Here is a 287,374-nt window from a genome sequence, read left to right as displayed (position 1 = left end):
ATTGGGGAGTTGGGGCGCCACCCCTGTCATGCACAGAGCAGGGCAGATTGGGAGGTTGAGATGCCACCCCCTGTCACACACAGAGCAGGGCCCATCAGGGGGGTTGGGGCTCCATATCCTGTCATGCACAGAGCAGGGCCAATCAGGGGGTTAGGGCGCTGCCCCCTGTCACGCACAGAGCAGGGCCCATCAGGGGGGTTGGGGCTCCATACCCTGTCACGCACAGAGCAGGGTCAATCAGGGGGTTGGGGAGCTCCCCCTGTCATGCACAGAGCAGGGCCAATCAGGGGGTTGAGGAGCTCCCCCTGTCACTCACAGAGTAGGGCCGATAGGGGAGTTGGGGCACCGCCCGCTGTCACACTCAGGGCAGGGCAGATCAGGGGGTTGGGGCGCCGCCCTCTATCACCCACAGAGCAGGGCCGATCAGGTGGTTGGGGTGCCGCCACTCTCACACTCAGGGCAGGGCCGATTGGCAGGTTATGGCTCTACCCCATCACACACAGAGCAGGGCCTGTGGGGGGGGGGGGTGGTGGCGTTGGGCCACCGCACCTTGTCACACACAGAGCAGGGCCGATCAGGGGGTTGGGGTGCCACACCCTGTCACACACAGAGCCGCAGGGCGATCAGGGGGTTGGGGAGCTCCCTGCTATCAGGCACAGAGCAGGGCTGATCAGGGGGTTGGGGCGCCTTCCCCTGTCACGAACAGAGCAGGGCGTATAGGGAGGCTGTGGCCCCACCCCCTGTCACACACAGAGTTTCAGGGTGATCAGGGGGTTTGGGCGCTGCACCCTGTCACGCTGATCCTGGTGCTGGGAAGCCTCTCGGCTCCGCTGATCCCGGTGCTGGGAGGCATATTACCCTTTTACTATATAGGATAGAGGCCTGGTGCACATGTGGGGGCCAGCTGGTTTGCCCTGAAGGGTGACCTGGATCAGGGTGGGGGTCCCCACTGGGGTGCCTGGCCAGCCTGGGTGAGGGGATGATGGCTGTTTGCAGCTGGTCACACACCCTTCAGGGTGGGGGTCCCCACTGGGGTGCCTGGCCAGTCTGGGTGAGGGGCTGAGGGCTGTTTTCAGGCTGACTGAAGCTCCCAACTGCTCCTTTTTTTCTTTTTTCTTTTTATTCTGGGCCAACTTTAGCTCTGGCTCCAGCTCTGAAGCCTCTGCTGCTGAAAGAAGGTATCTGGTTTGTTTGCGTTCTATAATCGAAACTCTGTATCAACTCGAGCTCTGAGATCATGGCTCGCTGAAAGCAGGTTTCTGGAGTTTTGTTTAGCTTCTATATTTGTTACAATGTTTAAACTGCAGGCTCAGAGGCTGGCAAGGCAGGCGGGAACATTGGAGTCTTCCGTCACTGAAGCAAGCAAGCCTCATGTTAGTTTCAAGCTGCCTGGCTGCCGGCCACCAACTTGGCTGACAGTTAATTTGCATATCTCGCTGATTAGCCAATGGGAAAGGTAGCGATCATACGCCAATTACCATGTTTCTCTTTTATTAGATAGGAAGTATAGATATGTCTTTGGCATCAGGCCTATACTGGCAGTCCTTCTCACAATCTGGGACCACTGGCTCCTAACTGCTCACCTGCCTGCCTGCCTGATCACCCCTAACCACTCTGCCTGCCTGGTCACCCCTAACTGCCCTCCCATGCTGGCCTGGTCGCCCTTAACGGGTCACATCTGCTGGCCTGGTTGCCCCTAACTGCTTTCCCATCTCGGCCTGGTTGCCACTAACTGCCTCTACCTTGGCCTCCACCACCGTGACTGTCTGGAAGGTGTAAGGTCTAATTAGCATATTACCCTTTTATTAGTATAGAAGTATAGATATGCCTGTGGGATCGGGCCTAAACTGGCAGTTGGACATCCCTCTCACAATCTGGGACTTGTGGCTCCTAACTGCTCACCTGCCTGCCTGCCTGATCGCCCCTAACCCCTCTATCTGCCTCCCTGGTCGCCCCTAACTGCTCTCCCCTGCCGCCTCTGCCTTGGCCCCCACCACCGTGGCTTTGTCCAGAAGGACGTCTGGAAGGATGTCTGGTATTATGGGTTGGCTCAGCGAGATAGACCACCAACTCAGAATTTAAATTTAAGAGCCTTTATTAAGCTGGCCAGCTGACCACAGTCCCAGCACTCTGCCGAAGCAAAGGCTGAACTGCAGTACAGACTGCAGAAGTTACAGCGTTTTATCTGCAAAACCCACAAAGTTACAAAGCCTTGTTTATGCAATTAGTTCCCAACACAGTATAGCATTATCACCTTCCTATCTATGTTTTCCTGGAACAGAGAGCACAGCATATTGAGGAGGGACCATGAGACCATATCTCAAGGCCTGACATGAAGTCAGTACCTTCCTATCTATGTGTTCCAGGAACAGACAGCACAGCGCGCCCCGTCTGGCCAAAGTGCCAGATATGCAGCCCAGTACACTGGTCTAATTAGCATATTACCCTTTTATTAATATAGATAGTTCCACCTGGCCACCATTTGGTGGGCTGTGTTGAATGTCATTGCCCAAGTACTGAGGGGGTGTGCAGTGGGTGGGCTCTGCCTCTGGGCCCACAGTACCACCATCTCTTTCCTGTCTTTGCTTGATGCATCCTCAGGAACAAAACCCATCTGAGGGGCAAGGAAAGGACTTTAGCTCTACAGAAGCTAAAGTGCTCAAGTCATAAAGTCAGAAAATAAATGGATTGGGAACCACCCCTCACAGGTCCACTCAGAGATACAAATTCTCCAAAGCCCTTCCAAGAAGGATTAAATGCCAGTTAACTAAAAATAGCTCCCGCCCCACATCAGGTCAAAATGCACAGGACATGCAAGGTTTCCTATAATTAAGATCCCTCCAACTTTTCTGATTTCTGACTGTGGCGCGGACAAATTATGGCATCGGTGTTAGTGAAGTGACCATCTAGAGCCCCTCACTTCTGCAGAATTTCAGTTCTTAGAACCACTAACCAATCTTCTAAGTAAAAACATTCTCCCCTTAGAAAGAGCACCTCCCTCCTACCTTGTTTTCCTTTAAGCTCAACCTCATGAAGCAGCTGTAGCATAGCTGCACTTTGTTCCAGACATGCTGACACTGGACTCTCCTTGGCATTTGTCACCTTGTTGCACCTTGTTGCAGCCTCAGCATAGGTGTGCACAGTTCGCCACACAGCAGGGAACACAGTGCAAAAGTTTAGTATTGGACTCCATCCAGAAGGGTTCAGTCAGTCAGCTCTCAGAAGGCCTCGTTAGAAGGCACTCCCAGCTAGTCATCCAGCTTTTCCGCACAGTGCTAGGCTGACAATGATTAGGGCAGAATAGGTTAGCATTTACAAATCCTAATTTTATTTCTATATTCAGAATCAACTCAATAACTAACAATCGCTCATCGAGGACTCAGCGGCTGCTGCTTCGCACGGAGGCGAGGCAGGAGGTGGAGAAGGCTGGCACACAGCTGTGAGAGCAGGCCCCCATTCTTCATCTACCTACAGGAATACCACTAAGGACACCTACTTCATAGCCCTCTTGTGAAGATTAACGACACACTTCAGGTGAATTATGTAGCACAGTGCATGGCACTGAGTGAGCAGTCTATACACTGTAGCCATTGTTCTCATTCGCATTTAATGAAAAAATGTGCTTACCTTCTGGGCTAGGTGTCTAGAAACGGTCTGGGATTGCAGTTGGGAGGCACCCATGTGTGCAGGCTCATGGAGTCCCTTAAATGAACTAACTGACCTGAGCACACCCAGGACCGAGGCTTACTACCAGGACCTGCCACGAGAGGGCAGCAGACGCACAGCCTGGCTGTCCTGGCCCAGCTCCAGCCCTTGTGAGAGAGTCAAACTGTGGGCTCAGATCCCGAGGCTCTGGAGGGCCACCCACTCTCCGCGGGCTTGCGCACAAAGCACCCCAGGATGCGCTGCTATGGAAAGCGGCTTCACTTCCGAACGGGCCAAGCCGGGTGATCAGAATCTGTATCTTGGGAAGGTGTTGACTCAAGCAGGCCACTTATCAGTTTGTGAAGCAGATTAAAAAAATACACATAACAAGCAAAAAACAAAAATCACCAAGGTAAACAAAGACAAGGAGGAGTTTTCTTAAATTCTCCAGACTTGTCAGGTAGATGGCCTGTTGTAAACCTAAATGACCTTGATAATCTCATTTTGGCAAAGCCAGGTGCAAGCTGGCCTGCGGCCATTAAGGGGGGGCGGGGCGTGAGGAGGGCGCTTTTGAGACACCCAGAGGACAAAGGGCCCTCTAGCCACAGTTAGCCTGGAGACTTGGAATTTAAAATTTGTGATTCTGGTGGTCTGACTAAGCAATCAGATTTGTGAATATTATTTCTTGATGCACATTACCAAGTATATGTGTGGTAAAGAGGAGAGAGAGAGAGAGAGAGAGAGAGAGAGAGAGAGAGAGAGAGAGAGAGAGAGAGAGAGAGAGAGAGAATAGGAGGAAAAGCAATCCTGAAATATCACCAGATTAGCCTCCTGAATTTTCCCTTGTTCCTCAAGTATATCTCTGGCTGCAGACTTTTTCTTACAGTCTCCATGACCGTCCAACTCACACCTGAAGAACCTGGGTGGCAGAGGGTTCCTGGGTAGAGATGTGGCACACCTAGCTATTCTAGCCCCTAGCCAGTAGGAGATCCTCCCCAGCAGACAGGGCGAGAGCAGTCCTCTGTCTTCCATTCCACATGTCTTCATTGGTGTTCTAGTTTATGCTGGGCGCCATGGGTTTCCAATCCTGGTATGCATTTTCATGGCCTAAGGAATGGATAGAGAAATAGGAACCAAAATATGTGTAGCAACATGGGAAGGAGCTCCTGCTTACACAGCTATATGTGTCTGATCAACTCTGGGAAACAGAGTCCAGCCAGAACCAGTCAAAACCATAATCAAAATCTAAGGCACCGGTGAGGTTATTTTAAAAAATAACTTTTAGCTGTTGCGTTTTGTTTCTTATCATGAAAGCCTGATGAGACTGGGCCACATGGGGCCCTGGAAGTTTTTATCTGTATATATAAAAGCCTAAGTGACCATCCAACTGTTCAACCATTTGCCAGGTAGCTATGACACGCAATGACCACTGAGGTGAGCCAGGAAGACTCCTCAGACAGAGCATTCTTGAATGTAATTTTGAGGGCTGCCTTGGGTTTTCCAGAGATGAGTTTGAGAGGTGGCAGGAACGGGGTCATTGAAGGCAAAGCACTTGACCGTATGAGAGTTCTTCCCGAAGCACGAGGCCTATGAGTGCCAGGGTGGACTGTGCCAGAGTTTGTGGCAGCCAAGGGAGGGGCAGGGAGTCTTTACAAGAAAGCAGACTAGGGTAGGTTGGCCCATATCATGGGAGGTCTTGGACTTCACCTGGAAACAATGGGCAATAATGGAAGCTGTTTGCGTTGGAAGGGGACTTAGAACATGCTCAGATTTGTGTTTTAGAGACATTCTTTGGGAGCAATGTAGAAAAGGGCAAGGGTGGAGGTCGGGCAACCTGTTAGGAGGTGATTATATGATAACAAGAGGCCCAGTGCACAGATTCATGCACTGGTGGGGTACCTTGGCCTGGCCTGTGCCCTCTCACAATCCGGGACCCCTTGTTGGATGTCGAAGAGCTGGTTTTGGCCCAATTCTCACAGGCCAGGCCAAAGGACCCCACTGGTGCACGAATCCATGCACCGGGCCCCTAGTATGCATAAAAGATCTTTGGTTAATCTCTTCCCACCCTCCCTCCAGCAGCAACTTAACCCACAGCCCATTCCTCGAGGAATCAGGCTCCTTCCTCTACTGGTCAGAGCATCTTCCCCCTGGTGGTCATTGCGTGTCATAGCTACCTGGCAAATGGTTGAATAGTTGGATGGTCACTTAGGCTTTTATATATACCGATAAAAACTTCCAGGGCCCCATGTGGCCCAGTCTCATCAGGCTTTCATGCTAAGAAACAAAACGCAACAGCTAAAAGTTATTTTTTAAAATAACGTTATTAAAAAACAATTCCAGTCTTTTCTTCTGCTTCTGAAAAATGCTAAAGGGAATGCAATTTAAAGCACATAGCAACACATTGTGGCCATTTTTCCTCATCAGCAATCCACATGCCTTAAGTGTGAGTAATTGGAGAGTAGGAATTCTGTGTCTTGTTTTTTCTTGAATCCACAGCTTTTAGAATAGCATTTGGAGCTTAACAAAGCTCTGTGTAGGTATTTTTTACTCCATGGGACAGCCTCTCGCATGCAAACCTAGTTCCTCCCACTCTCAGCCCACCTGGCCTACCTCCTTCTTCCCAGTTTCCCCATCTTTGCACCACCAGACCTGGGAACTCACTTGACACGATCTGTGCTTGAGGCTGGTGGGAAGCTTTGAGGATAAAGATGAAACCCTTCTGTGGCAAAGAGGCTGAGGACACTCAGGTACTAATGACTTCTACCTCCATCTCAATTGGTGTCTCCAGATGAGAGATGATAAGGACTAAACTCAGGCACTGGCAATGGGGAGGAAAGCAAGAATGTCTAGGACAGACATCACAAAAGCCACCTGCAGGACTACCTCCCTGAAGACCGGAAACCTGGAGCGTTGCCATGACGGAAAGAAAGACGACTTTGATGTATTCCCTGGACACCCATGTGGCCTTGAAAGTCAATGACAGAGTTACTGTTTATTGAGCACATACTCCACGCCAGGCAGTACAATACACTAGATGCCTTTGACACGGAGACATTAATAAAGTCATATACGTAACGCACATGTGGTCAACAGAGATGGAAACCGAGGCACTGAGAAAACAGGTGATTTGCCTAATGTCACAGAGTCAGTAAGCATCAGAGACCAAGATTGTTAAGCTAGGTGTATTTGCTTAGGAGTTTACAAGCACTAGTTTGTCTTGGGGTGGGGATGAGACTCTGTCCTGGTGTCATCTTTATTTTTATAGTTTGGTTTGTTGTCTTTCTTTTTTTTAGTCTACTATTGTTTTGGGTAGAAAAAAGAGAGCAATGATGTAAAAGACAGAGTATGGAAAAATCTATCAGTGTTATTGCTTTAGGTAAACACTTGTGACTTATTAGCTAATAATTTCAGATAATGCTATGTTGGTCAATCAACAAAACTATTAGCAAATATTTAAATGCATCACCACATTCAAAGCTGAGAAATAACTTTTTTGTTTGACGTAGTCCCACTTGTAGTGGTGGGACTCTGGTCAAGTTACTTCAACTCTGTAGGCCCCTGTTTGCCCATCTGCGAAAATGGAGATAATAATAACAATGGACACACTGCCAGCTCATCCTGGGAGAAATCAGCACAAAATCCAGGCTTTCCATCAGTGGCTCAGGAGTTCCAGTGCCACATGCTCTGATTCCTGATAAACTTTGTCCTTTTTGTTTTTAATGAAACAAATGACTGTATGAATTTACATTTCACTGCATCTTTCCATTTTACAGAGAGAAAGAGCAAAAGGCAAAGAGAAATCAGACATACTGTCCTTGTCTACACATCAAAGTCATTAGCAGCCCCAGGACTGGACTATTGGGATCCCAGAGAATATAAGACTGTTTCTGGGACCTCAGGAAAAAGATTCAAACATGACAGGACTGAGGGCCTCCTGGCCTCTTGCACATCATGTGGGATAACTATGCAAGGCCAGACTCCCCTTATCTCATAGAAGAGAAACTGAGGCCCAAATAGGTTGATCAGGTAGTTCAAGGCCTCTTAGTCAGTTACTGGCAGAACTGGTATTGGCCTCGGGACTCTGTACCGCCTTCTGCTGCCTCCCTCAGTTCTCCACTATGGCCCATTCTTCAATTCATGCTCCTCCTTTGTGCACGAGAGACTATGTACTTAACCCATGTGGTGAGAAAAGAATTGGAAAAATATTACTATAAATTTTGGTCTCATTTTATACACTTCTATGTGTGATTTTTAAAGGAATATATATGTTTTATTGATTTCAGAGCAGAAAGGAGAGGAAGAGAGAGATAGAAACATCAATGATGAGAGAGAATCATTGATCGACAGCCTCCAGCACACACCCTACTGCAACCAGGCCTGTGCCCTGACGGGGATCGAACCATGACCGTCTGGTTCATAGGTCAATGCTCAACCACTGAACCACACCAGCCGACCTCTATATGTTTTTTAATTTTAGTATATTTTTATTGACTTCAGAGAGGAAGAGAAGGGGAGAGAGAGATACAAACATCAATGATGAGAGAGAATCATTGATTGGCAGCCTCCTGCATGCCCCCCACTGGGGACCAAGCATGTGCCCTGACCGGGGATTGATCTGTGACCTCCTGGTTCATAGGTCCCACACTCAACTACTGAGCCATGTCGGCTGGGCTCTATTTGTATTTTTATATCATTATACTCAGATTACTAAATTAGTTTGTGTTTTGTTTTCACTGTAGTAGTTATTTCCATGTAGATATAAACTGTGCTGGTTGAATTATTTAGGATTGTTCAGTTACTATAAAACCATTTAAGCAAAAACAGCAACATATTGCCTTGCAGGACTAAAGAACTAAAGAAAAAACTCCAGCTTCAGCAAGGATGGGTCCCGGTGTTCAAAAAATGTCATTAGGAGGTTGCCTCTTTATATCATTTAGATGAGCTTTCCTCAGGGTTGGCTTCTTTTTCAGGGCAGTGCTCACTACATCTTTATTGTCGGGAGTATTACAGATGCCCTCCCTACCCACCCCTACCCGGCCCCCCCCCCCCCCCCCGCATTCCACCTGGGTCCCACCCACTACAGGCCTTCCTGCCCTATTGTCTATGTTCAAGGGTTATGCATAAATGCAAATAAGTTCTTTGCTTATTCTCTTCCTGTCCCACTCCATCTTTCCCTTTGAGATTTGCCAATCTATTCCATGCTTTTATGTCCCTGGACCTATTTTTTAAAAATATATTTGTATTGTTCAGAAAGGAAGGGAGAGGGAGATAGAAACATCAATGATGAGAGGGAATCATTGATTGGCTGCCTCCTCCATGCCCCACACTGGTGGTTGAGCCCACAAACTGGGCATGTGCCCTTGACCAGAATTGAACCCGGGACCTCCTAGTTCATAGATCAATGTTCAACCACTGAGCCACGCCATCCATGCTGGACCTATTTTGTTCATTAGGTTACACAGATAAGTGAGATCATGTGATATTTGTCTTTCTCAGTTTGGTTTATTTCACTTAGCATAGTATTCTCCAGGTTCATCCACGCTGTCTCAAAGGTAAAAGATCCTTCTTTTTCACAGCTCCATAGTATCCCATTGTGTAAATTTACCACAGCTTTTTACCCACTCATCTGCTGATGGGCTCCTGGGCTGTTTCCAGATCTTACCTATTGTAACTAACACTGCTATGAACATAGGGGTGCATATATTCTTTCTGATTGGCATTTTGGGGGGGTCTAGGATATATTCCCAGAAGTGGGATCACTGGGCCAAATAGTGGTTCCAATTTTACTTTTTTGAGGAAACTCCATACTGTTTTCCACAGTGGCTGCACCAGTCTGCATTCCCACCAGCAGTATACGAGGGTTCCCTTTCCCTCACATCCTCACCAGCACTTGTTGATTTATTCATGGTAGCCATTCTGGCAGGTATAAGGTAATACCTCATTGCAGTTTTAGTTTGCGTCTCTCTGGTGATTAGTAACCTTGAGCATTTTTTTCATGTCTCTTGGCCATCTGTATATCCACTTTGGAGAAGTATCTATTGAGGTCCTTTGACCATAGATTAGATTCAAACCTTAAGCTTCCAAAGCAGTTTTATAAATAGAAATACTTAAATTATAAAATAGCTTGATGTAGCATCCTTTTTAAAATTAATGTATTTTTATTGATTTCAGAGAAGAAAGGAGAGATAGAAACATCAATGATGAGGGAGAATCATTGATTGGCTGCCTCCTGCACACTTCTGAGCCACACCAGCCAGGCTAGCATCCTTTTTTAAAAATTCAAACTTTTTATTGATAATGAAAATTGCTGTTTGAGCTAAACTTAATCTAGAACAGAGACATATTAAAAGTAATGTTATGCTACATTATTTAAGACTAGAGGCCCGATGCATGAAAATTCATGCAACAGTAGGCCTTTCTTCCCCTGGCTCCTGGCACCAGTTTCCTTCCAGCACCCAGGACCCGGAATGGGCTGGCTTCCCTCGGGCTGCCTGCAGGCACCCGGTTCCCGGCTGGCTCCCCTCTGACCCTGGCTTCGTTAGGAAGGACGTCCGGAATGACATCAGAAGATGTCTAGTCTAATTAGCATATTACCCTTTTATTATTATAGACTAGTGGCCCGGTACATGAAATTTGTGCAGGGGGGTGAAGAGGGGTGTCCCTCAGCCCGGCCTGCACCCTCTCCAATTTGGGACTCCTCAGGGGATAACCGGCAGTTGGACATCCCTCTCACAATCCAGAACTGCTGGCTCCTAACTGCTTGCCTGCCTGCCTGATTGCCCCTAACTGCTTCTGCCTGCCAGCCTGATCACCCTTAACTGCTCCCCTGCTGGCTTGATTGCCCCTAACCATCTCTGCCTCAGCCCCGCACCCAGGACCCAGAATTCCCTCCTCCAGCAGACCATAGACACCTGGGACCTGGGTTTCCCTCCCTCTGGTCAGCCATAGGCACACGGGACCCGGGCCAGCTTTGCTCAGGCTGGCTACAGCTGCAGGGGGTGGTGGGCAGTTGGCTTCGCTTGGGCTGCAGTTGCAGGTGCTGGCGCCTGGGACCACAGGGTGGGCGGCTTCTCCATCTCCCAGGCCACAGCCAGCTGCAGGTGCTGGTGCCTGGGACTGCTGGCAGGCGGCTTTGCTTGGGCCCGGCTTTGTCAGGATGTGTGGATGGTCGTACGGAAGATGTGCGGTCTAATTAGGATATTACCCTTTTATTAGTATAGATCATGGTGTGTTTTTTCTTGCCATCATTAACCATAGTAACTGTTGCTTATGTATTAAAGTTCTATTCCTGCTAAGTCTAGAAGCAGCTTCAGAATCCTTCTCACCATTCATCTTAAGTCTGATGCTTAGTTGATCAGAATTAATACCTGAGGTGAAGCCTCTTATTGCAGATGTATCCCAGAATGTATGGCATCCTCTCTGCTTTATGATCCAGCTAATATTACATTGCCTCAATCATGTTGATTGAGGTCATTTTCCCCCTTGCAGTTTCTAGTAGTAGATTACCATCTACTGCCTAGGAAGCAAAATGACTGTCTCCATGTAGATCACAAAATAAGGCATTTTGCCCATCAATAAAATTTCATTCTTTCAGCATGAGTAATTGTATCAACAACGTTTTGAGGCAGTAACAGTTTATAACAAATTGAGTGAATTATTGTTTCAGGTACTGTGCTGTGCCATACACAGATTTTATTTTATCTTTGCAACAACTCTATACAGTAGGTACTATAATTACACAGATGAGAACACTGAGGTATAGAGAGATCAGGTAACTTGACCAGTAAAATCTAGAAGTGGCTGAATCTCATTTTAAATCCATGAGCCATGCCATTTAACCATTACACTCCACTCAGTATTGTGCTAGAGCCTGCTCTTTTTAAAAAAAAAATTTGTTTTATTGCTTAAAGTATTACAAAGGGTATCACATATGTCTCCTTTTTTTTTTCCCCCTTGACCTTCCCCCAGCCTCCCCTACCCCCCAGTGTCTTGTGTCCATTGGTTATGCTTATATGCATGCATACAAGTCCTTTGGTTAGAGCCTGCTCTTACTGGCTCACAAATTTTCAGGAATTTTGTAAGCTGGTTGTTAAACATGTTCATTATTAAAAATTAAATTATATAATCTTAAAAGTGAATAAATTACATTAAAACCAAAGGTAATACATACTCTAAATTCATCACTCCTCAATTATTTACTACACTTTACTGTTCTGACTCTTGACATTATGTCTTTTGGGTCTTTTTGGTAATAGTGTATTACTGCATGTTTCTCCTTCAGCTCTGCAGATGTATCCCAGAATGTATGGCATCCTCTCTGCTTTATGATCCAGCTAATAATACATTGCCTCAATCATTAGCAGCTGAAATCAGTCATGGATGGAGAATTTATGCCACAGAAATTGGCCGATAGTATAAATCAGAGTTTTGTTTTCTTTGATTGAGAGCCAGTTGTTAAACATTTATCGGCACAACACTGACCACACTGGTGGTGGTGGTCTTGTCAGAATGTGTTATATTATGCAGATAAAAATCTATCTAAACAGACTTGATGTAGATATTTTGAAAGATGGAATTGTCCCTGTCAACTATTTTAGTTGATTCATATCTTCACTAATTGTCATCATTGCAAAGTTTTCAGTCCCCATATGGATTGCTGGATATAATAGGTCATGCGCTGCCCCTGTCCCCTCTCTTTGTAGCCTTTGTTATCTTAAGGACTCTAGTTTTCCATTTATATGTTTAAGTACCAACCTTACTGGCTTAAAAATGTAAGCTTTTAACACTGCTCTCTCTGTTCCGTATCCTTCAGATAAAAACTGGAGTTGGGTTGTGGCAGAAGAGATAAATTCAGAAGGGGAATATTGGAGTAATGACTGCAGAGGGAGAAGAGGGAACCTATCTCCCAGGCCACAGGCACTGGCACCCTGGACCACAGGACTGGCAGCTTCTCTGAGTGACTGCAGCCTGGGACCTCAGGGTGGGTGGCTTGTCCGTCTCCTGGGCCACAGCCAGCTGCAGGCGCTGGCTCCTGGACCACAGGTGGGCGGCTTCTCCGTGTCCTCTGGGATGCAGTGTGGACAGCTTCTCCGGCTGGCTGCGGCCTGGGATCACGGGACAGGCAGCTTCTTCATCTCCTGGCCGAAGCCAGCCTCAGGCGCTAGAGCTGAACTTCTCTGTCTCCCCTGACTTCTGCATCCCCAACAGGCCTGGAGCGGCCAGAGCCAGGATGCTTGCATGGTAGCCATGGCTATGACGCAAGTATTCCAGCTCCAGCCTCCCCCATCTTTGTTGGGTTAACTTGCATACTTACTCTGATTGGCTGGTGAGCGTAGTGGGAGGGATGGTTAATTTACATGTTTCTTTATTATATAGGAGGATTATTGGCAAATTATTTAATGGGTTATGAGTTGCATTCTAATTATAGACAATTATCTGAGTATGGAATAAGTACTAGATTAAATCCCTTAAAAATAAACTATATATGAAAAGATATTTGAAAAAAAGATGGGGTGATTTTGAAGAAGATGCTTCTGAAAATGATGCTAGAGAGCATGGCCCCAAAGGAGACTCTGAGGGAGGCAATTCCTAAAGTCTGCAAAGAGTCAGAAAAGAGATCCTAAAAAGATGAGCCTCAAAAAAAGATGACAAGCCCTAGCTGATTTGGCTCAGTGGACAGAGCATCAGCCTGCGGACTAAAGGGTCTGGGGTTCAATTCTAGTCAAGGGCACATGCCCGGGTTGTGGGCTTGATCCCCAGTATGGGGCATGCAGGAGGCAGCCAATCAATGATTCTGTCTCATCATTGATGTTTCTCTCTCTCCCTCTCCTTTCCTTCTGAAATAAGTAAAAATATATTTAAAAAGAAATAAAAAGATAATGAGGAGCCTGGCTAGGCTCCTCATTGGTTGGAGCATCATCCCATGCACCAAAAAGTTGTGGATTTGATTCCCACTCAGGGCATATACCTTGATTACAAGTTTGGTTCCTGGTCAGGCACATATGGAAGGTAAACAATGATGTTTTCTCTCACATTGATATTTCTCTCTCTCTCTCTCTCTCTCTCTCTCTCTCTCTCTCAAAAAATAAATAAAAAAGACATATCCTCGGGTGAGGATTAAAAAAAAAAAAGGTGACAAGAAAGGCTTTGCCAAAGGCCTGAAGGAGACCCTGAAAAAGAAGCTGAACAGGAGGAGGATAGCCCCCAAAAGGTCTGAGGAAGTCTTGGAAAGAGAATCTGAAGACTGCTTTGGAAAAGATGGCTCTAAAAAATAATTAGGAGAAAATGGTGTTGAAAAGTTAGGAGAAATGACCCTGAAAATTTAGAGTCTGAGGATAATGGGTCTGACAGAATGAGGAGAAAAGCGTTGAGTGTGAAGATCCAGGTGCAAAGGAAGAAGATGAATATGAAAACGTATTTGATGATGCATCAGTTGGAGAAGAGGAGGAAGACAATGCAGAAGCAGAGGGTCTGACAATGCTGAGGAAGAGAAGGAGGAGGATGCAGGTGAACAGCTGTTGGAAGATGAGGATGCCAGCAAGGTGGTGTTTGATGAGGAGGATCCAGTGAGGGGTGCATGTTGAGTCCCATGTGAGGGGCTCTGCAGCGGTGTTAGCAACAAGGAAGGGCCCTGTCTACGAGCAGAGGCTTTGACCTCAGAGGTGATGATGATGATGAAGATGAGAAGCAGGAGGAGGAGGAGATTGGATCTCTATAACATGTTTTTGTGGAGACACCTCCATCTCCCCCGGCGTTCTCTGTGGGGGTAATTATTAGTGGTGTTACATGAACACATGCATTGTGATAGGAAGCCATCAGACTATTATTTGGGAATTTTCGTTGTAATTAGCACTCAATGATTTTAAATATAATTTAAATGGCTATTCAATTAAAACTCATGGTCATAATACCAATTTTTTAAAAAATGAAAGAAATGAGTGCAAACAGCACTAAAACGCTAGCTATGGAAAGATTGAAGTTTCCTATGAAAAAAACAGAAACTCAAGTTATGAAATAAAACAAACACAAATTAACAAGTGCAGCTTAATGTGAAGAGGAATATCTGAAAACAACATTACCCCTGAAGAATGAATATAGGGAGAGGGATAGCTATCAGAAAGGAAATAAGCCTGGGTGAATAATGGTATTAGAATAGAATTCAATAGGACCTGCTGATTAGAGAAATTTTGGACCTGGCTGTATATGCCTCTGAAGAAACCCATTCGCACACCTCAGTAAACAGATCCAGTGAACTTGTTGTAACTGAGTTTTATTAGAGCAGCATCTTCTCTTCCCATGCGCTTGCATCGCCTAGTGTGTGGTTCACATGATGTTACTGCCCAAAGTACCAAGAGCGCGTGCAGGGGATGGGCACTTCCTGCCAGATGGTCTCCAGCCTCTGGGCCCAAGATGCCACCATCTGCTTTCTTTCCTCTTCTGATGCAGTCTCAGGAGCAAAACTGATCTGGGGGGCGAGCACTTTAAACCCACAGAAGTGCAAGGTGCCATGCTACAGCCACAAAGCAGGAAGAATTGATCGGAAGCCACACCCTTACACAGCATTCAGGTGAATAATTAAAGGGGGAGATGATATAAAATAAAACTTCAAAAACACAACTGGAAACCTTGAATGCTACTGGGTAACTGAGAACCACGAAGTGCCCTATAACCTTAGGATGCTATTACCGGGGAGGTGAAGAATTCTGGGCAACAAGAAGTTCCAAATTCTATTCTGTTCATTGATCTTTGCTACTGACTCAGACAGTGAACTTTATGGTTTTGACTGACTAGGCAAATTAGTATCCATTTACATGATAGATTATTCTAGAATGAGATTATTCTAGCTATAATGTGCACTCTGGAAGGTTTCTCAAGTTATGTATTAAATAAAAACAATAAGAAGTTTGAAGCAACATTTATAGTATACCATTTAGGTGAAAAAATATAATAAACCTAATAATAATAATATAGATTATTAAAAATGATTATTTTTAAGGTGAAATTAAGAGTACTGACTTTGTATTTTTGTATTTTATAGTCTCACTTTTTTCTTTTATGCACTTTTACAAAGTGAAAAAATATAAAGATTTTTTTAAAACAAGAAGAATTTGTGTGGACAATGGCACGTGAGAGACCAGTTGGCCCTGAAGAAAGACATTAAGGCTTGTAAATAATCATTTCTTTCTCAGGGCTTCACTAAGTGGAATCCCTGTGTCATCTCCTTTCAAAGAAGACCACATTTTCTTTCCTAGAAATATCCCTCTCCTTCCCTTAAAACCCACACTCTGTCCAGGCCTACCCTACCAGGGTTGGTGGGAGGGCAAGAGGCCTACACATCACTGTCACATTTTAAAAGTGAGCTCACCAACTTTTAAATATGTGATCACTCCTCCCTGGACAACCATCCCCTCATAGCAATGTGGAAGAACGTTCCCATCTCAGTTATGGAGTCTCCTGGCAGTTCTCTGCTCCTCCCCTCAACCTGCTTGAACCTGCCATGCCCACTGCTTTCCCCTTTGCAAACCACCAGCCTCCGGGCCCCTGGGCCCAGGGGTGCACACACAGTCAGGCCTGAATCCTGGGGACCTGAGTGAGGTGCTCTGAGGAGGAGGCACAGCCCGGGCCCCATGGACCTCCTCTGTGGGGGGCATGAGGCTGTTGGGAATGCCAGGCCCGGGCACCTCTTGCCAGGGTTGGAGGGCGATGCTGCCTTCAAGCAGCAAGGCCTGTGGAGGACTCTATAGCTCTGCGGGCTCAGTACCTGCCCAGTCCCCCACCAACCGCCCCCTCCCCCGGTCCCAGCCCCCGCCGGGGCAATCCTGTTATCTGCAGAGCAGATTCCAGCTAACCAGGCTTGTCCTAGCTTCCACCCATACAATATTGTAGCCTGTCATTATAATTTGTTTTGTCCCTATTGGCCAACCTTTTCAGTGCTGCTAAGTCAAAAAATTAAAAAGGGTAAAATGTTATAATTTCCTGTATCCAGATGGAGTCAAAATGAATGGGTTTCAGGCTTCAGTCCCACCTCATTTTGCACCTGGGGAAGCTGTGGGGAGAGGGGGTGGGGTGCAGTGCAATGGCTACCTGGAGGGGCCACAAGAAGTATTTAAAATCTCCGCTGACTCCAGTTTTCGTGTACATCTCGGCCGTGCTGCCTGTGGTTATGGAAAGGAGGGCCAGTTTACCCTGCAGAGGAGAAAGCACGTGTGTCATGTGAACCCCAGAGAAGGAGACAAATAAATGTCACTGTGACTCCAGCACAGAGCTCTGTAATGACCAGGAGGGGTATCTGGGGAGGGGCAAATACAACACTCCCACTTCCAGGAAGGCCAGCTACAGGTGACAGCTGTCCCCAGTGGGAGGCAGGGAGGGAGCAATCAGAGGGAGTAGTCTGATCTCCCACCTCTGGCAGAAGGTGGGTTCAGCGCTGCAGGTGAGAAGTGGGCAAGGCGGGTGCAGACCTGGAGGGCTGGGAGGTTGGGGGCTGAAGGAGGCCAGGTCATGCCCACACATGGCACCACTCAGCAAATGTTAGCACACTTCTGGCCCAAGCCGGATCTTTGTGACTTCGTGTTTTCTTTATATGCACTATTTTCTGAAGCTTTTAGAATTTTAATAATCATGCATTTTAATAAGAAATTCATAGCTACCACGTGTTGGGTATGGACCAGCTTCCATGGGAAGCTCTGAGAGATGAACTGCGAGGGGAGCAGAGCCGCCAGCCCTCTCGAAGTCAGGGCTGCGCACCACGCAGCCCACTTTGAGACCATTGTTATAATCTGATTGTTATTGAACAGGAAAGGAGTAAAGGGAAGACTAGAGAATATAGGCATGCCATTTATAAAGCTTTGCTAATTTAACACTGTCCAAGTCTGTTCCCCACTGATTGATGTGGGAAGGGACTGGACACAGGCAGTTTGGACGCATGCCCAGTAAAGAGAAGATGTTTATCTGTCGATCACACCTGGGAACAGGTAATTGGCCAGAATGAGTGGGGCCACTGCGAGGGCATGAAACCTGAATATTTAAACAGGTGCACAAAGGTGCACACTCTCTTGGTTCTGTCTGGAGCACTGGGCTCCCCGCTCTCCTGTTGCAGGGAGTGTCCTCCCTTGCACCCATGTGGCTCACGGCCATGTGGAACCCACACTATAGGCTAATGGAATTTGATTAACTGATGCTGAACTGGACCCAGCTGCAACATGGAACAGACACTTTGGACACTGGCTTTGCTTTTGGAGCTGCTGGAACCTCAGCGGCCCCCTTTTCAGGACTGGGTTAAGTGGCATCAGACATTACAACCCCAGGAATGGAACCCCATGCTAGTAAGGCTTTCTCCCACATCTCATTCACCTGGGGGGTATTCTGAAAATACCATTTCAGCAGTACACAAAACCCCACTCCCACTCGTGTGCACCCAGCCCACTAATTTCTCTAGCAACACCACCCTCCTAGCAAAACTTCAGGCCCTCACAGCCATACACATAGTGCACTGTGGCTGTGTCTGTGCCTCCCTAGAGACAAAGCTCCGAGGCTTCAGAAACAATGCTTTTATTCACCCACGTGCAGCGCACAGAGCTTTCTTTGCCCATAGTTGGTGCTCAATCAATATTTGTTTTTTAAAAAGTAAACTAGAAATATAACTCGATGAGATACACTCTGTCCCTCCCTCAGCCTATAGTGATCCTTACCCAGCACATACCTTGAGAAACCCGGAATCATAGAATCCTGGGAGGTCGAAGGCAAACCCCTGGCACAGCACCCTGTCCATCCAGCCCTTCAGGATGGCGGGCACGCTGAACCAGTACAGCGGGAACTGGGGACAACACCAAGGACAAACAAATGCTGCGGTTGTCTCAGGCTTCGTGGTTCAGTCTATCTCAGTGATGGCGAACCTATGACATGCGTGTCAGAGGTAACATGCAAACTCATTTTTTTGTTTGGTTTTTCTTTGTTAAATGGCATTTAAATATATAAAATAAATATAAAAAATATAAGTCTTTGTTTTTACTATGGTTGCAAATATCAAAAAATTTCTATATGTGACATGGCACCAAAGTTAAGTTAGGGTTTTTCAAAATGTTGACACGCTGAGCTCAAAAGGTTCGCCATCACTGGGTGACTCTGAAGGAATCCCACTGCCCACTTGCAGGGGGACTGAGCAGGTGAGTGTAACCCATGGGGCAGCACAAGTTGGGGACATTTCTTCCCTTTCAGTGTGAGGCATGCAGTGTGGGTTTGAGAAGGTGGAGTGGGTGGGGCAGAGTGGACAATGGTGCTGGCTGCTGTCACAGGTGCCGCTGCATCCGCTACGACAGCCCCCTTACGCTGGACCCCGAGCAGACGTGGAGGTGCTCAGAAGCTCTGCTAGACTCGGATCTGTGGCGGCAGCCTGTGGCCGACACAATGGAAGGGACATGAGGAAGGGTGTGGAAATAGATTCTGCCCCTTTGTGTGCCTGGGGGAGCTGCTGGCATCTGGAAATCAGACTGAGTTAGGTTCTGAGAAGCTTCAGGTTTAACACAAGCTAAAGCCTTACCCTCAGATCCCACACACCAGCAGTAAGATCTCCCCGAAGTTTTCATGTTCTCCTGGAAGCCCTGACACTATGTCCAATAATGCCATCAATGCAAAGAGATGGACACAGACAAGAACCAGTTACTAAAGGTGAAAGGAGGACTGTGCTTCATGTGTTTTCACTCTAACTCACTCAAACTCGGGACTTGCACTGATCCAAGCTTCACAACCTACTTCTGTGTGATATTGGCAAGTTACTTAACCTGTCTGTGCCTCCTGTTCCTAATTTGCAAATAGGGCTACTCCTCGTCCCTAGCTCACAGCAATGTGGTGAGGGAGGATCCAGAACAGAGTAACTGCTCAGTGAAGAGTGAGATGTGTATGGTAACAGTAGGAGTGGGGCTGAATGAGACAAATAATCCAACAATGCAGACCCTGTTGGTAAGGTATAAGGAAGTGAGAAGGAGGGTGGAAGAAGAGAGGTGATATGGGGGATTAAGAAAACAACTTAATAGTCTCAACAATAAAGATAAAGCTAAACAAAACAAAATAAAACAAAACAAACCATTATAAAAGAACAGGCCTTGGCTTGCTTAGCTACCCAGTTCCATGAGTGGTCAGCTGACCCCGGGAGTCAGGAAGGAGAACGAGAGCTGCTTGTGGTTCTGAGGCCAGAGTTGCTACAGCCGCATCATCTTTCTGCCAGAAAGAGGTGGCCTTGCTCTGCCCACTTCCTGCCCTCACCAGGGTTGGGAAGCAGACAATCTGGACCAATCAGTTCCATCTTGGAGACTCTGGATCTAGAGACTCCTGTCCTTGGTGTGAAGCTAGGGGAGGACAGAGCCAGCAGGTGGAGAGCAGATGAGACTCAGAGAAAGAAGAGCCTCTGTTTCCACTGTCCTTTGCCACCATCTGTCCTGGGTTCCAGGAGACCCAGGTGACCAGGGCCCTAAGAATAAATTCCCTTTTTTTCTAGTTTGACTTGTATTTCCATTACCCCAATGACTCCCAAAGAGTAAGTGTTAATATTGCTGCCAAGCTTAGGGTCACAAACTTGACTGCAAACCTTCTAGCTGTGGCAGGGAGTGGCCTTGATGAGTTAGGCCAATTCTTGGGCCAGATCTTTAGGTAGTGAATCCTGGCCCTGGAACAATTTGTGAATGAATACAGGGATGGTGGGCGGGTGAGGCAACCAATGAGAGGCAGGAAACCAATAGATTTTCCTCTTAATGATCAGGATATTTAAGGCAGGAGCTGTATGTGACCTGCTGGTGTAGATAACACTGGTTTTCCTCCAGCCCCTGCCTGTCTGGGGTGGGGAAAAGAGGAAAATGAAAGCAACATGATATGACATTTCTTGGACCATTGGGCTGAAGGCAAAATACTTCTATTTACTTGGGGGTCAGGATTTTGAATGAGCAATATTAGCTGTATGGATCTCCTTACCCAACTAGGCATAAATAAGTGTGCAAATGTGCTGAAAACATCAACACCACTTCTGGAAGTATGAAATCCAATATTTGGAAAGAGTTTATCCATAGAATGAATCTAATTCAGTATAATAATTAGAGGAAAACAAACCTGAAATATCACTAGATCAGCTTCCTGAACCTTCTTCTGCTCATCGACTATGTCACTGGTAAGAGACCGCTTCTTGCAGGCTTCATATGCTTCCACCCCGTAACTGAAGACCTCGGGATTAGAGAGAGGACCTGGAGAGGAAGAGGCCAAATGTCCTCACTCTCAGGGCAACATCCACGGCCATCCAGGCCAAGCCCACTGGTGTCATTTACCCTGGACTCCCCAAAGCAAGTCACCAGATCGCCACCGAGACCCAACCAGGTATTCAGGCTATGGAATAAAAAGAAAGGAAGCTGCTGTCCTTACCTTCAAGGACTCAAAGTCCAGTAGGAGAAGCAGTGAAATAACTAACCAAATGATTAACATACGGTACAAAACAGAATTGGTCAGCTAGCTCAGTCCAGCGCTGCAGCCCGAGCAGCTTCATGTCATACAGTCAAGATGCATGTGGTCTAACTCTGGGTGTGTGCTAAGTACAGTGGTGGCCCTCAGGGCCAGTGACCAGCTCTGTTTGGGTGGGTTAGCGAACATATCTCTGGGAATGGGCTTTGTGAACTGGGTTTTCAAGATGGAGCAGGAGTCACCAGGCAGCCTGGAACACTAGAGGGAAGTGGAAGTATGTTCTGGACAAAAGACACAAGGCACTTGACTGACAACCAGGTCAGCACATCTGAGGAGCTGGGGTGGAAAGCCAGTAGGGATGCCTGTGATGTGTCTGCAGATGGGCCTCTGGCCTTGTGAGTTTTGCTAAGGAGCTTACGCTTTTCCTGCTATGGGGAGCCATGTGGTTTAAGAAGAGAAAAAATAAGTTCTGTGGTTTAGATTTAGAAAAGCTTCCTATAGCAGCAGGGGTATGAGAGCAAGCCTGGGGGTGGGGCGGAAGTCAGGTGGTAGCAGTGGGTGGGAAGAGGTTTTTCAGGGCTAGAACTTACAGTACCATCCAACAGCAACTAAGATGAAAGATGAGATATCTTGTTCTCTCAGTTTAATTGGGCTCATGTCAACTAGAATGACTCATCAGAAGGCATTCATCAGCATTAACCACAGGTTACCCTTTACTGAGCACATCCTCATTGTCAGGGGCAGCGCTCCACACACTCCATCTTCTCTATCTTCACAACACCGGGTGAGATGGGTATAAATCCCAACTACCAAAGGGGAAACTGAGACTAAAGAGAGGCCAGAGACTACTTCAATGCCCCAGGGCCCTAAGTGGCAGCAGAGGTGGGAGGATGAAGGTGCAGGTTTGAACCACTGCGCACTCGGGGTCTGGAGATGAGCCAGCAAGCTCCAGGTCGCTTGGAGAAGAGCCAAGAGGAGAACTGGACCCTCAGTGCTTCAATAGATTCACAATTTTAAAACTTCAATGTTCTTTGCCACCTCTTTTAATCTACCTACATTTCATTGTCATTCAAAAAACACATATTGAGTGCCTTTGCATAAGGTTCATCATTGACAGGGAATCCTAGGAGGGTAACTACCCTATAGAACTGCCATTCTCAGGAGTACCCAAGAATGCTTCCTGACAATGTTGTCAGTTTGGGTTCAAATAAGTGTATAAAGTTTTCTACAGGAATGGACATTCCTGCATTGGCAGTGTTAGGGCACTTACATTTGTGTGAGTAAGGGAAATCCCTCATTGTACCAGGAAGAGGAAGACATCTACATCTCTAGAAACTGTTATCAATGGAGAAGGTTCAAACTTAAGTCTGCACAATCCTACCCTTGTTTACTGTGCCTTTCCTGGTAACCTCTCATAACTGACTCCCCATCCCCAACATCATTTTTTTTGCCTTTAGTTAAAGATGGTATTTAAGGTGCTCGCTTCTGCCATTTTGAAGAGCTACTCACTTTTCCTGAGTCTCTCTCATGTATATGGGAAGAACAGAAGTTTAATTTGTTTTTCTTCTGATAACCTGTCTCATGCCAATTTAATTATTAGACCAGCTAGAAGAACTTAGAAGGGGAGAGGAAAAGTTTTCCTCAACAATATCAAAGCAATAATTTTTATTAGTGTGGGTGTGGAGAGACCTTTCTAAGCAAGAAGTAAATCCAGAGCCATAAAAGAAAGACTGACACATGGCTTGAAATAAAAGTTGGAAGCAACATAAATATAAATCAACATAGGAATGGTTAAGTTATAATACATATTGTTACCATTGTCATTAGCTAGTTATTAATAATAGGAAGGGAGCAAAGGGAAGGCCAGACATTAAAGCATGTCCATCTTATGGGGGAAGCATGGGCTGCTTCGCCAGGAAGCTGCAATTTCACACTCCCCAGGGAACCACTGGCCCATTCCCTTCAGATCCCTGGGGGAAGGGACTGAACCAAAGGGAAGATGGGCGCATGCACAGTGAGTTATTGTGATGTAGGGAAAGCACTTGCCTGTCAATCTAATCTGGGAACAAAGATAATCGGCCAGAAGGGTGGAGCCACTGCAAGCTTAGAAAATTTAGGAATATGTAATCCTGAAACAAAGGAATTTTCTCCCTCTGGTTCCTCTGGCTTTATTCCTGGTTACTTGCATTTGTCCCTGTTCCCTCCATACCCAATGGACTGCACACATAAAGGACTGCAGCCAGGAACACAAGCTAAGCTAGCCTGATGCTTGATTGGACTGTGCAAATATGGTGTGGAAACTCTGAACACTGGCTTTAATTCTAGCCCCACTGAAGACAAGACTGGAGTTTTTCCTTGGTGGATGGATGGAGATGGGACCATGGAAACTCAGGTGTTTAATTCCACGCAAATAAATATCACAAATTCTCCCATGCAAACCTCAGAAAATTGCTTTACTTGTGACATCGTGAGAATCCCACTCCCACAAGCAACAGGCGAGGAAACAGAGAGCTCCCCACCGATAACAATACAAGGGAGTGCTACATAATCTTTAAAAAGACTTCTGAGGAATAAAGCAAGTAACAATGGCTGTGTTTATATCTGTGTCTATAGATTTTCTAATCATATACATCAATAAAAACTCTTTTTTTAATATTTAGAATAAGGTCTACAAAGATCCATACCAGAAAGTTAAGCTTACTTGACTCTGGGTACAGTGTAGTTTGTGAAAATAGTTGATTGATTTATTAATAGAAAATAAAGACCTGGAGAGGCAAGGATGTCAGCTATTATCTTCAGTACTAAATACTAAATATGGAGATCTCATTAATGCAATTACAAACAAAAGGAAGTTTAAGATATTAAACAGTAGAAAAGTAGAGGTGAAATGATCCTTATTTACAGATTATGTGATTGTATATTGGAAATGCACAGAGCATCACCCGAAAACTACCACAGACAGTAAGTAAATGAGCAATGGTTGGATGCACACACACGTGGATGCAGAGGTATTTACCAAGATTAATCCTCTCTACACAGAGAAACAAAAACCAGTCCATAAGAATCAGGCAAGATCTCTATAAAGAAAACTTGTTATCAGACTTGGAGGGTTGTAAAAAAGACATGAGCAAATGAAAAGGTATACAATTTTCTCAGATAGAAAGAATAGGCATCATAAAAGTTCACCTATAAATTTATCTACTTATTTAATTGATTTTTTAGAGAAAGGGAGAGAGAGAGAGAAACAATGATGTGAGAGTGAAACATTGATCAGTTGCCTCCTGCTCGTACCACCACTTGGTATTGAACCCACACCTGGGTATATGCCCTGATCAGGAATCAAACCCGCCATCTTCTGGCATACGGTATGACACTCCAATCAACTGAGATACACTGGCTAGAGCTCATCTGTAAATTTAATGGGATCTGAATTAAAATATCATCTGGTTACTTAGTGAATTTAGAAAGCTAATTCAAAAGATTTAATGGAAAAGTAAAGTAAAAATAGAAAATAAGGGAAACGAGGGTGACATAACTCTATCATATATTAAATTTGCCAAAATAAGGAGAACCAAGATGGCGGCGATATAGGCAGACGTGTCCCAGGTCGTGTCCCGGAGCAAATGGAAGCTGAAGCTAGTAACACTCACACCGAATTGGCGAAATTGCTCAGCTGGTGAGAGGGTTTGCAGCCGGGAAGAGCAGAACTCCCCTGGAAAGGTAAAAAAAAAACCAGGGATTTGGGCAAGAAAGTTTGCCTGACCTCTGAGCCCAGAGAGTCGGAGGGAGACCGCGTGGCAGACAGCCGCGTCCCTTGGGACAGGCACAGCCCCTGACGGGGGAAAGGAGAACCGCGGGATTCCTGGCGCCGCCAGGGAAATTGAGAGCTGGGTTCTGTGATCACGGAGGACTGAGCCTAAAGGGGGCAGCCTGAAGAGCTGACCTGACCATGCAGTCCCGGTAAGAGAAGAAGCTTACAGAAACCAAGCCTTCCCCGTTTCCGCGGCCGGCATTTGTTTGTTTGTTTACACTGAATCCTGTTCATAGGACATTTCGGATACAGACACTCACCTGTGCTGAAGAGAGGGAGAGTGTGCTGAGGAGTGGAATCTGGGGAGAGACTGGGGAAAGAGGGGGAGCTGGGAGAGGTGGTAGTGAATTGAGTGCTGAGACACCCCTGAGGCCAGGACTGGGGCAGCCACCCGCTCCTGAGAGTGAGTCTCCTCCCCCCAGCCCCCAGGCAAGGAGCACAGCCACACCCAGATTCCACCCTGAACGAGATCAAGGATTAAGATAACCTGATCTGTCCCTGGGAGTTAACAGGGTCTGGCCTATAGGGGGATTTTCAATCCCAGCAACAACATAGCGCTGGTAACTAACTATTACGCAGTCAGCTCTGGGCAGTGAACTTCCACTGGACAGAGAGGCCCTATAGCCTCAGAGGCCAACCCCAGAACACTGCCACCCAGAGGCTGACCCACAAACTGACTCTTTGCTAAACACAAAATAAGGCAGTCTGGGAAATAAATGCGGCATGCTTTAAAATAAGGACTGTGGTTTACAACACAGAGGAACAGTATATCGCAGGGAATCTCAACACTCTCCTGAATACCTGGAAGGTCTAAGACGAGCCACACTGAAGAATAGAAGAAACGAAGGACATTCACTACTGCAATTTTTTTTTCTTTTTTCACTTTTTAACTAAGAAACCAATTTTTTTTTTTAATTTTTTTTTCTGTTCTTTTTTTTTTTTTCTTCTTTTTCCATCACCTGATTTTACCCTTTTAATTACTACCTTCCTATTTTTAACCAGTATTATTACTGCTACCATTTTACCATTTTTTAAAGTGCCATTTTATTTTTTCTTTATTTTATTTTGGGATTAGTGTTCACCATTCTATTTTCATCGTTATATTATTGGTTGTTTCTAGTTTGCATTCATATCCAGGGAGCTGTTGCTGGAATTTGTTGGGATTAATGGCTGTTCTATAGGAGTATTCTCCTCATATAAAAAGTCTCTTCCCCTCTTCCACTTCATTCTCTCTTTTCGCTCTTTTTTTTTTTTCTTTTCTTTTCTCGCTTTTATTTTCCCCCTTCCTTTTTCCCAATTTCATTTTTGCACTCCCTTTTTTTGGTCCCTACTTTTCTTTTCCTTTCTCTCTTTTATCTTTTTCTCTTCCTTCTTCCTTATCCCCTAATTCTCTTAATTCAGGTGGTCACCTTTAATTGGGGTTATTAATATCGTAAATATATTTGTGTATAGTGCCTGGTACGTGGTGCCTTGTTGTGTTGTATTTTGTGCCTTTAAATCAACGCAGCAGATCCAAGCAACAGCAACCTCCTGAGCACCACATCCTCTACTGAGGAACAGCAGCTGTACGTGAAACCTCGCGCCACAAGCCAGAAGAGCCACCACAGCTGTGAACAGCACCCACCAGAGGAGCTGCTGACAACTGAAGAGCAGCTGCTACCGCAACCGCCCGAAGAGCAACCACAGACCAAGGAGTCACTGTCACCAAGGGAGCAACCACTGAACAACTCAACGTCTAGATATGTCAGTGAGATCAAACATGGGTAGACAAAGAAACCCCCAAAGGAAAGAGAAGGAGGACTCTCCAGAAAAGCAGCTAAGTAATACAGAGGCATGCAACATGACAGATAAAGAATTCAGAATAAGGATCCTAGAGTGCATAAACCGGATGGAGGAAAAAATCGACAACCTCTTCAAGAAGCAAGAAGAAACAGATGAAAAAATCGATAACATATGGAAGAAGCTAGAAGAAACAGATGAAAAAATCGATAACATATGGAAGAAGCTAGAAGAAACAGATGAAAAAATCAACAACCTAAGTAAGACCCAAGAGGAAATGAAGAGTGATATAGCTGCAATGAAAAACTCCATTGAAAGTATCAACAGTAGACTAGGAGAAGCGGAGGACCGAATAAGTGAATTAGAAGACAAGGAAGCAAAACACACCCAAAATGTACTGCAATTGGAGAAAAAAATTAAAAGACAGGAGGAGAGCCTAAGGGAGCTTTGGGACAACATGAAACGAAACAACATACGAATAATAGGAGTACCAGAACAACAGAAGGATGAACAAGGATTAGAAAACCTACTCGAAGAAATAATATCAGAAAACTTTCCTGAGGTGGGGAAGAAAAAAGTCACACAAGCCCAGAGAGTCCCAAACAAGGTGAACCCGAAAAGACCCACACCAAGACACATCATAATCACCATGGCAAATGTTCAGGACAAAGAGAGAATCTTACAGGCTGCAAGAGAGAGACGGAAAGTTACATACAAGGGATCTCCCATTAGATTGTCAAATGACTTCTCAACAGAAACACATCAGGCAAGAAAAGAATGGACTGAAATTTACAAAGTGATGCAAAGCAAAGGACTGAATCCAAGAATACTCTATCCAGCAAGGCTATCATTCAAACTTGAAGGGGAAATAAGAAGCTTCACAGACAAAAAAAGGCTAAGGGAGTTTGTCACCACCAAGCCAGCATTGCAAGGAATGCTAAAGGGACTGATATAAAAATAAGAAATAAAAAGCTCAGAAAGAAAACAGCCACACAAAAAAAGAAATGGCTACAAACAAGTACCTTTCAATAATAACTTTAAACGTAAACGGACTAAATGCTCCAAACAAAAGACATCGAGTGGCTGAATGGATAAAAAAACATGACCCATACATCTGCTGTCTACAAGAAACCCACCTCATTAGAAGGGACTCACACAGACTGAAAGTGAAAGGATGGAAAAATATCTTTCAGGCAAATGGAAAGGAAAAGAAAGCTGGGGTAGCAATACTTATATCGGACAAAATAGACCTCAAAGTGAAGGCCTTAACAAGAGATAAGGAAGGCCACTTCATAATACTAAAGGGATCAATACAACAAGAAGATATAACCCTGGTAAACATATATGCACCCAATGTAGGAGCACCCAAATTCATAAAAAAACTCCTGGAAAATATCAAAGGAGAGATCGACAACAATACAATCATAGTAGGGGACTTTAATACACCATTGACAGCACTGGATAAGTCCTATAGACAAACAACCAGCAAAGATATAGCAATCCTAAATGACTCACTAGATCAGATGGACTTAATAGACATCTTCAGAACACTTCACCCCAAAGCCAGAGAATATACGTTCTTCTCAGGTGCTCATGGGACATATTCAAAAATAGACCACATACTGGGTCACAAGCAAAGTATCCCCAAATTCAAGAATATTGAAATCATAAAAAGCGTCTTCGCAGACCACGATGGCATAATATTAGAAATAAACTACAATAAAAACAACCCAAAATACTCAAACACCTGGAAGCTGAATAGCATGCTATTAAATATTGATTGGGTTACCAATGAGATCAAAGAAGAAATTAAAAACATCCTGGAAACTAATGACAATGAAAACACAACAATCCAAAACCTATGGGACACATTGAAAGCAGTCCTGAGAGGGAAGTTTATAGCTCTACAGGCCTATCTCAAAAAACAAGAAAAAATGGTAGTAAATCATCTAACTCTACAACTCAAAGAATTAGAAAGAGAGCAACAAGAAAAGCCCAGAGTGAGCAGAAGGAAGGAGATAATAAAGATTAGAGCAGAAATAAATGACATAGAGACCAAAAAAACAATACAGAAAATCAATGAAACCAAGAGCTGGTTCTTTGAAAGGATAAACAAGATTGATAAACCTCTAGCCAGACTCACCAAGAAGCAGAGAGAGAGGACCCAAATAAATAAAATCAGAAACGATAGAGGCGAAATAACAACAGACCCCACAGAAATACAAATGATTGTTAAAAAATACTATGGGCAGCTCTACTCCAACAAACTAGACAACCTGGAGCAAATGGACAAATTCCTAGAAAAATACAGCATTCCAAAACTCAATCAGGAAGAATCTAAAAACCTCAACAGGCCAATAACTATGGAAGAAATTGAAGCAGTCATCAAAAAGCTTCCATCAAACAAAAGCCCAGGACCAGACGGCTTCACAGGGGAGTTTTACCAAACATTCAAGGAAGAACTAAAACCTATCCTCCTCAGACTACTACAAAAAATTCAAGAGGAAGGAACACTTCCAAGCTCATTCTATGAAGCCAGCATCACCCTAATACCAAAACCAGGTAAAGACAACACAATGAAAGAGAATTATAGGCCAATATCCCTCATGAACATAGATGCCAAAATCCTCAACAAAATCTTAGCAAATCGGATCCAGCAGTACATCAGAAAGATCATACACCATGACCAAGTAGGATTTATCCCAGGGATGCAAGGATGGTACAATATCCGCAAATCAATAAACGTGATACATCACATAAACAAATTGAAAGAAAAAAACCACATGGTCATATCAATTGATGCAGAAAAAGCATTTGACAAAATTCAACACCCATTTTTGATAAAAACTCTCAGCAAGGTGGGAGTAGAAGGATCATACCTCAACATAATAAAAGCCATATATGACAGGCCCACAGCCAACATCATACTCAACGGACAAAAACTAACACCATTTCCCCTAAGAACAGGAACAAGACAGGGATGCCCCCTCTCACCACTCCTGTTCAACATAGTTCTGGAAGTGTTAGCCATTGCAATTCGGCAAGAAGAAGAAATAAAAGGCATCCAAATTGGAAAAGAGGAAGTAAAACTGTCCTTATTTGCAGATGACATGATATTATACATACAAAACCCTAGAGATTCCATCAAAAAGCTACTAGACTTAATACATGAATTTGGCAATGTAGCAGGATACAAAATTAACCCCAAGAAATCTGAGGCATTTCTATACACCAATAGTGAACTTTCAGAAAGAGAGATTATAAAAACAATCCCGTTTACCATTGCACCAAAAAAATTAAGCTACCTAGGAATAAACTTAACTAAAGAGGTAAAAGACCTCTACTCAGAAAACTACAGGACATTGAAAAAAGACATAGAGGAAGACATAAACAGATGGAAGAACATACCGTGTTCATGGATTGGTAGAATCAACATCATTAAAATGTCCATACTACCCAAAGCAATCTATAAATTCAACGCACTTCCCATTAAAATACCAACAGCATACTTCAGAGATCTAGAACGAACTTTCCAAAAATTCATCTGGAATAAAAGAAGACCCCGAATAGCTGCAGCAATCCTGAAAAAGAACAAAGTAGGTGGGATCTCAATACCAGATATCAAGTTGTATTACAAAGCCACTGTTCTCAAAACTGCCTGGTACTGGCACAAGAATAGGCATATAGATCAATGGAATAGAATAGAGAGCCCAGAAATCGGCCCGAACCAATATGCTCAATTAATATTTGACAAAGGAGGCAAGAACATACAATGGAGCCAAGATAGTCTCTTCAATAAATGGTGTTGGGAAAACTGGACAGATATATGCAAGAAAATGAAACTAGACCACCAACTTACACCATATACAAAAATAAACTCAAAATGGATAAAGGACTTAAATGTACGACAGGATACCATAAAAATTCTAGAAGAATCCAAAGGCAAGAAAATTTCAGACATATGCCGAAGCAATTTCTTCACTGATACAGCTCCTAGGGCACTTGAAACTAAAGAAAAAATGAACAAATGGGACTACATCAAAATAAAAAGCTTCTGCACAGCAAAAGAAACCATCAACAAAACAACGAGAAAACCCACTGTGTGGGAAAACATATTTGCCAATGACATATCTGATAAGGGCCTAATCTCCAAAATTTATAGGGAACTCATACAACTTAACAAAAGGAAGATAAACAATCCAATCAAAAAATGGGCAAAGGACCTAAATAGACACCTTTCAAAAGAGGACATTCAGAAAGCCAAGAGACATATGAAAACATGCTCAAAGTCACTAATCATCCGAGAGATGCAAATCAAAACAGCAATGAGGTACCATCTCACACCTGTCAGACTGGCTATCATCAACAAATCAACAAACGACAAGTGCTGGAGAGGTTGTGGAGAAAAAGGAACACTTGTGCACTGCTGGTGGGAATGCAGACTGGTGCAGCCACTATGGAAGACAGTATGGAGTTTCCTTAAAAAACTGAAAATGGAACTCCCATTTGACCCTGTGATCCCACTTCTAGGAATATATCCCAAGAAACCAGAAACACCAATCAGAAAGGATATATGCACCCCTATGTTCATAGCAGCACAATTCACCATAGCTAAGATCTGGAAACAGCCTAAGTGCCCATCAGTAGATGAATGGATTAGAAAACTGTGGTACATCTACACGATGGAATACTATGCTGCTGTAAAAAGGAAGGAACTCTTACCATTTGCAACGTCATGGATGGAACTGGAGAGCATTATGCTAAGTGAAATAAGCCAGTCAATAAAGGAAAAATACCACATGATCTCACTCATTCATGGACAATAGAGACCATTATAAACTTTTGAACAATAATAGATACAGAGGCAGAGCTGCCTCAAACAGATTGTCAAACTGCAGCGGAAAGGCCGGGGCGGGGGGGTTGGGGGGCAGGAGGTAGGGGGGTAAGAGATCAACTAAAGGAGTTGTATGCATGCATATAAGCATAACCAATGGACATAAGACACTGGGTGATAGGGGAGGCTAGGGGACTGTCTAGGGCGGGGGGATAAAATGGATACATATGTAATACCCTTTGTAATACTTTAAGCAATAAAAATAAATAAATAAATAAATTTGCCAAAATAAATAAAGTCGTGTGGTAGAAAACAAACTAAGTCATGGACAGAAAAGAAAGAGAAACTATAAAGTAGTGTGGATGAAAAGGGGCCACATACTTAACCAGATAAGCTAAGCGAAGGCCTGCAGAGCAGGCCTTATAAACTCAGACACCAAAAATAACCACATAGCATGGTCTGAAATGAAAACATTCTAACTAACAGCAGGTCATGTCCTAGGCTAGAATCTTCTGTGACAAAGGTCAGTTTTGACCTTGATTGAGCCCGTCTAGTGTCTTTTTGCATCTACCATGACATGCCTTTGGAATGTCAAGGTTAATTCCCTTTTTCCTGACCCCTCCTGGCACAAACACAGCACTAGGGCAGAGACCACAAATTCTCTCATTGTTCTTGCTATGTTTATTATTGACTGTTAACTATCCCATACCCAAATAAAATAAGTATTTGTCTATCCATTTTACTTTTTACCCACTCCTAGAGATTTCTCTGCATTGTTTTCTCCTGCTTCCCTAATCCATCACCAATGAATTTCATGTTACCCCCTTACATCTTGCCCTTTGATTCTAATGCATAAAATAAGTGGTAAAACTGCCATTTTCCTAATCCGTTGAGATTTTGCTTCCCAGCAATTATTGTCAGTTTGGCTCAAATAAACTCATAAAAGTTCTCTAAAGGTTTGAATGTTTGTTATGTTGAAAACAGAGTAAAATGTAAGTGGAAATTTAGATTACAATGAAGGTGGCATTTTAAATCAGGGCAAATAGCTGGATCATGCAATAAATGGTGGGAGAAAACTGAGTAGATAGTTGGGAAATACTTGGACTCATGCCTCACATTAGACACTGAAATAAATTTTGAATGGATAAAGTTTGTAATTTTAAAAAGTAGAATCTGTAAAATACTACAAGAAACTATAAAATGTTTAAAAAATAAACTTAGAGTTTATATATATATATATATATATATATATATATATATATATATATATATGGCAAAATCTGGATCTTAGAAAGTTTGACCTTTGATCAAAAGCCAACTAATTAAAAGTAAATAAAATCCTGCATGGAAAAAAAAGATTATACCATAAGCACAGTAAAAAAAACAAAAAATTTGGTGGAAATGTATTTACAATTCAAATCCCACACTAAATGCTAATTTTATAATATATAAAGAGCTATTTAAAATCAATAAGAAAAGGGAGGATTCTAAAATGGTGGCAGAATAAATGGAAGCTACACTGACAGTCTCCCAGGACCAAAGTAGAAATACAACTAAAATACAGAAAAAACGACCCAGAAAAATTAACTGAGGACTCTGAGCTCCAACCCCAGAGTCCCCAAGGACAGAAAGAACCCTAATAATCAAGGACAGAAAGTGGAGACTGCATAGAGACTGGTAGGAAGTATGGAGGGGCTGAGCCCTCACAGACAGCAGCTGAAGGTATGGAGGGATATCTCAGCTTTAGGAAGTTCCAAATGAGAACCCTGAGTCTAAATGCCAAGCTGGGCTCCACAGAACAGAGAACCAGAATTGAGAAAGGTGCCCACAGAACACCTGGTTGTTAACAGCAGTAGGATTGCTGTCGGCCAGGGAGAGGCAGCTAGAAATGCAGACACCCTCTTAAAAGGCAAATACAAAAAATTCTGTGTGCAGCCACTCACTTTGGGCTTTGGCATAGGGAGGGCAGAGTGGACTGGAGCTGTGTGAGGAGAGTCCAGAGTTGGGGGCTTTGGGGTTGGAGCTCAGAGTGTGGGCACCCTGATTTCATGCACTGAATCATTACCTCATGCTGTAGAGGACACCTTTGTCTGGCAGATCTTTGCTTTCCAGGCAGTTTTTGCCTGGAGGAAGGCAGTTGCCCCACCTTGTTGGAAGACTTCTATCACCACTCTGATGTTGATAGCCTGAGGCTAACAAAGCTTGAGTGTCAATTGAACTGAAGGCAGAGGAAGATCTCTGTGGGCTCTGTCTCTGCCTGATCTTCTTTTGGGCCTGAGGCTAGGAAAAGCAGACCCTGGTGCACATCTTGGTCCTTTCCAAAGGCACAAAGCCCCAGCAGAGGGAGCCACAACATGTGGATTGCGGATAGTTCCAGGAGGATACTCAGAGAAAGGCTCAGTGTCTGACATTGTCCTGTACTAGAAACTGGGAGTCATAGTGGATCTACCTAATACATAGACACAAACCCAAACAGGCAGTCAAATGGGGAGACAAAAAAACAAGCCTCAAATGAAAGAACAAGAGAATTCTCAAAAAGAGCTAAACAAAATGGACATAAGAAATTTATCAGATATAGAGTTCAGAATAATGATGGCAAAGATGATCAACAACATGAGTAAAGATGAAAAAAGATGACTGGGTTACCATGAGATCAAGAAAGAAATAAAAAACTTCCTGGAAACCAATGAAAATGAACACACAATAACCCAAAAATCTCTGGGTCACAGCAAAGGAAGTTTTGAGAGGGAAGTTCATAGCACTATAGGCCTACCTCAAAAAACAAGAAAAATTAAAAAAAAACAAAACAAAACCATTTAACCCTACAACTTAAAGAATTAGAAAGAGAACAAGAGAAGTCCAGAGTATGTAGATACTTCAAGTGAGACATCTAGAAATCTTCTTGATGCCTGTCTTCTCAACTCAGAACCTGGGATTATAATCTGCTCCAATCACTCACCAAAACTTCTGTTCTTATAGAGATGACTCTCCTAAATACCTGATCACGTAGACTAAAGGCCGAACTTTGGGAATCCATAGGCATCACCGACTCCTGAAATGAGACACAGCTGTTTAAATAAACTAAACTTTTCTCAAGACTGAGTCTGGTTTAACGAGAACTAAAACAACCTACCAACCCACCTTCTGAAACGTGAACTTCTCAGGAAATTTTAATGGCAAGACTGAAGGAGTTCAGGACAGGCCACTTGACATGTAAATTATTTTGAGCTGAAGGTGACTGAGAACCTGCTGGCCCACAAACAACTTTTTCCTCTCCCTGAGGGAATTTAAATTAGGACCTTGCCTATAATAAGTGTTATTAGCAGAAATAACTTTTTATAGGGCAGGGCAGACTTCTAATTACTGAACACCTGCTCTTATCGTCCTGCAATGACCTTCATCCCCTCTGAAGCCCCAAGGTGCCTTGCCTCTCCGTAGCTCAGAATGCCATGTGTACCGCATTTTCCCTTTCTGTCTCTGAACCTCTCATGTATGTTGGGTTCCCATATGTATGCATGTACATAATTAAATTTTGTTATTTTTTCTTGTTGATCCGTCTAATATTTATTGGACCAGAGGACAAAGGGAAATTTCTTCCTCCCCACAATAGTAAAACTCACTTATTTGAATGAGAAAAATGCAAATTAGAACTATACCAGGAACCAATTTTTTCACGTGTCACATTACCAATTTTCAAAAATTGATAACACTTTTGGAGACAGTGAGGAAATGAGCACTTGCAAGCATCGCTGGTAGGAGTGTAAACTGGTTCAACATTTATGGGAAGCAATTTGATATTACCTATAAAAATTAAAAGTGCACATTCCCCACACCAGCCATTCCACTACTAGATCTACTAGCATATGTAGGACAACACATGTGGTGATGATTATTCACTACAGCACTGTTTATAACAGCAAAAGGTGGACAACAACCTAAAGTGCCCTTGAGGCCCTAACCAGTTTGGCTCAGTGGATAGAGCGTCGGCCTGCGGACTGAAGGGTCCCAGGTTCGATTCCGGTTAAGGGCATGTACCTTGGTTGGGGGCCCATCCCCAGTCGGGGGTGTGCAGGAGGCAGCTGATCGATGTTTCTCTCTTATCGATGTTTCTGACTCTCTATCCCTCTCCCTTCCTCTCTGTAAAAAATCAATAAAATATATTTTTTTAAAGTGCCCTTGAGTAGAGGCTACTTAAACTATGACATCCAAATAAAAGAATAGTTTGTAGTAGTAAAAAAGGAAAGCAATGTGCAAATCAATGGATATAATATACTACCATTTTTAAAAAAATATATTTTATTGATTTTTTTACAGAGAGGAAGGGAGAGGGATAGAGAGTCAGAAACATCGATGAGAGACAAACATCGATCAGCTGCCTCCTGCATACTCCCCACTGGGGACGTACCCGCAACCAAGGTACATGCCCTTGACTGGAATCGAACCTAGGACCCTTGAGTCCGCAGGCCGACGCTCTATCCACTGAGCCAAACCAGTCAGGGCTATACTACCATTTTTTAAAAATAGTGGAAAATATACCTGTAAGTGCTTTATACAGCACAGAATGTCCTTGGAAGGACAGTGGGAAAATGGGTAACACTTATTACCTCAGGGCCAGAGAAACTGGTGTCCACGGGATGGTAAACAAACTTGCACTATGGAATTCTCCACTTGAGAATTGTATATTATGTGTGCTGGTTATTTTTTTCTCTAAAATTTTTTAAATTACAAAAATAAAAAGAAAACAAATAATCTGACTTAAAAATGGCCAGAGGACTTTAATAAATATTTTTCCAAGGAAGACATATAAATGACCAACAAGCACATGAAAAGATGTTAAATTTCACTAGCTATTGGAGAAAAGCAAATCAAAACCACAATGAGATACCACCTAACACCTGTTAGAATGGCTATTATAAAAAAAAAAAAAAAAAACAAGAAATAACCAGTGTTGGCAAGGACGTGGAGAAAAGGGAACCCCTGTGCTTTATTGGTGGGAATATAATTTGGTGAATCCACTAAGGAAAATAGCATGGAGGGTCCTCAAAAAATTAAAACTAGAACTACCTTATGACTCAGAAATTTCACTTCTGGGTATTTATCCAAAGAAAACAAAAAACACTAATTTGAAAAAATATAGGGTCCTCGTGTTCATTATAGCATTATTTACAATAGCTAAGGCATGGAAACAACCTAATGCCCATCAGTGAATACATAGATAAAGAAAATGTGGTATATATACAATGGAATGCTATTACTCCGCCACAAAGAAAGAATGAAACCTTACCATTTGCAATAATATGGGTGGACCTACAGGGTATTACTCTAAGTGAAATAAGTCAGACAGAAAAAGATGCATACTGTATGATCTCACTCACACATGGAATGTATATTTTAAAAAAAGAACAAACAAACAAAACACCAAAAACCAAACAAAAATAACTGAGTTCATGGATATAGAGAACAGATTGGTGGGTTTCTGAGGCAGAGATTGGGGAGTGGGCCATACAGATGAAGGGAGTCAAAGGTACAATTTTTAGTTATAAAATGAGTAAGTCATGGAGATGTTATGTACAGCATGGTGACTATAGTAAATAAGCCTATATTGCTCATTGGAAAGTAGCTGGGTGGTGAATCTTCACAAGAAAGAGGAATATGTAATTATGTGAGGTGATGAGTGTTAACTGGACTTATTGTGGTCATCATTTTGCAATGCATACAAATATTGAATCGTTACATTGTAAAGCTGAAACTAATGTTCTATCAGTTGTGCCTCAATAAAAAAATGCACACACCCAAAGAAAGAAGTTTTAAGAGACACAGCTTGTGTCCCGTGACTTACCAGTGATATCATTCCTTGTGGCTCTCGGCTCAAAGTCCATGGCATAGAGGTCAGACACGGTGACGGTACAGCCCTGCTTGCTCAAGGTCTCCACAGCCACTTTCTTCAGACAGCCATTGAAAGACCGGGGCTCCTGGTGCGCATAGACGATGAGCACTTTCTTACCTAAGTCCAGAGAAGAAATGATTTCTCCTAAAGACCAATTCTTCTTTGTCAAAATTCAAAAAGACTAAAACGGAAATGACATGTGTAGGAGCATTACAACATTTAAAGCTAAGAAATACCAACCTTTTCAGTGAGTGAGGTTTTAATCCAGTTATAGCATAGCTCATGGGTACTTGAGTTTACTAATATGCAAATATACAATGGGTCCAATTATGATTGGTCAAAACTCACACAACCACGTTCTTTCAAAGCCCAATCTAGCTTGGTTATCCTCTGAGAAGTTGGAGCCCTGTTCCCAAACTTAATGAAATGAAAAGCTCCCTGACTCATGTTTTGTGCTAACCCTTTGTGGGCAGGTATCAGCTATTGACACACAGTCTTGCTTTTTTTCCTCCAGCCCCATTGAAATGTCACACTTAAACAAGATATGAAAAACTGGACTCCTAGTACTACTCCAGGGAAGACAGGGCCGTAAGGAGTCAGGCTTTTGGATGTGAGATGACAAGAAGTGTAAGAGTCAGGTCTTATGGGTCCTGGCTGTGTCACTATTACCAATAGCTCCTGAAGCAGTATTGTCCTTGTTAGAAGATAACTTGAAATTATGCTCTGATTTTTTGTAAGAGGCAGCTCTGGTGATTTGCTTAAATTTTCCCAGGTAAAGTCTAAGGCCAAGTATTTAAACTGTTGATTTAAAATGATCAGTTTAGGTCCTTAAGGAGAAAATACAAAGGTTAGTTTGAAGCAAACAATTTTTGGGCATTCCACTGAGTATAAAGGTTAAATTCCATGAGTTAATGATATACTTTTTTTTTTTTAATTTTGACTTCTCAGACTCATTAGCCATGAATGGAGTCTACTTGGGAAAATTGATACAAATAAAATATTTATACCAATGGTTCTCAACTAGGGTAGTGCTGCCTCCCAGGAGATATTTCACAATAACTGGAGACATTTTCAGTTTTCATGGCTGGGAGGGTTCAGGGGATGCAGGGTGGGGGGCCGTGCAGGGGAACTTCTGGCACCTGATAGACAGAGCCCCAAGGATGCTGCACAAAACAAAGGGTTTTCTGGCCCAAAATGTCAGTAGTGCTGAGGTGGAAAACCCCAATGTATAGTATCATATGTAAGGTGTACCATTATGTTCTGAAATTAAAAGATTTTTACGTTATACTAGTGTCCTAGTGCACAGATTCATGCACATTGAAAGGAAATTAATTAGAAGAAATATTTTAATATTGCTATTCACCCTTTCTCTATAAGAGAAGTGTCAACCAAATTTATGATCGACAATTATAGATCAAAACATACGCATGCGATTGGCGCCAGTGAGAGCTTTATATATATCACGCATGCGCCAGTCAACTTAGCCTTTTATATGGAATAAACTTGCTTAATTAGACTTGCTTTCTGAACTTTTTCCAGCCCAGTGAAGCACCCCAACTTCTCTTTCAGGTAATTGTCAGCAACACAGCAGTAAATATCAACACGAAGCAGATTATTATTGTAGATCATGCAGAGAGAACAAAGGGCAAAATATTTAACTGCAGCAGTGTTTGACTATATTCTGCACAGTGAGAAAACCTGAAGTCATTTTCAAGTTCCACCATTTCTTACTTCTTTTCAGTTGGGTCAAGTTTCTAAACTTTTTAAATTTCCATTTTCATTTTTCTGGCTAATGAAAAGAAAATAGGATTCTACCAAGTCTCCTATCTACCTACTCCAGGACTTCTGTGAGGCTCAAATGAGATGAGGCACATGAAAACGCTTCACAGACATTTGGTTAAAGTATAAAAAGTTTCCACCTGGCTATAAAGCAAGTCATGTTCCTGGGCTGAAGAAACTCCAAGTAGACTAGTTGCTAGGGAAAGGAAGCTGGGTTTTGCTATGTGACATCATTACCCGGCACCTACAGTGACTGTTTCCAGGCTGGGCTGGGCTGGGCTGGGCTATGGGCCACATTTTGCACCATGGGGTCTTGGCAGTGTTGACTGTGATTTGGTGGGCTGTCACTCCAGGATGGTGGTGGGGCCTGTGTCCCACTTGGGGGAAGCCGAGCGTTGCTTTGTGGTGCCAGGTCCATGGTGCCATTTATTTTTAAATGGCCAGTGTGCATCTTGGCAGCTCCTGCATTGAGCATCTGCCCCCTGGTGATCAGTGCATGTCATAGCTACTGGTTGGATGGACACTTAGCCTTTTATATATATAGATTGTTGAGAGAAAAGAAGATGTAGCAGAATGGGGCCATGAGCAGGGAGACAAGTAAAGATGGGGAGTTATACTGAATTTTTAACCATGGTTACCCAGGGGGCCCATTCACGCAACTATATATTGAGCATCTACTATTCCCTGGGGTCATTCCAGAGATTGGATAAGCATGGCCCTTACTTTGGAGGAACCTATATTTTGGTAGGATTTTTTTTTATTGTTTTATTGCTTAAAGTATTACAAAGGGTATTACATATGTGTCCTTTTTGGTAGGATTTAAATAAATAATAAAATAAGTAAGAAAATAAAAAAATAAAGTAATTCCAGGTAGTGATCCACATAGACAAAACAAGTTTTATACACTTCAGTGTTATTTAGATTTTTTCTAACAACATATTCAACTTTTACTTAAAATTTTAATGTAGAAAAGTTAATAGCTAATAGTCACCTGCCATGTTCTAGGCAGATGGATTTCTCTCTGACAGGTCACAGAGGAGGTTTGCTTTAATCCTAGTCACAGAAGGATTCTGAGTGGTGAGCCCCAGGCTTTCAGATGTAGTCAGTCTCCTCGGGCCTCAACAACCTAGAAGAGAAAAAACAAACACTTGAGGGAGGTGGGGAGACAAGGAGGTGGGGTTGAAGTACTGGCTCCAGGCCTCACCACCACTTTCTGAAGGACATGCAAATGGATCAGCAAAAGGCTTTTTAGGAGAGGCCAGGCGCCAGTGAAGAAGCTGGTGGTGAATGGGCAGAAAAAGAAGTGGATTCTGAAGTTCACCAGTGACTGCCCTGCTCTGTAGCAAACAGAACCACAGCTGGGAAATTCGGTGGCGGCACTGTAACCAGTGAAAGAAGCAAGAGCGAGATCCCTGTAACCTCTGAGGGGCCTTCTTCCAAAAGGTATTTGAAATATGTCATCTAACTCCAAAGCCAGATAAAGACACTACAAAGAAAGAGAATTACAGGCCAATATCCCTGATGACCACAGATGCTAAAATCCTCAACAAAATATTAGCAAATCAAACACAGCAATATATGAAAAAGCTCATACACCATGATCAAGTGGGATTTATTCCAGGGATGCAAGGCCGGTACAATATTCACAAATCAGTAATGTGATACGTTACATAAAAAATTGAAAGACAACCCTGGCCGGTTTGGCTCAGTGGATAGAGCGTCGGCCTGCAGAATGAAAGGTCCCAGGTTCGATTCCGGTCAAGGGCATGTGCCTTGGTTGTGGGCGCAACCCCAGTGGGAGGTGTGCAGGAGGCAGCTCATCGATGTTTCTAACTCTCTATCCCTCTCCCTTCCTCTCTGTAAAAAATCAATAAAATATATTTAAAAAAACCACAACAAACTTAAAAAAAAATTGAAAGACAAAAACCACATGATCATATCAATAGATGTAGCAAAAGCATCTGACAAAATCCATCATCCTTTTTTTGATAACAACTCTCAGTAAAGGGAATAGAGAGATCTGACTTCAACATAATAAAGGCCATATATGACAAACCTACAGCCAACATAATACTCAATAGGGAAAAACTAAAAGCACTTCCCCTTAGAACAGAAACAAGACAAGGATGTCTGCTCTCACCGCTCTTATTCAACATAGTTCTGGAAGTCCTGGCCACCGCAATCAGACAAGAAGAAGGGACAAAAGACATCCAAATTGGAAAGAAGGAAGTAAAACTGTCATTATTCACAGATGACATGATATTGTACATAGAAAATCCTAAAGACTCCACCAGGAAACTACTAGATTTAATAAATGAATTCAGTAAGGTAGCAGGATACAAAATCAACCTCCAGAAATCGATGGCATTTTTATATACCAATAATGAACTTTCAGAAAGAGAAACTAAAAAAGCAATCCCATTTACCATTGTAACAACAACAAAATAATATACCTAGGAATAAATTTAAACAAGGAAGTAAAAGACCTGTACTTGGAAAATGATAGGACATTGAAAAAAGAAATAGAGGGAGATACAAATAAATGGAAGAATATACTGTGTTCATGGATTGGAAGAATTAACATCATTAAAATGTCTATACTGCCCTAACTGGCTTGGCTTACTGATAGAGCATCAGCCTGCGTACTCAAGGGTCCCAGGTTCAATTCCGGTCAAGGGCATGTACCTTGGTTGCAGGCACATCCCCAGTAGGGGGTGTGCAGGAGGCAGCTGATTGATGTTTCTCTCTCATCGATGTTTCTAACTCTCTATCCCTCTCCATTCCTCTCTGTAAAAAATCAATAAAATGTATTTAAATAAAATATATATATATATATACATATATATATATATATATATTATTAAAAAAATGTCTATACTACCCAAAGCAATATATAAATTCAATGCAATCCCTATTAAAATACCAATGGTGTACTTCATAGAGCTAGAACACATACTCCAAAAATTTATATGGAACCATAAAAGACCCTGAATAGCTGTAGCAATCTTGAGAAAGAAGAATGATATAGATGGGATCACGATACCAGATATTAAACTATACTACAAAGCCATTATAACCAAAACAGCCTGGCACTGGCACAAGAACAGGCATATAGACCAATGGATCAGAACTGAGACCCCAGAAATTGATCCACTACATTACAGTCAATGAATATTTGACAAAAGAAGCAAGAATATACAATGGAGTAGACAGTCTCTTCAACAAATGGTGCTGGGAAAACTTGACAAACCATGCAAAAAGATGAAACTAGAACACCAACTTACACCATACATAAGAATAAACTCAAGATGGGTAAAAGACTTAAATGTAAGGTATGAAACCATAAAAATCTTACAGGAGAACATAGGCAGTAAAATCTCAGATATCTCATGTAACAATATGTTTATGGATACATCTCATAGGGCAAATGAAACTAAAGAGAAAATAAACAAATGGGACTACATCAAAATAGAAAGCTTCTGCACAGCAAAAGAAACCACCATTAAAATAAAAAGGGAACCCACTGTATGCAAGAACATATTTGCCAATGATACTTCTGATAAGGGGTTAATATAAAAAATATATAAAGTACTCATACAACTCAACAAAAGGGAGAAATATAATCCAATTTAAAAATGGGCAGAAGACCTGAATAGACATTTCTCCAAAGAGGACATACAAATAAATGGCCAAGAGATATATGAAAAAATGCTCAAAGTCACTAATCATTAGAGAGATGCAAATTAAAACCACAATGAGATATCACCTCATACCTGTCAGAATGGCTATCATCAAAAAATCAACAAACAACAAGTGCTGGTGAGAATGTGGACAAAAGGGAACCCTAGTTCACTGCCGGTGGGAATGCAGATTGGTTCAGAGACTATGGAAAACAGTATGGAGTTTACTCAAAAAATTAAAAATGGAACTGCTGTTGACCCGGCAATCCCACTCTGGGAATATGTCCTAAAAACCTAAAACACCAATCAGAAAGAATATATTCACCCCTATGTTCATAGCAGCATAATTTACAATAGCTAAGATTTGGAAACAGACCAAGTGCCCATCAGTAGATGAATGGATAAAAAAGCTGTGGGACATTTATACTATGAAATACTATGCAGCTGTAAAAAAGAGAGGAATTACTTACTCTTTGGGACAACATAGATGGACCTGGAAAATATTAAGTTAAGTGAAATAAGCCAATCTGAAAAAGACACATATCACATGATCTCTCATATTTGTGGAATCTAATGAAAAAAATGAATTGACCAACAAAATAAGACCCAAAGCATTGAGGCATGGGACAGACTGACATACCTCAATGTGGGATTGGGGGAATGAGAAGAGATAAACCAAAGAACTTATATATGATCTGAGGGGGTGGGTAGGGGTTGGGAGGAGGGGACAAAGGGGGGGGGGGTGGAAGATATCTGTAACACTATAAAATACATTAAATAAATGGTGATCCCCCCCCCCCCAAAAAAAAAGAAAAAAAGAAAGAAAAGAAAGTAGTTTAGCAGATAAAATGGCTGGACTGTGTTTGATATTTTAGGATAGAAAGGTCCAAGAAGGTATCTCTAAGCACAGATGAATGATGATAGGACCAAGCCATGTAAAACCTTGGGAGAGTAGCAAGTACTAACTAGTAAGAGGCCTGACCTAGAGTATTCAATAAACCCTGTTTGACTAGCCTGTGGTTAAACACAGAATTTTGGTGGGCAATGCAATCAGAGGTGGGTGGGATCAGCGGGACTGGGGTGAGGACATTATTCTAAGCATAACAAGACAGCCACTGGAGTGCCTTAAGCAGGAATGATATGTCCTGATTACTTTTTAGAAAGTTATCATTATCACTTCAGACTCATATAATAACTTATCCTGAGCTTCCTAAGATGAAGGCCCAAAACAATTTTGGTTGGGGGGAAATTATTTAATTTTAATGCCTCTAGCGGGACATGTATTCTGTAAACCCAGGCCCCGCCATTCCCTATTGCTTGCTTGGCCCAGTTACATATTCACATCACATGCCTGGACACTTGAGGCATTTGCGTTTGTGACTCCCGCTCTCCTACAATTCTCTAAGTTGTACAGAATAAGAAACAGGCTCAGGAAGTTACTTGTTCCAAATAAAACATACGAGCCAGGCTTTGGACTTGCTGTCCAGTGCTCTTCAATTCCCACTCATTCCCCTTCTTTACACCCCACTCCACAGCAGTAATCCTTCCCCTTTGATAAGAATTATGCACTCAGCCAGGTCGACAGAAAAGAACCACGCGGTTATGAAACTACATAGAGACTGCATCAAATAGGCTGATATTGTTGATGTGCATTACTTCTTAATCAGTACCCAGAAGCTGTTGTGTTTTCACTTTGCCTCTTTACACACTGGCAGGCTCTGTGCCTGTCACTCCAGGTAGATAGCATTTCACTAGGTAACTAGACCACTGTCTGCATGCCCATTTGTGACCGTTTCTCCATTTCTGGGCACTTGGGTTATGTCCAGAACTATACACAGCACTGCTAGAAGCATATAATATTTAATACATGCCCCTTTCCATGTATTTTTTGGCTGATATTTTAAGGGAAATTAAAGGTTAAAGAAGCTGTTTAAAATGTTTAAAGGTTCCGTCACAGGCTGCCACAATGTACTGGACAAAGGGCGAACTGTGGGGCGCTGGCCTTATTTGGCACCCCTTTCACGAACTGATCTGAGCCTGTTTCGATTGTAAATTTCCTCACTTGTAATAGGGCTGAGAGCAGATCAGAGGAGCCTGTTATAACCAGGCCTGGCATGCGGTAGGATTTCGGAAGAGGTCCGTAAAATCCTGACTTTGAAAAGGTCAGTGGGCCACGGTAGGAGGAAGCATGGGGACCAGTAAGTCCACTCTGGCCGGAACGTGAAAATCCGCAGAGACCTCTCCAGCCTGCAGTCCCCGCCAAGAGCGCGCGCTGAGCTCCGGGAGCTGCGCCGGCCAAGCCCCCGGGCCCATGGCAAGAGGAGGCACTCACCCTCCCGAAGCGGACGCCCCGGGAAAGAAGCGTCAGGGCCGAACCCGCGTGGGCCGGAGGGAAGCTCCGGGCGTCCACGCCAGGTTCCGGCCGCTGGGGCCGCGCACTCGCAGCTGCCAGGCCGAGGACAGACTGCCCTGCTCGGCACAGACCCAGCGGCCAGGGGAACTTGGGTTGCACAAGGCCTGGTCCCGGGCGCCCTGCCTCCGGCTCCTCCCAGGGCTCCTCTCCCGCGCTCCGCCCCTGCCAGCTCCAGGGCCGTTCTTTGCCCCTTCACCCTTCCCCCTCCGCCATGCTGGGGCGCGCCCCACCCACTACCCTGCTCCGCTTCCTCAGACAATGCCCGCTGGCCACGCCCCTGGCCCCGCCCTGTGCCCACTCCCTGCTCCCCTCGGATTGAAGCCGCACCTGTGTTGGCTGAGTTCTGTGGGGGACTGTGGGCCCACCGTGCTTGGAAGAGGGCTGCCCAGGTAGGGATCTAGGTGAAGGTACATATCTTAGCTATTGTAAGTAATGCTACATTGAACACAGGGGTGCGTTGATCTTTTTGAAATAGTGTTTTCGGATAAATTCCCCAAAGTGGAATTGCTGGGTTGTATGGTAATTCTAGTTTTAATTTTTCGAGGAAAATCCTTACTATTTCCCATTGTGATTCCACCAATTTACAGTCCCACCAACAGTGCAGGAGGGTTCCTTTTCCCCACATTCTGGCCAACATAGTAGTCCTTCTAACTGGTGTGAAGTGATAGCTCCCTGTGTTTTTGATTTGCATTTCCCGGATGATTAGTGATGTTGACCATTTTTTCATGCCTGTTGGCCATCTGTATGTCTTTGGAGTAATGTCTGTTCAGGTCCTCCACCCATGTCTAAATGAGATTGTTTTTTCTTTTTTTTTTTTTTTATGTTGAACTGTATTCAGAAGTACAAGCTGCTAGTTATAAAAACATCACAGTGATGTAAAGTACAGCATTGGGAATTTAGTCCATGACAGTAATAATGATGTGTGGTGCCAGGTAGGTACTTACTGTGGTCGTCGCTTTGTAAGGTATGTAAATGTCTAAGCACTGTGTTGACCACCAAAAAGTAATATATTATTATATGATAACTATAATTTTGAAGTAAATTTTAAGGATGATGGGCCATGGCACAACACTTAGCAATAAAAAGGAATGAACTAATGATACAGCCAATGTACTGTGTGAATCTCCAGAGAATTATAAAGGGAAAAAATCCAATCCCAAAAGGTTCCATACACTGTGTAACTGTACAATAACATGTACATGGTCCCACAAATTGTGTAATATTCTTGAAATGACAGCTTATACAAATGGAGAAGAGATTAGTGGTTGCCAGAGGTGAGGGAAGGGGTGGATGTGGCTATAAGAGGGCAACAGTAGGAACCCCTGTGGTGATGGAAATGGTCTGTATCAGATATCAATATGAATATCCTCATTGTAATATTATGCTGTAGTTTGGCCAGATGTTTTCTTTGGGAGAAACTGGATAAAGTGCACATGTGATATCTATGTGTTACTTCCTACAGCTGCATATCAATTTAATTTTCTGAAAAGAAAAATTTAATTAAAAAAACACACAGATGTTTCAAAGCCCAGGACATCCCCTAGAACAGTGGTTGGCAAACTGCGGATCGAGAGCCACATGCGGCTCTTTGGCCCCTTGAGTGTGGCTCTTCCGCAAAATACCGACTTCTGCGCATGGGCCACGAAGTTTCAATTGCACTGTATGTGCGCGCCTGCACGTGGTATTTTGTGGAAGAGCCACACTCAAGGGGCCAAAGAGCCGCATGTGGCTCGCGAGCCGCAGTTTGCCAACCACTGCCCTAGAAGGTGGAAAGTTATGGAACCAGTGCCTGTGGATGTGTTTGTGTGTGTGTTTGTGGGGTGAGGGGAGGGGGTTGCTGATGAGCAGTTTGAGCTCATTGTCTCTTTTTTGCTTTTTCCACCTCTTGCTGGTTTGTGCCATCTCATTTGGCAGTCCATCTACCATGATGACATCCCAAGGGTTGTCCTCCAACTCTGCGCCTTGATTTCTGGTGTCCTTGGATGGTTCTGTTCAAACAATAGGGCATAAGTAAGGAATCCCCTGTGTTCTTAATATTCCTCATGAGCACAAGTGCTGCTGTTTGTAGACGGTGTTGGGGTTGGTTTGTCTGCTGCTGCTGCTTTCCTTGTATTCAGGGAGGAGAATATGGTCTCTCTGAGATGCCCTCCTGCCACCTTGCATTGTGAGCCGAGGAAGTCCTGGAAGCAGACTTTATTTTAGAATTACCTTTATCAGAGGAAAAGTACTCAAGGTATTTCCAAATATACTAGAATGTCCACAAAGATAACATTTGTTTTTGTTTCCCCTCTTTCTGGTTAAATTGGCTTAGGGGTCTTCAAATAATAGTTGTGTGGTAGAAAGTAAATTAGTCGCCCCTAAGAAAGGTAGGTGCAGGTCAGGTTCTCTGGAGTAACTGAAGGTAGATTTTCCTACAATGAGGGAAAGTAACCCTGGTGTCCAGTGGGAGGGGTGTATTTTGTCTTTTGTGCTGTGAGATCTTCTAAGAAAACAACAGCCAGACCTCTGGGTGGTATGGATCCCACGAAAGGACCAGGGAGCTGTGGAATAGCAAGTGTTAGAAAATGCCTTGGAGACAAGTAAGTCTTTTTCAAGGAAATCACTTTTTTGAACCAAATCTTGGTCCTGTATTATATATGATTAAAAAGTGGTTACATGCTTTAACACCAAAGATAGAAAATTATAGTAATTATGACATTTTATCATATTTTTATGAAACACGTCACCTCTATTATATCTCACATCAAATATCAATGGAAGAAATCCCTTGTGTTTGTGTTCTAGCAAATTAAAAGTTTTTAAATGTTTTGTGTCAACACAAGATCAAAAGAGAAGTAGGTAAGAAGTGAATTGAGATCATGGAAACCAAACCAGAATTAAGGAAGACCAATGCAACACTATCTTGATGGCTGACAATTAGAAAATCTTAAATATATATATTTTTAAAAAGTAATAAAAGAATGACAAAGCTTGAGAACAGGAGGATTTATTCATTCATTCACTTTTTCATTCTTCATTCATTCAGAAAGTGTTTACACCTACTCTGTGTCAGTCACTATTTGGGGTCTGGAGGACTCAAATCTGAGCAAAAACAGACTCTGGTTCCTTGGTCCCCTGGAGTCATCGAGCATACAAACTACTGGGGGAAATGGGAGCTAGTGCAAAGAATAATTGCAATCATCTTGAAGGCAAGGGGGGTGGGGGAGGAGGGAGAGGAGAGAGAGAGAGAGAGAGAGAGAGAGAGAGAGAGAGGGAGAGTTAGGTTTGAAATAAAGAGACTTGATGTGGAGAAAGTTTTGCTGATGTTACATGCTGGAAGCCAATTCTAGCATGTCATAATTGCAAGAGTTTCATCAAAAGGTTGATGGAACTTGGGGACTCAACAAGGGTTGAGTCACATATGTTGTCACCTGTTGGGAATGGCTGATGGCATTTCCCCAAACCTGAATAGGATACATTAAATTGATTGTGTGCTGCCAGACAGCTCAGGGCATCTTAATCTACATGTTATTGCCTCCTACTCGCCAAACACCTGAACAGCCGTAGGCTAATTCTTCCATTCTGACAATGCCTCTGTATATGAAACCCTGACCCTTTGAAGTGTATATCTTTGCCTCACCTCAGGACAATTTGTGTTAATAATAAGCATGGGGTCCTGAGAATAAGAGATCTTAGTTTCCTTTAAACTACGCACCTCTGACCCCCAAATGCCTTACAAAATTATATTTCGTCTCTGGACTCCTATTTAATCTACGCACAGCCTTCTCCAGATTTCCTGAACCCTTCTTAATGCTGGAACAAGAACCCCGGCAGTTATGTGTTCTCCCTCAGTGCCAAAGTATACAGCCTGTCTTTTTCACAGACCTTAGGAATAGTAGATAATCATGCTATTAATCTCATTTGCTCCTAGGGAAAAATTAAATAATATAAGAGTAGAAGGGGGTCTCAGTTCCTGTTGGGGATTATTTATTTGCAGGCCTTTCTTTATAGATATTATGGCTCCGTTTTATAAAAAGTATTAATATAAATATAGATGTTATATAAAATCCTAATATATAAAAGCCCAGGGTCAAAACGACCAATCACAACTGAAGGCTGACCAACCCGGAAGTCCTTCAGTCAGCACTGGGTTGCCTTGGTGACCCAGCACTGACTGCCCTGCTGCAGCCTGGCGACCCAGTGCTGACTGCCCAGGGGCTGAGACCCAGAGAGAGAGGCAGGGTCTGATCCACAGCCTCAGTGGCAGCTGTTGATCAGTATTTGCCTCTCTCTTTCTCTCCCTTTTTCTTTCCGGGCTTTGCCAGCAGCCAGGCCTTTCTTTCTCTCCTGGCCTCTGTGGGAGCTGCTGTTCTGCCCTGCTTCTCTGATCAGGCCCGGAGATAGGCCCAGAGATGCTGACTGAACCAATCAGAGCCAAATGTGGCTTCCTAGGAGGCGGAGCTTCTGACGCTGACTGGCATATACACTGACCAATCAGAACTGAATATGGGTGCTATGGGGAGCCAATGGGTGCCTAGGAGGCAGAGCTTTTGATGCTGACTGGCATAGAAACCAACCAATGAGAACAAAATTGGCCATCAGAGGAGGGTAGTTGGGGGCAAGATCAGGCCAGCAGGGTAGGGCCATTGGGGGCAACATTAAGCCAGCACAGGAGGGCAGTTGGGGGCAACCAGGTCGGCAAAGGAAGGTAGTTAGGGGCGATCACGCTGTCAGGCAGAGGCAGTTAGGGGAGATCAGGCAGGCAGGCAGGTGAGCAGTTAGGAGCCAGTGGTCCCAGATTGTGAGGGATCAGGCCTAAACCAGCAGTTGGACATCCCCCAAGGGGTCTCCAATTGGAGAGGGTGCAGGCTGGGTTGAAGGAACCCCCCTCTCTGTGCACAAATTTCATGCACCAGGCCTATACTGTTTATATAAATGCAGATGCTGTAAATATATCTTATAGATGCAGATGTTTCTATATATACATATTTTAATATACCAAAGCTATTTGGGGAAGAAAGGAGAGAAAGATTTCATTCTTCCCTTTTCATTTTTCTGGAATGCTTGATTTCGTTACAGGGACACATTGTATTTGCAATATTATTATTTTTTTAAAAAAAATCTTTATTGTTGAGAGTATTACAGATGCCCCCACCCCACTTTCTCGCAATTGCCTCCCTCCACCCAGTTCCTGCCCCATCCTAGGCCTTCACCACCCTAATGTCTGTGTCCATAGGAAATGCATATCCTATGTAATAAAGAGGGAATATACAAATTGACCATTACACCATCACAAGGATGGTGGCGCCCCCAGCAGAGATGGGGTTTCTGTAACACAAGATGGCTGTGCCCACAGTGGAGGCAGAGTTCCCGTAAAGAGCCTTAATGAGCAATCAGCAGGGACCTGAGGCTGCCTGGTGCTGGGCTGGGGTAGGGGACCTGAGGCTGCACCCCCCACCAGGCAGGACTTGACTGGGGCCTTAAGGCCACACCCCTCGCCCGGTGGGGCTTGACAGGGGACCTCAAGGCATGCCCCCTGCCCTGGTGCTGGACCAGGGGACCCAGGCTGCACCCCCCGCACTGGCACCAGGACAGGAGACCTCAGGCCGCACCACCTGCCCTGGCGCTGGGCCGAGGGGCCTCAGGCAGCACCCCTTATTCTGGCGCCAGGCTGGGAGACCTGAGGGTGCACTGGGGAACCTGAGGCTGTGCCTCCCCCCACCCTGTGGGGCTTGACAAGGGCCCTGAAGCTGATTCCCCTGCCTGGCACCAGGCCAGGGGACTTGAGGCTGCGTCCCCCACCCAGTGGGGCTTGACAAGGGTGGGGCTGGCCGGGTCTGGATCTCACACAATTTTGAGGCACCACGACTGGGTGGGGACTTGACTCTGGGTCCCGCGGTGTGCCTCAGACTCTGACAGGAGGAAGATTTTCATATACATTTTACTAATTTTCTTTCATCTCTGACACTTCTATTATAGACAAAGGGAAAATAGCAATATTAAAATATTTCCTCAAATTAATCCCCTTTTAATGTGCACGAATTTCATGCACCAGACCACTAGCCCTACATAATAAAAGCCTAATATGCTAAGTGTCTGGTCATCCAGTAAGCCATTCAACCAATCAAAGCGTAATATGCTAATCATATGCTCAGGCTGCTCAACCGCTTGCTATGACATGCACTGATCACCAGGGGGCAGACATTCCGACCAGTAGGTTAGCTTGCTGCTGGGGTCCGGCCTATTGGGACAGAGTAAGATGGGCCAGACATGCCCTGGAGCCCTTCTGCGGGCCCTCCCCAGCTTGCCAACCTCCCGCATCCCTCCCCAGTCCTGATCATGCACTAGTGGTGTTCCTTGGCCTGGCCTGCACCCTCTTGCAATCCGGGACCCCTCAGGGGATGTCAGAGAGCCAGTTTCGACCCGATCCTGCAGGCCAGGCCAAGGGACCCCACTGGTGGATGAATTCGTGTATCAGGCCTCTAGTATACATATAAGATCTTTGGTTAATTTCTTCTTACTCCCCCACCCCCTTCCCTCTGAGATCCATCTCTCTGTTCCATGTTTCCATGCCTCTGATTCTATTTTATCCATCAGTTTATTTTGTTCATTAGATTTCTTGTTCATTTAATTCTTTTAGATTCAATTATTGATAGATATGTATTTATTGCCATTTTATTGTTCATATTTTTTATCTTTTTTCTTCTTCTTCTTCTAATTCTCTTCCTCTTCTTAAAGAAGACCCTTCAACATTTCATGTAATACTGGTTTGGTGATGATGAACTCCTTTAGCTTTTTCTTGTCTGTGAAGGTCTTTATCTGACCTTTAATTCTAAATGATAGCTTTGCTAAGTAGAGTAATCTTGGTTGTAGTTCTTGCTATTCATCACTTTGAGTATTTCTTGCCACTCCCTTCTGGCCTGCACAGTTTCTGTCGAGAAATCAGCTGATGGTCGTATGGGCACTCCCTTGTAGGTAACTAATCATTTTTCTCTTGCTGCTTTTAAGATTCTCTCTTTTTCTTTAACCTCTGGCATTTTAATTATGATGTGTCTTGGTGTGGGTCTTTTTCGGTTCCTCTTCTTTGGGTTTCTCTGTGCTCCTAGACTTGTAAGTCTATTTCTTTCACCAGGTAGGGGAAGTTTTCTGTCATTATTTCTTAAAATAGGTTTTCAATTTTTTATTCTTTCTCTTATACTTCTGGCACCCCCATAATGCAAATGTTGGGGTGTTTTAAGTTCTCCCAGAGGCTCCTTACACAATCTTCATATTTTTGGATTATTTTTTTCTTTTTACTCTTCTGGTTGGGTGTTTTCTGCTTTTTCATATTCTGAATCGTTGATATGATTCTCAGAATCCTCTACAGCTGAATCCATGTAAATTATTCTTTATTTCAGTTAGTGTATACTTAATTTTTGACTGATCCTTTTTCATGTCTTTAATATTCTCACTAAGATCCTTGAAAGTCTCACTAAGTCCCTTAATGCTCTCATTAATTCCCTTGAAGCTGGCATTAAGATCCTTGAGTAACCTTATAACCGTTGTTTTGAACTCTGTATCCAGTAGTTTGCTTGCTTCTCTTTCTTTCATTTGTACCATGTTTCTTTGTCTCTGCATTTTTGTTACTTCCCTGTGTCTGTTTCTATATGTTAGATAGAACTGTTATGTCTCCTGGGATTGGTAATTGACCTTGTTTATTAGATGTCCTGTAGGGCCCAGTGCCTCAATCTCCTCAGTTTCCTGAGCTGGACACTCTAGGTGTGCCACTGTGTGAGCTGTGTCCATAGTCTTGTAATTGAACCTTGATTGCTATTGGTGTCACTGGGAGGAATTGACCTCAAGGCCAATTGACTGTGAGGGCCAGCTGTGTCTTTAATGGAAGAGCTGCTGTGCAGGAGACACCTCTATGGAGCAGGACTTACTTCATTGGTGCTTTGGTGCTCACCGAGTTTTCCCCTTGAGTGTGTTGCTTGTGGATGTGTAGAGTTATAATTTGTTATGGTCTGATTACTTTGGGTGCACTGGCTCTGGGGGCTTCTGGGATGTATAAAGCCAGCCACTGCCTGGGGCCACTGTGTAGAAACTATGGAGAGATCTGCAGATGGCTGCTACTTGTATTGGGCTAAGAAGTGCCCAGGTGAGGCCCAGCTGTGAAGCAAGGCAGATTGGTGGTAGTGCCAGGTCTTGGGCCTTTTATTGATAGGTTAGGGCAGTGGTCAGCAAACTGCAGCTCGCGAGCCACATGCGGCTCTTTGGCCCCTTGAATGTGGCTCTTCCACAAAATACCACGTGTGGGCCGCATGTACAGTGCGATTGAAACTTCATGGCCCATGTGCAGAAGTCGGTATTTTGTGGAAGAGCCACACTCAAGGGGCCAAAGAGCCACATGTGGCTTGCGAGCTACAGTTTGCTGACCACTGGGTTAGGGGCATGCTAACTCCAGCTGCTGATTGTTTAAGAGATTTTAGCAAAGTCTGAATCTTGAGCCAGGACGGGCCATTCATATAGAAAAGCAGCTGGGGTGGGGATAAAAATTGGATGGCTTGGGGTCTCAGGGAATCACCCAGGTGTGGGCCATGCTGATGGGAACTCAGATATGGCTGCCAGTCAGCTCTGCAATGGGGGAGGTTCAAGCACAGGAACAATGACCTCTGTGAACACCCCTTTCTGAGAGAAAGCCACCCCTGAGTTCCTGTCCTGATGCCAGACAGTCTAGTTCCTCCACATATGTCTCTGGATTCCCCCAAAGCCACCGCCCCACTGGAACTTAGATGAAGTGAGTTTGTGCACAGGCCTTTTAAGGGGAACACCTGGGACTTCAGCAGCTTTAGTGTCACTGCGCCACAATCCCTGTTGGTTTTTATGGTTAGAAGTTAAGGGGACTTCTCTTCTCATCTCTGGAACCCTGGGCTGGGGGTCTGGAGTATGGCTGAGACCCCCTGCTTATCATGGGAGACCTTGGAGATATCCCTCCTGATTAAAAAAATGCTACACGTGAATGTTGGATCAAACCATTCTGTGCCCCCACCCCTCCTACCAGTCTCAATGTGCTTTCTTCTCTAGTTCTCTGGTTGTAGGACTTCCATACAGCCAGATTTTAGGCAGTTCTGAATGCTGATTGTTCTGTATTTTAGTTGTAATTTTTAAAAATAAGTTTTTATTGATTTCAGAGAGGACAGGAGAGGGAGAGAGAGATTGAAACATCAATGATGAGAGAGAATAATTGATCGGCTGCCTCCTGTGTGCTCCATATGGGGATTGAGCCCACACCCGAGCATGACTGGAATCAAACCTGGGACCCTTCAGTCTGCAGGCCACTGCTCTATCCACTGAGCCAAACCGGCTAGGGCTTAGTTGTAATTTTGATGTGGTTCTGGGAGGTGGTGAATACAGGCATTTACTCTTGCCATCTTGGTTCTCTTGCAACAGTATTATAGTCTATGTTGAACAATCTCTGGGCTGGGCTTGAGCTAAAAGGGGAATTAAACTAGGATAAAAACATAATGGCAAACAGTTCACACCGAGGCTTTCCATCCAAATCCCTAGAACTAGGGAAAAAATAAAATAATAAACCCTCAGTCCCACTGGAAAACAAGAAGAGAATCTTTGGTGGATCAGAGAAACCCCCAATAAGGACTGAAAAGAGAAAGCTGGAATTAGTGAAAAAGTACAACCACAGGAGATTACTGGTATAAAAGCTGGAACAGCTCCAGCGAAGCCCTAAGCAGACACAGGGATTCAGAGATACAGATATAGGCCCCTGGCTCCCACCCAAGGTGATTAATTAGGAGCCCCAACAGAAGCAGAAAGGAAGGTTAGCTCCTGAATTGGAGCACTGTGTGCCCACCCAAGTGAATAGCACAACTTTACAATATTTATCCGAACTTTGAGAATAATACACTGAAGTAAGCACCAGCAAAACTTCCAAGGTGTAGCTACTATCTTTTTTTTTTTTTTAATCCTCACCAGAGGACTTGCTTTGAGAGAGGAAAGGAGAGAGAGAGGGAGAGGAAAAGGGAGAGAGAGAGAGAGAGAGAGAGAGAGAGAGAGAGAGAGAGAGAGATCCATGTGAGAAAGAAACATCAATCTGTATATGTCCAACCTGGGGTGGAACTTGCAGCCTAGGTATGTGCCTGACCAGGAATCAAACCAACAACTTTTGGTGAAAAGGGCGACACTCAACCAACCGAGCCACTCAGGCCTGGTACACATCTACTATTTAAAGGACTTGCATAGGTTGAGGAAAACTCTACTATAAGCTTGAAGTTAAATTATATATTGTGCTAATTTTTGAAAGTGCAGTAAAAGTGCTCTAAGGTGTAGGTAAGATCCCAAACATGGAATTGGAGAGACAACAGAAAGCAATGCCTCAGGACTTCCATGAGCACAGTGTACACACACTCCGTCCCACCTGAGGTGAGTGATTGGTGTGGTCTCATGATCTGGAGACATAACCCTGGCAAAGGCAGCGGGCTCTGGCAGTGGTCTGAGGGCATCGAGTGGATGGGCGGTCGGATGGTTTGAGGTTAGCTCTCTATGGTGGTGCTGGGAGCTGACACAGTTCTTGCAGGTACCCTATGCTGACCTTGCCAAGCCCCCTGTCCTTCCGCAGAGCTCTCCTTATTCTGAGCCCCAGTCCTTCCTCTCCCCGGGCTTCCAGCCTCCTGGGCCTGCCCTTCTTCCCCCTCCCCTCGCCCACCCTCGTGGATGCACCTCGCGCCTGGCGCTGTCCCAGGTCGGGGACTGTGAGAAGACTTGGCCTCTTCTCCAGGCAGTGACCTTCTAGCTGCTAGAATCTAGCTAGTGGAAACCCAGGGAGGAATTCCTCCTTAGGGTGGTGGCTGGTGCCGTGAAGGAAATACAGAGGGCGCTGTGGTACCAACTAATGGGCTGAGCGGCGTAGGTGCCACTAGTCCCTCCTCCACTGGCCAGAGCCCTGGTGACGGACACAGGGGATCCTCCTCCCAGGTCCTCCTGCAGCGGTGCCACGCCTCCCTTTGGTCCCGGCCCCCCCATTACCCCCCACCTCCCACTCCGCCCCTGGCCATTCCCAGCCCCGTTCTTCCGGTCCTTTCTGGCCCCTTGCGCCCAACCCTGACGCGCCCTGGTCCTCTGGACCCCGCCCAGGTGTGGCGTTCTGGGGGTTCAGGGAGCGGCTTCCGCCTGTGGGTGCAGCTGGACGAAGACCAAGGGCTGGGACTAAAAGAGCGAGCTGGTCGCGGAGGGCGGCTTCTGCCAGGCCAGGCACGCGCAGCGGGGAGGAAGGAGCGCCCCGGGAAGGGAGGGCGATCGAGGGATGGGGGTCGGGGGGACGGTCCCCAAACCGCTGGCCTCGCGTCGGACCCCCCACACCCACCCATGCACCTAGGCGGGAGAGAAGCTGGGGTGGGCCTGGAGTGCCGCTACTCCAGGGCAGGGCTGGCCCCTTGGAGGCCGGGCGGTGCCTGAAGCTCTCAGGGGCTCCGAGCCCATTTCCCAGTACAGCTCAGCTGCCTTCCCGGAGGCAAGCCCTTCCCAGCACGTCTCCCTCCTTCTTCCCGGGAACCCCACGCCCTGCGCTCCAGGACTCACCCCAGCGCTCTGCCCTCTCACTCCCGTCACTTGCTCGTGTTTCCTGGAACGGCCTGCCATCCACCCCTCCTCCGCCCCACCCCGCCTCGCCTTCTCGGAACCCTCCCGCCTCGCCTTCTCGGAACCCTCCCATCAAAGTCGCCATCTGATCCCTCCAGCTCTGGCTGGGCAGGCCTGGGTGGCCCCCTCCCAAGCCGCCATTTCCCCACCGCCGGTAATTGCGTGCTGGTTTTTAGCATCTGGCTTAGCTTCCCCATTCCTTTCTCAGCCATCATCCCTCCACACCTCTGCAGCCTTTAGTGTCTTCAGAGCCTGCACTTACGCAGCTCAGCCATGGCTACCCACTCCTGTCACACATGGGCTAATCCTCCCAAACTGCTCACTTGCTCAGCTTCTTTTGTAAAATTAAGTTTATTGGGGTGACATTGGTTAATAACATTATATAAGTTTCAACGTACAATTCTGTAATACATGTCTGTATATTGCACTGTGTGCTCACCCCCCAAAGTCTAGTCTCCTCCCCTCATATATTTGACCCCCTTTACCCTTTACTACCTGCCCCCAGCCCCAGCCCTCTGGTGAGCACCATACTGTTGTCTGTGTTTGTGAGTTTGTTTGTTTCTTTTGTTTGTTCTTTTATTGCTTTCTGTTTTATATCCCACATATGAGTGAAATATGGTTCTTGTCCTTTTCCATCTGACTTATTTGGCTTAGCATGATATTCTCAAGATCCATTCATGGTGTCACAAATAGCAGTATTTCATCTGAGTAGTATTACATTGTATAAATGAACCACATTTCTTTTTCCAATCATCCACTGAAGGACACTTACTGTACATTGTTTCCATGTTTTGGCCACCATGAATAATACTGCAATGAACATAGGGATACATATATCTTTATGAATAAACTAGGGGCCTGGTGCACGAAATTTGTGCACTGGATGTGGGGAGGGGGGGAGTGTCCCTCAGCCCAGCCTGCCCCCTCTCACATACTGGGAGCCCTCAGGCGTTGACCCCCATCATCCTCCAATTGCAGGATCGGCCCCTTGCCCAGGCCGGATGCCTCTGGCCTAGGCGTCCGGCCCGGGCAGCGGGGACCTGCAGCTGCAGTGGCCCCGCGATCGTGGGCTTCGCTTTAGGCCCAGGCAAGGGGCCCCTAGCTCCTGGGACTGCCAGCTTCGACCGTGCCCAGCTCCCATCGCTGGCTCCACCCCTACTTCCTGCTATCACTGGCCAGGGCGGAAAAGGCACCTGATTCTCGATCATGGCTGGGGGGCAGGGCAAAGGCGGCTCTTAGCTCTTAGCTCTTAGCTCTTAGCTCTTAGCTCCCCCCTGGGTTTCCGATCACTGTCAGTGGCAGGGGGCTTCTTCCTGCTTTCCCTTTCGCCTCCCTGCATTGGGCCTACATATGCAAATTAACCACCATCTTGTTGGCAGTTAACTGCCAATCTTAGTTGGCAGTTAATTTGCATATAGCCCTGATTAGGCAATGAAAAGGGTATCGTCGTACACCAATTACCATTTTTCTCTTTTATTAGTGTAGATGTTTTCAAATTTTTCGGGTGGATACCCAGAAGAAAGATTGTTGGGTCATTAAGGTAGCTCTATTCTTAATTTTTTGAGGAACTGCCATACTGTTTTCCATAGTGAATGTACCAGTTTACATTCCCACAGCAATGTATGAGGGTTCCTTTTTCTTGACAACATTTGTTATTTCTTGTCTTATTTTTTTAAATTTTTTATTAAATTATTACATATGTGTCCTTATCCCCACATTACCTCCTATCCCCCTCACTCATGTCCTCACCCCCCTGTTGTCTGTGTCCATTGGTTGGGCTTATATGCATGCATACAAGTCCTTTGGTTGATCTCTCCCCCTTCCCCCGACCCTCCCCTGCCTTCCTCTGAGGTTTGACGGTCTGATCGATGCTTCTCTGTCTCTGGGTCTCTTTTTGTTCATCAGTTTATGTTGTTCATTATATTCCATAAATGAGTGAGAGCATGTGATATTTATCTTTCTCTGACTGGCTTATTTCACTTAGCATAATGTTCTCCAGTTCCATCTGTGCTGTTGCAAATGGTAAGAACTCTCTTGTTTTATTGATAATAGCTATTCTAACAGGTGTGAGGTGGTGTCTCATTGTGGTTTTTATATGCATTTCCCTAAGAACTAGTGAAGTGGAGCCTATTTTCATGTACCTGTTGCCCATTTGTATATCTTGGGAAATGTGTCTGTTCAGGTTCCTATCCCTTTTTAAAAATTGGATTGTTAGGTGTTTATTGTTGTTGAGTTTTATGAGTTATTTATGTATTTTGGGTATTAGCCCTTGTCGAAAGTATTATTTGCAAATATCTTCTCCCATTTGGTTGGTTGCCTTTTTGTTTTGTGTTTTGTTTTTTGTTTTTCTGAGCAGAAGCTTTTTCATTTGATATCTCATTTATTTACTTTTGCTTTTATTTCCCTGGTCTTTGAGGTCAAGTTCACAAAAGGCTTTCTGAGACCAAGGTCCATAAGTTTGGTATTTATGTTTTCTTATATGTATTTTATTGTTTCAGGTCTTATATTTAAGTCTGTAATCCATTTTGAGTTAATTTTTGTGTGTGGTGTCAAATAGCAGTCTAGTTTCATTCTTTTGCGTGTGTCTTTCCAAATTTTCCGACACTATTGACAAGGCTTTCTTTCTCCATTGTGTTTTTTGCTTCTTTGCCTAAAATTAGTTGCCCATATACATGAGGATTTACTTTTGTTCTCTCAGTTCTGTTCCATTGGTCTGTGTGTCTATTTTTCTGCTAATACCATACTGTTTTGATTATTGTAGCAGCTCTTTCTTTAAAACTCTTTTTGTGCTTTTGTTAATAACTCCCTGATTCTTCTTGTGCTTTTCTGGCCTATCCAGCCTCTCTGTGTCTTTCGCTGGGTCTTTAGAAATGTGCCAGAAAAAGACAAGGAAATGCCATTCTCCCTTATGTACTAGCATTCCTAGGGGTCCCCTCCTCTCCCTGGCAAGCCTCCCCAACACCTGACTTCAGCTACATCCATTGGCTGATGAATCCCACAATGGCATTGGTGCCTTCCATGGAACCCCAACCTTACCACATCAAAAACGAAATTCATTTTCTCTTCCAAATTCACTTGCCTTCTGCTTCCCCAATCTTGCTTGTCAGCCATTCGCCCGATGGTCCAAGTCAGTAACCTGAAAGTTTATGCTGGATTTCTCCTTCCTACCTACAATCCCCTGGGCCTATCCTGCATTGTTCTCAAGCAGCTCTTCCTTCTGTGCCTCCAGTTCATCACGTGGCGTCTTTCATTGGAAATATTGCGGCACTGGTACTTCTGTCCTGTCCTCATCCTATTTGTCTACATTGCTGCAGAGCAATCTTTCCAGTACATGATTCTGTTTATGTGACCACACAGCTCAGAATTTTTCAGAAGCTCTCTGTAGCCTGTGAGATAAAGTAGAAATTTATTGGCATCGCATATTAGGCTCCTCATAGATATCCAGTTGTTGATACACACAGACCCAGTGAAGAATCCAGGACTGAAAATCTAGCTCTGTAAGCAGAGGGCAGGGAAAGATAGACGGAGGAGGCTAGCCACTCCAGTCCGGTAATTTATATAGTTTATTAATGGACACAGTTCATTAAATACATCTTAGGTGGCTTCAATTCAGAATGGATTCCACACAGCTTGGCAGGAGCAAAGAATCATATAGGATAAAGGGGGGATAGTCATGGGTCCTAGCATGTGAAAGCTACCAGGTATGGGAAATCACATGCTGGACCAGGTCAGGACAAAGGCCTGTCCCAGGAACCAGCATGCAGCATGTAGCAGGGGAGGAGTGCTAGTTTATGTCAGAACCGTCATTGATTACAGTCTCCGTTCAGGCCCTGGTCCAGTTTGCCTGCGGGTCTGACAGCGGCCGCGCCCTGGAACAGTTTCTCCACATCAGCCTGAACTGCCTCGGGTTGAGTGATATCGTGATAGTAAGTTATTTGTTTCCTCAAACATGCATACTTTTGTAAGTGTTCCTGTCGCTGAGTTTAGAATCCTTTCTCCTGGGTGTCACCTGCTTAGCTCATTCTTGTTTTTCGCTCTGACACAACACTTCGCTCTGACCCTTCTGGTCATCAAATGTGTGGGTTGTTCTCCATTACACCAGCTGGCTGTCCTAACTCAACTCAGCACTCCAACCTGGAGATAGAGTCAGATTCCACAGGTTTCAGGGTGTCACACCGATTGACCCCCTTCAGATGCCAGTTGCAAGTAGTAGGCCGCAAGGTTACCCACAACTTCTGCCTGATTTTGCTACAAATTGCAGGTTTCAATGACCCTTCTTCTTCCCCAGGTCTGGTTAATTTGCTCTATCAGTTAACAGAACTCAGGGAAACACCTACTTACATTTACTGGTATATTAAAGAATCTGATAAAGGATACAGACAAATGGCCAAATGAAGAGATACATAGGGTGAGCTCTGTTAGGGTTCCCAGCACAGGAGCTTGTATGCCCATGGATTGGGGTACATCACCCTCCAGGTATGGATGTTTGCAAACCTAGAAGCTTCCTAAGTCCCATCCTATGGTCTCTTTGGTGGAGCTTCATCTTGGTTAATGATTAACTCCATTTTCAACCCTTGTCCCTGGGTGAGGCTGAGAACTCCAAGCTTCTAACCACGGCTTTGTCAGTCTGGTGAACAGCCTTTATCCAAGAGCCCATCTGGAATTTCTTCATGAGAACAAAAGACACTGCTCTCGGCCAGGAAATGACAGGGGTGTCAGGAGCCATGTGTCAGGACCTTCGGTCAAAGACCAAATATTAGAACAAAAACTGCTCCCAGTGCTTTTACCACCCAGGAACTCCCGAGGGTTTCAGGAGCTCTGTGTCGGGAGCAGGAGGCAGAGGCCAATATACATATTTTCTATAATATCACTATATCTATCTGGTATGTTGAGGCCAGGGACCATATCTTCTATCACCATATCACCAGACTTTAGTGTAGCTTCTGGACTATAATAGGTGCTCAATAAACATTTGTGGAATAAACAAAATAATTAATCATACTACCCATTTGTGCGTCACTGTTATCATTTTATGAATGCTAGATAGTCCATGTAATAAAGTTATTACAGCTGATGAGCAAACATCAAGTTATCCAAGAATCACCCAGTAAATGATCTAAAAGACTTTGCCCATCATATTACTTAGATAACTCACAGGACAAGAACTTCCCACAATTCTTCTGAAGATCTTACATTGACTTTGGAAGTGGCAATGGCCCCTAGGAAAGAGAGAGAAAGTATGTGTATTACAGGGTGGGTTTGGGGTGGGGGAGAGGAAGGAGCAGGAGTGACAGGGTGATAGGACCCCTCCCTCAGCCTTTGCTACTCTGTCTCTGGGGTTTGGTGAACAGTTACTTCTTTATAAGGGACTGAGGCTCAGTATCTCAGGGTGGATGGGTACCTCTAGGACCTAGACTGGAGTCTAGGTGCTTGAACTGCTTGCCTTTGTATAAAAAGAATGAAATGTTCTGACCACCCTTCCCCAAGCAGATGTAAAAATGTGTATCTCATGTCCCTTTTGGCTTTTGTTCTGTGATGCCCAAGCCTGTATTTCCAAATTAAACCTCTTACCTTTGTGCAGAATACAGTGCATTTTCAAGGGGATCCCACTCTCTGAGCATGGAGCTTGGCCAAGAAGGCAGCCTCTGGGTCTCCAAGGCCACTGTTCTGCATTGCAAGTCCCAGTGTCAGCCCTTGTTTCCCAGAGCACCTCCGGCACCAGGGAAGCAAAAACTGGTGGGGCTTGTTGCATGTGCTATGGACTGGCTGAAATAGCGTCGTAACTGTTGAGCTCTGGCATTGGAGGGAGCACTTTCCTTAAACTTCTCATGCGAATTTATCTAGCTCCGTCAGCAATGACCTGGGCCCCAGAATAAGGCTGCCCAGACTCAGCTGCCCCTACCAGTTATTTATTTATCAGTTAGCTATTTTTAAAATCTTACGATCAGAAATCATCAGCTCTTTACTATATCTATGTATTATATTTATTATATTTATTTTTAGCTTTACATATTTAGCGAGCTTTCCCTGCTTTGCTGTCTCCCACCTCCCTAATCTATAACCAGTGGATTTCATTTAACCCCTTTATGTCTCCTCTTTTGATTGTAATGTATAAAATAAGGGGCAAAGCTGCCATTCTCTGGGGCATTTTCTCAGTCCCTTGAGACTTTGCTTCCCCGCAATTGTCAACAGTTTGGCTCAAATAAACTCACAAAAATTCTTCACAGGTGTGAATGTTTCCTACATCGACATTTACTTGACATAGTTGGCAGGATTCCAGAAAGCTCACCCAGGAACACTTGTGCTAGGATGCAGCAAGGGGCCCACTGAGCCCCGCCAGCTTCCCACAGGCTGCATCAGGTAAATTGTCTCCTGAATCCAGGATCTTCCCCTGCTGGTGGTAGAAGGCCTGACTAAACTATTGTTAGAAAATCCCTTGAGGTGGCACTAAAGGACAGAAGTTGAAATGGGTGGCCCATTTTGATTTCCACTTTTCAATTGGAACTGCTTTCTGAGAGTCTGAGCAAAAAAACACAAACCTTTGCTATAGAAATGAGAGTTGAATTTGTTCAGCTCCAAATATAAGGGGCAAACCCTCCCTCCAGCCCAAATCTCTGGTTTTCTTAGGTGACTAAAAATACTTGTAGAGGTATCAAAAGTCATTCCTTACCACCTGCAGCCACTCCATAGGGAAATTCCAACTCAAATGTAATTAAACTGACAGGCTTCCCTGGAGAAGTGCCCATAAGGGTTGGTCTCCTGGCGCCCCGAGCCCTTCTGGTTGTTTGAGACAGCCGGGAGAGAAACTAAGACACTTAAGAGGGTTGAATACTGCTTGAGGGGTGAGAGCCTCATGAAACTCAACCCATAAGCAGCACACTTTGACCCACTACATAGCATCCCGAGAAATTTTTCTCAAACTTTATAGATATCAAGAGAAAGACTAAAATTCAAACGGAAAATTGTGCCTCTAAAGCAGTGGTTCTCAACCTTCCTAATGCCACGACCCTTTAATACAGTTCCTCATGTTGTGGTGACCCCCAACCATAAAATTATTTTCGTTGCTACTTCATAACTGTAATTTTGCTACTGTTATATATCGTAATGTAAATATCTGATATGCAGGATGTATTTTCATTGTTACAAATTGAACATAATTAAAGCATAGTGATTAATCACAAAAACAATATGTAATTATATATGTGTTTTCCGATGGTCTTAGGCGACCCCTGTGAAAGGGTCATTCGACCTCCAAAGGGGTCGCGACCCACAGGTTGAGAACTGCTGCTCTAAAGTCAATAAACCCAAAGAATCCCAACCCCTCATTAATATGCCCCCAAGAAACATATACAATTCATATGGAATCTCAACTTGCAAGTATCTACAGAAATTGAAAAATTTTAACTACAAAATGGTATCAACTTGAAAGGGCCAAAGTGGGGAATTTTGACAGCTCCAAACTGTTTTCCCTACACACTCAATTAGAAAAAAACGGCTCTAAAATTAAATAAGATGAATGGGAAGCTTATCTTGACTGGAAATGAGAAGCTTCTAGGAGAGGCTCAGATAAAATATCTTCCTTGAAGGAAGTTAATAAAAAACTTTAGAGACTGTCTCTTAACTAAAGAAGGTTTCTGAAGCCAATAAATGCCAAGATCCCATTTCTCCTCCTTCTACAGCTTCTCCACTCTACCCTTTGTTTTCTAAGCTGCCTTGTGCAGACTTGCCCTCAACCTCTCTTCTTCCTTCTCCTTCTATATCTCCTCCACTTCCACTCCCTACTGACCTAGGGAAAAACCAGAATACAAATTCAGAGAAAGATAATGCAGGAATTCTCGCAGCTCCTTTCAGAGAAAAGCCTGTCTCGGGTAGGGGGGACCCGGCAACTGTATATCTTCCTGGACCAGAACAGAATTAAGAAATCTAACTAAAGATTTCCCTGGCCCGCGCCAGCCAGGACGCTGGCGGGTTTGCAAAGGAATTTGATGGAACTGCTAGAACATGTGATCCTGGCTATTCTGGCCTATTCCAGTTAATATACCTACTGGTTTCTGAGAGCAAGGCTGTTAACAGAGTAAGGTGAGCTGGCATACTCCTGTAGAGGATTTTTTTAAACCGAGAGAAACACACAGGGAAAAATGCAGAGAATTAGCTCACCGGCTTCATCAAGCCATATATGAGATTTTTCCTCTGAAAATAGACTGGACCCAGATCCAGCAAAGTAAAAGAAAGCCTGACAAACCAGTGTTTGATTTGTTTGAACATTTTGAAAAAACTTTCAAACAATACTCAGGTCTGTCTCCAGAAGGTTTTAAGGATCATCAAAATGATCCTTTACTGAATTTGGCATTTATGGAAGGACTAGATGAAGAGCTTGTAACTTTGATCAAATAACACAAATTGAACTGACAGACCTCCCATGCTAATGAATTGGCTATTCTGGCCAATCAATTATCAAAACTATTCAAAAGAGAAAAAAATAAAATAAATAACAAAATTATGAACTTACACTTCCAACAATTAAACAACCAAATCAAATCTACTCAGAAGTCTCTTAGACAAGGGGAGAAAGGAGCCTGTTTTTACTGTGGAAAACCAGGTCACCATAAGAAAAATTGCAGAACACTGAAATGGCATTTACAAAGAAAAAACAAACAAACATATGGCTGCTTACAGGATTTCTCCTTGCTAATACTTTAGAAGAAATTGAAATTATCCTAAAAGGGGACGTTACTAAGGCCCTTGTAGATACTGGGGCTACTTTTTCTATTCTTAACGCTACCCAACTAAGTTTCCCTTTCCCTCAGAGTAAAGCTTCTGTGCAAATGCCAGGGATATCCAAACAGTGACAATTTTAAAACCAAAACCTGTCACCTTTCAACTAAGGAATGTTATGGGGCAACACATATTTTCACTGGTCCAATGGGCGCCGATTCACCTGATATGGAGAGATTTTCTTAAAACCATAATACCCACATATCCTTTTCCTGGAAGGGTGGAATGTATTTAGAACCAAATTAATCAAATGCTAAATCAATTGGAAAAGTAATGATTTTAAGGAAACTTCCACCAGAGGAAAATAATCTTGAAACTCAACATTTGTTACTGGATATTCCAATACCACTTTGGGCCCTTTCCAGTACAGATATTGGCAAAATCAAGTCAGCCACTCCTTTTAAAGTAACTATTGACAATATTTTGCCTCTGCCTAATACTCACCAATATCATTTAAGACCTAATACACTAGCTGTAATTAATCCCATTATGTAAGATTACTTAACAAGCAGACTTATAATTTCATATACAAGCCCCTGTAATTCTCCTTAACTTCCAATAAAAAAATTGCAAAGAATAAAAATTTACATGGAATCTCAGAGTGAAAGTAAAATAGTGATACCCACACAACCTGTGGTTCAAAATCCACATACTTTTTTTTTATCACCATTCCTGTAAACTGCCATTTTTCAATAATAGATTTATGTAGTGTCTTCTTCAGAATTCTAGTAGAAAAAGATAGTCAATATCTCTCTGCCTTCACCTGGGAAAATCTACAACTTACTTGGACTGTAATGCCCCAGGGAAAAACCAAAAGTCCAACCTATTTCTTCCAATTATTAAAAACTAATATAAATAACTAGGGGCCTGGTGCATGGATTCATGCACATTGAAAGGAAATTAATTAGGTGTCCAGCAGGGCAGGATTGGGCAAGACTGGCCAGATATGCCCTGGAGCCAACCTCCTACGGTCCCTCCCCAGCTGGCTGCACCTGGGGCAGTGCCAGGGCTCAAAGGGCATCTGCAGAGTGAGTGGGGTCCCTCTGGCAGGTGGGGTTCCTCAGCCTGGCCCGCGGGGATCAGACCAAAACCAGCAGTCAGACATCCCCTGAGGGATCCGGGAGTGTGAGAGGGCACTCTGCAAAGTTGCTGTTGCTTGGCAGCTCTTGCGTTAAGTGTCTGCCCACTGGTGGTCAGTGCATGTCATAGCGACCAGTCGAATGGACACTCGGTCACTTAGGGTTTTATATATATAGATGTTAAATTTCTGAGAAATTCCCCTCTAATACAGTATATGAATGAATAACTTTTATGCCCCAAATGGCACAATTTCCCTATTGGAGCAACTAGCTACAAAAGAACATAAGGTCTCAAAAGATAAGTTTCAATTTTGCTTACCTCAAGTAAAATACCTTGGCTGAAAGAATAAAAGAATGTTACAAACTGCACAGGCCTAGCTGCCTGTTTTATCTCAACTCCCTAGGCTTCCCCCACTAGAGATAGGAACAGAGGGAATGACGCCCTCCCCAAGGCTATTACAGGAGATAGCCCCAACAAAGGATGGGTTGAGTAAACCCAGCTTCAATCAACCTTGAGAGGAACAGACTGTAAGGAGTGCCTTATCCCTATCAAGACACAAACAATTTCTTTCTCCTCTTACCCTCCTGCATGCAACCCCTCCCTGATGTGTGATTTTAGCATATAATTAGCTGAAAAACCCCTTGCTGGGCGCACAACTCCTCTGCTCTTGTGTGAGTACGGGTTGGGCCCCAGCGCGCTGGAATAAAGAATAAAGCCTCTTGCGTTTTGCATCAAGTGACGTCTCCTGCGGTTGATTGGGGTCGCCGTCAATCTGTGGGACAGAGTGAGGGTCCCTCTTGGGGGTCTCACATTTGGGGGCTCGTCCGGGATTAGACGACCACCCCTCATCCGCGGAGCCGACCTTGGAGGTAAGAAGGGGTACCCCGAGTTGTTTGTCTCTGTCTTGTGTTTGTCAAGCGGTCTGGATTTGAGTGCGCGCTTTCGGTTTGGCAGCCGTTCGGCAACTCGTGAGAGTGGCCGAACAGTGGTCGGTAGACGTGCCTGGAGGACCACAGGTTGCAGCCCTGGGGGACGCCCCAAGGGTAGAGGAGGAGTCAAGGGACGCCTTGAGCCCCCATTTGGGGGGGTGTAAAAGCCCCCATTTGCTTTGTTTTCAGTTTTTCTTCCGCGGGGTCGGAAGGCTGTTCTTAGGTGTCTTTGTTTGTTTGGTGTCTGTGTTCTTTTGTTTGATTTTGTGGACTCACTGGACGGACGCTATGGGACAGACTCAAACTACTCCTTTAAGCATTATGGTCGTTTTAAAGTCAAGGGCTGGGTCAAACCTGCTTGCCAGCCTCAGGTGTGGTTTTCCAGAACTGCTGAGAACTTGGGACCTTGAAGCTTACTGAATTCAAATGATAAAAACTTATGTCTTGCATTTTTGAAGGTTATTCTTAAAAATGTTACTGATTGAGAAAAACTGTGTGTTGTGATAGCTAAATGCCTTTGCTGAATGAATGTCTGGTGAAAGTGTGCGAGTGTGGAGGGAGGGGGCCTGCCCTCTCCTCTCCTTTGTGTGGCTCCGCAACTTTGGTCAGGCGGGTACCTGAGTGAAGATCTGTGAAAACAGGTCACCCCTCCCTTGTCTGTCTCTCGTCACCGATCATCATGAGGTTGGGATAAAGTAAACCTGCTGCTCTTAATTACATGTTAAAAAAGATTTTTTAAAAGGGATACAATAGAGATTGTGAAATTAAAATGAATGCTAAAACATTGAGGAAGCATGAGTGAACAGCTGTTTGTTTGTGTGGAACTAGCCAATTTGCTACCAAGAGGGGGGACTGGATGCAGCCTTAACTCCTCCGGTAGGTTCTCACCAAAACGTTGGTCAAGAATTCTGTTCCGGGACATGGGTGCCAGGAGTGCCCCCACGCCCGTCTGGGGAATTGGGCATTGTTTTGTTTATCGGCTCAGCTCCAGTCTGGGCTAGTCTACTGAGAGTGTGAATACGAGTGTTTATCTATTTTGGCTGCTCATTACTAGTCTGTGTAAAGTGAAAGTTACTTTGATTTATTTTGCATTTCTGTTAATTCATCTGGCTGAACGTTTGGACTGGACCCGCGGTGGGCTGCAAGAATCTCTAGCAGTTCTCAGAGTCTTTTGCTCGCCACTACAGAAGGAATCAGCCCACTTAGTTAATATAAATTTCTGTCTATCAGTTGCTCTTACCTGGGTTGTAAATTGCTGTAATTCCAAGATTGCTTATAAAAGAGTAAAAGAAAAAAACCTAGGAGGGAGAGCAGCTGAGGAAATGGTTAATACAGAAAAGAGGGGGGCCGTCGGCAGGGAAAGCAGACCAGAAGTTTTGTTGATTTTTACTTATCTGCTGGACTCAAGGCCGCAAGCTGCTAAGCTCAGTAAGTTTCTCTCTGCCCCGTTTTGTTCTCTTTAACCCTTTCAAGACTAAATTAGACGAATACAGTATACTTGAAATTGCATAAGGAAGGAAGCACCTGGTCTTAGTAATCTAAGAAATACTGGCTGTTTACTTTATGGTAATCATTAAAGGATTGAGGTTTCTAAGAATAAGGAATTACTGAGTAGAAGGTCTGAGGCATGGTTATGCATTTTTTAAGGACGTAGAAAGAAGGTTTAAAGGCTAATTTGAAAGTATAAAATTTAGAAAGGTTGTGTATGTGATAAGAAGGAGAAGAGAAATGATAAAAGAAATCTAACAGTTACAAGGAAAATCAGAAGATGTTAAGGCAGGTCAGTGGCTTTTTCTCCTTATGTAATTCTCCGAAATTTGGCAATGCTTAATAAGTCATGGCAATACATTTCTTTGCATAAATTCAATAAGACCAGTTTCCAGTAGTGGTTTTATTTAATGAAAACTTTGACTGGAGTATCATGTTTTAAAAAAAACCTGTCTGACCTCTGAAGACTTGAAGCCAAAAAAAGGTGCTACAGGAAAAGCCTGGTATCCTGCTTGGGAGCCCTGAAGATGGCTGGCGCTGGAGCGTCAGGCCCATGCCCTACCATCACTGGCGGTTGGTCAGAGTAGAAGGGGAGCAATAAGGATGCCTCTGCATCCCTGCGGAACCCCATACACTCTGGGCCACAACGAGTAGGAGGGCTACTGAGATGGGCCTTAAAGCCTAGAGTGTGGGCTCAGGTGGAGTTGCTACAGGTGAGGGATTCACCTAACACAGCAGATACAGCAGGCAGGCCTGATGGCTGCTGGATGGCTTGGCTTCCTGGCCCTATGGGGCACATTAAGATTCAATCATGAGATTCCAGCACAGGTAGTCAGTTACCATTCTTGTTGTATTTATGCAAACATCAGGCCAAATTGAATACAGTAGATAATTGGTCTTGATTTGGCTTTTTGATAGCCATAGAGGAGTTTTAAGGAGAAAAATCCTATTTCAACAGAGGTTATTAAAACTGAAATGTTTTCTTTCCCTCCCACCAGACCATTTGCTACAGTTTGTCTCTGCCAGGTCACAAGCCCACCTCCTTCTGTGCCCAGGCCTCATCGTCCCTCTGACAGATAGCAAGGATCTCTTGGCTCTGAGAGAAACTTCTGTCCCTCCTCAGCACGAAGCAGCTACAGAAGAGAATTCAACGCCCATTTTCCCTGAAAGAATTCAGAGCCAGGATCCTTGAGGTAATATAATAAGCAGTTAGACAGACATGAGCAGAGCAAGGACGATGGGTCAACTGGCACTGACTCCCCAGAAGCAGGAGGGACCTAGGCTGCAGACAAAGCAGCCCAGGAGGCTGCCCTAAAACCAGTGGGGCCTTTACAGATTCTAGTGACTCTTCCAGACCCTGTACTACTCATCTCACCAGTTTACTCAAGTTCTTTCAGGTTTTACAGTCTACCCAGCAAGCAGACCAGAAGCACGTCCAAGATGATCTGCCTGTATCCGGTTCATCCCTTCCAACCTGGTGACACTGTTTGGGTAAAGAAATTTGCCACCCAAGGACTGAAAGGACCACCCCCACGGCGGTCAGGTCGACGGGATCCCGACTTGGCTTCATCACACCTGGCTTAAGACAGCCCAGGCAAAATAGAGAAGTCTAGGACTCAGTGGACCCTCATATCCACCCTTATGGGTCCTCTTATTATATTGCTTTTAATTCTTACTTTTGGGCCCTGTATCTTAAACCGACTGGTCACCTTTATCAGAGAAGGAATAAGTGCTGTGCAGGTACTAGTGCTCAGGCAGCAATACCAGTCTCTCCGCCAGAGAGATAGTTTCGAAGAGGAATGTCTAGAGACAGAAGTTCCATGATTAGAACTTACCAAAAAGCAAATGGGGGAATGAAAGAATAAAAGAATGTTACAAACTGCACAGGCCTAGCTGCCTGTTTTATCTCAACTCCCTAGGCTTCCCCCACTAGAGATAGGAACAGAGGGAATGACGCCCTCCCCAAGGCTATTACAGGAGATAGCCCCAACAAAGGATGGGTTGAGTAAACCCAGCTTCAATCAACCTTGAGAGGAACAGACTGTAAGGAGTGCCTTATCCCTATCAAGACACAAACAATTTCTTTCTCCTCTTACCCTCCTGCATGCAACCCCTCCCTGATGTGTGATTTTAGCATATAATTAGCTGAAAAACCCCTTGCTGGGCGCACAACTCCTCTGCTCTTGTGTGAGTACGGGTTGGGCCCCAGCGCGCTGGAATAAAGAATAAAGCCTCTTGCGTTTTGCATCAAGTGACGTCTCCTGCGGTTGATTGGGGTCGCCGTCAATCTGTGGGACAGAGTGAGGGTCCCTCTTGGGGGTCTCACATTTGGGGGCTCGTCCGGGATTAGACGACCACCCCTCATCCGCGGAGCCGACCTTGGAGGTAAGAAGGGGTACCCCGAGTTGTTTGTCTCTGTCTTGTGTTTGTCAAGCGGTCTGGATTTGAGTGCGCGCTTTCGGTTTGGCAGCCGTTCGGCAACTCGTGAGAGTGGCCGAACAGTGGTCGGTAGACGTGCCTGGAGGACCACAGGTTGCAGCCCTGGGGGACGCCCCAAGGGTAGAGGAGGAGTCAAGGGACGCCTTGAGCCCCCATTTGGGGGGGTGTAAAAGCCCCCATTTGCTTTGTTTTCAGTTTTTCTTCCGCGGGGTCGGAAGGCTGTTCTTAGGTGTCTTTGTTTGTTTGGTGTCTGTGTTCTTTTGTTTGATTTTGTGGACTCACTGGACGGACGCTATGGGACAGACTCAAACTACTCCTTTAAGCATTATGGTCGTTTTAAAGTCAAGGGCTGGGTCAAACCTGCTTGCCAGCCTCAGGTGTGGTTTTCCAGAACTGCTGAGAACTTGGGACCTTGAAGCTTACTGAATTCAAATGATAAAAACTTATGTCTTGCATTTTTGAAGGTTATTCTTAAAAATGTTACTGATTGAGAAAAACTGTGTGTTGTGATAGCTAAATGCCTTTGCTGAATGAATGTCTGGTGAAAGTGTGCGAGTGTGGAGGGAGGGGGCCTGCCCTCTCCTCTCCTTTGTGTGGCTCCGCAACTTTGGTCAGGCGGGTACCTGAGTGAAGATCTGTGAAAACAGGTCACCCCTCCCTTGTCTGTCTCTCGTCACCGATCATCATGAGGTTGGGATAAAGTAAACCTGCTGCTCTTAATTACATGTTAAAAAAGATTTTTTAAAAGGGATACAATAGAGATTGTGAAATTAAAATGAATGCTAAAACATTGAGGAAGCATGAGTGAACAGCTGTTTGTTTGTGTGGAACTAGCCAATTTGCTACCAAGAGGGGGGACTGGATGCAGCCTTAACTCCTCCGGTAGGTTCTCACCAAAACGTTGGTCAAGAATTCTGTTCCGGGACATGGGTGCCAGGAGTGCCCCCACGCCCGTCTGGGGAATTGGGCATTGTTTTGTTTATCGGCTCAGCTCCAGTCTGGGCTAGTCTACTGAGAGTGTGAATACGAGTGTTTATCTATTTTGGCTGCTCATTACTAGTCTGTGTAAAGTGAAAGTTACTTTGATTTATTTTGCATTTCTGTTAATTCATCTGGCTGAACGTTTGGACTGGACCCGCGGTGGGCTGCAAGAATCTCTAGCAGTTCTCAGAGTCTTTTGCTCGCCACTACAGAAGGAATCAGCCCACTTAGTTAATATAAATTTCTGTCTATCAGTTGCTCTTACCTGGGTTGTAAATTGCTGTAATTCCAAGATTGCTTATAAAAGAGTAAAAGAAAAAAACCTAGGAGGGAGAGCAGCTGAGGAAATGGTTAATACAGAAAAGAGGGGGGCCGTCGGCAGGGAAAGCAGACCAGAAGTTTTGTTGATTTTTACTTATCTGCTGGACTCAAGGCCGCAAGCTGCTAAGCTCAGTAAGTTTCTCTCTGCCCCGTTTTGTTCTCTTTAACCCTTTCAAGACTAAATTAGACGAATACAGTATACTTGAAATTGCATAAGGAAGGAAGCACCTGGTCTTAGTAATCTAAGAAATACTGGCTGTTTACTTTATGGTAATCATTAAAGGATTGAGGTTTCTAAGAATAAGGAATTACTGAGTAGAAGGTCTGAGGCATGGTTATGCATTTTTTAAGGACGTAGAAAGAAGGTTTAAAGGCTAATTTGAAAGTATAAAATTTAGAAAGGTTGTGTATGTGATAAGAAGGAGAAGAGAAATGATAAAAGAAATCTAACAGTTACAAGGAAAATCAGAAGATGTTAAGGCAGGTCAGTGGCTTTTTCTCCTTATGTAATTCTCCGAAATTTGGCAATGCTTAATAAGTCATGGCAATACATTTCTTTGCATAAATTCAATAAGACCAGTTTCCAGTAGTGGTTTTATTTAATGAAAACTTTGACTGGAGTATCATGTTTTAAAAAAAACCTGTCTGACCTCTGAAGACTTGAAGCCAAAAAAAGGTGCTACAGGAAAAGCCTGGTATCCTGCTTGGGAGCCCTGAAGATGGCTGGCGCTGGAGCGTCAGGCCCATGCCCTACCATCACTGGCGGTTGGTCAGAGTAGAAGGGGAGCAATAAGGATGCCTCTGCATCCCTGCGGAACCCCATACACTCTGGGCCACAACGAGTAGGAGGGCTACTGAGATGGGCCTTAAAGCCTAGAGTGTGGGCTCAGGTGGAGTTGCTACAGGTGAGGGATTCACCTAACACAGCAGATACAGCAGGCAGGCCTGATGGCTGCTGGATGGCTTGGCTTCCTGGCCCTATGGGGCACATTAAGATTCAATCATGAGATTCCAGCACAGGTAGTCAGTTACCATTCTTGTTGTATTTATGCAAACATCAGGCCAAATTGAATACAGTAGATAATTGGTCTTGATTTGGCTTTTTGATAGCCATAGAGGAGTTTTAAGGAGAAAAATCCTATTTCAACAGAGGTTATTAAAACTGAAATGTTTTCTTTCCCTCCCACCAGACCATTTGCTACAGTTTGTCTCTGCCAGGTCACAAGCCCACCTCCTTCTGTGCCCAGGCCTCATCGTCCCTCTGACAGATAGCAAGGATCTCTTGGCTCTGAGAGAAACTTCTGTCCCTCCTCAGCACGAAGCAGCTACAGAAGAGAATTCAACGCCCATTTTCCCTGAAAGAATTCAGAGCCAGGATCCTTGAGGTAATATAATAAGCAGTTAGACAGACATGAGCAGAGCAAGGACGATGGGTCAACTGGCACTGACTCCCCAGAAGCAGGAGGGACCTAGGCTGCAGACAAAGCAGCCCAGGAGGCTGCCCTAAAACCAGTGGGGCCTTTACAGATTCTAGTGACTCTTCCAGACCCTGTACTACTCATCTCACCAGTTTACTCAAGTTCTTTCAGGTTTTACAGTCTACCCAGCAAGCAGACCAGAAGCACGTCCAAGATGATCTGCCTGTATCCGGTTCATCCCTTCCAACCTGGTGACACTGTTTGGGTAAAGAAATTTGCCACCCAAGGACTGAAAGGACCACCCCCACGGCGGTCAGGTCGACGGGATCCCGACTTGGCTTCATCACACCTGGCTTAAGACAGCCCAGGCAAAATAGAGAAGTCTAGGACTCAGTGGACCCTCATATCCACCCTTATGGGTCCTCTTATTATATTGCTTTTAATTCTTACTTTTGGGCCCTGTATCTTAAACCGACTGGTCACCTTTATCAGAGAAGGAATAAGTGCTGTGCAGGTACTAGTGCTCAGGCAGCAATACCAGTCTCTCCGCCAGAGAGATAGTTTCGAAGAGGAATGTCTAGAGACAGAAGTTCCATGATTAGAACTTACCAAAAAGCAAATGGGGGAATGAAAGAATAAAAGAATGTTACAAACTGCACAGGCCTAGCTGCCTGTTTTATCTCAACTCCCTAGGCTTCCCCCACTAGAGATAGGAACAGAGGGAATGACGCCCTCCCCAAGGCTATTACAGGAGATAGCCCCAACAAAGGATGGGTTGAGTAAACCCAGCTTCAATCAACCTTGAGAGGAACAGACTGTAAGGAGTGCCTTATCCCTATCAAGACACAAACAATTTCTTTCTCCTCTTACCCTCCTGCATGCAACCCCTCCCTGATGTGTGATTTTAGCATATAATTAGCTGAAAAACCCCTTGCTGGGCGCACAACTCCTCTGCTCTTGTGTGAGTACGGGTTGGGCCCCAGCGCGCTGGAATAAAGAATAAAGCCTCTTGCGTTTTGCATCAAGTGACGTCTCCTGCGGTTGATTGGGGTCGCCGTCAATCTGTGGGACAAAGTGAGGGTCCCTCTTGGGGGTCTCACAGGCCATCTCATATCTAAAGATGCACTACAAATTAACTCAGTAAGAATTAGAAATCTTATCTTTCCTTCTTCCAAAAACAAAAAAAAAACAATGTAGAAGGTTCCTGGGTTTGATTGGATATTGTCAAACTTGGGTTCCAAACTTTTCATTAATAGCCCAGCCTCTATATGCCTATTAAAGTCAAATCAGCCTGACCAGTGTGTCTGAGTGGTTGAGGATCGACCTAGGAATCAGGAGATCATGGTTCCATTCCAGGTCAGGACACATGCCTAGGTTTCAGGCTTGATCTCCAGTAGGGGCCTGCAGGAAGCAGCCAATCAATGATTCTTTCTCATCATTGATGTTTCTATTTCTCTCTGCCTCTCCCTTCCTCCTTGAAGTTAATAAAAAGTATATATAAAATCAAATCAACCTAATCCAATTAAATAAAACACCAGAGGGAAACAAGCTGTAGAGCTTCTAAAGGAAATATTGTCTAAAACTCCTGCTCTGGGACATCCAAATTATAAACTGCCCTCCTTCCTTTTCACACATGAAAGTAAAGGAAATGCTTTAGGAGTTCTAATTCAGAAACATGGAGATCATCATAGGCCTACAGGGTATTATAGTCAGCAACTACATTCAGTAGGAAAAGGCTCCATCCCTGTAAAAGGGTGATCTCTACTACAGCTATATTACATAAACAGACAGAAGATATTTTCATGGGCTCTCCATTAACTATGTTCTTCATTTTGTTGAATCTTTTTTTAAAAAAATTTATTTTATTGATTTTTTACAGAGAGGAAGGGAGAGAGATAGAGAGTTAGAAACATCGATGAGAGAGAAACATCGATCAGCTGCCTCCTGCACACCTCCTTCTGGGGATGTGCCTGCAACCAAAGTACATGCCCTTGACTGGAATCGAACCTGGGACCTTCCAGTACGCAGGCCGACACTCTATCCACTGAGCCAAACCAGTCAGGGCAATTTTATCGAATCTTAACTGAATTTTTATCACGCTCAACACTTCTCTGTCAGTCGATTGACTTCTCATAAAATGCTCCTACTTTCTACACATAATATTATTTTAACTCAGGCAATTATTTTAATTGCCTTAATCCTACAAAATTTTGTTATCCTCTTTACAAAAAAAAAAAAAAAAAAAGACACTTAGAATTGTATTTAGTTTACTGACCACTTCTTCATCCTAGGAAGGAATGATTTTCAGGAAACTCCTATTGATAATACTGACTTAATTTAGTTCACAGATAAACCTTACCTGAAAAATAAATAGGAACATTACCAAGCTGGATATGCATTAACTTCCATGGTAGACATAACTGAATGTTCTTATCTGCCTGAAATCAAATCTGCCCAACAAACTAAACAAGTTGCTCTAATTCAACTTGTCAACTGGCCAAAAATCAAATAGTCAATATTCACACTAATAGTCACTATGCATTTGGTGTACCTTATGACTTTGGAATGTTATGCAAACAGCAAGGCTTCTTAACTTCCTCAGGACAGTCCATAAAAAATGGAAAACTAGTTACAGAATTTTAAAATACCATACAATAACCAAAACAATGGATAATTATAAAATTCCCAGGATATTCTAAAGCTACCACTGAGCCAAACCAGGTAGGGCATTTAAGGTTATTATTGATAGGTATTATTTATTGCCATTTTAATTCTTTATGTCTAGGTTTCTCTATTTCTTCTTTTCATTACAGCAGTCCCTTTAGCATTTCTTGTAGTGCTGGCTTGGTTGTGATGTGCTCCACTAGCCTTTTTTTGTGTCTGGGAAGCTCTTTATTTGACCATCTATTTTGAATCATAGCCTTGCTGGATATAGTAATCTTGGTCTCAGATCCTTGCTTTCCATTACCTTGAGTACTTCAGGCCATTCCTTTCTGGCCTGTGGAGTTTCTGATGAGAAATCAGATGTCAGCCTTATTGGAGCTCCTTTATAGGTAACAGCTTTTCTCTTGCTGCCTTTAACATTCTCTCTTTGTCTTTAATTTTTGTCATTTTAATTATGATGTGTCTGGGTGTGGGCCTGTTTGGGTTCTTCTTGCTTGGGGTTCTCTGTGCATCCTGGACTTCTGTAACTTTTTCCTTTATCAGGTCAGGGAAGTTTTCTGCCATTATTTCTTCAAACTCATTCTCTATCAATTTCACCCTTTCTGCCTCTTCTGACATACCTATCTGAATATTGTTATATTATTACATTTCACATTGTCCCACAGCTCCCTTAAGCTGTCCTCCTGTTTTTTTTAACTGTTTTTTCTTTTTGGTTCTCTGATTGAGTGATTTTTTTCAATCCTTTCTTTTAATTCACTGATGTGATCCTAAGATTCCCCTAACCTGCTGTGTATTCCTTCCAATGTGTTCTTTATTTGTGCTATGTAATTCTTTATTTCTGTTTTCATAGTTACTATATCTTTTCTCATGATGTTGAGCATCTTTACTATCATTATTCTTAACTCTGTATCAGATAAATTCCTTATCTCCATTTCATTTATCTCTTATTCTGGAGAATTCTCTTGTTCTTTCTTTTTTTTTTTTTTAAATATATTTTATTGATTTTTTACAGAGAGGAAGGGAGAGAGATAGAGAGTTAGAAACATCGATGAGAGAGAAACATCGATCAGCCGCCTCCTGCACATCTCCCACTGGGGATGTGCCCGCAACCCAGGCACATGCCCTTGACCGGAATCGAACCCGGGACCCTTCAGTCCGCAGGCCAACGCTCTATCCACTGAGCCAAACAGGTTTTGGCCTCTTGTTCTTTCATTTGGGGGTTCTTTGTCCCCTCATTTTGGCTGCCTGTTTGGGTTCATGACTATGTATTAGGTATATCTGCTATGTCTCTCAACCTCTAGGGCAAGACAGTGTCAAACGTGGTTTCAGATTAATTAGATCAGGCAAAATTCAAAGCTTCCCAGGACCGCCTCTGTCTACAGACTGATAAGATTTTGTCTTGAATTGCCCTCAGGCAATTGTCCACAGGTGTGGCAAGAGTTTTTTTTCAACAGGGTGGGGCAATTGCTTCTGCCTGGAAATTGTTATTGTCAGTCTCTTAATGGGCCTGAGCAACACCACACTATGGGCAAGGTGTTTTCCAATAGGGTGAACCAGCTGTCTTCCCCACAGGCAAGGTTGCCTGTACATCCTGGGTGAGAAGAATGGCCTTCCCAGCATGAGGGAATGACTCAGCACAGGAAACTGGAGTTTTGCCTTCTGAGCTCTAACCTCAGAACCTCTGATCCTGGCTTTTGCTCACACAGCTCCAGTCCACCCTACCCTCCCTCTGCCAGAGCACACGGTGGGTGGCTCTCCAGGGAATTTTGTGTGTTGGCCCTTTAAGAGGATGCCTAAATTTCTAGCCATCTCTTTCTGGCAGACTGCAACCCTGCTGCTTTTCATAGCCAGATATTTTGTGGGTATCCTTTTCAGTTATGCTCTTTGCTGGGGGGCCCAGCTTGGGGATTATACCTCAGATTTCTCAGTGGGAACCCCCCACAGCTGAGATATCTCTCCAGAACTTCAGTTGCTATTTGTGGGAGCCCGGCCAGCCCTTTTGCATTTCCACCCTTCCTACCAGTCTCTATGTCAGCGGTTCTCAACCTGTGGGTCGCGACCACTTTGGTGGTCGAACGACCCTTTCACAGGGGTCGCCTAAGACCATCCTGCATATCAGATATTTACATTATGATTCATAACAGTAGCAACATTATAGTTATGAAGTAGCAATGAAAATAATTTTATGGTTGTGTCACAACATGAGGAACTGTATTTAAAGGGCCAGAAGGTTGAGAACCACTGCTCTATGTGGTCTTCACTTTAGGTCCTCTGTTATCAGGGTTCTCTTCAGTGAGTCTTCTGTTGATTATTCAGAAAGTTTTTCTGTATTTTAGTTGTAATTCCAATTTGGTTCTGGGAGCATGTCCATGCAGCATCCATTTACTCCACTGCCATTTTTAATCTGCATTCCATAAAATAATTTTTATATTGTTATTATCCTCCTTATGGTTTTATAGTGAAAACAATATGAAATTATAGGCAGAAAAACTTTGCCTAAGGTTAATAAAATCTATGATATTGATACTGAAAATCCAAAGTATTGGGAAATTGAAATTAATCCTCCCATGAAGTCATTTCTATTGCAACTAACTGGCTAGGAGAAAAAGTAGAGCTTCTGTATAATTAAAGAGTAGAAAATCTTCATTTACCTGGTCCAACATATCATAAGGTGCAAGTGACAGTGTATGAAGAAGGAAAACATATATCTAACTTAATAAAAAATAATGATAACACATGCAAAGGGTTTTTCAATTGACTGGGATGCTTGTTCCCCTCAGACCCTTCTTTGTCTAGAAAATTAGACATTTTTGTTCCTAATCAGTGTTACTGGTTTAATACTGATGCTTTTGTTCCTGGTATGTAAATGTTATACTAGATGCAGAAAAACAAAACTTAAGATAAGCAGAAATAAGACTCAGATTACGATAGTTGAAAAATTAGATATGATCCAGAATATTTTGTTAACAAGGTCATATAGGTTCTGACTGCCTCCCATTCACCTGACTTCCCTTTCTTTCTTTCTTTCTTTTCTTTCTTCCTCTTTTCTTTTCCTTTTTTTCTCTCTTTTCTTTCTTTCTCTCTTTTTTCTCTCTTTCTTTCTTTCTTTCTTTCTTTCTTTCTTTCTTTCTTTCTTTCTTTCTTTCTTCTCTCTCTCTCTCTCTCTCTCTCTCTCTCTCTCTCTCTCTCTCTCTCTTTCTTTCTTTCTTTCTTTCTTTCTTTCTTCTTTCTTTTCTTTTGTTGCCTTTTTATTTTAAACTAGTAGCCCAGTGCACGAAATTCATGCACTAGGGTAGGGAGGGGGTGGGGGGGAAAGGGGCCCCTCAGTCTGGCCTTCACCCTCTCCAATCTGAGACCCCTCAGGGAATGTCCAACTACCTGTTTGTGCCTACACTTTTAACAGATAACAGCTCCATTGTTGTTTCTTTCTTATGCTTAAAACCATTGGAATTAGTAGGTATTCAAAGTGTGCATACATTCTGGGGGGACACCCTGTATATCTCTAGTCAGCGGTGAAAGAAACCAACAACAGATTTGGAACCCCCAGACAGGGAACCTCGCTCACTCTCCACATGTCTCCCCACTTCACTTTCCACCTTCGTGGGCAGCAGGAGAATCAATGTTTTCTCTCATTAATTCGGAAAAGCACGTCCTGTCACCCACTGCCCGGCAGGAGTGCACTAGGCACCAAGCAAGTGAGGCTCAGTCAGGGCAGCCTTCGCTCATGGGTGCTGGCACCTAAAGTGCACATTCCTTCTCTACAGTCGCCCCGACTATCCCACTGTTTCACTGAGAGGACGGAATTCCTCTCCACCTCTGGGTTCTTGATCTTGAACGCTGACCGAAGGCACCTCAGCGAGGGCCGCCCGCGCCCACCAGGTGTGTCTGTCTGCACCTGCTCCTGCCTCAGCACCTGCATTAACCCCCCAGAGGTGATCTTGTAGCTGCACTGGCCTCCATGGGAACAGGGCATCACCACTCCACCCTCTCACTATCATCTCACAGGCGCCCACTCTCAGCACCCAGAACACCCAGACACTCTCCAAAGGACGTGAGCGCATCAGAGGGGATGTGTGCACATCCTGTTGGGGTGTTAGGCATGCTGGGTTGATGGAAGTGTGGTGGATAGGCGGGGGGAACTTGTGCACGCCTTGGTTTGCAACTGTTGCAGGCGCGGGAGGGTGACAGTGAGCTGGGGGATGTTCACATGCCAGGGGGGATGTGCACACTGGAGTCTCTGGCTTTGCAGATCCGCAAACCCCCATGGTGCGGCCAGGAGGACGTCAGTCTGGCCCGCCACGGTGGCTGTCCCTGCGATCCTGCACCTTCTGGGCCAGGAGGTGGATCTTGAGTAGCCACTTCTGGGCACTGATGGCCTGCAGGCGCTACTTCAGCTCAGCCTGCAGGCTCCGCTTGGCACACTCACAGCTGTCACCACCGCCATGTGGGGAGTACAGGCCGCCCTCCACCGGTCTGCCTCCCCTGTCCAGAGGCTCTCTGTGCTGCTCACCTGCCCAGAGTGACTGGGGCTGGGCTGAAGCCAGGCATCCTGCCCTGCCCAACCCCGGGCAATCCGCCCCTGTGCGAGCTGCAGCCCCGCCAGGAAGGGTCACAGATCTGGATCCCGGGACAGTGGACAGCCTCCTGTGGTTCCCCCCACACGCCAGGTCACGGATCCGGGTCCCAGACCGTGGACAGCCTCAAGCACTGCCCCCAACCTGGCAGGGTCACAGATCCGGGTCCTGGACTGCAGATAGCCTTGCCTGCTGCCACCCGCCTTCAGTATGCAAATTAACTGCCATCTTGTTGCTTCATGGTGGGGGTCCCCACTGGGGTGCCTGGCCAGTCTGGGTGAGGGGATGATGGCTGTTTGCAGCTGGTCACACCCGCTTCATGGTGGGGGTCCCCACTGGGGTGCCTGGCCAGTCTGGGTGAGGGGATGATGGCTGTTTGCAGCTGGTCACACCCGCTTCATGGTGGGGGTCCCCACTGGGGTGCCTGGCCAGTCTGGGTGAGGGGATGATGGCTGTTTGCAGCTGGTCACACCCGCTTCAGGGTGGGGATCCCCACTGGGGTGCCTGGCCAGTCTGGGTGAGGGGCTGAGGGCTGTTTTCAGGCTGGCGGGTGACGGAAGCTCCCAACTGCTCCTTTTTTCTTTTTTTTTTATTCTGGGCCAGCTTTAGCTCTGAGGCATCAGCTCTTAGGCCTCTGCTGCTGAAAGCAGGTATCTGGTTTTTTTCGGTTCTATAATTGAAACAATGTATAACTCCAGCTCTGAGATCCCAGCTCACTGAAAGCAGGTTTCTGAGGTTTTGTTTAGCTTCTATATTTGTTACAATGTTTCAAACTGCAGGCTCAGAGGCCAGCAAGGCAGGCGGGGAACGTTGGTTTCCTCCGTCACTGAAGCAAGCAAGCCTCATGTTAGCTTCCAGCTGCCTGGCTGCCGGCTGCCATCTTGGCTGGCAGTTAATTTGCATATTGCCCTGATTAGCCAATGGGAAGGGTAGTGGTCCTACGCTAATTACCATGTTTCTCTTTTATTAGATAGGATAATTGACACTTTGTTGCCTTGAGCAGAGGCCACAGCTGGCCAGGGCAGGCAGGAAGCTTGGCTTCCTCCATCACCAGGCAACCAAGCCTCCTGCTTGCTCCAGCTCCGTGGCTGCCGCCGCCATCTGGCTTGGGTTAATTTGCATAATCAGTCACTCTTATTGGCTGGTGGGCGTGGCTTGGGGTGTAGCAGAAGTGCAATTTGCATGTTTCTCTTTTATTAGATTATATATATATATATATATATATATATATATATATATATATATATGTATATAGCCAAGACATGGGAGCAACCCAAGTGCCCATGTTGTTGAATGGATAAAGGGGATGTGATATATATATAATGGAATATTATCCAGTCATATAAAAGGAAATCCTGCCATTTGCAGTAACATGGATAGATCTTGAGGGCATTATGCTAAGTGAATTATATTAGACCAAGAAAGGCCAATACTATGTGATGTCACTTTTATGTGTAATCTAAAATTAACAAAAAATTCATAGATACAGTGAACAGATTGCTTGGAGTGGGTCTGTGAGTGAAATGGGTGAAGCTGGTCAAATGGTACAAACTTCCAGTTAGAGTATAAGATAAATAATGTACAGCACGGTGATTATATTTTATTTTAAAAATATTTTTATTGATTTCAGAGTGGGAGAGGGAAAAATAGAAACATCGATGGTGAGAGAATCATTAATCAGCTATCTCCTACATGCCCCCCTACTGGGCATTGGGCCCACAACTTGGGCATGTGCCCCAACTGGGAATCAAACTGTGACCTCCTAGTTCATAAGCTGATGCTCAACCACTGAGCCACGCCAGAGGGACAATGGTGACTACATTTCAAAAAGAAAAGAACAGACCCCACCCACAATATTTAAATATAGCAGAAAGCTTTTCTTTCCTATCGTTTTTAAGTATTTTTTTTATTGTTCAAGAATACCAGTTCATTGTAGAAAAATTTGAACATACTATGTATATCAAAATAATTAAGCAAAAACTACCCCCAATACTGGAACCTCCTTTAAACATATCAATGTTTAGATGCCTTGCAGCTCTTCTAGTGCCTGGGAGGCAATGAGATTGTGGATCCCTGCTCAACATGCTTCCAGCAGCCAGATCCTGGGTCCTGTCCACTGTGGAACAAGCCTTTATAAATTCAGTGACACCCCCACTAGGAAGGGAGGTCATCTGGGCTCAGGCTGGGGAGGCCTCTGGAGGTGCGTCCAGCTCCTGGTCCTGCACCCACCTGGCATGGACACCCATGCGCAAGCCCTGATACCCTGACTCCCTGCAGCCCACCAGCCAACATATGAGATCAGGGTGTGCATAGAGCATAAGCCCCTGCCCCGGCCCCTTCCTCCCAGGCCCTGGGCCTCCACACAGCCAGGTGCCAGGCGCCCACCGGTCTCTGCCACCCTGGTGCCCCTCCTCTGAGAATGGTAATGGGATCAGTGGGGTTAGAATCACAGTACCTCCCTCCCTCTGGCACTGCCCTGTGGTTCAGTTCCTAAGAGCCTCTGCTGCACTGGGCCCTGGATCCACACCCAGAGCTTTGTTCCAGGTCCAGCTCGAGACCCACCTTTCAGATGGGAAACAGCAGAGAAAGGAGAGTCCTATTAATACAGGAATGTTTCCTGCTCTCCTGCGCTGCTTTGCTGACAACTGTCCTACTGGTGGGAGGTGTGGTCTCCACTCAGCCTCTCATACAGATGCCCAGGTTAAGGCACAGACCCTCAGAAGGAAGGCAAGATTCAGTCATCAGTACTGACCATAGACCCTGGTCCTACCCCTTTGCTAGCTTCCAGAAGTTTGTTGAGGTTAGCCCAGGGCCTCAGATCCCTCCTGGGTTTATTCATTGCTGGGGATTTAATAAAATCATCTAGTAAAACCACGAATGCAAAGCAGGTGCTCAGGAAACATTTGTGAATGGGTGAGACAAGTTCCTCCCAGCATTACCCGGGAGGACTGTGTTTCGTAGAAACATGGCACAACATATGGGTGTGTATTCTGCTGCAATCTCATCAAAGACGTGGAAGCGTATTCAGGTGACTGTGCCTTTTAATAAAATCATGTATCAAGTGATAACTCTTCAAAGGCACTGTTAACAGCCAGCTAAAGTGAAACAGCTCAATGAGACCCAAATTGCCTCTTGGAGCAGAACGTGTGTTGTTTATTCTACGCACATGTTTTCTTTTTCACAGCGAAGTTCTTACCTGTATACAGGTCTGTAACAGACCTGCTGGCTTTCATTTTCATAGCTTACCCCTGATGTGCCTGAAGCTCCCATCAAGGGAAAGGGAAGACAGATGCCAGAGACCTGCATGCTGAGGGACCTGCATGCTGAGGGACCTGCATGCTGAGGGACCTGCATGCTGAGGGACCTGCATGCTGAGGGACTGTTGTACTACACACGACAAATACGCTTAATGCTGAGTAGAGGCAGGTGACAAAACCAGCCACCCCCCTCACAACTCTTTCCTCTTCCCATCCACACACAGTATCAATGTTTCCCCAGTCCCAGTCACTCCCAAGGCGAAGTGGCTGAGAAAGTGCACCAGCGACAGAATGCAAATACGCCTCACAGCAGTTCAGGTCTAGGGAGACCAGGCTCCTGCTGGCTGCAAGTAGGTCAGTGGGGACGTCCCGGGGGCTGTGCCCAAAACATAGCGCACTGCTCCCACTGAACCTCACAGGTCAACTGGTTTCTGTATCACTGAGCATAGGGATCACATTTCCAGCAAGTAGCACAAGTGGCTGCAGAAACCTTAGCCGCCTCTTTCCTAATACTTGCAGTAAAATACAGTCACGTGTATACTCATGAAATTGTCTTAAATTACATCATTGTGAATGGGCCTGTCTACCTCTGGCCCCTGGTAGCAATTTACGGTAGCTATTTCAGGGAAAGGCATGGCTGTGTATTTTAACAGGTATGTGACCACAGATCACAAATGCAAGCTATGGTAAGAGCAGAAACACGTATGGGAAACGGGACTGGTTTCTCAGGGGCTCCAATTAGCTGCTCTCCCAGCTCCTGTGCTGGTTCGGGGGCTCACACGTTTTGGAATAGAACTCTCCCTGCTGAGGGCCTGAGACCTGCTTCCCACAGTTCCTCACAGTCTCTTTTTCAGCTGATCGTGCCAGTGTGTGCAGAAGGGAGGGGAGCGCCACCGATCCCATGTGCCTGGAGGAAAGCAGCTCGGCCAGTGTGAGCGCAGCACTGGGCCCGAAGTGAAGATGGGAGGACACGTCTCGGAGCCAGTACTGCGCTGCCAGTGTGACCACAGACCCTCCCGAATGGCAATTTCAGGTCCTAGAAAACATTGATGTGGAACACAAATATACAAGGAGTTCTGAACAGGGAACTTCAAAACCAGGCCCTTTATTGTTGGGTTCAGGCACACTGTGAAGTGTCAGAGGAAAGTGGGTCAGCAGGAGACAGGAGAAGGGCTACAGGCACTGTCGACCGTTTTCCTAAGGGGAGGCGAATCGGCCACAGAACAGAATAGCGTTGGTTTTGCTGTGCTGGATAAAGAAAAGAAAGGGGTGGTCAGCACAGAACCTGGGCGTCATCCTCGCACATCGAAGGAGCATGATGGCGGCAGTGGCTGCCGCGGCCTCTGTGCCTTCCTCGTTGACCTCCACAAAGGACTTGTGAATGACCTTGGACAGACACAGGTCTCTCCCTGACGACATTCCAGAGAAGTCTGCCTTGTCCTGCTCAAAGGCATCGGTCATGCCCATAGAGTAAAGGACATCCTTCATTTCATAATTCTCCTCCAGTTTGAATCTAGGGAGGAACACTTCCACCTCTTCTTCATCCATCATATCTGGCCGGGTCCATTCTATGAATTTCTCATAGGTGAGCTGCTTTTCCACCTAGTAGAGGAGGATTGAAGAGTTTATAATCAGAACAGTGCTGCCCAGTGGAACCTGGGCGGCGCTGTGATTGCTCTATGCTGCATGGTAGGAGATGGCAGTGATGGGAAGTTACGTAGCATTACAAACATTTCCTGGGCAACGCTCAGAACTGCTGCGCAGAGAAGCAAATGTGATCCCCTTGCCTCCCAGCACAATCAGGGCTCAGCACTCTTACCGTTTCCAGGTCAACATGTTCATCGGGAAGCATGATGATCATGTTCAGCTCTTTGCCGACGTACGGCAGCACCAGAATTTTGGTGAATATTTCTCCGACATAGGTCATATTAAAGGTAGATTTTTTAAACATCATTTGCACAGGTTTCTGCTCATTCTATAAGGGAAAGGGATAAACATTAAGCTGAAACAAGAACCAGTTTACACGTTGGACAAATCAACAGAGCTGGCCACTTGCCCAGGAGATACTTTTTTTGGCTCCAGAAGACCACATCAGCCCCCTCTTTTGCCGGCTTGATTTCATTGCCTCAACCTCCCGACACTGGGGTACCCAGGGTTCAGTTCTTACACTGCTTTCCCCCTGGTGATGTCATTCAGTCCTGTGACTTTAACTAGGATTCCCAAACTTATATTTCTACTGGGAACTCTCCCCTGTACTCCAAACTAATATATTTTACTGACTGCTTGACACCTGCATCTGGACATAAAGGAACTTCCAATGTTCCATGTCACACCAGGCTCTTCATATTCCCTTTCAAGTCTGTTCCATCTGTAATTTTCCCCATCTCAGCTGATATAGATGCCATTCATTCCATTGTCAAAAACCCTGGAGTACCCTTGATTCCTGTCTTTCACACCCCACATCTGACTCATTAGCTAACCATTTGATTCTACTTTTAAAATATAATGCAAATCCAACTTGTTCTTTCTACCTGCACTGCTACCAGCCTAGTGCTGCTCACTGGGATGACCTTCAAAGTGATTTCCTAGGGGCCCCTCCCCCTTGTGATTTTTTTAACCTAGTGGCTAGAAGGATCTGGCACTCAAATCATCAATCAGACCATATCACTCTTTGGCCGACCACCTTTCTGTGGCTCCCCCTCCACACCCAGAGACTGAAAACTGAAGTCCTTAAAACAACCTGCAATGGTGACAAGAGCTTGTCCCCCATGCCCTCTGCTCCCATCTTCCTGCACTCATCTGCTAGAGCCACAGGGCCCCTTGGTGGGTCTGTGGGCAAACCAGGCCCAGTGAGCATGCCCCCAAGACATGAGAGCACACCCCCTGGACACAGGGACAGGTTCCAAGAGCCTCCTTTGTTATTGCAAAATAGTCACCTTGCTGACTTTAAATGGTCTCTCCTGGGTTTGCTGCTTGCTAAACTGGCTGTCCCAGTTTCCTTTGAAGTAGATGGCATTCACAAGAACCAGAGGAGTACTTTGACTAACTGAATTTGGAGGCAGCAACTCTGCAATTTTACCTGAAAAGAATTAAAGAACCCGTTAGCTATGAGTGTCCTGAGGTTTGGTAAAACTCAGATAGGACCATCTCCCTGTGTAGACAAGTACACAGATGAAGGAATTTATTGTCCCCCAAATATAATTATGGAAAGGGATCCTGGTCCTTAAAACAACAGCAGCAAAAAACCTCCAAAAAACAAAAAAAACAAAAACAAAAAAAACCCCTTTCATACATTGATAATATTTCAGAAATGGATTTTAAAAGTTTACATTTATTTTGAGAAAAAAACATTTGTTTACATTTGATGTTCTTGTGAAGAAATTGACAGTAAGATCGATTAAAATACCATTAAAATAGAATAACAATGTATTTTCACCTTCTGTCTTGTTAGCTACCCAGGTGTTGATATGTTTTCTAGCCTCCTCTGCAGCTTTGAAGAAGTCAAGCTCTTCCATCTCCGCTTGGTAGAATTTGAGGCAGGACTCTTTGAAAGACTGGGAGAGACAACAACACAATTGCATGGCCACCAAAACAAGCAACACCACCAGCCTACTTCCTCATTGTGACAAAAAGAACATACATAATTTCATGATATGTAATATTAGGAATAAATAAACATAAGGAATAAAGATACTGAGGTGCCCTAGCCGGTTTGGCTCAGTGGATGGAGCATCAGCCTGTGGACTGAAGGATCTCAGGTTCGATTTGGTAAAGGGCACATGCTCAGGTTGTGGGCTTGATCCCCAGGCAGGAGGCAGCTGATCAATGATTCTCTCTCATCATTGATATTTCTATCTCTCTCTCCCTCTCCCTTCCTCTCTGAAATCAATAAAACATATATATTTTTAAATTTAAAAATATTGAGGAATAAATAAATAATATGAGAAATAAGTAAATGAGAAATTAACCTGAAATCTAATTTCTCAATTTTCACCTACATTTGATATTCAGGCTATAACAATGGTCTGAATATCAAGTAAACACCATAAGTTGCTAGATCCTTAAGGGAGTAGCTGTGCACCAGTGAAATAAATATAAAGACACTAGATGCAGCAATGACAGTGTCACTCCAATAGCCACTGCATTTGCTAAGTGACATCCTGCCCACAGCAAGAGCCACAGCTCCCTCTACATTTCAGAACCAGGGCCTATTGTTCCATATAATGTGGAGAAAATGTGCAATTCTGCACCACCACTCCCAGGACAACTTAAGAAATGTTCCAAATCTAAGCCACAGGTGACTCCCAAGCACTTGAAATATGGCTACTTCTGCTAAGGAACTGAATATTTAACTGTATTTCACTGTAATTAATTAGACTGAAATTTATTTATTTTTAAAAAATATATTTTATTGATTCTTTACAGAGAGGAAGGGAGAGGGATAGAGAGTTAGAAACATCAATGAGAGAGAAACATTGATCAGCTGCCTCCTGTACACTCCCCACTGGGTATGTGCCTGCAACCAAGGTCCATGCCCTTGACCAGAATCGAACCTGGGACCCCTGAGTCCGCAGGCCGACACTCTATCCACTGAGCCAAACCAGTTAGGGCAATTAGACTGAAATTTAAATAGCTACATTTGTCTAGTAGCTACCATTTTGGATGGATTGTTCTAGAGCATGAGCGACTCCTCCAAAAAGTTTAAACTATATTTTGTTAATATAGTTTATGAAATGATAATACTAATGAACACCTACATTATGCCAAATAAAAGTAGACAATTTGATGGGAAACAAATATCCTGGAACAACTAATTTGTTGACAGTGTGCTATGGAATGGTTTCCCAAACTTTTTTTTTTAACAGTTTGCAGATAATAATTAATTCCACTTTTCAGTATTGTTTTTATATATTTCAGGACTTCACATTTCTCCTTCTATATGGCATAAAAGAAGCACTGGGGCACAACAGCTTAGAACACAAGTCCCATGACTTAATAGCTGCGCACCCTTAAAAAAGCCCCTTAGTCTCCCTAAGCCCCTTAACCTACCCTGTAAACGAGGCGACAGCAGTGCCTTATCTCAGAGGGTCACTGTGAGGACCAGATGAATTATCATTAGTACTGTTTTACGTAATATTCGATTCTTAGCATGTTGTAGACACTGTATTAAATGATCTAGATATATCATTTCATTTAATATTTACATAATTCATGCTTTAACAATTTTACTGCTCTGTTGTTTTTAATTTTTCAATTACAGTTGCCATTCAATATTATATTAGTTTCAGGTGTCCAATATAATGTTTAGACATTTATATAGCTTACAAAGTGATTCCCCCATAAGTCTACTACCCATCTGACATCATACATAGTTATTACAATATTACTATGTTCCCTATGCTATACTTTATATCCCTGTGACTATTTTGTAACTGCCAATTTGTATTTCTTAATCCCTTCAACTATTTCACCCATCCCCCCAACCCCCACACATCTGGTGATCATCACTTTGTTCTCTGTATCTATGTGCTTGTTTCTGTTTGTTTGTTCACTTACTGTTTTTTAGATTCCACATATATGTGCAATCATATGGTATCTGTCTTTCTGTCTGACTTATTTCACTTAGCATTATATCCTCTAAGCACCATTCATGTTGTCTCAAAAGGCAAGGCTTCATTCTTTTTTTTTTTATGGCTGAGTAATATTACATAGTATCTATGTACCACCTCTTCTTTATCCACTCATCTATAGATGGACACTTGAATGGCTTCCATATCTTGGCTATTGTAAATAATGCTGTAATGAACATAGGGGAGCATATATTTTTTCAAATTAGTGTTCTGAATTCCTTCAGATAAATACATAAAAGTAGAATTGTTCGGTCATATGGCAGTTCTACGTTTAAATTTTTAAACAGTAACCTTCATACTGTGTCCCATAGTGACTGCACCAATTTAGAAGCCCACCAACAGTTCACAGGTGTGGAGAGTGGCTACAGCGCTTGCACAGGTTCAAGCCTCGGACTAATGAGAGGGCACTGTCCCCTCGTGGCAAAGCCACATGCAGGTCCGAGCTTGGCGGGCAAAGCCCTCCCAGCACAATTATAGCCAAAGGCTATGGTTGTAAGCTTGACCTTAGGGTCTGACCCTGTGGTCCCAGGTGGCTGAGGGATGTAGGCTGCGGGAGGTGCAGCAAGTGCTGCCAAAACAAAGCTTGACAGAGTTCTCAAGTGCATGTAATTAAGTAGATTCGAAACTCGAGAGAACATTGTAAGCATCTTGACCGTGCCCTTGTTTGCCTCGTGGGATCTGATTATAAAATAAAGACTTGGCTTGCAGGCTGTGGCACTGTCTCTCCATCCCAGAAAAGTGTCCCATCTGGCCCCAACTGTATTCTCTTGTCTGTCTTCTTTAATTTTTCACCGCCCCTCCTCAGGTTCACCCCTAGCCCTGCGGGACACGATTCACACAAGGATTCCTTTTTCTCCACATCTTCACCAACACTTGTTTGTGGATTTATTGATGAGAGCCATTCTGACAGATGTGAGGTGATATCTTACTGTGGTTTTAATTTGCATTTCCCTCATGTTTACTGATGATGAGCATGTTTTCATATGTCTATTGGCCATCTGTATGTTCTCTTTGGAGAAATGTCTATTCAAGCTCTTTGTCTATTTTTAATTAGCTTTTTTGTTTTGATTTGGGTTTTTTTTTTTGGTATTAAGCTGTATGAGTTCCTTATATATATTAGATATTAACTCCTAATCAAATGTATCACTGGTGAATATCTTCTCCCATTCAGTTGTCTTTTCATTTTGTTGTTTCCTTTGCTGTGCAGAAGCTTTTTTGTTTGATGTAGTCTCATTTGTTTATTTATTTTTTCTTTTGTTTCCCTTGTGCTAGGAGATGTATTCAAAAAAATATTGCCAGGAGGGATGTCAAGGAGCTCACTGCCTATGTTTTCTCCTATGTTTCTAGGAGTTATTTGGGCTTCAGGTCTTACAGTTAAGTTCTTACTCCATTTTGAGTTTAGTCTTGCATGTGGTGTAAGAAAGCGATCTAGTTTCATTTTTTGTATGTATCAGTCCAGTTTTTTGTCTTTTCACCATTGCATATTCTTGTCTCCCTTGTCATAAATTAACTGACCATATAAAAGTGGGTTTATTTCTGGGCTGTCTATTCTGTTCCTTTGATCTATGTGTCTGTTTTTATGCCAGAACCTTGCTGTTTTGATTAGTATAACCTTATAGTATAGTTTGATATGAGGTAGTGTGTGTGATTCCCTCCAACGTTGTTATTTTTTCTCAAGATTGCTTTGACTATTCAAGGTCTTTTGTAGTCCCATATAAATTTTAGTATTGTTTGATCTAGTTCTGTGAAAAATGCCCTTGGTATTTTCATAGGGATTGCACTGAATCTATAAATTGCTTTGGGCAGTGTGGACATTTTAACAATATTAATTATTTCTATCCATGAGCATGCAATGCAATAATTTTAGATTTATTTGTGTCTTCTTCAATTTCTTTTATCAGTGTGTTATAGCTATCAGATACAAGTCTTTCACCTCCTTGGATACATTTATTCCTAGGTATTTTGTTCTTTTTTTAAGCATTTGTAAATGGAATTGTTTCTTAATCTTCCTAATCGTTTGTTTTTAGTGTATAGAGATGCAATAAATTTTTGTATATTGATTTTATGTGTTCCAACTTCTTGAATTCTTTATTAGTTCTAACAGTTTTTTGGTAGAGTCTTTAGGGTTTTCTATGTAATTTTATATCATCTACAAATAGTGACAGTTTTACTTCTTCCTTTCCTAATGCCTTTTATTTCTTTTTCTTGACTAACTGCTCTGACTAGGACTTCAGGTCATTGTGTTTTATTTTCATTGTCTGAAGGTAGACTTTGATTTCTTCTCTGATCTTGTTGTTAACTGACCCATTGTTGAGTAGCATGTTATTTATCTACATGTTTGTGTGTTTTTCAGTTTCTTCTCACACCTGATTTCTAAATTCATACCATAGTGATCAGAGAAGGTGCTTGACATGATTTCAATTTTCTTAAATTTGTTGAGATTTGTTTTGTGACCTAAGATGTGTTCTATCCTAAAAAATGTTCCATGTGCATTTGAAAAGAATGTATATTCTTTTGTTTGGGGCTGAAATGTCCTAAAGATATCTGTTAAGTTCATCTGGTTCATGTGTCACTTCATGGCCACTGTTTCCTTGTTAGTTTTTGGTCTGGCTGAACTATCCCATGAAGTCAATGGGTGTTAAAGTCCCCTACTATGACTTTATTAATGTTGATCTCTCCCTTTAGGTCTGTCAATATTTAACATATATTAGGTACTCCTATGTTGGGTGTATAAATGTTTAAAAGTTATTGCCTCTTGTTGGATTGATCCTTTTATCATTAAGAAAATTCCCCTTTTGTCTCTTATTACAATCTTTGTTTTAAAGTCTATTTAGTGTGATACAAGAATTAATACCTCACCTTTTTTTAAAATTTCTATTAGTATAAAATTTTTTTTTCATTCATTTACTTTCAGCCTGTGTATGTCTTTCAATCTGAGCCAGGTCTCTTATAAACATAAGAGCATATGTACAGGTCTTGTTTGTTTTTTATCCACTCAGCCACCCTATGTCTCTTAATTGGCACATTCAGTCCATTTACATTTAAAATAATTTTTCATAAGTATGTAGGTATTGCCATTTGTTTTCTGATTGTTTTTGTAGTTCTCTGTTCCTTTCTTATTCTTTTTCTCTCTTCTCTTCTATGTTAATGACTTTCTATATAGTGTTTGGATTCTTTTCTCTTTATTGCTTGTATATCACTTACAGGTTTTTGGTTTGTGATTATGATGTGCTTCATGTATACCAAGCTATGTTAATAGCAGTCCATTTTAGTTGATTGTGGTTTATGTTCTAACACATTCTAAAATCACTATAATTTTTACTCACCCCTCTACATTTATGTTTTTGTCATTATTTTTACTTATTTTGATTGTGTCTGTTTGTATGTATTCCTTAATTTGTTGTTGTAATTACACATGATCTTGGGGTCCTTTGTCTTTATTGAAAGTTTTATTTTTCTTATATCTAAAGCTCATAAAAGGATGATAATAACCAAGGAAGTAGCTAAGACTAATAAAAATAAGTAAAGCAGGTTACAAAAAAAATCACACTGTGGCATGGCTACAGCATTTTGGACAGTAATTTCACAATATTCACTTAAAACTTTACTCCCTTCCTTTCTTCTACAAGTCCACAGTAGAGTATCAGAGGTATTTATTGTATGTATGGTTCAGATTGGGTCCAACTTAAATGCCCATCAATGGAAGAATGGTTACAATACATCCATATTTAATAATACCAGATAATAAAAAGAAAACAAAAAAAAAATTTAAAAACTAAGAAAAAAAGCAAAAACAGAAAAACAGAAAAAGAATAACAGATAACAGTAAAAGAGTAAGGTATATCCACATAATCTGAGAGGCAAAGAATTTAAGTCATAATGTTCAGTGAAAAGAAACAAATTACAAAAAAAGATGTATGTTATGACGATGTTATTTAGGGAAAACCCCACAAAACAAATTTCTACATGTATGGGGGGGATACACTTCAAATTTCTAAAAACTCTTACACTGGAGAGGGAGCAAAGGCTGCAAAAGAAACTGCAAGGGCTCTTGCTTTGCCTCCTTTAGCATCCATATATATAAAAGCCTAATATGCTAAGTATCTGACCGTTCAACCAGTCGCTATGATGCACACTGACCACCAGGGAGCAGATGCTCTGACCAGTAGCTTAGCTTGCTGCTGGGGTCTGGCTGATCGGGACTGAGCAAGATGGGCTGGACATGCCCTGGAGCCCTCCCGCGGCCCCTCCCCGGCCCGATCATGCACCGGTGGGGTCCCTTGGCCTGGCCTGTGCCCTCTCACAATCCAGGCCCCCTCGGGGGATGTCGGAGAGCCAGTTTCGGTCCGATCCCACAGGCCAGGCTGAGTGCATGACTATTTCACTTACCACTTGAGTGGTTTTTAAAACATGGAAAGCATTATAGATAAAGAGAACCAATATACCTAGACAAATAAGCACTTAAAAAAATATATTCTGGTTCTAGCTGGTTTGGCTCAGTGGATAGAGCATTGGCCTGCAGATTGAAGGGTCCCAGGTTCGATTCTAGTCAAGGGCACATGCCTGGGTTGCAGGCTCGATTCGATCCCCAGTAGAGGGCATGCAGGAGGCAGCTGATCAGTGATTCTCTCTCATCATTGATGTTTCTATCTCTCTCTCCCTTCCTCTCTCTGAAATCAATAAACATACATTAAAAAAAAATTCTGTGTTGGAAAAAACAAAAATATTTATATGTATAAAAATTGAACATGCCTCATACTGCACAAAAAAATTACCATTATGTAGAAAAAAGATTAGAAATATTCATTTTTATAATTTCTTTAGCCAATTCATCTTAAATTGTACTATGCTCCATGATAGCTTTTTTTTATGACAAGTCACTTAAGCTTCATAAGTATTTGGACAGTAGTTGTTATAAGGCCTATTTTACAGAGTATAAAACTGAATGAGAGTTAAAGGAAGTGTGAGAGGTTAGTAGACCTGAGCTCAAGCTTGTCAGTGTGAGTTTGTAGCCCACAAGCTTTCTGCTGTACCACATGACCCCTCCCCACCGCCTGTGGTCTTCACTTCCTTAGTGAAAACAGAATTATGACTTACTAAGTTGAAATCAAAGGACTTTTCTCCGAAGAGCCTGTTGGCAGTTCTAAGCAAGTACTGCGTGCCAGCCCTGTTAACGTCGGCGAGGAGCGCCTGGAAGCCCTGGTGGACATCTTCACTCCTGCCACCACTTTTACTGAAATAAAGTGCCTGAAATAGAACACAGAATAAAAATGTACAACTTCAGTATGCTTTGACTTCAGGGAATTGGATAAAACACTCAACTCTGCCTAAGAACTGCACAGGTCCTCACTACAGACTAAAAGAATAGTCATCCAACTAAAGACAAAAGTATCTTGAAAGCCACTCTTCCCTCTAACACATCCTGTAAGGAGTCAGAGTCCTCCCTGCCTGTACTGGCAGGAGCAGAAATGCCCTTCGCAGACCCAGCTTCTGGGCGCTCCACACTTGTTGTCTGCCTGAAAATAAGGCTGTCAGTGAAGACAGGCCAGTCCTAATATCAAAAGTTGCCGCCTCTCCCCAGTCCTTGGGTCCAGGCTGGCCCTGTGACTGTTCTGACCAACAGAGGACAGGAGAAGGGACACTGGGCCTTCAAAGGCCTGGCAGCTCCACATTTGCTCTCCTGGATCCTAGCCGCCATGGTGTAAGGAAGTCCAAGCTGTCCTGTGGCAGACACATGGAAAGCCTGGGAGAGCAACACCTCAGGGGAAGAGCTACTTGTCAAATGGCAACCTTGGCCAGCAGCCAGCACCAAGGCCCCAGGCGTGTGATAGAGGCCTTTCTTGGATCATAAGTGATCCCAGCTGACACCATGGAGTCAGCCCACAAAATCTGAAAAATAATCAACCATTGTTATTTCCAGTCACTAAGTTTTGGGATGGTTTGTTTTGCAGCCATAGAAATCCACACAGTAATCTAGACATAAAGTTATGCCATAACAAAAATCTAATACGTGTATAGCACTTGCTTCGAACTTAGGCAGCTGTCAGAGGCTGGATGGAAGGGAGGGAGGAGACTGTGAGCAGAGGCTGGAAGGACAGTGAAGAAATTCTTACTGGAGGCTGGAGAAAAGGAGCTCATGGCATGGACTGGCAGAATTGGACAGACTGTCATCTGCAATGATGGGAAAGCTTGGGCATTTTGCCAGTGAACCCCGGATCTGGTTTGGGAGAAGTCCGGAAAGAACGTGGCTCCTTTCAGCTCCCTGGGATAAAGTACGGGAACGTAAAGGTGACTAAAGATCGCCTCATTTTCAAGCAGAAGCTAAAGGAAATATTTCCAACCTAGGGCTTGTGGGGTAGAAAATAAAAAATGTTTCTTATTCTCAGCCTCTCCAGTGGGCAAGTGATTCTAAAAGTACTAGTAAGATATGACCTCAGGGCAATTGTCAATCCAAGGGCCAGGCCTCAAGGGCAGAATAAAGTTCATTTCGTTAACACCTTAGAAAGATTAAGTGCCACACAGACCCTCCTGCTAGGCAGAGAAGCCTCTGAGCATCTTCATGACACTGTCCCCCAGCACACAGTCCTGCCTCAAACAGGTACCCAGCACGCGCTTTTGTTCAAGGAAGCAGATTTAAGTTGACATATACAATATCCCACCACTGTTTAGAAGAACACCTGCCGACACCTTTTCTTGGACTTCCAGCTTCCAGAACTAAGAGGAAATAAATTTCTGTTGCTTCAACCACTTAGTGTGTGTTACTTGTTATGGCAGCTGTAGCAGACTAAGACACGGCCCCCACAATGTGTGAAGGGTGTGTCCACTGCAGGTATCCCACCCAGTGTCACCACTGCATATTGGGGGGTGAGAGGGCAATAATTTGTCTTTAGTTCACAAAGCTCTGCACCCAGGAACCACACCAAAGAGCCTCAATGGCCTTGTTCTTCCTAGACTTCGAGCCGGAACCTAGCCCATGATGAAATCAGACTCCGGGCAGTGGGAGGGGTGAGTGTACTTTTCCTATGGGAGGGCTGAGAACCATTAGGAGCCAGCGGGCAGATTGTGGCAATCAGAGAGGGACTCCGATGAGCTAATGCCTTAGTCTTCAGGCCCTGCACACCACTCTGGAGGCAGACTCAGGGACTGGCCATGTGACTGGCTTCAGTCATGGGGCATTAGGATGTGTGACAGAGCAGAGGCTTGAAAAGCACTTGCACATTCAAGCTTGTCCTCCTGGACGCTTGGAATTGTGCTATAAAGAAGTCCAGGCCAGCCTGCCAGAGAGACCATGTGGGAGGCCAGACCAAGGCAGCACGCAGGAGGCCACCTGCATGGAGGAGCCCCGAGGCCTACACCAGTGACACAGCCCCGCCAAGTGGAACAGGACCACCATCCAGTCCACTCAGAGCAAATCTTCACCTTAAGCACTAAGTTTTTTTGGGGTAGTCACTCAACAACAAAGAACTGAAACACCATTGAAAATTTTTACAGTTAAATAAGAAAATTAAAATAAAAAATTTTAACACTTGAAAAGCAGTTGACAATACCCAGAGACTATTGTGAGACTCAACCTGACCTTGTGGCTTTATGTCTACTCACAAAGTCCTGCGCAAACCGCTACCAGCAGTTGGCGAAATTGATTGCTTTCCCAAGTAGAGGGTGCCACTTATCCCTAACAGATGGCACTTGCCCCAGGGCATATGCCCAGGGCTGACACATCCTTCCCTGGCAGCATTCCACCCAGAGCCCTGCCACACTGGTAGAGAGCAAGTACTTTGGGATTTGAAAGGTGGAAGACCAGTTAACTAACAAATTAATAGTATTTTCTGTCCCCAGAAATGGCGTCAGACACATACCTGGACCATCTGGGCCGCAGTGTTTCCACCTGCCCCCATGAGGACCATGGCCAGGGCAGAGGAGATGCTGAAGGGCGAGAAAAACACGTTTTTCGATTTGTCTTCACCCAGCTTTTTCAAAAGGTTTATGGCAAAAGTGCCATTTGCTTCGGACAGAGTATCCATGATGGCGAGTCTGAAACGATGGACTTAACATCAGTATCACATAAACTAGGCTTACAGTTGACTGCATTTCAGGCTGTTAACAGTGACCACTGACACTCTGGTTCAGTCAGCAAACAGGTGTACATTAAAAACTCTATTCCTTTGGGGGAACCTCAAAGTTATTTTGTGTTTCTAATTTTAAGTGAAAAAAATTGAAGTTATGTTTATAATACAATCCTGTTTTGTGGGGGGGAAGCAGGAGAACTTCTATCTATACACGTGTCTGTGAGCCCAGAGAAGGTGTGGACGGTACACACTCAACCTCTTACCTAGTTACTTCCTGGGAGAGACATTAGGAAAGAAGTTATTGGCTTTTGGTTCTATTTCTGCATTGTTTGGTGTGTTGTATGAACTTATATGTATTCTCTATAATAAAAGGCTAATATGCAAATCAACTGAACGGCAGAACAACTGGTCACTATGACGTGTATTGGCCACTAGGGGCAGATGCTCAATGCAGGAGCCGCCCCCTGGTTGTCAGTGTGCTCCCACAGTGGGAGTGCCGCTCAGCCAGAAGCCCTGAGCCGGGCTCACAGCTGGCGAGTGCAGTGGCGGTGGCGGGAGCCTCTCCCACCTCCGGGGCAGCGCCAAGGATGTCCGACTCCTGAGAGGAGCGGGCCTAAGCAGTCTGTTTGACATTCCCTGAAGGCTCCCAGACTACAAGAGGGCGCAGGAAGGGCTGAGGGACAGCCCCCCCCCCCCCCCCGAGTGCACGAATTTCATGCACTGGGCCTCTAGTTACTTTATAATTTAAAATTCATTCATAATTATACCATTGTGATTAAAAACAGAAAAGCAGCAAAGGGAAGGCCAAATATTATAGGCATGTCATTCGGAAGCTTCACCAGGAAGTTAAAGCTTTACACTCCCCAGGGATCCAATGGAGGAGAGATAGACACATGCCCAGTAAAGTAGGGGTGACATGGGGAAGGTGCTTGTCTGTCAGTCACACTTGGGAACAGAGGTCATTGGCCAGAATGGGCATGGCCACTGTAAGTGCAGGAAGGTTTGGAATACTTAATTTCCTGAACAAAGAAACTTCCTCTCTTGTACTCTGGGTTGCTCTTGGTGTGTTGTACTTGACTCCAGGCTCACCAAGCTCTCCCACCCCTGCTCCCTGGCATTTGTCTACATGGCCCACACCCATGTGAACCCCCAATGCCTAATGGACCATAACTAGCCTGATGCTGAACTGGACCTGGCTGCAACATGGAACGGAAAGTCTGGACACTGGCTTTGCTTTTACACTTCTTCTATGATTGAAATGGGACTTTGGAAACACAGAAATATAACCCCATACAAATAAAAATCACTCATCCTCTTGTGTGAGTCTCAGAAAATTCTTTTTCTTGAGATATCGTAAGGACTCCACCCACAACACTCAGTGGGGAAAGGGATACCCCAATTTCCCCAATAACAAATGCAATCACAAGTTACATAAGAAAAGATGGTTGAATGTTTTTTTTAGTTGTTTTTTGTTTGTTTTTGCTTTTTAAAAATATGTTTTTATTGTTTTAGAGAGAGAGGAAGGGAGAGAGATAGAGAGATAGAAACATCAATGAGAGAGACACATTGATAGGCTGCTTCCTGCATGCCCCACCCTGGGGTTTTAGCCACAACCTGGGCATGTGCCCTGACTAAGAATAGAACCAAGGACCTCTTGGTTCATGAGTTGATGCTCAACCACTGAGCCCTACCTGCCGGGATGGTTGAATGTTTTAATAATGTAGAAGAGAAGACTCCATTTCAGAGATGTAAGCCACTGTGAAAGGACTGATATTAACTATAGAGAAAAGGGGTGGGGGAAACTGAAGGGGGCCAGCTCCAGGAGAGGCAGTCAGAAAGGAAGGGTCATTCCTGAGAATGAGCTGTGGGCAGCAGACTGGAAAGTTGGCTCAGTTGGTTAGAGGTTTTTCCAGATATACTGAGTTTGTGGGTTTGACTCCCATTCAGGACTCATACAAGAAGCAACCAATGGACACATAAGTGGACCAACAAATCGATGTTTCTCTCTATTTTTTTTAATCCCCACCAGACGATATTTTCTCCATTGATTTTTCAGACATAGTGGGAGGGATGGACAGGGGGAGAGAGAGAGAGATAAATATCGATACGAGAGAGACATATTAATTGGTTGCCTTCCACATGCACCCCGACAGGGGCCAGGGATCGAACGTGCAACCGAGGTACATGCCCTTGACCAGGAAACAACCCCTCGAACCTTCAGTCCTCAGGCTGACACTCTAACCACTGAGCCTACCTGGTCAGGGCTTTCTCTCTTTCCCTGCCTCTTTCTATAAAAACAAAGACACAGAGATAATAAATAACAAGTGGAGGCTCCTGGGGCGAGATGGGGCCTGGCTATTCTCTTTTGGATAATCTCAGAAATAGCCACCTGGAAATTAACCCTAAATTCCAACAGATACATAGGAAAATGAGCAGTCATTTGTCAGAGCTGGCCACAGCTATTAACAGGCCCACTGTTGTGTCTCTCTCACTCTATGACTGCTGTCATTTTAATTTAGAATATCTCAAAATTTTTCTTGTCACAAGCTAAGGAACAGACAGGCTCAACTCAGGGCTAATGCCCTGTCTTTGGACTGCTGCCCTAAAAGCCATTACTTGAGGAAGGGCCTGAAGAGTGTGTTGGGAGGAGCCAGGTGAGAGGACAGAGGCAGTGAAGGGCCCAGGCAGTCCAGAGTTGCAGGTGCAGCAGAGCAGGCCAGGAAGGAGGGGCTCTGTGGGGAGCAGCTCGAATGAAAACATTGACCAACTCATATTTCCCAGTCAGAGGTTGAGGAAATTACTCATCTGAGCAGTGGGTGGGGCTGGACAGACCAGGAGAGAGGAAAGCAAGAGCAGCTGTTTCCACGGAATGGAGGGTGAAGGCAGGAGACATCTGGCCGAAAGGCCTGTGGAGGTTGCAGAGTCAGCCATTCTTCCCAGCAGGCCTTGACGGTTACAACTGTGGGCACTGAATATGGCCCCAAAGCTGTGAAGGGGACCAGAGTTCTGCCACCCAGAAGCTGCCTTTGGGGATATTGATTTTAAGCTGGTTATTAAGAAACAAAAGACTCAAAAAGAACCTTTGACCTCCCCCTTTTCTGCCTCAGAGATTCAGATGGAAAGGCTGTATCAAGAGGGAAACTCAGGGTGTTCACCTCAGCCTAATCTGAATTAAATATGATGTATAGGAAGGCACCAAGCAGGGGCCTGGAAGCTAGATCACCCCAGAGTCCCCCTGAGGCAAAAATTTGCCTACTATGTGTGTTTTCTTCTTCAACTACCTGTAAATTCTCACATCTGATATCTCTTTTTTCCTTTGTCCAAAATGACATATATACCAAACTGTGCCCCATTTTGGAAGTTCCACGCCTATGTGAATTCCCCATGGGTATGTATTAAAACTGATTTTCTCCTGCTAATTTGTCTTTGTTAACTTGATTATTAGCCCAGCTAGAAGAACTTAGAAGGTGGGAGGAAAGTATTACTTTTTTAGCTCCTAGGTGAATTGAGAAAGGACAGAGTTTTAGGGCCCTGTGCATATTAGGTTTGTTGCAAGTTCAACTGGCCAAGGAAAGATCCCACAGGTCCACTCATTACCCCATCCAAGACTCTTACCATCCACACACTTTTCACCGTTAGGAATTTCACTAAAGTGTACTGATGAAAATACTGTTAGCATAGGCAGCTAAGAGTTAACAAAAGAGAAGAGAGCTAGACTGGCTAGGCTGGACTGAGTCTGGAAGTTACACTTAATCAGGCTTAAATCTGAAGTCACAGTTTCAGACTCCCTAGCAGGTATCGAAATCTCTGCCAAGGGGATTAACACCCCTCCTGCTTTTCAATATCCCCAGGAGTCAACTGGCCCGGTAGCAGAGACTGCCAAGGGGGAGGGATAAAACAGCAAAGGAAATTCCTTTACCAGATATGAGCACAGTAGAGGCCAAGATGGTGAAGCAGATTTTTGGGGCATGTGCAGTGGGAGCCAAAATGGTGAGACAGAGGGGTGGAGTCTAGCCTGGGAAAAGATGAGGGCAAGGAACCCCAGAGGATTCAGGAAAGAGGCCTGATTGGAGTGAGGGCCCAACACAAGCCAGAGAAACCCAGGAAGTATATTGGATAGTTTGCAAGCAAGCCTACTCATTCCCGAAAACCAAGAAAATCTATGGAGCATTGTAAGGACTCTCAGAGCAGCTGCTACTAGAGCCTGCCCCTCCTCTACATCCCCAAGGGTGTATTATTTCCCTTCAACCCAATAAAGCTTGCCACTAGGCTTAAACTTCTCCCACACAAGTGCCCTTTGAAATTCCTTTCTCGCACACCACAAGAAACCATTTTCACTGGCAACAACAGAGAGCACAAAAACAACCATTAGGAATTTCATAAGCTACAGGGGAAAAACACACCTTTAAGTGCCCCCAAACAGAGAACCACTTTAGATTTTGTCACATTCACAATAGGATATTAATGGAGATATTAATGTTTTAATACCATATTAATATCAAATAAATACATAAAATTAATTTTAAAAGAAAATATAAAACTATAAATACAATTTCAAAATATTTTCTATGTAAATTAAATTAGGAAGAAAAATACATGTAAGCATAGTTTATAGACAGAAAATGGGTAGAAATACTGTATAGCAAATGTTTCTGATTTATGGGTAAATTTTCAAGTTTTTTATATTTTTCTGCATGTTCACATTTTCTACAACATTCCTACTTCTTTTTAGGTGGTTGGTGGATATTTCTTTTTACAAAATTATATACATACACTTAGTTTAAAAATTAGTGCCCATCGCCCAGCCAGTGCGGCTCAGTTGTTTGCGCGTAGTTCCATGCACCAGGAGGTGGCAGGTTTGATTCCTGGTCGGACACATGCCCGGGTTGTGGGCTCGATCCCCAGTAGGGAGCATGCAGGAGACAGCCGATAGATGATTCTCTCTCATCATGGATGTTTCTATACCTCCCTCCCTCTTCCTTCCTCTCTGAAATCAATGCAAATATATTAAAAAAAACAACATTTTCAAAAATAAAAACAAAAACAAAACATAGTGCCTATAGCAATACTACAAGAACAGTTTGTCTTAGATAGATGGCCAGAGCTCTCATCTATCTTTAAATTGCCTGCTATCCCTAGGAAATCACAGACCCTGGCCTTTATCCAGATGGCATATAAACCTGAACTACCTAATACATCCTCAGGTCTTATATAAAGTACCTTAAAAAAAACATTTATTCACAAGCATAAAAACTGGGTGTTAAGGTTTTATTTTTAATGAGCAATTTTATATATGTACTAGAGGCCCAGTGCATGAAATTCGTGTACTGGGGAAGGGGGGTATCCCTCAGCCCAGCCTGCACCCTCTCCAATCTGGGACCCCTTGGGGGATATCCATTGCCAGTTTAGGCCCGATCCCACAAGTCTATTAAAAGCCATGGGTCTATTAATAAACCAGCAGTCGGACATCCCTCTCACAATCTGGGACTGCTGCCTCCTAACCGCTCGCCTGCCTGCCAGCCTGATCACCCCATAACCACTCCCCTGCCAGCTTGATCGATGCCTAACTGCTCCCCTGCTGACCCAATCACCCCCAACTGCTCTCCCCTGCCGGCCTGGTTGCCTCCAACTGCCCTCCCCTGCCAGCCTGGTTGCCCCCAACTGCCCTCTCTTGCCAACCTGGTTGCCCCTAACTGCCCTCCCCTGCCGACCTGTGCCGGAAACTGGTCCATCCTTGTTGCTTGACACAGTTGCTGCAGGGAAGAAACATCTGCACAGCATGTTTCAAGGGTCTGGTGTATATGGCATACTGTTCTTAATATGTTTGCTCCCCTTCTTAGTGCTATGTGTTTTAACCAAGGTCACCTCTCCAAGAAAGGTTGTTTCCCCAGGTGGGGATTTTTCCCTGGAGTTAGGGATTAACAGGACTAAGGAAGGGAATAAAACCCCTTAACTAAGTGCCAGTCAGGTAATTAATCACTTTAACTATGAATAATCATGCTTAAGCTACATAATCTTTACTTAGGCAGTTACTTCCTTGTAGCTTAACAGAACAATAGAGTAGTGACCTTGGAATGGAGATGGCAAATGCCCTAACCTTTGGAATAGAATGGATAGGATTAAAAAATCAACTGGTATAAATACAGATGTAACAGGAGAATAAAGACAGAACCTGGCTGTAGAACCTGGCTAGAGAACCTGGCTAAGCTGCTGATCAACTGAACACTGTCTCCGTGTCATTCCTTCTTCGCCGACTCCGTCCACACCTTTGGGAACCCCTGGACCTGCTGGGGTTGGACCCCAACAGATCTGGTTGCCCCTAACTGCCCTCCCCTGCTGGCCATCTTGTGACCAATGGGGGTGACCAACTTGTGTGAGGGCATGATAGTCAATTTGCATATTACCTCTTTATTATATAGGATGTGCATGTCCTCAGTACTTCAACTATATGTAAACAAGTCTAACAAATCTATCCTAGCACCATTTTTCCCTACAGCACCACTGGTGACTTTGAGCAGTTTATGTTCATAATTGATTTTATTCAATTGATCAAGTCTTGATAATTTTTTAAAGGTATTACTAATTGTGCTTCTTGCCTTCTTGGATTAAGCATACCTTAGTTTCCCACAAAATTGAACCATTCAAAGATTGGTGTAATGGAGACCTGGGCTCCTGCTTTGCCCCTTTGTTTTCTGTGTGTGTGTGTGTGTGTGTGTGTGTGTGTGTAACTTCTCTGAGCAGCAGTAATCTGTTAACAGAGGATGATTCCTTCTATGTCTATGTTTACTATAAACATTAAATAAACTAATTCCTAGCACAGTGGGTAGTAAACAAATGTTGGGTAAATTCCGCATTATTTTCTTTCTTCTGATGTCTAGGTTTAATCTCAGGTCCAGCAAATTTGGGAATGTAAGGTGTGTGATCATCTGGGGTCATATAATACTAGTATATGCTTGGTGTGATATAGGGTTTTCTGAGTATAAACCAGTAATTTTCAACCTTTCTCATCTCATGGCACACATAAATTAATTACTAAAATTCTGCAACCACATCAAAAAATGTTATAAAAACTATGGGTATAATTTTGATTTACCAAAAATAACAATAATAGTAATTGTTAGGTCTGATCAAATAATTGAACCGAAACCCCCTCCTCTGGGAACTGACCTTTAGGCCACTTCACAATGGACATCCCATTTGCTTAGACCACATTCTACCTGCTAAGACCATTATCTCTCCCCTCGGAGTTAACCAGAACCTGGACCTGCACAGAGAATTCTCTGCCCAGAAAAAGCCCACCTAGAGTCCTTTAAAACCCCTGACTCCCAGTCCCTGGGGGCTGGTGCCATTTTGGGGCTCAGCCCATCTGGTTTTCCAGATAACCTAATAAATTCATAATTCTTTACCCCCTTTGGCCTCGTGCATTTCTCCTTCGGTGACTCTAACAGTAATTACCTACCCTCTTTGCTCCAAAGTGACTTTTTAAAAAATCAGGTGCCTATATTTGTATATAGAGATTTCTAGTACCAAGAATTCACCAATTAGATGCAATCCTATTATGCAACGTGACCAGTAAGATGCAACTCTATTATATGACCTATATGATTATGGTTCAAGACAGGGTAACACCAATCAGAAAGGTTATATGCACCCATATGTTCATAGCAGCACAATTCACCATAGCTAAGATCTGGAAACAGCCTAAGTGCCCATCAGTAGATGAATGGATTAGAAAACAGTGGTACATCTATACGATGGAATACTATGCTGCTCTAAAAAGGAAGGAACTCTTACCATTTGCAACGGCATGGATGGAACTGGAGAGCATTATGCTAAGTGAAATAAGCCAGTCAATGAAGGAAAAATACCACATGATCTCACTCATTCATGGATAACAGAGACCATTATAAACTTTTGAACAATAATAGATACAGAGGCAGAGCTGCCTCAAACAGATTGTCAAACTGCCGCGGGAAGGCCGGGGAGGGTTGGGGGGCAGGAGGGAGATGGGTAAGAGATCAATCAAAGGACTTGTATGCATGCATATAAGCATAACCAATGGACATAAGACACTGGGGGATAGGGGAGGCTAGGGGACTGTCTAGGGCGGGGGGATAAAATGGATACATATGTAATACCCTTTGTAATACTTTAAGCAATAAAAAAAAAAAAAAGGACAGGGTATTCATACCACAAGGCTATTGCTGTGTTGGCAGTTGTCATTTTTTAAGTTTGACATTCTACGGGAAAAGAGGTCAATACCCCTGACTAGTATTTTTGAAAAATTCTTGGGGCACACTGGTTGAAAACTGCTGGTATAAACAGACAGCAATGGTGATTTCATTCATTCTTATTGCACTCTACTGTTACTAGCTAGAGTTAACTCTAACATGCTGAATTGTAATAAATGACTTGGATTGGAATTGGCCTCATATAATTGTAAATACTTGGGCTACTGGCCTCGAGTATGACTAAAATTGCTCCCTTTCTCTCTGTGCTGGCATAAAGTGAAGGACATAATTACTCACTAGTCATGACATACTGGGACACACCCCATAATACTGATAACAGCAGCCACTCATGTTATCACAGTACACACTGCCTAGCCCAGCAAGACAACCCTGCAGGATGTTAATCCAAAGGGTACTTTTCAATCCCCATGTCACCACATAAATCCTAAACCACAGAGGGGAGGAGCAGGCAGCCCTGACTCATCCCTGTGTCATGAGGTACAACGCGGCCCAGGAGGCACAGTCCCAGCGCTGACCCAGCTCGCCCCGCGGCAGCTGAGTGTTCCTGGCGCCTGTGGATTTAATTTGCTAGACAGACCTCTCCTTTCCGAAGCTGAGCCTGTGCAGAGGGGCAGGAGGGGAAGGGAAGCGGCTGAAGTGTCAATTACTTCCAGCACCACAACCCCATGTATGATTACAAGTTTCCCCAAGTCCTCTTAGCCCTGAAGACGCTAAAGCTAGTAATATTTTGCCCGCAGTAAGTTTAATAACAAGCAGGGAAGTGACAAGATCTGGAATGGTCCCACGTTTATCTACGCAGGTTTGAGTGACCTCACAGGGCAAGCCACACCCGGCGGGCGAGGCCAGGCCGGCCGGAGCGGGAGCGGCGCCCCTGCCTTCGACCCCTCGGCTTCTCTACGCGCCCCACCCCGCGCCCGCCTTCATCCACCTGCTTCCCCCGTCCCCAGCCGAGTTCCCAACGACCCGCATCCTGCAGGACGCGTCCTCCGCCCCGCCGCGGGGCGGGGGGGTCACCTTGTGGTCGAGGGGCGGGCGGGGTAACTTGCGGCCCCGGGGGCGGGGGTCGCGGGCATCACCTGTGGCCCAGGGCCCCCGCGCAGCAGCGGGCGAGGCTCGGTGCGGTCCCCATGCCCGCCGGCCGCCTCCCCTGCGGCGGTGCCGGGCGTCTCGGTGGGACGACACTCCGCGTCCAGGGCCCGGCGGCCGCGCACCCTCACCGGGTGGAGTCTCCGTCCGCGGCCGCCGGGCTCGCCCAGGGCACCCGAGCCGCCGGCTCCCCACCCCCAGGCCAGGACCGCCCGCGCCGGCGCCCTCCCCGACTCGCTCACCGGCCTCCCGGGGGTTCTCGGACCGGAGTGTCGGCGCCTGGGGAGCGAGCAGCGGCAGGACGCGGAGCAGCCGCGGGGCCTCAAATAGCGGCGGCGGCGGGCGGGGGGCGGAGTCGGGCCGCGAGTCAGAGCCAGGTCCGCGGCCCCTCCCGGTCCGGGCGGCAGGGAGGCGGGCAGGTGACCAGGTGAGCGCAGGTGCCCGGAGCCGCACCCAGCCGCCCGAGGCTGGCGGCTCCGCACGCGCTCCCCCTGCCGGAGGGGCCGCTGCGGGAGGGGCGCGTGTCCTTCCTGCGCTGGTTGTAGTCACCTCGCCCGCTGGGCCACCAGAGACAATAATCAAACCAAGGCCCGCCTCTCCCGAGGATTTCAATCGGGAGACCACAGTGCGAGACCCACCAGCGTGGTGTGGCTTTGCAGAAACTCAGTTATGCCCTCGGTGACCAGAAAAGTGCCGGCTCCTCCTACACAGACTAAGTTTTGACCGCGCAGAACAAGTTTAAAAGGAGCAAACCCCACCCGATGCTGTGCATTCAAGGTCTCCCACACTCCTCTGGCCTGTGAATTAGCTTCCAGGGGACGGAAATATTATACAAATGCTATGAAATCCTGGCTTGTCCTTGAGTCTCATTATTTTGGGGCTCCTGTAGTTTGAAATGAAGTTTGGTTTGATGTTGTTAAGCTGCTGGGGACAAAAAGGAGCCACAGACTAGACTGACAACCTCAGGGGAGGCCTGCCTGGTGGCCGTACAAACTCAGAAACCTAAAATCACCACAAAGAATGGTCTGAAATGAAAACTTTTTTAAAAAATTGTTTTATTGCTTAAAGTATTACAAAGAGTATTATATATGTCTCCTTTTTTTTTTCTCTCCCCTTGACTTTCCCCTGGCCTCCCCTACCCCCCAGTGTCTTATGTCCATTGGTTATGCTTATATGCATGCATACAAGTCCTTCGGACCCATGCTTGGCATAGAATATACTGAAATATATTACAAATATATAATAAATAACTGTGGGAATTGTACTAGCAGAACAGAATATAAATGCTATAAACCTTATAATTAACTAAATATCACAATTTGGGGAGATAGGAGTTAGTACTATTATTCTAATGCTAATTTCCTCATCTTTCATAGTATAGGTTCAGGTTGAGAATCCAATATAAATCATGAGTTTTTTTTCCTCCTTAAATAATGATTTATATCTCTTAATATTTAAAATTTGTTTAACTTGAAAGAAATCTGGGAATCAATATTATAGGCCGACGAATGAACAGCTGTCAAAACTATAGTTTCTTTAGCTTTATTCCCTTATGTTAAAATTCAAGTAGAGCTACATAATTTAAAAATTATAAATAGGGATGATTTCATTTGGACTGCTGTTCTTTCTGTCTTACTTTCTCTGCCTTTCTGAGCTTCTATCTGTACATTAGCACAGGGGTGACTTTTAGAGTGAGAGTCTCCAGAGGATAACAACAAACATTGCTGCTTCAGGTTAGGAGATGGTGCAAATGTGATACATTTTTAATTATAAATAGTCATACATGGAGGACACCATTGGCAAATGAAGAAAAGAAAGAGTTAAAAATCATCTCTGGAAATGAGGCTAGAAATACAAGTAGTGGGACAGGATTAACCGTGGGAAAGTCTTCTATCCTCTTGGACCCCTTCAGTTCCAGATCAAAAGTCTAATAATTCTAGATTATTGAGGGCAATAGTATTTTAACAATAGTATTCAAACAATAGTATTTTAGAGAAAACAGCATTTGAACTCAGTATTGCATTAGCTGTCTGAGCTTTATAAGTAAACCTTCCTCTTAATGTAGGAGTCAACAAATAGGGCTTTTGAACACATAATTCTCTACCTCCTTTTATGGGTTTTCTTTTTCAGAAATGTTTCATGCGTTTGTTGTCAGAGACCTGAGTTCATAAGGGAAGAGAACTGGAAGGACCAGGGATCACAGTGGGACCTGAATCAGTGGCTGGGTTTACTTCCAGATACAGAAGTCCATCTGATGCTGTGATTGGACCTCTGCTCTGTTTAACAAGGGCCACTTAATGTCCAAGAAGCTCAGTTCTTTTCCAGATTCTGGATCACATCTCATCTTAGACAGCAATTTAAAGAGAAATTAGAAAGACTTCTGATAAAATATTTGGCTTCAGGGTTTATATTCAAGACCCTGGAGGAAGGGTCTGTTAAGAAGAAATAATTCTGGACTACTGGAGGAGAAACTAAGATGGCGGCATAGATAAACACCGGGAAATTGTCGCCTCACACAACAATTGAAGAATGCCGCAAGGGTCAGAGCAAACATCGTCCAGAACAACAAGAAGGCTGGCTGAGTGTAATTTCTACAACTAGAAGAAAACAGGGGCACGCTGAGAGCCAGCGGAGCTGCGGAGGTGAAGTGCAGAGGTATGGCGGCGACTCGCGCGCGCGGAAAGGGGGTGGCGCCTGAGGACGCGGCTGTCTTTTTGAATCACAAGCTCCCGACTGCTCTGAACTCCGGTTCCAGCGGGTCTCTGGGGACCCAGGGCTCATACAGGGAGAGGCTGGTCTGTCAGGCGGCAGTGGGCGAACTTGAGGGCGGCTTTCCCTCAGAGGTGCTTGCAGCCGTTACCGGGATACTGAGACACGCGGCTCCGGGCGCGGGGAATCACCATAGCTGCTTTCACCGCCCTTTGACTCCCTGAGACCCCGCCCCACCCAGGCTGCGGCAGAGGCTTTTGCATGTGAATGTACCTAACTACAGCCCAGCCAGGCAGACCCGGAACTTCCAAGAGAAGGCCCAAGGCCCCGCAGCGGCTTGCATTGCTTCACAGCTGAGCCTCTTCGTGGCTCCTGCTGTGTGGCCTCAGGCAGGGGCTGAATTAGCACCTCCTTAGATCCAGGAGCCACTCTACCCAGTGGTCAGAGGGGGACCATTCTCCCACTTCAGACACAGCTGATTCCCACAGCCAATTGGCCTGGAGGTCAATTCCTCCCAGTGATCCTACAACAACCAAGGCACCAAGAGTGCACCAAGAGTGTCTACCCCAGGTAACTGGGGAGGCTGAGCCACTGGGCCCTACAGGACACCTGGCGCGCAGGGCCACTCTATCAACACAGGGAAGCAGCCAAAATGCGGAGACAAAGAAAAAGGTCACAAATGGCAGAAACGGAGGAAAGCAAACGACTGGATATAGAGTTCAAGGCCACGTTTATAAGGTTTTTCAAGAATTTTATGGAAACCGCCGATAAATTTAATGAATCCCTCAAGGAGTATAGTGAGACCATGGAGGACATGAAAAAGGACCAACTAGAAATTAAGCATACACTGACTGAAATAAAGAATAATTTACAGAGATCCAACAGCAGACAAGAGGATCCCAAGAATCAAGTCAAAGATTTGAAATACAAAGAAACAAAAAATACCCAACCGAAAAAGAAAAAAGAAAAGAGATTCCAAAAATATGAAGATAGTGTAAGGAACCTCTGGGACAACTTCAAGCGTACCAACATCAGAATTATAGGGGTACCAGAAGGAGAGAGAGGGCAAGATATTGAAAACCTATTTGAAGAAATAATGACAGAAAACTTCCCCTACCTGGTGAAAGAAATGGACTTACAAGTCCAGGAAGCACAGAGAACCCCAAACAAAAGGAATCCAAAGAGGACCACACCAAGACACATCATAATTAAAATGCCAAGAGCAAAAGACAAAGAGAGAATCTTAAAAGCAGCAAGAGAAAGACAGTCAGTTACCTACAAGGGAGTACCCATTCGACTGTCAGCTGATTTCTCAACAGAAACCATGCAGGCCAGAAGAGAGTGGCAAGAAATATTCAAAGAGATGACTAGCAAGAACCTGCAACCAAGATTACTTTATCCAGCAAAGCTATCATTCAGAATGGAAGGTCAGATAAAGAGCTTCACGGATAAGAAAAAGCTAAAGGAGTTCATCACCACCAAACCAGCATTATATGAAATGCTGAAAGATATTCTTTAAGAAGAGGAAGAAGAAAAAGGAACTCTTACCATTTGCCACAGCATGGATGGAACTGGAGAGTGGATAAATACCACAGGATCTCACTCATTTGTGGAATATAATGAACAACATAAACTGATGAACAAGGACTGATCCAGAGACGTAGAGGCATTGATTGGACTGTCGGGCCTTGGAGGGAAGGTAGGGGAGGGTGGGGGCAAGGGGGAAAGATCAACCAAAGGACTTATATGCAAGCATATAGGCCTAACCAATGGACACGGACAACGGGGGGGTGAGGGGATGAGCGGGGGGGGGGGGGGAGGGGTAGAGGGTACACATATGTAATATCTTAATCAATAAAAAATATTAAAAAAAAAAGAAGAAATAATTCTGCTCAAAAGAATAGGAGCCACAGGAGGGAATTCGGTTATCTTGGGAGCTGGTTATCCATAAACTTCTGGCTGACAGAATCTTTCTCTTAATCACCGTGACCTGACTAGTTTAACATACTGCCTGGCATAAAGGAGAAACACAGTAGTTGATGAATGAAAAATAATTAACTAAATATATAAAAACAAGAAAGAGTCCCATTTGGTTCTTACTGGGGAGCAAATTGCACCCTTGATGTTGGAAATGAAGAAGTCACTGGAGTGGTGAAAAAATTTAGTGCTATTAGGAATTGGCTGAGGTATGAAACTAGGGCTTCTTCAACATCTTCCCGTCAACTTGCCTTAAGGGTCTTGGAATTCTCTTTTTAGAGATTTATTCATAATGGGGATGTGGCAGAAGTGGGACCACCACATCTAACACACCTGCTTCTGCATAGAACAACCAGGAAAGCTAAAACAGACACCCTCCCAACAACAACAGTCAACACCCTCCCCCCGAACAGTAATGACAAAACAGTAAATTAAGCAAAATGCCTCCCAAAAATTAGATGTCATGTTATATTGATGATGTGATATTTCCCCAGAGTTAAATTATTCTATTAAATATCGATTATCTTTTATAAAAAGATCTCTGTCTATTTATTGAACCTTTTGGGGGGTTATATCAGAATCTTCTACCTTGAAAGGATTAAAATAGAGACCTTCCAAGCCAATGAGTAAGAACAACTTCCTTCCACCTACAGAACATCTTGCTGCCAAGGTAAGAAATGACAGACCAATACTATTTATGCCAAAGATGGCATTTCTTGGGCCCCAAATGATATGTCTGGAAACCCTCTATTTACTGACTTTGTTCTTATTGCTAAATTATCTTTTGTTACAAATAAAGTTCACTGTAGTTCGCCTTTGGATGGAGAAAAACCATTTGCAAAGTCTCTCTGCTATCCCTTCTTGAGCTATTTTAGTATGAAGGTTTGGAAATTGATTTTTTAATAACTTAGGAGGAATATATCAACAGCCTGTCTATAGTTTTTTTGGCCATCATATACAAAATCGTGGAAATTTAGCTGCTTCTGATGTAGTCGTGTTGGGCCTTTGCATTTAGCTGGCATTTTCGTATATGGGGTGAAGGCATTTTTTTTTTATGGATTTATATTGTGTGTGTGTTTTTTTAATTGTTTTATTGCTTGAAGTATTGCAAAGGATATTACATATGTGTCCTTTTTTCCCCCCTGCCCTTGACAATCCCCTGGCCTCCCCTACCCCCCAGAGTCTTATGTCCATTGGTTATGCTTATATGCATGCATACAAGTCCTTCGGTTGATCTCTTACCTCCCTCCCTCCTGCACCCCAACCCTCCCCGGCCTTCCCGCTGCAGTTTGACAATCTGTTTGAGGCAGCTCTGCCTCTGTATCTATTATTGTTCATAAGTTTATAATGGTCTTTATTATCCATGAATGAGTGAGATCGTGTGGTATTTTTCCATCATTGACTGGCTTATTTCACTTAGCATAATGCTCTCCAGTTCCATCCATGCCATTGCAAATGGTAAGAGTTCCTTCCTTTTTAGAGCAGCATAGTATTCCATCGTGTAGATGTACCACTGTTTTCTAATCCATTCATCTACTGATGGGCACTTAGGCTGTTTCCAGATCTTAGCTATGGTGAATTGTGCTGCTATGAACATATGGGTGCACATATCCTTTCTGATTGGTATTTCTGGTTTCTTGGGTGAAATGAAAACTTTATATGGTGGGTAGTCATGTCCTAGGCCTGTATCTTCCCTGACAAAGGTTAATCTTTACTTTGAATTTCATGTAACCAACTCGAGTCTTCTCTTTTGATTGTAAATGTATAAAATAAGGGGCAAAACTGCCATTCTCTGGACCATTGTCTTAGTCCCTTGAGATTTTGCTTCCAGGCAGATTATTGACAGTTTGGCTGACAGAAATTCTTCACAGGTTTGAATGTTTCTTACTTTGACATTTACTTGATGTAGTCAGCAGAATTCCAAAGAAGCTCACCCAGGGGAGATTAAAAGCTTCTGAAATTTTGGCTACTTGAATTTGATTATACTTTTAGCTACGTTACCCCAGTCCAGAACACTGGGGATGACAAGCACAATGGCAATGCTGTAGTATAGCCCAAATGTACACATGGATTTTTATTATTTTCCCAGGGAAATTGGTCTCTCAGTCACTATGTAATTCAGAGGGAATTCCCCATTGGGAATTATTTTTACTTACAGCAATTTACCAACCCTAAAGGCTGTTGTTCCCCAGCAGGGAATGCCTTAACCCAGAGAAAACATAAAAATCACTAATATATATATTTGTATTCCTGAAATGGTGGCATTGGGATAAAATCCAGTTGCCATACCACAAATGGACCTAAAGCAGTGATGGGAAACCTTTGGAGCTCAGCGTGTCAGCATTTTGAAAAACCCTAACTTAACTCTGGTGCCGTGTCACATATAGAAGTTTTTTGATATTTGCAACCATAGTAAAACAGAGACTTATATTTTTGATATTTATTTTACATATTTAAATGCTATTTTACAAAGAAAAATCAACCAAAAAAATGAGTTTGCATGTCACCTCTGACACGCATGTCATAGGTTCGCCATCACTGACCTAAAGGAAGTAGGAAATGTCCTTGGGATCCATGGAGTGGCTTTCTGGGTTACATTTTGGACAGTTAGAACATCTGTTGTGCACTTTATGAGCTACTGTAGGAGAAGGTGTCCAGTAATATTGTTTACTCCATGAGATCATCTTTCAGGACCCCAATGTGGTAGTTCATATATAAGTTGAAGTACAGGGAATTGGGACTCTAGAGGTAAAATAGATTTCTGATTGGTTCTAAGGCATATCTGTCTGTCTGGGTCAAAGGTGCCCCCTTTTTGTTGCCATAGTATTTATTCATAGCTCTCTATTGAAAATGGAAAAGATAGTCTTTTTTTTTTTTATTTAACAGAAAGTAAAGAACTTCTTAGGTTTGGATAACTTGATTGTTCAGTGCTGCCTGCTTAGCTGCAGCATTTGAAAAATGATTTCCTTTTGCTTTCATGGTGGTAACTTTAGAATGTCCTGGGGATTTGATCATTGTCCATTGTTTGGTGTTTAAAAATTTTGCAAATAATTTTCCATTTTTATGGACTTTCCTGAGGAAGTTAAGAAGCCTTGCTGTCTGCATAACATTCCAAAGTCATAAGCTAATTTTCCTATTTATTTTTCAGATAAGGTTTATCTGTGAACCAAATTAAGTCAGTATTATCAATAAGAGTTTCCTGAAAATCATCCCTAGGAACAAGAAGTGGTTAGTAAACTAAATACAATTCTGGGTGTCTTTTTTTTTTTTGGTAAAGAGGGTAACAAAGTTTTGTAGGGTTAAGGCAATTACACTGAGTTAAAACAATGTAATGTGTAGAAAGTAGGAGCATTTTATGAGAAGTCAATCGACTGACAGAGAAGTGTTGAGTGTGATGAGAGTTCAGTGAAGATTCAACAGATTCGGAACATAAATAGTTAAAGGAGAGCCCATGAAAATATCTTTGGTCTGTTTATGTAATACTAGAGGCCCAGTGCACAAAAATTTGTGCACTTGGGGGGGGGGAGGAGGTCCCTCAGCCCGGCCTATGCCCTCTCACAGTCTGGGACCCCTCAGGGGATGACACCCTGCTGGCTTAGGCCCGCTCCCTGGGGGATTGGGCCTAAGATGGCAATCATACATCCCTCTGGCAGCCCGGCAGCACTCGGGGGATGTCCATGTGCCAGTGGGGAGCAGGCCTAAATTGCAGTCGGACATCCTTAGCGCTGCTGAGGAGGCAGGAGAGGCTCCCACCACCACCGCTGTACTGGCAGCCATCAGCCTGGCTTGTGGCTGAGTAGAGCTCCCCTCTGTGGGAGCTCACTGACCACCAGGGGGCAGCTCCTGCATTGAGCGTCTGACCCCTGGTGGTCAGTGTGTGTCATAGTGAACAGTCATTCCCAGTCTTTCTGCTGTTAGGGTCAATTTGCATATTACCCTTTTATTATATAGGATAGAGGCCTGGTGCCTGGGTGGGGGCCGGCTGGTTTGCCCGGAAGGGTGTCCCGGATCAGGGTGGTGGTCCTGCTTGGATGCCTGGCCAGCCTGGATGAGGGGACGATGGTTGTTTGCAGCTGGTCACATCCCCTTCAGGGTTGGGGGGTCCCCACTGGGGTGCCTGGTCAGTCTGGGTGAGGGGCTGAGGGCCGTTTTCAGGCTGGTGGGTTATTGTAGCTCCCAACCTCTCCTTTTTTTCTTTTTTTAATTCTAGGATTTATTTACCTTCTATGGCTGTCACTGGAAATAAGAGCGGGCTTTAGTTCTGAGGCTCGACTCCAGCTCTGAGACCTCGGCTGCTGAAAGCAGGTATCTGGGTTTGTTTGGCTTTTATAATTGAAACACTGTTGCAGCTTCAGCTCTGAGGCCCGGCTGGCTGAAAGCAGGTTTCTGGGTTTGTTTAGCTTCTATAATTGCAACATTGTTTCTTAGATTGCAGCTCAGAGCGGGGCTGCGGCAGGCAGGGAACCTTGGCTTCCTCCATCACTGGAGCAAGTAAGCCTCATGTTCACTTCAGCTGCCTGGCTGCCAGCCGCTATCTTGGTTGGCAGTTAATTTGCATATCGTCCTGATTAGTCAATGGGAAGCATGTTGGAGGTACAGTTAATTACCATGTTTGTCTATTATTAGATAGGACTAGAGGCCCGGTGCAAAAATATTTGTGCACTCGAGGGGGTCCCTCAGCCCGTCCTATGCCCTCTTGCAGTCTGGGACCCCTCAGGGGATGTCTACTTGCTGGCTTAGGCCCGCTCCCTGGAGGATCGGGCCCAAGCTGGCAGTCAGACATCCATCCCTCTGGCAGCCCAGCAGCCCTCGGGGGATGTCCACTTACCAGCGGGGAGCAGACCTAAGCTGAAGTTGGACATCCTTAGTGCTGCTGAGGAGGTGAGAGAGGCTCCCGCCACCACCACTGTGCTGGCAGCCATCAGCCTGGCTTGTGGCTGACCAGAGCTCCCCCTGTGAGAGTGCACTGACCACCAGGGGGCAGCTCCTGCATTGAGCATCTGCACCCTGGTGGTCAGTGTGTGTCATAGTGACCAGTCATTCCCAGTCTTTCTGCTGTTAGGGTCAATTTGCATATTACTCTTTTATTATATAGGATAGAGGCCTGGTGCACGTGTGGGGGCCAGCTGGTTTGTCCTGAAGGGTGTCCCGGATCAGGTGGGGGTCCCACTGGGGTGCCTGGCCAGCCTGGATGAGGGGATAATGGCTGTTTGCAGCTGGTCACACCCCCTTCAGGGTGGGGGTCCCCACTGGGGTGCCTGGCCAGCCTGGGTGAGGGGATGATGGCTGTTTTCAAGCTGGCCACACCCCCTGTAGGGTGGGATTCCCCATTGGGGTTACTGGCTGCCATCTTGGTTGGGTTAATTTGCATATAGTCGCTCTGATTGGCTGTTGGGCATGGCTTAAGGTGTAGCAAAGGTATGGTCAATTTGCATGTTTGTCTTTTATTAGTTTAGATAGCTGTAGTAGAGAGCACCCTTTTACAGGAATGGAGCTTTTTCCTACTGAATGTAGTTGCTGACTATAATACCCTGTAGGCCTATGATGATCTCCATGTTTCTGAATTAGAACTTCTAAAGCATTTCCTTTACTTTCATGTGTGGAAAGGAAGGAGGGGAGTTTATAATTTGGATGTCCCAGAGCAGGAGTTTTAGACAATACTTCCTTTAGAGCAGTGGTTCTCATCCTGTGGGTCGCAACCCCTATGAGGGTCGAAAGACCCTTTCACAGGGGTCACCTAAGACCACTGGAAAACACATATATAATTACATATTGTTTTCATGATTAATCACTATGCTTTAATTATGTTCAATTTGTAACAATGAAAATACATCCTGCATATCTGATATTTACATTAGGATTCATAACAGTAGCCAAATTATAGTTATGAAGTAGCAATGAAAATAATTTTATGGTTGGGGGTCACCACAACAGGAGGAACTGTATTAAAGGGTCGCGGCATTAGGAAGGTTGAGAACCACTGCTTTAGAGCCTCTACAGCTTGTTTCCCTTTGGTGTTTTATTTAATTGATTAGATTGATTTTACTTTATATATATATTTTATTGATTTCAGGGAGAAGGGAGAGGGAGAAAGAGATAAAAATATCAATGATGAGAAACAATCATTGATTGGCTGCCTTCTGCAGGCTCCCTACTGGGGATCAAACCTGAAACATCGGAACATGCCCTGACCTAGAATTCAACTGACAACATCTTGATGCATGGGATGATGCTCAACCAACTGAGCCACACTGGCTAGGGCCATAGCGGCATTATTCACAATCGCCAAGAGGTAGAAGCAACTCAGTGTCCATGGATGGATGAATGAATGAACAAAATGTGATTTATACATACAATGGAACATTGTTCCACCTTAAAAGAGAAGGAATTTTTGACATATGCTACTACATGGATGAAACTTGAGGATATTTTTCTAAGTGAAATAAGTCTGTTACAAAAGGGTAAACACTGGATGATTCTATGTATATCAGGTTCCTAGGGTAGGCAAATTCAGAGAGAGAAAGTCTCTGCCAGAAGCTGGGGGAAAGGAGATGGGCCTCACTGTTTAATGGCACAGAGTTTCGGTTTTGCAAGGTGAAAAGAGTTCTGTGGGTGGATGGTCCCATAGTAGAACAACAATGTGAAGATACTTAATACATAGTGTTTCAAACTGTACACTTAAGTGTTTAATTCCATGTTATGTCTGTATTACCACAGTAAACAAAGGAGCTGTGCATGATGACTCTTATCTTTGGGTGGAGTTTCCAATAACTTTGTTTTGTTTATTTTCTAATTTCCCAAACTGGTATATATATATTTGTTATGTGCTTTCAAATTATTTGAGCTAAAAACATACATGCATATCCTATCTAATAAAAGAGAAACATGGTAATTGGCGTACGACCACTACCCTTCCCATTGGCTAATCAGGGCAATATGCAAATTAACTGCCAGCCAAGATGGCGGCCGGCAGCCAGGCAGCTTGAAACTAACATGAGGCTTGCTTGCTTCAGTGACGGAGGGCTCCAACGTTCCCTGCCTGCCGCTGCAGGCCTCTGGGCTGCAACTCTAAGCAACTATGTAACAAATATAGAAGCTAAACAAAACCCCAGAAACCTGCTTTAGTCCCGGGCTTCAGCCAGCAGAATCGCAACATTGTAAGCAAAGGCCAGAAACCTACCTTCAGCAGCGGAGGCCTAAGAGCTGGAGCCAAGCCTCAAAGCTAAAGCTGGCCCAGAATAAAAAGAGAAAAAGGAAAAAAAAGCAGTTGGGAGCTTCAGTCACCCCCAGCCTGAAAACAGCCCTCAGCCCCTCACCCAGACTGGCCAGGCACCCCAGTGGGGACCCCCACCCTGAAGGGTGTGTGACCAGCTGCAAATAGCCATCATCCCCTCACCCAGGCTGGATAAGCACCCCAGTGGGGACCCCCACCCTGAAGGGTGTGTGACCAGCTACAAACAGCCATCATCCTCTCACCCAGGCTGGCCAGGCACCCCAGTGGGGACCCCCACCCTGATCCAGGACACCCTTCAGGGCAAACCAGCCAGCACCCACCCGTGCACCAGGCCTCTACCTTATATAGTAAAAGGGTAATATGCCTCCCAGCACCGGGATCAGCGTGACAGGGGGCAGCGCCCAAACCCCCTGATCGCCCTGCGGCTCTGTGTGTGACAGGGGGCGGGGCCACAACCTCCCTATCCACCCTGCTCTGTTCGTGACAGGGGAAGGCGCCCCAACCCCCTGATCAGCCCTGCTCTGTGCCTGATAGGGGGGAGCTCCCCAACCCCCTGATCGCCCTGCGGCTCTGTGTGTGACAGGGTGTGGTGCCCCAACCTCCCCCGCCCCCCACGGGCCCTGCTCTGTTTGTGATGTGGTAGAGCCATAACCTCCCTGCCTTGAGTGTGAGAGTGGCGGAGCCCCAACCCCCTGATCGGCCCTGCTCTGTGGGTGATAGAGGGCGGCGCCCCAACCCCCTGATGGGCCCTGCTCTGTGCATGACAGGGGGTGGCGCCCCAACTCTCCAATAGGCCCTGCTCTGAGCCCAACCAGGGGCTGCACCTAGGGATTGGGCCTGCCCTCTGCCACCCGGGAGCAGGCCTAAGCCAGCAGGGCGTTATCTCCCAAGGGGTCCCAGACTGCGAGAGGGCACAGGCCGGGCTGCGGGACACCCCTCCCCCCCGAGCGCACAAATTTTTGTGCACCGGGCCTCTAGTCCTATATAATAAAAGAGAATCATGGTAATTAGCCGTAACTTCACTACCCTTCCCATTGGCTAATCAGGGTGATATGCAAACTAACTGCCAACCAAGATGGTGGCCAGCAGCCAGGCACTGAAGTGAACAGGATGCTTGCTTGCTGCAGTGACGGAGGAAGCCAAGGTTCCCCGCCTGCTGCTGCCGGCCTCTCAGCTGCAACTCTAAGAAACATTGTTGCAAATATAGAAGGTAAATATTCCCCAGAAACCTGCTTTCAGCCAGCCGGGCTTCAGCCAGCAGGATCGCAACAGTGTTACAATTATAGAACCCAAAGAAACCCAGATCCCTGCTTTCAGCAGCCGAGGTCTCAGAGTTGCAGCTGGGCCTCAGAGCTCAAACCAGCTCTCAGCTCCAGTGACAGCCATAGAAGGTAAATAAATTCCAAAATAAAAACGGAAAAAGAAAAAAGGAGTGGTTGGGAGCCTCAGTTGCCCGCCAGCCTAAAAACAGCCACCATCCCCTCACCCAGACTGGCCAGGCATGCCAGTGGGGACCCCCACCCTGAAGCAACAAGATGGCAGCTAATTTGCATACTGAAGGCAGGCGGCAGCGGGAAAGGCTGTCCACGGTCCAGGACCCGGATCTGTGACCCTGCTGGGTGGGGGCCAGTGCTTGAGGCTGTCCGCGGTCCCGGGACCCGGATCTGTGACCCTGCCGGGTGGGGGGCAGTGCTTGAGGCTGTCCACGGTCTGGAACCCAGATCTGTGACCCTGCTGGGTGGGGGGCAGTGCTTGAGGCTGTCCCCCGTCTGGGACCCGGATCCGTGACTTGGTGGGTGGTGGGGAGTGCTTGAGGCTGTCAGCGGTCTGGGACCCGGATCCATATCCTGGCAGGTGGGGGGCAGCGCTTGAGGCTGTCCGCGGTCCTGGGACCAGGATCTGTGACCCTGCCGGGCGGGGGGCAGTGCTTGAGGCTGTCCATGGGACCAAGACATGGATCTGGAACCCTGCCGGGAGGGGGACAGTGCTTGAGGCTGTCCATGGGACCAAGACATGGATCTGTGACCCTGCTGGGCAGGGGGCAGCGCTTGAGACTGTCCGCAGTCTTGGGACCTGGATCTGTGACCCTTCCCGGCGGGGTGGCAGCTCGCACAGGGCCGGATCGGCCGGGGTTGGGCAGGGCAGGATGCCTGGCTTCAGCCCAGCCCCAGTCACTCTGGGCAGGTGAGCAGCACAGAGAGCCTCTGGACAGGGGAGGCAGGCCGGCGGTGGGCGGCCTGTACTCCCCACATGGCGGTGGTGACAGCTGTGAGCGCGCCAAGTGGAGCCTGCAGGCTGAGCTGAAGGAGCGCCAGCAGGCCATCAGTGCCCAGAAGTGGCTGCTCAAGATCCGCCTCCTGGCCCAGAAGGTGCAGGATCGCAGGGACAGCCACCGTGGCGGGCCAGACTGACGTCCTCCTGGCCGCACCATGGGGGTTTGCGGATCTGCAAAGCCAGAGACTCCAGTGTGCACATCCCCCCTGGCATGTGAACATCCCCCAGCACACTGTCACCCTCCCGGGCTTGCAACAGTTGCAAACCAAGGCGTGCACAAGTTCCCCCCGCCTCTCCACTGCACTTCCATCAACCCAGCATGCCTAACACCCCTACAGGATGTGCACACATCCCCTCTGATGCGCTCACGTCCTTTGGAGAGTGTCTGGGTGTTCTGGGTGCTGAGAGTGGGCGCCTGTGAGATGATAGTGAGAGGGCGGAGTGGTGATGCCCTGTTCCCACAGAGGCCAGTGTAGCTACAAGATCACCTCTGGGGGTTAATGCAGGTGCTGAGGCAGGAGCGGGTGCAGACAGACACACCTGGTGGGCGCGGGCAGCCCTCGCCGAGGTGCCTTCGGTCAATGTTCAAGATCAAGAACCCAGAGGTGGAGAGGAATTCCGTCCTCTCAGTGAAACAGTGGGATAGTCCGGGTGACTGTAGAGAAGGAATGTGCACTTTGGGTGCCAGCACCCATGAGCGAAGGCTGCCCTGACTGAGCCTCGCTTGCTTGGGGCCTAGTGCACTCCTGCCAGGCAGCGGGTGACAGGACGTGCTTTTCCGAATTAATGAGAGAAAATGTTGATTCTCCTGCTGCCCATGAAGGTGGAAAGTGAAGTGGGGAGACATGTGGGGAGTGAGCGAGGTTCACTGTCTGGGGTTCCAAATCTGCTGTTGGTTTCTTTCACCGCTGACTAGAAATATACAGGGTGTCCCCCCAAAATGTATACACACTTTGAATACCTACTAATTCCAATGGTTTTAAGCATAAGAAAGAAACAACAATGGAGCTGTTATCTGTTAAAAGTGTGGGCACAAACAGGTAGTTGGACATTCCCTGAGGGGTCTCAGATTGGAGAGGGTGAAGGCCAGACTGAGGGGCCCCTTTCCCCTCCTACCCCAGTGCACGAATTTCGTGCACCGGGCTACTAGTAAGAAAGAATAAAATAATAGAGAAAAGTAGCTTCCAGAGTTATGCAATTATAGATGATTTGTCTTTTCTTTCCCAAAATGACCTCAATTGTAACAGCAAAGTGACTCCAGAAAACAGAGGTTTAGTAATAAACTTAACTTTTTACTTGGCAGTAGCCCAGCCAATAAAATAACCATAGTTTTATTAAATAAGGTTTTAAAAAAATAAAACAATGCTAAACTTATAATAATTTGCTAAAATTTTAAGAAGCAATGGTGACCTATAAAAGTTTTCATTCAGTAATAAGCCTTCTTTGAGGGTCATCTGTTCTTCTCTTTTCCTACTTTCCAGGGTGCATGTGGATGGATCTGCTGATCCTTTCCTGGGGGGATGCATTTTATCGCAGCCATGAGAGAGGCGAGGCTGGACCCAGAGCAGCGCCTTTGGTGTCCAGTGCCCACGTGTTGACAGTAGATTCCAGCTGTGTGTTTTCTGTCTGTGCCATGGGACCTCTTGACGGCTCTCCAGCTAAGTCTCGGTGAATTTCTTTGGAGTCCCCCTGATTCAAAAAGAAATTTTTTCTTTTCCATGTAGCCCCTATTTTAGGTCAGACTATCTCAAACCAACCCTCCTGATTTGGTGAGATCTCCCAGCTATTTTTACATGACATGGTGACCAAAATGTAATGTTTATTTATAGAGAACTACATTCTTTTTTTTTTTTTTTTGTTAGAACAACTCAGCAAAATAAAATTCCTGTTTATTGTGGACAACATTGTTTCACACATACATCAAACAGGCCAAAAAAAAATAAACAGCAATTTCATAGACAAAAAAAGGGAAAAAAAGAAACCTTTTTATCTTTGGCCTTTTTAACCATCTCATACAAACCAACTACTTATAGTACAGCTAAGTACATACACAAAAAGTTACTGGAATGCTCGGAATAAGATTGTTTTTTTTTTTGTTGTTGTTTTTGCTTTTTTTACAAGGTTTTTTTTCTCCTTTGAGATTATAATGAACATGGTCACACCACAAGTAAAGTCAGAAGTAGGACAGAGAATGCTCCAAAGGCTGGTTTGGTCATCCCAAGATCATTAAAAATGGCTGACCCCTAACAATATGTACAAAAATATAAAATGTAAATAAAAAATACAAACAAATTTTCCTTTTTAAAGTACCTTTAAGAAAAAAAGCAGAGCAGGGCCTTGGAAGTTTTGGCTCTTTTTTCCTCCCCTGTTGCAAATTCACGTTGTGGTTTTGGTTGGGTGGTGGAGAGTGCGTGTCATCTGCAGGTGGCGCTGCCTGAGGTGGGTGGGTGGGCAGGTGGGCGGGAGTCTCTACTCAAAGGTGACCACGTTTAGATTCTGAGACGGAAAGTGGAGGGTGAATAGGTCACCGAGGCCTTTAACTTTTCCTTTTTTTGCTGTCTAGTCATCCTCATCGGTCTTCTGCTTCTTGGTGTCAACATCCTCATCCTCATCATCTTCAGCTGCCCGTTTGCCTGTAGCTGCCTCAGCCGCCTCATCTTCATCTCCATCCTCTTCCTCACCATCACCTTCCTCTTCCTCCTCCTCCTCCCCCTCCTCCTCCTCCTCTTCCTCCTCCTCCTCCTCCTCCTCCTCCTCCTCCTCCTCCTCCTCCTCCTCCTCCTCCTCCTCCTCCCCTCCTTCTTCCTCTTCTTCATCTACCTCATTATCAGCCTCCTGCTCCCCATTTTCCTCATTAGCGTTCCCATTCGCAGGTGCATCTCTTCCATTCTCTGCCTCCTCCACAACTTCCTTCTTCTCCTTTAAGTCCTTGGTGGTGATCTCGGAGCTGGTGTCCACGGCCATGTCTGACATGGTGGGGCACGCCGGTGATCCTATGCAGCGGATTTTTTAAAAAAAAGCGAGAGTTGGAGGACTCTGGCGAAGAAGCTGCCGGAGTCCGCGGCGGTGGAGGAGGCGCGCGGCGGCGGAGGTGGTTGCAGCGAGCCGAGAGGGAGCCACAGGAACAATAAAAGATGGCTTATCAGAGCAGCCAGTGGGCGAGAACTACATTCTTTATTCATAGAAGATGGTTTACAAATCACAGTCAAACTTTGGTTCTTGAACAACTCCAATCTTGAACAATTCAGTTTTCAAGCAAGTTGTTCACAGAAAAAAATATCTCAGTCGTTCAGCAAAACTTTAGTTCTTGACCCAACAAGCCTTTCATGCTGATACTTCAACATGACAAAAAGTGTCTTTCAGGAGACCAAAGAGAGAATGCTCAAGTATGAGTCAGTTTATGGCTATCCCTCAAGTTGTCAACATCTCAGGAAACTGTTCTCTCTCTCTCTCTCTCTCTCTCTCTCTCTCTCTCTCTCTCTCTCTCTATATATATATATATATATATATATATATATATATATATATATATATATATATATTGCTTTTCTTGGTGTTGAAATTGAGGATTAACAAAATTTTAAGACATGAAGAGGCCATCAATGTTGCTAAGGGTGTGAAAGGGCTCATGAACAATGATCACAGGCAATTGAAGAGTAAGAAAAATGGTTGATTTGTATAAATGGAAAGCAGTTAGCTGCTCACAGCATTTCAGAGGCAGTGACATGTGAAAAAGCGAAGAAGCTGCGCACTGACCTCCTGAAAGACACCTGGAATCAGTGCTGAAAGTGATTCCTTTAAGGCTAGTAGGGGTTGGTTTGGTAAATTTAAGAAAAGAGTGTTTATAGATTAAACAGTACTTTAGATATGTGCTGTGTATGAGAAAGGTTAAAATGAAATCATTTGGGGGTCTGGAACAGATTAATTCAATTTACATTGTTTCTAATGGGAAAAATGATTTGTTTTCAAACACACTGCTTCTCGAACTAGAATGAATTAAGTTGGAGTACTGACGTTCCACTGTGTATTAGACATACAACATGTAGGGAGAACCAGCAGCAATAGGGAGGTTATGTAATGATTCAGGCTCTGGAATCACACTGCCAGTTCTAGTCCTGACTTCATCAATGACAACTGCCTGTTGGATCTGGAATAAGCTCAGTGATCCTCTAAAGCAGCGGTTCTCAACCTGTGGGTTGCGACTTCTTTGGCGGTCGAACGACCCTTTCACAGGGGTCGCCTAAGACCAGCCTGCACATCAGATATTTACATTACGATTCATAACAGTAGCATCATTACAGTTATGAAATAGCAATGAAAATAATTTTATGGTTGTGTCACAACATGAGGAACTGTATTTAAAGGGCCAGAAGGTTGAGAACCACTGCTCTAAAGTGAGGTAGTAACTGTTCTAACCCCAGCATGTTGTGATGAGGCTTAAATGAGGGAATGTATATGAAGTGCTGCAAGCAGTGCCTGGCACAGAGAGGTGCAGCAGGCAGGTCCTGGACGGTGTCTGGGAGCCTGCCCTGGTCTTATTGCTCAGGGTCAGTGGTCATGATCACAGATAGAATTGGCTGCTTTGTGAATAAATCAATATATTAGTTTCCTATTGCTTCTATAACAAATTACTACTAACTTAGTGGCTGAAAACAGTTGAGGTCTTCTATCTTACAATTCTGGATGTCAGGAGTCCAGGAACAAGTAGGAGGGCTGGTTCTATCTGGAGGCTCTGGGGGAAAATCCATTTCCTTGACTTTACCAACTTTTAGAGGCCACATGAAATCCTTGGCTTGTGGCCCTGCACTACTCTGACCTTTGCTTCTGTCCTCCCACCGTTTTCTCTGATGTTGGCCCTCCTGCTTCTGTCTTATAAAAGCCATATGATTGCATTGAGCCCCCCCCAGATAGTCCAGGATAGCCTCCCTAAATCAAGAGCCTAAACTTCATCTCATTTGTAAAGTCTTTTTTGGCCACGTCACAGTCTCGGGTTCCAGGGGTTAGGATGTGGACATCTTTGTGGGGCTATTATTCTGCTGACCATGTCCAGTGTGTACTGATGGGGCACTGACACCTAGGTGACTGAAGGAGGGCTTGGTTGATGTGCTTCTGTGTTGAGCTTTAGATCCAGACTTTCCCTGATGATCCTTTAGACCACAGACTTGCTTGTGTAGCAGGAAATGTGTTTTTCTTGACCCTGAGCATGTCCTCTGCCCTGGCCATGGTCTTCATGGGAACAAAAGGAAACAGTACTGCTCAGGTGGCCCAGCTATGGAAAAATTGCATCTTTGATAAGTGAGATAAAACTATAACACTATAGTTTTATTTATTTCACAAAAAGTCAAAGCATTTCAAATTTGTTTTAAGTTTTTTGCTAAAAGTCTACGTAAAACTGAAGTGCAGCTATAAAATTAACTTCTTATAAAATGGATTGTTTTAGTGTGAGAGTCTGCATAGTGAAAGAAGAATAGAACACAGATGAGCACTTTTGCTGTTTGAACATGTAACATTTAGCAGGAACATGCAATGATTGTTTCCAAATGAGCCATGTTTGACAAACGGACAGACGAGGTAGTGGGTAATACCGGAGGGAAGTAGACTTAGGCTTCTTGTGTCTTGGGTAATCTGGCAAAAGTGTCCCAGACATTGCCATATGCACAGTATTTTGCAAGTAATACCAGGGAGAGTATGGATGTTACACTGAGGTGCAGCCATGGACCCCAGTTGGGGTTCCCCTGGTTCTTCCTTCTAGCTCACAGGAAGTGGGAACCATAGGCTGGGGGTGGTGGGGAGGAGGAAGGAGATACAAGAAGGAACAAGCTTAATTCTCGTTCTGACTTGACATTTTAATCACTATCTGGTCTGGAAACCTGTAAAATTGCTGGTGAAACACTTTGATTGTTACTTCTGCTCTTTCTTGTATTTCTTGGGGCTATGTTAGATCAAATCCCAAAGAATTACTTTAGTCTGCCTCATATTAACATACCATGCCTTTTAGCGTACACAAATCTCTTACATTGGTTCTCAGCTGGGGGCATTGGGACACCTCCTAACACATTTGTGGTTGTCCTAACTGAGGAAGTGCAACTGGCATCTGGTGGGTGGTGGCTGGGGATGGGGATGCTGCTGATCATGCTACAATCACAGGACAGCCCCTCAATGAAGGGCCATCTGACACAATGTCAGCAGTGCTGCAGTTGACAAACCCTGGGCTAGAATCGAATCAAACTCCTTTTTTCATATGGAACCCACATAATTTCCAATCAGGCCCTTGTTTGGAGGTCACGCCAGGGTATTCGAATGCATTGCTCAAAGTTGGGGGTGTTGCTTTCGGTTAACAGGCACTTTGTGTAAGCACAGGTGGGTTGTTCACCAAGGTTCCAGTCTCTTCTCAAGGAAGAAAACAAACATGGCATGTAGCATTCTTAGATGTGCTGACAAACACTTGGAGAACAAAAGTGGCATTTTCTTTCATTAAGTAGTGTTAACACATTGATGAAAATAAAATAAAAGGGAAACTACAGAAGGGAAGGCAGTGAATTATAACTCTCCTGCCTTAAAAATGGGCTTACAAATACAGTTTTATATTTTTGAATTTTAATATGCTTCATAATCATGTTGCTTTTCATTGTTTCTGAAATATCTCTCCCTGGTGTGAGTCCCAATATGTCCATTCGCTGCACCCTAACTTGCCTCTGCCCATTGACTCCCCATTCTGCATCATGATGCAGAGGCAGAAGATCCGCCCTCCTGGGTCCTCCACGGTCTCCTCTCTGGACGTCGGGCTGGTTCCCTCTCAAGGTTCTTAACTTTGGCCCTCGTCTGAGTTATCCTGCTCTTGTCTGGGTTTGGAGTCTCACCATATCTTCTCCGCTTTAACCGCTTCTGAACCGGTCTCTCCAAGTCCGCCTGGTCCTTTCCTCTGTCTCATAAATCCTCACCACTGACAGAATAGGCTTTCCAAATAAAATCTGTTTGTGAAACCAAGTTTTAAATTTGTGTCGCTGCCACAAAATCCTCGCTCCAGAAAAGCCCCTCCATAAGTGAAATCCAAAACCATTCTACTACTTACTATGCAGGGTGATGATTTTGTGAGATGAATGAACTGATGGAGTGATCCTGGCCATCTGCCTGGTTGTCAGTGCCAGGCCCTCTTCTGGAAGACTCGGTACATCCTCCTCCCCACTACTGCGGTTGCCACCCCATGGAGGCTGCCCGCTCTGGGCTTAGACCGCATTGGGGATGATTCTGGGTCCTTCGGCTGGTTGGGTCTCCCAGGGTAAGCACTGGGAATTTAAAAATCGTTCTGGTTATTTAATATTAATGTTTAACATCAGCCTGATATTTTAACATTGGAGAATATTGGGGACACAGGAAACCATTTGTCACCTTTCTTTGTTGTTTGGCTTCTCTCCTTTCTCCTTCCTCTTTCTTCTAGAGAAGGTAAAATGTTTGGGAATGTGAGGTGAGTGCAGAATGGGAGACAATTGCCAACCGCTTTGTGTCTGAAACCAAGTAACTGTGTTTAGGGAAATTATAAGTGGGTTTTAGAGTATTGGGTACAGGCGCTTCCTTATGTGATCCCAGCTTACATTTTAAGGCCTATGTGTTCTCCCTAATGCTTCCCTTTCCCTCCTACACACACACACACACACACACACACACACACACACACACACACACACCACTCTGCAGACCTATCCCAGTCCATTCCCAGAGGACCTTCTTTGTTTTCTGTTCTCCTCAGTTACCATCAGGATCCAGATCTAAAATGCTGTTTCTCACCGTGCTGCACACCTGAAAGTGATACAGAACAATATCCAATGTAAACTGTAATGAAAAATAAAATTTAAAAACAAAACTACGCAAAACAAAAAAATACAAACAAAAAGTAAAATGCTGTTATCATCTTTATTTAATTGGAGAGCTATAATATTTTTTGATATTCACTTCTCACCATGAAGCCTCTCTGTCACTCAACAAATCTGTTTCACCACTTCTTGCTGGTACTCATACAAAAATAGCGAAGGAGAAGTGGGCTGTGCTAAGGCTTACAGCCTAGTAGGGAACACAGAAGATTGAACTGAAAGCTAACACGGAAGTTAAGAGTCTGACCAGGATGTTGTTGGAAAGTTTGGAGCGTGGCTGCGAACCCTTAAAGGTACCTCTGTGCACTTTTGGTCTCATCAGACTGTGTGTCACCTCGGACACAGATCGCATCTTCAGCTTGGTGCCAGGGCCAGGCCCATGGCTGGGATCAGTACTTTTTTGTTGACTTAGTTTATGAGTCTTAAGTGGAGCATGACCTGTGTATAAGCATTTATGGTAGAAACATGTTAAGAGCAAAAAAATGTTTTCAAAATTGTGGGAACCTTTGCATCATAGGACCCACCTTGAGATTTGTTCTTTGCAAGCCTGCAGGAATCCTGTTAGAGTTCCCTCAGGCACAGCTGGAGACATGTCCTTTGCTAAAGGCAGAGTGTGAGTGGTCCGCCTCAGCCCACTTAGAGTTAGGAAGGCAGGGCTGAGCTAGATGGGGAGCCGTCCCCTCAGGGTTGGCCCTGTGACCTGGTTAGAGGGGACCTGCTTGTGTGTGTACTTCCTGGGTTCAGGTCAGGCCACAATTCTGTTTTTACTCTTGAGCTAGTCAGATCATGAAGTTAATCAGCGAATTAAACATTTCAGGACTACGATATGGAGGTGAGGGGTCTATGAAGGCCATTCCTCCAATTTTTCTTTTTGCTCCTCTTTAAGAGCGGAGCGTGCAAGGGGAGGAGGTTTATCCTCCTTAGCCTCTCTAAAAGGCTCTAGCAAATGCAATACTGTGTTCCACAAGGAGAAACAGCTTGGAGGCAAGTTTTCCCCTGCTGCTGAGCTTTTTTTAAGTTTTGACCTACTCTTTCCCAACATTCAAGATCTAATGTACCTTCTTCAGGAAACCACATGCAAAAACTGTAAGAGAATACCTTCTGACACTTTAATTCCTTTATCCCTGAGTATGCAAACCAAAAGTCTGTAATAAGGCTTCTCCCTTTTTAACCTGCCCCATTAGCCTGGCTAAGAAAAGATGTTCCCACCCCACTTACAGATCGTGACTTCTGCAGCTGGCCGTTGGCTTTGCATGCGGTGAATTTCCCCACCTTTTCAGTGAATTCTTTTTTCCCACCTATCCGGTGAATTTTCCCCACCTATTCAGTGAACTTCGTTTTTTGCTCTAGGTGAAATCTGCTCCTCCAGACATCCCTATTCGGTCACCAGATATGTGAGCCAGTCCCGCGTGGTTCAGGGTTTGGGATCTGGAGAAGGGCTGCGCACAAATGACAGAGATGAGACAAGAAATAATAATTTGGAATTTGGGGGGCCAGGTGGAGAGTCCAACGCAAGAAGAAGGACTTCACTGGTGCCCAGGCCTTGCAAACCTTTTATTCAATTTTGGACACACATATAGCCCTTAGTTAGGCAGGCAATTGCAGTAACAGACAGACTATCTTAAAGGTCAGTAAATATTAGTAAAGATTTACTCTGAGACTATTTGGTCAGGAAATTGCTTTAGCTACCATTACCTCAACTAAACAATCAGTGCATAGCTCTGGCCCTTGCCAGGGCTCAAGGTTCACCAGCATTCTGGGCTTCTTGTTTATACTTCTCTGATAATGAAGACAATGGGTAGCTTCCAACATGCTTCCTTGTTCTGCGGCCTGGTGCAGTGTTTTTCCTTGAGTGATGTAGAAGACTTTCACCGCCATCAACACTGTGCTGTTCCTGGAGCACTGGTGATCATGAATGCACCTAGTATGCATTGTTTTCCGTTTCTGAATGTAACAATGCAAACTCTGCAAATATGAAAAAGAATATTTGGCTTTTGACTAATAATCAAGGACCTGCCAATAAATGCTATCAAGGTTTATTCATCATGCCTTTATAAAAATCAATGGGATATATTCTTTCCTTTTCCCAAAAGGTAAAATTCCTAACCTGTTACCAGACAACTCTATTAAAAAAGAGACCAGGCTGCTTCTTGTCAATGCCATGTACATCTAAGGAAGATGGAATATACCCTTCCAGAGAACACGCACAAAGGAAATGCCTTTTAAAACAAGCCAGGTGGGGAAGCCTTCAAAAACCCTGCTTAGTTTGATGAAAAAATTGAATGGAAAATTTTAGTTTTCTGAAAGCATGAATAGTTGGTTAAAATAGTCAGAAACAACACATTTCTGAATGGAATTTTAAACTCAGTAGAAAAGAACTAAAGGAAAGAAAAAATATATATATATATTTTTACATTTCATTCCTCCTCCTATTGCCTCTGTTAACTTTTATACATTCATTGCTACCACCTATTTCTGGAAACTTAAGATATTTCTTCATGTGCAAGTTGTTAAATAGAAAGCAAAAAACAACAACACACAGGTGTTAGGGAAACGTGATACTTGTGTGCATTGGAGGTATAAAGGGAGTGAATGTGAAAACATTTATTAAATCATGTATTTTAAAACTTACGTATAGACTTGACTTGCTGTTAATTAATGTATCATTATTTGTAAAGTATTTATAAATTGTTAATATTAAAACAACTAAGACTTTAGTCTTGACATTGAGGTATAACTTCAATATAGGCAGACATTGAAATAGTTTTCCAATCCTGCAATCCATGAATAATACCATTTCAAAATATTGGAAACTTATACAGTTACTATCTCCCCGTTTTATTTTTTTGGATAAGGTGTACTTTAAATAATCAGCTCTCTTGTTGCAAAGCAAGGAGTAGAAAACTTTTCTAGCATTGACTTTAGAAACTATGTTAATTTTTATAGTGATGGTCTGTAGCAACTTTAAAAATTCAATTTAATAAGTCTAATACTTCCACTAACTTCTGCATGCATATACCTTTCAATAATTTAGAAATCACCTCCCTGTAGTAGAGTATCAGACTAGGGAAAATTGAATGTAAAGACATGAAGACACATCTGGGTCTTGTACAGGATGAGAGACTATTTTCTGACAGGGCAGGTCCATCTTACTGCAGTCACACTGCTGTGAAACTAGAAGTTTTTCCCCACTTTTTCATAAATGCTTTTTTCTAATTAGCTAGAATCCTTTGGTCACATTGTTTCTTTAAATACATTTGCAGAGCATATTTTACATGAGGAAAATCTGGCTTGTTCCTCTGGAAAATGCAGAGTTTCACACTGATCTTGCTGAATTACACATCTCCTCGTGGTGCTGCCACACCTGCTCACAGCAGATGCCGTGCCATCATGACGGAAGGAGTGGTGGACTTCCCGAAGTGCTCCCTAGAGCAGGAATATTGTTTCCACCACGGCTGCTAGGCACTCTCCTGGAGTCACTGCGCTCTTCTGGAAAGGTCTTTGGCTTTTCCACCCAGTGCTTTTCCTTCGGGCGCCTCTGTTTGTTCCCCTCAGGAGGAGCAGAGGCCCGCGCAGATGAGGTTCCAGGAGGCCATGGTAACCTAGCCTACATAAAGGAGGTGAAGGCCCAGGTGCTGGAGCTGCCCTACATGGGTGAGGAGCTGAGCATGCTCATTCTGCTGCCTAAACACAAATGGACCTCAGCCAGTGAGGTGAGCCCAGGGACACCCTCTGTGCCCTTCCTCACAGGATAGAGCTCTCACCGGTTGTGTCTGCCTTTTAAGCTGGTGACATGGGCCACAGGCTGAGGAGCACAGCGTGCAGTACGCGGGCTTTGGACTCTACCTGCTACTCAAGACCCACCTTCTCCAGTATGACCTCTCCCAATTATTACCTCACCCCCGCTCCCGTTTTCTCCTCTCTGAACTGGGGATAACAAGAATTTCTGCCTGAACGTTTTGATGAGGATAAAATGGGGGTGATCCATGAATGAGCTAAGCACATTGCCTCGTACTATAAGCCCACTTTATAAGTACCGCGCGCTAACCGATTGCGCAACTGGAGCTCCTATAAGCCCACTTTAAATGGGGTCCTTGTTACTGTCCTGACCAGTTAGTTGTTAGCAGTATATTTTAAAGAGTAAGAGCCTTGTCTTTATGCAGAACCTGAAGCAGTGGGTGGGAACAAGCTTAGGCACTAACTAACCTAAGGAGGGAAAGGCGAGGAGGGTGGGGCCAGTGCTCAGGGCACAGAGCCAGGAACAGCCCCCACTGGCACTCACCACCCCAACCCCGGCTTGTTTTCTGTGAGCATGGGTCCTCGGGTGAGAGGATCTACTGCTGTCAATAGGCAATGGCCCAGCCCCTGGGCGGGCGATGCCCCGTGTCCTGAGGGCTGAGTGATGGGGCGGCGGCCCTGGGCTCTGCCTGAGTCCATCTCCTGTGAAGCTGCTTTTCCACAAGGATGTGGATCCCTGAGCTGACCTTTCCCTCCGGGGGCCGTGCCGTGAGCCCTTTACTTGCCAATCCTGTTGCTTCGCAGCAATGTCTTCTCATCTTCAAGAATAAGCACACGTCCAGCCGGTGTTACTCAGTGGTTGAGCATCAACCTATAAACCATGAGGTCACGATTCCATCCTGGATCAGAGCACATGCCCAGGTTGTGGGCTGCATCCCAGTATAGGGTGTGCAGGAGGCAGCCTATCAGTGATTCTCTCTCATCATTGATGTTTCTATCCCTCTCTCCCTCCCCTTCCTCTCTGAAATTAATAAAAACATATTTTTAAAAAATAGAAAAGAAACTGCAGAGTGAAAAGAGCAAGTGCACAGTCAGCTGGGCATGGACTCTTGTCGGGATGAGAGAACGCCTCTCAGAAGTCCTGGGTGAGGGGAGAAGCAGCCTGGTCTCAGTGCCTCTAGGTCAGTGATGGTGAACCTATGACATGTGTGTCAGAGGTGACACACGAACTCATTTTGGGTGACACGCATCGACAGAGACAAAAATTGCATAATTCAAATATTTGTCTCTCGCAACGGCTAGAGTTGAGCATCACTCGAGTAATATTATTGCTCATGTTACTCATGATCAATAATGCAATTCTAAAACCGGATGTAAACATGTACATCGGTGTTGCATAGCAAAGATACATAGTGAAAATATCCAAGATACATTGTTCCAATATTGACATTAATATAAAAAGGTTAAGAATTGCACTATAAAGAGATTAATCTTTACTCATGACATTTTATTTTTACTCGAGTGACAAAATGCCCAGTTCTGGAAACGGCCTCGTTATTGTCAACATGTGCCTCGGGTAAGCTTCCCGTGCGTTCGGGTGCATTCGGCAAACGGACGCACTTGATCGCCATGTTCGTTAGGAGACAGGAGTGGGAGGGTTAGAAGAGAAAGATATACAGTGCAACAGTGCTCGACGAGACATTCTGCGTGTCGGATAATTGATTACAGCACCCTATATTTGTTGGTTATACATACTATCTTTGAATTGTTTTGCACTAGGAGTCAGTGCAACAACACTGCAAAAAGTTAATAGGTAAGAAACCTATCAACCTTTTATAAAAAACGCCGTGATTTATATTTATTTATTTTTGCAGGCTTGTGATGGAGAATCAAGATAAATAAAAAAGCAAGATTGAATGATAAAGGAAGTGGAAGCAGCAGTAGCCGACCCTTTCAAGACATATGGACCGAGATATACGGGATTGTCGGCAGAAACAACAGATCATTGTGCATACTGTGTAATGAAATGGTAGTAAGCAGAACGTGGAATGTAAAGAGACATTTTGAAACTAATCATTGTCAGCTCTTGAAAAAAAGTATCGATGAAAGGAAGGAATGCATTTCTAGGTAGCTACACCTCTATAAAAGTCAATCAAATTCCATCATTAAATTTATAAGATGCTCTACAAATTTAACATCAGCAAGTTATTGTATTGCTCACTCCATAGCTCAGCATGGAAAAGGCCTCAGTGATGGAGAATTTATTAAGGAAACATTTCTAAGATGTGCATCAGCTCTATTTCACGATATGAAAAATAAAGATGGTATTATTAAAAGAATTTCTGAGTTACCACTCAGTAGAAATACTATCAAAGACAGAATAATAGATCTTAACAAAAACGTACAACATCAATTAAAAAAAGACTTAAATAGTTGTAAATATTTTCCGATTTCTCTTGATGAAACTACTGATGTCACATCAAATGCTCAGTTGGCCATTATTGCTAGATATTCTGATGGTCTCACAATGAGAGAAGAGTTGATAAAGTTAGAATCAGTGCCAATAAGTACATCAGGAAACGAAATATGTAAGGTTGTTATAAAAACATTCAGTGACCTAAACATTGATATCTCTAAAATTGTGTCAGTCACGACAGATGGGGCACCAAATATGGTGGGAAAAAATGTGGGATTCCTGAAATTGTTTATGGAAGCTATTAGACATCCACTTGTACCTTTTCATTGCATTATCCATCAGGAGGTGTTGTGTGCCAAATCGGGATTCTCAGAACTGAATGATTTAATGTCAGTTGTAACAAAAATTGTGAATTTTATAGCTTCTCGACCCCTTCACAAGCGAGAATTTTCTGCACTTTTACAGGAAGTTGATTCAACCTACAGTGGACTACTGATGTTCAATAGTGTGAGATGGCTGAGTCGAGGTAAAGTACTTGAGTGACTTGTGGAGTGCTTTGAAGAAATTACGGTATTTATTGAGAATAAGGATCTGGCAAACTTTCCTCAGAGCAATGATCATAAGTGGGTCAGCAATTTGATGGTTTTTACAGATCTCTCTGTTCATATGAATGAACTGAACTTAAAATTACAAGATTTTGGCAAAAGTATTGACGTTATGTTTGGATCCATCAAATCTTTTGAAAGTAAACTTAAAATTTTCAAGTGATATATTAAAACTAAAACTTACAAGTATTTTCCTCGGATAAAAAAGTATTTCGAGAAGGCCACTACAACGAGTGTAATGGAGTCCATACTTATGTAACAGAATATAGTAAACTCGTTATTTGAACAGTTCAGAGAAAGATTCGACCAATTTAGAAGCCTAGAACAGACCATTAAAATAATTAAGTATCTGGATGTAGTTGTTTACAGTACTTTTGAATTAAAAGGATTTCAATTCCAAATTGACGATTTAGAGATGCAAATTGGATGCAAATTGACGATTTAGAGATGCAAATTGACGATTTAGGGATGCAACTTGCAGATTTTCAAGGTAGCATTTGGACTCATGTGTTTGTCGACTTAAGGTCAAAACTTGAAAATCTGGAACAAAATTGTTTGAATAATGAAGAAGAGTGCGACTACGAACAAGAAATTTTGAGTGCTTGGAACAGAGTACCTGACACTTTAGCGACATAAAAAATCTAGCGATGGCTTTGCTAACAATTTTTTCATCAACATATTTTTGTGAGACTTTGTTCTCAGCATTAAATAATATTACAACAAACAAAAGAAACTGGCTAACAGATGAAGTTAGTGGCGCTTGCTTGGCCTTGAAGTGCACCAAGTATGAACCTGCAATCGAAGAATTAGCAGACAAACTTCAGCACCAAAAAAGTCACTAATTTCTAGTTTTCGTACCATTTGATTATCATTGTTTTTATTATTATTTTTTCCTAAATGTACATTGTTTTTCTGTCTTTGTTCATTTTATACATAGTTTTTGGTTGATTTTTCTTTGTTAAATGGCATTTAAATATATAAAATAAATATCAAAAATATAAATCTTTTTTTTTTACTATGGTTGCAAATATATAAAAAAATTATGAATATTTCTATATGTGACACGGCACCAGAGTTAAGTTAGGGGTTTTCAAAATTTTGACACACCAAACTCAAAAGGTTCGCCATCACTGCCCTAGAACTCAGTAAGGATAAGCGTGCCGACATCTATACAAGGAAAAGGAGCGCCTGATGGCCGAAGGAAAAGGAATCAAAAATCAGAATGAGATCTTAAAGTTTCTAGAAGCAGTCTGGGAGCCTGAGGAAATAGCCGTCATCCATTGTAAAGGTCACCAGAAGGGGAAAGAAAGACCCAGTGTCAGAAGGACACCAATGTGCTGATGCTGCGGCCAAGCTGGCTGCTAAAGAACAAGTAGCACCGTCACGGGTCATGTTGGCCCCCGAATAAGCTGAACCTGCAAAATACACTCCCCAGGAAGAGGAATGGGCCCAGCAAGAAGGGGCAAGAGAACGAAGGAAGGCTGGTGGATACTCCCAGATCATGGGGTCTATGTCCCAGAACAGTTAGCCCATAAGGTAGTCCTCCAGCAGCATGAACTCACTCATTTTGGGAAGACTGCCCTAGAAGGTTTGTTAGGCAGATACTACCTAACTGCCGGCCTTCCCTCTTTGTGTGCCTCAGTCTCTCAGCATTGCTTCCTCTGTGCACAGAACAATGCCAAACAGGGTCCTGTAAAAACGATAGGAGTTCAGCGCTGTGACCAACCTCCCTTTGAGGACTTAGAAGTAGATTTTACAGAAATAGGGCCTAGCAGAGAAAATAAATACCTACTAGTCTTTGTTTGCACCTTTTCAGGCTGGGTCGAGGCATATCCCACTCGCATGGAAAAGGTGAGAGAAGTCACTAAGGCATTGCTAAAGGACATTATTCTGTGGTATGGAATGCCTCTGACCATAGGGTCCAATAATGGCCCAGCCTTTGTAGCAGAAATAGGACAATAGGTAGCTAAGGTTTTAGGAATTAAATGGAACCTATATACAGCCTACAGGCCTCAGAGTTCAGGGAAAGTAGAGTGCATGAACCAGACTCTCAATCAGGCTATGGCTAAGCTATGCCAAGAGACAACCTTACCCTGGACAGATATCTTGCCTCTTGTACTCCTGCGGATACGCTGTGCCCAGAGGGCCAGGGTAGGTTTCTCTCCCTTTGAAATTCTATATGACAGACCCCCTCCCTTAATTGGGCCAAAGGGAGATTTGGGGAAAATAGGGAAATTAGAAATCCAGAAGCAACTGCAAGGACTTGGAAAAGCTGTCTTTGAGGTCCACAGATGGGTTACTGATCGGTTACCCATCTCTAGGGACAGCCGTACATCCTTATAAATCTGGAGACCAGGTTAGGGTAAAGGATTGGAAAAAGAAACCCCTCAAGCTTACCTGGGAGGGACCCTATCCAGTCATATTAACCACACCTACAGCTCTCAAGGTTGCAGGATTGAGCACCTGGATCCACCACTCGTGTGTGAAGACAGCTCATCAAGCACTGATCAATCCGAGTGGAAGGTGACCCCAGATCTTGAGAATCCCCTCTGGCTGCACCTCAGCAAGGAAACGAAGGCCTCATCATGAATTATTGGACTACACCTTGTCATGCCATCCTTGGCTACATCTGCCTTGCAGGAATAGTCATAATACTACTTTTGTCCTAGTAGTTCACTGCTGTGGACCCCCACTGGACAGGAATAGAGGGAATAATATGTTCCCACTAATAATATTAGCTAGCACATACTTGCCTCCCTTAGGGGCTACCACGTGTCCTTGCTTAGAGACTCGCTACCCAAATATGCTAGACCGGGTAGTCTACGGGAAAACCCAATTAAATCAGATTTTTGTTATCTATACTTATCAGCCTGCAGCATGCTATGACTCTGCTATCAAATGCACGTGGTGGTGGTGGTGGGGGTGTGTGTGTTTGTATTGGATGGGAAGAATTAAGCCCAGACAAAATGGGCAGGATGCATCTGTCAAGGGAAGCCAAACTCAGTAACTTGCTGGACTCGCCACACCCATGTTGGCTACTCTAATGGCTGGGGCGGGGCGGAGTGGGGGAGTTACAGGACCAAGCTCAGAAAGCAGATTTTTTGAAAAATATATATTTTATTGATTTTTTACAGAGAGGAAGGGAGAGGGACAGAGAGTTAGAAGCATCGATGAGAGAGAAACATCGATCAGCTGCCTCCTGCACACCTCCTACTGGGGATGTGCCCGCAACCCAGGTACATGCCCTTGACTGGAATCGAACCTGGGACCTTTGAGTCCGCAGATCAACGCTCTATCCACTGAGCCAAACCGGTTAGGGCAGGAAGCAGATATTAAAAAGACTATCAGGCAGCTGCTTGAACATAAAGCACCCTGATTACCTAAGCTGAAGACTCAGCCGCAGAAGCAATATGATCTAGACCCCCGGCTTTATCAGCTCCTCAATTCAACCCACCACCTCCTCAATATTACCATCCCTTACTTGGTTAGGGACTGCTGGCTTTGTCTCCCCCCTGGACCACTCCTATTAATGGCTACTCCAGTAAACATAACTAAACCAGGGAACTTAACCGAAGAAATAATAGGACCTGTCACGGCCAATGTGCAGCTAACTAATGTCGCCCCTATTTGCTTCAACAGTACCCAGAGGCAACACCCAACAGGTCGCCTCCCAGATGAACTATGCAACTGTACCTTCAACGCTGAAAACACCACTTACCCCTGGTGCCCCGCTGCAGGAACATTCTACGTGTGTGGGACCCCTGCTTACCTCTGCCTGCCTGCAAACTGGACAGGAGTGTGCACTCCTGCCTACTTAACCCCAGATACGTCTATTATACCCAACAACCAATCCCTTGAGACCCCTTAAAGCAGTAACTAGATATAAGAGGGCTCTGCAAGTAATACCCCTTCTAGTAGTGCTTGGAATTTCGGGTAGCATTGGAGCTGGGATAGAGAGAATAGCTCACTCTGTCTCCTCTGATCAAGTTTTGACCCCCAAAATTTCAGAAGACATAGAGAGAGAGTAGCTGAGACTCTAATTGCCTTACAAAATCAAGTTGATTCATTAGCCACAGTAGTACTACAGAGTAGAAGGGGACTTACTAACAGCAGAGAAAGGTGGAATCTGCTTCTTCTTAGGAGAAGAGTGCTGCTTTTACACCAACCAGGCAGGCATGGTCAGGGATAAGGCTAAGGATCTAATCGAATGAGCAACAAAAAGAAGACAGGAGCTATCTGAGTCCTGGGCTGTTTTGAGTGGGTGGGGGGACAGGGTCTGGAAATGGCATCTCCCATTGGCAGGATCACTGTTAATGCTACTCATAGCCATTACATTAGGACCATGTCTTTTTTTTTTTTTTTTAGGGGGTCAAATTGCTATTCATAATTTTTTAATTTAAATCATTTTGTTCAGATTATTATAGTTGTTCCTCTCCCCCCCCCCCCCGATAGCTCCCCTCTACCCGGTTTCCACCCTACCCTCTGCCCTTACCCACCCCCACCACTGTCCTTGTCCATAGGTGTACGATTTTTTTCCAGTCTCTTCCCGCACCTCCCACATCCCTTTCCCCCCAAGAATTGTCAGTCCATTTCCTTTCTATGCCCCTGATTCTATTATATTCACCAGTTTATTCTGTTCATCAGATTATTTATTCACTTGATTTTTAAAAAAAGTATATTTTATTGATTTTTTTTTTATTACAGAGAGGAAGGGAGAGGGATAGAGAGTTAGAAACATCAATGAGAGAGAAACATTGATCAGCTGCCTCCTGCACATCTCCTACTAGGGATGTGCCTGCAACCAAGGTACACGCCCTTCACCAGAATCGAACCTGGGACCTCTCGGGTTGCAGGCCAACGCTCTATCCACTGAGCCAAACCGGTTAGGGCAATTCACTTGATTTTCAGATTCACTCGTTGATAGATATGTATTTGTTGTTCATAATTTTTATCTTTACCTTTTTCTTCTTCTTCCTCTTCTTAAAGGATACCTTTCAGCATTTCATATAATACTGGTTTGGTGGTGATGAACTCCTTTAGCTTTTTCTTATCTGTGAAACTCTTTATCTGACCTTCGATTCTGAATAATAGCTTTTCTGGATAAAGTAATCTTGGTTGTAGGTTCTTGGCATTCATCACTTTGAATATTTCTTGCCACTCCCTTCTGGCCTGCAAAGTTTCTGTTGAGAAATCAGCTGAGAGTCGTATGGGTACTCCCTTGTAGGTAACTGACTGTCTTTCTCTTGCTGCTTTTAAGATTCTCTCTTTGTCTTTTGCTCTTGGCATTTTAATTATGATGTGTCTTGGTGTGGTCCTCTTTGGATTCCTTTTGTTTGGGGTTCTCTGTGCTTCTTGGACTTGTAAGTCTATTTCTTTCACCAGGTAGGGGAAGTTTTCTGTCATTATTTCTTCAAATAGGTTTTCAATATCTTGCTCTCTCTCTTCTTTTGGCACCCCTATAATTCAGATGTTATTTCGCTTGAAGTTGTCCCAGAGGCTCCCTACACTATCTTCATATTTTTGGATTCTTTTTTTCTTTTTGTTTTCCAAGTTGGGTGTTTTTTCTTCTTCTTCTTCGTATTTCAAATCTTTGACTTGATTCTTGCGATCCTCTAGTCCAGTGAGGGCGAACATTTTGAGCTCGGCGTGTCAGCATTTTGAAAAATCCTAACTTAACTCTGGTGCCGTGTCACATATAGAAATTTTTTGATATTTGCAACCATAGTAAAACAAAGACTTATATTTTTGATATTTATTTTATATATTTAAATGCCATTTAACAAAGAAAAATCAACCAAAAAAATGAGTTCGCTTGTCACCTCTGACATGTGTGTCATAGGTTCGCCATCACTGCTCTAGTCTGCTGTTGGAACTCTGTATAATATTCTTTATTTCAGTCAGTGTATGCTTAATATCTAGTTGGTCCTTTTTCATATCCTTGAGGGTCTCACTAGATTTATCAAGGGTCTCACTAAATTTATTGGCAGTTTCTATAAAATTCTTGAAAAACATTATAACTGTGGTTTTGAACTGTATATCCAGTAGTTTGCTTTCCTCCATTTCTGTCATTTGTGACCTGTTTCTTTATCTCCGTGTTTTGGCTGCTTCCCTGTGTTGATAGAGTGGCTTTCTGTGCTAGGTGTCCTATAGGGCCCAGTGGCTCAGCCTCCCCAATTACCTGAGGTGGACACTCTTGGTGCACCCCTTTGTGGGCTTTGTGCACAGTCTTATTGTAGTTAAGCCTTGGTTGTTGTAGGTATCACTGGGAGGAATTGACATCCAGGCCAATTGGCTGTGAGAATCAGCTGTGTCTACGGTGGGAGAACTTCTGTGCTGGAGATACCTTTATGGGGCAAGACTTGCTTCAGTGGGGCTTTGGTGCTCACTGAGTCTGCCCCCTGAGTGTGTCCCTTATGGATCTGAGGAATTGTAATCTGGATGGTCCCACTCTGACCACTGGGTACGCTGGCTCTTGGATCTCTAAGGAAGTGCTAATTTAGCCTCTGCCTGAGGCTACCCAGCAGGAGCTTTGGAGAGATTCCTCTTTGTTTGGGGTTTGGAGGTGCCCAGATGAGGTCCAGCTGTGAAGCAATGCAAGCTGCTGTGGGGCCTTGGGCCTTCTTTTGGGTGTTCTGGGTCTGTCTGACTCAGCTGCAGTTTGTTAGGTAATTTTCAGATTGCAAAGGGCCAGGCCATTCATATGCAAAAGCCTCTGCACATAGCTTGGGTGGGACGGGGTCTCAGGGAATCAACAGGGTGGAGCAAACAGCTATGGCTGACCCTCATCCCTGCCCTAAGAGGCCCTGGGTCTCAGTGTCCTGTGGTAATCGCTGCAAGCACCTCTGAGAGAAAGCTGCTCTTGAGTTCTGCTCGATGCCAGACAGTCCAGTTTCTCCCCCTATGAATCTGGGTTCCCAGATACTCACCCGGAACTGGAGTTCAGAGCAGTCAGGAGCTTGTGACTCCCTCCTGATTGAAAAAGACAACGGCATCCTCAGTTGCCAGCCCTTTCCGGATGCGCCTCCGTACCTCTGCACTTTACTTCCACACCTCCTCTGAGACTCAGTGTGCTTTTCTCTTTCCTCCTAGTTGTAGAATTTCCACTCAGCCAGCCTCCCTGTGGTTCTGGATGATGTCCGTTTTGTCTTTTAGTTTTATTTTTAAAGTGGTTGTGGGAGGCAGCAATTTCAGGTGTTTACCTATGCCGCCATCTTGGTTTCTCCAGGACCATGTCTTCTAAATTTCTTAACTCGCTTTATCTCATCTCGCCTAAGATGCCTTTAAACTTCAGATGGTCCTAAAAACCAGAAGAATTTCCTACAAACCCCTCCGAGAGGAAGAAACAGGATGCTAACCCCTTGGTCATCATCCCTTCTCAGCAGGAAGCAGCTAAGAGTGGTTGTCATCCCTGTTCATTCTAACAACCTGCAGTCATTGTACTAGAGGGCTAAGAAAAGCTTGTGGGACAACAGGGGGGAATGAGAAGGCTAAAAAGCTAATTCCAATGTAACCCTGATGTTTGGGGGCTAGCAATCTGAATCTGTACCCAAAACCTGTGTACATCCTTCATAACCTATAATTCAGTCACTGCCTCTTTCCCACATTCTGGTCTTGCAAGATCTGTTACCTAAATGCTCACATTTTACAGAGGCCATAAACCATGAACAATACACAACCCCTGGAGGGGGTTATCAGCGGTGGCGCCAGGCCAGGCCCATAGATACAATCTCAAGACCCACGGGGCTTTTTGCAAAGCCCACGAAAGGTCTGGAAGTCCCTGTCCATATTTGGGGACAAAGAAACCAAAAGGGATAAAAGAAGGGCTTCCACCATATTGGTTTGCACAGACTTTGGGGGCAACTCCTCTGAGACTGGTGGTGTAATAAAGCTGTGTAACTACATTTCTCTAAGTGTCACTTGGGTTTTTTTGGTCTTCTACAACAATATGACAAAAATAATACACTTGTGTACCATACATGTCAAGAAACGGCACATTATCAGTACTCCAGAAGCCGTTCCCACTATTAAAAATGGACACAGAATTTGTCCTGATCACGTATAGTAACACAGCTGACATGAAATGGTTGTCACAAGGAAGAATTTATATTCAGAGATCCCTAGAAATCAGAAGCATTCAACACCACACCGCATGGGATCTGGGAAGCACCCAGTCTGCCAGGAGGCATGCAGGGGTGAAGGCAAAGCCTTCTAGAATTCTTGCAAGAAGGAATGGGAAAGGCAGGCTAGGTACACTAGGTTTAAATTGGACAGTTTAAATAATTTGGGGGCTGTGAGCTGGCTACGAAAGAAGTCTCTAGTGGTGTGGGGGTAGCTTAGAGTAGGGGGACTATTGGCTTGGCCTGTCAGAGTTTGATAAAGGAGCTAGTTGAGAGTGTGGTCACTGAATTTATATCAAAGGTACACTCGCAGGGGCATCAGGGGGCCATTTTCTATCTCTAGGAATTAGCGCTGGAAGAAGCACTCTCTCCAGGATCAAGGCCCCGACTACCAGAGCATGGAGAACACAGAAAATAAAAAAATACAGTCAGTACAATCCCCCTTGCTCTCCAAAGAGAACTCTCCCCTGACTTCAAACCCTAGCAGTTAGTTTTGCCTATTGTTTAACTTTCTATAACCAAACCACACAGCTTTCTGTGTCTGTTCTTTCATTCAAAAGTGCAGCTGTGAGATGCAGCTGTGTTGCTGTGCATTGCTGTAGTTTGCTCATTTTTATTACTGTATATTATTCTGTTGTATTTATTAGTCTGTTCTTCAACTTATAGGCATTTATGTGCTTTCCGAATGTGGGTCTAAGACAAAGCATGTTGCTATGCACATTCCTGTACATGTCTGCAGGTGCACGTGCTCACACATATTTCACTCTGGGGGAGATTCCTGGATGGGAGCTCAGGTAAGCATGTGCTCATTTGGTAGATATACCAAACGATGTACCTTCCTGAGTGTGTAAGAATCTCTGAGCTTTGATTGTGGCCATTTATCTTTAAAAAAATTCACAAGAATACTCCAATGTTATTTGACAGAACAGTTACTTTGCCTCCACACTAGAGAGTAAATGTATTGCTTGATTGATATATAATGATCAATTTTCTCTGAACCTTATATGCAGTATACACATTGACTTAGAAAATTGCTTTGTTTTCTATTTAACCCAGATTGCTAACTCCAGGTAAGCACAAATACAACATGGCAGGAGAAAAATTAAATTCAGAAAACTTTTTTCTTCAATTAATGTGTCTCAGATTTTAATTTATCAACTTCTCAGAGCAGCTCTCTTTTCTGTCTTTCTCACATTGACCTCTTTGAAGAAGCCGTGAGTGGTGATCTGGTTCTCTGAGTGTTGAGGTCCAACCCCAGCAAGTCCAGGAGTTCCCAAAAGTGTGGATGGAGTCGGTGAAGAAGGAATGACATGGAGACAGTGTTCAGTTGATCAGCAGCTTAGCCAGGTTCTCTAGTCAGGTTCTCCAGCCAGGTTCTCTCGCCAGGTTCTGTTCTTATTGTCCTGTTACATCTGTATTTATACCAGTTGATTCTAATCCTATCCATTCTATTCCAAAGGTTAGGGCGTTTGTTAATCTAGTTCTGTTGAGTTTAATCCTGTCTAGGTTAATCTCTGTGTTCCATTATAAGAGCTATTCCAAGATCACTGCTCTACTGATAAACTACAAGGAAGTGACTGAAGGAGATTATCCTACCCAGTAAAGGCTATGTCCTCCCAGCCTCGCTGCTTGCCTTCCCTGGGACTGCCCTGTGCCAGTGAGTCTCCAGGGGTATAGGCTTTGTTGCCTTCCCTGGTGGGCAGATCCCTGGGGATGTGGGCCCAACAGGTCCCAAATTTATTGCCAACAGTCTTAGTCCACGTTCTTCATAAGTAGTACATGGTATTTCTGTAACACTAGGGGGTTTCATTGATTTATTCTCTTCCTTAGTCCTGTTAATCCCTAACTCCAGGGAAAAAATCCTCACTGGGGAAACAACCTTTCTCAGGGAGGTGGTCTTGTTTAAAACACATAGCACTAAAAGTGAGAGCAAACATATTAAGAACAGTATGCCATATATGCCAGGTCCCTTGAAACATATGCTGTGCAGATGTTTCTTCCCTGCAGCGACTGTGTTAAGCAGCAAGGATGGACCAGCTTCTGAAATCTGAGAAATGGTGGAGAGATTACCAAATTTGATCAAACCACTTGAATTTAGCATTTAGTGGCTTTCAATAAGTGTTGGTTTCTTTATTTAATAAACTGTAAATCAATCTAGAATCTTCATTATTAAACTCTTCCTGATTAAAAGAAAATTTATGGAGTGTATTTTTATCCCTCATTATTGGACCATCCTTGACCCTTTTCATATTAAACAAGTTCCCAGAGGAAAAAAAAATCAAAAAAATCTACAATCCCTTTCACACTATATTATCCATACACACACACACACACACACACACACACACACACACACACAGAATGGGACTTTTTCTTTGCTGCTGTTTCATGTTGAGATTTGTAAGAAAACAGGGGGCAAATTTCATGAATGCAGAATTATTTCAGACCCTCAACAGCTATAAATTTTGGTGAAGTTACATTCCCAGACATTTAAAGTGGGAAACTAACAAACAACCTACAGAAATAGTGGTGTAGCCATCACTGAGAAGAATATGGAGTAAATTCATTTTGGTTTCTAAAGATAGTGACATCAAAGTTGTTTGGAACTGGGGACCCTGATAAAGAAGATACCTACCAAGAAGGACTCCTGCTGGCTAAATAGACTCAAATTTATAAGACAGTCCCTTGTAGCCATTGCTATGGGATGAGGGGAGGGGAGGGGGGCTCATCAGGAGGGCACTTCAAGAAGACTGCACTGAACTGCCTGCGTGGACTGTGTTCCTGCATCTGAGCCAGCCCTTTGGAGTCCCGAGAATATATTTCAATCTTTAAGACTGAGGCTTTCCCCATTCAATTGGAACTGTGCACTTCTATCCTTATCAGCATTTTCACTAACCAATCAGAGCAGCTCCATTCCGACCAATTAGGACAGTGCTTTTTGGAGCAAAGAAACTTTGAGTACTTGGAATCTTCCTTTGCATGAGGATGGAGCAATCACAGACCAGGAGTGGGGTCTTCTCTCTATTTAAACCAGCTTCTTTCTGGCTCTGAGAGAACACTTTCTCTTTCCACTCAAGATTGTTTCCTGGAGAAACAGGAAGAGGGGGATGGGAATGGAGCAGGTGGAGCAGACCAGAGCAGAGCAGAGCTGGCTAGCCAGACAGGGCCACCTTGCCACCTGTTGCTTCATGGTAGTAACTGAGCTGTATCACAATTGAACTGATTGCACTGAATAAAGTTCCTTCTTCACTGCACCCTAAATTGGGGATTCCTGGTGGCATTGAACTGGCACCAATGACCATCAGCTGACAGGACTGTTTAGTCTTATACTGGAGGACCCTCCCCACCCCACAAAACAAAAAGAAAAACACAGGAAAAGAAAACCATTTGGGAATATATAGATGAGATTCAGAGGGGCTAGTTTGCCCTGTAAGAGGTGATACATTATGTCATCACAGTGATTCACACTTAGGCAAGACCTAGGCCATCAGGTCCTTGCCAGACCTCTGAGTTCGCCTCAACTCAAAAAGTTGCTCATCTCCTGAGTAATCCCCCTTCATCTAGGATTCTATTGCCAATGCCCAGACTCTTGCTGTGCCTGCCCTGCTGCCCCACCCTGCTCCATCTGCAGCTCTGCCACAGCACCCCATCCCCCAGCACCACCCTACTCTCTACCCCACCCCACCCCACCCCATTCCTCCTCCTGCAGGTCAATAGCTGCACCCACCTCAGGGACCTGTTTGTACTGCAGGCATCATCAGATCCCAAGCCCCTCCCAGGCTGAACCCAACTCAGGGACTATATAAGGGTGGTGCTAGTGGCTGTGAACACCTTCAGATCCGGAGCCCCTCCCAGGAGCAGCAAGCAAAGGGTAAGGTCTGGGCACCAGGCCCATTAGGGAAGTGGGACTGATCCGGTGGGGCTGCCCAGGGCTGGAATCTGCCAGCTGCCTACTCCTGGCTTTGCCTGGCCTTCAGTGGCCTGGGTACCAGCAGCCCCTGACCAATCTCTGGGATTTCTGCCTGACTCTCTAGGATTGCTGCCTACACTGCTCATCTGAGCGGGAGGCAACACTGGAAACACCCTTCCACCAACCCTCTAATGGGCCAGGGCGCGAGGGCCAGCTGGCCTGTGATGGACTGGACTTGTCCTTTGGCCTGAAGCCAGAGCCAAGCCTGAGATCATAACATTTTTATTCCTTTCTCAACTCCCTGCCTCCCTGAGCAGTTTGTGACAGTTTTTAGGCAGCCCAGGAGTATAGCATTTCATTGCTGAAGAGGAAGGGAGGGAGGGAAGGAGGGAGGACAGGACGATGGGATCCTAGAGGTTACTTTCCAATAACAACAGTGATAATTCAATGTATTACTTACAGGGAAGCAGCTAGCACCACTATTTTCTTCCTTGCCCATCTCTGTGGAAACAAGCTCTGAGAGGAGTCAGGATTGGTAAGCGGGCTTCTGATCTGAGGTGGAAGGCCAGCCACCTGCACCTGAGGGGTGGGTGTCAGAGAGGATGCTTGGCCCCTGCTCCTGGTGGGCTGCACCCCAACACTAAGGCCTGTGCTGGGTTTTCAAACTCTCACATCCTATACCAGCCTCGAGAATTGGGACACTTCACCTCTCTAAACCTTAGCAACTGAATCTTGAAAATGAGGAAAATCTACCACTTTGCTGAAATTTGCTATAATGCGGAGTAGGTAGCTACGATTTTCTAATAGAAAATTATCATTTCAGGTGAAGGGTGGGAAATGTGTGTGCTCCCCAACTGAGTAGGAAAGGCCCAGTGCTGGCTGCTGAGTCTGAAAGTCAGAGCCCTCTTGGCTCCCTGGGTCCTGGCCATGGGTCGCTGATGGATCCTTGACCAGTTCCCACCTGTGTGCTCATGAGACAGTGCTCTTGTCCTCCTGGAAAAAGAAAAGGAAGTACAAGTTTCCGGGTGTTTCAGGGTGAGGGAGACATGGAGAAATGTCGCTGCCATATTTGCTGGTGTGCTAGGCCTCTGTCCTGTGTTGTAGCCTCACCATGGAGCAGCTGAGCTTGGCCAACACCCGGTTCGCAGTGGACCTCTTCCGCACCCTGAAGGACAGCAACCCCTCTGGGAACATCTTCATCTCCCCCATGAGCATTTCCTCAGCGCTGGCCATGGTCTTCCTGGGGACCAGAGGCACTACGGAGGCACAGATGTCCAAGGTCAGCAGAAACTAACAAAAGGAGTGTGGGTTCCCTGCAAGTCCCTCCTAAAAAGGTGTGCCTCTGAGCTCTTACAGGGAGTTTTAAACACTGTGCTTGTGTGTTCCACAACTACACACGATGAGGCCAGACTTTCAGAAAAGTCCCAAGAGCAGTTCATTCATATGCAGGCTTTCACTCATGATTGAGCTTTTACTGAGCACGTACTATGCGCCAGGCACTGTTTTCTGTTTGGCTGAGGATACAGCGGTGAAGAAAGCTATGAGAGCCCTGGTGGTGTGCTGCTTCTCTTGCAGTGGGCAAATCTTTGAAGGCATCTCCTCTCACTGCAGATTTTTCACTTTCTGTTTTGCATGCAACTCGCTACTCATTAATAGATGCCTGCTATGTAATGTTACCTTTCAGCACAAAATAACACAGGGAATGGAGGAAGTTGGCGGTGTTGCCTTTCTGAGGGCACAGGAGATCCTGCAGTTATACTGTTGAGACTTAGTCATGTGCCTGGCACAAGTGCCTGTGTGGGTAGGGGGGCCTGAAGGAGAGGAAAAAAGTGAGGTGTGGTGACTGCAGGGACAGGGCCAAGCCCTGGGTGGTATGGCAGGTCCCTGTTACAGGGAGAAGAAGCAGTAATGCCTGGCCTTCCACCTGGCCTTCATGGGTGTGGGGCCCACCACTGTGCTGTGTGGTCTTTGTTGAATTCTGAGAGGGGAGCTCCCACTCTCCTTGAACTAGGGGAAAGACTACAAGGTGCCAGTTACTGGGGAAGGTCCTGCTTTGGATTCAAGTTTATCCATCTGTTTCAGGTGCAAATCTTTTATTTCTACACTAGAGCCCGGTGCACAAAACTTGTGCACTGGGAGGTTGGGGGGTGGGGTTTGTCCCTCAGCCAAGCTTGCATCCTCTCCAATCAGGGACCCCTCAGGGGATGTCCAAATGCTGGGTTAGGCCCAATCCCACAGGGACAATCCCTCTCACACTCGGGGACTGCTGCCTCCCAACTGCTAGCCTTCTTCCTCTCTGATTTCCTCTAACCCAGCCGTGGGCAAACTACAGCCCGTGGGCCGGATCCGGCCCGTTCGGCTGTTCTATCCGGCCCGCGGAGCCAAAAGAGCGGAGGGTTCTCTTGTTCTCCCCTCCACTCCTTCACCAGCAGCAGTGTTAACATGGCAACGTCGGGAAACACGGCCGCAGCTCCTTCTTCTGAGTCCAGTTTAAGAACCCATTGTGGCCCTCGAGTCAAAAAGTTTGTCCACCCCTGCTCTAACCGCTTCTGCCTGCCAGACTGATCGATGCCTAACTGCTCTCCAGCCAGCCTGATTTCCCCCAACTCCCCTCTCCTGCAGGATGAATTGCTCCCAACTGCACTCCTGTGCAGGCCTGTTCCCCCCAACCCCCTAACTGCCCTCCCCTGCCAACCTGGTCAACCCCAAATGACCTTCCCTGCAGGCCTGGTTGCTCCTAACTTTCTTCCCATGCCAGCCTTGTCCCCCCAAACTGCACTCCCCCGTATGCCAGGTCTCCCCCAACTGCCCTGCTGGTGAGTTTGCTCCCAACTGCCCTCCCTTGCCTGCCATCTTGTGGTGGCCATCTTGTGACAACATGGGCATAGCAATCTTGTGACCACTTGGAGGTGGTCTTGTGACCACATGGGTGTGGCCCTCTTGTGAGCACCTGGGGGCATCTATCTTGTGCAAGGGCATGATGGTCAATTTGCATATTTTCTCTTTATTACATAGAATTATATGAAAATCCAATGGTCTGTACAACTTCAGAAATGAAAGCATTTTTATATTTCCCAACACCCACTTTTTATTTTATCCCCTGGTAATAATAGTTGCTTCCTGCAGGGTAATGTCAGCTTCTATTTTGAGGTTTATCAGGAGACTGTATTACCTCAGCAAAAAGTCATTTTAAGTGTTCTCCTGCTTTTCCATTAAAGCACATCTATCATAGCAACTGTGCAAACATTCCGTATCTTGGTGTGTAACTGGTCTTTCTACATTGTGTAGGTTCATTCTTTGTGTGTTGAAATAAGGAACCAGCCCAGGACTCCTAAGACCATGAAGGGTTCTTGATTTGTAACATGAAAATTAAACTTTTGCTGAATGTTAAGTTCACAGACGTTATTTTTAAGTTACTGATGCTGACAGTGTAGTTTAAAAACCCCCTCAATTCTGTAATAACTTTGTGCTCCCATGTAGGGGATGATTCTAAATTTTACTGTTAATTTCTGAGAACTTTCAGTAAAACTCTATTTATGCAGAATTTATATATGAATATACCAGTTATGATTTTCTTTGGAGTAAAAGCAGACATAGATAAATATTTAGCCTATTAACCACTTACACTCATGGGACAATAATTATAAAAAAGTGATATAAAAAGAGCTTCTGATGTAATTATGTCTCACAAACTGATACATTTTAGATTCTTTATTCTTTTGTTGTCCAATGAAAGTTTAATAAAGTATTGAGCTGGGAATTATTGATAATTAGTAATAAAAGCATTAATTTAATTTGATAGAAGCAAATGTCAAGGAATCCGTTTCAAAATAAATGGCTATAGAAAGAATGTTTCCTCTATTTTAGACTCTTCACTTCGATGCAGTTAAGGAGATTCATTCAAGTTTTCAGAGCCTGAATGCTGATATCAACAAGCGCGGAGCTCCCTATATTCTGAAACTTGCTAATAGGTTATATGGAGAGAAAACCTATGAGTTCCTCCTGGTGAGTAATTTACATTCACATGCTAAAACTGACGAAACAGTGCAGACATTTTCCAGCACAATCAAGTCACAGAAGTCAGTTTTTATTTTTATAAACATTCAGAAAAAAGATACAGAATTTAAACAGATGGCAGTATCTCCATTAATGTTTTGATTTCATTTGATAGTCTTCACAGGAAAAGACTGACCCTGGCTGTGTTACCAACTCAAGAGTGAATTCCATAATTCACTTCCCAGAACAATCAGTGTATACTTATTTATGAAAATGTTAGCCAAAGGTCAGAAAAGATTAGGTAAATTTCTTTTCTGTACATCAAAACTACGGAACTGTACACTTAAAATGATTAAGGTGGTAAATTTAGTGTTATGTGTTTTTTACCATAATGCAAAAAGTGTAAGGGTTAGAATTTTTTTGTTACAATGAAATTTATGTCTTTTAGGATAATTTCTACTGCTTTTAAGGTTTTAGAAAAGCATTTCTGTATTTAGTAGGAATTATTCATGGAGTTTGTTTTTGTTTTTACCTTTTTTTAAAAATTTTAAACAGGAGTTCTTAGCTTCAACCCAGAAAATGTATGGTGCTGAACTGGCCAGTGTAGATTTTCAGCGAGCCTCTGAAGATGCAAGAAAGGTGATAAACGAGTGGGTCAAAGGGCAGACTGAAGGTGAGAGAGCGGGCCGAATGTAGGCATTCATTACACACTGGCCATTCCTTTCCTCCTTCCACTTTCCCGGCCTGCAGATGATTCCCTGCCCTTTTCCTCTGCCCTCACCCTCTCGCTGGGGGTAAACTCTGCCACTGCCCAGTGCCCGACAGCCTTTAAATGTGGGAATTCCTCAAAGTAGGAAGTTCAACATGCTTTCACTGAAGCAGCTAAATATTTTCCCCATAAATTCACAAAATCACATTTTAAAATTAAAACTAACATTGAATGTAGGATAAAAAGGATAAAGTTTTAAGGAAAATCCATCCTGGCCCAGATTATGGAAGAGTCCTATATAATAAAAGTATAATATGCTAAGTGTTGGGTCATCTGGTCAGTTGTCTGTTCAACCAATCAGAGGGCAATATACTAATAATATGTTTTAAGGCAACTCAATCGCTTGCTAGGATGTCCACTGTTCACCAGGGTATAGACACTCTGACCAGTATGTTAGCTTGCTGCTGGGGTCTGGCCAATCAGGACTGAGCGAGATAGGCCAGACATATCCTGGCACCCTGTCACAGTCCCTTCCTGGCTGGCCAACCTCCCTCATCACTCTGATCATACACCAGTGGGGTCCCTTGCCCTGGCCTACACCCTCTCACAATCTGGGACTACTCAGGGAATGCCGGAGAGCCATTTTTTCTTGAGCCTGCTCAACCCAGGAGTTTCCCTTGGTGGTCAATGCACTCTAACAGGGGGAATGCCACTCAGCCAGAAGCCGGGCTCACAGCTGGCGAGCACAGAAGTGGTTAGCGGGATCCTCACCCGCCTCCCAGCAGTGCTAGGGATGTCAGACTGACCGCTTAGGTTGGCTCCCCACTGAAAGTCGGTGGTCCCTATGCCACCAGTCAGGAGCCCCTGAGGGCTCCCAGACTGCGAGAGGGTGCAGGCCGGGCTGAGGGACCCCCCCCCCACCAAGTGCACAAATTTCATGCACTGGACCTCTAGTCTATAATAATAAAAGCATAATATGCTAATTAGACCGGACGCCCTTCTAGACGACCATCAGGATGAAGCCGCGGTGTCGGAGGCTGAGCCCCTGGCACAAATTTCATGCAAATTTCACACAAACTGCTGTGGCCATAAGTATTTTGGGAAATGCTTTGTCCAAGCTGTCAGGGGTGCCTCCATCTCAGGTGTTTCTCCACCCCACTGCTTCTAACCTTGTCTAGGTCTGAATCAAGGCACCTACCCAACACCTGTCTCCCATCCAAGGCATTATTCATGGCCATGCTGTAATCACAAGGGAACTGGTGTTTCAGAAAACTAACTGCCCTAGCCTTCAGATATCTGTTAAAATATTTTCTATGAGAGCAGCTTCCACTTGGAGGCTTTGAAGAAGTGACTTATTTAACAACTAGAAGCCCGGTGTATGAAATAGGTGCATGGGGTAGGGTCCCTCAGCCTGGCCTGTACCGTCTTCAATCCAGGACCCCTCGGGGGATATCCGACTGCTGTTTTAGGCCAGATCCCTGCAGCATTCCGACATCCTTCCTGCAATCTGGGACTACTGGCTCCTAACTGCTCACCTGCCTGCTAGCTTGATTGCCTTATCTGCTCTTCCCTGCTGCATCATCCCCCTAACTGCACTCCCCTGCTAGCCTGATCCCCCTAAATCCTCTCCCCTGCTGGCCTGAACCCACTATTGCTCCCCCCTGCCAGCCTGATCCCACTAGCTGCTCTCCCCTACTTTCCTGATCACCTAACTGCTCTCCTCTGCTTGCCTGATAGCCACTAACCGCCTCTGCCTCAGCCCCGCCACAATGGTTTTGTCCTGAAGAACGTATGCAAGGTAATCTGGAAGATGTTTGGTCTAATTAGCATATTACCCTTTTATTAGTATAGGTCGTTTTCATGAAAAAATATTATTTATGCCTGCCAAAGAATGGCCATTCACAAAAGAAGGCTCCTTGTTTCTCATACAATGCAGAAAAGATTGTCCTGATTTTAGCTTTTAAACCCTTTAGTTGGTTTATTTACGGTCAAAACATACTGGTAGGGCTTCCCTAACAACACATTAATGGGAATTAAATAAAAAGTATTAATTTGAATTTCATTTCAATGCAGTTCAAGAATGGGATGCTGATATGTAATTTTTTTTTTTTTAAATCTTACTTTCTTTCTTTAGGGAAAATTCCAGAATTGTTGGCTGTAGGCGACGTTAATAATATGACTAAACTTGTGCTAGTTAATGCCATCTATTTCAAAGGAAACTGGCAGGAGAAATTCAGTAAAGAGGCCACAAATGATACTCCTTTCAGATTGAATAAGGTGAGGTGATATAATTATAAAATTGCTCTTTGCTCTAAGAGAATGCAGATAATACTGTGAGTGACTTGCTTTCTTCAACTGTTCAGAAAGACACAAAAACAGTGAAAATGATGTATCAGAAAAGCAAATTTCCATTTGGCTACATCGAGGACCTTAAGTGCCGGGTGCTGGAGCTGCCTTACCAAGGCAGGGACCTCAGCATGGTTATCCTGCTGCCAGATGACATTGAAGACGAGGCCACAGGTTTGAAGAAGGTAACGGCTTCCACACTCATGCTTCATGTTTCTTTCTGATAGATGGGTTCTGTCTCTGTGTATGTGGTGTGGTAGCAGGTCATCAATGTTTGCTACTCTGAAGCCCTAAGATTAACTTTTCAGGGACTGTCAGTGAACAGTTGTGGTGGGGACTTCTAAAAACTATTAAATGTAACATGTCAGTGGCAGCTCACAGGAATTTTCTTAAATAAAATTTAGAGGAAAGTGCAGTAAAATTAGAATTCTTTTATTGAAACAAATTTATTAAAATTAAAATTCCCAAAACTTTTATACTAGGTAGCTTCAACTTGTACAATGAAATTTCGTTATGACACTGCTCATTCTCATCACAATTCATATAGACTGTGAATTATATTTCTAACAGCTACGTGGTAGAAAAGACCCATATGACACACTAGCTTGAAAGCTAAGCCTACTTTCTCATATGAACTTTGTATGATGTTTCTATTTTATTTCAGTAAAAGGCGAAGACATTTCTTGTCAGGCTAGGACTAGGCAAAACTCTGAAGAATATGGTTTTCTTTAGTGTCTCTAGCCTGCTGTGTGGTTTTTCTCTACCCTCTCCCTAACCAAACTTGTTATCAGGAAGAGGTCTGATATTAATCATTGACTTGTATAAAGTATGTATTAAAATCAGTATGATCCTCCTTTTAATTATATTTTCATATTTTTCTCTTCTCTGATTATAAAGAGAAATTCTCCAGTCCCATAAAAGAGATAATCAGCATCAGTAGAACAAGGGGAATGATGGGTCCATTCTAGTCCAATAGTAGTAGTAATATGGCAATGATAATAGCTGACATTCTTGTGGCTCTTACTAGTACTGTGTGCCAAGTGCTTTGCATACATTAAGTCATTTAATGTTCACAACAATGCTATAAGGTAGGTACTATTATTAACCCTCTCCCAATTTTAGATGAGGAACTAGTCCCTTTTCTTTTTTTACCCAGAAGCTAAATCTAGGAGAGATTACTTCAGCACAGTGAGTTCACAGATAACCACAGTGATCAGTAGGGTTCAGAATAGAAGAAAAATTTTGAGTTTTACCTTGTATCAATCAACCAGTTAAAGCAATAAAAGCCATCATGGCCTGTAACCGTAATCCAGTGTGGTAGGGGTTTAGGAAAGCCTGGGTGGATGGATGGGTAGTTGAAACCTCTGATGTCCAAAGTCTCTGTTACTTGGGCCCTTGATGGCTTGGACCACAGCTCTGTTCTATTATCACCAATTGCTGAAAAGAAAGGAAATCCTCCAAATGGAATCTATTTTGGCACAAAACATGAAGGTAACTGATTAGGAACTGATAACATCAGTCCATTCATGTAAATAATGTGTATTGCCTTGCTTATGTGGAATAGTTCTCACCTCTTCTTTTGCCCTTTCTCATTTCAGATCGAAGAACAATTGACCCTGGAAAAACTGCATGAGTGGACCAAACCTGAGAATCTGAGATCCTTTGAAGTCAATGTCCACCTGCCCAAGTTCAAGCTGGAAGAGAGCTACAACCTCAACTCTCACCTGAAAAGCCTGGGTATAGAGGATCTCTTTAACCCCAAGGCTGATCTGTCTGGCATATCAAGAGCCAGAGATCTTTTTATATCAGAAATTATCCACAAGTCTTTTGTGGAAGTTAATGAGGAGGGCACAGAGGCAGCGGCTGCCACAGCCATAATTGGATTGGGTTGCGCGCTCATGCCAGAGGAAAATTTTGTGGCCGACCATCCATTCATTTTTTTCATTCGACACAATCCCTCAACCAACATCCTGTTCTTAGGCAGACTTTCTTCCCCTTAGAGACTGTGGAAACCCAAGGTTGAGCACAGAGCTGTATCACTGGCCCTTTCAAAGATATATGAAAATTATATATCTTCTACAATAAAGGTACCACCCCAAAAGAAATCTGTAACTTCCTTTGTAATGTCAGCTCTGGTGACTGCTTACACCCATTAACTTTGGTATAGGTATCTATTTTCCTTTCTTTATATTGAAAAATTTAGTGATTGCTTTTTTTTAAATATATTTTTATTGATTAAGATATTACATATGTGTCCTTGTCCCCACGTTACCCTCTACCCCCCCCCCCCCGCTCGTGCCCTCACCCCCCCCACCCCCCGTTGTCCGTGTCCATTGGTTAGGCCTATATGCCTGCATTTAAGTCCTTTGGTTGATCTTTCCCCCTTTCCCCCACCCTCCCCTACCCTCCCTCCAAAGCCCGACAGTCCAATCAATGCCTCTCCGTCTCTGGATTAGTCCTTGTTCATCAGTTTATGTTGTTCATTATATTCCACAAATGAGTGAGGTCATATGGTATTTATCCGCTCTCCAGTTCCATCCAAGCTGTGGCAAATGGTAAGAGTTCCTTTTTCTTCTTCCTCTTCTTAAAGAATACCTTTCAGCATTTCATATAATGCTGGTTTGGTGGTGATGAACTCCTTTAGCTTTTTCTTATCCGTGAAGCTCTTTATCTGACCTTCTATTCTGAATGATAGCTTTGCTGGATAAAGTAATCTTGGTTGCAGGTTCTTGCTAGTCATCACTTTGAATATTTCTGGCCTGCATGGTTTCTGCTGAGAAATCAGCTGACAGTCGTATGGGTACTCCCTTGTAGGTAACTGACTGTCTTTCTCTTGCTGCTTTTAAGATTCTCTCTTTGTCTTTTGCTCTTGGCATTTTAATTATGATGTGCCTTAGTGTGGTCCTCTTTGGATTCCTTTTGTTTGGGGTTCTCTGCGCTTCCTGGACTTGTAAGTCTATTTCTTTCACCAGGTAGGGGAAGTTTTCTGTCATTATTTCTTCAAATAGGTTTTCAATATCTTGCCCTCTCTCTTCTTCTGGTACCCCTATAATTCTGATGTTGGTACGCTTGAAGCTGTCCCAGAGGCTCCTTACACTATCTTCATATTTTTGGAATCTCTTTTCTTTTTTATTTTCAGTTGGGTATTTTTTGTTTCTTTGTATTTCAAATCTTTGACTTGATTCTTGGGATCCTCTTGTCTGCTGTTGGATCTCTGTAAATTATTCTTTATTTCAGCCAGTGTATGCTTAATTTCTAGTTGATCCTTTTTCATGTCCTCCATGGTCTCACTATACTTATTGAGGGACTCATTAAATTTTTCGGCGGTTTCCATAAAATTCTTGAAAAACCTTATAAACGTGGCCTTGAACTCTATATCCAGTCGTTTGCTTTCCTCCGTTTCTGCCATTTGTGACCTGTTTCTTTGTCTCTGCATTTTGGCTGCTTCCCTGTGTTGATAGAATGGCTTTGTGTGCTAGGTGTCCTGTAGGGCCCAGTGGCTCAGCCTCCCCAGTTACCTGAGGTGGACACTCTTGGTGCACCCCCTTATGGGCTTTGTGCAGAGTCTTGTTGCAGCTATGCCTTGGTTGTTGTAGGCTCACTGGGAGGAATTGACCTCCAGGGCAATTGGCAGTGAGAATCAGCTGTGTCTGCAGTGGGAGAACTTCTGTGCTGAAGACACCCTTCTGGGGCAAGACTTGCTTCAGTGGGGCTTTGGTGCTCACTGAGACTGCACCCTGAGGGTGTCCCTTATGGATCTGAGGAGTTGTGATCTGGATGGTCCCCCTCTGACCACTGGGTACAGTGGCTCTTGGATCTAAGGAGGTGCTAATTTAGCCTCTGTCTGAGGTTACACAGCAGGAACTATGAAGAGAACTGCAGATCCCCTTTCCTTTTTTTGGAGTTTGGAAGTGCCCTGATGATGCTCAGCTGTGTAGCAATGCAAGCCGCTGTGGGGCCTTGGGCCTTCTCTTGGAAGCTCTGGGTCTATCTGTCCCGGCTGGGGTTAGGTAATTACAGGTTGCAAATGGCCGGGGCATTCATATGCAAAAGCCTCTGCTGCAGCCTGGGCAGGGCGGGGTCTCAAGGAATCAAAGGGCGGAGCAGGCAGCTATGGCGGAGCCTCACCCCCGCCCTAAGGAGTCCGAGTCCCAGTGTCCAGGCAATGGCTGCAGGCACCTCTGAGGGAAAGCTGCCCTCAAGCTCGCCCACTGCCAGAGAGACCAGTTTCTCCCCTTATGAGTGCTGGGTCCCCAGAGACTTCCCGGAGCCGGATTTCAGAGCCGTGGGGAGCTTGTGTCTCCCTCCGGATTCAAAAAGACAGCCGCGTCCTCAGGTGCCAGACCCTTTCTGCGCGCGCGAGCCCCGTACCTCTGCACTCCACCTCCGCAGCTCCTCTGGCTCTCAGTGTGCTTTTGTTTCCTTCTAGTTGTAGAATTTACACTCAGCCAGCTCTCCTGTAGTTCTGGATGCGTCCGGCTTGTGTTTTTGATGCATTTATCAATTGTTGTGGGAAGCAGCAATTTCCCGGTGTTTATCTATGCCGCCATCTTAGTCCAGAACCCTAGTGATTGCTTTTGAATGCACTAAGCAGATATGTAGACTCTTGACAGTGTAGTAAACTAAGAAACTGCTGTACTCTCTTGATAGTCATGAGAAAAATTATAGTACTGTAATTTGTTTCACAGATAGACTTCTGGAAGCTATGATAGAGAGACAGTCATTGTTGAAGGGAGGCTTAAAAAAAACATTCAATTGAAATATAGGAGAGCAGCCCAATTAAGGGTTGGATTATGAAGATAAATTTGCCTTGGCCAGTGTTTCTGACCCTTTGTTCTACAGGATTAGTATTCTATTATAGTCCCTCCGATGTCAAACGATTAAAGAGCTTATTATCCTTTATCTACCTGGTTCGTAGTTTGTGTGGGATCAGAAGGAGTGAAGAAGTTAGTGTCTTATCTTAAAAGATGCCATGAAACTACAAAAGAGAAGTGAAGTAGGAGAGACTGTTAAGCTAGACGGGGTGCAAAGATCACACTGTTACCAGCTTCTTGTGTGTTTTCTGATAAGGGCTCTTGATTTCCATCATCTAGTCCAGATTGTGATACCAATGGGATGGCTTTATGCAGTGCTGGATGGGGGAGGGCCCTGTGATCATTATAAACCTTAGTCAAATGCACTGCTTATAATGGGGCTTGAAATGCTGCATTTTCTTGCTCCCACAAAGCTGGTGGGCTGACTAACAACGTTTCCTAAGATTCTGCTAGCCAGACTGATCTCAGTCCTCTTCTTGTTTCTATCTGATCTCAGAAAAGACAGGACTAATGGGGCTCTTGGACTGACAATACTGACATCCATGATGACAGTCAGTTATTCCATGAAAGAAAAAGAAGATTTTAGCAAATCTGTTGGCAAGCTTTCCTTCCTTTTTTTCTTTAAAATGCTTACTGGCAGCTTCAATATTGAAGGTTCTTTTATAGGAAAAACAAGAAAAGCAAGTCACTGCATTCTGTAATCCTTCTCTTTGGGATCTTAGGCTAAAATCTACTCAGTGATTTAGAGTAAATTGTGCTAATCAGGTAGAAACTGAACTGCAGGGCCCCATGCAACTCTGCTCAAATCCTTTTTATATATGAGGGAGCAGGCTCATGGACGACAAATAAATTATTGAAGGTTAAAACAAGTAGTAAATTTCAGATCAGAAAGTAGAATTCAATAAATATTTTATGTGGAGAACATCTAATTTTTTACTGCAATACTAACTAGGTAACTCAGACCATTTAACACAACCGAAAAACCAAAACAAGCAAGCCTGAGCCCAAAGGCAAGGGAGCTGCCATGATTATGAAGTACTCAGCAATCCTGGGTAAATTGGTTACTATGGAAACTGGGGCCACCTTTACCCCAGGGTCATTTCCTAATCCAGTTGAGGTAATAGGGCATGAAGTAGGGATTTTGATGATGTTCAAGGCCAGGCAGGCCGAATTTTGGGCTGTCAATTATGGGGGCCCCATTGTGACCCTGTGCTTTCATGTGGCAACATTAGAACTACACTCTAGGTGTACGACTGCAGCAGCTCAGAAAGTAGTCTTGGACAGTGGGATTGGATTACATCTATTCTGGTTTGCTACTATCCAGAGGCATATGGAAGAAGCAAACCAAAATCATACCAGGGGAAGATTACCCATAAACCTCAAATCCTGTATAATCAAAGTCAAATATGCTAACTGTGCGCTTGAGTGGTAGTTCAGGACTGGGAGTTCAACAGGGAGACCAGGAGTTTGACTGTTGACTATGACATGTGCTTACCACCAGGGGGCGGCATGGAACATGGTGGGCGTTGGCCATGTGGCCCTGGCAGCAGGCAGCAGTGGAGGGGCTGCTGCCCCAATGGGGTCCAACTGGAGAAAGAACAGGACCATGGTGGGATGGTGGAGCAGGTGAGTGGGCAGCACCAGTCCAAGGCTGGTGTGACCAGCTGAGGTGGGGGACAAAGGCGCCGCCCAGCTTCCAACTGCTGAGGGTGAAAGGGCAAATAGCAATATTAAAGTATTTCTTCTAATTATTTTCCTTTCAATGTGTATGAATCTGTGCATTAGACACTAGTTATTTTTATAATTAGCTTTTCTAAGTACACTATTTTGCACATAATCAAAGACAAGTGGGATGTGTGAAGAACTATGACAACATGAATAAAAATCAGCATGAAAAAACAAATAATGCAAACAGAAGTACAGGGGCTCTAAATATCGGAATAATCACACACAAATTATAAAAACAACACTATTTTATCAAGTTGCTAAAAGCCAAAGTTAAACAATTCAGCAGATAACTAAAAATTTAAAAGATACTGAATTTTTTAATAAAAATGAAATCGAGCCCAGCCAGGTATGGCTTAGTGGTTGAGTGTTCAGCTATAAAGCAGGAGGTCATAGTTCGATTCCCAGTCAGGGCACATGCCTGGGTTATGGGCTCGACCCCCAGTTGGGGGTGTGCAGAAGGCAGCCAATCAATGATTCTCTCTCATCCTTGATGTTTCTATTTCTCCCTCTCCCTCTCTCTCTGAAATTAATTTAAAAATATTTGTTTAAAAAAGATAAAAACTGAAATAGGACTCCAAAATTCAAAAATATAACACATGAAAAACTAAATAGATAAATTTATCAACAAACTAAATAGAAAAAAAGTGAATTGTCAGACCAGAAAAAATTACCCATAATTTCTTCCAGAAAGACAACTATAAGGAGTAAAGCCTAGAAAGACAAAAGAATGATAAATATAAAAGGAAGGATAAGAATAGTGAAAATAGTCAGTAAGAAGATGTTTAACAGGAAAAGATAAGGCAAGAGGTAATACGGTGCAGAATAATATTTAAAGATCTAACATTCAAAATGTGTATTCTAAAACTTATTTGTTAAAACATGAATTCACAGAGTTTAGAAATCCTACTCACCCACGAAGCAGGATGCTACAAAGAAATCCATCTCTACTCACATTCCACTGAAACTACAGAAAACCAAAGAGATGATCATGAAAGATGTAAAAACAGCCAAAAAAAAAGACAAAGTACCCTCACAGGAGCAACAGTTAGAAGGACAACACATAAATCAACAGAAGTTATGAGAACCAGAGATTACAGACTGATGTAACATGTTGCAAAAACATCACCCAAAACTCCTGCCAATCCAGAATTATTCTATACCCAGGAAAAATATTCCTTAAGATATATTCAGACTAACAAAAACTGAGAGAGACTTAAAAAAATTCTAGAGAATATTATTTATGCAAAAGGAACATAAGAGTTGTAGGAAAAGAACAGGAGCAAAAAAATATTTAAGTGCTCACTTTGGCTGCACATATACTGACATTGGAACAAGACAGAGAAGATAAGCCTGGCCCCTGCACAAGGATGACATGCAAATTTGTGAAGAATTCCATATTAAAAAAAGAAAGAAAGAGAAAATATTTAAATACAAATTTAAATAAATATTGATCATATAAAACAATAGTAATAATGTCTGCCGAATTTCAAACATACACAAAATTAAAATAAAGCATACCATAGATGTTTGGGGAAGAAAAATAGAGGTAACATTTCTGGAGTCCTTGCATTTTCCGTGAAGAGAATAAAAGTACAATTACCATCACTAGCTGCTTAATGACATTTTGGTTAACAACAGAGTGCATCTACCTTGGTGGTCCCACAAGATCATAATGGAGCTGAAAATTTCCTATTGTCTGGTGATTGTAGACACCATAGCGCTATAGTGCAAGGCATTACTTATGTGTTTGTGGTGATGCTGGTATAAACAAACTTACTGCACTGCCAGTCATAGAAAAGTGTAGCATATACAATTATGCACAGTACATGATATTTGATAATGAAAGTAAGTGTAGTTATTATAGTATAACTTTTATCATTATTTTAGAATGGGTAACTTTTCTATTTATGAAAGAACAATGTGCTTAAAACAGTATGGAATGTTACAATGGCAGCAGCCACATACATTTTGTGTTTATTGTCTTTCTTGATTGAATCATTTTCTCCTGTGCTGGACTTAATCTCATGCTATTTTTTACAGTAAAATTCTGTACAGTTTTATCTTAGAAACAATAGGACATACCACACTGCTGAAATCCAGATTAGGCTGAACTGTCTAGGTTTGTGTAAGTGCACTTTATGATGTTTGCACTACAACCAACTTTGCTAACAACATGATTCTTAAAACATATCCCAAAGGTAGGTATCACATATCTGTACAATTATATTAGGCTAGATGCCCAGTGCACAAATTCATTCATGGGCCAATTGGGGCTGTTCACCCAGTCCCAATTGGGACAAGAAACAGGGAGGGATTGTGGGAGGTTGGCCAGCCACAGGAGGTTGGTTGTGTGAGTGAACTGAGCACCAGGTCAGTCTGCCCCTGGTGGTCAGTGAGCATCATAGTTATCGACCAGTCTTCTGATCATCCAGTTGTCCAGTCATAATGGTCACTTAGGCTTTCATATATATAGATTTTGATAAGTCAAGGATGCATTTCGTACTAAGGCAGTGGTTGGCAAACTGCGTCTAGCAAGCCACATGTGGCTCTTTGTCCCCTTGACTGTGGCTCTTCCACAAAATACCGACTTCTGCACATGGGCCACGAAGTTTCACTTGCACTGTACATCTACGCCTGCATGTGGTATTGTGTGGAAGAGCTACACTCAAGCAGCCAAAGAGCCTCATTTGGCTTGTGAGCCACAGTTTGCCGACCACGGATCTAAGGTAACCAAAAGAAAAATAGTGAAAGGGTTTATAACTTCCATAATAAACCAAAGAGAAAAAAGAAAAAAAAAATTACACAACCAATCCAAAAAGGGGAAAGAAAAAAGATACACAGAACAGGAATGACAAATAGCAAAATATCACATTAAATCCCAATATTTAAGTAATTATTTAAATGTGAAATGACTAGCCTTAGCTGGTTTGACTCAGTGGATAGAGTATTGTCCTGTGGACTTAAAGGTCCCGAGTTCGATTACAGTCAAGGGCACTTGCCTGGGTTGTGGGCTCGATCCCCAGTAGGGGGTCTGCAAGAGGCAGCTGATCAATGATTCTCTCATCATTTCTATTTCTCTCTCTCCCTTCAATTTTGAAATCAATAAAGATATATTTTTTAAAAATTAATGTGAAATGACTAAATATTTCAGTTAAAAGACAAAAATGGTTAGGCGAGATTGAAAAATATTGTATGCTGTCTACAGAAAATATATCTATAACATAAAAAAATAGAATTAGAATACAAGAATGGGATATATGATGCAAATACTAACCATAAAAGTAGGTGTAGCTGTAATTATTAGATAAAGTAGGTTTTCCTGTTCTAGTGATAAAGACAGACACTTCATATGGTAAAAAGATTCAGATCCCTAGGAAAATATAACAATTCTAAATTTGTATGTACTCAATAATAAGTCCTCAAAATTATAGATAAAAATGAAAAAAAATAAAGGAGAAATTAGTTAGCAATTTGACAAGATAAGACTGTATGTTGCCATCACTTATTCAAAATTGAATGAAGATCCTAGCTGATATGGTAACTCAAGAAAAACAAAATATATAAAAATTTGAAAGTAAGAGCAAATCTTATAATATTTCAGATGAATATTTTCATCTGAAATCTAAATTATTGGAATTTAAAATTGAATTAAGTAAGGCATCGTTGGTTACAAGTGCAAGTTACACGGCTAATTTGTATTTCTTTGGGCTACAAAGTTTTAAAAAAATGTTTTAAAAAGCATTTATAAGGTTGTAAAAAATGTTCAAATGCCTAGGAATAAATTCATCAAAATATGTTAAGAAATTCTATACAGAAAACTATAATCATTATTGAGAGAAAATAAAGTAGTTCTGAATAAATGGAAAGCTATACCATGGTCATGATTCATTATTGAAATGTCAATTGATCTATATAATCAATGCAATTTCAATTAAAAAACAGGTTTTCTTTGTTTTTTTTTTTATTTGGTGAAACATGGCAAGTGATTCTAATCTATCTATATAATAGAGGAACATGTAAAATAGCTGGGATGCTATAACGTCATGACCAAACAGCAGGGACATCAGGTTGCATCCCCTGCCCCACGGTGCTTGATGGGGGACCTTGGGCTGTGGCCCCCACCCTCACCCCGTGCCAGGCCTGGGGAAATCAGGCCATGCCCCCCGCTTGACAGGGGACCTTCGGCTGTGCCCCTCACCCCAGCACCAGGCCTGGGCACCTGAGGCTGTTCTCCCCACCTGGTGGGCTTGACTGGGGACCTGAGACTGTACCCCCACCTGGTGCCAGGATGGGGGACCTGAGGTTTTTCTCTCCACCAGGAGTAGCTTGACGGGGTGTGGGGCAGCCTGAGTCTGGGTCTTATCCAATGGGGTGGGGCCGGCAGGGTCTGGGTCTCTTGCATTTTTGAAGTACGTGCGGGTGGTGGGCGGGAACTTGACTCTACGTCCCACAGCGTGCCCCAGACTCTGACAGGAGGAAGATTTTCATATACATTTTACTAATTTTCTTTCATCTCTGACACTTCTATTATAGAGAAAGGGCAAATATCAATAGTAAAATATTTCCTCTAATTAATTCCCTTGTAATGTGCACAAATTTCCTGCATGGGCCCACTAGTACTTATATAACAAGGTAAAAGGCCAAGAATATCCAAGACAATATTGAAGAATCAGATGAAAGGACATACTTAATAGAATAACAACTTATTCTACAGCTGTGGAAATAAGATAAAGATGCTTAGAAATGGAACAAAACAGAGAGGCCAGCAATATGAACCCTGCTTTATGATGAGCATCATCCCAGTTTGCTCACAAAAGCCTGTTTAAGTCTCTTGTTCTACAGCAATAATTAGCAATGCCCTTTTTTACTCTCAAAATGTAATCAATTTAAATAATAAATCCTATGGCCATCATATTTCTGACAAATGTGGTACTTCAAAGTTGGAAGTGAAGGGAGGAAATTTTCAATAAATTGTTCTGGAACCTTTGGGAACCATATGGAAAAATGTTAAAGTTGATTTCTGCATCAAATCAATCAGGTGGACAGTAGACTTAATTGTGAAAGCAAAACAGTAAGCTTTTAAAAGAAAATATTAAAATACTAGTGACCAGGTGCATGAAATTCATGCACATTAAAATGGAATTAGAGGAAATATTTTAATGTTTCTATTTGCCCTTTCTCCCTTAATAGAAGTGTCAGAGATGAAAGAAAATTAGTAAAATGTATATGAAAACCTTCCTCCTGTCAGAGTCTGGGATGCACAATGGGAACCAGAGTCAAGTTTCTGCCCACCCACATGTGCCTCAGAATCACACAAGACCCAGACCCAGCTGGCCCCACTTACATTGGGTTAGATACAGACCTTGCTGGCCCCACCCCTGTCAACCCTGCCTGGTGGGGGCTGCATCTTCAGGTCGCTTGGCCCGGAGTAAGGCCGAAGGGTGCACCTTGAAGTCCCCTGGCCTGGGCCAGGGTGCACAGCTTCAGTTCCCCATCAAGCCCCGACACGAGGAGGGCACAGTCTCAGTGACCCGGCCCAGGGTGGGGTGTATAGCCTGAGGAACCCCAGCCTGGGCTGGGGCAGGAGGCACAACATGAGGTCCCTATCAAGCTCCACCTGGTGCGAGGCACGAACAGAGGTCCTCTGTCAAGCCCGGCATGGTGGGGGCGTGGCCTCAGGTCCCGGGCCTGGCCCTGGGGCAGGGATTGCAGCCTCAGGACCTCCGTCCATGTGCCAGGGAGGTCCCCTGGCCTGGCACTGTGGGGGGGTGGGCACAGCCTGAGTTCCTCTGTCAAGCCCCGCTGGACAGGGGGCGAAAGCACAGGTCCCCTGGCCCGGCCCAGTAACAAGTAGCCTCAGGTCCATGATGATTGCTCATTGAGGCTTGTTACAGGAACTTGGCCTCTGCTCTGGGTGCAGTCAACTTGTGTTACAGAATCCCTGCATCTGCTGTGGGCACAGACATCTTGACCATTATGGTGTGATGGTCAATTTGCATATTCCCTCTATATTAAATAAGATATCTTCATGTACTTATGGAGAGAATGATTTCTTAGCAGGACACACACACATACACACACACATTTTTTGTTATATTTGTTCCTAAACATTTAACATTTTTTATGTAAATTGAACCAAAAAAAATCCTAAGAACTTCAGTTCTGCAGAACAGATCGTGAAGAGAAAGGAAAGGCAAGCTTCAGAACAGTCGATGTAAACCAGCCCCCCAAGGAAGGGTGACATCCAAGACAATGTCCCCAAAGGCAGGACTGCCATTCTAGAGCATTTCCCACTTTGTTATTTCCCAGGTGTGAACCCCGAGACAAAAGATACCTACTAAAAAGGGCTCAAAGTAAAAAACAACAACAAAAGGAGCAAACAAGCGAGGAGCAGAGCAGAGCTGTCTACCTACAGGGAGAGGGCTCCCTGGCCCTTGCAGCTGTGCTCACTTCAGAGTGCTGTGTCACCATAAAGCTTCCTTCCTCACTTCACCCAAATCAGAGATTCCTGCTGACATTGAATTGACACCAATGCCCGTCAGTTGACACAGGCTACCACTAAAAAATACATATGGAAGGCAGCCAGATTTTGTGAAGTCACAGTTTGGGAGAAATGGTTTTCAAATATTTTCAGAATTTTTATATACCAGAATCACAGCCTCAGGTTACCTACTAAGTGTACCAGTTAATAATGCAGATTTTTTTCAATAGATGGAGTTACACATATGTTGATATATATGCAATTTGATATGTAGGCTCTTTTGTGATATTGGCAGCAAGCTTCAAAACTTCATATGTCAAATTTGCTGAAGGTGTTAACATCATAGATATTTTTACACTTAAAAATATCGAATTTCGTGCCAACAAAAAGAGCATTTGTGGAATGTTTTAATACATTACTTTATTTTGAAGAAAAAGTTATCATACACTTTGGGAAGCTTATGGTGACATGTTCCATCTCAAGATACTTGTGAACGCTGGTTTAAATGCTTTAAAAGTGATGATTTCAATGTGAAAGACAAAGAACATCCAGGTCAACCAAAAAAGTTTGAAGACCAATGATTGCAAGCATTATTGAATGAAGATGCATGTCAAACTCAAAAAAATTTTCAGAGAGATTAAATGTTGCTCAGCAAACAATTTCTGATCATTCACACACAATGGGAAAGATTTTAAAGAAAGGAAAATGAGTGCCACATCAACCGAATGAAAGAAATGGAAACCGAAAAGTCATCAGTAAAAGGTTGCTTCAATGAGAAGAAAGGAAGTCTTTTTAGCATCAAATTGTGACTGGCAATGAAAATTGGATTTATTTTGAGAATCTCAAATGCACAAAATCATGGGTTGATCCAGGCCAACCATCAACATCGACTGCAAGGACAAATCGCTTCGGAAAGAAGACAATGCTCTGCTTTTGGTGGGATCAGGAAGGTTTGGTGTATTATGAGCTTCTAAAACCAGGTGAATCCGTTAATACTGATCGCTACTGACAACAAATAATCAACTTGAACCACACTTTGATCGTGAAACGACCAGAAGGGCCAGAAGACATGGCAAAGTAATTTTGCTTCATGATAACGCACTGTCACACACTTCAAAGCCAGTTAAAGACGTTAAAAGATCTTGCCTTGGAGTATTAACCCACCCGCTGTATTCACCAGACCTTGCTCCTTCAGATTAGCACTTGTTCTGATCGATGGCACATGCACTTTCTGAGCAGCACTTCAAAATGTACAAAGAAGTGGAAAATTGAATGGTTTGCCTCAAAACAAGAAAAGTTCTTTTGGGACAGTATCCACAAATTACCTGAAAGTTCGGGGAAATGTGTCGCTAGTGATGGACATTACTTTGAATAAGGCACTTTTGATATTTCTCTTCAAATTATGGTGTTTTCTTTCATTATAAAATCCACATTATTAACTGGTACAGATCCCTAGAAATTGAAAGCATTTGACACCACACCACATGGGACCTGGGAAGCACCCAGTCTGCCAGGAGGCACACAGGGATGAAGGCAAAGCCTTCTGGAATTCTTTTTTTTTTTTTTATTAAATCTTTATTGTTCAGATTATTACAGTTGTTCCTCTTTTTTCCCCCCAAAACTCCCCTCCACCCAGTTCCCACCCCACCTTTCACCCTCACTCCCCACCCACTGTCCTCATCCATAAGTGCACGATTTTTGTCCAGTCTCTTCCTGCATCCCCCACACCCCTTCCCCCCACAAGAATAGTCAGTCCATTCCCTTTCTATGCCCCTGATTCTATTATAATCACCAGTTCATTCTGTTCATCAGATTATTTATTCACTTGATTTTTAGATTCACTTGTTGATAGATACGTATTTGTTGTTCATAATTTTTATCTTTACCTTTTTCTTCTTCTTCCTCTTCTTAAAGGATACCTTTCAGCATTTTATATAATACAGGTTTGGTGGTGATGAACTCCTTTAGCTTTTTCTTATCTGTGAAACTCTTTATCTGACCTTCAATTCTGAATGATAGCTTCGCTGGATAAAGTAATCTTGGTTGTAGGTTCTTGGCATTCATCACTTTGAATATTTCTTGCCACTCCCTTCTGGCCTGCAAAGTTTCTGTTGAGAAATCAGCTGACAGTCGTATGGGTACTCCCTTGTAGGTAACTGACTGTCTTTCTCTTGCTGCTTTTAAGATTCTCTCTTTGTCTTTTGCTCTTGGCATTTTAATTACGAGGTGTCTTGGTGTGGTCCTCTTTGGGTTCCTTTTGTTTGGGGTTCCCTGCACTTCCTAGACTTGTAGGTCTATTTCTTTCACCAGGTAGGGGAAGTTTTCTGTCATTATTTCTTCAAGTAGGTTTTCAATATCTTGCTCTCTCTCTTCTTTTGGCACCCCTATAATTCGGATGTTGGTACGCTTGAAGCTGTCCCAGAGGCTCCTTATACTATCTTCGTATTTTTGGATTCTTTTTTCATTTTGCTTTTCCAGTTGGGTGTTTTTTGCTTCTTCATATTTCAAATCGATGACTTGATTCTTGCGATCCTCTAGTCTGCTGTTGGGAGTCTGTATAATATCCTCCATTTCAGTCACTGTATGCTTAATTTCCAGTTGGTCCTTTATCATAACATCGAGGGTCTGACTAGATTTCTTGAGGATCTCACATTTATCTGCGGTCTCACCAGTCTTTTTGAGGGTCTTACTAAATTTATCAGAGGCTTCTAGAAAGTTCTTGAAAAACTTTAAAAGTGTGATTTTGTACTCTATATCCAGTAAGTTTGCTTTCCTCCATTTCTGTCATTTGTGTCCTGTTTTTTTGTCTCCGCATTTTTTATGCTTCCCTGTGTTGATAAAGTGGTTTTCTGTGCTAAGTGTCCTCTAGGGCCCAGTGGCTCAGCCTCCCCAGTTACCTGAGGTGGACACTCTTGGTGCACCCCCTTGTGGGCTTTGTGCACAGTCTTGTTGTAGCTATGTCTTGGTTGTTGTAGGATCACTGGGAGGAATTGACCTCCAGGCCAATTGGCTGTGAGAATCAGCTGTGTCTGCAGTGGGAGAACTTCTGTGCTGGAGACTCCCCTCCGGGGCAAGACTTGCTTCAATGGGGCTTTGGTGCTCACTGAGTCTGCCCCCTGAGTGTGTCCTTTATGAATCCGAAGAGCTGCAAACTGGATGGTCCCACTCTGACCACTGGGCACACTAGCTCCTGGATCTCTAGGGAGGTGCTAATCTAGCCTCTGCCTGAGGCTATCCTGCAAAAGCCTCCATGCAGGGCTTGGGCGGGGTGGGTCCCATGGGATCAACAGGGCGGGGCTTGCAGTTATGGCTGCCCTCAGAGGCCCCCGTTCTCAGTGTCCCAGCACCTCCGAGAGAAAGCTGCCCTCGAGTTCCGACCGATGCCAGACACACTTCTCCCGTATGAGTCTGGGTCCCTAGAGACTCGCCCGGAACTGGAGCTCAGAGCCTGAGACTCCCTCCCGATTAAAAACGACAACCTCGCCCTTAGCCACCAGTTCACTCCGTGTGCACCTCTGTACCTTAGTATTTTATTTCCTCACTGCACCTCCTCTGAGTCTTGGTATGGTTTTCTCTTTCCTTCTAGTTGTAGAATTTCCACTCAGCCAGCCTTCCTGTGGTTCTGGATGATGTCCGTTCTGTCTTTTAGTTGTATTTTTGAAGTTGTTGTGCGAGGCAGAAAACTCCGGTGTTTACCTATGCCACCATCTTGGTTTTCCCCCCTTCTGGAATTCTTGCAGGTAGTAATGGGCAAGGAAGGATAGGTACAATAGGTTTAAAATAGACAGTTTAAATAATTTGGGGGCTGTGAGCTGGCTAAAAAAGCAGTCTCTAGTTTCAGTCAGTTTGCTCAGTGGATAGAGCATTGGCTGCAGACTGAAGGGTCCCAGGTTCCATCTGGTCAAGGTCATATACTCAGGTTGCCAGCTCAACCCCCAGTAGGAGGTGTGCTGGAGGCAGCTGATCCATGATTCTCTCTCATCACTGATGTTTCTATCTCTCTCTCTCCCTCTCCCTTCCTCTCAGAAATCAATAAAAATATATTTTTATAAAAGGAGTCTCTAGTGGTTTGGCATCTGTGCGGGGGTAGTTTCAGGTAGGGGGACTATTGGCTGGGCCTGTAAGAGTTTTATAAAGGAGCTATTTGAGAGTGTGGTCACTGAATTTATATCAAAGGTACACTCACAGGGGCATCAGGGGGCCATTCGCTATCTCTAGGAAATAGCGCTGGTAGAAGCACTCTCTCCCGGATCAAGGCTCTGACTACCAGAGCAGGGATAATACAGAAAATAAGAAAATACAGTCAGTACAATCCCTCAGAGAACTCTCCCCTGACTTCAAACCCCAGGGGTTAGTTCTGCCTATTGTTGAACTTTCTATAACCAAACCACACAGCTTTCTGTGTCTGTTCTTTCAGTCAACAGTGCAGCTGTGAGATGCAGCCGTGTTGCTGTGCATTGCTGAGTTTGCTCATTTTTCTTACTGTATATTTTTCTTCTGTATTTATTAGTCTGTTCTGCTGATGGGCATTTATGTGGTTTCCAAATGCGGGTCTAAGACAAAGCACGTTGCTATGCACATTCCTGTACATGTCTGCAGGTGCACGTGCTCACACACATTTCACTCTGGGGGAGATTCCTGCATGGGAGCTCAGGTAAGCTTGTGCTCATTTGGTAGATATACCAAACACTGTACCTTCCTGAGTGTGTAAGTATCTCTGAGCTATGATTGTGGTAATTTATATTTTAAATTCACAAGGAGATTACTCCAATGTTATTTGACAGAACAGTTACTTTGCCTCCACACTAGAGAGTAAATGTATTGCTTGATTGATGTATAATGATCAATTTTGTCTGAACCTTATATACAGTATACACATTGACTTAGGAAATGGTTTTGTTTTCTATTTAACCCAGATTGCTAACTCCAGGTAAGCACAAATACAACATGGTAGGAGAAAAAATTAAGTTTGTAAAACTTTTTCTTCAATTATGTGCCTCAGATTTTAATTTAAGAACTTCTCAGAGCAGCCTCTCTTTCCTGACTTTCTCACATTGGCCTCTTTGAAGAAGCTAGTGAGTGGTGCTCTGGTTCTTTGAGAAATGGTGGAGAGCTTACCAGATCTGATCAAACCACTTGAATATAGCATTAAGTGGCTTTCAATAAGCGTTGGTTTCTTTATTTAATAAACTGTAAATCAGTCTAAAATCTTCATTATTAAACTCTTCTTGCTTAAAAAAATCTATGGAGAATATTTTTGTTACTCATTATTGGACCATCCTTGACCCTTTTCATGATAAACAAATTCTCAGAATAAAAAACAAACAAAAATCTACAATCTCTTTCACACTATATTATTCAGACTAATACACACACACGTGCGTGCGCGTGTGCGTGCACAAAATAGGACTTTGTCTTTTTTTAATATATTTTATTGATTTTTTTAGAGAGGAAGGGAGAGGGATAGTTAGAAACATCGATGAGAGAGAAACACCTTCAGCTGCCTCCTGCACACCCCCTACTGGGGATGTGCCCGCAACCAAGGTACATGCCCTTGACTGGAATCATACCTGGGACTCTTCAGTCCACAGGCCGATGCTTTATCCACTGAGGCAAACCAGTCAGGGCAAATTAGGACGTTTTCTTTGTTCCTGTTTCATGTTGAGGTTTGTAAGAAAACGGGACAAGTTTCATGAATGCAGAATTATTTCAGACCCTCAACAGCTACAAATTTTGGTGAAGTTACATTCCCAGACATTTAAAGTAGGAAAAAAAGACCCACAGAAAGAGTGGTGTAAAAAAAAAAAATAGTGGTGTAGCCATCACTGTGAGAAGTATATGGGGTAAATTAATTTTGGTTTTAAAGATAATGACATCAAGGTTGTTTGGACTGGGGACCCTGACAAAGAAGATACCTACCAAGAAGGATTCCTGCTGGCTAAATAGACTCAAATTTATAAGACAGACCCTTGTAGCCATTGCTATGGGAGGAAGAGGGGAGGTGTGCGGGCTCACCAGGAGGGCACTTCAAGGAGAAGACTGCACTGAGCTGCCTGCCTGTACTGTGTTCCTGCATCTGAGCCAGCCCTTAGAAAGGAGTCCCGAGAATATATTTCAATCTTTAAGACTGAGGCTTGAGAGGAACTAAGATGGTGGCATAGATAACCACCGGGAAATTGCTGCTTCCCACAACAATTGATAAATGCATCAAAAACACCAGGTGGACATCATCCAGAACTACAGGAGAGCTGGCTGAGTGTAAATTCTACAACTAGAAGGAAAGAAAAGCACACTGAGAGCCAGAGGAACTGCGGAGGTGGAGTGCAGAGGTACGGGGGCTCGTGCGCGCGGAAAGGGTCTGGCACCTGAGGACACGGCTGTCTTTTTTAATCTGGAGGGAGACACAAGCTCCCCACGGCTCTGAAATCCAGTTCCAGGAAGTCTCTGGGGACCCAGGACTCATAAGGGGAGAAACTGGTCTGTCTGGCAGCGGGCGAGCTTGAGGGCAGCTTTCCCTCAGAGGTGCTTGCAGCCATTGCCTGGACACTGGGACTCGGACTCCTTAGGGCGGGGGTGAGGCTCCGCCATAGCTGCCTGTTCCGCCCTTTGATTCCTTGAGACCCCGCCCCGCCCAGGCTGTGGCAGAGGCTTTTGCATATGAATGCCCCGGCCATTTGCAACCTGTAATTACCTAACCCCAGCCGGGACAGATAGACCCAGAACTTCCAAGAGAAGGCCCAAGGCCCCACAGCGGCTTGCATTGCTTCACAGCTGAGCATCATCAGGGCACTTCCAAACTCCAAAAAAAAGGAAGGGGAATCTGCAGTTCTCTTCGTAGTTCCTGCTGTGTAACCTCAGGCAGAGGCTAAATTAGCACCTCCTTAGATCCAAGAGCCACTGTACCCAGTGGTCAGAGGGGGACCATCCAGATCACAACTCCTCAGATCCATAAGGGACACACTCAGGGTGCAGTCTCAGTGAGCACCAAAGCCCCACTGAAGCAAGTCTTGCCCCAGAAGGGTGTCTCCAGCACAGAAGTTCTCCCACTGCAGACACAGCTGATTCTCACAGCCAATTGGCCTGGAGGTCAATTCCTCCCAGTGATCCTACAACAACCAAGACATAGCTACAACAAGACTGTGCACAAAGCCCACAAGGGGGTGCACCAAGAGTGTCCACCTCAGGTAACTGGGGAGGCTGAGCCACTGGGCCCTACAGGACACCTAGCACACAAAGCCACTCTATCAACACAGGGAAGCAGCCAAAATGCAGAGAGAAAGAAAAAGGTCACAAATGGCAGAAACGGAGGAAAGCAAACGACTGGATATAGAGTTCAAGGCCACGTTTATAAGGTTTTTCAAGAATTTTATGGAAACCGCCGAAAAATTTAATGAGTCCCTCAATAAGTATAGTGAGACCATGGAGGACATGAAAAAGGACCAACTAGAAATTAAGCATACACTGACTGAAATAAAGAAAAATTTACAGAGATCCAACAACAGACAAGAGGATCCCAAGAATCAAGTCAAAGATTTGAAATACAAAGAAACAAAAAATACCCAACCGAAAAAGAAAAAAGAAAAGAGATTCCAAAAATATGAAGATAGTGTAAGGAGCCTCTGGGACAACTTCAAGCGTACCAACATCAGAATTATAGGGGTACCAGAAGAAGAGAGAGGGCAAGATATTGAAAACCTATTTGAAGAAATAATGACAGAAAACTTCCCCCACCTGGTGAAAGAAATAGACTTACAAGTTCAGGAAGCGCAGAGAACCCCAAACAAAAGGAATCCAAAGAGGACCACACCAAGACACATCATAATTAAAATGCCAAGAGCAAAAGACAAAGAGAGAATCTTAAAAGCAGCAAGAGAAAGACAGTCAGTTACCTACAAGGGAGTACCCATACGACTGTCAGCTGATTTCTCAACAGAAACCATACAGGCCAGAAGAGAGTGGCAAGAAATATTCAAAGTGATGACTAGCAAGAACCTGCAACCAAGATTACTTTATCCAGCAAAGCTATCATTCAGAATAGAAGGTCAGATAAAGAGCTTCACGGATAAGAAAAAGCTAAAGGAGTTCATCACCACCAAACCAGCATTATATGAAATGCTGAAAGGTATTCTTTAAGAAGAGGAAGAAGAAAAAGGAACTCTTACCATTTGCCACAGCATGGATGGAACTGGAGAGCGGATAAATACCACATGATCTCACTCATTTGTGGAATATAATGAACAACATAAACTGATGAACAAGGACTGATCCAGAGACGGAGAGGCATTGATTGGACTGTCGGGCTTTGGAGTGAGGGTAGGGGAGGGTGGGGGCAAGGGGGAAAGATCAACCAAAGGACTTACATGCAGGCATATAGGCCTAACCAATGGACACGGACAACGGGGGGGTGGTGAGGGCATGGCGGGGGGGGGTAGAGGGTAACGTGGGGACAAGGACACATATGTAATATCTTAATCAATAAAAATATATTTAAAAAAAAGAGACTGAGGCTTTCCCCATTCAATTGGAACTGTGCACTTCTATCCTTATCAGCATTTTCATTAACCATTCAGAGCAGCTCCATTCCAACCAATCAGGACAGTGCTTTTTGGAGCAATGAAACTTTGAGGACTTGGAGTCTTCCTTTGCATGAGGATGGACCAACCAGAGACCAGGAGTGGGGACTTCTCTCTAAGCCAGCTTCTTTCTGGCTCTGGGAGCACACTTTCTCTTTCCACTCAAGATTGTTTCCTGGAGAAACAGGAAGAGGGGGATGGGAATGGAGCAGGTGGAGCAGACCAGAGCAGAGCAGAGCTGGCTAGCCAGAGAGGGCCACCTTGCCACCTGCTGCTTCATGGTAGTAACTGAGCTGTATCACAATTGAACTGTTTGCACTGAATAAAGTTCCTTCTTCACTGCACCCTAAATTGGGGATTCCTGGTGGCATTGAACTGGCACCAATGACCATCAGCTGACAGCACTGTTTTACCTTATACTGGAGGTCCCTCCCCACCCCACAAAACAAACACAAATACACAGAAAAACAAAACCATTTTGGAGTATATAGATGAGATTCAGAGGGACTGATTTGCCCTTTAAGAGGTGATACATTATGTCATCTCAGTGATTCACACTTAGGCAAGAACTAGGCCCTCAGGTCCTTGCCAGACCTCTGAGTTCGCCTAGACTCAAAAAGGTGCTCATCTCCTGAGTAATCCCCCTTCATCTAGGATTCTACTGCCAGTGCGCAGACTCCTGCTCTGCCTGCCTTTCTGCCCCACCCTATTCCTTTGGCGGCTCTGCCACAGCACCCTGCCCCAGCCCCACCCTTCTCTCCCCCTAAACCCCACCCCTTTCCTCCTCCTGCAGGCCAATAGGTGCATCCACCTCAGGGATGTGTTTGCACTGCAGGCATCATCAGATCCCAAGCCCCTCCCAGGCTGCACCCATCTCAGGGACTATATAAGGGCGGTGCTTGAGGCTGCAGCATCTTCAGATCCACAGCCCCTGCCAGGAGTAGCCAGCAAAGGGTGAGATCTGGGCACCAGGCCCATTAGGGAAGTGGGACTAAACCAGTGGGGCTGCTCAGGGCTGGGATCTGCCAGCTGCCTACTTCTGGCTCCGCCCTGGCCATCAGTGGCCTGGGTACCAGCAGCCCCTGCCCTCTCCCTGGGATGGCTGCCTGAACCTCTGGGATTGCTACCTACACTGTTCATCTGAGTGGGAGCAACACTGGAAAAATCCTCCACCCAACCCCCTAATGCAAGGTGGGGGGGGGGGGGCAAGAGGGTCAGCTGGCCTATGATGGACTGGACTAGTCCTTTGGTCTGAAGCCAGAACCAAGCCTGAGATCATAATATTTTTATTCCTTTCTCAACTCCCTGCCTCCCTGAGCAGTTTGTGACAGTTTTTAGGCAGCCCAGGGGGGTATAACTTTTCAATGCTGAAGAGGGAGGGAGGAAGGCAAGGGAGGGAGGGAGGGAAAGAGGGAGGGAGGAGGGAGGGAAGGCCAATGTGATCCTAGAGGTTACTTTCCAATAACAACAGTGATAATTCAATGTATTACTTACAGGGAGGCAGCTAGCACCACTATTATTCTTCCTTGCCCATCTCTGTGGAAACAAGCTCTGAGAGGAGTCAGGATTGGTAAGGGGGCTTCTGAGCTGAGGTGGAAGGCCAATCACCTGCCCCTGAGGGGTGGGTGTCAGAGAGGATGCTTGGCCCCTGCTCCTGGTGGGCTGCACCACGACCCTAAGGCCTGTGCTGGGTTTTCAAACTCTCACATCATCTACCACCCTCAGGACTTGGGACACTTCACCTCTCTAAACGTTAGCAATTGCATCTTGGAAAATTGGAAAATTGACCACTTTGCTGAAATTTGCTTTAATGAGGAGTAGGTAGCTATGATTTTCTAATAGAAAATTATCATTTCCGGTAAAGGGTGGGAATGTGTGTGCTCCCCAACTGAGTAGGAAAGGCCCAGTGCTGGCTGCTGAGTCTGCAAGTCAGAGCCCTCTCGGCTCCCTGGGTCCTGGCCATGGGTCACTGATGGATCCTTTTCCAGTTCCCACCTGTGTGCTCATGAGACAGTGCTCTTGTCCTCCTGGAAAAAGAAAAGGAAGTACAAGTTTCCGGGTGTTTCAGGTCAAGGGAGACGTGGAGAAATGTCGTTGCCATATTTGCTGGTGTGCTAGGCCTCTGTCCTGTGTTGTAGCCTCACCATGGAGCAGCTGAGCTTGGCCAACACCCGGTTCGCAGTGGACCTCTTCCGCACCCTGAAGGACAGCAACCCCTCTGGGAACATCTTCATCTCCCCCATGAGCATTTCCTCAGCGCTGGCCATGGTCTTCCTGGGGGCCAGAGGCACCACCGAGGCACAGATGTCCAAGGTCAGCAGAAACTAACAAAAGGAGTGTGGGTTCCCTGCAAGTCCCTCCTAAAAAGGTGTGCCTCTGAGCTCTTACAGGGAGCTTTAAACACTGTGCTTGTGTGTTCCACAACTACACACGATGAGGCCAGACTTTCAGAAAAGTCCCAAGAACAGTTCATTTATATGCAGGCTTTCACTCATGATTGAGTTTTTACTGAGCACATACTATGTGCCAGGCACTGTTTTTGTTTGCCTGAGGATACAGCGGTGAAGAAAGCTACGAAAGCCCTAATTCTCTTGCAGTGGGCAAATCTTTGAAGGCATCTCCTCTCGCTTCAGATTTTTCAGTTTTTGCTTTGCATGTAACCCGCTACTCATTAACAGATGCCTGCTATGTAATGTTACCTTTCAGCACAAAATGACACAGGGAATGGAGGACGTTGGCATTGTTGCCTTTCTGAGGGCACAGGAGATCCTGCAGTTATACTGTTGAGACTTAGTCATGTGCCTGGCACAAGTGCCTTTGTGGGTTGGGGGGCCTGAAGGAGAGGAAAAAAGTGAGGTGTGGTGGCTGCAGGGACAGGGCCAAGCCCTGGGTGGTATGGCAGGTCCCTGTTACAGGGAGAAGAAGCAGTAATGCCTGGCCTTCCACCTGGCCTTCATGGGTGTGGGGCCCACCACTGTGCTGTGTGGTCTTTGTTGAATTCTGAGAGGGGAACTCCCGCTCTCCTTGAACTAGGGGAAAGACTACAAGGTGCCAGTTACTGGGGAAGGTCCTGCTTTGGATTCAAGTTTATACATCTGTTCTAGCTGCAAATAGGTTATTTCCACACTAGAGCCCGGTGCACAAAACTCGTGCACTGGGGTTTCAGGGGTGCAGTTTGTCCCTCAGCCCAGCCTGCATCCTCTCCAATCAGGGACCCTTCAGGGAATGTCCAAATCCCAATTTAGGCCCAATCCCACAGGGACAATCCCTTTCACAATCGGGGACTGCTGCCTCCCAACCGCTAGCCTTCCTTCCTGCCTGATTTCCTCTAACTGCTTCTGCCTGCCATACTGATCAATTCCTAACTGCTTCCCAGCCAGCCTGATTGCCCCCCAATGCCCTCCCATGTGGGCTCAATTGCCCCCAACTGCCTCCTGTTCAGGCCTGGTCTCCCCCCTACTGCCCTCTCCTGCCGACCTGGTCGCCCCTAACTCCCCTCCCCTGCCACTCATGTCATTCCCAACTTCTCTCCCTTGCTGGCCAGTACGCCCCCAACTACCCTCCCTTGCAGGCCATCTTGTGACAACATGGGCATAGCAATCTTGTGACTACTTGGGTGTGACCATCTGGTGACCACATGGGGGCAGTCATCTTGTGCGAGAGCATGATGGTCATTTTGCATACTACCTCTTTATTATATTGAATTTTATGAAAATCCAATGGTCTTTACAGCTGCAGACATGAAAGCATTTTTATATTTCAAAAACCCACTTTTAATTTTATCCCCTGGTAATAATAGTTAATTGCTTTCTGCAGGGTAAAGTCAGCTTCTATTTTGAGGTTTATCAGGGGACTATATTACCTCAGCAAAAAGTCATTTTAAGGGTTCCCTGCTTTTCTATTAAAGCAGATCTATCATAGCAACTGTGCAAACATTCCCTATCTTGTTGTGTAACTGGTCTTTCTACACTGTGTAGGTTTATTCTGTGTGTGTTGAAATAAAGATTCAGCCCAGGACTTATAAGACCATAACGGGATTCTTGATTTGAAACATGAAAATTAAACTTTTGCTGAATGTTATAGATGTTATTTTTAAGTTACTGATGCTGATAGTGTAGGTTTAAAATACCCTCAATTCTATAATATCTTTGTGCTCCCACATAGGGGATTGAGTCTTAATTTTACTGTTTATTCCTGAGAGCTTGCAGTAAAACTCTATTGGATACAGAATTTATATACGAATATACCAGTTATGATTTTCTCTGGAGAAAAAGCAGACTTAGATAAATATTTAACCTATTAACCACTTACATTCATGGGACTATATTTATAAAAAATGGTATAAAAATAGCTTCTGATGTAATTATGTCTCAAAAAGCTATAAATTTTAGATTCTCTATTCTTTTGTTCTCCAATGAAAGTTTAATAAATTATTGGGCTAGAAATTATTGATAATTAGTAATAAAAGCATTAATTTATTTGATAGAAGCAAATGTCAAGGAATCCGTTTCAAAATAAATGACTATACAAAGAATGTTTCCTCTATTTTAGACTCTTCACTTCGATGCAGTTAAGGAGATTCATTCAAGTTTTCAGAGTCTGAATGCTGATATCAACAAGCGCGGAGCTCCCTATATTCTGAAACTTGCTAATAGGTTATATGGAGAGAAAACCTATGAGTTCCTCCCGGTGAGTACTTTACATTCACATTCTAAAACTGACGAAACAGTGCAGACATTTTCCAGCACAATCAAGTCACAGAAGTCAGTTTTTATTTATACACATTCAGAAATAAAATACAGAATTTAAACAGATGGCAGTATCCCCATTTAGGATTTGATTTCATTTGATAATCTTCACAGGAAAAGACTGACCCTGGCTGTGTTACTAAAGCAAGAGTGAATTCCATAATTCACTTCAACGAACAACCAGTATATACTTATTTATGAAAATGTTAGCCAAAGGTCAGAAAAGAATAGGTAAATTTTATGTGACACCAAAACTACTGAACTGTACACTTAAAATGATTAAGGTGGTAAATTTAGTGTTATGTGTTTTTTACCATAATGCAAAAAGTGCAAGGGTTAGAATTTTTCTGTTACAACGAAATTTATGTCTTTTAGGACAATTTCTACTGCTTTTAAGGATTTAGAAAACCATTTCTGTATGTAGTAGGACTTATTTGTGTTTTGGGTTTATTTTATCTTTTTTTGTCTTAAACAGGAATTCTTAGCTTCAACCCAGAAAATGTATGATGCTGAACTGGCCAGTGTAGATTTTCAGCGAGCCTCTGAAGATGCAAGAATGGTGATAAATGAGTGGGTCAAAGGGCAGACTGAAGGTGAGAGAGCGGGCGGAATGTAGGCATTCATTACACACTGGCCGTTCCTTTCCTCCTTCCACTCTCCCGGCCTGCAGATGATTCCCTGCCCTTTTCCTCTGCCCTCACCCTCTCGCTGGGGCTGAACTCTGCCACTGCCCAGAGCCGACAGCCTTTAAAGTGGGAATTCCTCAAAGTGGGAACTTCAACATGCTTTCACTGAAGCAGCTAAATATTTTCCCCATAAATTCACAAAACCACATTTTAAAATTAAAAGTAATATTGAATGTAGGATAAAAAAGATAAAGCTTTGAGGAAAATCTTCCTGGCCCAGATTATGGAAAAGAATCCCATATAATAAAAGCCTAATATGCTAAGTGTCAGGTTATCTGGTCGGTTGTCTGTTCAACCAATCAGAGGGCAATATACTAATGATATGCTATGGCAACTCAACCGCTCGCTATGACGTGCACTGTTCACCAGTGGGCAGACAGTCGTCCAGTCAACCAGTTGTTATGATGTGCACTGACCACGAGGGGATAGACATTCCGGCCAATAGGTTAGCTTGCTGCTGGGGTCTGGCCAATCGCGACTGAGCGAGATGGGCCGGAAATGTCCTGGCACCCTCCCACTGTCCCTTTCTGTCTGGCCAAACTCCCTCATCACTCCCAGCCTCGATCATGCACCAGTGGGGTCCCTTGGCCTGGCCTACACCCTGTCACAATCTGCGACCACTCAGAGAATGTCGGAGAGCCAGTTTAGGCTGGAGCCTGCTCAACCCTAGAGATTCCCCTTGGTGGTCAGTGAACACCAACCGGGGGAATGCCACTCATCCAGAAGCCAAACTGGAGAACCAAGATGGCGGCGATATAGGCAGACGCGTCCCAGGTCGTGTCCCGGAGCAAATGGAATGAACAGCTGAAACTAGTAACACCCACACCGAATTGGCGAAATTGCTCAGCTGGTGAGAGGGTTTGCAGCCGGGAAGAGCAGAACTCCCCTGGAAAGGTAAAAAAAAACCAGGGATTTGGGCAGGAAAGTTTGCCAGACCTCTGAGCCCAGAGAGTCGGAGGGAGACCGCGTGGCAGACAGCCGCGTCCCCTGGGACAGGCACAGCCCCTGACGGGGGAAAGCAGAAGCCAAACTCACAGCTGCTGAGCACAGCAGTGGTAGCGGGATCCTCTCCTGCCTCCCAGCACTGCTAGGGATGTCTGACAGATGACTTAGGCCCATTCCCCACCGAAGGTCAGTGGTCCCTAAGCCAACACTCAGACATAAGACAAGGGCTCCAAGACTATGAGAGGGTGCAGGCCAAGCTGAGCCCCTCCCCCCCCCAAGTGCACAAATTTCATGCACTGGACCTCTAGTCTATAATAATAAAAGCATAATATGGTAATTAGACTGGACACCTTCTAGACGACCTTCAGGATGAAGCTGTGGTGGCAGAGGCTGAGCCCCTGGCACAAATTTGATACATTGGGCCTCTAATATTCTCATACTTGTGACACAAACTGCTGTGGCCATAAGTATTTTGGCAAATGTCTTGTCCAAGCTGTCAAGGATGGCTCCATCTCATCTGTTTCTCCACCACCACTCTCTCTAACCTTGTCTAGGTCTGAATCAAGGCACCTACCCAACACCTGTCTCCCATCCAAGGCATTCTTCATAGCCATGCCGCAGTCACAAGGGAACTGGTGTTTCAGAGGAGTAACTGTCTTAGCCTTCGGATATGTGTTAAAATATTTTCTATGAGAGCAGCTTCTACTTGGAGGCTTTGAAGAAGTGACTTATTTAACAACTAGAAGCCCGGTGTATGAAATAGGTGCATGGGGTAGGGTCCCTCAGCCTGGCCTGTACCGTCTTCAATCCAGGACCCCTCGGGGGATATCCGACTGCTGTTTTAGGCCAGGTCCCTGCAGCATTCCGACATCCTTCCTGCAATCTGGAACTTCTGGCTCCTAACTGCTCACCTGCCTGCTGGCCTGATCGCCCTAACTACTGTTCCCAGCCGCCTCATCTCCCTAACTGCTCTCCCCTGCTGGCCTGATCCCCCTAAATGCTCTCTCCTGCCTGCTGGATTCAACTAACTGAACTCCCCTGCTGGCCTGATCCCCCTAACTGCTTTGCCCTGCTGGCCTGATCCCCATAACTGCTTTGCCCTGCTGGCCTGATCCCCCTGCCCTGCTGGCCTGATCCCCCTAACTGCTCTCCCCTGCTGGCCTAATCCCCCTAACTTTTCTCCCCTGACATCCAGAGTCTACTAACTGCTCTCCCCTTCTGTCCTGATTACCTAACTGCTGTCCTCTGCTTCCCTGATCAACACTAACCGCCCCTGCCTCGGCACCGTCACCATAGTTTTGTCCCAAAGAATGTTCACATGGTCATCTGGAAGATATTTGGCCTAATTACTTTATTACCCTTGTATTAATATAGATCATTTTCATGAAAACATATTTTTTATCCCTGCCAAAGAATAGGCATTCACAAAAGAAGGCTCATTGTTTCTCATACAATGCAGAAAAGATTGTCCTGTTTTTAGCTTTTAAACCCTTTAGTTGGTTTATTTACAGTCAGAACATACTGGTAGGGCTTCCCTAACTTAACACATTAATGTGTATTAAATAAAAAGTATGAATTTGAATTTCATTTCAATGCAGTTCAAGAATGGGATGCTAATATGTGAATTTTTTAAAAAAAACTTATTTTATTTCTTTAGGGAAAATTCCAGAATTGTTGGCTGCAGGCATGGTTGATAATATGACCAAACTTGTGCTAGTTAATGCCATCTATTTCAATGGAAAATGGAAGGAGACATTCAGTAAAGAGGCCACAACCGATACACCATTCAGATTGAATAAGGTGAGATGATGTAATTATAAGATTGCTCTTTGCTCTAAGAGAATGCAGATAATACTGTGAGTGACTTGGTTTTTTCAACTGTTCAGAAAGACACAAAAACAGTGAAAATGATGTATCAGACGAATACATTTCGATTTGGCTACATCGAGGACCTTAAGTGCCGGGTGCTGGAGCTGCCTTACAAAGGCTGGAACCTCAGTATGGTCATCCTGCTGCCAGATGACATCGAGGAAGAGGCCACAGGTCTGAAGAAGGTAACAGCTCCCATGCTCATGCTTCATGTTTCCTTCTAACAGATCTGTTCAGACTGTGTGTATGTGGTGTGGTAGTAGGTCATCAATGTCTGCTACTCTGAAGCCCTAAGATTAACTTTTCAGGGACTGTCAGTGAACAGTTGTGGTGGGGATATAAGAATCTATATGAAATTTAACATGTCAGCAGCAGCTCACAGGAATTTTCTTAAATAAAATTTAGAGGAAAGTGCAGTAAAATTAGAATTCTTTTATTGAAACGAATTTATTAAAATTAAAAATCTCAAAACATTTATACTGGGTAGCTTTACCTTGTACAATGTGATCCCATTATTACACTGCTCCTTCTCATCACAATTCATATAGACTGTGAATTAAATTTCTCACGGCTACGTGGTAGAAAAGACCAATATGACACACTAGCTTGAAAGCTAAGCCTACTTTCTCATATGAACTTTGTATGATGTTTCTATTTTATTTCAGTTAAAGGCGAAGACATTTCTTGTCAGGCTAGGACTAGGCAAAACTGTGAAGATTACGGTTTTCTTTAGTGTCTCTAGCCTGCTGTGTGGTTTTTCTCTACCCTCTCCCTAAACAAACTTGTTATCAGGAAGAGGTTCAATATTAATTATTGGCATGTATAAAGTATGTATTAAAATCAGTATGATCCTTCTTTTAATTGTATTTTCATATTTGTCTCTTCTCTGATTATAAAGAGAAATTCTCCAGTCCCATAAAGGAGATAATCAGCATCAGTAGAACAAGGGGAATGATGGGTCCATTCTAGTCCAATAGTAGTAGTAATATGGCAATGATAATAGCTGACATTCTTGTGGCTCTTACTAGTACTGTGTGCCAAGTGTTTCGCATACATTAAATCATTTAATGCTCACAACAAGGCTATAAGGTAGGTACTATTATTAACCCTATCCCAATTTTAGATAAGGAACTAGTCCCTTTTCTTTTTTTACCCAGAAGCTAAATCTATTAGACATTACTTCAGCACAGTGAGTTCACAGATAACCACAGTGATCAGTAGGGTTCAGAATAGAAGAAAAATTTTGAATTTTACATTGCACCAATTAACCAGTTAAAATAATAACAGCCATCATGGCCTATCACAGTAATCCAGTGTGGCAGGGGTTTAGGAAAGCCTGGGTGGATGGATGGTTGGGTGGGTGGATGGATGTGTAGTTGATGCATCTGATATCCAAAATATCTGGTACGTAGGCCCTTGATGGCTTGGACCACAGCTCTGTTCTATTATCACCAATTGCTGAAAAGAAATGAAATCCTCCAAATGGAATTTATTTTGGCACAAAACATGAAGGAAACTGATTAGGAACTGATAACATGAATCCATTCATGTAAATAATGTGTATTGCCTTGCTTACGTGGAATAGTTCTCACCTCTTCTTTTGCCCTTTCTCCTTTCAGATCGAAGAACAATTGACTCTGGAAAAACTGCATGAGTGGACCAATCCTATGACTCTGAGATCCTTTGAAGTCAATGTCCACCTGCCCAGGTTCAAGCTGGAAGAGAGCTACAACCTCAACTCTCACCTGAAAAGCCTGGGTATAGAGGATCTCTTTAACCCCAAGGCTGATCTGTCTGGCATGTCGAGAGTCAGAGGTCTTTATATATCAAAAATTATCCACAAGTCTTTTGTGGAAGTTAATGAGGAGGGCACAGAGGCAGCGGCGGCTGCCGAAGATGAAATTTTATATGGTTGCGCGCTTATGCCAGAAACTGAAAATTTTGTGGCCGACCATCCATTCATTTTTTTCATTCGACACAATCCCTCAGCTAACATCCTGTTCTTAGGCAGACTTTCTTCCCCTTAGAAACTGTGGAAACCCAAGGTCAGGCTAAGAGCTGTATCACTGGCCCTTTCAAAGATATATGAAAATTATATATCTTCTACAATAAATGTACCACCCCTCCCCCCCAAAATCTGTAACTTCCTTTCTAATGTCAGCTCTGTTGGCTGTTTACACCCATTAACTTTGGCATAAGGTATCTATATTCCTTTCTTTATATGGAAAAATTTAGTGATTGCTTTTGAATGCACCAAGCAGATACATAGACTCTTGATAGTGTAGTAAAGGAAGAAACTGCTGTACTATATTGAAAGCCACGAGAAAAATTACAGTACTGTAATTTGTTTCACAGATAGACTTCTGGAAGCTATGATAGAGAGATAGTCATTGTTGAAGGGAGGCTTAAAAACATTCAATTGAAATATAGGAGAGCAGCCCAATTAAAGGTTGGATTATGAAGATAAATTTGCCTTGGCCAGTGTTTCTGACCCTTTGTTCTATATGATTAGTATTCTATTGTAGTCCCTCTGATTTCAAACAATTAAAGAGCTTATTATCCTTTATCCACCTGGTTTGTAGTTTGTGTGGGATCACAAGGTGTCATTGACTAACCACATCCACAAAGCACATCATTAATCCACGATGATCAAGGTGGGGGGGTTCTGGTGAAGGGTTCTAATATCTCCCTCTTCATCCCTCCCCAAAATCTGGAATACTTATTCTATTGAGCTATTACACCAGTTTTAACACCTTCCTCATGTTATGTTTAAATAAATAAATAAATTTAAGAAAACCATTTTAAAATTATGCACAGTTGCAGTCTAGAAAACTTAAGGTGGCGCCTTGTAGTATCAATTTTAGGAGCTTTATTTGGTGCACTTAACGCAACTGGTAATTGCAAAATCCACTTCGCCCGTGTAAGTGAAAAATATAGACTGTTACCTTGTTGGCTGTATGAAATTCTGCACTTGATATTTAGCATATATTCTACCTTCATTACTTCTGGCAATTTGTCCTGTCTTAGCACTCAGTTGCATTCTTTTTCTTTTCTTTCCTGTTCATTATGCTTTAATTCCGAGGACCATATGAGGGTTGACTACATTAAAAAATTTAAAAATTTGTATAGGCAAACCATTTTCTTAAGTTGATGGCCAAATGTTAAAATGTTATTTTTCATATCATTTATAATCTTGTCACAGTTCACTTAAACGAATTTTGGGCAGATTTCAATGAGAATTATCTTCCAAAGTAGTTTTTTTTTCCCCTCTGGGATGGGGTGGGGGGGTAATTTTTCCACAATTAGTATGTGTGGTGCAGAATTTCATGCAAATGAGGTGTGCCAGCAGTGTGATATTTTAAACGTATTTAAACGACGAATGCACAAACTTGCTGCTGCTTAGATCACTGCAGCTTCTAGGACCCAGTTTCTTTTAATGATTTAAAACAAAACAAACAAAAATATAAAAAATAATTGTGCCTGAAATGAATCCTTAAAAGATGCCATGAAACTACAAAAGAGAAGTGAAGTAGGAGAGACTGTTAAGCTAGACGGGGTGCAAAGATCACACTGTTACCAGCTTCTTGTGTGTTTTCTGATAAGGGCTCTTGATTTCCATCATCTAGTCCAGATTGTGATAGCAATGGGATGGCGTTATGCAATACTGGATCGGGGAGGGGCTCTGTGATCATTATAAACCTTAGTCAAATGCACTGCTTGGAATGGGGCTTGAAATGCTGCATATTCTTGCTCCCACAAAGCTGGTGGGCTGGCTAATAACGTTTCCTAAGATTCTGCTAGCCACACTGATCTCAGTCCTCTTCTTGTTTCTATCGGATCTCAGAAAAGACAGGACTAATGGGGCTCTTGGACTGACAATACTGACATCCATGATGATAGTCAGTGGCTCCATGAAAGAAAAATAAGATTTTAGCAAATCTGTTGGCAAGCTTTCCTTCCTTTTTTCCTTTAAAATGCTTACTGGCACCTTCAATTTTGAAGGTTCTCTTAGTCACAGAAAAAACAAGAAAAGCAAGTCACTGCATTATGTAATTCTTCTCCTAGGGCTCTTATGCTAAAATCTACTCAGTGATTTAGAGTAAATTGTGCTAAAGAGGTAGAAACCGAACTGCAGGGCCCCATGAAACTCTGCTCAAATCCCTTTTATATATGAGGGAGCAGGCTCATGGACTACAAATAAATTATTGAAGGTTAAAACAACTAAGTAAATTTCAGAGCAGAAACTAGAATTCAATAAATATTTTATGTGGAGAACATCTAATTCTTTACTGCAATGTGAAATAGGTAACTCAGACCTTATAACACAACCAAAATACCAAAACAAGCAAGCCTGAGCCCAAAGGCAAGGGAGCTGCCATGATTATGAAGTACTCAGCAATCCTGGGTAAATTGGTTACTATGGAAACTGGGGCCACCTTTACCCCAGGGTCATTTCCCAACCCAACTGAGGTAATAGGACATGATGAAGGGATTTTGATGATGTTCAAGGTCAGGCAGGCAGAATTTTGCGCTGTCAATTATGGGGCCCCCATTGTGACCCTGTGCTTTCACATGGCAACATTAGAACTACACTCTAGGAGTATGACCGCAGCAGCTCAGAATGTAGCCCTGATGTAAGTCCTTTTACAGTCCCCCCAATTCCAATCCCTGGGATTGGATTACATCTATTCTGGTTTGCTACTATCCAGAGGCATATGGAAGAAGCAAACAAAAATCATTCGTAGGGGAAGATACCCATAAACCTCAAATCTTACATAATAAAAGTCAAATATGCAAATTGTCCCCTCTAGTTGTAGTCCCCTCAACAGGGAGACCAGGAGTTTGACCGCTCACTATGACGTGTGCTTACCACCAGGGGCAGTATGTAATACGGTGGGTGTTGGCCATGTGGCGCTGGCAGCAGGCAGCAGTGGAGGGGTTGCTGCCCCAATGGGCTCTAACTCGAGAAAGAGCTGGACCATGGTGGGAGGGTAGAGCAGTGAGTGGGCAGCACCAGTCCAAAGCTGGTGTGACCAGCTGAGATGGGCGACAATGGGGTGCCGCTCAGCTCCCAAGTGCTGAGGGTGAAAGCACAAATAGCAATATTAAAGTATTTCTTCTAATTATTTCCCCTTCAACGTGCATGAATCTGTGCACCGGGCCCACTAGTTATTTTTACAATCAGCTTTTCTAAGTACACTATTTCGCACATAATCAAAGATAAGTGGGATGGATGAAGAGCTATGACAACATGAATATAAATCAGCATGAAAAAACAGATAATACATACAAGTACAGGGGCTCTAAATATTGGAATAATCACACACAAATTATAAAACAACACTTTTTTTTATCAGGTTGATAAAAACCAAGGTTAAACATTTCAGCAGATAACTAAAAATTTTAAAGATAATGCATTATTTAATAAAAATGAAATAGAGCCCAGCCAGGTATCGCTCAGTGGTTGAGCGCTGACCTATGAATCAGGAGTTCATGGTCGATTCCCAGTCAGGGCACATGCCTGGGTTATGGGCTCGACCCCCAGTTGGAGTTGTGTAGAAGGTGAGAGATGATTCTCTCTCATCATTGATGTTTCTATTTCTCTCTCCTTCTCCTTCTATCTCTGAAATAATTTTAAAATATTTTTTAAAAAAGATCAAAAATGAAATAGAACTCTAAAACTCAAAAATATAACACATGAAAAACTAAATACGTAGATAAATTTATCAACAAACTAAATAGAAAAAAGTTAATTGTCAGACCAGAAAAAATTACCTATAATTTCTTCGAGAAAGACAACTATAATGAGTAAACCCAAGAAGGACAATAGAATGGAAAATATAAAAGGAGGGATAAGAATATTGAAAATAGTCAGTAAGAAGATGTTTAACAGGAAAAGAAAAGGCAAGAGACAATATAGTGCAGAATAATATTTAAAGATGTAACATTCAAAATGTGTATTCTAAAACTTATTTATTAACACATCAATTCACAGATTTTAGAAATCCTACTCAACCACCAAACAGAATACTACAATGAAATCCATCTCTACTCACATTCCAATGAAATTACAGAAAACCAAAGAAATGATCATGAAAGATATAAAAAGACAAAGTACCCTCAGAGGAGCAATAGTTAGCAGGACAATATATAAATCAACAGAAATTATGTGAACCAGAGATTACAGACTGATTTAACATGCTGAAACAACATCACCCAAAACTCCTACCAATCCAGAATTATTCTATGCCCAGGAAAAATATTCCCTAAGATTTATTCACTCAAACAAAAACTGAGAGAGACTTAAAAAAATTCTAGAGAATATTATTTTTGCAAAAGCACATTAGAATTGTAGGAAAAGAATAAGAGCAAGAAAATATTTAAAAATAAATTTAAATAAATATTGACCATATAAAACAACAGTAATAATGTCTGCAGAATTTCAAACATACACAAAATTAAAATAAAGGAAACCATTGATGTTGGGGAAGAAAAATAGAGGTAGCATTTCTGGAGTCCTTGCATTTTCTGTGAAGAGAGTAAAAGTACAATTACCATCACTATCTGCTTAATGACATTTTGGTCAACAACAGAGTGCATCTACCTTGGTGGTCCCACATGGTCATAATGGAGCTGAGAATTTCCTATTGCCTGGTGATTGTAGACACCATAGCACTATAGTGCAAGGCATTACTTATGTGTTTGTGGTGATGCTGGTATAAACAAACTTGCTGCACTGCCAGTCATAGAAAAAAGTGTAGCATATACAATTATGCACAGTACATGATATTTGATAATGATAGTAAATGTAGTTATTATAGTATAACTTTTATCATTATTTTAGAATGGGTAACTTTTCCATTTATGAAAGAAGAATGTGCTTAAAACAGAATGAAATATTACAATGGCACCTGCCGCATACATTTTGAGTTTATTGTGCTTCTTGATTGAATCATTTTCTCTTGTGCTGGACTTAATCTCATGCTGTTTTTTACAGTAAAATGCTGTACAGAGTTTTAGCTTTGGAAAAATAAGATATACCACACTGCTGAAATCCAGATTAGGCTGAACTGTCTAGGTTTGTGTAAGTGCACTTTATGATGTTTGCACTACAACCAACTTTGTTAACAACATGATTATTAAAACATAGCTCAAAGGTAGGTATCACATATCTGTACAATTATATTCGACTAGATGTCCAGTGCATAAATTCATGCATGGGTGGGGTCCCTCCCGGCCAATTGGAGTGTCTCACCCAGTCCCAATTGTGACCAGAAGCAGAGAAGGACTGTGGGAGGTTGGCCAGCCACAAAAGATTGGCTGTGTGAGTGAACTGACCACCAGGTCAGTCTGCCCCTTCGTGGTCAGTGCACATCATTGTTACCGGCCAGTGGTCCAATCATCCAGTTGTCCAGTAGTAATGGTCACTTAAGCTTTTATATATATAGACTAGAGGCCCGGTGCACAAAAATTTGTGCACTTGGGGTGGGGGGGTCCCTCAGACCAACCTGTGTCCTCTCGCAGTCTGGAATTCCTCGGGGGATGACCACTTGCTGGCTTAGGTCTGCTCCCTGTGGTATTGGTTCTAAGCTGGCATTCAGACATTGCTCTGGCAGCCTGGGAGCCTTCAGGGTACGTCCGCTTGCCAGCGGGGAACAGACCTAAGCTGCTGTCGGATATCTTAGCGCTTCTGAGGAAGCTGGAGAGGCTCCCACCATCACCACTGTAGTGGCAGCCATCAACCTAGCTTGTGGGTGAGCAGAGCTCCTTCTGTGGGAGCGCACTTACCCCAGAGGGCAGCTCATGCATTGGCCATCTGCCCCTGGTGTTCAGTGTGTGTCATAGTGACCAGTAATTCCCAGTCGTTCTGCTTTTAGGGTCAGTTTGCATTTTACCCTTTTATAATATAGGAGTATCTGGTCAGCCTGGGTGAGGGGCTGATGGCTGTTTGCAGGTTGGCCACAGCCCCTTCAGTGTAGGGGTCCCCGCTGAGGTGCCTGGCCAGCCTGGGTGAGGGCCTGAGGGCCATTTTCAGGCTGGCCACACCCCCTTCAGGTGGGGCTGGGGGTCCTGCTGGGGTGCCTCACCAGTCTGGGTGAGTGGTCTATGGCAGTTTGAAGGCTGGCCATAGCCCCTTCAGGGTGGGGGTACCCACTGGGCTTCCTGGCCAGCCTGGGTGAGGGGCTGATGGCAGTTTGCATGCTGGCCACAGCCCCTTCAGGGTGGGGGGTCCTGCTGGGGTGCCTGGCCAGTCTGGATGAGGGGCTGAGGGCTGTTTTCAGGCTGGCTAAGCCCCCCAGCGGGGACCCTCACCCCATGAGAGTGTGGCCAGCCTAGGTGAGGGGCTGATGGCAGTTTGCAGGCTGGCTACAACCCCCAGCCACCAAGCTCCCAGTGGAGGCTGCCTGGAAGCAGGTATCTGGGGTTTATTTGTCTTCTATAATTGAAACTTTGTTGCCATGAGCAGAGGCCACAGCTGGCTCTGGGAAGGCAGGAAGCTTGGCTTCCTCCATCGCCTGGGCAGCCTCCTGCTTGCTCTAGGTCTGTGGCTGCCGTCTGCCATCTTAGTTCGGTTAATTTGCATATAGTCGCTCTGATTGGGTGCTGGGTGTGACTTAGGTCATAGTGAAGGTACGGTCAATTAGCATCTTTGTCTTTCATTAGTGTAGATTTTGATAGGTCAAGGATGCATTTCGTACTAAGTAACCAAAAGAAGAATAGTGATAGGGTTTATAACTTCCATAATAAACCAAAGAGAAAAAAGATTAAAAAAAAAATTACACAACCAATCCAAAAAGAGGGAAGAAAAAAGATACACAGAACAAGAATGACAAATAGCAAAATATCACATTAAATCTAAAATATTTCAGTAATTATTTAAATGTGAAATTACTAGCCTTATCTAGTTTGGCTAAGTGGGTAGAGTATTGGCCTGTGGATTTAAGGATCCTGTGTTCGATTCCAGTCAAGGGCCCTTGCCTGGGTTGTGGGCTTGATCCCCAGCAGGGGGTCTACAGAAGGCAGCTGATCAATGACTTTCTCATCATTGGTGTTTCTATCTCTCTCCTTCTCCCTCTCCCTTACTCTGTTAAATCAAAAAAGATATTCTTAAAAAATAAATGTGAAATGACTAAATATTTCAGTTAAAAGACAAAAATGGTTAGGCTAGATTGAAAAAATATTGTATGGTGTCTATAGAAAATATATGTATAACATAAAAAAATACAATTAGGAAAATAGAATGGAAAGATATATGATGCAAATACTAACCATAAAAGTAGGTGTAGCTGTGATTATTAGGTAAAGTAGGTTTTCCTGTTCTAGTGATAAAGACAGACACTTTATATGGTAAAATGTTTCAGATCCCTAGGAAAATATAACCAGTCTAAATTTGTATGCACCCAATAACAAGCCCTCAAATTTATACAAAAAATATAAAAGGATAAATTAGTTAGCAATTTGACAAGATAAGAATGTATGTTGCCATCACTTACTCAAAATTTAATGAAGATCCTAGGTGATATAGTAACTCAAGAAAAACAAAATATATAAAAACTTGAAAGTAAAACCAAATCTTAAAATATTTCCGATGAATATTTTCATCTAAATCTAAATTATTAGAACTTAAAAGTGAGTTAAGTAAGGCGTTGCTGGTTACAAGTGAAGTAACACAGCTAATTTGTATTTCTATGAGTTACAAAGTTTTAAAAAATGTTTTCAGAAGCATTTATAATGATGTAAAAAATGTTCAAATGCTTAGGAATAAATTCATCAAAATAAGTTAAGAAATTCTATACAGAAAACTGAAATCATTTTTGAGAGAAAATAAAGTAGTTCTGAATAAATGGAAAGCTATACCATGGTCATGATTCATTATTGAAATGTCAATTGATCTATATAATCAATGCAATTTCAATTAAAAAACAGGTTTTCTTTGTTTAGTTTTTCATTTGGTGAAACATGGCAAGTGATTCTAATCTATCTATATAATAGAGGAATATGTAAAATAGCCGGATCATCACGACCAAACAGCAGGGACATCAGGCTGCGCCCCCTACCCCATGGTGCTTGACAGTGGACCTCAGGCTATGACCCCACGCTCACCCCAGAGCCAGGCCTGGGAAAATCAGCTCATGCCGTCTGCTTGACAGGGTTTGACAGGGGACCTAAGACTGTACCCCCATCTGGTGCCAGTATGGGGGACCTGAGGTTTTGCTCTCTGCGAGGATTAGCTGGACAAGGGGTGAGGCTGGCTGAGTCTGGGTCTTATCCAATGGGGGTGGGGCCAGCCAGGTCTGGGTCTCTTGTGTTTTCTAAGCACTTTCGGGTGGTGGGTGGGAACTTGACACTTGGTCCTGCAGCATGCCCCAGACTCTGACAGGAGGGAGATTTTCATATACATTTTACTAATTTTCTTTCATCTCTGACACTTCTATTATAAAGGGCAAATATCAATATTAAAATATTTCCTCTAATTAATTCCTTTTTAATGTGCACAAATTTTCTATACGGGGCCACTAGTACTTATATAACAAGGTAAAAGGCCAAGAATATTCAAGAAAATATTGAAGAATCCAATGAAAGGACATACTTAATAGAATAACAACTTATTCTAAAGCTGTGGAAATAAGATAAAGTGGGTTCTTGTGCAAAGGTGGTCAGAAATGGAACAAAACAGAGAGCCCAGCAATATGAACCCTGCTTTATGATGCGCATCATCCCTGTTTGCTCAAAACAGACTGTTTAAGTCTCTTATTCTACTACAATAATTAGCAATGCCCTTTTTTTACTCTCAAAATCTAATCAATTTAAATAATAAATCTTATGGCCACCATATTTCTGACAAATGTGGTCTCCAAAGTTGGGAGTAAAGAGAGGAAATTTTCAATAAATTGTTCTGGAACCTTTGGGAATCATATGAAAAAATGTTAAAGTTGATTTCTGCATTAAACCAATCAGATGGACAGTAGACTTAATTGTGAAAGCAAAACAGCAAGGTTTTAGAAGAAAATATAAAAATGCTAGTGACCTGGTGCAAAAAAATCGTGTACATATAAAGGGAATTAATTAAAGGAAATATTTTAATATTTCTATTTGCCCTTTCTCTATAATAGAAGTGTCAGAGATGAAAGAAAATTAGTAAAATGTATATGAAAATCTGCCTCCTGCCTGAGTTTGGGGCGTGCTACAGGAATCAGAGTCAAGTCCCTACCCACTCAAACGTGCCTCCAAATCACAGGAGACCCAGACCGGGCCAGCCCACCCCCATTGGGCTAGATCCAGACCTGGGCAGCCCTACCCCTGTAAAGCTATGCTGAGAGGGTGGTGCAACTTCAGATCACCCGGCCCAGGACCAGGGCGGGGGATTCATCCTGAGGTCCCCTGGCCTGGGCCATGGGGTGCAGCCTGAGGTCACTGATTAAGCCCCACCAGGAGGGTGCATAGCCTAAGGTCTATGGCCCAGGGTGGGGTGCATGTTCTGAGGTCTCCTGGCTCGGCCCTCTGGTAAGGGCGTGGCCTGAGGTCCCCTTTCAACATCCACTGGGTGGTGGGCATGGCCTGAGGTCCCCATTAAGCCCCATCGGGCAGTGGGCACCGCCTGAGTTCCCCTGTCAAGCCCTGCCAGACAGGAGTGCGTACTCAGGCCCCACTGCCTGGTGCCAGGGTGTGGGGCATGGCCTGAGGTCCCCTGACCAAGTCACGTAGCGAGGGGTGAGGCCTGAGGTCTCCCGTCAAGCCCTGCCAGGTCGGGGGCATGGCCTGATGTCCCCTCTCTAGCCCCATCAGACAGGGGGCACAGCCTCAGGCCCCCTGTCCTGGCCCATTGCCACACAGCCTCAGGTCACTGCTGATTGCTCAGTTAGGCTCATTATAGGAACTGGACCTCCACTGTGGGTACAGCCATCTTGTGTTACAGAATCCCTGCCTTCACTGTGGGCACAGCCATCTTGACCATTATGGTGTGGCAGTCAATTTGCATACACCCTCTTTATTAGATAAGATAACTTCATGTACTTGTGGAGAGAATGATTTCTTATCAAGACACACACACACACACACACACACACACACACACACACACATTTTTTGTTAGATTTGTTCCTAAACATTTGACATTTTTTATGTAAACTGAACCAAAAAAAATCCTAAGAACTTCAGTTCTGCAGAACAGATCGTGCAGAGAAAGGAAAGGCAAGCTTCAGGAGAGTCGATGTAAACCAGCACTTCAAGGAAGGGTGACATCTGAGACAATGTTCCCAAAGGCAGGACTGCCATTCTAGAGCATTTGCCACTCGTTATTTCCCAATTGTGACTCCTGAGACAAAAGATACCTACTAAAAAAGGCTAAAATTAAACAACAACAACAACAACAAAAGAAACCATATCAAAAGGAGCAAAGAAGGAAGGAGCAGAGCAGAGCTGTCTACCTACAGGGAGAGGGCTGCCTGGCCCTTGCAGCTGTGCTCACTTCACAGCATTCTGTGTCACAATAAAGCTTCCTTCTTCACTTCACCCACATTGGAGATTCCTGTTGGCGTTGACTTGGCACCAATGCCCGTCAGTTGACACAATCTACCACTGAAAAATACATATGGAAGGCAGCCAAACTTTGTGAAGTCACACTTTGGGAGAACTGGATCCTAAATATTTTCAGATTTTTTATATACCAGAATCACAGCCTCAGGTTACCTACTAGGTGTATCAGTTAATAATGCAGATTTTTTTCAATAGATGGAGTTACACATATGTTGATATATATGCAATGTGGTATGTATGCTCTTTTGTGGTATTGACAGCAAGCTTCAAAACTTCAATGTCAAATTTGCTGAAGGTGTTAACATCATAGATATTTTTACGCTTAAAAATATTGAATTTTGTGCCAAAAAAGAGCATTTGAAGAAGTTTTAATTCATTACTTTATTTTGAAGAAAAAGTTATCATACACTTTGGAAAGCTTATGGTGAACATGTTTCATCTCAAGATACTTGTGAACGCTGGTTTAAATGCTTTAAAAGTGATGATTTCGATTTGAACAACATAGAAGGTCTAGTTCAACCAAAAGAGTTTGAAGACCAACAATTGCACACATTATTGGGTGAAGATGAATGTCAAACTCAAAAACAACTTGCAGAAAAATTAAATGTTGCTCAACAAACAATTTCCAATCATTCACAAGCAATGGGAAAGACTTTAAAGGAAGGAAAATGGGTGCTACATCAACTGAACGAAAGAAAAATGGAAAACAGCAAAGTCATCAGTACAAGGTTGCTTCAATGGCATGAAAGAAAGTGTTTTTGAATTGATTGATGACTGGCAATGAAAAGTGGATTTATTTTGAGAATCTCAAATGCACAAAATCATGGGTTGATCCAGGTCAAACATCAACATCTACTGCAAGGCCAAATAGCTGCGGAAAGAAGATAATGCTATGGTGGGATCAGGAAGGTGTGGTGTATTATGAGCTTCTAAAAGCAGGAGAAGACCAAGAAACCAAGATGGCAGCATAGGTAACACCGGAAATTGCTGCCGCCCACAAGAACTTCAAAAATACAATGAATATACAAAACGGAGATCATCCAGAACTACAGGAAGGCTGGCTGAGTGAAAACCCTACAACTAGAAGGAAAGACAATTCATTGTAGCCTTAACACTAACTTTAAAAAAAAAGAAAGAGAAAAGCACACTGAGACTCAGAGGAGCTGCCGAAGTAAAGTGCAGAGGTACGGAGGCTCAAGCGTGTGCGGAAAGGGGCTGGCACCTGAGGACTCGGCTGTCTTTTTGAATTGGGAGGGAGTCACAAGCTCCCGAATTCTCTGAACTCCAGTTCCAGGAGAGTCTCTGGGGACCCAGGACTCATATGGGGAGAAACTGGACTGTCTGGCAGCAGGCAGAATTCGGAACTTGAGGGCGGCTTTCCCTCAGAGGTGCTTGCAGCGATTACCAGGACACTGAGACACAGGGCCCCTTAGGGCAGGGCTGAGGATCAGCCATAGCTGCTTGCTCCTCCCTGTTGATCCTCTGAGACCCAGCCCCACCCAGGCTGCAGCAGAGGCTTTTACATATGAATGCCCTGGCCCTTTGCAATCTGAAAATTACCTAACAAATTGCAGCTGGGCCAGACAGACCCAGAACTTCCAAGAGAAGGCCCAAGGCCCCACAGCAGCTTGCATTGCTTCACAGCTGGGCCTCATCTGAGCACCTCCAAACCCCCGAAAAAGGGAGGGGAATCTGCAGATCTCTTCATAGCTCCTGCTGGGCAGCCTCAGGAAGAGGCTAAATTACCACCTCCTTAGATCCAAGAGCCAGTGTACCCAGTGGTCAGAGGGGGACCATCCAGATCACAACTCCTCAGATCCATAAGGGACACACTTAGGGGGCAGACTCAGAGAGCACCAAAACCCCACTGAAGCAAGTCTTGCCTCAGAAGGGTGTCTTCAGCACAGAAGTTCTCCCACTGCAGACACAGCTGATTCTCCAATTGGCCTGGAGGTTAATTCATCCCAGTGATAACTACTACAATGAAGGCTTAACTACAACAAGACTGTGCACAAAGCCCACAAAGGGGTGCACCAAGCGTGTACACCTGAGGTAATTGGGGAGGCTGAGCCACTGGGCCCTATAGGACACCTGGCACACAAAGCCACTCTACCAACACAGGGAAGCATAAAAAATGCGGAGACAAAGAAACAGGTCACAAATGACAGAAATGGAGGAAAGCAAATGACTGGATATAGAGTTCAAAACCACACTTATAAGGTTTTTCAAGAATTTTCTGGAAATCGATAAATTTAGTGAGACCGTGGAGGACATAACAAAAGACCAACTAGAAATTAAGCATACACTGACTGAAATAAAGAATAATATGCAGAGATCCAACAGCAGAAAAGATGATCCCAAGAATCAAGTCAAAGATTTGAAATACGAAGAAACAAAAATTACCCAACCAGAAAAACAAAAAGAAAAAAGAATCCAAAAATATGAAGATAGTGTAAGGAGCCTCTGGGACAACTGCAAGCGTACCAACATCCGAATTATAGGGGTGCCAGAAGAAGAGAGAGGGCAAGATATTGAAAACCTACTTGAAGAAATAATGACAGAAAACTTCCCCTACCTGGTGAAAGAAGTAGACTTACAAGTCCAGGAAGTGAAGAGAACCCCAAACAAAAGGAATCCAAAGAGAACCACACCAAGACATATCATCATTAAAATGCCAAGAGTAAAAGACAAAGAGAATCTCAAAAGCAGCAAGAGAAAAAAAGTCAGTTACCTACAAGGGAGTACCCATACGACTGTCAGCTGATTTCTCAACAGAAACTTTGCAGGCCAGAAGAGAGTGGCAAGAAATATTCAAAGTGATGAATAGCAAGAACCTACAACCAAGGTTACTTTATCCAGCAAAGTTATCATTCAGAATTGAAAGTCAGATAAAGAGCTTCACAGATAAGAAAAAGCTAAAGGAGTTCATCACCACCAAACCGGCATTATATGAGATGCTGAAAGGTATCCTTTAAGAAGAGGAAGAAGAAGAAAAAGGTAAAGATACAAATTATGAACAGCAAATAAATATCTGTCAACAAGTGAATCTAAAAATAAAGTGAATACAAAATCTGATGAACAGAGTAAACTGGTGAATATAATAGAACCAGGGGCATGGAAAGGGAGTGGACTGACAATTGTTGGGGGGAAAGGGGTGTGGGGGTGTAGGAAGAGACTGTACAAAAATCGTACACCTATGGATGAGGACAGTGGGAGGGGTAAGGGCAGAGGGTGGGGTGGGAACTGAGTGGAGGAAAGCTATGGGGGGGGGGAGAGGAACAACTGTAATAATCTGAACAATAAATATTTAATTTAAAAAAAATAAAAATAAAACCAGGAGAAACCGTTAATACTGATCGCTACCTACAACAAATAATCAATTTGAACTATGCTTTGATTAAGAAAAGACCAGAATGGGCCTGAAGGCATGGCAAAGTAATTCTGCTTCTTGATAACGCACCACCACACACTTCAAAACCAGTTAAAGACATGTTAAAAGATTGTGCCTGGGAAGTATTAACCCACCGCCATATTCACCAGACCTTGCACATTCAAATTACCACTTGTTCTGATCAATGGCACATGCACGTTCTGAACAGCACTTCAAAACATATGAAGAAGTAGAAAATTGGGTCTCTGAATGGTTTGCCTCAAAACAAGATGAGTTCTATTGGCACGATATCCACAAATTACCTGAAAGATGGGGGAAATGTGTAGCTAGTGATGGATGTTACTTTGAATAAAGCACTTTTGATGTTTATCTTGAAATTATGGTGTTTTCTTTCATTATAAAATCTGCATTATTAACTGATACAGATTCCTAGAAAGCGGAAGCATTTGACACCACACCAGATGGGACCTGGGAAGCACCCAGTCTGCCAGGAGGCACACAGGGGTGAAGGCGAAGCCTTCTGGAATTCTTGCAGGTAGTAATGGGCAAGGCAGGATAGGTACACTAGGTTTAAATTAGATGGTGTAAATAATTTTGGGCTATGAGCTGGCTATAAAAGTAGTCTCTAGTGGTTTGGTACCTGTGCAGGGATAGTTTCCAGTAGGACTTGGAAATTTGGCCTCTAAGAGTCTGATAAATAAGATATTTGAGAGAGTGGTCACTGAATTTATATCAATGGTACACTCGCAGGAGCATCAGGGGGCCATTCGCTATCTCTAGGAATTAGCAGATTAAGGCCCCAACTCCCAGAGCATGGAGAACACAGAAAATAAGAAAATATAGTCAGTACAATCCTGCTAGCTCTCCAAAGAAAACTCCACTGACTTCAAACCCTAAGGGTTAGTTCTGCCTGTTGTTGAACTTTCTATAATCAAACCACCCAGCTTTCTGTGTCTGTTCTTTCATTCAACAGTGCAGCTTTCAAATGCAGCCGTGTTGCTGTGCATTGCTGTAGTTTGCTTATTTTTATTACTATATATTATTCTGTTGTATTGATTAGTCTGTTCTTCTGCTGATGGGCATTTATGTGGTTTCCAAATATGGGTCTAAGAGAAAGCACGTTGCTATGAACATTCTTGTCTTTTAATTTTTTTTTCTCCAATTGCAGTTCAGTTTGGGTGTGTTTTGCTTCCTTGTCTTCTAATTCGCTAATTCGGTCCTCCGCTTCTCCTAGTCTACTATTGAAACTTTCGATGGTGTTTTTTATTGCAGCTATATCACTCTTCATTTCTTCTTTGTTCTTACCTAAGTTATGGATTTTTTCATCCATTTCTTTTTGATTCTTACATAAGTTGTTGATTTTTTCCATCTGTTTCTTCTTGCTTTTTGCATAAATTGTTGATTTTTTTCCTCCATCCGGTTTATGCACTATAAGACCCTTAATCTGAATTCTTTTTCTGTCATGTTTCATGCCTCAAAATCACTTAGCTGCTTTTCTGGCAAGTCCTCCTTTTCTTTCTTTTGGGGGTTTCTTTGTCTACCCATGTTTGATCTCACCGACATATCTAGATGTTGAGTCATTCAGTGGCTGCTACCTGGGTGGCAGTGGCTCCTCGGGCTGCGGATGTTCCTCGGGCGGTTGTGGTAGCAACTGCTCCTCAGTTGGCAGCAGCTCCTCTGGTGGGTTCTGTTTACAGCTGTGGTGGCTCATCTGGCTGGTGGGGGGAGGCTTCACACACAGCTGCTGTTCGTCAGACAGAGGGTGTGGTGATCAGGAGGCTGCTGTTCCTTGGATCTATGAACATTCTTATACATGTTTCCAGGTGCACGTGCTCGCACACATTTCACTCTGCAGGGAGATTCCTGCATGGGAGCTCAGGTAAGCATGTGCTCATTTGGTAGTTATATCAAACACCGTACCTTCCTGAGTGTGTAAGTATCTCTGAGCTTTGATTGTGGCTCTTTATATTTTAAATTCACAAGGAGAACACTCTGATGTTATTTGATAGAACAGTTACTTTGCCTCCACACTAGAGAGTAAATGTATTGATTGATTGATGTATAATGATCAATTTTCTCTGAACCTTATATACAGTATCCACATTGACTTAGGAAATGCTTTGTTTTCTATTTAACCCAGATTGCTAACTCCAGGTGAGCACAAATACAACATGGCAGGAGAAAAAATAAAATTCAGAAAACTTTTTCTTCAACTACTGTGTCTCATATTTTTATTTAACAACTTCTCAGAGCAGCCTCTCTTTCCTGACTTTCTCACATTGACCTCTTTGAAGAAGCCAGTGAGTGGTTCTCTGGTTCTGTGAGAAATGGTGGAGAGCATGCCAGGTTTGATCAAAATACTTGAATTTAGCAGTAAGTGGCTTTCAATAAGCATTGGTTTCTTTATTTAATAAACTGTAAATCAGTCTAAAATATTCATTATTAAGCTCTTCTTGCTTTTTAAAAAAGTCTAAGGAGAATATTGTTGTCACTGATTATTGGACCTTCCTTGACCCTTTTCATGATAAATAACTTCTGGAGTAAAAAACAAACAAACAAAAATCTACAATCCGTTGCACGTTATATTATCCATAGTAGCACATGCATACACACACACACACACACACACAAAATAGGACTTTTTCTTTGTTGTCGTTTCATGTTGAGATTTGTAAGAAAACAGGGGGCAAGTTTCATGAATGCAGAATTATTTCATACCTTCAACCACTTTAAATTTTGGTGAAGTTGAATTCCCAGACATTTAAAGTGGGAAACAAACCAACAACCCACAGAAATAGTGGTGTAGCCATCACTGTGAGAAGAATATGGGATAAATTCATTTTGGATTCTAAAGATAGTGACATCAAGGTTGTTTGGACCTGGGGACCCTGATACAGAAGATACCTACCAAGAAGGACTCCTCCTGGCTAAATAGACTCAAATTTATAAGACAGACCCTTGCAGCCATTGCTATGGAAGGAAGAGGGGAGGGAAGGGGGGCTCACCAGGAGGGCACTTCAAGGAGAAGACTGCACTGAACTGCCTGCCTGCACTGTGTTCCTGCATCTGAGCCTGTCCTTAGAACGGAGTCCCTACAACAATGGTTCTCAAACTTGGCTGCACATTAGAATCACCTGGGAATCTTTTTAAAATTCTGATTTCTGTGCCTCATCCTCGGAAATTCTGTTTCTTTGTTCTGGCGTGGGGCCACAACATTAGCAACAAAGAGACAGGATTTCTGGAGGATGAGGCCTAGAAATTGGGATTTTTAAAGGATTCCCAGGTGATTCTAATGTGCAACCAAGGTTGAGAACCACTGATCTAGAATATGTCTCAACCTTTTTTTTATTTAAACATCTTTTTTTAAATTGTTTTATTACTTAAAGTATTACAAAGAATATTACATATTTCTCCTTTTTTTTCCTGCCCTTGACAATCCCCTGGCCTCCCCTACCCCCCAGTGTCTTATGTCCATTGGTTATGCTTATATGCATGCATACAAGTCCTTTGGTTGATCTCTTACCCCCCTCTGTTCTTCCCCCCAACCCTCTCCGGCCTTCCTGATCCAGTTTGACAATCTGTTTGAGGCAGTTCTGCCTCTGTATCTATTATTGTTCAAAAGTTTATAATGGTCTCTATTATCCATGAATGAGTGAGATCATGTGGTATTTTTCCTTCATTGACTGGCTTATGTCACTTAGCATAATGCTCTCCAGTTCCATCCATGCCGTTGCAAATGGTAAGAGTTCCTTCCTTTTTAGAGCAGCATAGTATTCCATCATGTAGATATACCACAGTTTTCTAATCCATTCATCTACTGATGGGCACTTAGGCTGTTTCCAGATCTTAGCTATGGTGAATTGTGCTGCTATGAACGTAGGGGTGAATATAACCTTTCTGATTGGTGTTTCTGGTTTCTTGGGATATATTCCTAGAAGTGGGATCACAGGGTCAAATGGGAGTTCCATTTGTAGTTTTTTGAGGAAATTCCATACTGTCTTCCATAGTGGCTGCACCAGTCTGCATTCCTACCAGCAGTGCAGGAGTGTTCCTTTTTCTCCACATCCTCTCCAGCACTTGTCGTTTGTTGATTTGTTGATGATAGCCAGTCTGACAGGTGTGAGATGGTACCTCATTGTTGTTTTGATTTGCATCTCTCAGATGATTAGTGACTTTGAGCATGTTTTCATATGTCTCTTGGCTTTCTGAATGTCCTCTTTTGAAAGGTGTCTATTTTGATCCTTTGCTCATTTTTTGATTGGATTGTTTATCTTCCTTCTGTTGAGTATTATGAGTTCCCTATAAATTTTGGAGATTAGGCCCTTATCAGATATGACATTGGCAAATATGTTTTCCCACGCAGTGGGCTTTCTTGTTGTTTTGTTGATGGTTTCTTTTGCTGTGCATAAGCTTATATCTCAATCTTTAAGACTGAGGCTTTCCCCATTCAATTGGAACTGTACATGTCTATCCTTATCAGCATTTTCACTAACCAATCAGAGCAGCTCCATTCTGACCAATCAGGACAGTGCTTTTTGGAGTAATCAAACTTTGAGGACTTGGAGTCTTCCTTTGCATGAGGATGGACCAACCAGAGACCAGGAGTGGGGACTTCTCTCTAAGCCAGCTTCTTTCTGGCTCTGGGAGCACACTTTCTCTTTCCACTCAAGATTGTTTCCTGGAGAAACAGGAAGAGGGGGATGGGAATGGAGCAGGTGGAGCAGACCAGAGCAGAGCAGAGCTGGCTAGCCAGACAGGGCCACCTTGCCATCTGCTGCTTCATACTAGTAACTGAGCTGTATCACAATAGAACTGTTTGCACTGAATGAAATTTCCTTCTTCACTGCACTCTAAATTGGGGATTCCTGGTGGCATTGAACTGGCACCAATGACCATCAGCTGACAGGACTGTTTAGTCTTATACTGGTGGTCCCTTCCCACCCCACAAAACAAAAAGAAAAACACAGGAAAAGAAAACCATTTTGGAGTATATAGATGAGATTCAGAGGGGCTAGTTTGCCCTGTAAGAGGTGATACATTATGTCATCTCAGTGATTCACACTTAGGCAAGAACTAGGCCCTCAGGTCCTTGCCAGACATCTGAGTTCACCTAGACTCAAAAAGGTGCTCATCTCCTGTAGAGGGCACTGGATGGAGTTCATCCTCATCTAGGCTTCTACTGGCAGTGCCTGGACTCCAGCTGTGCCTGCCCTGCTGCCCCACCCTGCTCCTTCTGCAGCTCCGCCCCAACATCACGCCCCCCAGCACCGCCCTTCTTCCTCCTCCCACCCCCACCCCCCACCCAGTTCCTCTTCCTGCAGGCCCAGAGCTGCACCCACCTCAGGGACTATATGAGGGCTGTGATTGTACTGCAGACATCCTCAGATCCAGAGGCCCTCCCAGGCAGCAAGCAAAGCGTGAGTTCTGGGCACCAGGCCCATTAGGGAAGTGGGATGGAGAGAGCAGGGGCTGCCCAAGGCAGGATCTGCCAGCTGCTTACTCCTGGCTCTGCCCTGGCCTTCCGTGGCTGGGTACTCTGCAGGCCCTGCCCTTTAGCTGGGACTGCTGCATGCACTGCTTATCTGAGAGGGAGATGATACTGGAAACACTCCCCACAAAACCCCATAATCCCTGGCGCGAGGGCAGGCTGGCCTGCGATGGACAGAACAAGGCCTTGTGGCTGAAAGCCACAGCCAAGCCCGGGATCATTTCTCTCTCAACTTCCTGCCTCCCAGAGCAGTTTGTAACAGTTTTTAGACAGCCCAGGGGGCATAGTTTTTCATTGCTTTGGAGGGAGGAAGGGAGGGAGGGAGGAGGGAGGGAGGGAGGGAGGGAGAGAGAGAGGATGGAGGGTGGAAGGGAGGGAGGCCAATGTGATCCTAGAGGTTACTTTCCAATAACAACAGTGATAATTCAATGTATTACATACAGGGAGGTAGCTAGCACCACTATTATTCTTCCTTGCCCATTACTGTGGAAACAAGTTCTGAGAGGAGTCAGGATTGGTAAGCAGGCTTCTGAGCTGAGGTGGAAGGCCAGTAACCCACACCTGAGGGGTGGGTGTCAGAGAGGATGCTTGGCCCCTGCTCCTGGTGGGCTGCACCGAGACCCTAACGCCTGTGCTGAGTTTTCAAACTCTCACATCCTATACCAGCCTCCGGACTTGGGACACTTCACCTCCCTAAACGTTAGCAACTGAATTGAAAATGAGGAAAATCTACCACTTTGCTTAAATTTGCTTTAATTCGGAGTAGGTAGCTATGAATTTCTAATAGAAAATTATCATCTCACGTGAAGGGTGGGAAATGTGTGTGCTCCCCAACTGAGTAGGAAGGGCCCAGTCCTGCCTGTTGAGTCTGCAAGTCAGAGCCCTCTCGGCTCCCTGGGTCCTGGCCCTGGGTCACTGATGGATCCTTGTCTAGTTCCCACCTGGGTGCTCATGAGACAGTGCTCTTGTTCTCCTGGAAAAAGAAAAGGAAGTACAAGTTTCCGGGTGTTTCAGGGCAAGGGAGATGTGGAGAAATGTCGCTGCCATATTTGCTGGTGTGCTAGGCCTCTGTCCTGTGTTGTAGCCTCACCATGGAGCAGCTGAGCTTGGCCAACACCCGGTTCGCAGTGGACCTCTTCCGCACCCTGAAGGACAGCAACCCCTCTGGGAACATCTTCATCTCCCCCATGGGCATTTCCTCAGCGCTGGCCATGGTCTTCCTGGGGGCCAGAGGCACCACCGAGGCACAGATGTCCAAGGTCAGCAGAAACTAACAAAAGGAGTGTGGGTTCCCTGCAAGTCCTTCCTAAAAAGGTGTGCCTCTGTGCTCTTACCGGGAGCTTTAAACACTGTGCTTGTGTGTTCCACAACTACACACGATGAGGCCAGACTTTCAGAAAAGTCCCAAGAGCAGTTCATTTATATGCAGGCTTTCAATCATGATTGAGCTTTTACTGAGCAAGTACTATGTACCAGGCACTTTTTTCTGTTTGGCTGAGCATACAGCGGTGAAGAAAGTTACAATGGCCAGTGGTGTGCTGCTTCTCTTGCAGTGGGCAAATCTTTGAAGCATCTCCTCTCACTTCAGATTTTTCAGTTTCTGTTTTGCAGGCAACTCCCTACTCATTAATAGATGCCTGCTATGTAATGTTACCTTTCAGCACAAAATGACACAGGAATGCACCACACTGGAGAAGTTGGCGGTGTTGCCTTTTTGAGGGAACAGGCGACCATGCAATTATGCTCTGTTGAGGTCTAGCCCTGTGCCTGGCACAAGTGCCTGTGTGGGGAGGGGGGCCTGAAGGAGAGGAACGAAGTGAGGTATGGCTGCTGTAGGAACAGGGCCAAGCCCTGGGTGGTATGGCAGGTCCCTGTTACAGGGAGAAGAAGCAATAATGCCTGGCCTTCCACCTGGCCTTCATGGATGCAGGGCCCACCACTGTGCTGTGTGGTCTTTGTTGAATTCTGAGAGGGGAGCTCTAGGTCTCCTTGAAAGTAGGGGAAAGATTACAAGGTGCCAGTAATTGGGGATGGTCCAGCCTTGGATTCAAGTTTCTCCATTTCTTTCAGCTGCAAATATTTTATTTCCATATTTTATGAAAAACCAGTGATCTTTATACTGTAGACATGAAAGCACTTTTATATTTCCCAAAACCCACTTTTTATTTTATCCCCTGGTAATAATTCCTAGTTGCTTCTTGCAGGGTAATATCAGCTTCTATTTTGAGGTTTATCCAGGGGCTGTATTATTTCAGCAAAAAATAGTTTTAAAAGTTCCCTTGCTTTTCCATTAAAGCAGATCTATCATAGCAAGTATGCAAACATTCCCTATCTTGGTGAGTAACTGCACTTTGTACATTGTGTAGGTTTGTTCTTTGTGTGTTAAAATAAGAAAACAGCCCAGGACTCCTAAGACCATAAAGGGTTCTTGATTAGTAACATGAAAATTAAACTTTTACTGAATGTTAATTTTATAGATGTTATTTTTAAGTTACTGAAGCTGATAGTGTAGTTTAAAAATCCCCTTAATTCTGTAATATTTTTGTGCTCCCACATAGGGGTTGATTCTTAATTTTACTGTTTATTTCTGAGAACTTCCAGTAAAACTATATTTGATGCAGAATTTATATATGAATATACACGTTATAATTTTCTCTGGAAAAAAAGCAGACTTAGATAAATATTAAGCCTATTAACCACTTACATTCATGGGGCTATAATTATAAAAAAGTGATATAAAAAGAGCTTCTGATGTAATTATGTCTCACAAACCAGTACATTTTAGATTCTTTAATCTTTTGTTCTCAAATGAAAGTTTAATAAAGTATTGGGCTTGGAACTATTGATAATTAGTAATAAAAGCATTAATTTAATTTGATAGAAGCAAATGTCAAGGAATCCGTTTCAAAATAAATGGCTATAGAAAGAATGTTTCCTCTATTTTAGACTCTTCACTTCGATGCAGTTAAGGAGATTCATTCAAGTTTTCAGAGTCTGAATGCTGATATCAACAAGCGCGGAGCTCCCTATATTCTGAAACTTGCTAATAGGTTGTACGGAGAGAAAACCTATGAGTTCCTCCCGGTGAGTACTTTACATTCACATGCTAAAACTCACGAAACAGTGCAGACATTTTCCAGCACAATCAAGTCACAGAAGTCAGTTTTTATTTTTATAAACATTCAGAAAAAGATACAGAATTTAAACAGATGGCAATATCCCCATTAATGTTTTGATTTCATTTGATAGTCTTCACAGGAAAAGGTTGCCACTGGCTGTGTTACTAAAGCAAGAGTGAATTCCATAATTCACTTCCCAGAACAATCAGTGTATACTTATTTATGAAAATGTTAGACAAAGGTCAGGAAAGAATTGGTAAATTCCTTTTCTGTACACCAAAACTACTGAACTGTACACTTAAAATGATTAAGGTGGTAAATTTAGTGTTATGTGTTTTTTACCATAGTGCAAAAAGTATAAGGATTAGAATTTTTTGTCACAATGAAGTTTATGTCTTTAGGACAATTTGTTCTTCTTTTAAGGATTTTAGAAAACCATTTCTGTATGTAGTAGGAGTTACTCCTGTTTTATGTTTTGTTTTTTTTTTTTTAACTTCCTTATTTTAAACAGGAGTTCTCAGCTTCAACCCAGAAAATGTATGGTGCTGAACTGGTCAGTGTAGATTTTCAGCAAGCCTCTGAAGATGCAAGAAAGGTGATAAACGAGTGGGTCAAAGGGCAGACTGAAGGTGAGAGAGCGGGCCGAATGTAGGCATTCATTACACACTGGCCGTTCCTTTCCTCCTTCCACTCTCCCGGCCTGCAGATGATTCCCTGCCCTTTTCCTCTGCCCTCACCCTCTCGCTGGGGCTAAACTCTGCCACTGCCCAGTGCCAGACAGCCTTTAAATGTGGGAATTCCTCAAAGTAGGAAGTTCAACATGCTTTCACTGAAGCAGCTAAATATTTTCCCCATAAATTCACAAAATCACATTTTAAAATTAAAACTCACATTGAATGTAGGATAAGAAAGATAAAGCTTTGAGGGAAATCCATCCTGGCCCAGATTATGGAAAAGAATCCTATCTTATAAAAGAGAAACATGGTAATTGGCGTACGACCGCTACCCTTCCTATTGGCTAATCAGGGCAATATGCAAATTAACTGTCAGCCAAGATGGCGGCCAGCAGCCAGGCAGCTTGAAACTAACATGAGGCTCGCTTGCTTCAGTGACGGAGGACGCCAACGTTCCCGCCTGCCGTTGCAGGCCTCTGAGCTGCAAGCAACTATGTAACAAACATAGAAGCTAAACAAAACCCCAGAAACCTGCCAGGCTTCAGCCAGCCAGATCGCAACATTGTAAGCAAAGGCCAGAAACCTTCTTTCAGCAGTGGAGGCCTAAGAGCTGGAGCCAAGCCTCAAAGCCAAAGCTGGCCCAGAATAAAAAAGAAAAAAAGGAGTGGTTGGGAGCTTCAGTCCCAGCCTGAAAACAGCCCTCAGCCCCTCACCCAGACTGGCCAGGCATGCCAGTGGGGACCCACACCCTGAAGGGTGTGTGACCAGCTGCAAACAGCCATCATCCCCTCACCCAGGCTGGCCAGGCACCCCAGTGGCGACCCCCACCCTGAAGGATGTGTGACCAGCTGCAAACAGCCATCATCATCTCACCCAGGCTGGCCAGGCACCCCAGTGGGGACCCCCACCCTGATCCAGAACACCCTTCAGGGCACACCAGCTGGCACCCACCCATGCACCAGGCCTCTACCCTATATAGTAAAAGGGTTATATGCCTCCCAGCACCGGGATCAGCGGAGCCTCGATGCCTTCCGGCACCGGGATCAGCGTGCCGGGGCAGCACCCAAACCCCCTGATCGCCCTGCGGCTCTGTGTGTGACAGGGTACAGAGCCCCAACCCCCTGATGGGCCCTGCTCTGTGAGTGACAGGGGGAAATGCCCCAACCCCCTGATTGGCCCTGCTCTGTGCATGACAGGGGGTGGCGCTGCAACCTCCCCATCGACCCTGCCTTGAGTGTGACAGGGGATGGTGCCCCAACCCCCCAATCGGCCCTACCCTGAGCGTGACTGACGGTGGCATCACAACCTCCCCATGGCCCTGTTCTAAGCCCGACCAGGGGCTGCACCTAGGGATTGGGCCTGCCCTCTGCCACCCGGGAGCAGGCCTAAGCCAGCAGGTCGTTTTCTCCCGAGGGGTCCCAGACTGTGAGAGGGCACAGGCCGGTCTGAGGGACCCCCCTCCCCCCCCAAGTGCACACATTTTTGTGCACCAGGCCTCTAGTCTCATATAGTAAAAGCCTAATATGCTAAGTGTCAGGTTATCTGGTCAGTTGTTCAACCAATCAGAGGGCAATATACTAATGATATGCTAAGGCAACTCAACTGGTAGCTATGACGTTCACTGTTCACCAGGCGGCAGAAAGTCGACCGGTAAACCAGTCACTATGATGTGTACTGACCACCAGGGGATAGGCACTCTGACCAGTAGGTTAGCTTGCTGCTGGGGTCTGGCCAATCGTGACTGAGCGAGATGGGCCAGACATGTCCTGGCACCCTCCCACTGTCCCTTCCTGGCTGGCCTACCTCCTGCATCACTCCTGGCCACAATCATGCACCAGTGGGGTTCCTTACCCAGGCCTACACCCTCTCAGAATCTGGGACCACTCAGGGAATGTTTTAGAGCCACTTATGGTGCGAGCCTGCTCAACCCTGGAGCTTCCACTTGGTGGTCAGTGCACTCCATCGGGGGGAATGCCACTCAGCCAGAAGCCGGGCTCACAGCTGGCGAGCGCAGCAGTGGTATTAGAAGCCTCTTTCGCCTCCACAGCAGTGCTAGGGATGTCCACCTGCTCCCCACTGAAAGTTGGTAGTCCCTAAGCCACCAGTCAGACATCCCCCGAGGGCTCCCAGACTGCAAGAGGGTGCAGGCCAGGCTGAGGGAGCCCCCCCCCCCCATGGAGCGCACAAATTTCATGCACTGGACCTCTAGTCTATAATAATAGAAGCATAATATGGTAATTAGACTTGACGCCTTTCTAGACAACTTCAGGTCAAAGCTGAGGTGGGGGAGGCTGAGCCGCTGGCACAAATTTCATGCATCAGGCCTCTAATATTCTCATACTTGTGACACAAACTGCTGTGGCCATAAGTATTTTGGGAAATGTCTTGTCTAAGCTGTCAGGGGTGGCTCCATCTCAGCTGTTTCTCCACCACCACTCTCTCTAACCTCGTCTAGGTCTGAGTCAAGGCACCTACCCAACACCTTTCTCCCATCCAAGGCATTTTTCATGGCCCTGCTGTGGTCACAGGGGTACTGGCGTTTCAGAGGACTAACTGTCCTAGCCTTTGGTTATCTGTTAAAATGTTTTCTGTGAGAGCAGCTTTCACTTGGAGGCTTTGAAGGAGTGACTTATTGAAAACTAGAGGGCCAAGATACAAAGTTCTTGCACGGGGTATAGGGTCTCTCAGCCTGGCCTACAAACTCTTCAATCCAGGATCCCTCTGGGGATGTCCAACTGCCGGTTTAGGCCAGATCCCTGCAACAGTTGGACATCCTTCTCGCAATCCGGGGCTACTGGCTCCTAACTGCTCACCTGCCTGCTGGCCTGATTCCCCTAATTGCTCTCCCCTGCCGGTTGGATCCAACTAATTGCTCTGCCCTGCTGGCGTGATCCTCCTAACTGCTCTCCCCTGCTGGCCTGAACCCACTAACTGCACTCCCATGCCTGCCTGATAGCCACTAACTGCCTCTGCCTTGGCTCCCTCACCATAGTTTTGTCTCAAAGAACGTCCGCAAGGTCATCTGGAAGATGTTCGGTCTAATTAGCTTATTACCCTTTTATTAGTATAGACCGTTTTCATGAAAAAGTATTTTTTATGCCTGCCAAAGAATGGCCATTCACTAAAGAAGGCTCATTGTTTCTCATACAATGCAGAAAAAATCGTCCTGTGTTTAGCTTTTAAACCTTTTAATTGGTTTATTTACAGTCAAAACATACTGGTAGGGCTTCCCTAACTTAACATATTAATGGGAATTAAATAGAAAGTATGAATTTGAAGTGCATTTCAATGCAGTTGAAGAATGGGATGCTAATATCTGATTAAAAAAAATACTTTATTTCTTTAGGAAAAATTCCAGAATTGTTGGCTGCAGGAATGGTTGATAATATGACCAAACTTGTGCTAGTTAATGCCATCTATTTCAAAGGAAACTGGCAGAAGACATTCAGTAAAAAGAACACAACTGATAAACCATTCAGATTGAATAAGGTGAGGTGATGTCATTATAAAATTGCTCTTTGCTCTAAGACAGCGATTCTCAACCTGTGGGTCATGACCCCTTTGGCGGTCGAACGACCCTTTCACAGGGGTCGTCTAAGACCATCCTGCATATCAGTTATTTACATTATGGTTCCTAACAGTAGCAACATTACAGTTATGAAGTAGCAACGAAAATAACTTAATGGCTGCATCACAACATGAAGAACTGTATTTAAAGGGCCAGAAGGTTGAGAACCACTGCCTGAGAGAATGCAGATAATAATGTGAGTGACTTGTTTTTTCAACTGTTCAGAAAGACACAAAAACAGTGAAAATGATGTATCAGAAAAGCAAATTTCCATTTGGCTACATCGAGGACCTTAAATGCCGGGTGCTGGAGCTGCCTTACCAAGGCAGGGACCTCAGCATGGTCATCCTGCTGCCAGATGACATCGAGGACAAGGCCACGGGTCTGAAGAAGGTAACGGCTCCCACACTCATGCTTCATGTTTCCTTCTAACAGATCTGTTCAGACTGTGTGTATGTGGTGTGGTAGTAGGTCATCAATGTTTGCTACTCTGAAGCCCTAAGATTAACTTTTCAGGGACTGTCAGTGAACAGTTGTGGTGGGGACTTCTAAAAATCTATATTAAATGTAACATGTCAGTGGCAGCTCACAGGAATTTTCTTAAATACACTTTAGAGGAAAGTGCAGTAAAATTAGAATTATTTTATAGAAACAAATTTATTAAAATTAAAAAACCCAAGACATTTATACTAGATAGCTTCAACTTGTACAATGAGGTCCCATTATTACACTGCTCCTTCTCATCACAATTCATATAGACTGTGAATTAAATTTCTCACGGCTACATGGTAGGAAAGACCCAAATGACACACTAGCTTGAAAGCTAAGCATATTTTCTCATATGAACTTTGTATGATGTTTCTATTTTATTTCAGTTAAAGACGAAGACATTTCTTGTCAGGCTAGGACTAGGCAAAACTGTGAAGAATATGGTTTTCTTTAGTGTCTCTAGCCTGCTATGTGGTTTTTCTCTACCCTCTCCCTAACCAAACTTGTTATCAGGAAGAGGTCCAATATTAATTATTGGCATGTATAAAGTATGTATTAAAATCAGGATGTTCCTTCTTTTAATTCTATTTTCATATTTGTCTCTTCTCTGATTGTAAAGAGAAGTTCTCCAGTCTCATAAAATAGATAATCAGCATCAGTAGAACAAGGGGAATGATGGGCCCATTCTAGTCCAATAGTAGTAGTAATATGGTAATGATAATAGCTGACATTCTTGTGGCTCTTACTAGTACTGTGTGCCAAGTGCTTCGCATACATTAATTCATTTAATGCTTACAACAAGGCTATAAGGTAGGTACTATCATTAACCCTCTCCCAATTTTAGATGAGGAACTAGTCCCTTTTCTTTTTTTACCCAGAAGCTAAATCTACTAGAGATTAATTACTTCAGCACAGTGAGTTCACAAATAACTACAGTGATCAGTAGGGTTCAGAATAGAAGAACTAGAAGAAAACTTTTGAGTTTTACATTGGATCAATCAACCAGTTAAAACAATAACAGCCATCATGGCCTACCACCGTAATCCAGTGTGGGAGGGGTTTAGGAAAGCCTGGGTGGATGGATGGTTGGGTCCTTGGATGGATGGGTAGTTGCAGCCTCTGATGTCCAAAGTCCCTGTTACTTGGGCCCTTGATGGCTTGGACCACAGCTCTGTTCTAGTCTCACCAGTTGAAAAGAAATGAAATCCCCCAAATAGATCCTATTTTGGCACAAAAGATGAAAGAAACTGATTAGGAACTGATAACATGAATCCATTCATGTAAATGTGTATTGCCTTGCTTATGTGGAATAGTTCTCACCTCTTCTTTTGCCCTTTCTCATTTTAGATCGAAGAACAATTGACCCTGGAAAAACTGCATGAGTGGACCAAACCTGAGAATCTGAGATTTTTTGAAGTCAACATCCACCTGCCCAAGTTCAAGCTGGAAGAGAGCTACAACCTCAACTCTCATCTGAGAAGCCTGGGTATAGAGGATCTCTTTAATAGCAAGGCTGATCTGTCTGGCATATCAAGAGCCAGAGATCTTTTTATATCAGAAATTATCCACAAGTCTTTTGTGGAAGTTAATGAGGAGGGCACAGAGGCAGCGGCTGCCACAGCCGGAATTTTAGTGTACGGTTGTGCGGTTTTCCCACAGGAAAATTTTGTGGCCGACCATCCATTCATTTTTTTCATTCGACACAATCCCTCAGCTAACATCCTGTTCTTAGGCAGACTTTCTTCTCCTTAGAGACTGTGGAAATCCAAGGTCAGGCTCAGAGCTGTATCACTGGCCCTTTCAAAGATATATGAAAATTATATATCTTCTAAAATAAATCTTCCACCCCCCAAAAAAATAATCTGTAACTTCTGTCGTAATGTCAGCTCTGAGGGCTGTTTACACCCATTAACTTTGGCATAGGTATCTAATTTTTTTTATATTGAAAAATGTAGTGATTGCTTTTGAATGCACCAAGCAGATATGTAGACTCTTGATAGTGTAGTAAACGAAGAAACTGCTGTACTGTCTTGATAGCCATGAGAAAAATTACAGTACTGTAATTTGTTTCACAGATAGACTTCTGGAAGGAATCATAGAGAGACTGTCATTGCTGAAGGGAGGCTTAAAAACAGACATTCAATTGAAATATAGGAGAGCAGCCCAATTAAGGGTTGGATTATGAAGATAAATTTGCCTTGGCCAGTGTTTCTGACCCTTTGTTCTACAGGATTAGTGTTCTGTTATAGTCCCTCTGACTTCAAACGATTAAAGAGCTTCTTTTCCTTTATCCATCTGGTTTGTAGTTTGTGTGGGATCAGAAGGAGTGAAGAAGTTAGTGTCTTATCTTAAAAGATGCCATGAAACTACAACAGAGAAGTGAAGTAGGAGAGACTGTTAAGCTAGGTGGTGGTGCAAAGATCACACTGTTACCAGTTTCTTGTGTGTTTTCTGATAAGGGCTCTTGATTTCCATCATCTAGTCCAGATTGTGATAGCAATGGGATGGCTTTATGCAATGCTGGGTCGGGGAGGGGCTCTGTGATCAATATAAACCTTAGTCAAATGCACTCCTTGGAATGGGGCTTGAAATGCTGCATTTTCTTGCTCCCACAAAGCTGGTGGGCTGGCTAATTACGTTTCCTAAGATTCTGCTAGCCAGACTGATCTCAGTCCTCTTCTTGTTTCTATCTGATCTTAGAAAAGACAGGACTAATGGGTCTCCTGGACTGACAATACTGACATCCATGATGATAGTCAGTGGCTCCATGAAAGAAAAAGAACATTTTAGCAAATCTGTTAGCAAGCTTTCCTTCCTTTTTTCCTTTGAAATGCTTACGGGCAGCTTCAATGTTGAAGGTTCTCTTACGTATAGGAAAAACAAGAAATGCAAGTCACTGCATTCTGTAATCCTTCTCTTTGGGATCTTAGGCTAAAATCTACTCAGTGATTTAGAGTAAATTATGCTAATAGGGTAGAAACTGAATTGCAGGGCTCCATGCAACTGCTCAAATCCTTTTTATATATGAGGGAGCAGGCTCATGGACGACAAATAAATTATTGAAGGTTAAAACAAGTAGTAAATTTCAGAGCAGAAACTAGAATTCAAAAAATATTTTATGTGGAGAACATCTAATTCTTTACTGCAATGTGAACTAGGTAACTCAGGTCTTTTAACACAACTAAATCAACAACAACAACAAACCAAGCAAGCATGAGCCCAAAGGCAAGGGAGCTGCCATGATTATGAAGTAGTCAGCAATCCTGGGTAAATTGGTGACTTTGACAACTGGGGCCACTTTTACCCTAGGGGCAATTCCCAATCCAACTTATGTAAAAGGGCATGAAGCATTGATTTTGATGATGTTCAAGGCCAGGCATGCAGAATTTTGGCCTGTCAAGTATGGGGGTCCCATTGTGACCCTGTGCTTTCACATGGCAACATTAGAACTACACTCTAGGAGTATGACTGCAGCAGCTCAGAATGTAGCCCTGATGTAAGTCCTTGGACAGTCCCCCAAATTCCAATCCCTGGGATTCGATTACATCTATCCTGGTTTGCTACTATCCAGAGGCATATGGAAGAAGCAAACAAAAATCATCCCTATGGAAAGATTACCCATAAACCTCAAATCCTACATAATAAAAGTCAAATATGCAAACTGTCCCCTCTAGGGATAGTTCAGGACTGGGAGTTCAACAGGGAGACCAGGAGTTTGACCGCTCACTATGAGGTGTGCTTACCACCGGGGGGCGGCATGGAACATGGTGGGTGTTGGCCATGTGGTGCTGGCAGCAGGCAGCAATGGAGGGGCTGCTTCCCCAATGGGCTCTAACTCAAGAAAGAGCAGGACCATGGTGGGCTAGTTGATGGGCTCCACTCCACAGTTGGGGGTGTGCAAAGGGAGGCAATCAATGATTCTCTCTCATCATTGATGTTTCTATTTCTCTCTCCCTCTCCCTGTCTCTCTGAAATTAATTTAAAAAATATTTTTTTAAAAAGATCAGAAGTGAAATAGAACTCCAAAACTCAAAAATATAACACATGAAAAACTAAATGGATAAATTTATCAACAAATTAAATAGAAAAGAGTGGATTGTCAGACCAGAAAAAATTCCCCATAATTTCTTCCAGAAAGACAACTATAAGGAGTGAAGCCTAGAAAGACAAAATAATGGAAAATATAAAAGGAAGGATAAGAATAGTTAAAATAGTCAGTAAGAAGATTTTTAACAGGAAAAGATAAGGCAAAAGACAATACGGTGCAAAATAATATTTAAAGATGTAACATTCAAAATGTGTATCCTAAAACTTGTTAAAACATCAATTCACAGATTTTAGAAATCCTACTCACCCGCGAAGAGGATACTACATAGAGATCCATTTCTACTCACATTCCACTGAAACTACAGAAAACCAAAGAGATGATCATGAAAGATGTAAAAACAGCCAAAGAAAAAAGACAAAGTACCCTCACAGGAGCAACAGTTAGAAGGACAATACATAAATCAACAGAAGTTATGAGAACCAGACATTATAGACTGATTTAACATGTTGAAAAAACATCACCCAAAACACCTGCTAATCCAGAATTACTCTATACCCAGGAAAAATATTCCTTAAGATATAATCAGACAAACAAAAACTGAGAGAGACTTAAAAAAATTCTAGAGAATATTATTTATGCAAAAGGAACATAATAGTTCTAGGAAAAGAACAAGAGCAAGAAAAAATGTAAATATAAATTTAAATAAATATTGACCATATAAAACAATAGTAATATTATCTGCAGAATGTCAGACATACACAAAATTAAAATAAATTATACCAAAGATGTTGGGGAAGAAAAATAGAGGTAACATTTCTGGAGTCCTGTATTTTCTGTGAAGAGAATAAAAGTACAAGTACCATCACTATCTGCTTAATGACATTTTGGTCAACAACAGAGTGCATCTACCTTGGTGGTCCCACAAGATCATAATGAAGCTGAAAATTTCCTATTGCCTGGTGATTGTAGACACCATAGCACTATAGTGCAAAGCATTACTTAAATGTTTTTGTTGACTCTGGTATTAACAAACTTACTGCGCTGCCCTTCATAGAAAAGTGTAGCATATACAATGATGCACAGTACATGATATTTGATAATGATAGTAAGTGTAGTTACTATATTATAACTTTTATCATTATTTTAGACTGGGTAATTTTTCTATTTATGAAAGAACAATGTGCTTAAAACAGTGGAATGTTACAATGGCAGCAGCTGCATACATTTTGTGTTTATTGTGTGTCTATTTTTTTTTCTTTTGTTTTTTTTTTTTTTGCCAACTCCCACCCCCCACCCACCCACCTGCTCTCTTGTGTTTCTTGATTGAATCATTTTCTCTTGTGCTGGAATTAATCTCATGCTGTTTTTGACAGTAAAATGATGTACAGAGTTTTATCTTAGAAACAATAGGATATACCACACTGCCGAAATCCAGATAAGTTGTACTGTCTAGGTCTGTGTAAGTGCACTTTATGATGTTTGCACTACAACAAACTTGCCTAACAACATGATTTTAAAAACATATCCCAAAGGTAGATATCACATATCTGTACAACTATATTAGACTAGAAACCCAGTGTAGGAATTCATGTGTGGGTGGGGTCCCTCCTGGCCAATTGGGCTGTCTCACCCAGTCCCAATTGGGACCAGAAGCAGGGAAGGATTGCAGGAGGTTGGCCAGCCACAGGAGGTTGGCTGTGTGAGTAAACTGACCACCAGGTCAGTCTGTCCCCTGGTGGTCAGTGCACATCATAGTTACCGGCCAGTTGTCAAGTCATCCAGTTGTCCAGTCATAATGGTCACTTAGGCTTTTAATTTTTTTATTTATTTATTTTTATTGCTTAAAGTAATACAAAGGGTATTACATATGTGTCCATTCCCCCCCCCCCGACCCTAGACAGTCCCCTAGCCTCCCCTATCCCCCAGTGTCTTATGTCCATTGCTTATGCTTATATGATGCATACAAGTCCTTTGGTTGATCTCTTACCCCCCTACCTCCTGTCCCCCAACCCTCCCCGGCCTTCCCGCTGCAGTTTGACAATCTGTTTGAGGCAGCTCTGCCTCTGTATCTATTATTGTTCAAAAGTTTATAATGGTCTCTATTATCCATGAATGAGTGAGATCATGTGGTATTTTTCCTTCATTGACTGGCTTATTTCACTTAGCATAATGCTCTCCAGTTCCATCCATGCCCTTGCAAATGGTAAGAGTTCCTTCCTTGTTAGAGCAGCATAGTATTCCATCGTGTAGATGTACCACAGTTTTCTAATCCATTCATCTACTGATGGGCACTTAGGCTGTTTCCAGATCTTAGCTATGGTGACTTGTGCTGCTATGAACATAGGGGTGCATATATCCTTTCTGATTGGTGTTTCTGGTTTCTTGGGATATATTCCTAGAAGTGGGATCACAGGGTCAAATGGGAGTTCCATTTTCAGTTTTTTGAGGAAACTCCATACTGTCTTCCGTAGTGGCTGCACCAGTCTGCATTCCCACCAGCAGTGCACAAGTGTTCCTTTTTCTCCACATCCTCTCCAGCACTTGTCGTTTGTTGATTTGTTGATGATAGCCAGTCTGACAGGTGTGAGATGGTACCTCATTGTTGTTTTGATTTGCATCTCTCGGGTGATTAGTGACTTTGAGCATGTTTTCATATGTCTCTTGGCTTTCTGAATGTCCTCTTTTGAAAGGTGTCTATTTAGGTCCTTTGCCCATTTTTTGATTGGATTGTTTATCTTCCTTTTGTTAAGTTGTATGAGTTCCCTATAAATTTTGGAGATTAGGCCCTTATCAGATATGACATTGGCAAATATGTTTTCCCACACAGTGGGTTTTCTCATCGTTTTGTTGATGGTTTCTTTTGCTGTGCAGAAGCTTTTTATTTTTATGTAGTCCCATTTCTTCATTTTCTCTTTAGTTTCAAGTGACCTAGGAGCTGTATCAGTGAAGAAATTGCTTCGGCATATGTCTGAGATTTTGTGGCCTTTGGATTCTTCTAGAATTTTTATGGTTTCCTGTCGTACATTTAAGTCCTTTATCCATTTTGAGTTTATTTTTGTGTATGGTGTAAGTTGGTGGCCTAGTTTCATTTTCTGGCATATATCTCTCCAATTTTCCCAACACCATTCATTGAAGAGACTATCTTGGCTCCATTCTGTGCTCTTGCCTCCTTTGCCAAATATTAATTGAGCATATTGGTTCAGGCCGATTTCTGGGCTCTCTATTCTATTCCATTGATCTATATGCCTATTCTTGTGCCAGTACCAGGCAGTTTTGAGAACAGTGGCTTTGTAATACATCTTGATATCTGGTATTGAGATCCCACCTACTTTGTTCTTTTTCAAGATTGCTGAAGCTATTCGAGGTCTTTTTTTATTCCAGATGAATTTTTGGAGAGTTCGTTCTAGATCTCTGAAGTATGCCGTTGGTATTTTAATGGGAAGTGCGTTGAATTTATAGATTGCTTTGGGTAGTATGGACATTTTAATGATGTTGATTCTACCAATCCATGAACACGGTATGTTCTTCCATCTGTTTATGTCTTCCTCTATATCTTTTTTCAATGTCCTGTAGTTTTCTGAGTAGAGGTCTTTTACCTCTTTAGTTAACTTTATTCCTAGGTAGGTAGCTTAATTTTTTTGGTGCGATGGTAAACGGGATTGTTTTTATAATCTCTCTTTCTGAAAGTTCATAGTGTATAGAAATGCCTCAGATTTCTTGGGGTTAATTTTGTATCCTGCTACATTGCCAAATTCATGTATTAAGTCTAGTAGCTTTTTGATGGAGTCTCTAGGGTTTTGTATGTATAATATCATGTCGTCTGCAAATAAGGACAGTTTTACTTCCTCTTTTCCAATTTGGATGCCTTTTATTTCTTCTTCTTGCCGAACTGCAATGGCTAACACTTCCAGTACTATGTTGAACAGGAGTGGTGAGAGGGGGCATCCCTGTCTTGTTCCTGTTCTTAGTTGAAATGGTTTGAGTTTTTGTCCATTGAGTATGATGCTGGCTGTGGGCCTGTCATATATGGCTTTTATTATGTTGAGGTATGATCCTTCTACTCCCGCCTTACTGAGAGTTTTTATCAAAAATGGGTGTTGAATTTTGTCAAATGCTTTTTATGCATCAATTGATATGACCATGTGGTTTTTTTCTTTCAATTTGTTTATGTGATGTATCACGTTTATTGATTTGCGGATATTGTACCATCCTTGCATTCCTGGGATAAATCCTACTTGGTCATGGTGTATGATCTTTCTGATGTACTGCTGGATCCGATTTGCTAAGATTTTGTTGAGGATTTTGGCATCTATGTTCATGAGGGATATTGGCCTGTAATTCTTCATTGCGTTGTCTTTACCTGGTTTTGGTATTAGGGTGATGCTGACTTCATAGAATGAGCTTGGAAGTGTTCCTTCCTCTTGAATATTTTGTAGTAGTCTGAGGAGGATAGGTTTTAGTTCTTCCTTGAATGTTTGGTAAAACTCCCCTGTGAAGCCGTCTGGTCCTGGGCTTTTGTTTGATGGAAGCTTTTTGATGACTGCTTCAATTTCTTCCATAGTTATTGGCCTGTTGAGATTTTTAGATTCTTCCTGATTGAGTTTTGGAATGTTGTATTTTTCTAGGAATTTGTCCATTTCCTCCATGTTGTCTAGTTTGTTGGAGTAGAGCTTTCCATAGTATTTTTTAACAATCATTTGTATTTCTGTGGGGTCTGATGTTATTTCGTCTCTATCGTTTCTGATTTTGTTTATTTGGGTCCTCTCTCTTTGCTTCTTGGTGAGTCTGGCTAGAGGTTTGTCAATCTTGTTTATCCTTTCAAAAAACCAGCTCTTGGTTTCATTGATCTTCTGTATTGTTTTTTTGGTCTCTATGTCATTTATTTCTGCTCTCATCTTTATTATCTCCTTCCTTCTGCTCACTCTGGGGTTTTCTTGTTGCTCTCTTTCTAATTCTTTGAGTTGTAGAGTTAGATGATTTACTACCATTTTTTCTTGTTTTTTGAGATAGGCCTCTAGAGCTATAAACTTCCCTCTCAGGACTGCTTTCATTGTGTCCCATAGGTTTTGGATTGTTGTGTTTTCATTGTCATTAGTTTCCAAGATGTTTTTAATTTCTTCTTTGATCTCATTGGTAACCCAATCAATATTTAATAGCATGCTATTCAGCTTCCAGGTGTTTGAGTATTTTGGGTTGTTTTTATTGTAGTTTATTTCTAATATTATGCCATCGTGGTCTGCGAAGACGCTTTTTATGATTTCAATCTTCTTGAATTTGGGGATACTTTGCTTGTGACCCAATATGTGGTCTATTTTTGAAGATGTCCCATGAGCACCTAAGAAGAACGTATATTCTCTGGCTTTGGGGTGAAGTGTTCTGAAGATGTCTATTAAGTCCATCTGATCTAGTGAGTCATTTAGGATTGCTGTATCTTTGCTGGTTGTTTGTCTATAGGACTTATCCAGTGCTGTCAATGGTGTATTAAAGTCCCCTACTATGATTGTATTGTTGTCGATCTCTCCTTTGATATCTTCCAGGAGTTTTTTTATGAATTTGGGTGCTCCTGCATTGGGTGCATATATGTTTACCAGGGTTATATCTTCTTGTTGTATTGATCCCTTTAGTATTATGAAGTGGCCTTCCTTATCTCTTGTTATGGCCTTCACATTGAGGTCTATTTTGTCCGATATAAGTATTGCTACCCCAGCTTTCTTTTCCTTTCCATTTGCCTGAAAGATATTTTTCCATCCTTTCACTTTCAGTCTGTGTGAGTCCCTTCTAATGAGGTGTGTTTCTTGTAGACAGCAGATGTATGGGTCATGTTTTTTTATCCATTCAGCCACTCGATGTCTTTTGGTTGGAGCATTTAGTCCGTTTACGTTTAAAGTTATTATTGAAAGGTACTTGTTTGTAGCCATTTCTTTTTTTGTGTGGCTGTTTTCTTTCTGAGCTTTTTATTTCTTCTTTTTATACCAGTCCCTTTAGCATTCCTTGCATTGCTGGCTTGGTGGTGATAAACTCCCTTAGCCTTTTTTTGTCTGTGAAGCTTCTTATTTCCCCTTCAAGTTTGAATGATAGCCTTGCTGGATAGAGTGTTCTTGGATTCAGTCCTTTGCTTTGCATCACTTTGTAAATTTCCATCCATTCTTTTCTGGCCTGATGTGTTTCTGTTGAGAAATCATTTGATAATCTAATGGGAGATCCCTTGTATGTAACTTTCCGTCTCTCTCTTGCAGCCTGTAAGATTCTCTCTTTGTCCTGAACATTTGCCATGGTAATTATGATGTGTCTTGGTGTGGGTCTTTTCGGGTTCACCTTGTTTGGGACTCTCTGGGCTTGTGTGACTTTTTTCTTCCCCACCTCAGGGAAGTTTTCTGATATTATTTCTTTGAATAGGTTTTCTAATCCTTGTTCATCTTTGTGTTGTTCTGGCACCCCTATTATTCGTATGTTGTTTCGTTTCATGTTGTCCCAAAGCTCCCTTAGGCTCTCCTCCTGTCTTTTAATTTTTTTCTCCAATTGCAGTACATTTTGGTTGTGTTTTGCTTCCTTGTCTTCTAATTCACTAATTCGGTCCTCCGCTTCTCCTAGTCTACTGTTGATACTTTCAATGGTGTTTTTTATTGCAGCTATATCACTCTTCATTTCTTCTTGGGTCTTACTTAAGTTGTTGATTTTTTCATCTGTTTCTTCTAGCTTCTTCCATATGTTATTGATTTTTTCATCTGTTTCTTCTAGCTTCTTGCATAGGTAGTTGACTTTTTCATCTGTTTCTTCTTGCTTCTTGTAGAAGTTGTTGATTTTTTCCTCCATCTGGTTTATGCACTCTAGGACCCTTAATCTGAATTCTTTTTCTGTCATGTTGCTTGCCTCTTTATTAGCTGCTTTTCTGGAGAGTCCTCCTTCTCTTTCCTTTGGGGGTTTATTTGTCCACCCATGTTTGATCTCACCGACATATCTAGATGTTGAGTCATTCAGTGGCTGCTCCCTGGGTGGGAGTGACTCCTTGGTCTGTGGTTGCTCTTCGGGCGGTTGTGGTAGCAGCTGCTCCTCAGTTGGCAGCAGCTCCTCTGGTGGGTGCTGTTCACAGCTGTGGTGGCTCTTCTGGCTGGTGGGTGGAGGCTTCACGTACAGCTGCTGTTCCTCAGCAGAGGGTGTGGTGCTCGGGAGGCTGCTGTTGCTTGGATCTGCTGCGTTGATTTAAAGGCACAAAATACAACACAACAAGGCACCACGTACCAGGCACTAAACACAAATATATTCACGATATTAATAACCCCAAATAAAGGTGACCACCCGAATTAAGAGAATTAGGGGATAAGGAAGAAGGAAGAGAAAAAGATAAAAGAGAAAAAAGAAAAGAAAAGTAGGGACCAAAAAAAGTAGTGCAAAAATGAAATTGGGAAAAAGGAGGGGGGAAAATAAAAGCGAGAAAAGAAAAAAAAAGAGCAAAAAGAGAGAATGAAGTGGAAGAGGGGAAGAGACTTTTTATATGAGGAGAATACTCCTATAGAAATGCCACTAGTCCCAACAAATTCCAGCAACAGCTCCCTTGAGATGGATGCAAACTAGAAACAACTAATAATATAACGATGAAAATAGAATGGAGGACACTAATCCCAAAATAAAATAAAGAAAAAATAAAATGGCACTTTAAAAAATGGTAAAATGGTAGCAGTAATAATACTGGTTAAAAATAAGAAGGTAGTAATTAAAAGGGTAAAATCAGGTGATGGAAAAAGAAGAAAAAAAAAGAAAAAAATTGGTTTCTTAGTTAAAAGGTGAAAAGAGAAAAAAAAAATTTTAGTAGTTAAGGTCCTTCGGTTCTTCTATTCTTCAGTGTGGCTCGCCTTTAGTCCTGCCAGGTATTCAGGAGAGTGTTGAGTTTCCCGGCGATACACTGTTCCTCTGTGTTGTAAACCACAGTCCTTATTTTAAAGCAGGTCGTATTTGTTTCCCAGACTGCCTTATTTTGTGTTTAGCAAAGAGTCTGTTTGTGGCTCAGCCTCTGGGTGGCAGTGTTCTGGGGTTGGCCTCTGAGGCTATACGGCGTCTCTATCGCATTTAAAACTGATTTGGAGAGGTCGACTATCCAGAGCTGGTTCCTTAATAGTTACCCGCTCTGTGTTGTTGCTGGGATTCAGGCTTTTATATATATATAGATTTTGATAAGTCAAGGATGCATTTCATTCTGTCTAAGGCAGTGGTCGGCAAACTGCAGCTCCCTAGCCACATGCGGCTCTTTGGCCCCTTGAGTGTGGCTCTTCCATAAAATACCGACTTCTGTGCATGTCCCACGAAGTTTCAATCGCAGTGTATGTGCACACCCACATGTGGTATTTTGTGGAAGAGCCACACTCAAAAGGCCAAAGAGCTGCATGTGGCTCACGGGCCACAGTTTGCTGACCACGGGTCTAAGGTAACCAGAAGAATAGTGAAAGGGTTTATAACTTCCATAATAAACCAAAGAGAAAAAAGAAAAAAAAAATTACACAACCAATTCAAAAAGGGGAAAGAAAATAGATACACAGAACAGGAATGACAAATAGCAAAATATCACATTAAATCCAAAATATTTCAGTAATTCTTTAAATTTGAAATGACTAGCCTTAGCTGCTTTGGCTCAGTGGATAGAGTGTTGCCCTGTGGACTGAAAGGTCCTGCGTTTGCTTCTAGTCAGGGGCATTTGCTTGGGTTTCGGGATTGATCCCCAGTAAGGGGTCTGCAGGAGGCAGCTGATCAATGATCTTCTCATCATTGGTGTTTCTAACGCTCTCCTTCTCCCTCTCCCTTACTCTGTTAAATCAATAAAGATATATACTTAAAAAATAAATGTGAAATGACTAACCATTTCAGTTAAAAGAAAAAAATGGTTAGGCTAGATTGAAAACATATTTATGGTGTCTACAGAAAATATATCAATAACATAAAAAAATAGAATTGGAAAAAAAGAATGGAAAGCTATATGATGCAAATACTAACCATAAAAGTAGATGTAGCTCTGATTATTAGGTAAAGTAGGTTTTCCTGTTCTAGTGATAAAGACAGACACTTCATATGGTAAAAAGATTCAGGAAAATATAGGAATTCAGGAAAATATAACAATTCTAAATATGTATGCACCCAATAATAAGCTCTCAAAATTATACAAAAAAAGAAAACATTAAAGGAGAAATTAGTTAGCAATTTGACAAGATAAGAATGTATGTTGCCATCAGTTATTAAAAATTTAATGAAGATCCTAGCTCATATGGTAACGCAAGAAAACAAAATATATAAAAATTTGAAAGTAAGAGCAAATCTTATAATATTTCAGAGGAATATTTTCATCTAAAGTCTAAATTATTAGAATTTAAAAGTGAGTCAGGTAAGGCATTGCTGGTTACAAGTACAAGTTACACAGCTAATTTGTATTTCTATGAGTTACAAAGTTTTAAAAACCGTTTTAAAAAGCATTTATAACGATGTAAAAAATGTTCAAATGCCTAGCAATAAATTCATCAAAATATGTTAAGAAATTCTATGCAGAAAACTGTAATCATTATTGAGGGAAAATAAAGTAGTTCTGAATAAATGGAAAGTTGTACCATGGTCATGATTCATTATTGAAATGTCAATTGATCTACATAATCAATGCAATTTCAATTAAAAAACAGGTTTTCTTTTTTATTTGGTGAAACATGGCAAGTGATTCTAATCTATCTATCTAATAGAGGAACATGTAAAATAGCCGGGATGCTGTAACATCATGACCAAACAGCAGGGACATCAGGCTGCGCCCCCTGCCCCATGTTGCTTGACGGGGGGCCTCGGGCTGTGCCCCCCACCCCGGCGCCAGGCTGTGGGACCTGAGGTTGTTCTCTCCACCTGGTGGGGCTTGCCTGGTGCCAGGATGGGGGACCTGCTCTCATCCTGGAGTTACTTGACAGGGGGTGGGGCTGGCTGAGCCTGGGTCTTATCCAATGGGGGTGGGGCCCACCTGGTCTGGGTCTCTTCTGTTTTCGAAGTACGTGCGGGTGGTGGGCGGGAATTTGACTCTAGGTCCCGCAGCATGCCCCAGACTCTGACAGGAGGGAGATTTTCATATACATTTTACTAATTTTCTTTCATCTCTGACACTTCTATTATAGAGAAAGGGCAAATATCAATATTAAAATATTTCCTCTAATTAATTTCCTTTTAGTGTGCACAAATTTCCTGAACAGGGCCACTAGTACTTATATAACAAGGTAAAAAGCCAAGAATATCCAAGACAATATTGAAGAATCAGATGACATACTTAATAGAATAACAACTTATTCTAAAGCTGAGGAAATAAGATAAACTGGGTTCTTGTGCAAAGATGGTTAGAAATGGAACAAAACACAGAGGCCAGCAATATGAACCCTGCTTTCTGATGAGCATCATCCCAGTTTGCTCAAAACAGTCTGTTTAAGTTTCTTGTTCTACAGCAATAATTAGCATTGCCCATTTTTACTCTCAAAATCTAATCACTTTGAATAATAAATCTTATGGCCATCATATTTCTGACAAATGTGGTACTTCAAAGTTGGAAGTGAAGGGAGGAAATTTTCAATAAATTGTTCTCGAACCTTTGGGAACCATATGAAAAAACGTTAAAGTTGATTTCTGCATTAAACCAATCAGATGGACAGTAGACTTAATTTTGAAAGCAAAACAGTAAGCTTTTAGAAGAAAATATAAAAATACTAGTGACCAGGTGCGTGAAATTCGTGCACATTAAAAGGGAATTAATTAGAGCAAATATTTTAATACTGCTCTTTGCTCTTTCTTATAATAGAAATGTTAGAGACGAAAGAAAATTAGTAAAATGTATATGAAAATCTTCTTCCTGTCAGAGTCTGGGACGTGCCACAGGAACCAGAGTCAAGTTCCTGCCCACCCACATGAGCCTCGAAATCATGTGCGACCCAGACCCCGCTGGCCCACCCCCATTGGGCTAGATCCAGACCCGGCCAGCCCCACCCCTGTCAAGCCCTGCTGGGTGGGAGATGCAGCCTCAGGTCGCCTGTCCCAGTACCAGGGTGGAGGGGTGCACCTTGTGGTCCCCTATCACGCCCTGCCAGGAGGGTGTGTACCCTCAGGTCCCCCGGCCCGGGGTGGGGTGCACAGCCTGAGGACCCCCAGCCCAGGTAGGGCGGAAGGCATACCTTGAGGTCCCTGTCAAGCTCTGCCAGGCTGGAGTGTGGCCTCAGTTCCACACACCTGGCGCTGGGGAGTGGGGTACGGACTTAGGCCCCTGGCCCAGTGCCAGGGCTGGGGGCTCGGCCTGAGGTCCCCCAGCCCAGCGCTGGGGTGGGGGTTGCTGCCTGAGGTCCCATGTCAAGCCCCACCAGACAGGGGGCGCAGTCTCAGGTCTCCTGTCCCGGCCCAGCTTCACACAGCCTCAGGCCCCTGCTCATTGCTCTTTAAGGCTCATTACAGGAACTCAGCCTCCACTGTGTGTGCAGCCATCTTGTGTTACGGAATCCCTACCCTGCTGTGGGCACAACCATCTTCACTGCCATTCTAGAGCATTTCTTACTTTATTATTTCCCAGGTGTTAAACTTGAGACAAAAGATACCTACTAAAAAGGGCTCAAATTAAAAACAACAACAAAAGGAGCAAATAAGCAAGGAGCAGAGCAGAGCTGTCTACCTACAGGGAGAGGGCCGCTTGGCCCTTGCAGCTGTGCACCCTTCACAGCGTGCTGTGTCACAATAAAGCTTCCTTCTTCACTTCACCCAAATCGGACAATCCTGTTGGCGTTGACTTGGCACCAATGCCCGTCAGTTGACACAGGCTACCACTAAAAAATACATATGGCAGGCAACTAGACTGTGTGTAGTCACAGTTTGGGAGAACTGGTTTCCAAATATTTTCAGAAATTTTTTTTATCTTCCTTTTTTTTTATTGCTTAAAGTATTACAATGGGTATAACATATGTGTCCTTTTTTTCCTCCCCACCCTTGACAATCCCCTGGCCTTCCCTACCCCCCAGTGTCTTATGTCCATTGGTTATGCTTATATGCATGCATACAAGTCCTTCGGTTGATCTCTTACCCCGCTCCCTCCTGACCCCAACCCTCCCCGGCCTTCCCGCTGCAGTTTGACAATCTGTTTGAGGCAGCTCTGCCTCTGTGTCTATTATTGTTCAAAAGTTTATAATGGTCTCTATTATCCATGAATGAGTGAGATCATGTGGTATTTTTCCTTCATTGACTGGCTTATTTCACTTAGCATAATGCTCTCTAGTTTCAGAATTTTTAAACCAAAACACTGCCTTACGTTACCTACTAGGTGTACCAGTTGATAATGCAGATTTCTTTCAATAGATGGTGTTACACATATGTTGATATATAAGCAATTTGATATTTATACTGTTTTGTTGTATTGACAGCAAGCTTCAAAACTTCATATGTCAAATTTGCTGAAGATGTTAAATCATAGATATTTTAAGCTTAAAAATATCCAATTTCGTGCACCCCAAAAAAGAGTATTTGTGGGAAATTTTAATTCATTACTTTATTTTGAAGAAAAAGTTATCCTACACTTTGGGAAGCTTATGGTGAACATGTTCCATCTCAAGATACTTGTAAATACTGCTTTAAATGCTTTAAAAGTGGTGGTTTCTATATGAAAGAAAAGAACATCTAGGTCCACCAAAAAAGTTTGAAGACCAATAATTGCAAAAATCACTGGATGAAGATGCGCGTCAATCTCAAAAACAACTTGCAGAAAGATTAAACGTTGCTCAGCAAACAATGTCTGATCGTTCACAAGCAATGGCAAAGATTTTAAAGGAGGAAAATGGGTGCCACATCAACGGAAAGAAAGACAAATGGAAAACCAAAAACTCGTCAGTAAAAGGTTGCTTCAATGCCACGAAAGAAAGTCTTTTTTGCATCGAATTGTGACTGGCGATGAAAAGTGGATTTCTTTTGAGAATCCGAAATGCACAAAATCATGGGTTGATCCAGGTCAACCGTCAACATGGACTGCAAGGACAAATCGCTTAGGAAAAAACACAATGCTCTGCCTTTGGTGGGATCAGGAAGGTGTGGTGTATTATGAGCTTCTAAAACCTGGTGAAACTGTTAATACTGATCGCTACCAACAACAAATAATCAATTCGAACCATGCTTTGATCATGAAATGACCAGAATGGGCCAGAAGACACGGCAAAGTAATTTGCTTCATGATAACGCACCATCACACACTTCAAAACCAGTTAAAGGCACGTTAAAAGATCGTGCCTGGGGAGTATTAACCCGCCCGCCATTTTCACCAGAACTTGCTCCTTCAGATTACCACTTGTTCTGATCAATGGCACATGCACTTTCTGAGCAGCACTTCAAAACATATGCAGAAGTGGAAAATTGGGTCTCTGAATGGTTTGCCTCAAAACAAGATGAGTTCTATTGAGACGGTATCCACAAATTACCTGAAAGATCGGGGAAATGTATAGCTAGCGATGGACATTACTTTGAGTAAAGCACTGTTGATGTTTCTCTTCAAATTATCGTGTTTTCTTTGATTACAAAATCCTCATTATTAACTGATACAGATCCCTAGAAATCGGAAGCTTTGACACCACACCACATGGGACCTGGGAAGCACCCAGTCTGCCAGGAGGCACACAGGGGTGAAGGCGAAGCCTTCTGAAATTCTTACAGGAAGGAATGAGCAAGGCAGGATAGGTATATTATGATTAAATTAGACAGTTTAAATAATTTGGGGGCTGTGAGCTGGCTACAAAAGCAGTCTCAGGTTTTAACCAGTTTGCCTCAGTGGATAGAACATTGGCCTGCCAACTGAAGGGTCCCAGGTTTGATCTGGTCAAGGGCACATGACCAGGTTGTGGGCTCAACTCCCAGGAGGCAGCCGATCCATGATTCTCTCTCATCATTCATGGTTCTATCTCTCTTTCCCTCTCCCTTCCTCTCTGAAATCAATAAAAAAAATATTTTTTTAAAGCAGTCTCTAGTGGTTTAGTACCTGTGTGGGGGTAGTTTAGAGTAGGGGGACTATTGGCTGGGCCTGTCCGAGTTTGATAAAGGAGCTATTTGAGAGTGTGGTCACTGAATTTATATCAAAGGTACACTCCCAGGGGCATCAGGGGGCCATTCGCTGTCTCTGGGAAATAGCGCTGGTAGAAGCACTCTCTCTAGGATCAAGGCCCCGACTACCAGAACATGGAGAACACAGAAAATAAGAAAAACAGTCAGTACAATCCCCCTTGCTCTCCAAAGAGAACACTCTCCTGACTTCAAACCCTATAGCTGGGGTAGGGCAACTCCTGGCACGCCTGCCAAACATGGCACGCCAGTAACTTTTGCTGGCACGCGAAACCCTCTCTTATAATCTTCCATTTACAATTGTGAATCTTTGTTCTCAGTGATGAATTTTGTTAAGTCTCATAATACAAGTAGCCTGATGGATGAAAGTAGTAGCTCGTGCATATCTCTGAAGGTCACGAAATATAAACCTGATGTAAAATCTTTGTCATCAGTGATGCAGCAGCAAAAGTCCCACTGACAATATCAAACGGAGTCATAAAGTTGTCTGTCGGACTATCAGTGTACATGTATACATTAAAAAATAAACGTATTTTTTATCATCATATACTGTGTTTTTGTTGTTCAAATGAATTTTATTATTTCTTCAAGGTTCTTCACATTTCTTAAGAGATATCAAGTAGGCGTAACATTTTCTCCAAAAATTAGGGTTGGCACACAGAAGAATTTTGAGTCAGAGATTTTACTGGTTTTGGCACGCACTCACAAAAAGGTTGCCCACCCCTGCCCTATAGGTTAGTTCTGCCTGTTTTGAACTTTCTATAACAAAACTACACAGCTTTCTGTGTCTGTTCTTTCATTCAAGAGTGCAGCTGTGAGCTGCATCCGTGTTGCTGTGAATTGCTGTAGTTTGCTCATTTTTCTTACTGTATATTATTCTGTTGTATTTATTAGTCTGTTCTTCTGCTGATGGGCATTTATGTGGTTTCCAAATGCGGGTCTAATACATAGCACGCTGCTATGCACATTCCTGTACATGTCTGCAGGTGCACGTGCTCACACACATTTCACTCTGGGGGAGATTCCTGGATGGGAGCTCGGGTAAGCTTGTGCTCATTTGGTAGATATAACAAACACCGTACCTTCCTGAGTGTGTAAGTATCTCTGAGCTTTTATTGTGGCCATTTATATTTTAAATTCACAAGGAGAACACTCCAATGTTATTTGACAGAACAGTTACTTTGCCTCCACATTAGGGAGTAAATGTATTGCTTGATTGATGTATAATGATCAATTTTGTCTGAACCTTATATACAGTATACACATTGATTTAGGAAATGGATTTGTTTTCTATTTAACCCAGATTGCCTACTCCAGGTGAGCACAAATACAACATGGCAGGAGAAAAAATAAAATTCAGAAAACTTTTTCTTCAACTACTGTGTCTCATATTTTTATTTAACAACTTCTCAGAGCAGCCTCTCTTTCCTGACTTTCTCACATTGACCTCTTTGAAGAAACCAGTGAGTGGTGCTCTGGTTCTGTGAGAAATGGTGGAGAGCTTACCAGATCTGATCAAACCACTTGAATTTAGCAATAAGTGGCTTTCAATAAGTGTTGGTTTCTTTATTTAATATACTATAAGTCAGTCTAAAATCTTCATTATTAAACTCTTCCTGCTTAAGAAAAAAACCTATGAGGAGTATTTTTATCACTCATTATTGGGCCTTCCTAGACCCTTTTCATGATGAACAAGTTCTCAGAGTAAATAACAAACAAACAAAAATCTACAATCCCTTTCACACTATATTATCCATACTAACACACACACACAAACACACACACACACACACACACACACACACACACACACACACACACGGGCTTTTTCTTGGTTGCTCTTTCATGTTGAGATTTGTAAGAAAACAGGGGACAAGTTCAATGAATGCAGAATTATTTCAGACCCTCAACCACTACAAATTTTGGTGAAGTTACATTCCCAGACATTTAAAGTGGGAAACCAACAAACGACCCACAGAAATAGTGGTGTTGCCATCACCTTGAGAAGAATATGGGCTAAATTCATTTTGGTTTTAAAGATAGTGACATCAAGGTTGTTGTTTGGAACTGGGGAACCTGAGAAAGAAGATACCTACCAAAGACTCTTGGTGGCTAAATAGACTCAAATTTATAGGACAGACCCTTGCAGCCATTTCTATAGGAGGAGAGGAGCAGGGGGTGTGCGGGCTCACCAGGAGGGCACTTCAAGGAGAAGATTGCACTGAGCTGCCTGCCTGCACTGTGTTCCTGCATCTGAGCCAGCCCTTAGAAAGGAGTCCTGAGAATATATTTCAATCTTTAAGACTGAGGCTTTCCCATTCAACTGGAACTGTGCACTTCTATCCTTATCAGCATTTTCACTAACCAATCAGAGCAGCTCCATTCTGACCAATCAGGACAGTGCTTTTTGGAGCAATGAAACTTTGAGAACTTGGAGTCTTCCTTTGCATGAGGATGGACCAATCAGAGACCAGGTGTGGGGACTTCTCTCTATTTAAGCCAGCTTCCTTCTGGCTCTGGGAGCACACTTTCTCTTTCCACTCAAGATTGTTTCCTGGAGAAACAGGAAGAGGGAGATGGGAATGGAGCAGGTGGAGCAGACCAGAGCAGAGCAGAGCTGGCTAGCCAGAGGGCCACCTTGCCACCTGCTGCTTCATGCTAGTAACTGAGCTGTATCACAATAGAACTGTTTGCACTGAATAACGTTTCCTTCTTCACTGCACCCTAAATTGGGGATTCCTGGTGGCATTGAACTGGCACCAATGACCATCAGCTGACAAAACAGAAACACAGAAAAACAAAACCGATTTGGAGTATATAGATGAGATTCAGAGGGTCTACTTTGCCCTGTAAGAGGGGATACATTATGTCATCTCAGTGATTCACACTTAGGCAGGACCTAAGCCACAAGGTCCTTGCCAGACGTCTGAGTTCGCCCAGACTCGAAAAAGGTGCTCATCTCCCCCTGCTCACCCTCATCTAGGCTTCTACTGGCAGTGCCCAGACTCCTGCTGGGCCCGCCCTGCTCTTTCTGCAGCTCCGCCCCTGCTCCCAGCCACCCAGCACCGCCCTTCTCTCCCTCCCCTTTCCCCCTTCACCCAACCCCTGGGGCCACCGCCAGGTTCCTCCTCCCGCTGGCGCAGAGCTGCACCCACCTCAGGGACTATATAAGGGCGGTGCTTGAGCTGTGGGCATTGTCAGATCCCCAGCACCTCCCAGGCAGCGAGCAACGGGTGAGGTCCGGGCACCAGGCCCATTAGGGAAGTGGGACAGAGCCAGTGGGGCTTGCTCAGGACTGGGATATGCCAGCTGCCTACTCCTGGCTCCGCCCTGGCCTTCGGTGGCCTGGGTACCCGCCGCCCCTGCGCTTTTGCTGGGATTGCTGCCTGCACCTCTGGGACTGGTGTCTGCACTGCTCATCTGAGTGGGAGTCGACCCGGAAACAGCCCCCAACCAACACCCTAATTGGGAGCTCTAGGGCTGCCTCGCTTGCGAAATACTGGGCGCCGCCTTGTGGCTGAAAGCCAGAGCCAAGCCTGAGATCAAAATATTTTTATTCCTTTCTCAACTCCCTGCCTCCCTGAGCAGTTTGGGACAGTTTTTAGGCAGCACCAGGGGGCATAGCTTTTCAGTGCTGCAGAGGGGGAAGGGAAGGAAGGAGGGAGCGTAGAAGAGGGAGGAAGGGAGGGATGGAGGGAGGAAGGGAGGGAGGGACAGGACGATGGGATCCTAGAGGTTACTTTCCAATAACAACAGTGATAATTCAATGTATTACTTACAGGGAAGCAGCTAGCATCACTATTATTCTTCCTTGCCCATCTCTGTGGAAACAAGCTCTGAGAGGAGTCAGGATTGGTAAGGGGGCTTCTGAGCTGAGGTGGAAGGCCAGTCACTGGGACCTGAGGGGTGGGTGTCAGAGAGGATGCTTGGCCCCTGCTCCTGGTGGGCTGCACCCCAACCCTAAGGCCTGTGCTGGGTTTTCAAACTCTCACATCCTATACCAGCCTCAGGAATTGGGACACTTCACCTCTCTAAAAGTTAGCAACTGAATCTTGAAAATGAGGAAAATCAACGACTTCACTGAACTTTGCTATAATGCGGAGTAGGCAACTATGATTTTCTAATAGAAAATTATCATTTCAGGTGAAGGGTGGGAAATGTGTGTGCTCCCCAAGTGAGTAGGAAAGGCCCAGTCCTGGCTGCTGAGTCTGCAAGTCAGAGCCGTCTCGGCTCCCTGGGTCCTGGCCCTGGGTCGCTGATGGATCCTTGTCCAGTTCCCACCTGTGTGCTCATGAGACAGTGCTCTTTCCTCCTGAGAAAAGAAAAGGAAGTACAAGTTTCCGGGTGTTTCAGGGCGAGGGAGACGTGGAGAAATGTCGCTGCCATATTTGCTGGTGTGCTAGGCCTCTGTCCTGTGTTGTAGCCTCACCATGGAGCAGCTGAGCTTGGCCAACACCCGGTTCGCAGTGGACCTCTTCCGCACCCTGAAGGACAGCAACCCCTCTGGGAACATCTTCATCTCCCCCATGAGCATTTCCTCAGCGCTGGCCATGGTCTTCCTGGGGGCCAGAGGCACTACCGAGGCACAGATGTCCAAGGTCAGCAGAAACTAACAAAAGGAGTCTGGGTTCCCTGCAAGTCCCTCCTAAAATGGTGTGCCTCTGAGCTCTTACAGGGAGTTTTAAACACTGTGCTTGTGTGTTCCACAACTACACACGATGAGTCCAGACTTTCAGAAAAGTCCCAAGAGCAGTTCATTTATATGCAGGCTTTCAGTCATGATTGAGCTTTTACTGAGCACGTACTATGCGCCAGGCACTGTTTTCTGTTTGGCTGAGGATACAGCGGTGAAGAAAGCTATGAGAGCCCTGGTGGTGTGCTGCTTCTCTTGCAGTGGGCAAATCTTTGAAGGCATCTCCTCTCACTTCAGATTTTTCACTTTCTGTTTTGCATGCAACTCGCTACTCATTAATAGATGCCTGCTATGTAATGTTACCTTTCAGTACAAAATGACACAGGAATGCACCACACTGGAGAAGTTGGCAGTGTTGCCTTTTTGAGGGAAGAGGCCCCCGTGTGGTTATACACTGTTGAAACGTAGCCCTGTGCCTGGCACAAGTGCCTGTGTGGGTAGGAAGGACTGGAGGAGAGGAAGGAAGTGAGGTATGGCCACTGCAGGAGCAGGGCCAAGCCCTGGGTGGTATGGCAGGTCCCTGTTACAGGGAGAAGAAGCAGTAATGCCTGGCCTTCCAACTAGCCTTTATGGGTACTGGGTGCATCACTTTGTTGAATTCTGAGAGGGCAACTCTAGCTCTCCTTGAAGTAGGGGAAAGATTACAAGGTGCCAGTAACTGGTCAAGGTCCGGCCTTGAATTCAAGTTTATCCATCTCTTCCAGCTGCAAATCTTTTATTTCAGCATTTTATGAATAATCAGTGGTCTTTACCGCTGCACACATGAAAGCACTTTTTTATTTCCCAAAACCCACTTTTTATCTTACCCCCTGGGAATAATGATTAGTTGCTTCTTGCAGGGCAATGTCAGCTTCTATTGTGAGGTTTATCCAGGGGCTCTATTATCTCAGCAAAAAATAGTTTTAAGGGTTCCCATGCTTTTCCATTAAAGCAGATCTATCATTGCAACTGTGCAAACATTCCCTATCTGGTGAGTAACTGGACTTTGTACATTGTGTAGGTTTATTCTTTGTGTGTTAAAATAAGGACCCAGCCCAGGACTCATAAAACCATGAAGGGATTCTTGATTTGTAATACGAAAAGTAAACTTTTGCTGAATGTTAAGTTTATAGATGTTATTTTTAAGTTACTGAAGCTGATAGTGTAGTTTAAAAATCCCCTCAATTCTGTAATATCTTTGTGTTCCCACGTAGGGGATGATTCTTAATTTTACTGTTTATTTCTGAGAACTTGCAGTAAAACACTAATTGATACAGAATTTATATATGAAGATACCAGTTATGATTTTCTTTGGAGTAAAAGCAGACATAGATAAATATTTAGCCTATTAACCACTTACATTCAAAGGAATATAATTATAAAAATTGAAATAAAAAAAACTTTTAATGTAATTATGTCTCACAAAGTGATACATTTTAGATTCTTTATTTTTTTGTTCTCCTATGAATGTTTAATAAAGCACTGGGCTGGGAATTATTGACAATTAGTAATAAATGCATTAATTTAATTTGATAGAAGCAAATGTCAAGGAATTCCTTTCAAAATAAATGGCTATAGAAAGAATGCTTTCTCTATTTTAGACGCTTCACTTCGATGCAGTTAAGGAGATTCATTCAAGTTTTCAGAGTCTGAATGCTGATATCAACAAGCGCGGAGCTCCCTATATTCTGAAACTTGCTAATAGGTTGTACGGAGAGAAAACCTATGAGTTCCTCCCGGTGAGTACTTTACATTCACATTCTAAAACTGACGAAACAGTGCAGACATTTTCCAGCACAATCAAGTCACAGAAGTCAGTTTTTATTTTTATAAACATTCAGAAAAAGGTACAGAATTTAAACAGATGGCAGTATCCCCAGTATTGATTCAATTTCATTTGACAGTCTTCACAGGAAAAGATTGTCCCTGGCTGTGTTACTAAAGCAAGAGTGAATTCCATAATTCACTTCCAGGAACAATCAGTGTATACTTACTTATGAAAATGTCAGCCAAAGGTCAGAAAAGAATTGGTAAATTTTATGTGACACCAAAACTACTGAATGGTACACTTAAAATGATTAAGGTGGTAAATTTAGTGTTTTGTGTTTTTTTTACCATAACGTAAAAAGTATAAGGGTTAGAATATTTTTGTCACAATGAAATTTATGTCTTTTAGGACAATTTGTAGTGCTGTTAAGGAATTTAGAAAACCATTTCTGTATGTAGTAGGAGTTACTCCTGTTTTGTGTGTTTTTTTTTTAATGTTTTTTTTTTAACCTTCTTTATTTTAAACAGGAGTTCTTAGCTTCAACCCAGAAAATGTATGGTGCTGAACTGGCCAGTGTAGATTTTCAGCGAGCCTCTGAAGATGCAAGAAAGGTGATAAACGAGTGGGTCAAAGGGCAGACTGAAGGTGAGAGAGCGGGCCGAATGTAGGCATTCATTACACACTGGCCGTTCCTTTCCTCCTTCCACTGTGCCGGCCTGCAGATGATTCCCTGCCCTTTTCCTCTGCCCTCACCTTCTCGCTGGGGCTAAACTCTGCCACTGCCCAGTGCCAGACAGCCTTTAAATGTGGGAATTCCTCAAAGTAGGAAGTTCAACATGCTTTCACTGAAGCAGCTAAATATTTTCCCCATAAATTCACAAAATCACATTTTAAAATTAAATCTATCATTGAATGTAGGATAAAAAGGATAAACCTTTGAGGGAAATCCATCCTGGCCCAGATTATGGAAAAGAATCTATACTAATAAAAGGGTAATATGCTAATTCGACCAGATGTCTTCTGGACGTCCTTCCGGACTAAGCTGCAGTGGCTGCGAGGGCTGAGGAGGGCTGGCAGCCACGGCAGCTGTAGTAGCAGCCTCAGCAGCAGGGTTATGGGGGTGGCTACTTTCCCTGATTTGCCTGGTTGCCTCCCACAGGAAGCGGGCCTAAGCCATCAGTAGGACATCCCCTGAGGGCTCCCGGACTGTGAGTGGGGGCAGGCTGGGCTGAGGGGACTGCCCAGTGCATGAATTTTCATGCACCAGGCCTCTAGTCCTATATAAAAGCCTAATATGCTAAGCGTTGGGTCATCAGGTCGGTCGTCTCTTCAACCAAAGCGTAATATGCTAGTGATATGCTAAGGCCACCCAATTGCTCCTTATGCTATGCACTGTCCACCAGGGGGCAGACGCTATGACCAGAAAGTTAGCTTGCTGTTGGTGTCTGGCCAATCAGGATTGAGCATAACAGGCCGGACACGCTCTGGTGCCTTCTCCTGGTCCCTTCCTGGCAGGCCAACCTCCCGCATCTCTCCCCAGCCCCAATCGTACACCTGTGGGGTCCCTCGGCCTTCCGTATGCCCTCTTACAATCCAGCACCCCTTGGGGGATGTTGGAGAGCTGGTTTTGGCCCGATCCCACTCAATGCAGGAGCTGCTCCATGGTGGTCAGTGCATTCCCACAGGGGGAGTGCCACTCAGCCAGAAGCTGGGCTCACAGCTAGCAGTGCTGCGGCGGTGGCAGGAGACTCTCCCGCCTCTGTGGCAGTGCTAGGGATGTCTGACTGACGGCTTAGTCCCACTCCCTGGATTGTGAGAAGGTGCTGGCCAGGCTGTGGGACACCACGTCCCTCCTGCCAGTGCACGAATTTTGTGCACGGGTTCTCTAGTCTATAATAATAAAAGCGTAATATGCTAATTAGACCAGATGACCTTCCGGATGAAGCTGCAGTGGCAGTCACCGAGGTAGCCGCGGCAACAGGCACTGAGCCCCTTGCACGATTTTCAAGCATTAGGTCTCTAGTATTCTCATACATGTGACACAAACTGCTGTGGCCATTAGTATTTTCGCAAATGTCTTGTCTAAGCTGTCAGAGGTGGCTCCATCTAAGCTGTTTCTCCATTAAACTCTCTCTAACCTTGTCAAGATCTGCTTCAAGGCACCTACCCAACACCTATCTCCCATCCAAGGCATTCTTCATGGCCATGCTGCGGTCACAGGGTAACTGGTGTTTCAGAGGGCTAACTGTCCTAGCCTTCGGATATCTGTGAAAATATTTTCTGTGAGAGCAGCTTCCACTTAGAGGCTTTGAAGAAGTAATTTATTTAAAAATCATTTTCATCAAGAAATATTTTTTATGCCTCCTAAAGAATGGCCATTCAGAAAAGAAGGCTCATTGTTTCTCATACAATGCAGAAAAGATTGTCCTGTTTTTAACTTTTAAACCCTTTAGTTCGTTTACTTACAATCCAAACACACTGGAAGGGCTTCCCTTACTTAATACATTAATGGGAATTAAATAAAAACTATGAATTTAAATTGCATTTCAATGCAATTGAAAAATGGGATGCTGATATGTGAATTTTAAAAAAAAAAACTTACTTTATTTCTTTAGGGAAAATTCCAGAATTGTTGGCTGCAGGCATGGTTGATGATATGACCAAACTTGTGCTAGTTAATGCCATCTATTTCCAAGGAAACTGGGAGGAGACATTCATTAAAGGGGCCACAAAGGATAATCCTTTCAGATTGAATAAGGTGAGGTGATGTAATTATAAAATTGCTCCTTGCTCTAAGAGAATGCAGATAATACTGTGAGTGACTTGGTTTTTTCAACTGTTTAGAAAGACACAAAAACAGTGAAAATGATGTATCAGAAAAGCAAATTTCCATTTGGCTACATCGAGGACCTTAAGTGCCGGGTGCTGGAGCTGCCTTACCAAGGCAGGGACCTCAGCATGGTCATCCTGCTGCCAGATGACATCGAGGACGAGGCCACAGGTCTGAAGAAGGTAACGGCTCCCACACTCATGCTTCATGTTTCCTACTGATAGATGGATTCAGACTGTGTGTATGTGGTGTGGTAGTAGGTCATCAATGTTTGCTACTCTGAAGCCCTAAGATTAACTTTTGAGCCACTGTCAGTGTATGGTTGTGGTAGGGGACGTTTAAGGATCTATATTAAATGTAACATGTCAGTGGCAGCTCACAGGAATTTTCTTAAATGAACTTTAGAGGAAAGTGCATTAAAATTAGAATTATATTACTGAAACAAATTTATTAAAATTAAACATCCCAAAACATTTATACTAGGTAGCTTCAACTTGTAGAATGAGATCCCATTATTACACTGCTCATTCTTATCACAATTCATATAGACTGTGAATTAAATTTCCAACAGCTATGTGGTAGAAAAGACCCATATGACACACTAGCTTGAAAGCTAAGCCTATTTCCTCATATGAACTTTGTATGATGTTTCCATTTTATTTCAGTTAAAGACGAAGACATTTCTTGTCAGGCTAGGACTAGGCAAAACTGTGAAGAATATGGTTTTCTTTAGTGTCTCTAGCCTGCTGTGTGGTTTTTCTCTACCCTCTCCCTAACCAAACTTGTTATCAGTAAGAGGTCCAATATTAATTATTGGCATGTATAAAGTATGTATTAAAATCAATATGCTCCTTCTTTTAATTGTATTTTCATCTTTGTCTCTTCTCTGATTATAAAAAAAATTCTCCAGTCCCATAAAAGAGATAATCAGCATCAGTAGAACAAGGGGAATGATGGGTCCATTCTAGTCCAATAGTAGTAGTAATATGTCAGTGATAATAGCTGACATTCTTGTGGCTCTTACTAGTACTGTGTGCCAAGTGCTTTGCATACATTAAGTCATTTAATGCTCACAACAATGCTATAAGGAAGGTACTATTATTAACCCTCTCCCAATTTTAGAAGAAGAACTAGTCCCTTTTCTTTTTTCACCCAGAAGCTAAATCTATTAGAGATTACTTCAGCACAGTGAGTTCACAGATAACCACAGTGCTCAGTAGGGTTCAGAATAGAAGAAATAGAAGGAAAATTTTGAGTTTTACCTTGTATCAATCAACCAGTTAAAGTAATGACAGCCATCATGGCCTATCACAGTAATCCAGTGTGGTAAGGGTTTAGGAAAGCCTGGGTGGATGGATGATTGGGTGGGTAGATGAATGGGTAGTTGAAGCCTCTGATGTCCAAAGTCCCTGTTACTTGGGCCCTTGATGGGTTGGACCACAGCTCTGTTCTATTATCACCAATTGCTGAAAAGAAATGAAATCCTCCGAATGGAATCTATTTTGGCACAAAACATGAAGGAATCTAATTAGCAACTGATAACATGAGTCCATTCATGTAAATAATGTGTATTGCCTTGCTTATGTGGAATAGTTCTCACCTCTTCTTTTGCCCTTTCTCATTGCAGATTGAAGAACAATTGACTCTGGAAAAACTGCATGAATGGACCCAACCTGAGAATCTGCGTTCCATTGAAGTCAACGTCCACCTGCCCAGGTTCAAGCTGGAAGAGAGCTACAACCTCAACTCTCACCTGAGAAGCCTGGGTATAGAGGATCTCTTTAATAGCAAGGCTGATCTGTCTGGCATGGCAAGAGCCAGCGATCTTTTTATATCAGAAATTGTCCACAAGTCATTTGTGGAAGTTAATGAGGTGGGCACAGAGGCAGCGGCTGCCACAGCCTTAATTACATTCGGTTGCGCGTTTAGGCCCAAAACTGAAAGTTTTGTGGCCGACCATCCATTCATTTTTTTCATTCGACACAATCCCTCAGCTAACATCCTGTTCTTAGGCAGACTTTCTTCCCCTTAGAGATTGTGGAAACCCAAGGTCAAGCTCAGAGCTGTATCCCTGGCCCTTTCAAAGATACATGAAAATTATATATCTTCTACAATAAATCTACCACCCCCCCAAAAAATCTGTAACTTCCTTTGTATTGTCACCTCTGTTGGCTGTTTACATCCTTTCAAAAATATATGAAAATTATATATCTCCTACAATAAATCTACTACCCCCTCCCCCAAAATCTGTAACTTCCTTTCTAATGTCAGCTCTGTTGGCTGTTTATACCCATTAACTTTGGCAGAGGTATCTATTTTCCTTACTTTATATTGAAAAATTTAGTGATTGCTTATGAATGCACTAAGTCGATATGTAGACCCTTGACAGTGTAGTAAACTAAGAAACTCCTGGACTCTTTTGAAAGCCATGAGAAAAATTACATTACTGTAATTTATTTCACAGATAGACTTCTGGAAGCTATGATGGAGAGACAGTCATTATTGAAGGGAGGCTTAAAAACAGGCATTCAATAGAAATATAGGAGAGCAGCCCAGTTAAGGGTTGGATTATGAAGATAAATTTGCCTTTGCCAGTGTTTCTGACCCTTTGTTCAACAGGATTAGTATTCTGTTGTAGTCCCTCTGACTTCAAAAGATTAAAGAGCTTATTATCCTTTATCTACCTGGTTTGTAGTTTGTGTGGGGTCACAAGGAGTGAAGTAAGTGTCTTACATTAAAACATGCCGTGAAACTACAAAAGAGAAGTGAAGAAGGAGAGACTGTTAAGCTAGACGGTGTGCAAAGATCACACTGTTACCAGCTTCTTGTGTGTTTTCTGATAAGGGCTCTTGATTTCCATCATCTAGTCCAGATTGTGATAGCAATGGGATGGCGTTATGCAGTGCTGGATGGGGGAGGGGCTCTGTGATCATTATAAACCTTAGTCAAATGCACTGCTTGAAATGGGGCTTGAAATGCTGCATTTTCTTGCTCCCACAAAGCTTGTGGGCTGGCTAATAACGTTTCCTAAGATTCTGCTAGCCAGACTGATCTCAGTCCTCTACTTGTTTCTATCTGATCTCAGATTGAAAAGAGAGGACGAATGGGGTTCTTGGACTGACAATACTGACATCCATGATGATAGTCAGTGGCTCCATGAAAGAAAAAGAAGATTTTAGCAAATCTGTTGGCAAGCTTTCCTTCCTTTTTTCCTTTAATATGCTTACTGGCAGCTTCAATTTTGAAGGTTCTCTTATGTATAGGAAAAACAAGAAAACCAAGTCACTGCCTTCTATAATCCTTCTCTTAGGGCTCTTATGCTAAAATCTACTCGGTAATTTAGAGTAAATTGTGCTAATCAGGTAGAAACCAAACTGCAGTGCCCCATGCCACTCTGCTCAAATCGTTTTTATATGTGAGGGAGCAGGCTCATGGACTACAAATACATTATTGAAAGTTGAAACAACTAGTAAATTTCAGAGCAGAAATTAGAATTCAATAAATATTTTATGTGGAGAACATCTAATTCTTTACTGAATTGTGAAATAGGTAACTCAGACCTTTTAACACAACCAGAAAACCAAAACAAGCAAGCATGAGCCCAAAGGCAAGGGAGCTGCCATGATTATGAAGTATTTAGCAATCCTGGGTAAATTGGTTACTATGGAAACTGGATCCACCTTTACCCCAGGGTCATTTCCTAATCCAACTGAGGTAATAGGGCATGAAGCAGGGATTTTGATGATGTTCGAGGCCAGGCAGGCAGAATTTTGCGCTGTCAATTATGGGGCCCCATTGTGACCCTGTGCTTTCACATGGCAACATTAGAACTACGCTGTAGGAGTATGACTGCAGCAGCTCAGAATGTAGCCCTGATGTAAGTCCTTGGACAGTCCCCCCAATTCCAATCCCTGGGATTGGATTACATCTATCCTGGTTTGCTACTATCCAGAGGCATATGGAAGAAGCAAACAAAAATCATCCCTAGGGGCAGATTACCTATACACTTAAAATCCTACATAATATAATTCAAATATGCAAATTGTCCCCTCTAGAGGTAGTTCAGGACTAGGAGTTCCACAGGGATACCAGGATTTTGACTGCTCATTATGAGGTGTGCTTACCAACAGGGGCGGCATGTAATATGGTGGGTGTTGGCCATGTGGCGCTGGCAGCAGGCAGCAGTGGAGGGTTTGCTGCCCCAATGGGCTCTAACTCAAGAAAGAGCTGGACCATGGTGGGAGGGTAGAGCAGTGACTGGGCAGCACCAGTCCAAAGCTGTTGTGACCAGCTGAGGTGGGGGACAATGGGGTGCTGCTCAGCTCCCAAGTTCTGAGGGTGAAAGCACAAATAGCAATATTAAAGTATTTCTTCTAATTATTTCCCTTTCAATGTGCACGAATCTGTGCACCGGGCCCACTAGTTATTTTTATAATCAGCTTTTCTAAGTACACTATTTCACACATAATCAAAGATAAGTGGGATGGATGAAGAGCTTTGACAACATGAATAAAAATCAGCATGAAAACACAGCTAATGCAAACAAGTACAGGAGCTCTAAATATTGCAATAAGCACACACAAATTATAAAACAACACTTTTTTTTAATCAGGTTGATAAAATCCAAGGTTAAACATTTCAGCAGATAACCAAATATTTAAAAGATACTGCATTTTTTAATGAAAATGAAATACAGCCCAGCCAGGTATGGCTCAGTGGTTGAGCGCTGACATATGAACCAGGAGGTCACGGGTCGATTCCCAGTCAGGGGACATGCCTGGGTTATGGGATCGAACCCCAGTTAGGGTTGTGTAGAAGGTAGACAATCAATGATTCTCTCTCATAATTGATGTTTCTATTTCTCTCTCCCTCTCCTTCTATCTCTGAAATAATTTTTAAATATTTTTTTAAAAAGATCAAACATGAAATAGAACCCCAAAACTCAAAAATATAACACATGAAAAACTAAATAGGTAAATGTATCAACAAACTAAATAGAAAAAAGTTAATTGTCAGACCAGAAAAAATTACCCATAATTTCTTCCAGAAAGAGAGCTATATTGAGTAAACCCAAGTAGGACAAAAGAATTAAAAATATAAAAGGAAGGAAAAGAATAGTTAAAATCCTCAGTAAGAAGATGTTTAACAGGAAAAGATAAGGCAAGAGATAATATGGTACAGAATAATATTTAAAGATGTAACATTCAAAATGTGTATCCGAAAACTTATTTGTTAAAACATCAATTCACAGATTTTAGAAATCCTACTCAACCTCCAAGCAGAATACTACAACGAAATCCATCTCTACTCACATTCCCCTGAAACTACAGAAAACCAAAGAGATGATCATGAAAGATGTAAAAAGACAAAGTACCCTTAGAGGAGCAATACTTAGAAGGACAATATATAAATCAACAGAAATTATGTGAACCAGAGATTACAGACTGATTTAACATGCTGAAACAACATCACCCAAAACTCCTACCAATCTAGAATTATTCTATACCCAGGAATAATATTCCCTAAGATTTATTCAGACAAACAAAAACTGAGAGAGACTTAAAAAAAATTCTAGAGAATATTATTTATGCAAAACACATAAGAATTGTAGGAAAAGAATAAGAGCAAGAAAATATTTAAATATAAATTTAAATAAATATTGACTGTATAAAACAATAGTAATAATGTCTGCAGCATTTCAAAGATACACAAAATTAAAATAAAGGATACCATAGATGTTGGGGAAGAAAAATAGAGGTAACATTTCTGGAGCCCTTGCATTTTCCGTGAAGAGAGTAAAAGTACAATTACCATCACTATCTGCTTAATGACATTTTGGTCAACAACAGAGTACATCTATCTTGGTGGTCCCACATGGTCATAATGGAGCTGAGAATTTCCTATTGCCTGATGATTGTAGACACCATAGCACTATAGTGCAAGCATTACTTATGTGTTTGTGGTGATGCTGGTATAAACAAACTTGCTGCACTGCCAGTCATAGAAAAAAGTGTAGCATATACAATTAAGCACAGTACATGATATTTGAGAATGATAGTAAATGTAGTTATTATAGTATAACTTTTATCATTATTTAAAATGGGTAACTTTTCCATTTATGAAAGAACAGTGTGCTTAAAACAGAATGAAATATTACAATGGCACCTGCCGCATACATTTTGAGTTTGTTGTGCTTCTTGATTGAATCATTTTCTCTTGTGCTAGACTTAATCCCATGCTGTTTTTTTTACAGTAAAATGCTGTACAGAGTTTTAGCTTTGGAAAAATAGGATGTACCACACTGCTTAAATCCAGATTAGGCTGTACTGTCTAGGTTTGTGTATGTGCACTTTATGATGTTTGCACTACAACCAACTATGCTAACAACATGATTATTAAAACATATCCCAAGGTAGGTATCACATATCTGTACAATTATTTAGACTAGATGTCCAGTGCATAAACTCATGCATGGGTGGGGTCCCTCCCGGCCAATTGGAGTGTCTCACCCAGTCCCAATTGTGACCAGAAGCAGGGAGGGACTGTGGGAAGTTGGCCAGCCACAAAAGGTTGGCTGTGTGAGTGAACTGACCACCAGGTCATTCTGGCCCCTGGTGGTCAGTGTGCATCATAGTTACCGGCCAGTGGTCCAATCATCCAGTTGTCCAGTAGTAATGGTCATTTAAGCTTTTATATATATATGGACTAGAGGCCCAGTGCACAAAAATTTGTGCACTCTGAGGTGGGCTGGGTCCCTCAGCCAGGACCTGTGACCTCTCATAGTCTGGAACCCCTCGGGGGATGACCACCTGCTGGCTTAGGTCCACTCCCCAGGGAATTGGTCCTAAGTTGGCCGTCAGACATTCCTCTGGCAGCCTGGGAGCCTTCAGGGTACGTACACTTGCCAGCAGGGAGCAGACCTAAGCTGCTGTTGGATATCTTAGGAGGAGGTGGGAGAGGCTCCCACCATCACCACTGTACTGGCAGCCATCAACCTAGCTTGTGGGTGAGCAGAGATCCCTCTGTGGGAGCGCACTTACCACAGGAGGGCAGCTCATGCATTGACCATCTGCCTCTGGTATTCAGTGTGTGTCATAGTGACCAGTCATTCCCAGTCGTTCTGCTTTTAGGGTCAGTTTGCTTATTACCGTTTTATTATATAGGAGTATCTGGGCAGCCTGGGTGAGGGGCTGATGGCTGTTTGCAGGTTGACCACAGCCCCTTCAGTGTAGGGGTCCCTGCTAAGGTGCCTGGCCAGCCTGGGTGAGGGCCTGAGGGCCATTTTCAGGCTGGCCACACCCCCTTAAGGTCTTGGGGGAGGTCCTGTTAGGGTGCCTCGCCAGTCTGGGTGAGTGGTCAATGGCAGTTCCCAGGCTGGCCATAGCCCCTTCAGGGTGGGGGTACCCACTGGGCTTCCTGGCCAGCCTGGGTGAGTGGCTGATGGCTGTTTGCTTGCTGGCCACAGCCCCTTCAGGGTGGGGGGTCCTGCTGGGGTGCCTGGCCAGTCTGGATGAGGGGCTGAGGGCTATTTTCAGGCTGGCTAAGAACTCCAGCAGGGACCCTCAACCCATGATGTTGTGGCCAGCCTAGGTGAGGGGCTGATGGCAGATTACATGCTGGCCACAACCCCCAGCCACCCAACCTCCCAGTGGAGGCTGCCTGGAAGCAGGTATCTGGGGTTTATTTGTCTTCTATAATTGAAACTTTGTTGCCATGAGCAGAGGCCACAGCTGGCTCTGGGAAGGCAGGAAGCTTGGCTTCCTCCATCACCTGGGCAGCCAAGCCGCCTGCTTGCTCCAGGTCTGTGGCTGCCGTCTGCCATCTTAGTTCGGTTAATTTGCATATAGTCGCTCTGATTGGGTGCTGGGTGTGACTTAGGTCATAGTGAAGGTACGGTCAATTAGCATCTTTGTCTTTTATTAGTGTAGATTTTGATAAGTCAAGGATGCATTTCGTACTGTCTAAGTAACCAAAAGAAGAATAGTGATAGGGTTTATAACTTCCATAATAAACAAAAGATAAAAAAGAACAACAACAACAACAACAATTACACAACCAATCCAAAAAGGGGGAAGAAAAAAGATACACAGAACAGGAATGACAAATAGCAAAATATCACATTAAACCCCAAATATATCAGTAATTATTTAAATGTGAAATGACTAGCCTTATCTAGTTTGGCTAAGTGGGTAGAGTATTGGCCTGTGGACTTAAAGGTCCTGTGTTCGATTCCAGTCAAGGGCCCTTGCCTGGGTTGCAGGCTTGATCCCCAGTAGGGGGTCTACATGAGGCAGCTGATCAATGATTATCTCATCATTGATATTTCCAGCTCTCTCCTTCTCCTTCTCCCTTACTCTGTGAAATCAAAAAAGATATTCTTAAAAAATGAATGTGAAATGACTAAATATTTCAGTTTAAAGACAAAAATGGTTAGGCCAGATTGAAAAAATATTGTATGGTGTCTACAGAAAATATATCTATAGCATAAAAATAAATAGAATTAGGAAAAAAGAATGGAAAGATATTTGATGCAAATACTAACCATAAAAGTAGATGTAACTATGATTATTAGGTAAAGTAGGTTTTCCTGTTCTAGTGATAAAGACAGACACTTCATATGGTAAAAAGTCTCAGATCCCTAGGAAAATGTAACCAGTCTAAATTTGTATGCACCCAATAATAAGCTCTCAAATTTATCCAAAAATATAAAAGAATAAATTAGTTAGCAATTTGACAAGATAAGAATGTATGTTGCCATTACTTACTCAAAATTTAATGAAGATCCTAGGTGATATAGTAACTCAAGAAAAACAAAATATATAAAAACTTGAAGTAAAACCAAATCTTATAATATTTCAGATGAATATTTTCATCTAAAGTCTAAATTATTAGAACTTAAAAGTGAGTTAGGTAAGGCGTTACTGGTTTCAAGTGAAGTTACACAGCTAATTTGTATTTCTATGAGTTACAAAGTTTTAAAAAATGTTTTCAGAAGCATTTATAATGATGTGAAAAATGTTCAAATGCTTAGGAATAAATTCATCAAAATATGTTAAGAAATTCTATACCGAAAACTGTAATCATTATTGAGAAAATAAAGTAGTTCTGAATAAATGGAAAGCTATACCATGGTCATGATTCATTATTGAAATCTCAATTGATCTACATAATCAATGCAATTTCAATTAAAAAACAGGTTTTCTTTGTTTTGTTTTTCATTTGGTGAAACATGGCAAGTGATTCTAATCCTATCTAATAATAGACAAACATGGTATTAACCGTAACTTCGCTACCCTTCCCATTGGCTAATCAGGGCGATATGCAAATTAACTGCCAACTAAGATGGCGGTTAACTGCCAACAAAGATGGCGGTTAATTTGCATACTCTCAATGATGGGAGGCAAAGGGGAAGGATGGAAGACAGTGATCAGAAACACAGGTGCAGGCAAGAGCCAGGGAGCAGGGCAAAGGTCGGCCCTGGAGGCCTCCTTTGCCCTGCCACCAGCGGGTGATCGGAGAAGCCTGGGGGGTGGGGAAGGGAAGTGGACACAGACAGGGAAGGAGACTGCAGAAGCCCGATGCAGGGGCAGGGAAGCGGCCGCCCCCATCGTCCCTGGCCACTGCTTCCCTGCCCCGCACCCGGCTTCTGTGATCGGTGACTGCAGAAGCCGAGTGCAGGGGTGATCGCAGAAGCCAGGTGCGTGGCCAGGGAAGTAGCCTCCGCCACCGCCCAGGCCTTGGCTTCCCGGCCCTGCACCCAGCTTCTGGGATAGGTGACTGCAGAAGCCGGGTGCGGAGGCGATCCCAGAAGCCAGCTGCGGGTCAGGGAAGCATCCCTGGCTGCGGCTTCCCTGCTCTGCACCCGGCTTCTGCGATTGGTGATGCCTATTTTTGCATGACACTTAACTGACTGCCCACCCTGGAAGCACAGAAGAAGAAGAAGCCCCCAGAAGAAGAAGCTGCCCACCTTTGGTCCAGGCACCAGCACCTGAGGCTGGCTGCAGCCCAGGAGATGGACAAGCTACTGGCCAGAGTTCCCAGGCTGCAGCCACCCAGAGAAGCTGCCAGCCCTGTGGTCCAGGGCGCCAGTGCCTGTGGCCAGGGAAACAGGTTCCCTCTTCTCCCACTGCAGTCATTGCTTCAATATTCCCCTTCTGAATTTATCTCTTCTGCCACAACCCAACTCCAGTTTTTATCTGAAGGATACGGAACAGAGAGAGCAGTGTTAAAAGCTTACATTTTTAAGCTGGTAAGGTTGTTACTTAAACATATAAATGGAAAACTAGAGACCTTAAGGTAACAAAGGCTACAAAGGACAGGGACAGCGCATGACATATCATATCCAGCAATCCATATGGGGACTGAAAACTTTGCAATGATGACAATTACTGAAGATATGCATCAACTGAAATACTTGACAGGGACAATTCTTCTATCTTTGAAAATATCTACATCAAATCTGTTTAAATAGATTTTCATCTGCATAATATAACACATTCTGACAAGATCACCACCACCACCAATGTGGTCAGTGTTGTACCATAAAATGTTTAATAACTGAGGGACCCTTCCCCCCTCGAGTGCACAAATTTTGTGCACTGGGCTACTAGTCTATCTATATAATAGAGGAATGTGTAAAATAGCTGGGATGCTGTAACATAACGACCAAACAGCAGGGACATCAGGCCGCGCCCCCTACCCCACAGTGCTTGACAGTGGACCTCAGGCTGTGACCCCACACTCACTCCAGAGCCAGGCCTGGGGAAATCAGGTCATGCCCTCTGCTCAACAGGGATTGACAGGAGACCTAAGACTGTACCCCCACCTGGTGCCAGTATGGGGGACCTGAGGTTTTGCTCTCTGCCAGGAGTAGCTTGACATGGGGTGGGGTTGGCTGAGTCTGGGTCTTATCCAATGGGGGTGGGGCCCACCGGGTCTGGGTCTCTTGTGTTTTCTAAGCACATGCAGGTGGTGGGCAGGAACTTGACTTTAGGTCCTGCAGCATGCCCCAGACTCTGACAGGAGGGAGATTTTCATATACATTTTACTAATTTTCTTTTATCTCTGACACTTCTATTATAGAGAAAGGGCAAATATCAATTTTAAAATATTTCCTATAATTAATTCCTTTTTAATGTGCACAAATTTTCTACACGGGGCCACTAATACTTATATAACAAGGTAAAAGGCCAAGAATATTCAAGAAAATATTGAAGAATACGATGAAAGGACATACTTAATAGAATAACAACTTATTCTAAAGCTGTGGAAATAAGATAAAGTAGGTTCTTCTGCAAAGGTGGTCAGAAATGGAACAAAACAGAGAGCAGAGGAATATAAACCCTGCTTTCTGATGACCATCATCCCTGTTTGCTCAAAACAGCCTGTTTAAGTCTCTTGTTCTATAGCAATAATTAGCAATGCCCTTTTTTACTCTCAAAATCTAATCAATTTGAATAATAAATCTTATGGCCATCATATTTCTGACAAATGTGGTACTTCAAAGTTGGAAGTGAAGTGAGAAAATTTTCAATAAATTGTTCTGGAACCTTTGGGAACCATATGAAAAAATGATAAGTTGATTTTTGCATTAAACCAATCAGATGGACAGTAGACTTAATTGTGAAAGCAAAACAGTAAGCTTTAAGAAGAAAATATAAAAATACTAGTGACAAGGTGCATGAAATTCATGCACATTAAAAGGGAATTAATTAGAGGAAATATTTTAATATTTCTATTTGCCCTTTCTCTATAATAGAAGTGTCAGAGATGAAAGAAAATTAGTAAAATGTGTATGAAAATCTGCCTCCCGCCTGAGTTTGGGGCATATTACAGGAATCAGAGTCAAGTCCCTACACACCTAAACGTGCCTCCAAATCACAGGAGACCCAGACCGGGCCGGCCCACCCCCATTGTGCTAGATCCAGACCTGGCCAGTCCCACCCCCATTGGGCTAGATCCTGACCCTGGCAGCCCTACCCCTGTAAAGCTATGCTGAGAGGGTGGTGTGACCTCAGATCACCAGGCCCAGGACCAGGGTGGGGGATTCATCTTGAGGTCCCCTGGCCTGGGCCATGGGGTGCAGCCTGAGGTCACTGATCAAGCCCCACCAGGAGGGTGCATAGCCTAAGGTCTATGGCCCAGGGTGGTATGCATGTTCTGAGGTCTCCTGGCTCGGCCCTCTGGTAAGGGCATGGCCTGAGGTCCCCTGTCAACATCCACTGGGTGGTGGGCATGGCCTGAGGTCTCCGTTAAGCCCTGCCAGGTGGGGTGCGTTGCCTGATGTCCCCTGTCACGCCCCACAAGGCAGGTGGGAGCAGCCTCAGGCCCCCTGTCCTGGCCCATTGCCACACAGCCTCAGGTCCCTGCTGATTGCTAAGTAAAGCTTGTTATAGGAACTGGACCTCCACTGTGGGTACAGCCATCTTGTGTTATGGAATCCCTGCCTTCCCTATGGGTGCAGCCATCTTGACCATTATGTGTCACAGTCAATTTACATATACCCTCTTTATTAGCTAAAATATCTTCATGTACTTGTGGAGAGAATGATTTCTTAGCAGGACACACACACACACACATATTTTTTTGTTAGATTTGTTCCTAAACATTTGACATTTTTTATGTAAATTGAACCAAAAAATTTGTAAGAACTTCAGTTCTGCAGAACAGATCATGAAGAGAAAGGAAAGGCAAGCTTCAGGATAGTTGGTGTAAAACAGCACCCCAAGGAAGGGTGACATCTGAGTCAATGTTCCCGAAGGTAGGACTGCCATTCTAGAGCATTTGCCACTCATTATTTCCCAAGTGTGACTCCTGAGACAAAAGATACCTACTAAAAAGGGCTCAAATTAAAAAAAAAAAAAACAACAATAGCAAAAGGAGCAAAGAAGCAAGGAGCAGAGGAGAGCTGTCTACCTACAGCGAGAGGGCTGCCTGGCCCTTGCAGCTGTGCTCACTTCACAGAGTGCTGTGTCACAATAAAGCTTCCTTCTTCACTTCACCCAAATTGAACAATCCTGTTGGCGTTCACTTGGCACCAATGCTTGTCAGTTGACACAGGCTACCACTGAAAAATACATATGGAAGGCAGCCAAACTTTGTGAAGTCACACTATGGGAGAACTGGTTCCTAAATATATTCAGATTTTTTATATACCAGAATCACAGCCTTAGGTTACCTACTAGGTGTACCAGTTAATAATGCAGGTTTTTTTCAATAGATGGAGTTACACATATGTTGATATATATGTCATTTGATATGTATGCTCTTTTGTGGTATTGACAGCAAGCTTCAAAACTTCATATGTCAAATTTGCTGAAGGTGTTAACATCATAGCTTTTCTTATGCTTAAAAATAGCGAATTTCATGCCAAAAAAAGAGCATTTGAAGAAGTTTTAATTCATTACTTTATTTTGAAGAAAAAGTTATCAGTCACTTTGGAAAGCTTATGGTGAACATGTTCCATTTCAAGATACTTGTGAATGCTGGTTTAAATGCTTTAAAAGTGATAACTTTGATTTGAAGGACATAGAAGGTCTAGGTCAACCGAAAGAGTTTGAAGACCAACAATTGCACACATTATTGGGTGAAGATGCATATCAAATTCAAAAACAACTTGCAGAAAAATTAAATGTTGCTCAACAAACAATTTCCAATCATTCACAAACAATGGGAAAGACTTAGGAACTAAAATGGGTGCTACATCAACTGAACGAAAGACAAATGGCAAATAAGTCATCAGTACAAGGTTGCTTCAATGGCATGAAAGAAAGTCTTTATTGAATCGATTTATGACTGCCAATGAAAAGTGGATTTATTTTGAGAATCTCAATTGCACAAAATCATGGGTTGATCCAGGTCAAATATCAACATCCACAGCAAGGCCAAATAGCTGCGGAAAGAAGACTATGCTGTGCTTTTGGTGGGATCAGGAAGGTGTGGTGTATTATGAGCTTCTAAAACCAGGAGAAACCATTAATACTGATCACCACCTACAACAAATAATCAATTTTAACCATGCTTTGATTAAGAAACGACCAGAATGGGCCAGAAGGTATGGCAAAGTAATTTTGCTTCATGATAACGCACCACCACACACTTTAAAACCAGTAAAAGACATGTTAAAAGATCTTTCCTGGGAAGTATTAACCCACCGCCATATTCACCAGACCTTGCTCATTCAAATTACCATTTGTTCTGATCCATGGCACACGCACTTTCTGAGCAGCACTTCAAAACATATGCAGAAGTGGAAAATAGGGTCTCTGAATGGTTTGCCTCAAAACAAGACGAGTTCTATTGGGAAAGTATCCACAAATTACCTGAAAGATGGGGTAAATGTGAAGCTAGTGATGGACATTACTTTGAATAAAACACTTTTGATGTTTCTCTTGAAATTATGGAGTTTTCTTTCATTATAAAATCTGCATTATTAACTAGAAATCATAAGCATTTGATATCACACCAGATGGGACTTGGGAAGCACCCACTCTGCCAGGAGGCATGCAGGCGTGAAGGCGAAGCCTTCTGGAATTCTTGCAGGTAGTAATGGGCAAGGCAGAATAGGTACACTAGGTTTAAATTAGACAGTTTAAATAATTCTGGGCGATGAGCTGGCTATAAAAGCAGTCTCTAGTGGTTTGGTACATGTGAGGTGATAGTTTCCAGTGGGGGACTATTGACTTGGCCTCTAAGAGTTTGATAAAGAAGCTATTTGAGAGAGTGGTCACTGAATTTATATCAATGGTACACTCGCAGGAGCATCAGGGGGCCATTCGCTATCTCTAGGAATTAGCGGATCAAGGCCCCAACTACCAGAGCATGGAGAACACAGAAAATAAGAAAATATAGTCAGTACAATCCCCCTTGCTCTCCAAAAGAACTCTCCCCTGACTTCAAACCCTAAGGGTTAGTTCTGCCTGTTGTTGAACTTTCTATAATCAAACCATCCAGCTTTCTGTGTCTGTTCTTTCATTCAACAGCAGCTTTCAAATGCAGCCGTGTTGCTGTGCATTGCTGTAGTTTGCTTATTTTTATTACTGTATATTATTCTGTTGTACTTATTAGTCTCTTCTTCTGCTGATGGGCATTTATGTGGTTTCCAAATGCGGGTCTAAGAGAAAGCACGTTGCTATGAACATTCTTGTCTTTTAATTTTTTTTTTCTCCAATTGCAGTTCAGTTTGGGTGTGTTTTGCTTCCTTGTCTTCTAATTCACTAATTCAGTACTCCGCTTCTCCTAGTATACAGTTGAAACTTTCAATGGTGTTTTTTATTGCAGCTATATCACTCTTCATTTCTTCTTTGTTCTTACCTAAGTTATTGATTTTTTCATCCATTTCTTTTTGATTCTTACATAAGTTGTTGATTTTTTTCATCTGTTTCTTCTTGCTTCTTGCATAAATTGTTGATTTTCTTCCTCCATCCGGTTTATGCACTCTAGGACCCTTATTCTGAATTCTTTTTCTGTCATGTTGCATGCCTCTGTATCACTTAGCTGCTTTTCTGGCAAGTCCTCCTTTTCTTTCTTTTGGGGGTTTCTTTGTCTACCCATGTTTGATCTCACCGACATAACTAGATGTTGAGTCGTTCAGTGGCTGCTACCTGGGTGGCAGTGGCTCCTCGGGCTGCGGATGCTTCTCGGGCGGTTGTGGTAGCAACTGCTCCTCAGTTGGCAGCAGCTCCTCTAGTGGGTTCTGTTTACAGCTGTGATGGCTCATCTGGCTGGTGGGGGGAGGCTTCACACACAGCTGCTGTTCATCAGACAGAGGGTGTGGTGATCTGGAGGCTGTTGTTCCTTGGATCTATGAACATTCTTATACATGTTTCCAGGTGCACGTGCTCACACACATTTCAGTCTGGGGGGAGATTCCTGCATGGGAGCTCAGGTAAGCATGTGCTCATTTGGTAGTTATATCAAACACCGTACCTTCCTGAGTGTGTAAGTATCTCTGAGCTTTGATTGTGGCTCTTTATATTTTAAATTCACAAGGAGAACACTCCGATGTTATTTGATAGAACAGTTACTTTGCCTCCACACTAGAGAGTAAATGTATTGATTGATTGATGTATAATGATCAATTTTCTCTGAACCTTATATACAGTATACACATTGACTTAGGAAATGCTTTGTTTTCTATTTAACCCAGATTGCTAACTCCAGGTAAGCACAAATACAACATGGCAGGAGAAAAAATAAAATTCAGAAAACTTTTTCTCCAACGAATGTGTCTCAGATTTTAATTTAACAACTTCTCAGAGCAGCCTCTCTTTCCTGACTTTCTCACATTGACCTCTTTGAAGAAGCCAGTGAGTGGTGCTCTAGTTCTGTGGGAAATGTTGGAGAGCATGCCAGATTTGATCAAAATACTTGAATTTAGCAGTAAGTGGCTTTCAATAAGCGTTGGTTTCTTTATTTAATAAACTGTAAATCAGTCTAAAATCTTCATTATTAAGCTTTTCTTGCTTTTAAAAAAAATCTATGGAGAATATTTTTGTCACTGATTATTGGACCTTCCTTGACCCTTTTCATGATAAACAACTTCTGGAGTAAAAAACAAACAAACAAAAATCTACAGTCCCTTTCACACTATATTATCCATAGTAGCGCGCGCGCGCACACACACACACACACACACACACACACACACACACACAAATAGGACTTTTTCTTTGTTGCCCTTTCATGTTGAGATTTGTAAGAAAACGGGGCAAGTTTCATGAATGCAGAATTATTTCATACCTTCAACCACTTTTAATTTTGGTGAAGTTAAATTCCCAGACATTTAAAGTGGGAAACAAACAAACAACCCACAGAAATAGTGGCGTAGCCATCACTGTGAGAAGAATATGGGATAAATTCATTTTGTATTCTAAAGATAGTGACATCAAGGTTGTTTGGACCTAGGGACCCTGATAAAGAACATACCTACCAAGAAGGACTCCTGCTGGCTAAATAGACTCAAATTCATAAGACCGACCCTTGCAGACATTGCTATGGGAGAAGGAGGGGAGGGGAGGGTGCTCACCAGGAGGGCACTTCAAGGAGAAGACTGCACTAAATTCCCTGCCAGCACTGTGTTCCTGCATCTGAGCCAGCCCTTAGAATGGAGTCCCTAGAACAATGGTTCTCAACCTTGGCGGCTGTACATTAGAATCACCTGGGAATCTTTTTAAAATTCTGATTTCTGTGCCTCATCCTCGGAATTTCTTTTCCTTTGTTCTGGCGTGGGGCCACAACATTAGCAACAAAGAAACAGGATTTCTGGAGGATGAGGCCCAGAAATCGGGATTTTAAAAAGATTCCCAGGTGATTCTAATGTGCAGCCAAGGTTGAGAACCACTGCCCTAGAATATATCTCAATCTTTTTTTTTTTTTATTTAAACATCTTTTTTAAATTGTTTTATTGCTTAAAGTATTACAAAGAATATCACATATGTCTCCTTTTTTTTCTGCCCTTGACAATCCCCTGGCCTCGCCTACCCCTCAGTGTCTTATGTCCATTGGTTATGCTTATATGCGTGCATACAAGTCCTTCGGTTGATCTCTTACCCCCCTCTCTCCTGCCCCCCAACGCTCCCCAGCCTTCCCGCTGCAGTTTGACAATATGTTTGAGGCAGCTCTGCCTCTGTATCTATTATTGTTCATAAGTTTATAATGGTCTTTATTATCCATGAATGAGTGAGATCATGTGGTATTTTTCCTTCATTGACTGGCTTATGTCACTTAGCATAATGCTCTCCAGTTCCATCCATGCCGTTGCAAATGGTAAGAGTTCCTTCTTTTTTACAGCAGCATCGTGTAGATATACCACAGTTTTCTAATCCATTCATCTACTGATGGGCACTTAGGCTGTTTCCAGATCTTAGCTATGGTGAATTGTGCTGCTATGAACGTAGGGGTGAATATAACCTTTCTGATTGGTGTTTCTGGTTTCCTGGGATATATTCCTAGAAGTGGGATCACAGGGTCAAATGGGAGTTCCATTTGTAGTTTTTTGAGGAAACTCCATACTGTCTTCCATAGTGGCTGCACCAGTCTGCATTCCCACCAGCAGTGCACGAGTGTGCCTTTTTCTCCACATCCTCTCCAGCACTTGTCGTTTGTTGATTTGTTGATGATAGCCAGCCTGACAGGTGTGAGATGGTACCTCATTGTTGTTTTGATTTGCATCTCTCAGATGATTAGTGACTTTGAGCATGTTTTCATATGTCTCTTGGCTTTCTGAAAGTCCTCTTTTGAAAGGTGTCTATTTAGGTCTTTTGCCCATGTTTTGATTGGATTGTTTATCTTCCTTCTGTTGAGTATTATGAGTTCCCTATAAATTTTGGAGATTAGGCCCTTATCAGATATGACATTGGCAAATATGTTTTCCCACGCAGTGGGCTTTCTTGTTGTTTTGTTGATGGTTTCTTTTGCTGTGCATAAGCTTATATCTCAATCTTTAAGACTGAGGCTTTCCCCATTCAATTGGAACTATACATGTCTATCCTTATCAGCATTTTCACTAACCAATCAGAGCAGCTCCATTCTGACCAATCAGGACAGTGCTTTTTGGAGTAATCAAACTTTGAGGACTTGGAGTCTTCCTTTGCATGAGGATGGACCAACCAGAGACCAGGAGTGGGGACTTCTATTTAAGCCAGCTTCTTTCTGGCTCTGGGAGCACACTTTCTCTTTCCACTCAAGATTGTTTCCTGGAGAAACAGGAAGAGGGGGATGGGAATGGAGCAGGTGGAGCAGACCAGAGCAGAGCAGAGCTGGCTAGCCAGACAGGGCCACCTTGCCATCTGCTGCTTCATACTAGTAACTGAGCTGTATCACAATAGAACTGTTTGCACTGAATGAAATTTCCTTCTTCACTGCACTCTAAATTGGGGATTCCTGGTGGCATTGAACTGGCACCAATGACCATCAGCTGACAGGGCTGTTTAGTCTTATACTGGAGGTCCCTCCTCACCCCACAAAATAAAAAGAAAAACACAGGAAAAGAAAACCATTTTGGAGTATATAGATGAGATTCAGAGGGGCTAGTTTGCCCTGTAAGAGGTGATACATTATGTCGTCTCAGTGATTCACACTTAGGCAAGAACTAGGCCCTCAGGTCCTTGCCAGACATCTGAGTTCACCTAGACTCAAAAAGGTGCTCATCTCCTGTAGAGGGCACTGGATGGAGTTCATCCTCATCTAGGCTTCTACTGGCAGTGCCTGGACTCCAGCTGTGCCTGCCCTGCTGCCCCACCCTGCTCCTTCTGCAGCTCCGCCCCAACATCACGCCCCCCAGCACCGCCCTTCTTCCTCCTCCCACCCCCACCCCCCACCCAGTTCCTCTTCCTGCAGGCCCAGAGCTGCACCCACCTCAGGGACTATATGAGGGCTGTGATTGTACTGCAGACATCCTCAGATCCAGAGGCCCTCCCAGGCAGCAAGCAAAGCGTGAGTTCTGGGCACCAGGCCCATTAGGGAAGTGGGATGGAGAGAGCAGGGGCTGCCCAAGGCAGGATCTGCCAGCTGCTTACTCCTGGCTCTGCCCTGGCCTTCCGTGGCTGGGTACCCTGCAGGCCCTGCCCTTTAGCTGGGACTGCTGCATGCACTGCTTATCTGAGAGGGAGATGATACTGGAAACACTCCCCACAAAACCCCATAATCCCTGGCGCGAGGGCAGGCTGGCCTGCGATGGACAGAACAAGGCCTTGTGGCTGAAAGCCAGAGCCAAGCCCTGGATCATTTCTCTCTCAACTTCCTGCCTCCCAGAGCAGTTTGTAACAGTTTTTAGACAGCCCAGGGGGCAGAGTTTTTCATTGCTTTGGAGGGAGGAAAGGAGGGAGGGAGGAGGGAGGGAGAGAGGATGGAGAGTAGGAGGGAGGGAGGCCAATGTGATCCTAGAGGTTACTTTCCAATAACAACAGTGATAATTCAATGTATTACTTACAGGGAGGCAGCTAGCACCACTATTATTCTTCCTTGCCCATTACTGTGGAAACAAGCTCTGAGAGGAGTCAGGATTGGTAAGCAGGCTTCTGAGCTGAGGTGGAAGGCCAGTAACCCACACCTGAGGGGTGGGTGTCAGAGAGGATGCTTGGCCCCTGCTCCTGGTGGGCTGTACCGCGACCCTAACGCCTGTGCTGAGTTTTCAAACTCTCACATCCTATACCAGCCTCCGGACTTGGGACACTTCACCTCCCTAACCGTTAGCAACTGAATTGAAAATGAGGAAAATCTACCACTTTGCTGAAATTTGCTTTAATGCGGAGTAGGTAGCTATGAATTTCTAATAGAAAATTATCATCTCAGGTAAAGGGTGGGAACTGTGTGTGCTCCCCAACTGAGTAGGAAGGGCCCAGTCCTGCCTGTTGAGTCTGCAAGTCAGAGCCCTCTCGGCTCCCTGGGTCCTGGCCCTGGGTCGCTGATGGATCCTTGTCCAGTTCCCACCTGTGTGCTCATGAGACAGTGCTCTTGTTCTCCTGGAAAAAGAAAAGGAAGTACAAGTTTCCGGGTGTTTCAGGGCGAGGGAGACGTGGAGAAATGTCGCTGCCATATTTGCTGGTGTGCTATGGCTCTGTCCTGTGTTGTAGCCTCACCATGGAGCAGCTGAGCTTGGCCAACACCCGGTTCGCAGTGGACCTCTTCCGCACCCTGAAGGACAGCAACCCCTCTGGGAACATCTTCATCTCCCCCATGAGCATTTCCTCAGCGCTGGCCATGGTCTTCCTGGGGGCCAGAGGCACTACCGAGGCACAGATGTCCAAGGTCAGCAGAAACTAACAAAAGGAGTCTGGGTTCCCTGCAAGTCCCTCCTAAAATGGTGTGCCTCTGAGCTCTTACCGGGAGCTTTAAACACTGTGCTTGTGTGTTCCACAACTACACACGATGAGGCCAGACTTTCAGAAAAGTCCCAAGAACAGTTCATTTATATGCAGGCTTTCAGTCATGATTGAGTTTTTACTGAGCACGTACTATGCGCCAGGCACTGTTTTTTGTTTGGCTGAGGATACAGCGGTGAAGAAAACTATGAGAGCCCTGGTGGTGTGCTGCTTCTCTTGCAGTAGGCAAATCTTTGAAGGCATCTCCTCTCACTGCAGATTTTTCACTTTCTGTTTTGCATGCAACTCGCTACTCATTAATAGATGCCTGCTATGTAATGTTACCTTTCAGCACAAAATAACACAGGGAATGGAGGAAGTTGGCGGTGTTGCCTTTCTGAGGGCACAGGAGATCCTGCAGTTATACTGTTGAGACTTAGTCATGTGCCTGGCACAAGTGCCTGTGTGGGTAGGGGGGCCTGAAGGAGAGGAAAAAAGTGAGGTGTGGTGGCTGCAGGGACAGGGCCAAGCCCTGGGTGGTATGGCAGGTCCCTGTTACAGGGAGAAGAAGCAGTAATGCCTGGCCTTCCACCTGGCCTTCATGGGTGTGGGGCCCACCACTGTGCTGTGTGGTCTTTGTTGAATTCTGAGAGGGGAGCTCCCGCTCTCCTTGAACTAGGGGAAAGACTACAAGGTGCCAGTTACTGGGGAAGGTCCTGCTTTGGATTCAAGTTTATCCATCTGTTTCAGGTGCAAATCTTTTATTTCTACACTAGAGCCCGGTGCACAAAACTTGTGCACTGGGAGGTTGGGGGGTGGGGTTTGTCCCTCAGCCAAGCTTGCATCCTCTCCAATCAGGGACCCCTCAGGGGATGTCCAAATGCTGGGTTAGGCCCAATCCCACAGGGACAATCCCTCTCACACTCGGGGACTGCTGCCTCCCAACTGCTAGCCTTCTTCCTCTCTGATTTCCTCTAACCCAGCCGTGGGCAAACTACAGCCCGTGGGCCGGATCCGGCCCGTTCGGCTGTTCTATCCGACCCGCGGAGCCAAAAGAGCGGAGGGTTCTCTTGTTCTCCCCTCCACTCCTTCACCAGCAGCAGTGTTAACATGGCAACGTCGGGAAACACGGCCACAGCTCCTTCTTCTGAGTCCAGTTTAAGAACCCATTGTGGCCCTCGAGTCAAAAAGTTTGTCCACCCCTGCTCTAACCGCTTCTGCCTGCCAGACTGATCGATGCCTAACTGCTCCCCAGCCAGCCTGATTTCCCCCAACTCCCCTCTCCTGCAGGATGAATTGCCCCCAACTGCACTCCTGTGCAGGCCTGTTCCCCCCAGCCCCCTAACTGCCCTCCCCTGCCAACCTGGTCAACCCCAAATGACCTGGTTGCTCCTAACTTTCTTCCCATGCCAGCCTTATCCCCCCAAACTGCACTCCCCCGTATGCCAGGTCTCCCCCAACTGCCCTGCTGGTGAGTTTGCTCCCAACTGCCCTCCCTTGCCTGCCATCTTGTGGTGGCCATCTTGTGACAACATGGGCATAGCAATCTTGTGACCACTTGGAGGTGGTCTTGTGACCACATGGGTGTGGCCCTCTTGTGAGCACCTGGGGGCATCCATCTTGTGCAAGGGCATGATGGTCACTTTGCATATTTTCTCTTTATTACATAGAATTATATGAAAATCCAATGGTCTGTACAACTTCAGAAATGAAAGCATTTTTATATTTCCCAACACCCACTTTTTATTTTATCCCCTGGTAATAATAGTTGCTTCCTGCAGGGTAATGTCAGCTTCTATTTTGAGGTTTATCAGGAGACTGTATTACCTCAGGAAAAAGTCATTTTAAGTGTTCTCCTGCTTTTCAATTAAAGCAGATCTATCATAGCAAGTATGCAAACATTCCCTATCTTGGTGAGTTACTGCACTTTGTACATTGTGTAGGTTTGTTCTTTGTGTGTTAAAATAAAAAAACAGTCCAGGACTCCTAAGACCATAAAGGGTTCTTGATTTGTAACATGAAAATTAAACTTTTACTGAATGTTAATTTTATAGATGTTATTTTTAAGTTACTGAAGCTGATAGTGTAGTTTAAAAATCCCCTTAATTCTATAATATCTTTGTGTTCCCACATAGGGGTTGATTCTTAATTTTACTGTTTATTTCTGAGAACTTCCAGTAAAACTATATTTGATGCAGAATTTATATGTGAATATACACGTTATAATTTTCTCTGGAAAAAAAGCAGACTTAGATAAATATTAAGCCTATTTACCACTTACATTCATGGGACTATAATTTTAAAACAGTGATATAAAAAGAGCTTCTGATGTAATTATGTCTCACAAACCGATACATTTTAGATTCTTTAATCTTTTGTTCTCAAATGAAAGTTTAATAAAGTATTGGGCTTGGAACTATTGATAATTAGTAATAAAAGCATTAATTTAATTTGATAGAAGCAAATGTCAAGGAATCCGTTTCAAAATAAATGACTATACAAAGAATGTTTCCTCTATTTTAGACTCTTCACTTCGATGCAGTTAAGGAGATTCATTCAAGTTTTCAGAGTCTGAATGCTGATATCAACAAGCGCGGAGCTCCCTATATTCTGAAACTTGCTAATAGGTTGTACGGAGAGAAAACCTATGAGTTCCTCCCAGTGAGTACTTTACATTCACATGCTAAAACTCACGAAACAGTGCAGACATTTGCCAGCACAATCAAGTCACAGAAGTCAGTTTTTATTTTTATAAACATTCAGAAAAAGATACAGAATTTGAACAGATGGCAATATCCCCATTAATGTTTTGATTTCATTTGATAGTCTTCACAGGAAAAGGTTGACCCTGGCTGTGTTACTAAAGCAAGAGTGAATTCCATAATTCACTTCCCAGAACAATCAGTGTATACTTATTTATGAAAATGTTAGACAAAGGTCAGGAAAGAATTGGTAAATTCCTTTTCTGTACACCAAAACTACTGAACTGTACACTTAAAATGATTAAGGTGGTAAATTTAGTGTTATGTGTTTTTTACCATAGTGCAAAAAGTATAAGGATTAGAATATTTGTCACAATGAAGTTTATGTCTTTAGGACAATTTGTTCTTCTTTTAAGGATTTTAGAAAACCATTTCTGTATATAGTAGGAGTTACTCCTGTTTTGTGGTGTTTTTTTTTAACTTCTTTATTTTAAACAGGAGTTCTTAGCTTCAACCCAGAAAATGTACGGTGCTGAACTGGCCAGTGTAGATTTTCAGCGAGCCTCTGAAGATGCAAGAAAGGTGATAAACAAGTGGGTCAAAGGGCAGACTGAAGGTGAGAGAGTGGGCCAAATGTAGGCATTCATTACACACTGGCCGTTCCTTTCCTCCTTCCACTCTCCCGGCCTGCAGATGATTCCCTGCCCTTTTCCTCTGCCCTCACCCTCTCGCTGGGGCTAAACTCTGCCACTGCCCAGTGCCAGACAGCCTTTAAATGTGGGAATTCCTCAAAGTAGGAAGTTCAACATGCTTTCACTGAAGCAGCTAAATATTTTCCCCATAAATTCACAAAATCACATTTTAAAATTAAAACTCACATTGAATGTAGGATAAAAAAGATAAAGCTTTGAGAGAAATCCATTCTGGCCCAGATTATGGAAAAGAATCCTATCTTATAAAAGAGAAACATGGTAATTGGCGTACGACCGCTACCCTTCCTATTGGCTAATCAGGGCAATATGGAAATTAACTGTCAGCCAAGATGTCGGCCGGCAGCCAGGCAGCTTGAAACTAACATGAGGCTTGCTTGGTTCAGTGACGGAGGACGCCAACGTTCCCACCTGCTGCTGCAGGCCTCTGAGCTGCAAGCAACTATGTAACAAACATAGAAGCTAAACAAAACCCCAGAAACCTGCCAGGCTTCAGCCAGCCGGATCGCAACATTGTAAGCAAAGGCCAGAAACCTACTTTCAGCAGTGGAGGCCTAAGAGCTGGAGCCAAGCCTCAAAGCCAAAGCTGGCCCAGAATAAAAAAGAAAAAAAGGAGTGTTTGGGAGCTTCAGTCCCAGCCTGAAAACAGCCCTCAGCCCCTCACCCAGACTGGCCAGGCACCCCAGTGGGGACCCCCACCCTGATCCAGAACACCCTTCAGGGCAAACCAGCTGCACCCACCCATGCATCAGGCCTCTACCCTATATAGTAAAAGGGTTATATGCCTCCCAGCACCGGGATCAGCGGAGCCTCGATGCCTCCCGGCACCGGGATCAGCGTGACGGGGCAGCACCCAAACCCCTGATCACCCTGCGGCTCTGTGTGTGACAGGATGTGGCGCCCCAACCCCCCCCCCTCCCGACACACACACACAGGGGTCCTGCTCTGTGCGTGACAGGGTACAGAGCCCCAACCCCCCTGATGGGCCCTGCTCTGTGACTGACAGGGGGAAATGCCCCAACCCCCTGATTGGCCCTGCTCTGTGCATGACAGGGGGTGGCGCTGCAACCTCCCCATCGACCCTGCTTTGAGTGTGACAGGGGATGGTGCCCAACCCCCCAATCGGCCCTACCCTGAGCGTGACTGACGGTGGCATCACAACCTCCCCATCACCCTGCTCTGTGTATGACAGGGGGCGGCGCCCCAACTCCCCAAAAGGCCCTGCTCTGAGCCCGACCAGGGGCTGCACCTAGGGATTGGGCCTGCCCTCTGCCACCCGGGAACAGGCCTAAGCCAGCAGGTCGTTATCTCCCTAGGGGTCCCAGACTGCGAGAGGGCACAGGCCGGGCTGAGGGACCCCCGTCACCCCCGAGTGCACACATTTTTGTGCACCGGGCCTCTAGTCCCATATAGTAAAAGCCTAATATGCTAAGTGTCAGGTTATCTGGTCGGTTGTTCAACCAATCAGAGGGCAATATACTAATGATATGCTAAGGCAACTCAACTGGTCGCTATGACGTTCACTATTCACCAGGGGGCAGAAAGTCGACCAGTAAACCAGTCGCTATGATGTGTACTGACCACCAGGGGATAGGCACTCTGACCAGTAGGTTAGCTTGCTGCTGGGGTCTGGCCAATCGTGACTGAACGAGATGGGACAGACATGTCCTGGCACCCTCCCACAATCCCTTCCTGGCTGGCCTACCTCCTGCATCACTCCTGGCCACAATCATGCACCAGTGGGGTTCCTTACCCAGGCCTACACCCTCTCAGAATCTGGGACCACTCAGGGAATGTTTTAGAGCCACTTATGTTGCGAGCCTGCTCAACCCTGGAGCTTCCACTTGGTGGTCAGTGCACTCCATCGGGGGGAATGCCACTCAGCCAAAAGCCGGACTCACAGCTGGCGAGCGCAGCAGTGGTATTAGAAGCCTCTTTCGCCGCCACAGCAGTGCTAGGGATGTCCACCTGCTCCCCACTGAAAGTTGGTAGTCCCTAAGCCACCAGTCAGACATCCCCCGAGGGCTCCCAGACTGCAAGAGGGTGCAGGCCAGGCTGAGGGACCCCTCCCCATGGAGCGCACAAATTTCATGCACTGGACCTCTAGTCTATAATAATAGAAGCATAATATGGTAATTAGACTTGACGCCTTTCTAGACAACTTCAGGTCAAAGCCGAGGTGGGGGAGGCTGAGCCGCTGGCACAAATTTCATGCATCAGGCCTCTAATATTCTCATACTTGTGACACAAACTGCTGTGGCCATAAGTATTTTGGGAAATGTCTTGTCTAAGCTGTCAGGGGTGGCTCCATCTCAGTTGTTTCTCCACCACCACTCTCTCTAACCTCGTCTAGGTCTGAGTCAAGGCACCTACCCAACACCTTTCTCCCATCCAAGGCATTTTCATGGGTATGCTGTGGTCACAGGGGTACTGGCGTTTCAGAGGACTAACTGTCCTAGCCTTTGGTTATCTGTTAAAATGTTTTCTGTGAGAGCAGCTTTCACTTGGAGGCTTTGAAGGAGTGACTTATTGAAAACTAGAGGGCCAAGATACAAAGTTCGTGCACGGGGTGTAGGGTCTCTCATCCTGGCCTACAAACTCTTCAATCCAGGATCCCTCTGGGGATGTCCAACTGCCGGTTTAGGCCAGATCCCTGCAACAGTTGGACATCCTTCTCGCAATCCGGGGCTACTGGCTCCTAACTGCTCACCTGCCTGCTGGCCTGATTCCCCTAATTGCTCTCCCCTGCTGGTTGGATCCAGCTAATTGCTCTGCCCTGCTGGCGTGATCCTCCTAACTGCTCTCCCCTGCTGGCCTGAACCCACTAACTGCACTCCCATGCCTGCCTGATAGCCACTAACTGCCTCTGCCTTGGCTCCCTCACCATGGTTTTGTCTCAAAGAACGTCCGCAAGGTCATCTGGAAGATGTTCGGTCTAATTAGCTTATTACCCTTTTATTAGTATAGAACTTTTTCATGAAAAAATATTTTTTATGCCTGCCAAAGAATGGCCATTCACTAAAGAAGGCTCATTGTTTCTCATACAATGCAGAAAAAATCGTCCTGTGTTTAGCTTTTAAACCTTTTAGTTGGTTTATTTACAGTCAAAACATACTGGTAGGGCTTCCCTAACTAACATATTAATGGGACTTAAATAGAAAGTATGAATTTGAAGTGCATTTCAATGCAGTTGAAGAATGGGATGCTAATATCTGATTAAAAAAAATACTTTATTTCTTTAGGAAAAATTCCAGAATTGTTGGCTGCAGGCGTGGTTGATAATATGACCAAACTTGTGCTAGTTAATGCCATCTATTTCAAAGGAAACTGGCAGGAGAAATTCAGTAAAAAGAACACAACTGATACACCATTCAGATTGAATAAGGTGAGGTGATGTCATTATAAAATTGCTTTTTGCTCTAAGACAGCGGTTCTCAACCTGTGGCTCATGACCCCTTTGGCGGTCGAATGACCCTTTCACAGGGGTCGTCTAAGACCATCCTGCATATCAGTTATTTACATTACGGTTCCTAACAGTAGCAACATTACACTTATGAAGTACCATCGAAAATAATTTAATGGTTGCTTCACAACATGAGGAACTGTATTTAAAGGGCCAGAAGGTTGAGAACCACTGCCTGAGAGAATGCAGATAATAATGTGAGTGACTTGTTTTTTCAACTGTTCAGAAAGACAAAAAAATAGTGAAAATGATGTATCAGACGAACACATTTTCATTTGGCTACATCGAGGACCTTAAGTGCCGGGTGCTGGAGCTGCCTTACCAAGGCAGGGACCTCAGCATGGTCATCCTGCTGCCAGATGACATCGAGGACGAGGCCACGGGTCTGAAGAAGGTAACGGCTCCCACGCTCATGCTTCATGTTTCCTTCTGATAGATGGGTTCTGTCTCTGTGTATGTGGTGTGGTAGTAGGTCATCAATGTTTGCTACTCTGAGGCTCTAAGATTAACTTTTCAGGGACTGTCAGTGAACAGTTGTGGTGGGGACTTCTAAAAATCTATATTAAATGTAACATGTCAGTGGCAGCTCACAGGAATTTTCTTAAATACACTTTAGAGGAAAGTGCAGTAAAATTAGAATTATTTTATAGAAACAAATTTATTAAAATTAAAAAACCCAAGACATTTATACTAGATAGCTTCAACTTGTACAATGAGGTCCCATTATTACACTGCTCCTTCTCATCACAATTCATATAGACTGTGAATTAAATTTCTCACGGCTACGTGGTAGGAAAGACCCAAATGACACACTAGCTTGAAAGCTAAGCCTACTTTCTCATATGAACTTTGTATGATGTTTCTATTTTATTTCAGTTAAAGGCAAAGACATTTCTTGTCAGGCTAGGACAAGGCAAAACTGTGAAGAATATGGTTTTCTTTAGTGTCTCTAGCCTGCTATGTGGTTTTTCTCTACCCTCTCCCTAACCAAACTTGTTATCAGGAAGAGGTCCAATATTAATTATTGACATGTATAAAGTATGTATTAAAATCAGGATGTTCCTTCTTCTAATTCTATTTTCATATTTGTCTCTTCTCTGATTGTAAAGAGAAGTTCTCCAGCCTTATAAAAGAGATAATCAGCATCAGTAGAACAAGTGGAATGATGGGCCCATTCTAGTCCAATAGTAGTAGTAATATGTCAGTGATAATAGCTGACATTCTTGTGGCTCTTACTAGTACTGTGTGCCAAGTGCTTCGCATACATTAAGTCATTTATTGCTCACAACAAGGCTATAAGGTAGGTACTATCATTAACCCTCTCCCAATTTTAGATGAGGAACTAGTCCCTTTTCTTGTTTTACCCAGAAGCTAAATCTACTAGAGATTACTTCAGCACAGTGAGTTCACAAATAACTATAGTGATCAGTAGGGTTCAGAATAGAAGAACTAGAAGAAAACATTTGAGTTTTACATTGGATCAATCAACCAGTTAAAGCTATAATAGCCATCATGGTCTACCACAGTAATCCAGTGTGGGAGGGGTTTAGGAAAGCCTGGGTGGATGGATGGTTGGGTCGGTGGATGGATGGGTAGTTGAAGCACCTGAATGTCCAAAGTCCCTGTTACTTGGGCCCTTGATGGCTTGGACCACAGCTCTGTTCTATTCTCACCAGTTGAAAAGAAATGAAATCCTCCAAATGGATCCTATTTTGGCACAAAACATGGAAGAAACTGATTAGGAACTGATAACATGAATCCATTCATGTAAATAATGTGTATTGCCTTGCTTACGTGGAATAGTTCTCACCTCTTCTTTTGCCCTTTCTCATTTCAGATCGAAGAACAATTGACCCTGGAAAAACTGCATGAGTGGACCAAACCTGAGAATCTGAGATTTTTTGAAGTCAACGTCCACCTGCCCAGGTTCAAGCTGGAAGACACCTACAACCTCAAATCTCACCTGGCCAGCCTGGGTATAGAGGATCTCTTTAATCCCAAGGCTGATTTGTCTGGCATATCAAGAGCCGGAGATCTTTTTATATCAGAAATTATCCACAAGTCTTTTGTGGAAGTTAATGAGGAGGGCACAGAGGCAGCGGCTGCCACAGCCGGAATTTTAGCGTACGGTTGTGCGGTTTTCCCACAGGAAAATTTTGTGGCCGACCATCCATTCATTTTTTTCATTCGACACAATCCCTCAGCTAACATCCTGTTCTTAGGCAGACTTTCTTCTCCTTAGAGACTGTGGAAATCCAAGGTCAGGCTCAGAGCTGTATCACTGGCCCTTTCAAACATATATGCAAATTATATATCTTCTACAATAAATCTTCCACCCCCCCAAAAAAAAAAATCTGTAATTTCCTTTGTAATGTCAGCTCTGAGGGCTGTTTACACCCATTAACTTTGGCATAGGTATCTATTTTTTTTATATATTGGAAAATGTAGTGATTGCTTTTGAATGCACCAAGCAGATATGTAGACTCTTGATAGTGTAGTAAAGGAAGAAACTGCTGTACTGTCTTGATAGCCATGAGAAAAATTACAGTACTGTAATTTGTTTCACAGATAGACTTCTGGAAGGAATCATAGAGAGACTGTCATTGCTGAAGGAAGGCTTAAAAACAGACATTCAATTGAAATATAGGAGAGCAGCCCAATTAAGGGTTGGATTATGAAGATAAATTTGCCTTGGCCAGTGTTTCTGACCCTTAGTTCTACAGGATTAGTGTTCTGTTATAGTCCCTCCGATTTCAAACGATTAAAGAGCTTATTTTCCTTTATCCGTCTGGTTTGTAGTTTGTGTGGGGTCACAAGGAATAAAGAAGTAAGTGTCTTATCTTAAAAGAGGCCATGAAAGTACAACAGAGAAGTGAAGTAGGGGAGACTGTTAAGTAAGAGGGGGTGCAAGGATCACACTGTTACCAGCTTTTAGTGTGTTTTCTGATAAGGGCTCTTGATTTCCATCATCTAGTCCAGACTGTGATAGCAATGGGATGGCTTTATGCAGTGCTGGGGGGGGGGGGGGTCTGTGATCAATATAAACCTTAGTCAAATGCACTGCTTGCAATGGGGCTGGAAATGCTGCATTTTCTTGCTCCCACAAAGCTGGTGGGCTGGCTAATGACATTTCCTACGATTCTGCTAGCCAGACTGATCTCAGTCCTCTTCTTGTTTCTATCTGATCTCAGAAAAGACAGGACTAATGGGGCTCCTGGACTGACAATACTGGCATCCATGATGATAGTCAGTGGCTCCATGAAAGAAAAAGAAGATTTTAGCAAATCTGTTAGCAAGCTTTCCTTCCTTTTTTCCTTTGAAATGCTTACGGGCAGCTTCAATATTGAAGGTTCTCTTACGTATAGGAAAAACAAGAAATGCAAGTCACTGCATTCTGTAATCCTTCCCTTTGGGATCTTAGGCTAAAATCTACTCAATGATTTAGAGTAAATTGTGCTAATCGGGTAGAACCTGAACTGCAGGGCTCCATGCAACTCTGCTCAAATCCTTTTCATATATGAGGGAGCAGGCTCATGGACGACAAATAAATTATTGAAGGTTAAAACAGGTAGTAAATTTCAGAGCAGAAACTAGAATTCAAAAAATATTTTATGTGGAGAACATCTAATTCTTTACTGCAATGTGAACTAGGTAACTCAGATCTTTTAACACAACTAAATCAACAACAACAACAAACCAAGCAAGCATGAGCCCAAAGGCAAGGGAGCTGCCATGATTATGAAGTACTCAGCAATCCTGGGTAAATGGGTGACTTTGACAACTGGGGCCACTTTTACCCTAGGGGCATTTCCCAATCCAACTTATGTAAAAGGGCATGAAGCATTGATTTTGATGATGTTCAAGGCCAGGCACGCAGAATTTTGGCCTGTCAAGTATGAGGCCCCATTGTGACCATGTGCTTTCACATGGCAACATTAGAACTACACTCTAGGAGTATGACTGCAGCAGCTCAGAATGTAGCCCTGATGTAAGTCCTTGGACAGTCCCCCCAATTCCAATCCCTGGATTTGGATTACATCTATTCTGGTTTGCTACTATCCAGAGGCATATGGAAGAAGCAAACAAAAATCATCCCTATGGAATGATTACCCATAAACCTCAGATCCTACATAATAAAAGTCAAATATTCAAATTGTCCCCTCAAGGGGTAGTTCAGGACTGGGAGTTCAACAGGGAGACCAGGAGTTTGACCGCTCACTATGAGGTGTGCTTACCACCGGGGGGCGGCATGGAACATGGTGGGTGTTGGCCATGTGGTGCTGGCAGCAGGCAGCAGTGGAGGGGCTGCTTCCCCAATGGGCTCTAACTCAAGAAAGAGCAGGACCATGGTGGGCTAGTTGATGGGCTCCACTCCACAGTTGGGGGTGTGCAAAGGGAGGCAATCAATGATTCTCTCTCATCATTGATGTTTCTATTTCTCTCTCCCTCTCCCTGTCTCTCTGAAATTAATTTAAAAATATTTGTTTAAAAAAGATCAGAAGTGAAATAGAACTCCAAAACTTAAAAATATAACACATGAAAAACTAAATAGATAAATTTATCAACAAATTAAATAGAAAAGAGTGGATTGTCAGACCAGAAAAAATTCCCCATAATTTCTTCCAGAAAGACAACTATAAGGAGTGAAGCCTAGAAAGACAAAATAATGGAAAATATAAAAGGAAGGATAAGAATAGTTAAAATAGTCAGTAAGAAGATGCTTAACAGGAAAAGATAAGGCAAAAGACAATATGGTGCAAAATAATATTTAAAGATGTAACATTCAAAATGTGTATCCTAAAACTTATTTGTTAAAACATCAATTCACAGATTTTAGAAATCCTACTCACCCGCGAAGAGGATACTACATAGAAATCCATTTCTACTCACATTCCACTGAAACTACAGAAAACCAAAGAGATGATCATGAAAGATGTAAAAACAGCCAAAGAAAAAAGACAAAGTACCCTCACAGGAGCAACTGTTAGAAGGACAACACATAAATCAACAGAAGTTATGAGAATCAGACATTATAGACTGATTTAACATGTTGAAAAAACATCACCCAAAACGCCTGCCAATCCAGAATTATTCTATACCCAGGAAAAATATTCCTTAAGATATAATCAGACAAACAAAAACTGAGAGAGACTTAAAAAAATTCTAGAGAATATTATTTATGCAAAAGGAACATAAGAGTTCTAGGAAAAGAACAAGAGCAAGAAAAAATTTAAATATAAATTTAAATAAATATTGACCATATAAAACAATAGTAATATTATCTGCAGAATGTCAGACATATACAAAATTAAAATAAATTATACCTAAGATGTTGGGGAAGAAAAATAGAGGTAACATTTCTGGAGTCCTGTATTTTCTGTGAAGAGAATAAAAGTACAATTACCATCACTAGCTGCTTAATGACATTTTGGTCAACAACAGAGTGCATCTATCTTGGTGGTCCCACAAGATCATAATGAAGCTGAAAATTTCCTATTGCCTGGTGATGTTGTAGCCAACATAGCATTATAGTGCAAGGCATTACTTACGCGTTTGTGGTGACGCTGGTATAAACAAACTTACTGCGCTACCCTTCATAGAACTATAGTGCAAGACATTACTTACGTGTTTTTGGTGACTCTGGTATTAACAAACTTACTGCGCTGCCCTTCATAGAAAAGTGTAGCATATACAATGATGCACAGTACATGATATTTGATAATGATAGTAAGTGTAGTTACTATATTATAACTTTTACCATTATTTTAGACTGGGTAATTTTTCTATTTATGAAAGAACAATGTGCTTAAAACAGTGGAATGTTACAATGGCAGCAGCTGCATACATTTTGTGTTTATTGTGTGTCTATTTTTTTTTCTTTTGTTTTTTTTTTTTTTGCCAACTCCCACCCCCCACCCACCCACCTGCTCTCTTGTGTTTCTTGATTGAATCATTTTCTCTTGTGCTGGACTTAATCTCATGCAGTTTTTGACAGTAAAATGCTGTACAGAGTTTTTTCTTAGAAACAATAGGATATACCACACTGCCGAAATCCAGATGAAGTTGTACTGTCTAGGTCTGTGTAAGTGCACTTTATGATGTTTGCACTACAACAAACTTGCCTAACAACATGATTTTAAAAACATATCCCAAAGGTAGATATCACATATCTGTACAACTATATTAGACTAGAAGCCCAGTGTAGGAATTCATGTGTGGGTGGGGTCCCTCCTGGCCAATTGGGCTGTCTCACTCAGTCCCAATTGGGACCAGAAGCAGGGAAGGATTGCGGGAGGTTGGCCAGCCACAGGAGGTTGGCTGTGTGAGTAAACTGACCACCAGGACAGTCTGTCTCCTGGTGGTCAGTGTGCATCATAGTTACCGGCCAGTTTTCAAGTCATCCAGTTGTCCAGTCATAATGGTCACTTAGGCTTTTACTTTTTTTATTTATTTTTATTGCTTAAAGTAATACAAAGGGTATTACATATGTGTCCATTCCCCCCCCCCGCCCTAGACAGTCCCCTAGCCTCCCCTATCCCCCAGTGTCTTATGTCCATTGCTTATGCTTATATGCATGCATACAAGTCCTTTGATTGATCTCTTACCCCCCTACCTCCTCCCCAACCCTCCCCGGCCTTCCCGCTGCAGTTTGACAATCTGTTTGAGGCAGCTCTGACTCTGTATCTATTATTGTTCAAAAGTTTATAATGGTCTCTGTTATCCATGAATGAGTGAGATCATGTGGTATTTTTCCTTCATTGACTGGCTTATTTCACTTAGCATAATGCTCTCCAGTTCCATCCATGCCGTTGCAAATGGTAAGAGTTCCTTCCTTTTTAGAGCAGCATAGTATTCCATCGTGTAGATGTACCACTGTTTTCTAATCCATTCATCTACTGATGGGCACTTAGGCTGTTTCCAGATCTTAGCTATGGTGAATTGTGCTGCTATGAACATAGGGGTGCATATATCCTTTCTGATCGGTGTTTCTGGTTTCTTGGGATATATACCTAGAAGTGGGATCACAGGGTCAAATGGGAGTTCCATTTTCAGTTTTTTGAGGAAACTCCATACTGTCTTCCATAGTGGCTGCACCAGTCTGCATTCCCACCAGCAGTGCACAAGTGTTCCTTTTTCTCCACATCCTCTCCAGCACTTGTCGTTTGTTGATTTGTTGATGATAGCCAGTCTGACAGGTGTGAGATGGTACCTCATTGTTGTTTTGATTTGCATCTCTCGGATGATTAGTGACTTTGAGCATGTTTTCATATGTCTCTTGGCTTTCTGAAAGTCCTCTTTTGAAAGGTGTCTATTTAGGTCCTTTGCCCATGTTTTGATTGGATTGTTTATCTTCCTTTTGTTAAGTTGTATGAGTTCCCTATAAATTTTGGAGATTAGGCCCTTATCAGATATGACATTGGCAACTATGTTTTCCCACACAGTGGGTTTTCTCATCATTTTGTTGATGGTTTCTTTTGCTGTGCAGAAGCTTTTTATTTTGATGAAGTCCCATTTGTTCATTTTCTCTTTAGTTTCAGGTGCCCTAGGAGATGTATCAGTGAAGAAATTGCTTCGGCATATGTCTGAGATTTTGTGGCCTTTGGATTCTTCTAGAATTTTTATGGTTTCCTGTCGTACATTTAAGTCCTTTATCCATTTTGAGTTTATTTTTGTGTATGGTGTAAGTTGGTGATCTAGTTTCATTTTCTTGCATATATCTGTCCAATTTTCCCAACACCATTCATTGAGGAGACTATCTTGGCTCCATTGTGTGCTCTTGCCTCCTTTGCCAAATATTAATTGAGCATATTGGTTCAGGCCGATTTCTGGGCTCTCTATTCTATTCCATTGATCTATATGCCTATTCTTGTGCCAGTACCAGGCAGTTTTGAGAACAGTGGCTTTGTAATACATCTTGATATCTGGTATTGAGATCCCACCTACTTTGTTCTTTTTCAGGATTGCTGCAGCTATTCGGGGTCTTTTTTTATTCCAGATGAATTTTTGGAGAGTTCGTTCTAGATCTCTGAAGTATGCCATTGGTATTTTAATGGGAAGTGCGTTGAATTTATAGATTGCTTTGGGTAGTATGGACATTTTAATGATGTTGATTCTACCAATCCATGAACACGGTATGTTCTTCCATCTGTTTATGTCTTCCTCTATATCTTTTTTCAATGTCCTGTAGTTTTCTGAGTAGAGGTCTTTTACCTCTTTAGTTAACTTTATTCCTAGGTAGCTTAATTTTTTTCGGTGCAATGGTAAACGGGATTCTTTTTATAATCTCTCTTTCTGAAAGTTCACTATTGGTGTATAGAAATGCCTCAGATTTCTTGGGGTTAATTTTGTATCCTGCTACATTGCCAAATTCATGTATTAAGTCTAGTAGCTTTTTGATGGAGTCTCTAGGGTTTTGTATGTATAATATCATGTTGTCTGCAAATAAGGACAGTTTTACTTCCTCTTTTCCAATTTGGATGCCTTTTATTTCTTCTTCTTGCCTAATTGCAATGGCTAACACTTCCAGTACTATGTTGAACAGGAGTGGTGAGAGGGGGCATCCCTGTCTTGTTCCTGTTCTTAGGGGAAATGGTTTGAGTTTTTGTCCATTGAGTATGATGCTGGCTGTGGGCCTGTCATATATGGCTTTTATTATGTTGAGGTATGATCCTTCTACTCCCGCCTTACTGAGAGTTTTTATCAAAAATGGGTGTTGAATTTTGTCAAATGCTTTTTATGCATCCATTGATATGACCATGTGGTTTTTTTCTTTCAATTTGTTTATGTGATGTATCACGTTTATTGATTTGCGGATATTGTACCATCCTTGCATTCCTGGGATAAATCCTACTTGGTCATGGTGTATGATCTTTCTGATGTACTGCTGGAACCGATTTGCTAAGATTTTGTTGAGGATTTTGGCATCTATGTTCATGAGGGATATTGGCCTGTAATTCTCTTTCATTGTGTTGTCTTTACCTGGTTTTGGTATTAGGGTGATTCTGGCTTCATAGAATGAGCTTGGAAGTGTTCCTTCCTCTTGAATTTTTTGTAGTAGTCTGAGGAGGATAGGTTTTAGTTCTTCCTTGAATGTTTGGTAAAACTCCCCTGTGAAGCCATCTGGTCCTGGGCTTTTGTTTGATGGAAGCTTTTTGATGACTGCTTCAATTTCTTCCATGGTTATTGGTCTGTTGAGATTTTTAGATTCTTCCTGATTGAGTTTTGGAATGTTGTATTTTTCTAGGAATTTGTCCATTTCCTCCATGTTGTCTAGTTTGTTGGAGTAGAGCTTTCCATAGTATTTTTTAACAATCATTTGTATTTCTGTGGGGTCTGTTGTTATTTCGCCTCTATCATTTCTGATTTTGTTTATTTGGGTCCTCTCTCTTTGCTTCTTGGTGAGTCTGGCTAGAGGTTTGTCAATCTTGTTTATCCTTTCAAAGAACCAGCTCTTGGTTTCATTGATCTTCTGTATTGTTTTTTTTGGTCTCTATGTCATTTATTTCTGCTCTCATCTTTATTATCTCCTTCCTTCTGCTCACTCTGGGGTTTTCTTGTTGCTCTCTTTCTAATTCTTTGAGTTGTAGAGTTAGATGATTTACTACCATTTTTTCTTGTTTGTTGAGATAGGCCTGTAGAGCTATAAACTTCCCTCTCAGGACTGCTTTCATTGTGTCCCATAGGTTTTGGATTGTAGTGTTTTCATTGTCATTGGTTTCCAAGATGTTTTTGATTTCGTCTTTGATCTCATTGGTAACCCAATCAATATTTAATAACATGCTATTCAGCTTCCAGGTGTTTGAGTATTTTGGGTTGTTTTTATTGTAGTTTATTTCTAATATTATGCCATCGTGGTCTGCGAAGATGCTTTTTATGATTTCAATCTTCTTGAATTTGGGGATACTTTGCTTTTGACCCAATATATGGTCTATTTTTGAATATGTCTTATGTGAACTTGAGTAGAATGTATATTCCCTGGCTTTGGGGTGAAGTGTTCTGATGGTGTCTATTAAGTCCATCTGATCTAGTGAGTCATTTAGGATTGCTGTATCTTTGCTGATTGTTTGTCTAGAGGGCTTATCCAGTGCTGTAAGTGGTGTATTAAAGTCCCCTACTATGATTGTATTGTTGTCGATCTCTCCTTTAATATCTTCCAGGAGTTTTTTTATGAAATTGGGTGCTCCTGCATTGGGTGCATATATGTTTACCAGGGTTATATCTTCTTGTTGTATTGATCCCTTTAGTATTATGAAGTGGCCTTCCTTATCTCTTATTATGGCCTTCACTTTGAGGTCTATTTCGTCTGATATAAGTATTGCTACCCCAGCTTTCTTTTCCTTTCCATTTGCCTGAAAGATATTTTTCCATCCTTTCACTTTCAGTCCGTGTGAGTCCTTTCTAATGAGGTGTGTTTCTTGTAGACAGCAGATGTATGGGTCATGTCTTTTTATCCATTCAGCCACTTGATGTCTTTTGGTTGGAGCATTTAGTCCGTTTATGTTTAAAGTTATTATTGAAAGGTACTTGTTTGTAGCCATTTCTTTTTTTGTGTGGCTGTTTTCTTTCTGAGCTTTTTATTTCTTCTTTTTATACCAGTCCCTTTAGCATTCCTTGCATTGCTGGCTTGGTGGTGATAAACTCCCTTAGCCTTTTTTTGTCTGTGAAGCTTCTTATTTCCCCTTCAAGTTTGAATGATAGCCTTGCTGGATAGAGTGTTCTTGGATTCAGTCCTTTGCTTTGCATCACTTTGTAAATTTCCATCCATTCTTTTCTGGCCTGATGTGTTTCTGTTGAGAAATCATTTGATAATCTAATGGGAGATCCCTTGTATGTAACTTTCCGTCTCTCTCTTGCAGCCTGTAAGATTCTCTCTTTGTCCTGAACATTTGCCATGGTGATTATGATGTGTCTTGGTGTGGGTCTTTTCGGGTTCACCTTGTTTGGGACTCTCTGGGCGTGTGTGACTTTTTTCTTCCCCACCTCAGGGAAGTTTTCTGATATTATTTCTTCGAATAGGTTTTCTAATCCTTGTTCATCTTTGTGTTGTTCTGGCACCCCTATTATTCGTATGTTGTTTTGTTTCATGTTCTCCCAAAGCTCCCTTAGGCTCTCCTCCTGTCTTTTAATTTTTTTCTCCAATTGCAGTACATTTTGGGTGTGTTTTGCTTCCTTGTCTTCTAATTCACTAATTCGGTCCTCTGCTTCTCCTAGTCTACTGTTGATACTTTCAATGGTGTTTTTTATTGCAGCTATATCACTCTTCATTTCTTCTTGGGTCTTACTTAAGTTGTTGATTTTTTCATCTGTTTCTTCTAGCTTCTTCCATATGTTATTGATTTTTTCATCTGTTTCTTCTTGCTTCTTGCATAGGTAGTTGACTTTTTCATCTGTTTCTTCTTGCTTCTTGTAGAAGTTGTTGATTTTTTCCTCCATCTGGTTTATGCACTCTAGGACCCTTATTCTGAATTCTTTTTCTGTCATGTTGCATGCCTCTGTATTACTTAGCTGCTTTTCTGGAGAGTCCTCCTTCTCTTTCCTTGGGGGGTTTCTTTGTCTACCCATGTTTGATCTCACTGACATAGCTAGACGTTGAGTCATTCAGTGGCTGCTCCCTGGGTGGCAGTGACTCCTTGGTCTGTGGTTGCTCTTCGGGCAGTTGCGGTAGCAGCTGCTCCTCAGTTGGCTGCAGCTCCTCTGGTGGGTGTTGTTCACAGCTGTGGTGGCTCTTCTGGCTGGTGGGGGGAGGCTTCACATACAGCTGCTGTTCCTCAGCAGAGGGTGTGATGATCAGGAGGCTGCTGTTGCTTGGATCTGCTGCGTTGATTTAAAGGCACAAAATACAACACAACAAGGCACCACGTATGAGGCACTAAACACAAATATATTCACGATATTAATAACCCCAAATAAAGGTGACCACCCGAATTAAGAGAATTAGGGGATAAGGAAGAAGGAAGAGAAAAAGATAAAAGAGAAAAAAGAAAAGAAAAGTAGGGACCAAAAAAAGGAGTGCAAAAATGAAATTGGGAAAAAGGAGGGGGGGGAAATAAAAGCGAGAAAAGAAAAGAAAAAAAAGAGCGAAAAGAGACAATGAAGTGGAAGAGGGGAAGAGACTTTTTATATGAGGAGAATACTCCTATAGAAATGCCACTAGTCCCAACAAATTCCAGCAACAGCTCCCTGTAGATGGATGCATACTAGAAACAACCAATAATATAACGATGAAAATAGAATGGAGAACACTAATCCCAAAATAGAATAAAGAGAAAATAAAATGGCACTTTAAAAGATGGTAAAATGGTAGCAGTAATAATACTGATTAAAAATAAGAAGGTAGTAATTAAAAGGGTAAAATCAGGTGATGGAAAAAGAAGAAAAAAAAAGAAAAAATAAGAAAAAAAATTGGTTTCTTAGTTAAAAGGTGAAAAGAGAGAAAAAAAATTTGCAGTAGTGAAGGTCCTTCGGTTCTTCTATTCTTCAGTCTGGCTCGCCTTTAGTCCTGCCAGGTATTCAGGAGAGTGTTGAGTTTCCCTGCGATACACTGTTCCTCTGTGTTGTAAACCACAGTCCTTATTTTAATGCAGGTCGTATTTGTTTCCCAGACTGCCTTATTTTGTGTTTAGCAAAGAGTCTGTTTGTGGCTCAGCCTCTGGGTGGCAGTGTTCTGGGGTTGGCCTCTGAGGCTATACGGCGTCTCTATCGCATTTAAAACTGATTTGGAGAGGTCGACTATCCAGAGCTGGTTCCTTAATAGTTACCCGCTCTGTGTTGTTGCTGGGATTCAGGCTTTTATATATATAGATTTTGATAAGTCAAGGATACATTTCGTTCTGTCTAAGGCAGTGGTCAGCAAACTGCGGCTCGCTAGCCACATGCGGCTCTTTGGCCCCTTGAGTGTGGCTCTTCCATAAAATACCGACTTCTGTGCATGTTCCATGAAGTTTCAATCGCAGTGTATGTGCATGCCCACATGTGGTATTTTGTGGAAGAGCCACATTCAAAAGGCCAAAGAGCTGCATGTGGCTCACGGGCCACAGTTTGCTGACCACGGGTCTAAGGTAACCAGAAGAATAGTGAAAGGGTTTATAACTTCCATAATAAACCAAAGAGAAAAAAGAAAAAAAAAATTACACAACCAGTTCAAAAAGGGGAAAGAAAATAGATACACAGAACAGGAATGACAAATAGCAAAATATCACATTAAATCCAAAATATTTCAGTAATTCTTTAAATTTGAAATGACTAGCCTTAGCTGCTTTGGCTCAGTGGATAGAGTGTTGCCCTGTGGACTGAAAGGTCCTGCGTTCGATTCTAGTCAGGGGCATTTGCTTGGGTTTCGGGATTGATCCCCAGTAAGGGGTCTGCAGGAGGCAGCTGATCAATGATCTTCTCATCATTGGTGTTTCTAACGCTCTCCTTCTCCCTCTCCCTTACTCTGTTAAATCAATAAAGATATATACTTAAAAAATAAATGTGAAATGACTAACCATTTCAGTTAAAAGAAAAAAATGGTTAGGCTAGATTGAAAACATATTTATGGTGTCTACAGAAAATATATCAATAACATAAAAAAATAGAATTAGGAAAAAAGAATGGAAAGCTATATGATGCAAATACTAACCATAAAAGTAGATGTAGCTCTGATTATTAGGTAAAGTAGGTTTTCCTGTTCCAGTGATAAAGACAGACACTTCATATGGTAAAAAGATTCAGGAAAATATAGGAATTCAGGAAAATATAACAATTCTAAATTTGTATGCACCCAATAATAAGCTCTCAAAATTATACAAAAAAAGAAAATATTAAAGGAGAAATTAGTTAGCAATTTGACAAGATAAGAATGTATGTTGCCATCAGCTATTAAAAATTTAATGAAGATCCTAGCTCATATGGTAACGCAAGAAAACAAAATATATAAAAATTTGAAAGTAAGAGCAAATCTTATAATATTTCAGAGGAATATTTTCATCTAAAGTCTAAATTATTAGAATTTAAAAGTGAGTCAGGTAAGGCATTGCTGGTTACAAGTACAAGTTACACAGCTAATTTGTATTTCTATGAGTTACAAAGTTTTAAAAACCATTTTAAAAAGCATTTATAATGATGTAAAAAATGTTCAAATGCCTAGCAATAAATTCATCAAAATATGTTAAGAAATTCTATACAGAAAACTGTAATCATTATTGAGGGAAAATAAAGTAGTTCTGAATAAATGGAAAGTTGTACCATGGTCATGATTCATTATTGAAATGTCAATTGATCTACATAATCAATGCAATTTCAATTAAAAAACAAGTTTTCTTTTTTATTTGGTGAAACATGGCAAGTGATTCTAGTCTATCTATCTAATAGAGGAACATGTAAAATAGCCGGGATGCTGTAACATCATGACCAAACAGCAGGGACATCAGGCTGCGCCCCCTTCCCCATGTTGCTTGACGGGGGGCCTCGGGCTGTGCCCCCCACCCCGGCGCCAGGCTGTGGGACCTGAGGCTGTTCTCTCCACCTGGTGGGGCTTGCCTGGTGCCAGGATGGGGGACCTGCTCTCATCCTGGAGTTACTTGACAGGGGGTGGGGCTGGCTGAGCCTGGGTCTTATCCAATGGGGGTGGGGCCCACCGGGTCTGGGTCTCTTCTGTTTTCGAAGTACGTACGGGTGGTGGGCGGGAATTTGACTCTAGGTCCCGCAGCATGCCCCAGACTCTGACAGGATGGAGATTTTCATATACATTTTACTAATTTTCTTTCATCTCTGACACTTCTATTATAGAGAAAGGGCAAATATCAATATTAAAATATTTCCTCTAATTAATTTCCTTTTAGTGTGCACAAATTTCCTGAACAGGGCCACTAGTACTTATATAACAAGGTAAAAAGCCAAGAATATCCAAGACAATACTGAAGAATCAGATGACATACTTAATAGAATAACAACTTATTCTAAAGCTGTGGAAATAAGATAAACTGGGTTCTTGTGCAAAGATGGTTAGAAATGGAACAAAACACAGAGGCCAGCAATATGAACCCTGCTTTCTGATGAGCATCATCCCAGTTTGCTCAAAACAGTCTGTTTAAGTTTCTTGTTCTAGAGCAATAATTAGCAATGCCCTTTTTTACTCTCAAAATCTAATCACTTTGAATAATAAATCTTATGGACATCATATTTCTGACAAATGTGGTACTTCAAAGTTGGAAGTGAAGGGAGGAAATTTTCAATAAATTGTTCTCGAACCTTTGGGAACCATATGAAAAAACGTTAAAGTTGATTTCTGCATTAAACCAATCAGATGGACAGTAGACTTAATTTTGAAAGCAAAACAGTAAGCTTTTAGAAGAAAATATAAAAATACTAGTGACCAGGTGTGTGAAATTTGTGCACATTAAAAGGGAATTAATTAGAGCAAATATTTTAATACTGCTCTTTGCTCTTTCTTATAATAGAAATGTTAGAGACGAAAGAAAATTAGTAAAATGTATATGAAAATCTTCTTCCTGTCAGAGTCTGGGACGTGCCACAGGAACCAGAGTCAAGTTCCTGCCCACCCACATGAGCCTCGAAATCATGTGCGACCCAGACCCCGCTGGCCCACCCCCATTGGGCTAGATCCAGACCCGGCCAGCCCCACCCCTGTCAAGCCCTGCTGGGTGGGAGATGCAGCCTCAGGTCGCCTGTCCCAGTACCAGGGTGGAGGGGTGCACCTTGTGGTCCCCTATCACGCCCTGCCAGGAGGGTGTGTACCCTCAGGTCCCCCGGCCCGGGGTGGGGTGCACAGCCTGAGGACCCCCAGCCCAGGTAGGGCGGAAGGCATACCTTGAGGTCCCTGTCAAGCTCTGCCAGGCTGGAGTGTGGCCTCAGTTCCACACACCTGGCGCTGGGGAGTGGGGTACGGACTTAGGCCCCTGGCCCAGTGCCAGGGCTGGGGGCTCGGCCTGAGGTCCCCCAGCCCAGCGCTGGGGTGGGGGTTGCTGCCTGAGGTCCCATGTCAAGCCCCACCAGACAGGGGGCGCAGTCTCAGGTCTCCTGTCCCGGCCCAGCTTCACACAGCCTCAGGCCCCTGCTCATTGCTCTTTAAGGCTCATTACAGGAACTCAGCCTCCACTGTGTGTGCAGCCATCTTGTGTTACGGAATCCCTACCCTGCTGTGGGCACAACCATCTTCACTGCCATTCTAGAGCATTTCTTACTTTATTATTTCCCAGGTGTTAAACTTGAGACAAAAGATACCTACTAAAAAGGGCTCAAATTAAAAACAACAACAAAAGGAGCAAATAAGCAAGGAGCAGAGCAGAGCTGTCTACCTACAGGGAGAGGGCCGCTTGGCCCTTGCAGCTGTGCTCACTTCACAGCGTGCTGTGTCACAATAAAGCTTCCTTCTTCACTTCACCCAAATCGGACAATCCTGTTGGCGTTGACTTGGCACCAATGCCCGTCAGTTGACACAGGCTACCACTAAAAAATACATATGGCAGGCAACTAGACTGTGTGTAGTCACAGTTTGGGAGAACTGGTTTCCAAATATTTTCAGAATTTTTTTTTATCTTCCTTTTTTTTTTATTGCTTAAAGTATTACAACGGGTATAACATATGTGTCCTTTTTTTTCCTCCCCGCCCTTGACAATCCCCTGGCCTTCCCTACCCCCCAGTGTCTTATGTCCATTGGTTATGCTTATATGCATGCATACAAGTCCTTCGGTTGATCTCTTACCCCGCTCCCTCCTGACCCCAACCCTCCCCGGCCTTCCCGCTGCAGTTTGACAATCTGTTTGAGGCAGCTCTGCCTCTGTGTCTATTATTGTTCAAAAGTTTATAATGGTCTCTATTATCCATGAATGAGTGAGATCATGTGGTATTTTTCCTTCATTGACTGGCTTATTTCACTTAGCATAATGCTCTCTAGTTTCAGAATTTTTATACCAAAACACTGCCTTACGTTACCTACTAGGTGTACCAGTTGATAATGCAGATTTTTTTCAATAGATGGCGTTACACATATGTTGATATATAAGCAATTTGATATTTGTACTGTTTTGTTGTATTGACAGCAAGCTTCAAAACTTCATATGTCAAATTTGCTGAAGATGTTAAATCATAGATATTTTAAGCTTAAAAATATCCAATTTCGTGCCCCCCAAAAAGAGTATTTGTGGGAAATTTTAATTCATTACTTTATTTTGAAGAAAAAGTTATCCTACACTTTGGGAAGCTTATGGTGAACATGTTCCATCTCAAGATACTTGTGAATACTGCTTTAAATGCTTTAAAAGTGGTGGTTTCTATATGAAAGAAAAGAACATCTAGGTCCACCAAAAAAGTTTGAAGACCAATAATTGCAAAAATCACTGGATGAAGATGCGCGTCAATCTCAAAAACAACTTGCAGAAAGATTAAACGTTGCTCAGCAAACAATGTCTGATCGTTCACAAGCAATGGCAAAGATTTTAAAGGAGGAAAATGG

General features: G+C 43.5%; 8 protein-coding genes, 2 long non-coding RNA genes and 1 other non-coding gene across 25 annotated transcripts; 8 read left to right on the top strand and 3 right to left on the bottom strand.

Moving 5' to 3' along the window:
• Window positions 1-14,898: 14,898 nt before the first annotated feature.
• NQO2 (N-ribosyldihydronicotinamide:quinone dehydrogenase 2) lies at window positions 14,899-56,836 on the bottom strand. 5 transcript variants are annotated; one of them, XM_059688447.1, is made up of 7 exons: window positions 56,818-56,836; window positions 40,166-40,300; window positions 37,348-37,512; window positions 20,743-20,873; window positions 18,347-18,460; window positions 16,729-16,830; window positions 14,899-15,154 (listed from the first exon to the last, which is right to left on the bottom strand). In XM_059688447.1, exons 2-7 carry the CDS (start codon window positions 40,170-40,172, stop codon window positions 14,978-14,980), a joined length of 696 nt encoding a protein of 231 aa, XP_059544430.1. In that variant the 5' UTR covers window positions 40,173-40,300; window positions 56,818-56,836; the 3' UTR covers window positions 14,899-14,977. The 5 variants fall into 5 exon arrangements, with proteins under 5 accessions (XP_059544430.1, XP_059544428.1, XP_059544427.1 ...); XM_059688445.1 differs by lacking the exon at window positions 56,818-56,836 and adding an exon at window positions 56,603-56,621; XM_059688444.1 differs by lacking the exon at window positions 56,818-56,836 and adding an exon at window positions 45,187-45,424.
• Window positions 56,837-59,260: 2,424 nt separating this feature from the next.
• LOC132230661 (uncharacterized) lies at window positions 59,261-63,097 on the top strand. The gene is made up of 2 exons (XR_009451903.1): window positions 59,261-60,803; window positions 62,459-63,097. It is a non-coding gene; the product is annotated as an uncharacterized LOC132230661 (long non-coding RNA).
• A 22,795-nt stretch (window positions 63,098-85,892) lies between these two features.
• On the bottom strand, window positions 85,893-108,220 carry LOC132230660 (serpin B6-like). Of its 2 annotated transcripts, none has more exons than XM_059688442.1 (7): window positions 108,080-108,220; window positions 98,290-98,464; window positions 95,531-95,680; window positions 88,240-88,357; window positions 87,740-87,882; window positions 86,623-86,778; window positions 85,893-86,405 (listed from the first exon to the last, which is right to left on the bottom strand). In XM_059688442.1, the coding sequence occupies exons 2-7, from the start codon at window positions 98,452-98,454 to the stop codon at window positions 86,001-86,003; spliced, it is 1,137 nt and encodes a 378-aa protein (XP_059544425.1). In that variant the 5' UTR covers window positions 98,455-98,464; window positions 108,080-108,220; the 3' UTR covers window positions 85,893-86,000. The 2 variants fall into 2 exon arrangements, with proteins under 2 accessions (XP_059544425.1, XP_059544426.1); XM_059688443.1 differs by lacking the exon at window positions 108,080-108,220 and adding an exon at window positions 107,166-107,320.
• Window positions 108,221-123,869: 15,649 nt separating this feature from the next.
• Window positions 123,870-125,154, bottom strand: LOC132230659 (prothymosin alpha-like). The gene has a single exon (XM_059688441.1). The coding sequence runs from the start codon at window positions 125,002-125,004 to the stop codon at window positions 124,591-124,593; it is 414 nt and encodes a 137-aa protein (XP_059544424.1). The 5' UTR covers window positions 125,005-125,154; the 3' UTR covers window positions 123,870-124,590.
• Window positions 125,155-148,594: 23,440 nt separating this feature from the next.
• Window positions 148,595-160,638, top strand: LOC132230658 (leukocyte elastase inhibitor-like). Of its 3 annotated transcripts, XM_059688438.1 has the most exons (9): window positions 148,631-148,646; window positions 149,148-149,220; window positions 149,790-149,964; window positions 152,553-152,690; window positions 153,237-153,354; window positions 155,525-155,667; window positions 155,754-155,921; window positions 157,335-157,938; window positions 160,305-160,638. In XM_059688438.1, the coding sequence occupies exons 3-8, from the start codon at window positions 149,797-149,799 to the stop codon at window positions 157,734-157,736; spliced, it is 1,137 nt and encodes a 378-aa protein (XP_059544421.1). In that variant the 5' UTR covers window positions 148,631-148,646; window positions 149,148-149,220; window positions 149,790-149,796; the 3' UTR covers window positions 157,737-157,938; window positions 160,305-160,638. The 3 variants fall into 3 exon arrangements, with proteins under 3 accessions (XP_059544422.1, XP_059544421.1, XP_059544423.1); XM_059688439.1 differs by lacking the exon at window positions 149,148-149,220 and having other exon boundaries at window positions 148,595-148,646; XM_059688440.1 differs by lacking the exon at window positions 148,631-148,646 and having other exon boundaries at window positions 149,148-149,271.
• Window positions 160,639-163,573: 2,935 nt separating this feature from the next.
• Window positions 163,574-163,680, top strand: LOC132232057 (U6 spliceosomal RNA). The gene has a single exon (XR_009452220.1). It is a non-coding gene; the product is annotated as a U6 spliceosomal RNA (small nuclear RNA).
• Window positions 163,681-178,828: 15,148 nt separating this feature from the next.
• Window positions 178,829-217,136, top strand: LOC132230650 (leukocyte elastase inhibitor-like). The gene is made up of 8 exons (XM_059688418.1): window positions 178,829-178,953; window positions 179,471-179,645; window positions 181,884-182,021; window positions 182,556-182,673; window positions 185,369-185,511; window positions 185,598-185,765; window positions 187,200-187,602; window positions 216,603-217,136. The coding sequence occupies exons 2-8, from the start codon at window positions 179,478-179,480 to the stop codon at window positions 216,767-216,769; spliced, it is 1,305 nt and encodes a 434-aa protein (XP_059544401.1). The 5' UTR covers window positions 178,829-178,953; window positions 179,471-179,477; the 3' UTR covers window positions 216,770-217,136.
• Window positions 206,810-216,604, top strand: LOC132230651 (leukocyte elastase inhibitor-like). Of its 3 annotated transcripts, none has more exons than XM_059688420.1 (7): window positions 206,810-206,925; window positions 208,081-208,255; window positions 209,943-210,080; window positions 210,627-210,744; window positions 214,136-214,278; window positions 214,583-214,750; window positions 216,194-216,604. In XM_059688420.1, the coding sequence occupies exons 2-7, from the start codon at window positions 208,088-208,090 to the stop codon at window positions 216,596-216,598; spliced, it is 1,140 nt and encodes a 379-aa protein (XP_059544403.1). In that variant the 5' UTR covers window positions 206,810-206,925; window positions 208,081-208,087; the 3' UTR covers window positions 216,599-216,604. The 3 variants fall into 3 exon arrangements, with proteins under 3 accessions (XP_059544403.1, XP_059544402.1, XP_059544404.1); XM_059688419.1 differs by having other exon boundaries at window positions 206,845-206,925; window positions 208,061-208,255; XM_059688421.1 differs by lacking the exon at window positions 206,810-206,925 and adding an exon at window positions 207,497-207,513.
• Window positions 206,861-244,372, top strand: LOC132230654 (leukocyte elastase inhibitor-like). Of its 4 annotated transcripts, none has more exons than XM_059688426.1 (8): window positions 206,861-206,925; window positions 236,755-236,828; window positions 237,397-237,571; window positions 239,247-239,384; window positions 239,941-240,058; window positions 242,029-242,171; window positions 242,258-242,425; window positions 243,871-244,372. In XM_059688426.1, exons 3-8 carry the CDS (start codon window positions 237,404-237,406, stop codon window positions 244,273-244,275), a joined length of 1,140 nt encoding a protein of 379 aa, XP_059544409.1. In that variant the 5' UTR covers window positions 206,861-206,925; window positions 236,755-236,828; window positions 237,397-237,403; the 3' UTR covers window positions 244,276-244,372. The 4 variants fall into 4 exon arrangements, with proteins under 4 accessions (XP_059544409.1, XP_059544410.1, XP_059544408.1 ...); XM_059688425.1 differs by lacking the exon at window positions 206,861-206,925 and adding an exon at window positions 236,152-236,206; XM_059688427.1 differs by lacking the exons at window positions 206,861-206,925; window positions 236,755-236,828 and adding an exon at window positions 236,051-236,206.
• Window positions 244,373-261,562: 17,190 nt separating this feature from the next.
• Window positions 261,563-275,066, top strand: LOC132230652 (leukocyte elastase inhibitor-like). Of its 3 annotated transcripts, XM_059688423.1 has the most exons (8): window positions 261,620-261,677; window positions 262,176-262,249; window positions 262,817-262,991; window positions 265,568-265,705; window positions 266,245-266,362; window positions 269,699-269,841; window positions 270,146-270,313; window positions 271,757-275,066. In XM_059688423.1, exons 3-8 carry the CDS (start codon window positions 262,824-262,826, stop codon window positions 272,159-272,161), a joined length of 1,140 nt encoding a protein of 379 aa, XP_059544406.1. In that variant the 5' UTR covers window positions 261,620-261,677; window positions 262,176-262,249; window positions 262,817-262,823; the 3' UTR covers window positions 272,162-275,066. The 3 variants fall into 3 exon arrangements, with proteins under 3 accessions (XP_059544405.1, XP_059544406.1, XP_059544407.1); XM_059688422.1 differs by lacking the exon at window positions 262,176-262,249 and having other exon boundaries at window positions 261,563-261,677; XM_059688424.1 differs by lacking the exon at window positions 261,620-261,677 and having other exon boundaries at window positions 262,196-262,300.
• Window positions 275,067-282,698: 7,632 nt separating this feature from the next.
• LOC132229389 (uncharacterized) lies at window positions 282,699-284,138 on the top strand. Its single transcript, XR_009451675.1, has 2 exons — window positions 282,699-282,764; window positions 282,986-284,138. It is a non-coding gene; the product is annotated as an uncharacterized LOC132229389 (long non-coding RNA).
• The last annotated feature ends 3,236 nt before the right edge of the window (window positions 284,139-287,374 follow it).

Source organism: Myotis daubentonii, chromosome 3 (genome assembly GCF_963259705.1).
Source record: "Myotis daubentonii chromosome 3, mMyoDau2.1, whole genome shotgun sequence".
Lineage (NCBI taxonomy): Eukaryota > Metazoa > Chordata > Mammalia > Chiroptera > Vespertilionidae > Myotis > Myotis daubentonii.
This window is presented reverse-complemented; position numbering and strand designations above follow the sequence as displayed.

Excerpts from the sequence above, each read along its gene's own strand:
- LOC132230658 (XM_059688439.1), top strand. The coding sequence starts at position 149,797 with ATGGAGCAGCTGAGCTTGGCCAACACCCGGTTCGCAGTGGACCTCTTC. Across the intron at positions 152,691-153,236 it reads AAACCTATGAGTTCCTCCTG|GAGTTCTTAGCTTCAACCCA; the intron begins GTGAGTAATTTA and ends AATTTTAAACAG. Across the intron at positions 153,355-155,524 it reads GGTCAAAGGGCAGACTGAAG|GGAAAATTCCAGAATTGTTG; the intron begins GTGAGAGAGCGG and ends TTCTTTCTTTAG.
- LOC132230659 (XM_059688441.1), bottom strand. The coding sequence starts at position 125,004 with ATGTCAGACATGGCCGTGGACACCAGCTCCGAGATCACCACCAAGGAC.
- LOC132230660 (XM_059688442.1), bottom strand. The coding sequence starts at position 98,454 with ATGGATACTCTGTCCGAAGCAAATGGCACTTTTGCCATAAACCTTTTG. Across the intron at positions 87,883-88,239 it reads GGTAGCTAACAAGACAGAAG|GTAAAATTGCAGAGTTGCTG; the intron begins GTGAAAATACAT and ends AATTCTTTTCAG. Across the intron at positions 86,779-87,739 it reads GACCATTTAAAGTCAGCAAG|AATGAGCAGAAACCTGTGCA; the intron begins GTGACTATTTTG and ends TTTCCCTTATAG.
- LOC132230650 (XM_059688418.1), top strand. The coding sequence starts at position 179,478 with ATGGAGCAGCTGAGCTTGGCCAACACCCGGTTCGCAGTGGACCTCTTC. Across the intron at positions 182,674-185,368 it reads GGTCAAAGGGCAGACTGAAG|GGAAAATTCCAGAATTGTTG; the intron begins GTGAGAGAGCGG and ends TTATTTCTTTAG. Across the intron at positions 187,603-216,602 it reads CTTAGGCAGACTTTCTTCCC|TGTGGAAATCCAAGGTCAGG; the intron begins CTTAGAAACTGT and ends CTCCTTAGAGAC.
- LOC132230651 (XM_059688419.1), top strand. The coding sequence starts at position 206,860 with ATGAGGGCTGTGATTGTACTGCAGACATCCTCAGATCCAGAGGCCCTC. Across the intron at positions 206,926-208,060 it reads TCCCAGGCAGCAAGCAAAGC|GCCTCTGTCCTGTGTTGTAG; the intron begins GTGAGTTCTGGG and ends CTGGTGTGCTAG. Across the intron at positions 208,256-209,942 it reads CCGAGGCACAGATGTCCAAG|ACTCTTCACTTCGATGCAGT; the intron begins GTCAGCAGAAAC and ends CCTCTATTTTAG.
- LOC132230652 (XM_059688422.1), top strand. The coding sequence starts at position 262,824 with ATGGAGCAGCTGAGCTTGGCCAACACCCGGTTCGCAGTGGACCTCTTC. Across the intron at positions 262,992-265,567 it reads CCGAGGCACAGATGTCCAAG|ACTCTTCACTTCGATGCAGT; the intron begins GTCAGCAGAAAC and ends CCTCTATTTTAG. Across the intron at positions 269,842-270,145 it reads CACCATTCAGATTGAATAAG|AAAGACAAAAAAATAGTGAA; the intron begins GTGAGGTGATGT and ends TCAACTGTTCAG.
- LOC132230654 (XM_059688426.1), top strand. The coding sequence starts at position 237,404 with ATGGAGCAGCTGAGCTTGGCCAACACCCGGTTCGCAGTGGACCTCTTC. Across the intron at positions 240,059-242,028 it reads GGTCAAAGGGCAGACTGAAG|GGAAAATTCCAGAATTGTTG; the intron begins GTGAGAGAGCGG and ends TTATTTCTTTAG. Across the intron at positions 242,172-242,257 it reads ATCCTTTCAGATTGAATAAG|AAAGACACAAAAACAGTGAA; the intron begins GTGAGGTGATGT and ends TCAACTGTTTAG.
- NQO2 (XM_059688447.1), bottom strand. Across the intron at positions 18,461-20,742 it reads CTGATCTAGTGATATTTCAG|TTCCCGCTGTACTGGTTCAG; the intron begins GTTTGTTTTCCT and ends TGTTGTCCCCAG. Across the intron at positions 15,155-16,728 it reads ACTTCTTGTGGCCCCTCCAG|CATGGCACCTTGCACTTCTG; the intron begins GTAGCCATTGCA and ends TTGTGGCTGTAG.